Source organism: Poecile atricapillus, chromosome W (genome assembly GCF_030490865.1).
Source record: "Poecile atricapillus isolate bPoeAtr1 chromosome W, bPoeAtr1.hap1, whole genome shotgun sequence".
Taxonomy (NCBI): domain Eukaryota; kingdom Metazoa; phylum Chordata; class Aves; order Passeriformes; family Paridae; genus Poecile; species Poecile atricapillus.
This window is the reverse complement of record NC_081288.1, coordinates 104,667,694-104,956,051: the sequence shown is the minus strand read 5'-3', so window position 1 is coordinate 104,956,051 and position 288,358 is coordinate 104,667,694. Positions and strand designations below refer to the sequence as shown.

General features: G+C 41.6%; 4 protein-coding genes and 3 long non-coding RNA genes across 15 annotated transcripts; 4 read left to right on the top strand and 3 right to left on the bottom strand.

Annotated features, from left to right (window-relative positions):
- Window positions 1–2,010: 2,010 nt before the first annotated feature.
- On the top strand, window positions 2,011–23,994 carry LOC131591512 (uncharacterized). The gene is made up of 3 exons (XR_009280413.1): window positions 2,011–2,194; window positions 18,967–19,147; window positions 23,830–23,994. It is a non-coding gene; the product is annotated as an uncharacterized LOC131591512 (long non-coding RNA).
- Window positions 23,995–76,405: 52,411 nt separating this feature from the next.
- Window positions 76,406–146,455, bottom strand: LOC131591509 (uncharacterized). The gene is made up of 4 exons (XR_009280408.1): window positions 146,315–146,455; window positions 114,734–116,678; window positions 103,928–104,069; window positions 76,406–77,277 (listed from the first exon to the last, which is right to left on the bottom strand). It is a non-coding gene; the product is annotated as an uncharacterized LOC131591509 (long non-coding RNA).
- Window positions 86,282–110,691, top strand: LOC131591511 (uncharacterized). The gene is made up of 4 exons (XR_009280412.1): window positions 86,282–86,363; window positions 88,459–88,580; window positions 108,736–108,896; window positions 109,628–110,691. It is a non-coding gene; the product is annotated as an uncharacterized LOC131591511 (long non-coding RNA).
- On the top strand, window positions 146,322–204,310 carry LOC131591500 (peroxisome proliferator-activated receptor alpha). Of its 7 annotated transcripts, XR_009280400.1 has the most exons (10): window positions 146,482–146,811; window positions 149,117–149,239; window positions 173,011–173,255; window positions 175,128–175,288; window positions 176,267–176,405; window positions 178,878–179,080; window positions 181,878–182,325; window positions 194,142–194,337; window positions 203,824–203,874; window positions 203,979–204,310. XR_009280400.1 is itself a non-coding variant. In XM_058862286.1 (9 exons), exons 4-9 carry the CDS (start codon window positions 173,048–173,050, stop codon window positions 182,747–182,749), a joined length of 1,407 nt encoding a protein of 468 aa, XP_058718269.1. In that variant the 5' UTR covers window positions 146,322–146,447; window positions 146,651–146,811; window positions 149,117–149,239; window positions 173,011–173,047; the 3' UTR covers window positions 182,750–185,355. The 7 variants fall into 7 exon arrangements, 5 of the variants coding, with proteins under 5 accessions (XP_058718269.1, XP_058718270.1, XP_058718268.1 ...); XM_058862286.1 differs by lacking the exons at window positions 194,142–194,337; window positions 203,824–203,874; window positions 203,979–204,310 and adding exons at window positions 146,322–146,447; window positions 182,502–185,355 and having other exon boundaries at window positions 146,651–146,811; XR_009280401.1 differs by lacking the exons at window positions 203,824–203,874; window positions 203,979–204,310 and adding an exon at window positions 198,976–199,114.
- Window positions 204,311–211,682: 7,372 nt separating this feature from the next.
- Window positions 211,683–217,932, bottom strand: LOC131591491 (polycystin family receptor for egg jelly-like). The gene is given in 1 exon segment (XM_058862258.1): window positions 211,683–217,932. A coding segment is annotated over 1 exon segment (5,961 nt). The 5' UTR covers window positions 217,707–217,932; the 3' UTR covers window positions 211,683–211,745.
- Window positions 217,933–218,020: 88 nt separating this feature from the next.
- On the top strand, window positions 218,021–235,679 carry LOC131591505 (tetratricopeptide repeat protein 38-like). 2 transcript variants are annotated; one of them, XM_058862294.1, is made up of 14 exons: window positions 218,021–218,085; window positions 221,254–221,331; window positions 221,799–221,880; window positions 222,277–222,448; window positions 223,388–223,561; window positions 224,402–224,477; window positions 225,549–225,668; window positions 227,860–227,919; window positions 229,008–229,046; window positions 229,767–229,848; window positions 230,742–230,907; window positions 232,849–233,008; window positions 233,292–233,365; window positions 233,829–235,679. In XM_058862294.1, exons 7-14 carry the CDS (start codon window positions 225,609–225,611, stop codon window positions 233,920–233,922), a joined length of 735 nt encoding a protein of 244 aa, XP_058718277.1. In that variant the 5' UTR covers window positions 218,021–218,085; window positions 221,254–221,331; window positions 221,799–221,880; window positions 222,277–222,448; window positions 223,388–223,561; window positions 224,402–224,477; window positions 225,549–225,608; the 3' UTR covers window positions 233,923–235,679. The 2 variants fall into 2 exon arrangements, with proteins under 2 accessions (XP_058718277.1, XP_058718278.1); XM_058862295.1 differs by lacking the exons at window positions 224,402–224,477; window positions 225,549–225,668.
- Window positions 235,680–236,506: 827 nt separating this feature from the next.
- On the bottom strand, window positions 236,507–261,245 carry LOC131591492 (zinc finger CCCH-type antiviral protein 1-like). Of its 2 annotated transcripts, XM_058862261.1 has the most exons (16): window positions 260,894–261,245; window positions 257,412–257,544; window positions 254,472–254,724; window positions 254,257–254,361; window positions 253,817–253,879; window positions 253,177–253,245; window positions 251,819–251,920; window positions 250,356–250,479; window positions 248,974–249,139; window positions 247,081–247,201; window positions 246,445–246,541; window positions 245,941–246,019; window positions 241,111–241,241; window positions 239,100–239,251; window positions 238,141–238,517; window positions 236,507–238,092 (listed from the first exon to the last, which is right to left on the bottom strand). In XM_058862261.1, the coding sequence occupies exons 1-16, from the start codon at window positions 261,172–261,174 to the stop codon at window positions 237,970–237,972; spliced, it is 2,376 nt and encodes a 791-aa protein (XP_058718244.1). In that variant the 5' UTR covers window positions 261,175–261,245; the 3' UTR covers window positions 236,507–237,969. The 2 variants fall into 2 exon arrangements, with proteins under 2 accessions (XP_058718244.1, XP_058718242.1); XM_058862259.1 differs by having other exon boundaries at window positions 236,507–238,517.
- Between the last annotated feature and the right edge of the window lie 27,113 nt (window positions 261,246–288,358).

Below are 288,358 nucleotides of genomic sequence, written 5' to 3'. Positions count from 1 at the left end.
TTACAGAAGAAATGTGTATTCTCCTCAGAATGCTGGTGGTTGAGCATTTTCTGGAGATCTGAGGCTGGATCAAAATGGGTAACAGAGGTTCCCTAAATTTGCCACAGCCGGAGTCATTGGAACTGCAGCATGGCCGGGCAGCTCCAAGGAACCCACATGTGCCACCCCATGTCCTGTGCCCTTGGCTGAGGCTGCGTTTGGAGAGCAGGACTCGCTCGGTGTTCAGCCTGAGGCTGGAGCTGAGCTCCATGGCTGGGCAGGGCTGGCCGTGCCAGGCACAGGGCGTGCGGCTCCACGGTGCCTCACGAGCCAGGATACCTGGGGCCTAGGACACAGCCTTTGTCACCATCTTTACCACAGTTGGACACTGAAATGCTGCACTTGGGAGATTATGGAAGAGGGAAATGCACCTGAGAAAGAACCTCTGACTCGGAAAACCTCTGCTCCATTTTGCAGGATAGTGCATTGGAGAGCAGCCGCTTTGGATGGGATAGATGGTTTTTCTTTTTACATTGCAGTTTTTTCTATCATCTCATGATCAGTATTCAGTGTAATAAAACATAAATTAATATATTCTTTTTCCTGAAGAATATTTTACAAATTAGACACACATGGTATTGACTTTTCTAATCAGTTGAAGCTGCCTAGCTGCTCTAAAAGTACATTAGGAAAGCAGTGATAGCATAAGCAAAATCAATAGTAAGTGAGAGGGACAACTATGACTTTCCTGAAGTAACTATGTAATCCCTTTTTTCTTACGGTAACATATTTTCCACAAAGAAGACTCTTCAAGGTTGAATCTTGTACAGTCTCCTCCCCTTCTCCACCCTCCCCCCTCCCAGTGCAGGGCAAATCAAATGCGTGACAACGTTTTTTGTTAGGAAAGCACATGAAAAAAAAAATTTTGAATATACCAATAACAGAAAAAGTCTATATATTTTTATTGCAAGAAGGAAATTTCATTGGCTGAATGAAATGGCGAGATGTGACGCAAAAGGACACTTGGACGGTGGAAATGCTGATGTATGCCAAAGCAGGCGCACCAAGAAATGCTGTTGCTATGAGAGAAACAGAGGGAGAGAGGGAGAGGGAGGGAGGGAGGGAGAGACCGTGAGAGAGCAACTTGTGGAGGCCTTAGTTTTCCTTTTTGGCTTATAGCAGAGAGACAGCAATGTCTCCTGTTTCTAGCAGGGACGGTTTAGGAGCTTCCAGTGGGTATTTTCATGAGGCTGAGCATTTAGAAGAGAGGAGGGAGATGACAGAGATGCAGGTCACCTTAGAGCACAAAAGCAATTGGAAAGTAGGAGGCTGTATGTACTGAGCCAATGATCTGTGCTATGATAGATATACAAATTAGTACGGCAGATGAAGCAGCTTAGCTCATTATCCACCTGATGGTACTGAGACTTACAGTTCAAAATGACAGAATTAAAATGCAGGCACACACAGACACGCATAGACATATATTTATAATGACCCCACCTTTTCATCTTATGAATTATCCAGCTGGGATACCGACGTCTCTTGTGTAACATTCTTAAAGAGCTGCAATAAATTCACCGTGTGAGTCCATTAGCCAAAAAAGGGGGAAAATAATTTGCAGGAATTTTTTTTTTGTCTCTCTTCTTCGGCAAGGGGGAAAAAAGTCTGTGCTATGAACTTAGCCTAGCAGCTTCTGGAACGTGAGCCAAAAGGGGCAGGAAGTTGTTTTACAATAGCGTTACAGTGATCTGCCACAAATGGAAAAAGCCAAATGTTGGACTCGGCAAAGAGAAAAAAACGTCCTTCTCCCCCTTGCTTCCCTCCTCTTGCCCCTTAAGAGAGAAAGAGGGAAAGGAACGCTGAGCTAGAAGTTCTTTTTTAATTACTTCTTGTAAGTAATGGAAAGATTATCTTACTTGCATATTCCATGGCAAGCAGGAGGGAAAGAAGTATCAAAGGGACGTTTAAAAAAATGCACTTGGTAACTAGCAACGGGACTTTTGGCACAATTCCTTGAGTTTGCTTGAGGTTATGGAGGGGGGATGGGAAGAAGAAAAGCAAGTCGACGCAGCACATTTTCTTTAAAGAAGGGGAGGGTGTATGGAGGCAAAACTATATAATTTTTTTTCTTTTTTTTTTTTTTTTTAAGGAAATGTATGTTGATCTTCTGAAGCTGAATCCTCAGGCATTTGCGGCCAGTCGTTGCAGCCTGGTATGTTTTTTGTGAGTGTGTGCGAGTGCTCTCAATCAAACAGCAATCATGGCAGCTGTTTTTCTTCCAGCACAGCAGTTGAGCTGTCTCGCCCAAATGCTTATCAGCTTTTGACTCGGTGCCAAGAGAGTTATAAGGGCCAAGCAGCCTGAGCTTGGCTGTGCAGCTGGTTTGGAAGTGAGGGCATGAGAAAATAAAATCACAAAGTTTTTCTGTCACACACAGTATTTACTTTTTCAAATAGCCATTTTCAGCTCGGTAGGTTGGGATTGGTTTTTTGTGTGTGTGTGTGTGCGCGCTGTAGTTCGTGGTCCTTGCGGACTGCTGTGTTATGCAGAGCGGTGTAGGTGTGTGAATGCAGAGAGGAGCCTCTTCTCTTCGTTTAATCCCGGGAGATATTTCCGTAGAAACCACCCCCCCACCTCCCTCAATTAAAAGCTTCATTAGCCGTACTGCCCTGTCAAGCATATTGCCATAGCGTGGGTGCATTTACATTCCAGCGCAGCGCCTTTCCTCCCATCGCTGCCTCTCTGCCGGGTCCCCTCCCGGCCGCGCCGTCCCTCCCCATCGCAGCCCGCGGGGGAACCCGGCGGGGGTCGCAGCGGGGCCGGGCTCGGTGCGTGTCCGTGTGCCCGTGGCTGCGGGGGATGGAAAGAAGCCTGTCCGCGCAGGGCCGTGCCGCTTTCATTATCAGCTCCAGCCCGCTGCGTTTCGCTGGCTCACGTCCTTCTCCTCCTCCTTCTCCGCCAGACTGCTCCAGTCGCTCACAAGAAGGAGGCTGGACTCTGGAAAGGCGGCTGCTGCTCGCATTCCTGCTGCAAGGGCCTCCCCTTCAGACGGCCTTTGCCAGAACAGAACTTTTAAAAATGCTGCAAATAGGATCTTCTTTTTCTTCTGCTTGCCTGAGCCCTCCTCTCCTCTCCCAGCGTTCCCGAGCGGGGCTGGTTCTCGCCTCTCTTGCGCTGTACATCCCAGTGCAGAGGGCAAAGCGTCGAGGGCTCGCCCCTCCGCTCATCCCTTTCCCTCACTCCCTTTTCCCTCCGTTAAGGAAATGGATTCCTTTGCCTGAGCAATGACTCGGGCTTTGCAGGTTTGTGTGTTCTGAGGATGAGGGTGATTTTTGCTGGTGATTTTCCTCCCCGGAGCCCCAGTGCACAGTGCGGCTCAGGGAACGAGCCTCTTGCTTTCTCTGTCTTTCTCTCTCATAGAAATACATTTTTAATGGCTGTAGGTATCTGCGCCATGTGAAATAGGGCGTGTGATATCCCTCCAAACCCCTTGTAATTGGACCATGGCTGAAAAGGAAATATGGGGGGGATGTCTGGGGGTGGGGGGGGGGAGCAGGGGGTACACAGGCTGTTTCGTTATTGCAGATCTCCCGCCCCCCTTTTCTCTGCTGAGGAGGGAAAAGGGGATGTGCAGTAAAATGCCGTCTCTGGGACAGGTGCCAGCTCCCAGACAAAAGAAGTAAAATAGGCGGTAAAGGGGGGGGGGGCGGGGGGGGGAGGAAATTAATAGGCAACAAAAATAGGAATCGAAAATCTCCAAGAGGCAGGGCTGGCTAAAGGGCTGGTGCCCGACCGGCCTTTTTCCCGAATATTTTCTATGCGATGGGTGGGAACGAGAAAGTTGCGGCACACTTTTTATTCCCGTCTCCTCTGCAGACGTTTGGGAGTGTGAAAGGAGGATACCTTTTTTTTTTTTTTCTCCCCTTCCTTCCCCACCCCCCCCCCCCCCGCTTCTTCTTTTCCCTCCTTTCTACTGAATTATTCATATTGTCAGTGGTGAAGCCAGGACTATTAGCATGCATCAGACATGCTGTTTGTCTGTTTGCTAACATTCTTCATTCAAGACTTGTTAACTACCAGACAAGCTTAACATGCTTCTCTTTTTTCCCCTCCCCTCCTCTTTCCCTCCGTCTCTCCCCCCTCGCTCCCTCCCTCGCTCCCTCCCCTCTCTTCTCCCTTCCCTTCTGCCTGCTCTGCTCCCTTTCCTTCGCCGCCGTCCCTGCCACCCCTCGCAGCCGCCCATTGTTGCCGGCGGGGCCGGTGCGGGGCGCGGGGCGAGGCCGCTCCGGGGCCTGCCCGGCCGCGCAGATGCGCCGCCTCGCCCGGAGCCTCCCGCCCGCCTTCCCGGGGACTGCGGAGCTGCGAGGGGAACACCCAGCGCCGCATCCATCCGCGGCTCCCCGGCCGCCGTCCCGCCCTGCCAGGGTAAGCTGCTCCCGCCGGAGCGCAGGGGATGCCAAGTGGGAAAATCAACTTTCGGGAACTACGTGGGGATCGGCACATTGGCTCGCGTCTGCCTGATAATTTATGATTAACCAGGAGTGCGTTATCAGCCCGGCGAGGTCCAGGCTCATTCGGGAGGATCGCTTTGCTGCCTATTAAGGATGTGATAGACTAATATTTGCTATTGTTGCTGTTTTTTAGGTTCTCTTCTCCCTCTCTATCGAGTCTGCCCCTCCCTTCGCTAGCCTGTTTAAAACCAGCAAGCTTCATTTTCTTAGCAGACAAAGGTCGATCACAGCTTTTATTTCTGAATGCAAATGTTCTAGGACTTGTGCCAGTCCTGCCTTCATTGAGCACAATATAGCTGCTTTCCTGAATGGCGCTTCCCCCTTCCCTTCTAAAAAATAAAAATAGAAGGGAGCTTAAGAGAAGAAACAAAGTTGGGCGGTGCAAGTTTTTTACATTTATTTAATATTTCAGTCAATGTGAAGCATTACTAAGCATCTCTGTGTAGAGCAGCTGTAACGTAGCCACCAGCCAGTGCATGGGGTTTAATTGTAGGGACACATACGAGAGAAGGGACCTGGTGGCATTGCTCAGCTCCTGGCTTTGCAGGTAACTATCTGATGCTCTTTAGTCATTGTATCTCACTGCAATTACGTTTCCTGATTTTCTTAACAACGTGATTTTTAACCTAAATATTTTCAGCATTCATGTTTAAATTTTTTAATACCTGGAATTGTTCAGGATTAGTTTCTAATTATCATTTTTATAATATATTTTTAAAATACTATTTTTCAAGGCCTATAAAGGTACATAAGTGCCAAAAGTGTATTTTCTTTTTATGTTTTACGTGTGCACCCTGGCACATGCTCAAGCACACTCCCACTCTCTTTCTCTTCGGGTGTTAATGAAGGAATTTATTTTAAGTAGAATACTTAAATATTAGAGTAATGCCATTTATAGACCAAAGTAGCATGTGGATAGAGATGTACTGAGTTAGACGTAATCTGACAGACAGTTAAACACTTAAGATTTATTACTACTGTGAAATTGCCAGACTTACAATAATAGGTATTTTTCAATTCTTTATATAGACTAGTCTATGTGGAAATTAAAGTATCTGAAAATAAATATATTTTAAGACACTTTATGAGGAAACTAGTCCTTTCATATATATTTCTAAACCAAAATGCTTTTTCTGCACACTGGAAAAAATGGGAGGCTTGTGTAAAATCTTTTCATCTTTTCTTGTTAATTTTATTTATGTCTAAGATTTAAAGTAAATAACAGACCAAGCGTGAATAAGTTTGTGGGTTTTTGCCGCAAAAAAAAAAAATTAAAAAAACAACAAACAAATAAACCTCCCCCCCCCAAAAAAAAAAAACCACAAATAATTTGAAAATCCCTAGTGACTTATACAAAAATAGCTTTAAATTCAGGCCGTTGACAGCATTGTATCAAAACCATCTCTGTATTGGCATTGCATTAGAAGTGTTTTATGGCAACATAAACTGAAATACAACTCATAACTGTAAGTAGTAAAGCAGTATTTATTGGCTGATCATGCTCACAGTAACTAGAGAATGTTTTAGTGAACTGTGTAGATTAAGAAAGGAATTTAGGAGCATATGGCTTGGTGATAGCTAAAATTAATTTCTTCAAAGTAGTTTTTAGAGGCCTGTAGCAGCTACACGGTATAATGCAAATAAAATATTAGTTGAGGATTCACAAACCGCTGAACACTCCTCACTGAGAAATTTCAGAGTACTCGGCGATATTGCTCCTAATGATGCTATTTGTCTAAAGATTTTTTTTTATCCTTAGGTTGTAATACTTGTGGGCTGTTTTGTTGATGAGGACTGGCTTAAAGGAATATAAAATTGTTTCTCCCATATTAGTTCATTATTTTGTGGAGGCTTGCAAGAAATTTCCTCTGAAAGTAAAAGAAGCAGAATTGACTGGTTTATTTCACAGTAAGGGTTTCTATAAGTATGCTGAAAATTAACATAGTGTATAAAGACCTTGTGCATGTTAAATGAAGAGGGATTAAAATCTCTTCATTAGACTGGCAATTTCCAGAGTTTAAATTTAAAATTATTTTTAGTCTGTAACTAGAAATGTAACTGTTGATAGAACTATTCAGCCCCTCAGATGAATGTCTTCAGAAATTATGCGTGTGAGCTGGACCATTTACATTTTGAAAGTGTTTCGTGTTGGAGTGCCAAGATTCTCGTACAAAATGTTTGGTGCATGGAATGAAAAATGAAAAGCATAGACAATACTTAGCTTAATTAAAAGATTTTTTTTTTATAGCTGGCTAGGATGAAGTTTGGCATATTTTCAGATAATAATTATGAAGTTTTGCATATTTTCAGGTAATAATTGAGTGAAACACAGTGAAAATAATCTAAGGTAGAGCAAGTTGAGGGCAAAATGAGTGTTTCTGCCTTATCTCAATCCTCAAAATGCAATTTTATCCTGCAAAAGGAAATTTAAGGAGTTGCTGATAAATGAACTGTCTCTTCTTAACCTCCCACCTGTCTTGGCTGAAAATCTTGCTTTTACCTCCTAGTGTGGAGAGGGAGGGAGACACAAGGGCAAGGTCCATGTGTTCTAGGCCTGGGAGCGCTGTGGAGTGCTGGGCAGAGCCACGCTCCGTGCACAGCGGTGATCCCACAGGAACAGGATCCGCAGGCAAGCAGGCTACCATGGCATCCTTACTGCCAGAGATAGCAAGTGGGCTGTCTGGCTAAACTTTTTAAAATTAATTGTAATTTTGTTCAGATGAACGTTGTCAGGTTTGGGTGAGAGAGAGATTTTATTGTGGGAAAAGAAAGGAGAGGTGAAAGGGAAAGGGAATGGAGCAGGAGTTAGTTCTTTGAGATGTGGGTGCAGTCCAGGGTTCTCGTCTTTGTTGGATATGTAAGATGAGTAGGACTGTGAGGCTGGATTGTATTTTGTGTGGCTTTATGGGCACAGCACTGTCTTCTTGTAGTACATGCCAAGTATTCATAAACCTTTTGTAGCAGCTAAGGAGAAATAAAAGGAGTGGAAGGAATGCCTTGTTTCATCCAGTTTTCTTGGGGAAAAAAACAGAATTCTATTTTTTTTTTGGGGGGGGGGGGGCGTGCAATTCACATCCACTCAGCACTTCATCAGCTCCTCTGCAAGCAGAATGGGTTCTGTGCTGCACTCAGCCTCTGTCCATGTGCCACATGTTCCATAAACCTTGGCAGGGCCTTGGTGCTCAGAGTCTGCTGTGCACATGGGTGCTCAGTGATCGTGACACCTTCCCTCAGGAAAATGGAAATGTGCTCTAATTAGGCATTTTTCCTGCTAACTGCATCAGTCCCTCGCAGCTTGAAGCAGGTGCCGGTAATCAGCCCTCCCTCCTCCCCCCGCAGTGGTGGTGCTTGTGCAGGTCTGAGATGCACAACAAAGCCACGCTGCCACAGTTCTAATGCTGATTTATGGTGCCTGTACCTGTCTGAGAAGGGGAGAAAAATAATTTAAAAATATGATTGCGTGTCTTTTGTTTCTCAAATAAGACACACTGTGGAGCGTGTTCCTTCATAGCCGCATGCGTGTTCGTGCAGTGTGTGCTCGCCCAGCGCGTTTGATTGTCGCAGAGATAAGTGTTCATTTATTCAGTATACGTGCAGCTATCTAGACTCATGTTTGCAGCCAGAAGAGAAAAAGTTGGAATCCCTGTAGCCAGCAAAATAGACATTCCCAGCAGTGATCCCAGTAGACAGAAAATGGATGGGTAGATGTTTAGAAGTGCACATGTACTTCTGCAAGTCCTGAGTTTATCTTCTGTAAACTGTACTGGGCTGTGCAGATCTGTACTTGTTTATGAATCTGACTCCATGCCTGAGCCACAATACATTGAATTCTATTGAGCTGAGTTTGATGGGCTTTGGAGCAATCCCCCTCCACCAGATATTCACTAACATAGTCTGTGTGCACATTTGTGGAATCACTAATAATTCTGGCCTGTAACTTCTCACTAGAGAGAAAACCAGCCTGTGATTCTCTCAGGAATGGTGCAGAAAACTCGACAGGTATTCCTTTGCACCCACAGAGGATATTTTAAATCTCCAGTTCTAGAAGGTATTTGACTTACAATTTCCAAAATAGAATGTAATTCTATTCAAGATGCCTTCATTTATACACGTATATGTAGGAATAAAATTCCCGGGCCCTTTGCAGCCTGTCTTTAAAAAAAAAATATACCATCAAATATGAGATCTCATCATTTTGAGTTGCCCTTTATAAAATCTGTCTTTTTTCACAGAGTAGTGTTACCATTTATTTAGTAGTTGTATACTCCTCATTCTTGCATACATTTGAAATTTGCTGTTCTGTACCTCTGGAAACAAAGGATCTGATCCAAAGGCCTCTGAAGGTGACAGGGGTTTTTCCACTGACTTCAAATGGGATTTGGATTAAGACTATATACATAATAGTTTCAAATAAAGTTCTGACTGCTACAGTGGTTTTCAGGGTCTTCCACAAAACTTTTGAAAACTCTCATAAAAATTGTCTAGGCATGATGCTCTAAAATACACATCTAAGCATTAACCATGTTTTGTTGTTTTGCTTTAAAAAAATAAGGGGAGGGGGCAGGGTGGCGCTCCAAAGGGCTTTATCTCACTGGTGCTCCGAAAGAGTGTTCTATGAATAAAAAAGAGGGAATATTGGGTCAATATTTGGTATATAGCTGATGCATTACCTTATGCATTCTTTATTTAAATTAGGGCAGCCTTTTTGGAAGGAGTCTGTAGATTTGAGATGGCAATGTACTGCCTATTTATTTTTATACACATAAATTAACCTCAACCGTCGTATCCTGTTATCTGCCAAGGAAAACATTTAGCTCCTGTCCAATCTGTGTGGAGTTTCAAAGTGATTTGCTCTTTTCAAACTTGTTAAAGCACAAATAGAAAAGTAAATTGCTTTGCATACCAATCGAACATTTTGCAAAGGGGAAGGAAGAGGATCTATGGAAAAATGAATTTATTATTATAATAACCAATATACCTTTATCAAATATTAATTAAGTCATCATTTTCTACAGCCCTTGATTGATTGCATTTGATATGCTGACTGATATTTTGCCACACTTTAAATCTGAGGGACACTTAGCATGTTGCCCATTTATTCAGTTACCTTCACACAGATATGTTTGCTGTGGCATTCATTCAGCTCCTGAAGTTCTTTTGTCAATGTAAGCAGACATTTCCAGAGAAGGGGGCAGCTACAATTTCAATAATAAAGCAGCTCACATGGTTTTGTAACTACAGAAGCAAATATTTTTGGAGTGCCAAATTAGAAAAAATAGTACTATTTAGACAGGTCTTGTTTTCTTTATTTTTCTCTGATTTTTTTTTTCTTGTTTTATGTAGTTTCAAAAGTAGGAAAGTAGCCTGCGAACAGTTAATCTCAGGAGTTGGAAAACAAGGAGCAGCACCATCAAGTCTATTTATTTTAATGCTGGGGGGGCAGGCTGCTGAATTGAGTAGCTTAGAGAAATATGTGAGAGTCGAGTGCTTTTGTTTCTCACAGCCCTTCTAGGCCAAGGTGTTTTACACTGGAGTTAATTCTTCAGAGAGAGGAGTCAGTTTGAGGGGCCTGTTAAAGTGATCACCAAATATTGGGTTTTTGATGCAAAAAAATTTATTTCTGAAGCACTGCTCACAGTAACTGGTCTCATGGAATTGCAATAGTATAGGGTGATCGAGGAGGGGTTCTTCTGTGGGAGAGTTCATTTACATTTTCATCTGCAGGATGTAATAACCATAAAGCAGCTACAAATATTGACAGTGTCTCAGATGGACAGTTGTTTCAGTTCAGGCAGTTCTGTGTTGGTGAACACAAAGCTTTGCCATGGACTTCTAAATGCACTGGCAATCTTTTCAGAGCTGCTCTTGCTTTTTATTGAAATGCAGTCTGCAAACGGCTAGGAAGGCTGTTTTGTTGCATCCAAGAGATTTTGATCGCTGTATTTGTTTTGCTACCCAAACACAAAGAGGTCTGGTATATTTACTTCTACATTTGTATATACAGCAAGTATAATTTTCAAAAGATTTTCCTCTTTGATAAATCATTCTTTATTTTCTTCTTTTTTGTATGTATGTATTTATTTTTGTCTCTGGTTGCAGGTTATTTTGGGGGGGGGGCTTGTTTTGTTTTTCTAAAAGAAAGGAGAGTTTTCATGATAGTTTTGTTACCTTTGGCAGATAAGATGTATTGTCTAATTTGTCTATAGGAAACAAAATAGTATATCCAGTCTTGAGTCAGTGGAAGGTCTCCCACAGATATCAGAGGGTTTTGGATTGTACTCTCAAACCCAACTAACACTAATTTAAAAACCTGATGCAGGAAGCCCGAACTCAAATGACTCTTAAAGTGCATTTAAAGAATGCTACATTCTGCACAAGCTTCCTTGGGTAGTGAGCTCTTTGTACCTTCTTGCTTTATCCAGTTTAACCCAAGGAGTGTCAAAGTCCTGCTTTCTGGTTTTAAGGGGTACGGCATCAGTATTCTTCCTACTCCAGCACACATTTATGAATTGCAGGGTGCATAGAAGAAATTGATCGTGTCCCAAAATGGATGGAAACTGTTACAGGGCCAAAGGACATATATAATTTTGCTGCAGGGGTTCATCATGAGGTTTAGTTTTGGTTTTAATGCAGTGTGACATATAGGGTTTTTTGATTGCTTAGTTATTATATGAATAAATAATTAACATTTTAAAATTTATTTTTATTAGTAACCATTTAATAAAAACAGTTTTTCAACTCGATCTGTTTTGAAGATAGCTAGTTACCAGTTTTTAATTGAAGGTTATATGTTTCTCATTCTATAATTATTATAGAAGGAGGAATTAACATGATCACATGGAAATTTTGTTTCTTAAATGGAGATTTACATTGATGGATTGAAGGTTTAAGGGGCAGATTTACATTTAAATTACATATTACATGACATTTACATTTTAAATTATACTAAAACAATTATTTCTACTGTCTTACTGGTACCTTTGAATGTCTCTATAAAATTATTTCATTTAAAGTATAACCAACTCTATGTGTATGTCTCACGTATGAGATCTGAGTATTTTTTGTATGTGTGCATTCCTATTTGGTGTAAATAAAAGTGAAGTTGCATGTATAGTATTCACATGTATACATTTAAGATGCTATTTAGCACTTAGAGTAGTGATTACTTCTCTATAACACAAAATGTTTTTGGGGGTGGTATTTAACAGCATAAAAATGATATCTATCTAGTGCTTGCATTTTGTTTTCCCCAAAATGCTTTCAGGAATCAAAACTCAGAAGTGTTGCTGAATAGAAGATTAAGTATTACTATTTAATTAATTAATTAAAATATATTAAGGAATAGCACATGGCTGCAGGTGCAACCAGCTGGGAACAAGGTGGCCTGGAGTCTCAAGGAGAGGGCTGATTTGGGATAGGAAAGTCAGCTGGAAGGTGGTTGTACCTGTTGTAAGGAGCAGGCCAGAGTAGAAGTCAGGAGTGAACATAGAAGTGTAATTTTCTAAGGAGACCTTCATGTGTGTAGGAGGTACCATACATGTATGTGTGCCCTTGCTGGTGCGGGTCCCTGTGGTCCGTCACACTGCAGGCCATGTCTTGCAATCCATATTAGCAAGCTGGAAGGAAGTATGAGCATAATTCTCTTCCCAAAATAGATTTCTTTACAGTGGCAGTTGGATATGGCTGGTTTGCACCCATATAAGGTTCTGGGCTGGACACAGAAGCACTAAAATTGCATCATAGTTGAAATAATTGCTGCAAGCTTTTTAGCTTTTGATGCCTGCTGAGCTGAATACACCAGAGTCCACACAGGTCTGGTGGTGGGTGGGATTTCACCTGGAAAAGGGGGATGAGTGCACCTGTATCTAGCTCCTGAATTTTATAACCTTTCTTGTCATCAGTATGTTCATCCTGAGATACAATCTAACCTAAAACATTAAATGGAAGAGCAATTGAAAGTTCAGGAGGAAGTGCTAACAAGCTCTCCTGAACATCTATCTGTGAAAAACCAGGCCTGCGCCTTAACTGTGTATATTAGTTTTAAGGTTGCAAGTAGTGGAAGAACAGATAGAAAAGTCTTACAATTCAATTAACACCAAGAGATCAAGCTGGAAAGCCACTTTGCCAGTGCACTTGCAGCCTTTGTTCCAGCTCTGTATGAGCATTTCTGTAGAGCACTCAGGACAAAAAAGTTTCCACAGTGGCTGTCAGGTGGTTACTGCTTCTAATGGCAATTAAAAAAAATAAAGCCACTCTTCACAGAGTGAATTTCACCTTTGTGCTGATGGCTAGTTCAAGGCCTATATAAAGTTTAAGCCCCACTCAAATCACTTCAGATAGCCCCCAGCTTTTTTCTGTCTGTCATGTACCATGAGCTACTACTATAGAAGCCACTGGAAAAAATAATGGCTACAAAGAATAATTTGTATTTTGCCATCAAAATCACTGGAGTTAACACTTCTGGGACTGCAGATTATTTTGATCACAGAGTTTATTTTGTCATTCTTCTATCTTTTCTTATAATATCCTTTAATTTGTAAAATATGCATCTAGACATGCTATTGTCCAGAAATTAGGCCGTGATGAAATGGGAATTGTGGTGGCCTTGTCTGGAAAAGTGAGTGAGAAGTTGGGAGATTCTTTTTCACTCAGCCTTAGGTATAAGAGTAAGAGCCTCTTCAAATTTCTTCCTCTTTCCATGCCTCAGCACCTCCCCTTGTAAATTGGAGATAAATCTGGTGTTGCCCAGATTTCTGCTGTGAGAAACAGCTGAATAAACCTCATGCAGTGAACGCACATAACACTGATGTGGGAAGGGAGAGTTGCTCACAATTGCAGAGCCTGCAGAATTTGAGGGGTCCAGCACTGCCCTTGCACAAGGGGCATCTCATTGTCCAGATCTGGGGTGTCACTGCTACTCTAGGCCTTTACTGCCTTTGAATGGAGGCTTTTTCTCATAGCTGTGGGAGGCCTTGCCTCCGAAAATTTGCTAGTATCCCTTACCAAAGTGGAAAGGTTATGTATTTCTTGTCATGAGGTTTTTCTTCATCACCACTATCTTATAAAGCTGTTTTATGCATTGATAAATAATAGGAGAGACTAACCCACTCAGCATCTACGTCAATATAGTCAAAGTCCAGGTCAGAGCAGAACAGCTTGGGAGAAAGATGCTGTGCAATTGCCTGGTCTCTTATCCTTCCAGTTTAGGATTCCGCTGTGCAAGTAATTAAAATCTGATATGTTGATAGCATTTTAAGATTATATTGGGAGATTGGATAGGTCATTGCATAAAAAAAATCCAAAAAACTAAACGAAACCCCAAACCTTTACGGAATATTAAGCAATGGCCATGAAAAGTAGAACTTACAAATCATAACATTTTATGTGCTCCCTGCCGGACAGAAAGCTGGGAGGTGACTTTTAAAAATAAAGAGACAAGCATATTTTACATGTTTTGTTTGCTGGGTCTTTTTTTTCTTTTTTTTTTTTTAATGACAATTCTATTCTTTTTATCCTACTGCTTGCCTAAATGTAATTGAGTTTAGGATTTCTTTCTTTTTGTAGCAGCCTCTCCTCTGTTTGCACTAGCAGCTTGATTTCTGGGATCCAGGAGGCAGGTTTGTCCACACTGGCACAGTGGCACTGCAGTGGCTGGGGCTCCAAATGTGCAGGTCACTCTGTGTCCAGTGTCCATGCCCCATGAGCATGGCCACCCTGGAGTGGCCCAGACTCGCATGGGCTGCTCAGTGAGGAGCAACTGGGTGCACAGAGCCACACTGGTTCCACTGTGTGGATGGCTCCAGCAGGCCAGGGTATTTCAGAAACACTGGAAAAGCTGTTTGGGTTTAGTTTTTCCCTGCATTTTTAACGTCTGTGCCTGTGAAAACCAAATCCTGCAGGTGCTTATGCATAGGACTGACCTGTGCACCCACATGAAGTCCCCAACTGGGACTCTCTGTGTCCTCTCTCCATGTCCTCTCCTCCTCTCTACCACATCCCCTCTGCCCTCCTCTGCAGCTGCTGGGTGCTGACTGGCAAACCAGTGCTTTGAACCAAAGGCTGGAATACAGAAGTCCTGCAGCCAGACTTCTCTGAAATGTTTCCTGGTATTCCTCTGCCCAGTTTGGCAGCTTTATAGTCTGATTATTAATGGCTCTGAAAAATCTTTGGGTGAGTGCTGTTGGGCCCCTGAGTTGTGATGCTGGGGTTTATTTTGGTGTCTCCAGCTGGCTCAGGACTGCTTTTGGTAACTACATATGGATGTCCTGAGCACCAGGGGAGTGAAAGCTGGCCAGGGCAGGCAGCTCCCCTCCCTTTTTTGCAGTATCAGTTGAGATCAAATGGGAGAAATTAATGTGATAAACCTAAACAGAAAAAGAGAAGGTGTAGATGTTCCAGTCTGGGCTGTGGAGATGGGCAGGGTTTGTAGCCATCTATGTGGAGTGCTCTGGATGTTTTCTCATGCTCTTTGCATGAGACTTCCAAACTTCTGTGTTTGATTTTTTGGGTTTTCCCCACTCTTTCTTTCTTTACCCCTTGGGTCAATTGACATCCAGTCTTTCCAATATTCCTGGTAGGCAGAGCTGTGTTTGCAGGCATTGTTTTGCTTGTGCACCTCCTGCGTGGCTGGCGCCTGCCTTTGACTGATACACAGATTGGAGGAAGGCAAAAGAAGCTCCCTCTTGTCCTCGGTGAAGGGTGTGCTCAAAGAGAAGAGCAGGTTTCAGCAGCCTGAAGGAAAGGCCTGGCAGCTCCTGGTGCCACAGCCAGACTGACATGGTTTCAGTGCACTTTTTGAGAAACAGATGTGTCAACTGCTGCAGGAGTTCATTGTCAGAGATAATGAGACTTGCAAGTGCATGAGAGATATTAGGAAGAAAATAAATGGTAAAACAATATTTCAGTCTATAGCCTCAGAAAGTCATTTACTTTTGAAATCTAGTCCTGCTCAGAGGTGAAACTGTATCCATTCATGTTTTGTTATTATAGTAGTAAGTCAGTGTTGGGAAGGTTTGGTTTTGTTTGTGTAAGAAGCCCTTCCAATAACTCCTCAAACCCCTCATAGCTGTTTTCTTTGTGTCTGATTTTAATAAGTGGAATTTTTTACAGTTCCAAATTTACATTTGAATTTTACTTTGCAGTAGGTAAAAGGCTCCTCTTTAACATGGAAATACACATTGTGGAGTATTTAACTGGAAGCCAGTTTTTGTTTTGAGCATATATTTTATGAATAAGTTACTAGTATCCCTTATTCTTATTGTAGATGTACTGCTGCAAATAATGTGATTACTTGTATGACGTGTAGGAGTTTTGCAAAGACTAACACCATGAGACATTAAACCTCTCCCTAAAATATATGAAAAGAAGAAATGACATAAAAATTTTTCTTTGAGAAACAGAGACAGAGGAAAAAAAATAAAGACAGCTGGGTGAAACATGTTTCTGTTGATTTGAGAATTCATGTTTTATTTTGTCTAGCGATCAATATGCATTTTTTTCTTTTTAGAAAATAAAAATACATAATTTGGTTTCCAGTTTGAAAAAACAGAAGACCTATGTTTCCTATTCCACATGGTTTCATTTTGCACTTCGTTTTTGTGTTTGTATGTCCTGTTTTCAATACGAATTTCAGTGTTGAAATCCACTGCTTTTGTAATTTTTTCTTTTAAAAGGAAAAAGATGCTGATTTCCGTTCAGATATGTAAAGCAACAGACGGGACTCCATGGCTGCTCCTGGTGAAGGAAGAAGCACAGTAGCTTCTGGAATGGCAGCATCAGACCCCCAAGTAGTTGTCTCTGCAGTAGCCCTGTGCTGGTGCTGGACTGCAAGCAGGCTCATTTTCAGCAGCACATGGTGTTCTCCCATTTGCTGTACCTCTGTTGAATCTGTCCCATCTGCAGCACAGTCTCCTCCAAAGAGCTCGAGCTTCAGATGAAAATGTAGTTCTCAACCAGAAAGGAACTGCAGTAAAAGTGGTTGTACTACTAGTTTGTCTTATGATTAATAGCAAGACTTGCTTAGAAGTTAGTCTTTGATTTCCTCTGTTTAATTGTAGCCCTAAGTGAAATGGGTTTTTGATTTATAGAAAATGCAAAATTGGGTACAGAAAGTTTTAAATTACAGTAACAGTAAAAAAATTTCCCACAATAATCATCCCATATTGTTTCAATTCAAAAGAGCTAGGGCTTGATTTGTGTGGGAAAGAACCCACAGCAGCCAAGTTCCAAATTTGAAACTGGGGAGAGGGGAGGATCAATTACCTCTTTTGAGAGTATAAAAATATGCCTGAACTACACTATGTAATACTTTTATCATATATTCCCTCTCTGGAAGGGTGTGTGTTGATTAATTAATTTAGAATAGCTCTTTTCTTACATGGATGCCTTATAAAAGGAAGTAGAACAATTGTATTCAAACATACAAGAATGCTGGTTAAAAAAACAAAAGCTTTAGGAACAGCAGTGGCTTGTAATCATGATGGAAAACTGATCTATTCTGTTTTATAATATTTGCATTATGCAGAATGGTTCAATAAACTGTGGAAGTTCTAACAGCTGTAGTTCAATAACAGTAGCTTTAATAATAGTAGTTTAATTCCTAAGCTGCTTTTTGGAAGTTCTGCATGGCTGATCTCACTTTTGCTGCACCATGTTTGTGTTGACTTTTCTTTCGTTAGACTGCAATGCCTATGTGTGTTTACAGCACTAATCCTAGATGTTGAAATTCTGGATAGTTAAAATATATTCAGTATCAAGGAAGTTACTCTGGAGTGAATTACTTCGCTTTAATGGATGAGACCAAATTCTGCTCTGTTTACAGGGATAAATGCTGAAAAACACTGATCTAACCTATGCAAGTTTGCATGCAAGTTCCTGAGAATAGGAGTTTTTGTCCTTTATATTTGTTTTTTTGTCTACCACAACAGAGTTAAAAATAATTCTGAAAATAATAATGCAGTTGTTATTCTATTGGCTAGCTTGATGGTTTTTAAAATCCTGCTTCACAGTCTCACCTCACATACAGTTTTATTTGGAACACACTGAGTTTACAGTTTGAATATAAAGTGCTGCTTCTATTCCATTTGATTTGGCATGACTGAGATGTAAAATCTAAACATAAAGCATAGTATTGATCCATTTATAAGCATTTTCAAATTGTACTGCACTTCTTGGATAATTTATTGTTGTAGGATTGGAAAGTCAGGTGAGCTCTGCATTTGTGCTATAGCCTGACAGTTTAATCAAGATACAAATTTAGAAACAAATCAGCACTGTCTTTTATATAGTGCCTCTAAATCCATGGTAATTTGTACCAGACCTCGGTAACAGGAAAGGATTGCCGTTTCATGCTACCAATACCAGTGGGTGTTGCTCCCCAGCTGCATCTTATAAGAGAAGATGCAAGAGAAATTAAAGGATCCCCACATGCATTTTTCTGTAACGTACCTTTTGGAGAGTACAAGGTTTATGGAAAATTTCCTTGAATTCAGTGTGCGAGCCGGCTGTAAATAGTGCCATATGTTCTGCACGTTTTAACTCCTACCTTTGGAGAGCACTGGGCAGTTTTTAAGTCAGCTTTCTTTACTTTGTAGTTTTGAAACGTTTAAAAAACGTCAAGACTTGTAGTCTACAAACTCAGAACAGGGAGGGGAGAACTCAAGTGCTGCTGGTGCCTACCCTGGCTGCCTCGGGACTTCCCAGAGGCCTGTTTTGGGGAGCTCTGCCGTGCCAGGATGTCCCTTGCAGCATGAGCTCGTCCCTGCATGCTCAGCTCCAGCGTATCCGAGCTATAGGCTGAGGCTGTGTGCGCTGGCAGCACAGATGGAGTGTGCTCTCATTAGGACTGTTTGTTGCCTGTTGGAACACACAGCATATTTCTACCGTGGCATCAACAGTTTCTAAGAACTGAGGTCAAAATAAACAGGTTGCAGTTGGATTCAGGAACAGTCTGGGAAACAACTTAAAATTCCCTGCTTAGGCATAACCGTATTCCTAGATATGTGGGTAAAAAGGCATTCTCATAGCAAGGGCTTATCTGAATTGATGCTTAGTGTATGCAGACCAGTGTGAAGTTGCAGGGGCACAGACAGTAAATTTTCTACAGATATTGGCACAGGTGTGCAAAATTGACCTTATTTTAAATAAATGAGCAAATTTAAGCACAGCACTCCTGCACTGTTTCTCCCAGTCTTTGCTGTGCTTGAGCAAAGTGAAGGTGATGTCCTTGTGCCCGTTTCGAAGGTGTTTTCACCAGGTGCCAGCCTCCTGTGCAGGTGTGAATGTTGCTGAAGGCCCTGATGTGTGCGGGCTCTGTGCGGGAGCAAAGCTGGGGCGCTGACAGACAGCCTCTGGCAAGCCTCCTGGAGCTGCTTTGAGTTCCTACTGCCCCAAACTCCCCACCCCACCCTTTCCCTGGGGATTAGTGCTTCCTCAGCAAAACCCACACCTGAGCTACCTCATTGCAAACCCACAGGTCCAGCTCTGGCCCCTGGATGGGCATCGCTCACGGCAGAGCTGCTGCAGCACACCCGAGGTCTGAGCCCGTGGATTCAGCATGCAGAGCCCTCATCTCCAGCAGCCAGGTGGAACAGACCGCTGGGAAAAGGGAGTTTGGTGTGTGATGGCAAGATTCACCAGTGCCCCTTCCACCACTGGTAAGTGTTACAGGATCAGCCCATACACACACTCACGGTCCAGGTGACAGCCTGGCCACACAGGCATGAATGAGTTTTAGCCAGGGATATCAGTGAATGCAGGGTTTAATTTATTGTGTTTTAAAAGCCAGCAAAATTTTATGAAACAGGATAAATACTTGTGATGATTTAGTCTTGAGTAGAGATATAAATAGATTTGCTTCCTGACAGAAGCAGCAAGAGTCACTTGTAAGGGTTTACTCATATTTACCTGGTCACAGTTCATTTGCAGCCAAAGGAACTATCCTATTTGTTGAGCTGCAAACACAAAACGGTGTAGCAATCTGCTAGTTGTTAGGAAATGGTCTAATGGGATTGGTGTTTTTTGGGTGGGGAGGGTTAAATCTAACTCTAGTTTGGGTGGTTGAAATTTTTTTTAAAAAGTAATTATTTTCCTTTTCAGAAATGAAATATTATTGAGCTGCATTATATGCAAAACAGTAAATGGCTAATACAGATCTGTGTAGTAGAGTAGTGAAAAGAGGTGTCAAAAGGATTACGCAAACTTAGAAGACTGATACAGAAAGACTTGTATAATTCTCTTAAAAAAAGGGTAAAAAAGAAACCCTTCCCATATTCTTTGCTGCTACCAGTTTACTACTGTTGCCATTCTTACTTCCCATGGCATGAGTCGTTCAGTGGTCTGTATTAGAACCACAAGAATAATATTATCAACCCTTACTTTTCCACAGTGACAGGGAAACAGCACTCCTAGAATGCCTTGTTTTTGGGATATCTTACTATCTCCACAAGGTTTTCTTGGTTCTTGCTGCTGTTCTCCATATGCCTCTACACAGTTTGTGTGTAACAATGTGCCTTTCCATCCTTGACCCTGGCAGGTCTTGTGCAGCCTCATTTATCCTGACCCACCACCTCTTCCCTGCTCACAGACAGCTGCTGAGTCTCAAGCTCTTCACTGACTGTGAATGCAGTTGGGAACACTCTCCTCCCCCCTACTTTTAAGTTGGCTCTCAAAGCCCATCACAGATGGTCTGTACCTCATACATAATAAAGATTTTTTTTTTTTTTTTTTTTTTTTTCTTCTGAGGCGGGTTTCTGTGAATGTGAGAGGCAGACAGTCTGGCAAGCTTAGACCTGTGTTTTTATATTTTTTCTAAGTGGGCCTTGAGGGATTTGTTTGCCATAATTTGAAACCCCTTAATAGCTTATGGAGCTCAGTAATATCTTGGTTCCAGAGGCTGGAACCTGATTTGTCCATTTGATATTTTCTAAGGGGAAATTATACACACTAGCAAAATGGAGTTAGGGCCCAGCTGGACAAGGCAATGAAATTAAGCAGAAGCATTCCAGGAACTAAAGCAGTTGCTTTAAGAAGGTGGTCTTCTAATAAGAGTATGGTAGGTTTGTGCTAACTTGTGTGAGTTGCTTTGGGGTCACCTGTTATAGCTATGTATTTCAAACTATTTGTAAGACTTGTTTCAGTGAGTTCCCTCTGTCCTATTTTCAGACTTGAGCAGTAAAATCTGTGTACCAAAATGTCCCCAGGATCTCATGTAAGAGCCTAAGGAGCATTTTCAAATGTCAGATAGTTTGGGTTCTAAGTAGCTCAACAGTGCTGCTTCGTAGTTCCCTTGTGTATGGTTGTATTGGTGGTATTATGCTCAGCATTCCAGTAACCACAAAAAAAGGTCCATGTGTGCAAATCTGCTTCATGGGCCAGGCTGGCTCTGGGCTTCTGTTCTGCATGGAGGCTGTCATAGGGCCCTTCCTGATCTCTGCACTATGCTTTGGGAGCTGAAAATGTAGAACGTATGCGGGAGGAAAGTAATGGAAATATGTTTATACCAACAGTTTCAGCAGTGGTTTTGACCTCAGTGAGAAAAGATATATCAAGGTGATATCATGGAGTTGTATTTTTTAAAAGTTAAGGGGAAAATGTCTTAAACTAAATTGGATTATGTTCATGCTGCGGAAGAACAGGTGTTTCACTCTTCTGTTGTGCGTGTTAAATGGCTTTTGTGTGTGTGTGTGTTGTTGCTCATTGTATAGGAACAATTAAGGCCAAAACCAACCCTGAACTGTAAAGTATTTGCTAAAATACTTTGAGGTTCAATTGTCTGAAGCTCTTTGCTCTCAGAAGGAAAAAAGTCTCATGGATGTCAAATAAGACACTTTTCCAGGTCCTGAAGGGTGTCAAGAGTAAGGGTCTCGGAGCTGTGAACAGAGCAAATAAAATCTTTTGAGAAGAGATGAGCTCCAGAGAACATTCCAGTTAGGCAGCAATGGTAAGCAGCACAGGGCACTCATAGGTTCATGCTTCAGAGTGGATCTAGTCACTAGACTAGAGGCATCTTGGGAGGCATCTAGTCCAGCATCCTGCTCAAAGCTTGGCCAGCTGAGACCAGGTGGCTCAAGGTTTTGTTTAGTAAGGTCATGAAAGCCTCCAGGCATGGAGGATGCACAGCCTCTGTGCAGCCCCTTCCACTGCTTGACTGACTTCATGGCAGAAGGGTTTTCCATTGTTTCTAGCCTGAACCTTGCGTATTTCAAATTCTGTCAGTTGTCCCTTGTTCCCACACCACACTCCACTGTGTGAATAGCCTGGCTCTGGCTTCTCCTAGCCTCCTGTTGGGTGTGGAGAGGCTGTCACCAAAGCCTACTCAGGTCCCTTAGCCCCTTCTCGCAGGTCTGATGGTCATCATAGGGGTCCTTCTCATTCTGCCTACACTGTAGTATCGTTCAGCAGGCTGAGGAGTGGCACAGGAGCTTCTCAGGACAGTGCTGGGGCTGACTCATGCTTGTCCCATGGGATGCTGGCACCAGGACAGGCAGGGTGGCTCCCTGTGAACTGCATCACTCTTGTCCAGCCCCCTTAAGGGGTGTGGGTATTTTTGCTGACCATCAGCTGGAAGCAGTGCCAGGAGCTGATGCTGTTGGCTGGCCTTGTCCTTCACAGCAGATTCCTGGGTTAATAGTGTGGCGTTACTAATTTCAGGTATTAATATATAAAAATATTAGCTTGGATTCAAAAATCATAGTTTAAATGCTAGAAGGTGTTAAAGCACTGTAGAATTTTTTTTGCAGACTGGTTTTTGAGCTGCTGAGATACAGGTTTTAAGCATAAAACACAACAGTTAGAGATATACTTAGTCTTAAAAATTGTTAGGTGTCATGTAATTGCATAACTGCAGAACCCAAGGCTTTAAGAACAATACCCAGTATCATCAAATTGTGATTTGATTTAAAATAAAGCAACATCAATAAGATCAAGAGTCTGTTGCTTTTGTAAAGCAAATGTTCATCTAAGAGGGTTTTTTTCGAATAGTGAACCACATCTGTAAAGTTCTGAAATGATAGCTGCTATTATGTGCTCATCTGCTTGGCACAGTAATTAAAGTATACTTTAATGCTCTGAGACACGTGTTTAGAAGTATGGATTGAAATAATCACTGCCCCTATAGAATTTGCTTGCTGAGTCCAACAGCATATGTGTTGCTATAGAAAGCTGTGAGTTTGTATATTGTATGTGAATACAGTTACATTTGGTGTTTCATATGTTTTATTAAATCTAAATACAAAAAATAAATTTAATTTTGTTAACGATATGGAGTGGGGTTATTTACATATTTATCCAGTGTGGGACAAGCATTTTTACAGGTAAAACTTGCACTGTAATAACCACTAAAGGTGGAATTGTCAAGCTGCTCAAATACTGCTCAAGGAGTCTTTGAAGTGTCTGCAAGCATTGTGTGAGCAGGACAAGAGGAATTCCTACCTCCTTGAGGTGTGGCTCACCCAGGCCAGGCTGGCACATCCACAACAGGTCCCTCAGGGAGCACTAGGTGCAGGATGGGTTTGTGTCCAGCTGAGCTGTGTGGAGGAGGCCTGTGGCTGCTGAGAGATAATTCTGCAGCTATTGATGAGTTTATCTTAGATTTAAGCTTGTAGTGTCGACTCCAGCTCCAGCTCCCTGGACACATGACACAGTTGTCCTGAGGAAGTCTCCAGTGTGAGTTACCAAGTGAGGTGCCACCTCAGCCTGTACCATGGTTACTCTGCTTGCTTATTTTACGGACTACGTGACGTGTAAGTCAGAGAGCAGGTGCAGGTCCTCCCCACAGCACTGAAATGCACGTGGTGTGCAGCTCAAAGCACTGCTTCTGTCCCGTTTCCCCGTGCAGAGAACTGTTCTGCTTCCCCAGCCTCCGTAGGCAGCAGCTGGAGAGCTGCTGCTTTTCCTGGTGGCACAGTGCAGTGTTCTGACAAGGAGCAGTGCTCTGTGCAGTGTTATCGTGAGGCTCATGCATTGAGAGAGAGGAGCAGTGGGTTGAGGACACAAAAAGAACAAAATCATTGTCAGGGGGATTGTTTGAGAATCACTGCCCTTGCAAACTTAAAATGTGTGCACAAAAAATGTCCTGCTAACAACTCTGATATAGGACCCAGTTAAAAACACTGGTTGTTTTTGCAAAACTGGGACTTCTATACTCTCACTGGTCTGTGTGTGTTCAAGATCTAAATGTAGTGTGCAGGCAGCCTTTCTCTTACAGCTAGTAATGATATCCTGCCCCAGAGTTCCAAAATCAGAGAAAAGAAAACCCTTACAGATATTTACTGCTTCAGTTGATACATATTTATCTCTTCCTGCATTGTGAAAGTTGTTGTCTTTATTATTTTTGCAGCATATCAGCCTGGATGTAGTCACCTTGTCAGGAGTGTAAAATTTACAGCAGAAATTACTTTAAGACTGGAAAAGCTCTTACTTAACTGAACCATCATTCAAAATGCATTATGAAAGTCGCCAAGAAGTTTTCCATCTCACTGTCTGCAGGACTCCTGCAGGTCTTCTGAAGCTCAAGGTAAAATTAAAAATAAAGAACAAACAACTTAGTTGCAAAGTAGAAGCTGGTGAAAAGTGTGAAGGTATAATTCTAGGGCAGAGAGCATTCTGTTTGTGCGTTGACTCCTGTCTACAGGAGCAATGGCATTGAGAAAATTTCAATGCAATATTTGTTTAAATAATCAAGCAGAAGGAACGATAAGCCAAACTTTACCCAGAATTAAATAGATATAAATGTATATATAAAGAAATTTCTTAATATTAAAAAATGAGAGAATGTATTATGTTTTCTTTATTTTTTTGAAAATATGTGTCAAAGTACAAAGTGTTTAACAATGAAAAATAAGTGTTAGTGTAAACCACTGAGTAGGACATTGTATTTTGTCTTGCTTGTTCCTGAGAAATAGCTGCAGTATTTGCACTGTGTACAGTTCATGCCATTGCTTGTCCTTAGTGATTTTGTTTCATGTTTTGTAGTGGTGTCCATTATCTTACATTCAGTGAATTAAACTCTTCCGGTGTATTTCCTTATTTCTCTGTCAATGTGGTACAGGCAGCTGGGGTGTCATCAGGATCCCTTCTCCATCACTGTAGTCATAAGATTTTATATAAAGAGCATTTTCCAGAGGCTTTCAGTATGTTCTCTTATACATTACTTTTTTCTCTGGCTTGTTTTAGGTCAGATATGTATAACTAAAACACATTCCAGAAATCTTGTTTTCTAAATGCATGTTGGGCACAGTTGTTAATGTTGCAGGTTTTCACATTCAGGGTAATATAAGATGCTGCTTGTAATAAATGACAAATAATGGAATGCTCACTTTATAGCCTTAGGAGTTTAGCCTGGGCCTACAAACAGACATTATTTTTCATTTGTTTATGGACAGACAAGTTTATAATTAAGACAGTAATGGGCATAAGCATTCTTGCAGCCTTTGTAGCTCATCTTTCCTGTAAGCATCAAAGAGAATATTTGTGGTAGAACGCACATTAATAAGTGTGGGGGAATCAACAGCATACAGATTCATTTGTTTGTTTATTTGTTGAATCTGGTTATCCCCTATCCTCCCATCATCTGTGCCTCTGCAATAAAGGCATGCCTATTTTCTCTCTTTGCTATCATTCCAAATGTTGTAGATAAGAACGATAGCTGGACACAAGTGCCACACTGTGCACCCCAGAACACCAGAGGTATTAATAAACACAGCCAAACACTTGTGTAACCATTACATCAGTGTCCTATTTCTGGAAATGACTACTGTAAATTACCATTTGTCTGAGGAATCCATCGTGCTAATCTGGAGCCTGCATGGCCCAACTGTGGATTACATCAGGCACATGAAAAAGCTGCCCAGGAATCTTGGCACAGAATGATATTATTTTGTTTTGCATAGGAAACGTGTGTGTTCATGCATACATGTGTATATATATGTAAAGTGGTTTGGATTGCCTGTGTCTGGAGGGCAGAGTCCTGTTTGTGGCGGACCTTTTAACTTCAGGGTTTGCACATCTTTTATGTCTGCTCTGAGGCACTTGAGATGAGCTGAAATACCAGTCCTGGGGGGTCACTGGTGTTTGAGAGTTGCCATAGCACAGTTTCTGTAAGGGCCCTTAGAGAATCTATGACTTGATTCTTCTCACAGCTTGGTCCAAACCAGCTTGTATTTATTGGCTGTGAAGCCCATTTTGCAACACCTGGGGACACCAGTTTGGGGCTGTGTATCTGATGAAAAGGTGCTTGGGGGTCAGGAGTTTTGAGGTCTTTAATAATTATCTAGAGGGATGACTTCTATTGAGGAAATATTACCAGTTTGATGATTTTTGTCTTGGTTTATGTCTTTAGATAATGCCAGCAGTGTTAAAAACCTGATATTTGTGTGTCCATATATTTTTCACTGAATTTGAAACACAAATATCTCATCATAAGAATCTTCTTTTTAAAAATGGAGAGAAAGAAAAAAGTATCTGTCTGGTTAAGAGGTGGCTGTTCTTATTAAGAAAACAGTGAGTTATTACTGTTACCTCTGATGTGTCTAAGTCTACTCATACATGTATCTCTTTAGGGCTAGACCTCAGAATAAATTTGCAAGATCAGAAACTAAATTAAAATATTCTAAAACTTGATCCTCATGTATTTTTAAGGAAGTGGTCTATTCCAATAACTCTAATGTATGAAATCATGTTAATATTAAAGTCTCTGGAGACTGAAGTTCATTTTTTGAGGAAGAAACACAGTTAACAATAAAATCAGGTAATACCCAATGATATTGTCACAAATAATTAAAATAACTTTGTAGTCAGAACATCGTCAGTGTGTACAGTAAATAATAGCTGAGAGGAAAGGCTGACCCCATGCTTGTTAAATTACTTGTAAGTTAATTTGGATGTGTTCAGGTGAAGAAAGAGGTTTGGTTGTGTGGGATTTTTTTTCTCTCAGCTGCAGTTTTCTTTGTAATTCCACAAGAAATGAATAAATTTGGCTTGTCAGACCCACCTGTGAAAAGCAGATGCCCTTGTAACCAAGCAATCTTCACTCAGCTGGTGAGCAATGAATACAGAGAATGGACAGTGCAGTTGTTCCAATATTAAATTGCTCTTGTGAGCCTTTCAAGCTGGATTTCTTTCCAGCCCACAGGAAATGACTGATAATCCTTTTTTCTTTTTCTTTTTTTTCCCAGAGAAAGAATGTGCTGGGGTAGAAATACAGTATGTAACATAAAGATTAATACATATCCTAAAGTTAGATAATTGTAAAGGTATTGACTTTCTCAAACTAAAATGAGAGTACTAAAACAAGAGAAGTTAATTGTGGGAGAGCCTGGTTGCCTCTTACTGTCATAGTTATCTGTTCTTTTGAATATTGCCAAACTTGAAATATTTGGGGTGAACTTTCAGTGCTGAGTATATTATTCAGATTTGCTGCCATAGGCAAGTTCAGTCATAACAGTTCACTTTTCCTGAGCAGAGGGTAGCCTTTCCTTTGGCATCTTTTAAATTCTGAGAACTTTGTGCTTTAACTATAACCTTTTTCTTCTCTAAAGAAAATCTTCATTTGTGCAGTCAGCTGGCTGATTCAATCTCCGACTGAAAAATGATCACAAGATGAGTGTAGGTTCCTTAGAATTCAATCCTATTTCTGATGGGTTTTAAAAAGCACCGACAGCTTGTTAAACACAGCAGTGGTTTTCAGTGTGTGGCTCTTTGTCTCTGTACAGGTGGTCCTGTGAGAAAAAGCTCTATCAAACATTGGAAAAAAAAGAAATTTTATTTTAAGATTTTAAGGAGAAAAAAGATCTTGCAAGAAATAGCATAAGAGGATGCTTATACTCACTGGGTAACCAGGAGAAAGGTAGAACAGGACAATTGGTAATTTGGAGTATTTTGGGCAAGTAATGATCTTTCTTGAAGATTTTGGTATAAGTCATGTTTTTAATTTTTCATAAATATGGTATTTTTTAAAATTACCACACAGGTTACCAAGTACTTTCATAGTCTCATAATATTATTTTGCTATTTCAAATAACTTGCTTATATCAGTAATCAGTTAAACCAAATTTTTAAACAAACAATGATTCACATATGTGAATTCTTATCCCTGGAAGCTCCATATCCAACTAAAGAAAAATATGAGATAGATAGTATTCAAAGAAATTGATATACCTGTGTTTAAAGTACCCAGAAACATCATTTCTCTGTGGCTGATGAAATGAGATGGGTCAGTTTCCCCACCTACTTTACAAGCCTGCTCTGGATGGAAGCGGGATTTCTGGAAATGCCTGTGTCTTCATCAGGTATGGTGAGTGCCCAATCCTGGGCATCCCATGGCCAGCAGGTTGAAGTCCCACAGGATGACCCACACACCTACATTACTTGGAACTAGAGCCAGTGCCTGTTAAACTGGCTGGAAAAATTTTAACAGGAGAATTTCAGGACACTTCTGGTCAGTCTTTAATTTTTCCTTTACACTGAACCACAGGATCACAGAACTATGGAATGGGTTGGAATGGAAAGGACCTTAAAGAGTTCCACTCCCTGCCATGGGCAGGGACACCTTCCACTATCCCAGGTTGCTCCAAGCCCTGTCCAGCCTGGCCTTGGACACTTCCAGGGATGGGACAGCCACAACTTTTCTGGACAACCTGTGCCAGGGCCTGCCCACCCTCACAGGAAATTTCTTCCCAGTACCCCATCTAACCCTGCCCTCTGTCAGTGTGAAGCCATTCCCCCTTTTCCTGTCACTTCTCTGTCTTCAGGTGACCTGACATGAGGGATACTAGCTTTTAAGAAACCCAGTTCAGATGCTGAGTAAAACCTCATCGATTCTGAGGTCACTGTCTCCCTTGTCTCACATTTTCAAAGACTTCAGGAAATTCCAGCCCAATGTGCCTGTCAGGGGATTGTAGCAATTCTTGAGATGGGCAGCAGAATAGGAAAAGGTGGAATGCTCAAGAAAGGTAGTGGAGCCCTTTTTCAGGTATATCTGATATTCTTTGATTAAACCTAGGGATACAATACTCGGGATATGATTCTTATATTTTGTTGAAAGTTTTTAGATTTTTGTTTGTTTTTTTATGGGAGGGGACTGTTTCTGGTCTGTGAAAACTCCAGAGTGCACAGTGTTGTTGAAAAGTGAGTTTTAAGGACATGTTTTCAGTGTAAATGTGGAGCTGCTGGTCACAGGCACACACACTGCCCTAAACTCTTAAGTTCACGCAACACTACTACAAATACTACTTATAGGATAGTAGTTTAAAGAAAGTGCAGTGTATCTTTCTTCCATTTCTAGATATGGTTTAGCAGCCTGACATGATCAGTCAATACCATGTAACCACTCAGCTGTCTTTCGAAGAGCCTCACAGATCACAGGCAAGTTTAGGGCTCCTGAGCTGGCTGATATAATCAGGACATCCATCTATAAAACTGGTTTCCTACAACCTGGATTCAAGCAATTACCTGGCCTCTTTGCTCTTTTCTTTTTTTTTTTTTTTCTTTTTTTTAATTTCAATATTATTGGACAAGGAAATAGTGTGTCCACAAAATTCAGATTTAGTAGACTAGCTACAATAGACAACCATTAAAAGATGGCATGAAAGACTAAGTAATTTTAAATGTAAAATGTTAAATTGTAATGGCTATGCCATGCTGTCGTGGTTTTGAACCAGTAATTAACAAAAAGGGGGAAAAAAGAATTATTTATTTCTTGCTGTGAGATATGGATTAAAATAAGAGCAAACCAGGCATAAAACTTAAAAGGAGTAAAGAAAGTTTATTGACAAACTATAAGAACACCAGAATAAACCTTTAGAAAAAAAACCTTTCCATTTCTCACTGTTCACCATTCTTTTGTTCACATGACAACAGAGACAAAAACTTTATAATTTTGATGGTTTAAATAATCTCAATTCTTTTTACAGTCTTTCCATCAGTTTCTGTAAAGAAACAGAAGTTCTTTTCTGTTAATTTATGGAGTTTGTCACAAGAAAACTATTTTTGTTATAGTTTCTCGTTTCTTTGATATCAGCTGCTCAGAGCTACTGTTATTAAAGCCCACCCCTCCCATTCCACATCACTCTGAAATGTGTTATGGGTCATAAGTTTGAGGATAGCATTTTTAAGGATAAGTTAGTCAAAGGCAAAAAAGTATTTTTCATCTGTTTCGGTACGCTTCACTAGAAAACAGTTTTCTCATTGCCTTTCAAGGCTTTAAATCTCTCAGCACTTCACTATACTACAATTACTCCACTTTTTACTCAAATTTACACTTTGAACACCTTATTCCTCCCCATACTCTATTATGAATTAAAGGAGTTCCTTTCAGGACTTCATTGTCCATCTCCATAGTTTTAACAGAAAGATATTTCAGCTTAATTAAAGCATCTTCTTAATTCTCTACCTTTCTTGAAGTCTCTTTTCTTTCTTGCCACTAGTAGTTTATAAAGTCTCTTTTCATGTTGATTACTCTCTTTTTCTCTTTCTGGATGAAAAGATTAATCCGCAAGTCTCATCTGGATAAGAAAGAGTTAAAATTTTGCCCAAGCTTTTGTAGATGGTTCGGTGATCTCTGCTGAACAGGAGCTGGAGCTGTCTGCGATGGAAAGTTCCTCATAGTTGCTCTGGAAAGTATAGTCACTGCCTCTGCTTGCAGCAGGCTTAGAGCTCTTCTTCTTCTTTACTCGGCAGTTTTCTGGTAAATTCTATCACAGCAAAACCTGCAGCTAAGCCAGGAACCGGCCTGGCCCGGCTTAGCCCGGAGCAAGCCCCCCACCAGGCCCCCATCTCCCGGCTGGGAGACGGGAGACGCGGCGGGCCCGGCCCGGCCCCCGCCCGGCCACACGTGGCCGGGCAGAGCGAGAAGCCGAAGCTCTGCTACTTTTCACGGCCAGAAAACAAAGAGAAACCACAGACTTCTGGTTGTACACTTTAAGGTGGGGTTCACAAGTTGATCTCACTTTTCAATGGCTAAAACTGCTGTCACTTCTCAGCAATGACCGATAATTGGTCAGGAGAAAAGACTCCCAGGAGTCCGCAGCAACTTTAACTTCCTTAAAGGTAAACTAACCCCATGACACATGCATTATTCTCAGACTCTGTAATGAGGCACAGGGACTGACATAACTTGCTCTGAGTATTCCCTGGATTAAAAATTCTTGCTGTTTGGATTCTGTCATGAAATAGTTGGCATCCCAACAATTGTGACAAATGTATATGTTGGCAAGGAATTAAAAATGGTGGTGCCTCTGAAGTTTAGGAGGAGGTTTCCTGCCTGGGGATGGCAGACAGTTGTAGCTGTTAAAAATGCCATTCCCTTGTCTGAATTGCAGCTCATTTCTGAAACAAAGCAAGCTTGGGCACATGTTCCACTTTGTAATAGGAACAGTTACATTTGGTTTTCTTTGAGTCTTTTCTGACACTAGAGTCTTCATGTGCCCATTTCTCTTTTTTTTTCTTGTTGTTTTGTTAATAAATCAAATCTGACTACAAGATCTTTCTGCCTCTAAACCACAGTAAGGGCAGCTTGAAAAAGCATGAGCCTCCCCAATTTTTACCCTCAAGAGGAAATAACTGATTTCTTTTTGTTTGTCTTTGATCCAGTCTCATCAATGCGATTTTCCTTCTTCAAACAATTGAGCCAGCAGTTCATTATAGTGCAAGACCAGAACCCTTCTATTACCTCATTTTTAGCAACAATAAAATCAAGCCTTAAAATTGCATTTGCAAATAGAAAGGTCTGCACCAGTCCCAAATCTTAGAACTCAGCTCTTAAAATTTGCTCTCATGGAGGTTTCCAAGAGGCGCAGCAGGAGATTGAATCCCAGCACTTTGCTGTGTCATTTGGTGGTGTGGCTTGGTGGTATTTGTGGTCAAATGAAGTGTACACTGACCCTGCAGAACAATTTAAATTCTGCCATCCTAATTTGCAGAATTTCCACTTGCTTGGATAAAGTATTTTTAAACGAGTTTTTACTCCTTGGAACTGTAGCCCTGTTGTGCTCGTGTCTGTGACCTGTGGGAGCCCCTTGGACCCACCTGGATGTGCCACCTGTCCTGGGAATCCTTTCTGGCCTCCTCCAGCCCCGAGTTGAGGGTGCAGGGTCAGAGAGTACCAGGATGCCTCAGACAGGTGCATCTCTCTGTTGGAGTCTCAGTGGAGCTTCTCGGCTTGGGACAGTGAGGGGCTCTCACCTTCCAAGCCCCCTTCCAGTATCAGGGACATGGGGTGCTCTGCTCCTGTGGGGTTGAGTGTCTTCTCAGAGCACAGCTTCTGACAATCAGAGCTTATGTACGTGATTAAAACAACTTCCCTTCAGCTTATGGAGCTTAGAAACTCTTAGAGGCATGAATTAATGGAGAGACAGGTTGTGTCTGCTGTACAGTCATGGAGCTGTGCTACAGAAGAGAGGTGTTCTGCCAGGTGATTTGTTAGGGTCAAGCATTGCCTCCAGAATTTTTCATGCAAGAATGTTTATCTGCAGCTGGGACTGACTGATACCATCACTTCTTCATAAGACACTTGTCATTAAAGAATGTTGTAGTTTTCCTAAACATGGCTGATAGAAGTGTAGGAAAAGAAATTCACTACTTAGGCAGGATCGAAGTGAGGAGATTTGGAAGTGTCTGCAAAATGTGTGAGAGTAAACTCTTGTCACAGTGACTGTGGGAGCCCAGCTGGAACTTAGAGGAGCATAGTTTGAAACACTGGATATTTTACTGTCATCATACCCAACTGAGATATCCACATGTTCTGGGTAGTAAAGCTCTTTGCATACCCATATTAAAGTTTGCTGCAAAAATATGGAGCCCTCATGTTATTTACCTAGCATGGTGTGCATGGAAGCGTGGTTAGCATCAGGCAGGCTGAGAGAGCCACAGAGAGAAAAAAATCTGATTAACGGCACCTAGAAGAGGGCAGAGTAAACCCTTGCAAGGAACCAGACACCTCAGAATGCAAAACTGCCAGACCAAGATTTCAGGCCCATGTGGAAGAGCTGTGTCTGTGCATGAGCCTTACAAAAGGGATAAAAATGACAAGATGAACGTAGGGCTTTCTTACGCTTTCACCAGACAAAATGAAAGAGTGAAATAAAATTTCCAGGAATGAATACACAAATCCTGAAACAGCTGGTAAAAATATTTGAGGAAAATGTACAGGAGGTAGTAGAGTGATACTTTTCTCTAAGTCCCAAACGCAAGAAGCAGAGAGGAGGATAGATGCTTGCATTGTGTGGTGGAAAATTCTGGCATGCACATGTATATTAGAGACATAAAAGATCTCCTAATTAGAGACAGGATTATTTGTAGGACATGTGATTCCAGTTTACAGGAGGAATTTCTGAGAAAAAAACAAAACATCTAACCCTAAAGGAATGAATCAAAGAACAAGAGCAGCTGAACTGTCCAGGAAAAGGAGCAAAACTACAGCCACTTTTGCAGGACACAGCAGAGTCCAGGAGAGAGGGAAGAGAGAGATGAACCTGCGAGCAGTGCACAAAAGTGAAGATTTGGGGCTGGTGGGAAGGGAGCCACAAGGGTTTAGTTGAGCAGTGGGCAGTGGTGCTGTGCCTGGCTGAGCAGGCTCTCCCGATACAGGAGGCAGAAGGAAACCATGGGGCAGTGACAGGGCATTGGCAAGGTGGACAAAGCAACAGGATGCTCTGGAGCTCTGCTCTGCTCCATGTCTGAAGGAAAATGGAATCAAAGAGCCAGCCTTTAGGGGTCTCTGGGTTAGCAATCTCTAGTCACCAAATGTTTGCAAGGAAAGCATGAGTGTCAAAAGGAAAGTTGGGGTGATCCATTTGCATTTCTGAGAGAGGAGAAGGAGGAAGATGAGGTTTGAAAGAGGCACCAGGAAGTCAATCTGAGTGTGACCTGAATGTTACCCCGTTTTTTTGTGTTTCTCTATGCTGTTCTCTAAAGAAAAGCCAATTATATTTCAGAAGAATGGGGGCCTCTCATGTTGTTATTCATCATGTGGCACATGAAACACCAACACTAACTCTGAAACTGTGAGTTAACCTTGTCCTTTCATCACGTATGGTCATCTCATCACTAGGCTGGTGACTGCTCAAAGCTGCCTGAAAGTGGTTGAGCCCCAGACAACTAAACTTTTATACATCAGTACAAAAGCAGCAAAGAAGATGAGAAGGAAAACCGATTGTCCCTAGGGACGCAGCATAGTGGTTTGGGTAGTCCTGCATAGAAAGTCACTTGTGGCTTTTATAATGAGGAACTTAAGGTTTGAATTTTCAGACTTATTAGCTGTACATTTGTTTGTTTTTTATTAACTTAATATACTATGTGCCACATTTTCCTTGGGGTATTGAGTCAAGTGATGGATTCATCCAGTTTAGTTCTAAATGCATGGGCTCTCTTTTTCAAAAAACTTTGAAGAGATTTGGGTCTCAAATTTCCCGAAGGATTTTATTTTATGCCTGTATATTTTGGTACAGCAGCTAACGTTTTCTGTCCTGTTTCCTTTCTGACTATATGTGCTTCTGGCTAATGTAGAGAGGGAGTGTAGTTTTTGTTTGTTCTCTTTCTTGACCCGTGAGAATTAGAGTTGTCTTCTTATATGAGCAGAGTTAAACTACTTTAGTCTACAAAAGAATCACTGGAAGTTTCCAATCCCCTCGCTCTCTGCTTCAGTGGAAAGAAAAACAGGTTTTAAAAAGTCTGAGAAAGATATGGCTATTAAGCTAATCCAGTATACTTCATCTAGCTGCTAAAAATCTTGATTCTTTACAGTGATTAAATATAATTGCATCAGTAAAGGTGGTGTAAAAAAACCCTTGGCTTTCATTAGAAGCTATCTTTAGGAAACCATGATTCCTTGACTTAAAAAGTTATGTGTAGCATGGCTGTTTTATTTTGGGTGTGCTTTGAAGGTTTCTTAGACACAGAGCTATGTAGAAAGAATAAATAAACCACAGCAGAACAAATACACAATTCTGAAGTATTCTTCTATATTTCAATATATATCTGCAGTGCATATGCTGTTTATTAAAAAAGAAAATTGAGCATAAAACAGAAAAATTAGTGGACAAATATTCAACCATCTTAAAGATCTGATCAAATAGTAAAGATATTTGGAAGGAAAAACCAAATTAACAAACCACCATCTATGTGCCGGATAAAATTGCCAGAGGATGGAATGGAAGGACTCCTAGTAATTTAATTTAATTTAAATTAAATCCTTTTTTTTGCCACTCTTTTAAGAGCTGAAAAACAATGTTGCTAAACTTTTTCTCTTATTTTCATAAATTTAAAATCTAAGCTGTGTCAGAGCCTTAACACTGCACAATCTTTATAGAGAACTTAAAATTTCTCCAAGTTATGTGATCTGAAATAGCTTTTCCTAGACAGTCAGATGTTAAAAAATTCAGCAGTTTTGGTATAATGCAGAACACCACATGCTGCTCTGTATCCTTGGGCTGAACTGGATATTTGCACTTTGTGTGCTTTTTGTGTTTGTTTGTAGATTGTTTTGTAGATTATGAAAAATTTTGTAAACTGAAAGAGGACTGTAAAACCTCCTACACTGCACTACTGAAAAATACAAAATAATCTAGTTCTTACATAGTTTTGTCACTGCCAATGTTAAATGTTACAGCAAGTATTTATTGCAAGAGCCTGAGTTACTGCAAAGACAAAAGTACAACAGTGAGCCTTGTTTGCTTAGAGAAATCATATACTCCCAATGTGTTCCAGGGGAATAATTGTCCATTTTTTATGGGTATTCAGGTGAAGTGATAATTCTAAAGCAGAGAATGCTATTGATAATGCTGCCACTGGGATACTCAGTAAAAATGTATTTAGCTGTTTCCATAGACAGTTTAAGCAAAGTTTAAATCCAGATCGTGACTGGCCCATGGTGAGATGCTGAACGAAATGCTGATGTGTTTTCTCTACATACTTTCTGCTTTTAAGTTATAAGAGATATTAAAACCATAAAAAATACGTTAATATTTTAATATTAGGCCATTTAATGAAATATTCAAAACATAGGCATGTATAAGTAGATATGCACTGTACAAAAAAAGATAGTGTGGATGATGAAAAATTAGTCCCTTGTGAATTCATTATTTCTATTCTGTTTAACTATTTGCCTCTTGTTTTGAGAATCCCTATGCGAGAAAAATATTTTTTTAATTTGTGCTTGGCATTTTGGCCCTCATGCAGTTTTGATTCACAAGTTAAAATCCTGTTTCCATGGAAATCGGCTGAATTTTTGATAAGTTTTGAATTTCTTCCACAAATTAAGGCAACTGGGGAACATTATCTGGGCTGATTCTGCCCTTAGTGTCAGCCATAGTATTTTCCCTTTTATTCCATATGAATGGGAGCTGTATTTTGATGATGAGTTAAGACAAGATTCCCAAGTGTTACTGCAACAAGTTCTCTTTTATCAAGGGAAACAAGGGTATTTGATAGCATCAAGTTACTTTTTGTGTGACAGGCGTCCACAACTTCCTCAGCAGGAGCATCAGATCTGCCCCTGCCCCACACCCTAAACACCAGCAGTCAGTGTAGTTTTTCTCTGGTTACTTTCAGAACAGCTGAAATAAAAATGAACACTGTCTTTTAGGAAGTAAAAAAAAATATATATATATAAAAAATCCTAGAATATATAGCTTGAGAAGAGGGGTTTAGGTTAAACTTATTTTATTAGTTTATATTATTATCAGTCAGAAGAAGTGAAACTCCAAGTGCCAGTTCTGTGTTTTCCTAGCTCTAACTCATAACTGGAAGAGGTGGATGGGGTAGGAATTAGCTGCTAGGGGCAGGGTGGGACAAGAATGCTATTGTCTGCTACTCTGAAAATGTCTGTCCCAGGCCCTTAGATGAGAGGGTGGCAGTGAAAGCAGACCCTTCCCTGCACTGGAAATGCCAGGTGATGGACTTGAGCAATATTCACATTCTGAGTGTATTTCTGGCTTTCCCAGTCTTTGATCCTGCCATTGAATCTGCGGGGGTGCAAAAATCCACCCACACAGATCTGATGTCAAAATCCTGGCCTTAATTATTTATGGTTTGGTCTGGACAAATTATTTTTCTCTGTGCAATAACCACAGTTATTACCAGAAATACAGGACAATCTAAAACATACACATATATATTATGTAGGTATGAACATTTTTTTTTTTTAATAAAGGTCATACCTCTATTCATGTATTTTGAATCTTAACTGAAATTCTCATTTCTGAGTCTTGCCCTGTGCTGCTTTTCACCTGACTAGACTGGCCTAGATCTATGGCAATTAATTCTCAGAAAAAATGAGTTTGTAATGTTTGTAATCTGAAAGACTGCCTCGAATGAAAAGAACATCCAGCTTTATACACCTTGCACTAAGATCCTACTGATTTGTTAAACTGTAGATGGACTACAGTAGTTTTTCACACTAAAGAGGCACCCCCTTTTTTAACTGTATCTGGGCTCTTCATTATTCCAACCATCTCAAGTTAGATCATTTTCATCTGTATATAAACAGAACACGAATCTCTTAGGAAGAAAACCCCTTTAAAAAGGAACAGTAAATTTCAGACAGAAAACTAAAATCAGAACTTTACAGCAAAATCAGACATGCCATAGCCGCTGCAGAGCTTGGCAATGTCAGCCAGCACCATTCTTTAATTAAGTAAGGAAAACTTTGTGAGTTTTATGTTTCCCAAAGTCTTTCTTTCCTTCTTTTCATCTTACTTTTTCCTGAATTTTTAATCGTAAGTTAATGCTGATATAATTTCTGACATAATGCTTACAAATAGGTTCCCAGCAGTTGAGTATTGCTTTACATTTGGATTTTTGTCTTTTGTTTTTTCCTTACTAGAACTGTATATAAAAATATGCTCTCTTCAACAGTTAATGCGTAGGACATGGCAGGCCTGGTCATTTCACTCAGTTGGAAGTCAACTGAAAATCAGAAGAAGCTCCCAAGTAATTCCTGTCCCTGCTTAGAGTCGTTCAAAACTGAGTTTTGTTTGAAGTTAAAAATCTGTACCCCATTTTTCAATGAGGTTCCAGCCAGGTGCTCTAAAACATGATCCTAATTATTTGCTTTTGATCTGCTGAGAGAGTAGGACTAGTTTTGAAGTCCAAGTTCATCTATGCTTTTGGATCCAAGGTATCAGTGAAATGTGTTAAGGATATGGATTGAAGTCCCAGTCTCAGTATCTGAAGGAGTTCCTAGAGTCACAGCAAATATTTGTTTTGCACATGTTATTATTGAGGAAAACCCAATAACAATAAAAGTATTCCAGAATGGAAAAAAAGGTTTCTAGTAAAAATCACATTTGTGTGAATGGCCTATCTGAAAATGCTAGAACCTCACAAAGCACAGCATATCTGTCTCACCAGAAGTAGTATACTTGCTTTTCACTAGAGAGTGTTGGCAGTTTTCAAAAATGAAATACAGCATTAGCATTTTTCTAGGTTATTTAATAATGCAGAAGACCTTTTCCAATTGGGTACAGTTTGTATTTCCAAGTCATGGTTGTGTCTGGTGCTTCTTCAAAAAAAAAATGTTCTCAGACTTTCAGAATTGCACATTCCAGAGCTTTGGTTCTCTGCAGTGTTGAAATGAATTGTTTTCTAAGCCTGAACTAAACCTCTTGAGGGGTTCCTCTGCCTCCTTCTGATTAAGAAGAATGGTAAGCTAAGACTGAGAGTCCACTTAAGGCTTTTACTGATCAGAAGCCAATTTCACAATAGGGAAGAATTTTACATTTAATATACTTGTACAGGTTTGTTTGATTTTTTTTTTCCCCTGCAGAATTACCAGATTGTATTGTGGCTTGTATGGATATTATGGTTTTTTTGGGTTTTTTTTTAAGAGATTGTCGGCTAGGGTTTAAAAATCACTGGACATTCTGGAAATGACAGTGTTGAAGAGCTAATCTAGAAAAGTTGCTGATAGCTCTTTCAAAGGTTTTGAAGCATTCAGCTTTGTGCAGTAGTGTTACATGTGGGTCATGGGTTGGGAGAAATCCCAACTCGAATCCTTTCTTGATCATCAGACAAACAGCTCATTTTATTGTTTGGAACCTACTTGTGTAGTCAGTTCAAAACTCCCAGGTCTAGACAGTTTGTTGGTCAAGGCTTTAGCACTGCCCAGCTCCTTGACCAGTGGTGTGCTTGCATCTGAGCTTGAACAGTGATGGCTGAGGGTTCCCTGTAACTTAGCTGGGGACCTGTTCTACTTCTGGGCTGGCTGAATTTGGGGTCTGATATGGCCAAATTTATTTGGCAGCTATAAGCTAGCTGCCATAGTGACAAATCATCCTTTTGGTTATATTAAAAATGTAAAAATGTTCTTTGTTATCTTTCCTGCAGGCACCTTGCAGACAAGAAGACAAAGATAGCATGAGTCTAATTTGAATTTTCTAGTCTCTTTTCTACTCAATTTGACAAAGCTAGCTCCTCCAGCCAGGGGTATGCTCCATGTATTGCTGGAGCTGCAGCATTCAGGTCTAGGAGCTGTCAGGCGAAACCACAAATACCACAGTCCTTCAGGCTAGCATGTCACAGGTTAACTGCTTGGAAGTTGCAGTGTTACAACTTGACACTATAAACAATATATAACTATAAACAATTCAACTCAAAACCACTTCACTTAAAAATACACATATTTCTACCACTGATGTCTTTCAGATATTTGAGTTTTGGAGTTCGAGTAGGGTGATGGGCAGACTGTCCCACCATTGCCAATCATCTGTTTCCAACAAGCAGTCAGCTTGCTAGGTTATGTTGTGAATTTATTGAAAAACATGAGAACATAAGAGCACCCAAGACTTTTGGGGGGGGGTGGGGTGGGGTGTACATCCATCCCATACCTCCTCTCCCTTCCTTGTTTCAACAACTACAACAGGAACACAACATGGACCTTTGAACAAAATTAACAAGGTGAAACTTACAACTGTCTATATGCTTTACAATCGCCCAGTGTCTGCCATTGCTGAGGAGGGTCCTTTTTGCAATGGGGACTTGATAGGCGTCTTCCAGATGAAGCCTCCATGTTTATCTCAAAGGAAAGGGGTTCAGCTTTTGCAAAGCCAAATGAGCTAGTCAAAGTGACTGACTTTCATCTTTAGCACAGAAATACCTGGGTTTGATAGTATATTTTCACTTCCCAGTTAAGGTCACGGTTTGGCCAGAACTAAGACCTAGACTGGAAAGGCTTCCCTATCATATCTTTAAAAAAGGAACTCTTTCAGTAATAACTCATAAAACCACTGGCTTTGTTATCTATCCTTCACTAAATAACTATTTATATATAAATAATTTGTAAATTACTATAACTTTAGGCACATATATATGCAACTCCTTTGAAATTACTATTTACCCTTTTGTTATAAACAAAGGAATTCAAAATTACTGAAGGAAACATTTGTTTCTGTTAGGTTTTACAGGTTACATCTTGGTATATAATTAAAAATGACACATCTTTGAGTTAATAAGTCAAAAATCCATTCCTACATGTACTCCCATGCAGACAGAACATCCCCACAGGTTCAGTGATGCTGTGGTGATGTAAGGTTGAATTGTAGCTGTTTGTCCTTCTGATTTTTTGACCAACACAGGGTGGCTACTCAAGCAGCTCTGTGTGGTCCCTCCGAGGCCAGCAATGGCAGATCCTGCAGGTGTGGTAGGCCGGGATGAAGGCCATGTGTTGATGAGATGATGGTGACATCTGCCCCTGTGTCCATCATGCCGCTGACCCTTATCTGCGAGGGCCTGGCCTGAGGCACTGTAACAGTACAAACCATATCAGGTCTTTGATCACCTACAACCTGAGTCCAGTACACCTGGGGCTCTCCTGCTGATCCAAAGCCTTGGTCTCATCGCTCCATAGAGTCTGCTTTGGGGACAGAAGAGTTAAAAGGAGGAAGTTGTGTAATTTGGGTCTTAGCAGGGATAGTCACAGGGGGAGTAGGGGTTGACACCACGGCTTTTATTTGTCCTGTAAAATTGGCATCCATGACACCGGGGTGCACAAAGATACCTTGGAGCGTGGCACTGGATCTTCCTATTAGCTGTGCACTCCGTCCTTTCCCTATCGGCCCCTGTGCCTCAAGAGGGACTTTATGTACCTGTAATGAGTTTATGGTTATTGGGATTGAGGTGGAAACATCCATACCAGCTGATCCTCTTGTCCTTGCTGTGAGCTGGTCACACAGGTTTGTGCTAGAGGGTGAGAAAATACTTGTGTCGTCACACGTTTCCCCTTTGCGTTGGGCTTCTCGTTTCTCTGGTCTTTGAGAGATTGCCCATTAACAGAGATTTGGACCAGCATACCTTGGCCATATGTCAGATTCTCCCACATCAGTTGCAGCTTGCGTTACCACTTCTTTGTCCCTGAGATGTCCCCTGTGGAATGGATTTGTGAGGGCAGTTCACCTTCACGTGGCCTTGTTGTCCACACTTGTAGCAATGGGGTGTGAGTTTAACAGCAGCTGTAATAGCATCAGCTAACATATCCATGTTGTGAGATCCAGTCCCAACCTTAGCACGTGCTGTAATCATTTCCTCTAGAGATTGATTCTCTTTAGGTAATGCGTCTATAATCTTTCTACAGACTTGGTTTGCATTATCTCGTGCCAGTTGTACCATTAATTGACTCCTTGCTTCACTGTTTGTGATCTGCTTTTCCATAGCATCCTGCAAATGTTCTCTGAATTGCATATATTGCTTATTGGGGTTTTGTCTTATGCTTCAATAGCTTTGGGTTAGCACAGACAAGTTCGTGATTTTTGTTAGAGCCCACATCACCAAGTCCTTCACTTGTGCTAGGTTTGCAGAGTTCAAACGAGCCTGGGTTTGTGGATCTTCCATGGGGTGTAATACCATTAGTTGAGGGATCCCTGCCCCACACCATGGGTCCTGCTGTGAAGCTCTTGAATTTTTCAGCCCCTGGTCCTTTGCATAGGATCTCCAGGCAGATTCAAACATCATCTAGTGCACTGGAGTACAGAGTAATTTTGCAGTATTCTTCATATCATAGGGAGTTAATTCACTAGCAGTCATGAATCGAAGCATGTTTGCAACAGCAGGCAACACCTAGCCCGTGTTTAGCAGCCAGCTGGCGCAGCTCTGAAAGGATTTGCCAGTTGAAGGGTATGTACTTGTCAGGTGTTGTGCCATTACCTTGCAAAACTGGGAATGCTCCAATTGTTCCCCCTCCCTGCTGCCAGCCCTCTTGTGATGGTGAAGACATGGGTGCAGAAATCAGCTCATCCCCCTCTATATCCCTGCCTTCAGTCGCCTTTTGTTTTACATCCATCCAAAAGATTACCAGGTCTTGAGTGGGCATGGTTTCTGCTCTGAACATTGATGAGGTGGGCAGGGTTGCAGGGGCTTGTTCTCTGGGGCTGGTGGTACAGTGAAGACTTTGGTTCCCATGGGGGAACCATTCCCTCCATGGGGATCTCATGTTTCCATCAGCGATGTGGTTCCTTGGGGCTGTTGGAGCCTTGGCTGCTGATGTGTTGAGGCTGTGGCAGTGGTGGGTGTGGGGCTGGGAACAGGGTCTGCTGCCAGGATGTTCTTACTTCCAGCTTCCAGTATGATGTAGAGAGAAAATCCAGGAACTTGTAGTGAGGTCACCTTGGGCCCTCAGCAGCGGAAGGCAGGCTGGCCTGTGGAGGTGGGGCTGTGGGTGTGGTTTCTGGGGTAAGCCAGTCAGCTCTGGGCAGGGGGGACCCCGGTGTCAGGGGGTGGTCCCAGCAACCCCATGGATCTGCATCATTTGCCCTGCCAAAATGGCAGCATTCTCCGACCTGTGGTGGCAGCTCCGTGCAGCTGGTGCTGCGCAAAAGGTTGGGGCAGCTGCTGGATGTTCTGGCACTGCACCGCAGCTCCTTGGTGCAGCCGCACCTTCGCCACTTGTTGCAGTTCCCCCGTCTGCGGTGGTGTCGACGCAGCTCGGGGCTCTGCCACTCCCTACCTGCTCCGCCACTTGGTGGGATCCAGCCGCATGGCAGGATTGTGTCATTTGGCTTGTTACCGCATGCCACCATTTGTCCACCCGGTGAGGCACCACCAGGCGCCTGTGCACCGCAGCATGGCGGGGCTGTGGGAAACTGCTCACTAAAAGGCAGTCCCGGGGCGAGGGCCACGTTCAGGGCGACGCGGCCGCGAGCCGAAGCCATTTCATCCCGCTGCCTTCAGTGGCCTTGGAAAAGTGCCCAGTCCTCTAATCCAGTGCCCAGTACTTGCCCTGTAGGCCAGTAATTAACAGTCTCATTAAGTCCAAAATAAGTTTCCAGGGCTTTATAACTTTTATCACGCTTTCATCACCTGTGGGCCATTTCATTCCCATGTTTTTATATCAAGGGCAGCCTCTTTGGTTGTGTCTAATCCGTGGTTCTTAGTCCATGTTATTAAAGCTAACAAAGCCTCTTCATCATATTCTACCTCCAGTTCTTGTAAAAGAAGTGACCGTACAAAAATGGATGATCCTGTACAGAGATCCATCCACCCATAGCTCCTGCCGTTGTTTTATTCTATTTTTAAGAGTAAATCCAAAAGAATTCCAGATTTGAACGGTTTTTCACTGCAGTTCTCCTTGCTGTAAATTTTAGATGTCTATTTCCACACACCTCTTGATTATTTCCAGCTTTTCACTGTAGGTCAGGTTCTCCTTGCCTGTTTTTTTCCAGTTTTTCACTGTTTTAGCCAGGCTTTGTCTCCCCTTTGCTCTGTTCATGGGGATCACGATGTCCACACACAGGGTCACCACGTGTTACGTGTGAGTCGTGGGTTGGGAAACAGAAATCCCAACTCGAGTCCTCTGTTCTTCATCAGGCAAACAGCTCGTTTAATTGTTTGGAACCTACTTGTGTAGTCAGTTCAAAACTCCCAGGTCTAGACAGTTTGTTGGTCAAGGCTTTAGCACTGCCCAGCTCCTTGACCAGTGGTGTGCTTGCATCTGAGCTTGAACAGTGATGGCTGAGGGTTCCCTGTAACTTATCCAGGGACTTGTTCTACTTCTGGGCTGATTAAGTTTGGGGGTCTGATATGGCCAAATTTATTTGGCAGCTATAAGCTAGCTGCAATGATGACACAGATCTACCTATTAAACTGTCTCAGACTGGGATACAAAAGCCCAAACTTACCACTTTTCAGTCTTTGACCTACTTCAGTTTTTATAAGGAATTGCTATAAATATCTACTTTGCAATTAATACAAAGTGATACCTGATAGTTTCCCACTGTAAAAAATTGTCTGCATATATATTTCCATATGGGAAGCATGGGGGATGTGATACAAACAAGAACTGTGTTTCATCTTTCAAGATACAATTAGATTGTGACTTTTCAGAATCTGCACATTTTCTCTGTAAATTAATCTCCCAGTGTCCTTTGTTGCTGTCTTTCATGTTCTATCAGCTTCCAGCTAGAAAGCTAATGATAAAGCTTTTGAATTGCACCCTTTTAAAAGAAGAAAAGCAGGGTAGGCATCTGTAATAGTAGTGTAATGACACTAAATCTGCATGTACAGTTTAGAATTATTTGCCTAAATGCTTATTCATTCGCACACAAACGTTTTCTTCAGTGTTTTATCTATATATGATGTTTTGCAGCACCAGTCTGGCATCATCAGACATCTACCCACCAGCATTTTAAAGATTTTTCCACAAAGCCATAAAATTGCACCTTCCTTGTTGAACGTTAGATCCAGCCCACCTGTAATAACAGAGCAGTGGAACAGTATGGATCTCTCCTGGATGTCTGCAGTGCAGTGAGCTGGGGTGGCTTGCCTTCACACTGAAATAAAGGTCATGTCCTAATGTTATGCCTTCCTGTTTAAAGTGAATGGCTTGTAAATGTTTATCTCAGCTACAAGTGAGAACATGGTCTACGTCTGTGCTCTCCAGTTCCCTCTTGGAGAAGCCATGCAGTGAAACAGCTGCATATCCTTTCACGTCCTTCTCTTGCTGTTAAACATGTACATCTCTGGCTCCTGCTCTTTGCCTGATTTCTCTCTGCTCATGTTTAGATTCCATGCTGAAGCTTGAAGTAGTGTTGTCTGGATTTACAGTGGGTTACATTGTTTTCTCCAGAAAAGAGCAAGTGAAAGGGACCTGCCCAGCACAAAAGGACTGACAGTCCATGCACAGCGTCACGCAGTAGAGTTTCTTTGGTTGTGCCAATCGGTATCGCAGTGAAAAATGTCTGGAGGCTAGCTGGAGCTACTTCTCTAGAGACAGGGCCAAAGTATACAGTATACTGGCTTTCATTTTGCTGTTTTTGGACAGTCAGGGCTGCTTTCCATTTCCTACAATGTTCCAATATAACCAAATCACGTGTGCTCCGTAATGGAGACTTCTGAGACCTGGGGCTTCTGTAAAAAGGAAAAGAGCAAAGTAGTATTTATACAGTATAATATTTTGATTTGCTAATGGGCTGTGAGGTGGGTGTTATCATGAACTACTGTGAAGCAAGACAGGTTCCTAAAACACGTATCAGTTTACTCCATCTCCAAATCATTGCAGATAACATGTTGCAGCCTGCAACCTCAGGATCTCGTCCAGGGAAGCAGCAGGGTTCTGGGGACCAGCATGAAACACCAACGAGACGGGCTCCCGTTCATGAAACCATTTATTCAGCATGAGAACAAACTCAGGTCCAGAACAGAGAGCCCCGAACAGAGGCACAGCAGGGGTTTTTGAGGGACAGCACCGAGGGTTTACACCTTTGAGGGTGGAGTTCAGGGTCAGGGACCATTAGAAACACAGCAAGGGAGAACCCCCCAGGGACTCAAACCCAATCAGAACTCCTGGGCCGCCCTTCACAAGGGGTTTGGGGTGGGACAATGTAACTCTTTGTCTCCCTGAGGCCGCTGCAACATCTGCTCCTTTTTTATTTTATTTTTTTTTATTTTTTTTTTTCAAATTTTAATTAGGAGCTTAAAATGTTTCCAAACATACACCTTAAAATCTCACCTCTTCCACAGAGCACCCACTTTGCTTTGTGGGACACCAATAGCTCAATAACAAAACACATTAAGCAAACAGAAAAAACAAAATTGAAAACAAACACTTAAATCTCGGACTACGCCGGGCAAATTAAACGGTGATGGTACTTAATGCAAACATAATTTTTTTTTTTTTTGTTCAGTCTCTTCCACTTTAGGATTCTCTGTTAGGAAGGGTGCAGCTCTTAGATCTCCTCTTACGAGGGGCAGAATTCTTCGATCTCCAGCTTCGGCTCCGGCTCCCATGTGGGCGTCACCCCTTTAGATGATCTCGGTGTAACACTGGCTTTCGGAGCTCGGTTACAGTTTCGATTTCCCCGGAGGAGGTGTTGCCCACGATGGCAAAGCACAGCCCCCAGGGGTGGAGCACCGAACAAAGGGATGGGGCCAAGCAGGAGTTACTGGGAGGTTCGGGAAGGGAAGGTTCGGGACCGGAAAAGAAGGAGCAAGGCGGGAAACCAGGGATCCCAGACCGCGTGGCCGGCGCCATCTTGGGATGGGGGGGGAGGCCGGGACGGACTTTCCCGGACAGGGAACGGGGAATATGGAAAGACAGGGGGTGAAGGAGGACACGGAACGGCGGGCAGACGGCAGCAACCCCGAGCCATCTTGGCTTTTTTCACCCTTTGTCCTGCCCTTAGGAACAGAGGAAAGGGGAAGGTACAGGGAGGTATACACCAAAAAAAAAAAAAAAGGAACTTCACAGAAGACAGAAACAGTCCACTGAAAGAGCCATACCGTCCATAATCGTCCATAATGTTGATATAATCGTCCATAATGTTGATATCGTCCATAATCGTCCATAATGTTAATAGAATCGTCCATAATGTTGATATCGTCCATAATACGTCTCGTTGGGTGATGTTAGGTGCTTGTCCCAGCGTCTGGTCTCGGCTCCCCCACCTCCGTAATCCCTTTTCTTCCCCCATGCCCGAGGCACTCTCAACCCAGTCTCCCTGCCAGGTACTCTCGAGTCCTCCTTTCCAAGGCGGGGGTCTCGCCGGCTCTCAAGCCATCAGCCGGGGACTTACGAGGTGTCCATGGAGCCGGGTCCTGCTGTTCTCCTGGTGCTTCACTGGATGCCCGCATTCTCTCACCATTTGTTGCAGCCTGCAACCTCAGGATCTCGTCCAGGGAAGCAGCAGGGTTCTGGGGACCAGCATGAAACACCAACGAGACGGGCTCCCGTTCATGAAACCATTTATTCAGCATGAGAACAAACTCAGGTCCAGAACAGAGAGCCCCGAACAGAGGCACAGCAGGGGTTTTTGAGGGACAGAACCGAGGGTTTACACCTTTGAGGGTGGAGTTCAGGGTCAGGGACCATTAGAAACACAGCAAGGGAGAACCCCCCAGGGACTCAAACCCAATCAGAACTCCTGGGCCGCCCTTCACAAGGGGTTTGGGGTGGGACAATGTAACTCTTTGTCTCCCTGAGGCCGCTGCAACAATAACAGACTGTTTAGTTTCTAATTAGACTTGTGTTGTACTAATTCTTGTGAGCAGTGCAGGTGATTGACATGCTGCCTTTTAGTGGCAAGTAGCAGAGCAGCTGAGTGGAGCTCAGTAATGATGCCAGCATCCAGCTGCTGAGGAAAGCACGCTGCTCCCAGAGTCTGATTTGCAGGATGAGCACACACTGATTGGTGTGGCGTTGCTCCAAGGGGAAGGAGGAAATAAAGGCACATAGTCTTCAATTAGACTAATGATATTCTAATCCTAAAAGGATTAGGAAAGAAATGTCTAACTGAAAATAAAAATCCAATGTGTAATAATTCACAAATCATGTATTTACTTTGGATAGTTTTTTGCACTGTTTCTTAGGAGAGGATGACTATTATTCCTTTTCTGTGCCTCAGTCCCCTGTATTTAAAATACAGATGGTTCATCCTAAATGCTGATTTCTGTACATGTAAGTAGTAAGTGTAACCTTGAAGGCAGAACCTTGTGAACTGTTTCTTGATGGAACATGTCAGAGCAGCATAGGCATTTTATGTAACTAAAATTATTTCAGAATCATTTTTGCCAGCACTTTTCTTTGTGGCCAGCTCAAGTCAATATGTTTGGTAGTGCAGTTCCACTGTGGAAATAAAAATAACAATATAGATTTGATATAGACAGTCTCATTGAGCTAGAATGGGTTACTGTAAGGAACATCCCCTAGCTTAAACCCTCTAATCAGGTCCAAGTCCCTTCAGTCAGATTCTTCATATAAAGTTTGGCTTTTTCAAATCATCATCATCATCATTGCATTCAGCACTAACAAAGGCTGTGCCTGTGACTCTTGGATGTCATTCATGTAGCATTTGATTTTTTCACAGCCTTTAAAGCCCCTGTGAGGCCAAGCAGGGCTGTTCCTCTGCTTTAGGGGCTTTTTGGGCCCCCCATACGTGTGTTAAAGGAGAAGGGCTGTCTAAGGAGTGGCACTTTCTCAGGATGATCAAGCTGTGGCTTGCTGCAAATCCCATCTGCCCTCTCCACATGCAGCATTAGAGGCCCTTCCTGAAACAAGCTCCTCAGGGATTTACCTGCATACGGTTGCTGGTACGTGGTCACTGGAAAGGCAGATGGGGCACATGATGACAGACTTGGACCAGTTGCATTTGGCAGAGAACAGACCTGTGGAGTAGGATAGTGACTTTATGGGTCAGAATTTCTTTTTAAGTGGTATTCCTTGTGGATCTCATCCCCCAGTCAAATAGCAAATATTGTAGTACAAATAGCAGTGGAGTCCATGCTGAACTTGGATTTTCAGAATTGCCAAGTGGGCACTGCAGGCTGCAAAGAGTGTATTTGTGCAAACCATGGAACAGATAAAGGTATTTGCTCCTGTCTTTGTGCTTCAGCCTGCCAGGGATACTTTTTTTCAGGCTGTGTAAAGAAAGGTCAGATTTTGCTTTGTCAGTTGACATTGGGGTGAATTTAATTAGACTTGACAGCCGCAACAATATCCCAGGTAATAAAACTTAATCTTGAAGTAAGAATGACACATTTGTCTTCTGCTTGTGAAAGGAAGGTGTAGGGTAACTCAGACTTCTCATACTGTTTTGTCCCTCTCAGATAATGCAAAAAGAGGGCTCTGGACTTGGCAACAGCTTTAGGAGACTTGTGGGGAAAGTCATGTGGCATAAACATTCACTTGACCCAATTGTGGGCAACATGTTTTAAGTATATGAACTTGTAAAGTGCTCATGCTTTTTAATACTGAGTAAAAATGTTCTGCTACTTGCTGTGAAGATGAAACTTGTCTTGGACTTCACTGGCAGTGAAACCAGATTTACTACAGATCTGTGTTGCAGATTAGGTCATTTACTCCTATTTCAGTTATATTTTTTCCAGTTTCTCTTCCTCCACTGCTCTGTTAAAGTAGTGCTGTTGCCTGGAGTGCCATAGGCATTTAAAAGGCTTCAAGCACTAAAGAGAAATTTGAGGTCCTTTTTCTTAGTCAAACAGTTTTTAATGTACTAAATACAGTATTTTATGCTGCCCAAGGAAACAGATATCATTTGCTATACTTTAAAATAACACAAAAGCCATTCCAGCTCTCCTTGAAGCCAGTGAGAACATTCCACTTGCTTTCAGTGGGAATTTGCAAGCAACCCATGATGCAGTTTCTGTCAGAGCAAGAGAAAGCTGAGAATCCATAATACTATGCAAATGTAAAATGAAAGAACTTGTTGCCATATCATTTACACATTTCAGAGAGAAACAGTCTTAGTTTTGGAGGAAGAGTCCCATAAACTTGTTACAGGCACTCTCACATCCAGAGAAATCTGGAGAAAGAGTCCAGAGGAAGAAGTGTGCAACTGCTCTCCAGCCTGGTAGTGTTTTCTGTTTGAGTGTGTGTTAGAGCATGGGGTAGGAGTGACCACCTTCTTATCCTGGGTGTTCCCTTCAATCTGCAAGGTGAAGCGTCAGCTGCTGTTTGAATGTGAAATAATCACCAGTAAATCATAAAGTCTAGAATTCTTGCTTGTGCAAAGCAGAGCTTGAAACAGAAGAACTTTAGGGAAGACATCTCTTTTTTTAAAGAGGGTTTTCCCCTGGGCTTTCCCTGCCACAAGCCAGCAGAAGTTTGGCTGCCCCAGAGCTTTTCCCTGTGCACCTGCTGCTCACTGTGCCTGAGCAGCCCTGAAGAGGGGAACCCGGCATTGGGCCGTGTGTCAAGGGAAATGTATGGGTGTGTATACACACACACACATACATACACAGATATATATATATATATATATATATATATATATATATATATATGTACCTTCCAGACACCTGCATTAGAAGCATGGCAGCAAAAAGTCTCATGTTCCCTCTGCATGAGGGATAAGCCTTAAAATTCTCCAGGACAGTGAGGCCTCTCTGCAGCTGTGGAGAGCTTGGGGCCTTGTCAGGCATTCTTGCACCTCACAGCTTATTCTTGTTGCACCTTGATAGAGTTAAGACTAATTATTAGATCCTCAGCTTTAGACTCCCAGCAGTTGCTCAATGCTCAGAGTTTATCTATCATTTTCCACTAGCCTTACAGTTTACTATAAGGATATTATATACTTGCAGCTACTGGCAGAATTTGCTTACCTGAAAATGACATGGTTTTGAACTCCATGGCATGTTACTGATGTGTAAATCATTTAATCTCATCCAAATAGTGGCCACTTCATCCTTTTTCATAATATACCTTGCCTTAATATTGGAAAACAATGAGTGATTTTGGGTGGTCAGGTTCAGCAATCTTCAGAGGGATCCAGAATCTTTAGAAATTGTAGTTAGGGAAGATTGTATCTCCTAAAATCACATCACCCCAGGTTTTGAAAATCTTGGGCTTGCTTATTCACAAGAGACCCAAACTCAGCAATATTTAATGAAAGAATACCTTTATGGAAAGTTCTTTACCTGCACAGTAGATGCATTTTAGAGCCTGTTTGCAATGGATATGTAGAGCCTTATGTTCACAGAAAGGCAAAAACTTGGCAAACAGTAGTGTTTGAAGCTGGGAACCAGTGTGGGTCTTTTGCTACTGGACCTGGATTTTAATTAGACCTATCTGCTATCCTGTGCTGCTATCTGACCTGTGATGAGGTGTGACACATCAATCTGCCATGCAGTCATCAGGACAGAATGGTGAGGAGAGGCAGAGACCTGGAGAACCAGGGGTTAGAGGAGACTTGGACTTGTGCCTGATATGACCCATGGCAGTGTCTTTGGTGGGGCTGCCTGGAGTTTTGAAAGATGAGCAGAATCAAGGAAAAGAAATATAATCAAATAAAGAGAAATGAAGTATACTCTGGGCATTCTGTAACATTTCTGTTCTCAGCCAGCTCTGTGTAAAGTTACAATATATGTGTACTTATGTTGATTTGTCTTTATGTTAATGTCAGTTAACCAAATCTTCCACAAAGGTAGAACACATTTTCTAACTGGCCTTGAGAGAAAACAATTCTGTGTTGTTCATTCTGATGAATTTAGAGGAATTTAACAGGGCATTTTCTGCTTGTATGGACTGGTGCGCGATCACTTTACTCAATGCAAGCTTATGCCAGTTTTTGTGGCTGGTTCCTGAGTAACCAAGAGATGGACAGTTTAATTAGGTTTGGATTGTAGCTTTCCTATAATGCACACACACCAGGTGAGTTGGCCTAAGCCAGTGAGGTGCCCCCCAGGTAAAACACATTTCTGGTTCAACTGAAGAAGGGGAACAGGAGAAGGGTTGGCAAAGTAGCCACTAAGTCCAGCAAAGCTTCAAGCCAGTAGCCTTGAGAGTGGTTCAGTTCAGGAGGTTCAAAACAATTGCCAAAGAAACGGTGCAAATATTTTCCATCCTTTCCTATGAAATGGCATGGTTTGTTTGCTGTTGCTTGTTTACCTGTTCTGCATGGTATGTTGCATTTATCAGTCAAATAGACTGTAGGGGGTAATGGTACTTTAATGATGATGTTTTGACTTTCGCAGTGTTTATTCTGTGTTTTCTGACTTATACTTAGAAATTCATACTCAGATGGCTTTTTCTTCTGCTGTTCTGTCTCAGGCTGCCCCTGAAAAGAAAAAGCAGTAATCTGGCAATATGAACTCAGAACACACGAAGAGGAGCCACTTGAGACTAATCTGCAAGGTATTCAGGTATTTGCACTTTCATATCCTACACCAATAATTGGTGCACACACATGGTATGCCAAGCGTTCTTGTTCTTGTTAACTCACACAAAGTGGATGAGTAAATTACATAAATAAACAAAAAGTCATGTGACAGATGAAATTTGTTTAGTTAGAATGTCCCCATGCAACTTAAAATGGAGCCAGGTTTGAAAAGGTAGAGTTGCAGCTCCAAGTTCAACACACATTGATGGTAGTGTCCATCACATCTGTTAGCCAGGTCAGATTTTACCATCTCTTACTGCCCAAAGCACTGATGGCCATCTGAGAAGTGGTGGAGAAAGAGGATCCTTCTCTGACATCCACTGGAGCAGAGTGAACAGTCCCTCCTCTGCTGATGGGCTAAAGCATTGTCACACTCCCAGTGACCTCAGAAATTAGGTCCTGTAGGCTAGGCCTACAGTGAGGAAGAAATTAATTTTGGTTCCCAGAGATGCCAGAGGTCTTGTGTCACTTGCCAGGCCTCAAGGATTTTTGTGAGCTTTAGGTTGTGTATGTCCTGCATACAGCTGAAAGAAAATAAGGCATTTACAGTTCTTAGTGCAGAAATGCGACTTTATAGTTGGAAAGCGATAGCATTCTAGAGAAAATTTGTAATTTTCTAAATAATAGGAAAATAGATTTTTTTTTTTTTTTAAGAATAAATATAGTTGAAGGTAGCACAGCACTGTTGAGTCTATGTTCCATGACTGAAGCAGGGGAGAACACTTGTGTGATTCCTTTTCCATGCTCTGTGTGAGCAGGTGATGACAGACATGTTAAGGATGTGCAGTGACAACTTAATGGCAGCATACATGTTTGTACGATGATGTAAGTGCAGAGGTTGGCTGTACACAGATTCGTAGCTGATTAACTGGGGGAAGCAAATGAGCTGCGAATGGCAGTAAAGGTAAGAGTTGTGCTTGCAGAGTGCACCAATACCAAGGTGCATTAAGAGAAAACATTTTATTTGTACAGTCATTACAGTCATATGTTATCTCATTGCAATGATTAAGATGTTAATTAATACTTAACTATTGTTCATAATTAAGTATTTTAAACAAACCCACAAAAGCAGAGGTATCTCCTAAGGGTTTATATTTAATGGTTATATTACTGATACATGAAAAATAACTCTTGTTGAATGCTATATCATATGTGACTATCTGAAAAGCAGATGCAAGTAAACAGCTAAGTGACTGTGGGTATTATTTTAATTCCTGAACTACACAGTCTATCACCTTCCAGATATTAATACACACTGGTGTTTTTTGTGTGTGCATTCCTGTGGTTTTGGCAGTGTGTTCATTGACACTGTTGATGTACTCTTTCAGATTCTGCTACCAAACTGCTTGTGGAACTTCATGCAGTTTGCTTCATCTGAGAGAACCTCAGATAAGTTATATGGAAAATTGATAGTAATCCTGGAGTACCAGGTTTTGCTGCACATAATGCAGATGTAACACATGGGACCAGTGAATAATGGTATAGTATTTTTATGATTACTTACTACTACTACTTCTCCTTTTAGTATTTTTTGTTTTGTTTATTTACTTTTTTTTTTCAGCATTGGTCTTCCAATGCAAGTAGTTGCTTGCCATGGCATCCCAAAAAAATAAAGTCAATGGTGAAAATTCCTGGTTTTCTACCAAGTGTTTTAGAAACTTGAGCCAGCTCATTAGCCTTCAGAAACATCCTCAGTCTCGCTTTTGAACTACGGTTTTCTCTGTAAGAACAGGAAACTGCTGTCCAAATCTCCTCATGTAGACTTAGGAAAGGTTTCTATTCAACTTTGAAGAGTGATACTGTTTTCTTGTAAGAAGATTAATTGTATCTAAATAATTTAAACTTTTAACCCTTTTAAAAATAAATACACTTGAGATTAAAAAATATTTTACCACTCTGTTATGCAGTTTCTTCAAAAGAGTTATCACTTAAAGGCAGGAGAAACAGGCCTTACACCAATTTTATTGACAATAGATGGGAGGAATAGTACTTGAGAATATTCTATAAGATGAAATTATGGACTTGTTCTATACCCAAAGGTGGTGGTCAAATCCAGTATTTTAGATGACCTTCCTTAATATTATGAAAACTCATCATTGTGGGGAAAATAGACTTTGAATTTCATACTGTGATCATTCCTCAAAATCAGAAAACTCTAAGTCAGATTTTCCTCTTAGAATTTTCAGGCTGTATATGATTTGGGTAGCAATGAGTAACAAGCTATTTTAGAAAGGCTTTTTTTTTTAATTTCTTTGGGGAAATAATGTACTTAATGCTTTTTGCAAACATTTCATGTTTTTAACACTACCTTGATATACTATTTTCTAAACAAATTACAGGTATAACAAAGCTACTTAAAAGTCTTACTGTGTTTGAGAGATACAGCTTTTAATTTGGTTCTGTTTTCATAGAAGGAATGCTTCCATTTCACAGATTTTTTGTAATTTTGGAACCTGAGAAACTTGCCATCAATATTTTATCACAGTCAGTAGTTCTAGAAGATTTTGGTGCTTTAAAAGGAACTTTTCCTAATTATGAAACTGCAAAATTCTCAAAACCCTAATCTTTCTCATTCCAAAATACCCTGCATTGAGCACAGGAAGAATTAATATCAAATAACTAATAGAGAATGTGGTGTTTGCTGGGTCTGGAAACCAAGGCAGTGGTTCCAGACAGTGCAAGGAGAGTCAGTTCTGTGTTCTGAGCTTTGGTTCTGCACTGAGTGGTGACCATGATGTCAGGGTGCTGTTAAGTTGGAAGGGAAGTTTGGATGCCTTTGTTTCAAAACTGTGGTTTTGCACCTACTACACAGCCCAGACATGAACAATTCCTGATGCAAAATTAAGACTAGGGAGGAGTGAATGTCATCTGTAAAATCTAAATACAATGATGACACCAAGGACGGAAAAAAAAAAATAAGGACAGCCTTAATTTTTAAAGTTCCTTAACTTGTGGTCTTAAGTTTGGTTTCCTTGATAATGCTCAAAAACATGAATTGTTGGGGGGTGTTTTTCCCCTTTTATTTTTTATTTCTGAAGGCAGGACATTCATTGGACCTAAGTAGCATTTATTGAACAGTAATGTGGGGAGGGAAGAGAATTTCAGATATGAATTAAGTCTGAGTTATAGTGATTCCTAACTGACAACAAGACGCCCAAGAAGAGACATGAGACAGGATGAGATGAAATGAGACAAGCCATGAAAGAAGGGACAAATTTATGACTTATTGGCCTACATATGGGAAGATATGAGTGGAGAATGAGATCATCAGGCAGAAGTCTGCTAGGGGAAAAGGAGGGGGTTCATAGGATACATCCCAGTAGTCTCCTGTGCATATTGGGAGGATTGATTTAAGCTGTGAGAAAATCAGTGTTAAAAATGATACAAAGATGGATTAGATCCCAAACCTCAGAAGGGCTAGATTTTTCTCTCCCTATACTTAAAAAAACACGGACACAACAGTTAGGGTGACCCTGAGCCTGCAATAGTACATGCAGACCACACATTCCAGGGGTAGTCACACCTAGGTAAATCCTGTCAGCCTGCTTTTAGTGTTGGTAGTGCAGGGTTCTTTTCAGCAGTTTAAGAAAACTGCTGTATTGCTTAGAATAAAGACAGGAGGCAAAATTTTTGCCTTCAATCTAAACAATTCAACAGTTTTCTTAAAACAATAAGATTTGCTTTACATCTCTGAAACTGAAAGCATGTTTCCAAGTAACTACATCCTTCATGCTAGGCTGCAGCCAAGGCACTGTGTATAGATTATAATTGGTGGAATTGATTACCAAGTGTGTTTGGGTGAAATTTCAGTTGGCAAAATTATAATCCATTTCAAGATTCAGTATCTTTAAATTCTCACCTAAAAGATGAAAATAAGACCTTGACTGCCCACAAAGGCCTGTACAAATCTGTGAAGTTGCTGTGTTACCATAGCCATGGCCCCTGCCCCTTTTCTAATTTGGTTCTTATATCCTCTGCAGAGAGATGAGGAGAATCTCTTTGGAGAAATGCACTGAATTCTGCACTTCAGCTGAATCTGTAAAATAAGCTGACAGCCTCTTCAGAAAAACTTTTCTGGTGGAATTTCTTCTTACATCTGATTCTGATAGGAAGGAAGATAGTGGAAGAGGCAAATGTGTGTTTCTCCCAGGTTCAATCATTTTTGCTCCAAGATTTAGCTAAGAATACTAAAGACTCATCTGTGCATGCGGACAGGTTGAATTAAAAGTTATTAAACTTGGTAACAGATTGGTAGAACTTGAAGTTATCAGTAGAACAGTTTTGATTTGGCTGGATGTATGAAATTTAATTTGGAATATAAAGGTGAACTGCACTAAAAATTCACAAAACTTCTATTATTCTTTAACTATTTCCGGAGCTACTTGGTTTTGGGTGGAACTGAAAAAATGGGTAGCTTTTTAGAACAGTAAAGTTAAAAAATTGTGAAACTTTTTTTCCCAATTTGAGCCAGTGGGTTGAAACATGATTTGGTTAACCCTCAGTGTATAATACTGTGCATTTTGTTTAATTATTGCTGATCATTCACTCCACAGCAGTGTGCATGGAGTCAGAAGTCCCTCCAGGAAGGGCTGGAACATCTGAGCATAGCTCTGGGGCTCATCCTGCAGCAGGAGGACTGTCCAGCTGCTCAGACTGGCACCTGTCCTCAGCCCTGTCCAAACCCAGATGCCTAAGGAAGTGTGTAAGGACAAGGAAATTGTAGATCATATTTCAGCTAAGTGATCTCCTGGTGCTCTCCCACCCCCAAGAAACATGCAGCCAGGCATAGTTGATTTCTCATTAGCAACTGAAGCAGATTTCTGTTCTGTAAACTTGCCCGACCTCCTCTGAGCCTTACAGCCTCCCTCACAAGGGGTCCTACAGCATGACACACCTGTTGTGAAGAGTCACTTTGTTTTTGTTTGTTTTGAAGCTACCTCATGCTAGTTGGAGATGAAAGGATGCCTTCTAGAATCTGACAGTAAAACTAGAAAAAGTTTTTTAAGATTGTATTTTTGAAAGGTAATTTGTGTTTAGGCATTAGGTTAGTGTGGTGGATATAGCACAGTTAAGTAATCCAAGACCGGGTTGCCTTGTGGGTGAAATAGCTAATCTAAAGGGTCTGTGCTTCTAGAGAAGTCAAGTCTTAGCAGCCATATCAGTTTTAAGCATGGGCATATTTGGTGGTAGCAGAAAAACTCCTGATGGGTTCCAGTTAATGAATCATTTGAGCATGCATTTAACTCCTCAGCACATTTCAGACTGAGTTGTGCTGGGGTACTGAGTCTGGGTGTTACTCTGGAGGTACCTCTCTGTTTGTAACACTTATGGTGGGATTTTTTTGTTTGCTGGATAAACACCATATGCTTTTGAGTTTGCTGTCCTGTGTTGGATAGTGTTCATTTTGTGCAGAGCCCTGATTCTAATTGGGAGGTTATTGAGATCAATGTGTTCTAGGATGTTTCTGCTTCCCAGTGATAAGAGGGATGAATGGTAGAGAGAAGTAACAGGAAGAGAGAGGTAAATGTGCATGAAGAGCCCTGAAATCTAAAGAAGATAGGAAAAACATGCATCACCAATCAGTCTGTTGCATATTGAGACACAAGATCTCCTTGGGATGGGCTAATAAATACTTTGGTAACTTCAGCTGCCTGAGCCACTGTGTCTGTAGACATGGTTTCCCCTTGGCAGCACCTTCTATGAAATAAGAACACAGGAAGAGCTTCAAATGGAAAACAATGGAAAGAGAAAAGTATTAAAATTACAATTTGCTCACCAGGTTTTGTAGACTAATAAAATTATTCCTGCAAAACCAAATGACCATCCAAACAAACAAATATACAAAATCATAATTGAGAGACTGATACTAACTAAATCACAGTAGGGTCTTGCTGTCTGTGGAAATTTTTCCTTACTAGATTTAATTTTGAGAAGTTTTCTTAAGGCAAATGGACTTTACAAATCTTAGTCCACTGAAACTGAGCTGTCTTAAGAGTCAAATCTTCTCTTTTGGCAAAATATAATAAATATAATGCATGACATGATGTGGCATTACATAACATGGCATAACAGCGGTATTTCTAAATGAGTTGAGTTCCAGGTTAAAATTCAAGGCAAGCTGTGTCTAATAAAATATTTGATCCATTTATATCCTAAATTCCTTAGGAAAAGATAAAACTTGGGAGAAGACAAAATACCTTCTTATTTATATGACATAATGGGACATTGAAAGATTTGGGTCACAATTTCAAAAATTCTGAAATCCTATTTAGACTGTGGGACAGAAGACTGGACTTTGAAAAATGCTTAGCTGTATTGGCCCTGAGCTATTCCAAATATTTGATCATAAGAATTGGAGCAGGAGCAGGTTGATGCTGTGCTCACTTGGAAACCTGTCACCAGTGATGTCACTAGCAGTGGAAAATAGAGAAGCTGTTTTGAAAATCTGTTTCACTGCAGGAAATAAACGTGGATGCTGACATTTAACCCAGTGTCTAAGCAAAACATCTTTCTGGCTTTTTGTAAGTATTCTTGATAGACAGAGGGGTAAAGGGGAAGGAAACAGAATGACTGAAAAGTGATAGAGAGGAATGAGGGCAGCATGATAGCAGGTATAGGAAGAAAATACCATGGACAGTACATTGATGGCAGTGAAAGATGCAGCCTATCACAAGCCATGTCAAAAGAAGCTTGAGATGTTGGAAGCAGTAAAAAATGGGAATTATTTTTTCCACAGGTGTTGCTGTTGAGCAGAAATTGGAAGGAAACTGTGAAGGTGAATAGACTGAGAAAATGGTCCTGCCCATCATCACAGGAAACCATAAACCTCACCACAGTGGGACAGGAGTGACTAGCCATGACCATTTTTGCTGCCTTAGGAACACCCCTATTCACTCTATTTTTCAGATAAGGTAAGAAATTAATTAATATCTGAATTGCGTTGGGAAAATACTGTTTTGAATCAAACTGAACGCAGCCTAAGCAAAAAGCCTGAATATAAACTTCTAAAATCAGTGACTTCATACATCTTCCAGAGGCCATATATGTCAAGTGTACACCCATTTTTTGGACTGATACAGTAGAAGTGTCTTAACAGAGTGCTGAAGTAATTCCGTCTCTTCATTTTCTTTCTTGAAGCTGTTTGCTGCATTTCAGACAGGTTAAAATGGAGTGTTTTTCTGACTCTTGGGACTGACATTCAGCTTGCCTATTATGTCTTATTAAAGCCTTTGTCAGGTTTGAAAATGAGAAATGTTCAAATACAAACAGTGTCTAGAGAGAGAGGCACAATATGCTTTCTTTTTCCAGCCTGTTAATAAGTGAGTAGTGGGAGGTAAAGCAGGGTTCACTACAGGACTGGGGGCTACTTTAGTCCTTTCTTAACTGAAAAGAGGAAAAAATGTTGATTTGTTAGAGAACAGCCTGTGTTTGTATGTATGCACTCAAATACTGTCTGATTTGCTGATGTTAATGACAGACACTGCATGCATTTAATGTCCTTGGACAAGAATTTGCAGTAATTCTGTTTCCCTTTGTGGAGATAATTGAGGCACACAACGGATGTCTGGCAAACATTAGCGCTCTACTACCTGGCCACAGGAGAAGAAGCAAGGCAGGAGTGATTTGACCAAGTGATTGGCAGGACTGGGGTGAGATAAACCCTGGACCAAGCCCTGCAGCCGAGGGTGAACACTTCATTGTACTTACAACATCGACAGTTGCTACACAAATCATGGAATTGTTTAGGTTGGAAAAGACTTCTAGGATCATCAAGTCCATCCATCAAATGCAGAGGAGAAAGTAGTTTTGTGTGTAGAGACAAAAGATACAGCTGTGCTAAATGCTGTACAAATGCACAATAAGAGGAATCCTCATCACAGCACTGCTCAGTCTATCTAAATGAGGGGGTATCTCCTGTAAATTTCTTTTTAATAGTAAGTCAAGGTAAGCTCTGCCCCAGCTGAGCAAGATTTAGACATGTTTCTTTTCTCCTCAAATCAAAACTACACTAGTTAAAGGGGACACCATTTAATTAATTTCTCCAAATATGGTGTACATTGCATTATTTCACATAATTATTTAGCTTAGAAGCACAAGCTTCGCTAAGCCTCATGGTTTGTGCAGTATCCTCCTTATCTATAAATAAACAATATATGACCTTTGTACTCCAGAAGCCTAGTAAAGACCCTGGCAGGACATCACAGAACCTCTTAATATAACTTTCAGCTATTTGTGGGAGTTTGCCTCCGTGTCACTGAGAAACAGAGTTGGAGGTGACAGTTCGGATTTTGCCTCCTCCTTCCAGAAGCCATTTCAGTCATGCAGGCAGTTATATATCTTACTGTGCATTTATAGCTTAAGGAGTCATTTCCACTTGGAAGTAGTCCTGGCACAGCGAAGATGGACATAGAGTGCAGGCAGAGGTACAGCTCTGTTACTCCTTTAAGGTACTGAGATTAAATGTATGTTTACTGGGTTTCTGTTTCAGTGAAAATTGCAATAATAAATGTGATTATGTACAGTTCAGTAAAGATGCAATTTAGAATGTTAAAATATTTATGTTAGCTCTCAAAATGCCACCCTAAGCAGGTGTTATATTAAAATTGCACATTAAAACAAAATACAGATTTCCCTTTCCTACTTAATGTCAGTTACATTTCAATTACTTGAAAATATTTTGCAGTTTTTAGTTTCCTGTTTTTCTCTGCTTACATAAACTTACAAGTTTAATGAATTTATGCTTAGATCCTTCAATATTTAAACTTCTGTCTGTTTTGATAACTAAAATTAAGAGCAAAAAAAAATTTAAAAGTGTAGAATGCAGGCATAGTGTTTCCACATGGCCAGAACATTTTCAGATGTTCATAAATGTTGCACTGTTCTGGTGCGTCATATTAATATTTGAAGCAAATATGTTTTCAACTGTAGGAAGGCTTTCTTAGGTTCTTTTTTTGGGTGTCAGACCTCCAGTAAGCTGTTTAACATGAGGGCTGCTCCAGTGACACTTGCTGAAACGGTATTTGTTGGAGTGCATGTGGCAAAGCAGCCACTTGTTTCCAGGTGTCTGAAAAATTCAGTGATATTTCAGGTGAAAGCATTGTATTCCACTAGCAAAGGTGGTGATCTTTTTGTAAAATTAAATTCTGTGTATTTTGGACAGAGGTTGTGATTTTTAAGGTTATACTTGCACTGGTGATATGTTTTAGTTTGTATGTTGTTTCATTTACATATTTCACCTACATCCTTGTAGCCAGGTGCAGAGCTGTTTGTGTCTAGTAAGTAAGTGTCTACTCTGAGGATACTTTTATCAACAATTACACAAAGGAAACTGAAATTAAAGACTTCCCCACAGACTTTGCAGATCATCCACTGTTTTGTTGTTGAATTAATGAATGTTCAGTGCAAAACTACAAATGGAAAATAAGCTGCCATTGAAAGGTAAATTCAAATGAGTTTTATGGATCCTTTATTTTTCTTGCATCCTTGTGATTGCACAAACACTGTATTTTGGGGAGAGTGAGAGAAAATCCTAAGGGCAGCTGTCAGAACCAGGACAGAGATTTGGTTTAGTCACTGGTCTCCATGCCAATGGACTTCTCTTTCCATCCTTCCTTGCTGCTTGACCTAAAAATGGATTTTGGAGTACCAGAGCTTGTGGTCTCAGTTATGTGGATATATGCTGTGAGAATTAGTGGTGTCAGTGGAACTCAGGGTTGATAAATGCTACTATTATTTTACAACTAGGTATTAAATGTTACCTGTATTACCCACTCAGGACAGCACACTGCACTTCAGGAAAGAAACACATAACATGACTTGAAGAAAATGAGAATGTGTTTAAACAGAATGTCTCCAGGATAGTCCAGGGAGAGATTAAACTGGAATTCAGATGGTATCTTTTGTAGGTACATACACTAGTAAGAAATTATCAAAATGGGAGAGCCAAAGCAAGGTGCTTAGCTTGCCCTTTTTTCCCCTCAGTAAAATCTGAGAAGTAAAACTTCAAATATCATGTGAATATTGAACCCTATTTTTGTTTGCTTTCAGTTTATTGAAAAATAATAAATGATAAAAAATAATAATAATAATAATTCCAAGGCTTTTTTTCTTCCTGCTGTTGTTGGATAAGGATTCTTTCAGTATTGTCAAACTGGTTGACTTATGATAGGAAAAAGTTCTGTGAAATAGTCGTAAATAAACAAAACCAGAATGGTTTTTTATGTTTTTGTTCCCCACTAACCTTTTACTGTGCTGACACTCTCAGTGATTATTTATAATTGTATGAAAACTGTGTCTGTCTGGATGAATATGAGAAAATACGCTTGGTTTAGTTGTGCATATGAAGAAAAGGAACTGCCTAAAATATTTTTCATTCCTCTAGTTAATTCTTGATTGAAATCCATTGAGCATTGTTATTCTTTTGCTGGTAATGCACAGACAAAAGGGCAGACTGTCACCAAAGAGCATTCCTTAATTCATCTTTCAGAGGATAAAAATTAACAACATGTTATTTATTTTGTGGATATGTATGTGCATAGTTAAATGTATATCAGTTATAATGGGCCAAGGAAAACGGAAAAGGAATCCTTAGTGAACAAATGGAATGGGAGGGAGAGAACCAGAATGGAGCTGGCTTTGAGATTTGAGGCAAAGGAAGGCATTTCATGTGCAAAAGATCAGGCTCCTATTGGATTCCCAGTACTGGGGGCATAAAACTTTAATTTCCATATAGAAGCACAGCAGTTTGAAGTGATAGGTTTGACAGCGGAAGATGAATATTGGTTTCCTTTTTAATTTATTATTTATAATTTAAGAAGTTGTTATAATTTATTATATTTTATTTTACCTTGCCTTTAAAACTACTAATTATTATTTAAAATAATTGAGTAAGGTTTAGAATATGGATTTACACAAATACATATATATATACATTATAGAAGAAAAATCTGTGAAGCAAAGAAAATAGATTTAGATTAGTTCAATTTGACATTGTCTGTGAAAGAAGGAAGCCTAATTTGTACTGATGACAATAAAAATAATTTTGTGAGGGAAATGTTATGACCCACCCCTGAAGGCCGAGTAACTGAGGTTCTTGTTAATAGGTCCCTTGGGGTGGATTAGAGTGAAATGACACTGTGTTTTTAGGGAGATGGAGAGATAGACAGCAGGTTTATTTTACAACCATTTAGTTGCAATGGAAAGGAGGTATGTAGCTGTTTTGGTTAGTATCTACAGAAAAACAGCAATATAAAAGTGTAAAGATATCGCTTAAGAAAACATATAAGGAAAAGAAAGAAAGAGAGAGGAAGGAAGGGGAAGGAAACGGAGGGAGGGTGGGAGGGAAGGCGGGAGGGAAGGCGGGAGGGAGGGTGGGAGGGAAGGCGGGAGGGAGGGTGGGAACGCAGGAGGAAAAGGGAGAGGAGAGGAGAGGAGAGGAGAGGAGAGGAGAGGAGAGGAGAGGAGAGGAGAGGAGAGGAGAGGAGAGGAGAGGAGAGGAGAGGAGAGGAGAGGAGAGGAGAGGAGAGGAGAGGAGAGGAGAGGAGAGGAGAGGAGAGGAGAGGAGAGGAGAGGAGAGGAGAGGAGAGGAGAGGAGAGGAGAGGAGAGGAGGAGTAGATAGTGGAAATATATCACCACCCATGGATCCAGTGACAAGAGTTGATTGTTGCAATTTCAGTGCCTGTTGGTTGAGGTGATGGTCTCAGTCTTGAGCCATGAAACACAAAGTGCAATGTGTTCAGGTTGGAATGCCCAGGTACCTCCCCTGGGGGAGGCTTGGGACGTGTTACACTGTCTGATACAACACTGTGGATCACAAACAGTTCTCTGGTGGAAGGCCCTGAAAAAAGTCTGAGAGCATTTCAGGGATCTTTGATGGTTTATGGCACCCTCTAAGACATGACCCTGCCTCTCACATCAGTGCAGTTGAGCCAGTTATGCCTCCCTGTCAGAAGGGATGAAAACTCTGAGGCCTCCATGTGAATATCTTCCTCAGGGTCAGTAAGGTGGAGTTTTACACATGAGCTGCTTGTGTAAGGGAGGACATTGCCATGATCCAAAGCACTATTCCACCTCACTGCATCTGCTTCTTATCAACCTCTTTCCTTATCTGGCTCAAAACCAGCTTGTTGCTAAACAAAGGTAGGTTTCTCTTGGTCACCTTCTGGTGGTGAGTGCTCACCCGCTCTGCAGACCAGAGGTTTCCCCACCACACACCCAAAGCTCTCCTCTGCTCTGGCTGGGGGGCTCAGCAAAGCACCTGCTGCTTTGGCAAATGGCCCATAAGTCATTAACCCTTAATATTTCAGTCTCTCACATGAGAGAATGTCTCTGAAGCAGTTCCTAGAAAATGTCATTAGCAAGATTAAACACTACTTCTTCCTTAAAGAGTAAATCACAGTAAAGCACCCTGTGGAGAGTTTTGCTCTTCATAGCCAGACCATGAGTGTTATCACAGTCCAGGCAAGGGTTTTACTCATCTCCCTGTGCATGGGGCAAGCCTGCTTAGGCACACAGACATCCTGGGGTGTGATACTTCCATTCGTCTGTGCAGTCTCTGTGCAGTGCATTGAGGAATAACCAGGGTTGTGCCTGTTCACTGTCTGCAGTCACAGGAGCTCAGTGAAAGCTGCATCATGAATTATACCAAGAACCTTTAGTCCTGGTTTGCTCCCTTTGATTTGGAGGATAGAATCAGGTGAATTTTGAATGATTTTAATATATTTTAAGCTATGTCAGAACATATTTTCTCTTGTGTTTTGGTGAGTACTTGCCCTAGCTTGCCCCAATACTATTTTATTAATACCACTTTATGTTACTAGAAATTCAGGAATATAAGAAGGGTTATATTTTGTTGCCATGGTGTTACAGAGTCATAGAATCCTTTATGTTGGAAAGACCTCTCATATCAAGTCCAACCATTATCCAAACACTGCCAAGGTAACCACTAAAACATGTCCTCATCTGCACACCTTTTAAATGGTGGTGATTAAAGGGATGATGATTCCACCACTACCCCAAGCAGCATGTTCCAATGCTTGACAGTTCTTTATATGAAGAAATTTTTCTGTTTTCCAACCTAAACCTCCTCTGGCACAATTTGACACTGTTTCTTCTTGATCTGTCACTTGTTACTTGAGAGAAGAGACCAACCCCTACCTGATTACTACCAAGCCCCATAAAAACTTCTTTAATCCTTAAAGAATAATGAGCTTCACTTTGGGCAAGGTGAAAGAACGTGAATAATGCAGCAGCTGCTGCAGATTGACAATAAGTTTAAAAGCTGTTACTTGCTTACCAAAACAGAGGCCCATCTCTTCTTGGAATCAGTAGATTGTGAAGTTTCAGAAGCAGTAAAGCACAATTCAGATTCCATTATGAGTGTGCTTTCCTTCTGAATTAAAAGATATTTTGCCAGTGACAGTTTTCAGGTTGGATACTTGTGATACAAGACCTGAGGATGACAGAATTATTGTAATGTCTCCTGCTTAATAAGAGCAGTCATGGTTTCTTGAAGGTAAAATTACTTTCTCAGCAACTTTCTAGGAGAGGAAGATGGTGTGTTCTTACTTTTGTTACCAGGATGCTTGCAGTGATTCCAGATATAGCAAACATTATTGCATCCAAAATGGGATTTTACAGCTAAATGATATAATCTCTAATGCTCTGAAAAACTCTGGTATGACCTTTGAACAGTCCTGAGGTGCAATTTGGGATTGTTCCCAGATAAAAAAGCATAGTGTAACAGGTGGATGATTTTTTCCCACCAGTTAGTCTCTTGCATTCAATGCAAAAGGATTTTTGCATCACCTAATTTGTTGGACATTATGGCAGCTGAGAACACAGTCCGTGTTGAAAGCCCCAAGGTGTAAGTTACTGTAAGTTAACTGTTGCAGAGCCTACCAGGATACTGTGTTCTCTATCTCTGACATTGCCATGCAGTGACAGAGATTTGTTACTCCAATATCAGCTCATATGGACTTCGTTTTGATTTCGATAAAAATAGTGATCGGATCATTAATGTATAAAATCAAGGCCATGGTGCTTAGTGAGATGGGTACTTCAGGTTGCTGCATTGCATTCTGACAAGGTTCACCTACAAGCTGAAGATTTTTGCTTTTAATAACATATTGCTGTCAGTATGAAGATGCATGAGCTATGCCGTTCATAAATAAAAGTGTGGCATTCTTTCAGAAGTTTTTTAAGTGGTCACAGTGAAAATCTTGAGAATCATAAATAGAAAACTTTCCAGTTTTTTAAAGCAATGATCGTATTTTCAACATCATGCTACTAAAAGCAGGCTCCAGACCTACTCTTGGACATCAGCTGAACAGTAAGTGTTACCAGTTAGAAGATTTCATAGATGAGACCTTATTTTAAAATTGCCTTCACTTAGGTCCATCTTGTGTGGAATCATTTGGTACTGGCTTATGATGAATGGGGTTTTGTCTTTAACAGCTCACTGGGAATTTCAAATACATCACTACTGAAGTTTGACAAGTGCTTGTGTTCCTTGAGGCATGGAGAATAAAAGTAATTCTGAACAAAATTCTGTTCTTTATTTCAGTTTCACTGATAACATGCAAATCAGAATTTGTTAACCATTGGCTCTTCCAGATAAGATGTCAAAGCTAACAAGGGAGACTTGATGTAGTATGACTCAAAAACAGAAGTATTTTGGTAAGTCCCATAACGTGCATTAAGAAGTTGAGAAAGTGATCATTTGTAGTAACAGGTATTTTTTGTGCTCTTTGTACCTAAAGTGTACTTTCAAGAAACATTGATAAAAAGCACAACTGTTCACATTTTGGAAAGTGTTTCTTCCTTCAGAGGCCTGGAAAACTAAGCCTCCATACAAGGAAGGCTTAGAACATCCTGCCACAGCCTAAACTTGTGGAAAATTCTACAGTGCCTCAGTATAACACAGTGCTCTTCCTTTCTGTGCAACTTCCACCTTCTTTCAGAGTTATTAATTCACCTGTTTCAGTTAGAACATCTTTCTTGGTAATCCTGCATTACCTCAGCACATCAAGAGGAATATTCTCATGTTCAGACAACATAGAAGAATATTATCTGCTTGAGGAGTTTTGCAATGCTTTCCAAAATATATATTGATTGCAGCAGAATTTAAATAAAACAAGTCCCAAAACAAAATGTAATTCTTATATAGTAACTATGTAAATATGATTTACAGGGTTTAAATCTCTTTCTTGAACCCATGAAAGCTTGGTTTTTAAAGTGGCAACCATATGGCCATAATACTCTTAGTTCTTAAATGTACTGATGCTATCATTCTGCAAACATGGTTCTTTTATACCTAGAGGACTCTTTAGTGGTGATAATACAGCTAACAATATTGCTTGACTTTATTAAAGCCTACTGACGTGTTTACTTGGCTTTGAGAAGTCACACATTTTCCCTTCCCACCAGTAGCAGTCAGCTCTGATGTGTATTTTTGCTTTCTTACATTAACAAACGTGTGTTACAGAGAATCTGTGCAGGTGATTATAAAAAAAAAGCTTTGCTCTTTGGTGTCACTGGAAAATAAATACAGGTGTGTACCCTACTTAGGTGAGGCTCTATATTAACATATAAATATCATCTAAAGGTAAATTGCAAATGCATCTAAAAGGTAATTTCTGAAGAGCAAATTATCTTATATTGTCATGGGCTTCTGTCCTGCATTTTTATTAATGTACCAGATTTGAGAAACAACTGAAACAGAGGCTGTATCCTTACTGTGATACCTGGGTGTGAGACAGAGCATGCCCTTTTGAAGGAGTAACTTGTAAAAATTTTATTTTTCCACTCATAGAACACTTGTATATACTTCCCCATCCCCATTTTTCTCCACAGAGTTTATAATCTTCTATTCAAGAACTGCTGTTCTGAATCCCAGCTTGGCCCAAGTAATTAGTAGATACTAATGACATTCCTTTATCATTGTATCTTGCTGCTGACATCTACATAAGGAGCAGATGATGTCCAGTGTTGCACTACTGTCAAGGCATGGAAGAGTCTTCCTTCACTTTCTGCCCTTCCTGATGTTGTTCCAGTGAAACTGTTCCAAATGTAGTTGACATTACATGTCCTCTGGACTGGTATGCACATGCTGTTCCCTGCCTGTATGTGTTTGAGCTGTTTAACTAGTCATAGAAGACATATTCTGCACCTCAAAATAATACTTCTTGGCACTACATCTGGAGGAACAGGTATCCACCATAATCTGGGATATGACAAGTACAGCAGAGGCCAGCTGAAGGAGGGATTCCCAAAGTCTTGGTGTATTTCTCAGGGTGCTTACATGAGAAAAAAGCATCTGCCAAATGGCTCCAAATGCATTTGTCTTCTGCAAATGTAGAGCCTGTGACAGAATTGGAAACGGCTGTAACCCCTGCCTCAAAGAGGTACAGTGCAGATTCATTTCTGTAGGGATGCTATCCCAGCAAAGTTAGTTGGACAACTCCTGATCTTAGGTCATCATATTTTATTATCATAATTTTCTTCTGACAACTACACATGAGCATTTACATTAGAAATGCATTAAAAAAAGTCATAGTTACTTAAATAAATAACATTAGTATTTTGCAGATGAGCAATTAAGTTATGAAAGAAGCCTTTTTTCATACATCTGCTGGCTTTGATCCTTCCCTGCATTATTTAAGACCTAAGGCTCCAGAGTTAATTCCTGATGTCAGATACAGAGTGTAGCTCTGTTGTGGTAAAATGTTGTGTGACCTCCTGGACCTGGGACAGGATAGGCTGCAGCCTGATAACAGTAGGTCCTGCTCTTCTCTAGGGTGGAATTCCTTGCTTGTCTTTGCAGCCTCTCTCTGTCCACTCGCTCCTGTCCTTTCCTGCACCATCCCTTTGGCACTTGTTTCCTCTGGTTCCTGCCACAAAAGTCTGTGGTCACAGCAAAATATGTGCCATCTGCAATGTCTGATTTCTGTCTTGATTGGCTTTTCCAAGGCTCTCAAAACATTTTCTGCCTCCCCTCCACCTCCTCATCTGTATCTCCAGGTCTGAAAACTGCCTGCACAAAACACTTGACTGGATACAGGTGTCACCATGTGTCACCACAGACAGGGGAGTGGTTAGCAAGTGCTCTGAGACTCTAAAAGCCAAGTGGAAATCTGCAAGCAGGAATATCCCTTTGTATTACAGTTTATCAGAAAGGGATTCCAGGAGTTAAAAAAGAATTCCTGTGAATTCAGAATTACATTCATTTTTTTAAAAAAACATGAGTTAGTGTTTACTGTAAAGTTATTTTTTGACTACAGACTGATTAAGGAAGGAAACAAAATATTTGAGTTCTCTCTGTAAGGCAGCTACTTTCTCTGTGCCTTTTTCTTTCCTCTGTTTAATTCCCAGTACCTCAGAGACACAGTTTCCTCGTTTAGCAGGGACTGTGACCTTAAAAACAGCTGGCTCCAAAGTAAACACAGAAAAAAACAGTTCAATTGTTTCAAATATGTGATAAGTAACCAAAACCATGTCCATGCTAAAGCTGAAATTCACATTCTGTTAGAGATGCACCGGGGCTTTTGCTTCCCTGAGCCTTCATGTGTTCATGTTGCACACTGGCATCTGTCTACAAAGACTCGAGTAAATCTTGCAGTGCCGTTTGTAAGGAATTTGTCACTACCTTTAACACTCTTGCAAAATGTTTAGAGGGGACACTTTCTGTTTGGATGAGAGCCAAGTGTGGCACCCAGCACCTATGGAAGTGGTGATCCCAGGCTGCTTCTGTGGTGTTCTGTTGGGTGGGACAGCACAGCCGCTTAGGCCAGCTGGAAGAGTTTGTGATTTATTGAACAGGAAGCTTGTTTTGTCACTTTTGCTTCTAGTTGTAGGCCTTCATTCTCTGGACCAGCTGCAGGAGGAGGGAGGCAGGACTCTTCTGCACTGGGGCTGTAGTGCAGCCACATCCATAAGGCTCTCGCTGCCACCCCTGCCTCTGCTGCCCTCACATCTGCCCACAGCTGGACCAGAGCTTGCAGTTCCTACAGAAGTGTTTTCCAGGAACAGAACTTACCATCAGACAGAATTATTGGGGTGGTGAATGAAGTCCCAACCTCTTCCAGTAACAAGCCTGGTGTCCATGTGTTAAAGCAGCTGTGAACAGCTGTGCTCTACATTTCACTGAGGACCCCCTGGTATTGTGTAACCAGTAAGGACAGAAGGAGACAGGAGAAAGAATATTCAAGTCTGCAAATTAAATCCCTTATGACAAGAAAATACTGCAAAGGAGTATTTTCAGAGTCTGGCCAATGCCCTTGAATGGAACAGTTGGTCAGGTCTTACAAACACCATTCCCTGGGCAGAATTGTCTCCTGATCTCACTTAGGAGGGTTTAAAACTGGTACAGAGGCAAGAGCAGCAGTCCATTGGGTCTCCCACAAACAGGCACCAACTCATACTTGTGCAGACTTTCACAAAACACAGGTATTCCCTTTGCTTTTCATCTTGCAGGGGGGAACTTTCTATCTCTAAATATACCAGCTATATTAGTGTGGTGTAGCAAATATGTAGTCACTTGAATATTTTCCTCTGAATATAGTCTAAAAGCCTTCATTTATTTAGAAAAAAATAAATATTACAGTGTTTTGAAGCGTCAGGACTAAGAAACTTTTGATTAGCACTGACAGCTTGGTCCTTTGGTTAGTGGAAAGAGGAACACTTGAAAAAGGAGCAGGGGGAAACGGCAAAAGAACTTTTTTGTACTTTTCCATCTAAGATGCAACAGGGTTTGGGAAGGTTTTCTTAATCTGTTGTGTTAGCCTGATCCACGGGTAACTCATTTTGAAATTAAATATACCAAAGCATTTGATTTACACGGCGGGGAGAAAACCTTAAAAAATATCTTGTGTTTGATCTATTTGTCGCTATGAAAATATTGACAAAAAGCAAAAGAATGGCCTTCATTTAGCTTATTATTGTTGGCTTGTTTTAATGCTTTCTTATTAAGGGCAAACTCCCATTAAGATGTGAGATTAACTCTTTCACTGTTGCAAAGGAATAAGAGATGGAAATTTTGAACATTGAACTGTAATCTATTCTAAAGTAGGTAGTTCCTACTCAAAAATACATAGTGTGCCTGAGAGGGATGCTTTTAAAAGTAAAAAAAACATGTATGGAATAAGTTGTGCAGAATTTATGCTGAAAAATATCTTCAAAAAGCAGCTTCCGTGTAAAATTAGAAATACTGTGTTAATTACACAGTTTTTAAAAGATTTAAGATAATAAATATTAGAAAATTTATGGGGGTGGGGAAAAGAGAGCATGAAATGTTAACTACAGACCCAGCGCAAGAGTTCCTGGGACCTCAGCTTCATCCTCTCACAGAAAGCTCTCCATCTGTGGAACGTGCTTTCCCTGGGAGCCAGCAAGCCCTCTGGGAGCTTGTTTTGAAGGGTAAGTGCTCCCAGTGCTGAAATGGGCAAAGCAATGAAGAAAGTAGAGTTGGTGCAGCACAGCAGCTCCTGATCCAGCCAGGCTGTGCCACTGGGAGCCCAGGGCTGGGTTTGGGGACAGTCACTGGCACACAAGTAAGAACTAGGTCGAGGTTTGTGCCAGAACTGCAGCCTAGAATGTACCTAGAGCAGGGCCCAGGGTGCTGCCTGGATGTGGCAGCGCAAGAGATCAGGTCTAGGGCCCAGCCTCCTGCGCTGCCACTTGTGCTCCCTGTGTTCATTAGTTCAAAGGACTCTTAGGTAGCTAGAAAATCATTAATGCTGGCAGGAGAATGATTACCTAGCTCTGGGTTAGTAATGCAATGCCTCATGTTGCAGAACAGCCAGACCTGGAGCTTAAGCTCTCTGTTGTCACTTAAGAGAGACAGATGTTACTACTGCTAGCCCAGAATTCCTAAAAACAAAATGCTAATTTAAACTACTTACTCCGTTAAATTCCCGTTGAATTAGCATTAGTAATGAAAGTAGTTGCATTGTTATCGCTGTATTATCTGAGGAGGCTGTTGGCCAGAATGTCATATGAACAGGAATGTCTGTTGGGATATTTAATTTCGTCTCCAGTGACAATGTGCGATTGTTCTCTTTTGTACATTTTCTGTTAACTCTTAGTGATCTGAGTGATGTTTTGGTATAGGCAGAAGTCCCTCCAGGTCAGGACAAAGTGCACAGTAGTGAAGTCCCTGTCTGAAGAATGGCAGTGTGCAGGGAAAATAGAGCTAGCATTCCACTGCGGTGAAACAAGATGTTTACATTTTCCTTCCCATAATTTCCCATCAGGCTCTGGTTATATCTGCAGCCAATACATCTCCATGTCTCTGTAACTAAGAGAGAACTTCAGTATTGTTACTCACCTGATCCTGCAGAGACATCCCTCCTCAGAGGCTGTTTGCTCAGATGTGCAGAGGGTCCCTCATGAGCCTCTCTCACAGCACATTTCACCTGCTCTCAGGTGTTTTGGTGCAGAGCTCTCAGCACTTAATGCTGTATCCTTGCAATGCTTACATTATGCATCGTTACGCTTTTATTGGAGCCCAATCAGGAGACACAGGTTTGGATTGGTTTGCCATGGGGACACAGAATGAAGTTGGAAGTGTAGGAGGTATTGGTAATAAAGCTTATAAAAGGCAGCAAGCTTGTGCTTGGAGTTGTGTATCAGAAATACCACTTTTCCCACAAAATTCCTTTTTGGTATGCAGGATTCTGGGGTTTTTTGCCTTTGGCTTCTTTTGTGTTGTGTTATTTTGTGTCTTTGGAGTTGTGTGGTGGATTTCTTTGTCTCTGGAACCAGAAGTATTTAAAATATAGGAAGACATTGCTTTATTAAAGTAATTCTTTCAGTTGTCTCTGCAATTGGTCTTACATAAATGATGAATAAAGAGATACATTAGGTCATAATGGTGAATCCAGTATTTCTTAAACTAACAAGGAAGCATTCTGGGGTTTGTTGCTGTAGTTCATTTTATCCAGGCAATTTTTTACTTTAGTATTCTCCAGGTTTGCAATCTAAAACAGCAGCCCTTGTCTGTTCACAGCTGTAACAATCCCAGTTTCTCTTGTCTGTGTAACTATTAAGTTCTTCCATTAAGATATCTATTATTCAAAAACAGACAGAGAACTATATAATAAAAAAAAAACAGATGTGATTCTTCATAATTCTTCCCAAAATATTTTTCTGCTCCTCCTTTCCCAAACTTCCCTTAGTCAGATAGGCAGAAATGGCAGCATAGTGGGAATGCTGCTGTGTCCCCAAGGTGATCTGCCTGACCATTCTAACAAACAGCTGCTTTTCTTACAGCTTTGCTCAGTTAAAGGATAATTGCAGACTTCAGGAGGCAGGGGATATTATTCTATAATCAGCATATGTGATTTCCGGAATTTCCAAGTGGCTAAGGAGTAATTCACCAAAGAAGTGGAGCCCCAGAGAACAAAAGTGTGCTGACAAAATTTAGGGGTTTTTTTCCTCTTTCTGTTGGGATTTAACAGTAGAATCAAAATTCTTTACTGCTCAAAAGGTTTTCTACAGTTAAGAAAAAAGCATGTAAAAAAAATGTGCCATAAGTAACATGCTTTGTCTTTTTATTCACATTCCGTGATTTTCAGTATGATTTCTAAACCTTTTTCCCAATATTTGTGGGTTGGTTTTTAATCCTTATTCTCATCTGTCTGTAATCACCTCGCTTTACTTTTCTTTTTTTCTGCTTACAGTCCTTTTCTTTTGTTTCCTTCATGCCACCTCTCTTAGGTAAGTCAGAAATGGAACAAATGTGCCTCTGCCACCGCTCCCTACTGTCTTTATTTAAACTGAAGTGGAACTAGAGGGTGTATAGACTTCTGCATTTCCAATGTCAGCAGGTGAAACTTCGTGTATTCTTCCCAGAAGCTCATGCAAACATTCTTTTCTTAATCTTTGTTTTGCTGTGTTTAAGTTTGCAGCTGCTGGATTCCGCTTTGAGTGTCAAATTCAAAGGCGTCCAGACAGTCTGTGAAATATCATAGAAACCACTGAACTTCACCTGGATTTGCAAGGAAATTTTGTCAGGCCACAAGTTTCCCACACTTTCAGTGTAAAGCCTTGTGTTAATTCAGAGTTCTTTCTCCCAGCTCAGAGTTATCTTAACTCTGAAGGATCACAACCTATAGGGAACTTCTTCCTAAACTTTGACCTGCTTTCAAGTTTGTAACAAAATTCAGGATTCTTTCCACAATTTTGGCGGTTTGTAACAAAAGTGAAGGACAGCTGTAACCCAGGTTGATTTTAAATCCACCGCTTTAGAGATGGCTTACTGGGAAACTTGCTGTATGTCAACTATGGACTAAATTCTTCCCTTTTCTGAGAATATTTTACCCTGCTGTCCCTGGGGGCTCTCAGAGTATTTTTCTTTAACATGGTCAGGCTTTCTGCCATTTCTTCCAAGAGATAAAGTTTCAAAATATGCTTCTTCTGACTGATTTTCCAGGTAGCTGGTGGACTCTACTGCCTGCACTCTGGGAAGAGTCACCTGTCCTTGGCTTTTGAGGGCCAGCCCTTCCCATTCAGTCCCCTCTTCCTGGTCTTTTGAATATCAAATAGCAGCATAACACTGCAGCACAAGTGGAATAGAAGGAACAGAAATGCTTTGGTCTAAACTATTCTAGCCTCAATGTATCTGTGTAATCCTGTGTATTAAGCGTGCCTTTGTATAGGAATGTATTTCTCTTACCTGTTTTGTTGGTTTCATTTCTACAGTACAAGTCCCTCAAAATCAGAGCTGCATGAAGATTAATAATGATGATTTTTTTTTTTTTTTTTTTGCATTATATAATTCTAGGATGTTGAGGTTTTTTTACATCTGTCTGCCATTCCAAATACACCAGTAGCTCAGCTGCTTTGTTTATTATGTGTCATTAAAAAAAAGTAAGCAAAATCTTCTCAGCCCTTTTTTATTTATACCATAGTTGTTCTGTGTTAGAAAGTTGTAGGGTTTGGGTTTTGTTTTTTGTGCTTTATGTTTTCTTCTTCTCTCAGGAAACAATGTGAAATATTGAAATCTCTAAACCAGTGATTTGGCAGGTACCTATGTCTTTAATGAGTAGCAAGGATGTGCTTTGCAGTTTTTCCTGAAGATCTGCATATTTGTTTCTTAGGATCTATCAGGTGCTAATACTTTTACAAGGAGACTGGTGGACACACACTTGAAGAAAAAATGTGCTTATTAATTCTTGGTGCTTTTTTGTTTTTATCAGCTCTGGTGTTACTTTGTTCAGCTTTAGCTTATTTGGCTTATTACACATAAGACAGTGAAATTTGAATCAAAAGTCACTTGCAAAGATGGAGGTGCAGGCTCCATTCTTCAAGTGTTCATTTGCTGGTTATTTTGGAAGTGCTTTCAGAGCTGTGCAGAAGACTGTGAAGTTCCTGGGGCTGTACTAGGAAATGCTGGTGTCTGGACTTCCAAGGGAAGAATGTGGGTAAGATTACAGAGAGTGAGTCAGTGTCAATGGATTACAGAGACTGAGTCAGTGTCAATGGGTGGTCCTGAGTCCATGTGGCTCCCAGAAAAGAGTCTCGGCTCAGATGGGTAGTGAGCTGTGCTCACCGCAGTGAAATGGCTGGGAAAGGGCTGCCCTGGACTGTATTTTTGCCTGCTTAGTGGCCAAATGCTGTCAGGTGGCTCCTCAGTGCTGTTTGGCTTCAACTTTGCTATAAAATAAGATAAAGGATTTGCTTAAAAGCTGGACCGTCATAGAGCTGCATGCTCCTTTTGTCCCCTTGGGTCACTGCCCTTCCCTCAGTGCGTTCCTGTTGTCCTGTTCAATGAGACAGTTACAAAATGTCTGCCTCACTCCCACCGCCATTTTGTAGCCTGATTGTTGGATAATTAAGACTGTGAGAAGTAGAAAATAAACAGCATGGCATGGGGGAAATTTCAAAAGGAGCACCAAATCTGCATGTTTTGTTTAGGCGTTTAATTGTTGCCGACTGGCTGCGTTTAAACAAGTGACTTTACAGTGTCTGGAAGAAAACAGATTCCCAAATTTGAGGAGGTGACCTTGGGTGGATGCCATCAACTGTTCTTTTCTATTGGCACGAACGTGCTGCTGGCAGGGTCTCCCTGTAGCTGCAGTCGCTCACCCAGCTCTGAGTCAGAACCTGCTTGCACTGTACTGAGCCACCAAATTACGGCATTATTGTTATTTAACCCCAGGTGGCAGCTCAGCCCTGCTCCCTCCCCTGCCATGGGTCTGGGCAGAGAATCGGAAGGGTAAAAGTGAGAAAACTCATAGGATGAGGTAAAGACTAAAAGATAAAGCCAAAGTGTGTGCCTAAGCAAAGCAAAACAAGGGATTCATTCCCCACTTCCCTTGGACAGGCAGGTGCTCAGCCATCCCAGGAAAGCCAGACTCCATCAGAGTCTCTCAGGAAAACAAGCACCATCACTCCAAATGTCCCCCCCTTCCTTCTCCCCGCAACTTTATATGCTGGAGTGACACTGTATGGTCTGGGATGTCCCTGTGGCCAGTTGGGATCAGCTGTTCTGGATGTGTATCCTCCCAGGACCTTGTGCCCTCCAGGCCCTCACTGGTGGGGTGGGAGAGGAGCAGAAAAGGCCTTGACTCTGTGCATTCCCTGCTCAGCAGTAACTAAAACATCCCTGTGTTATCAGCACTGTTCCAGCACAAATCCGAAACACAGCCAATACCAGCTACTGCGAAGAAATTTAACACTACCACAGCCAAATCCAGCACAGTCATTTATTCCAAATATTATTTGCAGCCCCTTCAATAACCAAGATTTGATAAAAAAAGTACAGGATATTTAATAATAAGAGCCTTCAAAATAGCTGTAATTAAGCTTCTCTCATAGACCAACACATAACATTGTTCAGGGAAAAAAGGGATCAGGATAGCTTACAAATATGCTGAAAGAAAACTAAAAATGGGTTACAGAAATTGAAGGGGCACTGTGGAGTTGTTCCTGTAGTCCTGGTATTGGCCATGTGAGGAGAAAAGTGAGTGGCATTTGCTCTGTTGCTCTATGAAATACTCTGGTTTGTGTGTAGCGTGGGCAAGGGGGATGGGGAAGGGCACTTTACATTCACAGAAGGGTGCAAATTCAAAGCTGTTTAAAATTCTGTCATATCTTAATGATAATAGTTAATCCTAGTATCAGAACAGTACTTCTATTTTTAAAATGCAATCAATCAATCATTTTAATACATTGCACCCTTAGTGCCAAACACCTCAGAAAACTATGTGTACGGGTGTAAAAATAAAGTATCTGAAACCCCTTCTGCAGAGTCATTCTTCCTTTCTTTCTTACCCATCTAAATACAGTAAAAGCTCAGTACTGCAAGAAATATCTGGAATTACATAACAAGGAGTAAATCCTCCAAATAAGACTGATTAGCAGGCAATGATCGCTGTCATGAACTGAGCAAGGAGAGACAGAGAAACTGCCCTACCTGACTAAAGTTCTCTCTAAAAATACAGCATGTGCTGTTTGGTTCTTGGGGTTTGGTTTTGGTTTTTGAGGTTGGTGTTGTGTATTGCCTTTTAAAAGGATTACAATATAAATTGCTCCTTCCTGTTTACTTCTCAGGAAGGTGTCCCATGTTGACCATGCTTTTTCAGAAAGCTGTTCATGTAGAGGTGATTGAGGTTGTAGGCAATTCAAGTTCAGTTTCTGCCTGTGCTGCAGTGATTCACACAAAAACACAAGAGAGTCTTGTACATCTGTTTCTCATCTGCAAAATAAGGATTAATGCTTCCTTATCATTAGTGCTTATAAATGACTTTGAAGTTCCTCCAGTGTGCTGCAAATATACCTGTTACTGTTGATGGTGATAAAAAATACATATGGTGAAATACATAATTCACACATGTTAACCACATATTAAATGAGAGGATTTTTAACACAACTTGAATATAAAAGTATCAGCACCATATTCTAGCAAATAACCAGCTACAGTGAGAGCATCCCTTTTACTTCCACGTGGGTTTTCTCATAAGTGAGTTTTTTCGTGGGTCACTTATTTTCTGAGACTGACCCTCAATCTTTTATTGATCAAAGGCTTTGCTTTTTTATATAGGATCAGCCAGAAACTGTTTTCAGTCATGAAGCTGGTAGGACCACTATATTGGACCAAGAACTTACAAATTAATTTCAACCATTCTTCAACCATTGCCCCAAGATAAATAAAGGGGGAAGTTTTGAAAGAGATTTTTGGTTTCAGTTGAACAGTAGCCTCAATAAATAGGTATTTGTATAACAAAAAATAATTCAATGAAAGCAAATTCAGTTCAGGTAAAATTGGAGCCAAAAGCACAGATGATCTGGACACAGATCATAGGTTACAGAGTTAATACATCTGGATTTCTTTTCAATTCTCTGAAGGTGTAACTAGGAGTTAATAAGGTTTGCTTTCTTCTTCCAGAAGAGCTTTTTTCATGTGATGTCTGAAATCTGGCTTCCTTAGGGGATTAATAAGTGTTTTTCCAATAATTCAAAATAATTGCTTTGAAAGTACAGTAGTCCTTCCTAACCTTATGCATTCACAGCAGCGATACTGTAATTTGTTATTTGCAGATGTGAGTGCATCCTTCCTAGGGACAGCTGTCCCAGCAAGCAGGATATTTGAGCCAAGACTTCTTTAAATCATTTTCCTTGATGTAGTAGGCAGTATCTGAAAGGATGTTTTTTGAAGTAGCAGTAAAGTGGGATTGTATTTTGTCTTTTTGTTTGTCTGGTCCACTAGGTCTCCTCCCATTATGTGTTTCATTTCGATGTTACATGATACACATGTAAATTATGATGATACACATGCTTTTGTAAGTTATTGCACATTCTTATGTCAGATATGTTTATAAGTATATATGGGTTTAGTTCACTATACTTATATGGCACAAATGAAAGATCCTCTTACAGGGTTTGTGGTTAGTGCATGTTGAATTTATCCTGCTGTTCCATGCATTTCTTGCTTGAGTGGTCGAGGACAGAGTGCTACAGCAGAGAATTATCAATTACCTGATTCTATTCTGACCCTTTTCTGAAAAGGAGATGTTGGATATAGGAAGGGCATGGCACAGAAAAAACTTAAGTTGTATTTCAATATTTGAAGCACCATTTGTGCAAAATATATGATAGATATGTAGATAGATATAGATAAAGCACAATTGGTTTAAGCTCCAAAACAAATTAAGAACCTCCATGAAAAATTTCATATTTTTTCATGAAGTTCTTGAGATTAATTTTTCTAATTGAATTTTTTTATTATTTTGAAGTAAGGCCTTTCTCCTCTGCACATAAATGGCAAGTTTTGCAAGTAGTTCACAAGCACTTAATTTGCTTAGTGTTTGGATACCCCATGGGAAGTATGAATACATGCTAGTGGCAGATGCATGACAGCTTTCATTCCTTTACCATAGTTAACAGCAAAGGTTCAGAAGCTGTCATACCAACTTTTTAAAGAAAATTGTAAAACTTGCAGTGCCCATGTTTCCATAAATAAAAAGACTTGCTAACATTCAACATCAGCTGTGTTAGGTTTCTCGTGGTGCTGACTTTTTACGTGGCTATTTTGTGTCTGATTATTGCTTCTTGACATTATTTTACCAGAGTCATTCATTTAAAAGATCTCAGGGAGAAAACCTCAAACAAATGACAGTATTTTAAGGTCCTTATTATTGTTTCCCTTGGATATTAGACACCTGTTTCCATGTAGAAAGAAGAGTATTTTTGCTTCTAATTTATTAGGCACAGTTATGATAACTTGAATAGATCTACTTAATATTTAGTCTGGTATCTTGCTACAGCTGTAGACCTTTAAAAATTATGTTGCACACTATACTTGTCTTCATATCTAGATGGATCATTCTGGGGGGACAGCCCTTCCTGAGAGCATGTGTTATTAGACAAGATAGAAATGAGTTATTTGTGTATTCACACATGCCTTATTAAAGCAGCCCTATGTATTATGTTCCCATCTTACTCTAGATGTTGCAAAATACTTAAAGTCTGCTTACTTCACTGGTTACCATGCAGTGTGGATAGCTGAAGTCATGACATCCTTTCAATTCTAGTGCTTGGTAGTAGGTTATGTTTATGTTAGAAAGATCATAGTTTTTCTTACATGAATTACCAAGTACATGAATGCTGTAATTGTTATTCAGAACCTAGATGATTCATTATTGATAGAAAGTGGTTTTCCTTTGTTAAAAGAATGGGCTGTTCATTTGGAATGTTCAGTGTTACAGTTGTCTTTCCAATGACAATGATTTGGGGTTTGGTTCCCTTTTCAGTAATGTGGTTTCAGAAAAAGTAGTTTCTTTCAGTAATGAAGGATCATTCTTGCAAAAAAGTATTGGTGATTCACAACAGGGCACTCTCCATATCCAATATCTAGATTAGAAAGTGTTCTGGGATTATCATACCCCTGTATGTTCTTGGAGGAAAAATTACTGCTCTGTAGATTTGGTATGATCCAGGTTATCATCCACATTTTATTTAAGAGTGTGTGGCTTTTTTTGTGTGCTTCTGTAAAGGTGCTTTCTATGCACTGTTGATGCTACAAGACATAGAAATTAGAAGAATTGTATATTAACACTTCCACAGCACGATAAAAGATTGGGGAAAATGTGTGTTTGCCAGCAAAACTGGTATCTAAAATTTATGCATGTAATATATGGAAATACAAGAAAAATATTTAAAATACAAGGGAATAGTTAAATGTAGGGGGGGAAGTTAAGCTTTTAGATTTCTTAAGTGTAATATCTTTAAATACTTGATTTGCTGTACAAATTTGGGTGGTGAGGGGTGTTTATTTGGGGTTGTTTTGGGTTTGAAGAGGGTTTTGTTTCAGGTTTTGGAATTTTTGGGGGGGGTTGATTTTGGGTTTGGTTTGGTTTGGTTTGGTTTGGTTTGGTTTGGTGGGGTTTTTTTTCTTCTTGTACTTGCTTGCATATGTATTTTACAGGCTCTCACTTTCTGACCACAATAGAGCAGACAGAATTACTTGATGCTGAGAACCTTGTTAATTTTATGGCCCGTTTTCACATGGAGCTCAGCTTTTATTTCCCCTCTCAGTCTTTATTCTTGATTCAGTTGTTAGTAAGGTTTACTGAGCAAAAACACTGGGTGTATTATGGGAAGAAATCTAATCAATGCAGCACCAAGGGACAGTCCTTCAGAGTCCTCCCTATGGCTGTGAGCCAGACTAGAGGTTACTATGAGGTTACTCTGTCTGACTTTAACCAAAATACCCATCTACTTCTGAAAAGGCTGTCGGCCGCCCCGAACATGTGTAACAGAAGCCTCATTAATATGAGCTCCCAATATATATATATACACCTGTTGTACCAGCCCCCAGAACAGAGCCTGTGTTTTGTATTTTAAACACTTTGCATGTCTGTCTGCATTCCCTGCTGTCTGCAGTTGCTGTGCTGTGGTACTGCAGGCCAGCTCGCAGGCGGTACCTTTGGGGAATGCAGGAGGCTAAAGAAAGTGGTGGCAGATGTCAGTGGACCTTGCCAAATGCTATTTTTCAACTTAGATTGTCTGAAAGATTCACTGGCTAATCCAGACTTTGTGATACAGAAGTATCCTCATTAGTCATGGCTTTAAGTGCGCATTTTTTAACACCTGCCCCTTTTTCAGGTATTGATGCAGAGAATTGCATTGACATGTGTAGGAAATCTTTATTTGTTTTACAAGACTCTGCTTCCTAGCAAGCCCCAGCCCTCCTGTAGGCAGTGTTTGACTCTTCTTAGAGTTGAATCATTAGAAAGTTACAGCATCCTTAGGGCTTTTACCTGTTTTGGCTCTGAGTTCTAATAAATCATTCAGCAGCAAAATGACTCTAAGATAAACTTTTCCCCTTTGATGAAATATTTGTTCAGCACATTCTACAACATAGTTTATGTCAAGAGTTATATGTCTTCCTTGTTAAAGACAAAAAAAGAAGGATCAAAACCATTATCAGACACCACTGCTGATTCAGCAGAGGTGCAGAAACTTCACATATCCAGTAAGCTGTATATTTTCTGGCCACCTCGCTTGGTTTTCCTGAAAAACACATTGGGAACTGCCTGAAAATACTACTTCTAGCCCGTGCCATATTTTGTGTAAAAGACCAGTAAGCTCTTAAGGAAAGTATTCTGTTCCCCCAAGCAGGTCCTGAGGAGCCTCAGGTGCTCTTACCTGCTCTTACCTGGTTTCCAGGGAACACCCTCCCTGTAATTGTGTGGCTCCTGTTACACTATGAATGGATTGATACATCTGCAAGCAGGCACATCTGCTATTCACAGTTTTCATAATTGCTCTCACAACACCTTCTTGATAATGTCTGAATTTTGGTTTTGTTTGTAAAAGTTTACCATGGAAATTTCTGGTAAGGTATGAATCCTAGTACCAGGTATTGATAGCTAAGAGGAGGCTGCAGTTCTAGTGGCAATGAGCTGCAGTGAATCAGAGATTCTGAAGGAACTCCTTTAGCTCTACTTCAGTTTCAACTCTTCTCTGTCTGCAGTGATGTTCTTCCTGCCCATATCATATTGCAGCATTTGATTGTGAATTTTAGCCTGAGAAGCATGTGGCAATTTCAATATGAATGAATATTAAAACTTTGAGAGAAACAGTTAAAAATCCTAAAAATGTAAGAATTCTGGATGAGAGAAGGGTCTGTCTGGCCTACTGTGTTGTTTCCAGCAGCAATTAGTAGTCTGTGCTCATGGAAAACATACAAGTGCTAAGTATATGGAATAAATAGGCAGAAGTGGTTGATGAACTCAGTCACTGCATATGGAAAATCCCCCTGGACTGTAGGTGCAACAGGTCAGAGAATTCTTAGGCAAAAGCCTGGATTTGTATGGCTGGATCCACAATCACGTGTTGGGCATAGGGACCAGCACAGCACAAACACCAGAGAAGTCTGGGACTAAGTCCACAGGTTCCAGCTATTTGCAAATAATCTATTTGTAAGGGCACTCATCTTCAGTGATAGTAAGCACAAGAGTGTTCAAATGCAATTAATGACTAACTTACTCTTAATAACTTAATAACACCTACTTCTTTCAATAATGGATTTGATTTTCCTGACTTGTGTTCATTATTTCAGCATAAACCCCATTTCTTTAGTCTTTGTAGGTGTTGGACTTGATGATCCTCTTGGGTCCCTTCCAACTCAGCATATTATGTGATTCTGTGTTTTGAGGACTTGGATTGTAGAAGTTATTTTCTGTTGTTAGTTGAAGTGGCATCACATCACAAAAATTTGCATTTTGCACGAAAGTGTTTTAGTAAACTTGCAGTCAGGCTGTAGAGCTTATGGGGACAGGAAATAACTGTAGTTACTACACTTAGGATGTCATTGGCAAATACAAAGTATTCCAGAAAAGGTTAATAAGCCATCGCTTTCCTAAAATGGGATCAGTGGTGTCATGGGGTTCCAGTCAGTCATGTTGTTGGGATGGGGAGGTTAATCAATCAGAACAATAATTTCTCCTTTCTTCCCACAAATGAAAGATCTTGTGTTGCTCTGCAGTGAACTGGGGCTTTTACATTTTAGCAGACACCAAGTGTCAGTTCTACAACATTTGGTGTTCAATACGTCATGATGTGTAAGAATACAGTTTCAACAATCATAAGTTAGAACAGCAATCCTGTTGTATTGCAACCTGCCATGGTAAAGGGTAGCTTATGCCGTTTGCCTTCAAAAGTACAAACCCAGGTTAAGCTAAACCAAGTGCACTGATTTCCAGTGTCTGCCATTAATGGCTGAGATTATCATTAGCACCTTTTTTGGTGCACTGCATTATTGAGGAACCACCAGCTCTGGTGATTCTGGGCCAAAACTAGATGTAGATTTAAGCTTAACTGTCTCAGTGTGTAGATATCAAATACAAAGGAAATTCCACACTCTTTTCTAGACCAGCACTGTCATTAGTTGTCTGACTCAAACTGGGTCACTTGGCTGCCTCGAAGACCATAGTTAACATGCTCCTGCTTGTTCACCTTCTTCTGCTTTTACTGACAGTGTTAAAATATAGTTCTAGCTAAAGAAGATCATGTTTGTTGTTTGGGAACAATATTGCTGATATTCAATAATGTCCCCACTCAGACCCATACATAAACATATCTTTGAGTTCCGTATTTCACTGAGCCCTTGAAGTTCCTGGAGTACAAGCATTGTGCATTTCAGGATGCAAGTTTAATATGATGTATCTTGTTGTGCATTCTCATGTTTCAATAGCAATATATCTGGCAACTGTTGCTCTTCTATAGCCAGTCTAAGAGAGAGGGCTTTCCTATTAACTCTCTGGAGAATAAATTTAATAAGACCCAGTCATGAAAACACTGACATGACTAAATGAAGTCCTTAGTGTCTAAACATCTGCAGGATTGTGGCCTACTGTAATAATGGAATAGTCTGAAAACCATGTCTATAAAATCTCTCTGTGGCACTATATCAACACATACTCTTTATGGAGCATTAAGGCTGTCAACTTTCAAGAGTTTCTTTATCTGTACCATTTCTATCCCATATTGTGTCTGGACTTTTTTTTGCCTGTAGGTTACCATTGGCCAGATGTCTGACTGAGACTAAAGATGATTTTCGTGTACATTTTTGTACAGTACCTATATTCTGTTTCAAGGAAAAATATACACATGCATTTTTCTTCTTTATTAATAAACTGAGTGACAATTTAAAATAAATTCTTTCAGCTGTTCAGAATGGTACACAGATGTACTGGCACATTTCAGAGTGAGTTAAATAGAGAGCAAAGCATTACATCACCTACAGAGCTGAGGAAGAGGAGGTGGTCTCTGACCACTAAAGCAAAATAAAGCAGTGGCTTTGAGAAAGATAAACCAGACTGCTACTTCTCCTCGCAGATTGTGTGGTGAACTCTGATGTCTTACTGCCTTTCATGCCAAGGCCAGGGATCATCTCACAGTGGGTAACCCAATCCTAATTTTTAGGATGCTTAAGTCTTTATAGGACTTTGCTCTCAGACTTGGCAGTGAAGAGAATATTCACTTGCATTTAGATCTAATGCATGTGTAGGTAATCATTATTCCTAAGCTGCTGCTATGGAGAGAGAAAGGAGAAGCTCCTAAGGGGTTGGTTCAGGGTATATATGTTAGAGATGTACTGCAGATTTCACTCTGAAGGACCCTGTGTGTATCTAGACACTCTGTACCATCCTATCACCTTAAATGAGATAGTAAAGTGAGCTGTATGCTCTCCCTGTCTCTTCCTTTCTGTTCTGAAAACAAAGGCAGTATATTTCCTCCTGTGAGGTTGAGAGGGTAACATTCAAAAGGAGTTGTGAAGCTCATGGATATTATGGTGGTCAAAGACTGAGAAATTCCAAAATGGGAGGTGTCCTTTGTTGGAGAAAAGCAGTATTCCAAGACTGACTTGGAATGGACTGTCACATATATACAGATTTTGAGTATGTTGTGGTGAAAAGTAACCTTTCTTCATGAAGCAGCAGCAGAATTAGCTGGAAAAAAGTTGAAGCAGTAGAAGGTGAATAGATTTAGCTTGTGATGAGAGAGAGAACAATCACAGCATCACTTCTTTGGAATGACCCAGAGTAATTTATGTGAAGTGTGCAAGGGATGAGGCCCAGGTAATTGCGCTGTGAGTTCAGACAGCAACCGAAGGGAAAGTTCCAGAGGTGGGACAGGGATGGAACCCACAACTTTGGTGTTATCAGCACTATGCCCTTGAGCCCATTTCAGGGTCAGTCTCACTTGTGAGAGGGTTAACATTTACTGAATACTTCTTCCATTACAGGTGGCCTTCCTGCACAGTTTAAGTGGGTGTAATTGCTGAGAGGGCTAATGTTTACTGAATACTTATTCCACTAAATTTGGTGTTTCTGCATAGCTTATGTGGATATAGTTGTTGACAGGGTCATCATTTTTATTATATTTGTGCTATTAAATTTGTTTATTGTGGTCTTTGAATGTTATCTCACCTTAATCCACACCGAGGGGATCTGTGAATCTCAGCTCCTCTCCCCTTCTAATAGTGGGGACATGACAGTGGTTTTTTTATGTTCCACATAGTTCTATCACCATCACAATGGAAGAAACCAAGAACTGTTATTTCACCATACTGTATGTATTTTTATATGAGATAGTGGTTTCTGTGTTTGACTATAATTACAAAGCATATGTAAAGATATTACTGACACAAATGCATTATCAAAAATGTTAGTGTCCCTGGCTACTGAGACTGAACTGCTGAATACTACATTTTAGGAGTGATTAATACCTGAGGTCCATGATTGGTCAGTTAATCTGACCACAATTAATCTTTCTACTAGTGATTGGTATAGTTATTTTAAAAGTCTGAATACAGGGATGGTATTACGGGGTAAAGGTTGAAATATTTTTATCTGGTAACTTTTCTTTAAGCTCATTTGGCTGTGAAATTAGAGGAGACTTTTTTTGCTCAAAGCTTTCAAGGTTTGCAGCTATTGACTGGTCTCAGGCATCTTGTCCTAGTGCTTCCCTGAGGGTAAAGTCATCCCTCTGCAAAGTGCCATTCATGCCCTACTTACCCTCAATTAAGGCTTACAAAATAAGTTTCCAGTGGGACACTGGCCTTTTGAAACACATTCCTCAGAATGTGTTTCAGAAAAGACTTTGGAAGCCTGTATTTAATACCTGTATTTCTGTTCCTCACTTTTTCCATCATAAAGATAATACTTTTTTTTCTTTCTTTCTCCTTCTTTAGAAACAGAAAGAATTACTTACTGGGGAACCGAGTTAAAAACGAAAGAAGTGAAGATTGGTCATCTCTGCAGAGGAAATTACAAGGTATGCATAGTAATCACACTGGAGATTAATTTCTTGCTGGTGCTTAGGTCTTCATGGTACATTACTTGTGGCAATAAAGTTTAAAAATAGTCCTCAGAAATCTTGAAGAAGATGTTTGGGAAAGAACTTTTTTCTTCTGTGTGATTGCCACAGTAAGCAAAGCAAATATTTATATGGTTATAAATATCTTGGAGATGCACCTTTTAACTCATTACTATGCTGAATTGTAGCTGTGTTTCTGTACGTAAATGGCAATCACATTCAATTAATTGGTTTTTTTTGCTGAGGCCAGTAAAAACAAGCCTTCTCTCAACACTAAACTGAAATCCCTTCAGATGCTATCAGTGGTCATTCTTGAGACTTAAAGTGCTTGTTTCATGGACTCATTTGAATCACTGTATGCTTGGTTCAGCAGTGTTACCATTTTCTCTTCCTCATTTATTACCATCACAAGGAGATGCACTTACTACCTGTTTTGCACTACATTTGAAGAATCTGCCCTTATATATTTGTCACCCTGAAAATTTGTAACTTAAGGGATGCAAAATCAACGCTATTAAAAACTCTCGCCTCTCAAATATTTTTAGTAAAGATAATGCTTAATATTTACCCAGTGACTGCTCAGAGACCAGCACAAGGCTATATGCCACTTAAGTCCTGAGGTTAAATTTTACTTCAGTGGTGCATAAAGTTTGTATTGACCATCTGCCTAGCATTGAGTTAAACCCATTAATGAATAAGCCTCACAGTATCACTGTGAGACTGGGAATTATGATCTACATTTAACAAGTGATAAAACTGAGCACCAAGGGGCTTATGTAACCAAGTCCTACAGGAAGCATATAATAGAACCAGTAAGGAAGCCCAACTCACCTGACCTGCTATCCTTCCTATTTGTACACCCCTGCACCTGGTATCCTTTTCACCATGTTCTGTTATCGACAGCTATATGCTCTTTATGCACAGTTTCAACCATCAAATTGTCCTGCAAAGAAACTTAAAACACAGCTGATGTGACCTGTGAATCCTTCTTGTCCATAAAGAAGAACATGAGACACAAGGCACAAAGGCAGTGCCAGATGGCCTTCGTAACTGGAGCAAGTCAGCACAATGTGACAACATTACTGTTGTTGTAACCTCCCTTTCTATTTTTTTGCATAATGTTGAGAGGAAGACTATGCAGATCTTTCTGTAGTACAGAGAGGAGCTGCTAGTAGAGGGCAATCAATGCTTTGCCTTTTGTAATCTCTCTCAACATCTCTGATTTCTTTAGTAAATGTCAGGTCACATGCTTGCATTCTAAAGCTGAAGTATAAATCATCTTCTCAAGTGACAGAAACTGTCATTTTTCCTTGCAAAGTATTTTTCTAACTATGTCTTATGTAACTGTTACAGTTGTTGACATTCTTCTTAAAAGCCCTGTTGGTTTGACACTCAGGATTCGGTATAAAGCTATAGACTTGGATAGAGAATTCTGCCTTTGCTTGTATCTCTTTCCTTTCCCATGAGCTGAAGAAAGAAATATTATGCAATTCTGAGTCATGCTGTAGAAAGGTGTTGTATTTTTAATATCATTAGAATTTTAAAAGATGGAGAAAGATAAACATTAGCATAGGTGAAACCAAGACTTAATATGCTTCAATTATAGAAAGTGGCTATTAAATTTTGATGGGATGCTATGACTGATACTTCAAATAAAATGTTGATGTGGCAAAGTGGGGAGTGTCAATGATGAGTTGAATACTAGAGAAAGGCTGTTGATTTTTTTGGAATATATATATATATATATATATATATAAAAATACATGATCCTCAACCAAAGACATTCTTGTGGAGATACCCATAGGAAAAATTCAGTGTATAGACTTCTTATGTCTGTCTTGGCTTGTGTCTACAAGAATGCAGCCCTATATAACTGTGTCTTGACATAGATATAGGCTGGAAGTACTTGCTCACATGGGATGTTTTACTGTTTCCAGTTTAAGGATGATACTGATCCCTGCCCAGCTTAAGGGTGATACTCTAACATTATTAATCTGTTTTCTTCTGCTCTTTCATGCCTGCAGAAAAAACTATTGATGTGTCTTCCTGACAGGTCTTTCTCAGAAGAAACAGCTGCATAATGTGGAATCAGTTGTGTGAAATTCTGTTGGCAAGGCCTTTGACTTTCAACTTCTGCTGGATCCAGCTGAGTGATCAAAGAGAGAACTTTTGCAGGTATTTCATGTCTTCACCTGTACTAATCTCACCTTAATGAGATGCAAATTATTCCAGAATAATAATTTCAAGAAACACTTGTGTTCCTTCTGAGGAAATGCTATGAGGGTGATCTGGAATGCCAGGAGTTTGGTGCTGAGTGGGCCCATTAATCCTACTGCATCCAAGTCCAGTGTTTAGTTAAATTTTAAGTAAGTTAGAGACCTTTATGGTAAATGCGGGGTATTTTAAGACACATTTAAGACTACACTAGATACACTACACTGAAGATACACTAGATGTCTGTTTTGACATAGTTTTCATCTCTCAAAACCAGCATCTCAATTGTTTGGTTAAGTATCCTGTAGATGTCAAAGAACATTGCTGAATCTAGAAAGGAAGGTCTGGTCTTGATCTAAGCATCTCTGCCTTATAATGAGGTACTGTCTAATAGCCTTCATAGCAAACAGTTAATACAGACACGTGCTAAAAGGGGCACTTGTTCCTGTTAGGAGTGAAAAGTGCCTTCCTCGTTCTCATAACTAAAGGCCAGACTCCTCACTGAATTTCCAGCAACCTGCCCTGGCATCTGTGGCATCTTGTGGTCATGACTTCGCGGGTTGTAGAATCACAGTTCCCTTCTTGTTAAAGCCAGAAGTAGGAGGTGGTCCCTGTGTCAGTCCAGGTACCCTAAATGATCTTAGCACTGAAGAGTCTCAAAGCTGGTTCATGGACATTACAAATTTGTTCTCCTCAGCACACAGAGGAAGAACACAATATTTTACAGGTGTGGAAGTGCACAGCTGTGAATACATTAAGATGTATAACCTCAACAGATAGGGGTAGATCTTTAAAAGCCTTCAGTGTGGGTCAGCTTGTAACATTTTCAGGGAGACTGACAGCTGAGTAAGTTTCCCCTTGAAAAGTCTGATTTTAGCATCTAAAGAAGCCAGAAGAACGGAGCTTATTTTTCTGAGAACTTAACCCAAGTATTTGCTCAAGATTATGAAATAAATATGTGGTCCGGTTGGTAAATTAATCCAGCTCACTCAAATTTTTGCTTACCCAAAGGATCTTCCTCTCTCCCACCTTGCTCACTTTCCTGTTCCAAAGATTTTTTTGCTGAGTACTTGGAAAGCAATGCAGCTCTTCTGTGCTAATTAAATCTTTCTTTCTCTTACTGCCAGCTGCAACGGAGGGAAAATCCCAATAGGACTGTCAGAGAGTCCTGTTGTGCTCATTAGACCATACCGGGTCTGGAACCCTAAAGTCTCCAAAGGCTTACTGGATAATCTCTTTTTAAGACCTCTGTTGGTACCAGTTATCTCAAATAGCAAACAACTGTCAAGTCTCAGGAATCTGCAACAGTAGGTCTCCCCAATCATTAGATAAAACAACTTAAAGAGAAGGCTCTGGGGAGACCTTAGAGCTCCTTCCAGTGCCAAAGGGTCTCCAAGAGAGCTGGAGAGGGACTTTGGATAAGGGCCTGGACTGACACGACAATGAGGAATGGCTTCCCACTGCCAGAGAGTAGGTTTGGATTGAACATTAGGAAGAAATCCTTTCCTGTGAGGTTGGTGAGGCCCTGGCACAGGCTGCCCAGAGAAGCTGTGGCTGCCTCATCTCTGGAAGTGTCCAAGGCCAAACTGGACAGAGCTTGAAGTGACTCGGGCTAGTGGAAGGTGTCCCTGCCCATGGCAGCAGCTGGAACTGGATGATCTTTGAGGTCCTTTCCAACCTTAATCATTCTGTGATTCCATGATTCAATACCCCAGGAGATCTGCAGAGAAAAGGAGGATGACTGAAATTTATGGCTGGAGCAAGAAGTCAGAGGGACCATTTCCCATTGTTTGTTTTAAGAACTTTTTAAAGGAAAAATATTTTTCACAGAGAGGTTTTTTTAATGACTGAATACACCGAGAGCTTGGTATTTGCAGGTATTTGCAAGGCCTAGAGAAACACGTTTTGATTTTCTGCTGGAAGACTGCAATCTTTGGCTGTCTCAATATTAAGAACTTTGGAGCCTGGGCTTCCTGTTGATGTTTCTAAATTGAACTTTAATCAATCTTGAAAAAGGACTTGAATAACCTAAATTATGACCCCCAGTGCTAGATCTTTGATAGCAGAGTGAGCCTAGCAGTACTGATTTTCTCATGCTCAGCATTTTTTCTGATATTTTTTGCCACTTGTTAGGAATGTGTATTTTAAGAAAACCTCAGTTTAGGAAGTGCCTTTTCCCACCAATTTTTCTGTGTTTAAGTGGAACATTTTTACATCATTCACATATATTTTTCCTCATATTGAAGTTAATGATTTTTTTTTTAGGAACTCCTGGATTCCAAAATCTAAAAATGGAAATTTCATTCCCTCTCCAAGTATGACACAGCATTTGTCAGATGTACCAGATGGGGAAGATGAGCCAAGAAAGCAGCATAGATAGTCAAACGATTTTATTTTTTCATGTTGATGTTTTTCTGTGAGGAGGCAAATGAGCTTTTTGACTCAATATAGTGTTTTAAGTCCTGGCTTGTCTGTTCAGAAGAACTTAGAGTTGGTTTTAATTAAACAGACTGGAAATATTAGAGAATTCAGAGCCTTTCTGAGAGAACAACAAATATCTGAAAGGGGCTGCCTTCATTTTTGGCTAAGAAATATGATAGGGAGCGCTAAAAAACACCCCATAGCTGAAAACAGGATTTTCTTTTAGTGCTCTTTGTGCATTGTGGTTTTATTTGCTGCAGAAAAGGTTCTGTACAGTGCTGATTCTCCAAAGCAGATGGCAAACAATGATTAACCAGTTCCAACTGCTCACTCTTCAGCAGACACCAAGCTGAACCAGTTATTCATATTGAATTAAGCTTAAAAAAAATCATGTAGTTATGAGCATTAATGTTCTCATCTAAATGGAAACTTTCCCAGAATAGTGCACTTGGGGCTGGATGGATATCTTCAAGCATATTTCTAGTGGCAGAGGGTATGAAAAAGTAAGTGATAGTAGAATATGATTATAGTGCTTAATGTAATTTAAAATTATTTCATTGTAAGTGAAATAGTGATGCGCAAGGGCAGGACCTCTGATCCTTGTGCATTTGCAGGCCTGTCCTACACAGCAGTAAGTGTCTTGTGTGGCTGCTGAGTCTTACTATCCTGTCTAAAGCTTCTTTTAAGATTTGAGTGAAAGCACTGCTCCAAGAGTAGTATCAAGGATTTTAGATTTATGGCATTAAGAGCTAATAGGAAGCACATTCACATTCCAAAGCTGTTCTACTCATGGTACTTCAAGGCCAAGTGAGGCCTAGGATAGATGAAATTCAGAAAAAAGATAAGACCTTTTAATATTGATAATTTGAGAAATTATCAAATACTCTGTAAATACTGTCATCAGCAAGATCATAATGTAACAGGTTGGGGGCAGCTGTGTAGGAAGCAGCTCTGCAGAAAAGGATCTGGGGGTCCTGATGCACAGGTTAACGAGCCATGTGCCAACTGCAGCAGGGACTGCATGAGCAAAACACGGCTCAGAGCAGTGATCCTCCCTCTTCACAGCACTGGAGAGACTGCCTTAGAATCACAGAATGGTTTGGTTGGGAGGCACATTAAAGCTCATCTCATTCCAACCCCCTGCCATGGGCAGGGACGCCTTCCACTATCCCAGGTTGCTCCCAGCCCCATCCAGTCTGGCCTTGGGCACTTCCAGGGGTGGGGCAGCCACAGCTTCTCTGGGCAACCTGTGCCAGGGCCTCACCACCCTCAGAGGGAACAATTTCTTCCCAATATCCCATCTAACCCTGTCCTCTTGAAGCCATTCCCCCCTGTCCTATCACTTCAGGCTGTTATAAGTCTTTCCCTGTCTTTCCTGTGGGCTCCCTTCAAGTACTGGGACAATTAGGTCACCCCAAATCTTCTCTTCTCCAGGCTGAACAATCCCAGTTTTCTCAGCCTTTCTCCATAGCAGAGCTTCTCCATCCCTCTGATCTGTGATGTGTCCAGTTTGGGAGCAAGAGAGACACCCAGCAGTGTGAGACCTCCCATACTCTGCCCCAGGCAGCACCGCCAGGCTCCTCAGAGCTGAGCCACATGGTGAGCACAGAGAAGCTGGGAGAGCTGGCTCTGTCCAGGCAGGGAAGGGCACCACAGAGGGGAGACCTGCAGTGCTGCCAGCAGCTGCCTGATCATAGGGTGGAGCTGATCACAGCTGGAGCCCAGCTCTTCTCGGAGCTGCACAGCAATAGAACAAGGGCTGACAGCCACAAGTTGGAACAAAGGAAATTCCAGTCAGATACAAGGAAAATATTTTAACCAAAGAGTGGTCAAAGGCTGGAACAGGTGCCCAGAGAGGTTGTGGGTTCTCCATTCTTAGAGGTATCCAAGATGCAATTGGGTGTGTGCCTCAGCAACCTGATTAATTAGACCTGCTTTGAACAGGAAATTGGTTTGGATGCTGTCAGGGTCCCCTTCCAACATGGATTATTCTGTCATTCTTTGATTCTTTCACAACAAGGAATAAAAAAAAATATTGCACTTGGACCACTGAAAGACCAAAAAGGAACAACTTAAGTTCCTTAAGTGTGATTAATAATACTGTACGTCTGCTCATTCACCTTCTGGCATCACAGAGTCAGGGGTTTATGTAATGAATCATATGTAACCTCAGCATTTTTTCTGTATGGCTCTACCTAAAGGGAAATCACAGTTTTGCTACATGATAACAAAATTCTTACTGAATTCAAGAGACTGAATTCAGGAGACTGAATTCTGCCAGTTTAAATGCCATCACTAGAGGGTTCTTTAAAGTCAGATAATGGTTTTAATGTGGGGAGAACTTCAGAGAATAGTTCTGAGTTTTTCTGAAAGTGTATTTCACAACATCAAACTGCTTTAGCATATACACATTAAGTTATGCTAGTTTTGGAAATAAACGAACAAACAAAAGGTATTTCTTCCAGCTTTGTACCTGTGTTCCTGGAAGCAAAAAGTATTTAACTGAGTTGCTGAAAAAAAAGAGGGAAAACTGTATGAAAGAAAAGCTTCCCTATGATCACCAAGTAAGAAAATACTTCAAAGCTTTGGAAAATGTTGGCCAGCTCTGACATTTAGACAGCTCATCTTACAGAGAAAGACTATGTAAAAAAATTTGAACTTTATCATATGAGCTTGCTTACACCCTGAAAAAGCCTGGTTTTTACAGCCAGGATAAAACATATAAACTGCAGTATAAACATACAGTGCCCTGTTTGGGGATATGTTCCTTTACTGCATTTCTCACAAGGGGGAAGGGGTTTTGACATTGCTTAGGCTGGCTTTATGCAATGGCACTTGGCAGCAGAGCATGTGAAGCCCTGGTACTGTTATGTTTAGATGATAAAAAATGTCCAGGATATGTTTCGATATGTTTCCTCTTCTTATCTAACCAGCCTGTTCTACTTCATAATGTATATGCTAATGATTACAGCATTTTTAATTGTCTGGATTATGTGTGAGTAGATATAATGATAAATTCATGCTGGGGTCCACTTGGCCCATAAAAATTTTATGCAGCTCTGAGGAAAAGTTACTGTTATTAAAGAACTATTGTGGAAACCAAGGTGCCTGTTTCAACAGCCCAGCCTTAATCCTTTCATGGACTCAGTGTTTTGGATGAGTGCAGGTGTACACATAATTATGAATTTTAAATGCTTTATGAATATTTAAGAACAAAAAAAAACCTTCCTATGCAGTAGAGGTTAATTTCTGGAAAATAATGGCTCCAGAACTATGTGGTAATTTTCTACCCTGCCCTTCCAGAAGAGCAGTCTGGATCTAAGGAGTGTTTGTCACATGTTATTGCCAATTCCAGTGTTTGGCATTTGTGGTAATTTTATAGTAATATTAATAAAATATTTATGTTTTCCTTCCTCATATGTTTTAGCCTTCAGAACTTGTTTTCTTGTCATTTTTTTCCCTGTAGTCATGAGGGATTTTTACATATTTGTAGAGAATCTGATACAATATATTTGTCCAGTAGCTGGAGCATTAAAAAGCAAGAAACATAAATCTTGCAGTTCTGAGGACTGGTAATACTGCTTTTAGGATTTGGGAAGACTTTTTTTTAATGAAACATTAAAATGCTTGTATGTGAATCCATTACATGACATACACCATGGTTAGCAACAGCTTTTGTGTGTCATGGCTCAGGTTCCCATACACTCCTGACAGTTTATGCATATTCATGAGATCCATGACATTTTCCTGCATCTGCTCTTATCACAGATTTCGTTTCAAAGCAGCACTTCATTGATGTAGTACACTGACATATTTTACATATAATTGCTTTTCCTCTGGTTGCATGATTATTTTGTGACACCTAGTGGATAAATTGATAGTGGTGCTGAGTTAAATTGCCTCTGTTTTTTTTATTCTTCTGATAAAAGTTCTGGCCTGGAAACTCAATTCACATCACAAACACATAGACTCTCTTGCTTTCTGACTTTCTTCTCTTTTTTTTTTCTTCCCTCTAACTTTGCTCATGGAATGACTTGCTCATAGGCAGGTGAACAAATACCCAGCACCAGTCTTAAGGAAATTCCAGGAGTCCCAAAATAATACAACTTCGTAAACATTTGAAAATGTCATGGTATTGTTTAGTCAGGCTCCCTACCTGTGCAATATGGGATCTTCACAGGTAACTTTTTCTACTGTATCAACTTTTTTGAGGTGTGCTTCAAGCATGCAGCTCCATTAGGAACAAAATGTACACTATATAAGGTTGTAAAAGGTTGCAAAGTAGTACTTATTACCCTATGAAGACTCTTAGAAATATCTGTTCCTTCATTCCAGAGAATGAAGTCTGATAAATAATTAAAATTTTCTATACACACAAAAATATTTTCAGAATATTTACATCAAGAGTCTAGAAATGCCTCAAATGCATGACCTACTTTCACAACCAAGATAACTTGTGAAATATATCTTAATTCACATGTCATGGATTCTGTGCCTAAAACTTATTTCTGCAACAGGAAAATATTGAAATACTGTCCAGTTTGCTACAAATGCTGTGGGATAGAAAAACAAGTACTTTTATATGGCTCTTATCTTTTGTGTTGATAAGGGAAGGGAATCAATTATTTCAGTTGCACCAAGTCTGCTTGCTGTATTTCTCAGTTGATACTAGTAATGGGCATGTTTCTGACTTCAGAGAAGGTCTAATATGCTCCTTGTGTGACAGATGTTAAATTCTGAAGTCTGTCATCCCTGAGCAGGCACAAAACAATAACTTACATGATAGCCAAGATAGAATTTGTAGATTTTAAATAGGAGTTAAAAGGAACTGTAAGGCAGATGAATTTGGAGCTAAGAGGTTATGTATTTTTCATATGTAGAGAATTGAAATGGAGTTGTGCACATGACATGAAGGAATTGATTCTAAAGACCATCTACAAGATTTTAAGTTTCAGCTTCTTACTCTTCAGAGAAAATGTGTTGCATATTTTGTCTCCCAAGAGGTTTCACAATCAGAAAATGTTATTGAGAAGACCCCCGAGCTGTTCACCACTCTTCACAGAAGTAATCGTGAATGCCAGTTTATTTCTATCTTTAGCACACTTTTATAGGGTTCTACAGGGTCTGCGAGCAGAACGAGCTACTATTGGTTAACACACACAGTTTACATTTTTTTCTCTTACACACAGGGATATTGTTTTACTTTACTCTCTCTTCTGCATGAAGGTTTCAAGGACTTTAGCCCTTAATATCATGACTTATTTCAAAGGCTGGTTTGTGCATACAGGCCTTTACTAATATATAAAATATAGCAACAATTCCCCCTTTCTCTTTTGCACAAACCAGGCTTTGGATAACATATAACTTAGACTGTCATCTCAATTAACATTATAAGTAAAGTCCGTCCCCCTTTTAGCATAAGAGACCTCAACCATCTAGTGATGCCCCAGCTGGCGAACCAACTTCCAATGGGATCACTATCTTCTTTCAGGGCATGCAACCCATCCTGTAGCTGTTGTAGTTGCTCATGGATGGAAGCTGAATGATCAGCAAGATCCAAGCAGCACATGCCTTCAAACTCTCCACAACCATGTCCTTGTGCTAAGAGCAAAAGGTCAATTGCAACTTGATTTCATAGTACTGCGTGATATACACTACTCACATCAGCTGAAAGCTCACTTAACATTGTGGATGTTAAGTTTAACTCTTTCCTAGTCCAGCAAGCGAGCCCTTTTAGGGTGGCTAAGCTTTAATTCATTCAGGCTTCGCTTTGACTGTTTGATGTTCTTCATTTTGCTAGCTACATTCAACAATTGATGTAAGCTTGGGTGGAACAAAGTGAGTTTCCCAAGATAACAGGGTCTTCCATGTGGATTAGCAGGAATCTAATTCCATGCTCTATCTCCACAGATTAGGAATATGGAACTAGGTAATCGCTTTGGTAATTGTCCTGTGAGATTGCACCACGAATAAAGGCTTTACTTTCAATGGTAGTAATGAGATCAGCTATAGGGTTGACTGCAACCCAGTGCTGCATTACTTTGTTAGAATGACTTTTTGTCGGGGGTTCAAACATTATCCATCCACCCGAGGTATTGGTGGAACATAACAAATCCAATTCTTCTGAGGGTTGTAACATTAAGAACTTTGGTAATTTTTGCTTGCTAACAGGCTTCAAGTTGTCTTAATGTGAAGCCAGCAGTGCGACTGCACTCTTGCAACATTGCCAATCGATTCAGTCAAGTCTCGTTACTAATTAAACTTTTAAATGCCAGAGGATCCCATTCTGGGGCTCCTGTGAGACAGGTGCGAAAGGATCTCCAGGGGTGGCTAGGCTCAAACACATTGACCTTTGGCCAGTTCAATGTGCCAGAGTGACCCATATGTTCTGTTACTTTTGGATGTTAGTTAGCAGACAGTTGGTCATGACTATACACAACACAATTACCATAAGCATTTTACCATGTAAATGACACCGTATTTGCAAACTCACAGCTAGAACTTCAATCGTTAAATGAACTTTCAAAGATGCTTACACTACTTCTTAAAGAGGGAATGCTTATACTTTATACTAACATAACAATTACTACACAAGCTAAACACTTAAACTATTATCTAACTACTTTTAACACACGTGCTCTGGTATATATGTAGTCTAAGCGTGAAAGCAATTTGCTGAAAGGGTAAACACACAACTACAATTTGCTTTATATACAATTAAATGGAGTCTCTACACTTCTTAGATCTTCTACAGAATTTCTCCAGCACGATTCAGTCCTGGAACGTTCACTGCTCCCATGATGTCAGCTGGCAGTTGATCGGTGACTGAGGGCTTTGATGTTCAAGTTGTTCTTCAGATCCTTCTAAATCTTAAAACAAAGGATACCTGAAAAATTGGTAGAGACACAACATCATAATAACAACATAAAATCTCTGTTGGCAACTGTCTATATAGTGTTCAGACACAACTGTGTCCTGACAGGTCCACTTCTGATCCATGTCTGGAGTACCAAGGCTGTGTGATGACTTCTCTGTTCACTGGATCTCATGTGTTCAGAGGCAGACAGTCTGGTCAGATGGACAGGTGACCTTTTTGAACCTGCCAACAAAACACAGACACTTCTCTCCTTGAAGTTAATAAATTATACTAATTAAATGCTTGTGGGGCATCCATTTTCCCCCGTTTTTCTTAAAAAAAAATAAAAATGAGATGTACTTCTGTTATAAGCAACAACATCAACACAAAACCATATACACAATTAATAAGAACTTATACTAGTTAAAATCAATTAAATCTTAAACATTATTAATAACATATATAATATAAAACTGCTATTAATTACTAAAACACTGCACTAGCATCCCATAGTTAGCAAACAAACAGAAACAAAAATCAGTGAAGGATTGGATCATCACCTCCGGAAAATGACTCTCCAAGCCCACTTCAAAATTGATCCAGCTGTCATATTAATAGGGTCAAATTGCTGAGTCAAAAAGTGACTCAAATACTGATTTGGGACAGAAAATATCTGGATCTGTTGGCAAACATTCTGTCCAGGTAAAGTCAAGGCTTGGCCAGGGCCTGGCTTTAAACTGGAAAGATGCCTCTTAACTCATTTCTAAAACAAGGTTCTCAATAGTAGCAGCTATGAGATGCTTACAGCATAGCAAACTGTTTTAAACTCCACAATAATTATATATGACAAAAGGAAATAACAAACTTAACCTTAAAAGAATATCTAAGTTAGGAAACTTAACTTAAAAACATTCAAGCCTAAACATTATAAAACTTGACTATCCTTAATTTTATTAGCACTTAATCTATATTAAATGAAAACATAACTTAATCTTATTCTGTTACTACAAAAAGCAACTAAAAGTTTAATATATACCTTTTAAACACAATATAACAATAACATAAATTCACTATAAAGATTATAAAGATGTAGCAAACACATCATAATTCTATGTCATCTAGCTTTGAAAATAACCCACAATAACTGCAAATGTTACTAAAAATACTTATTCATAATAAAAATTTGCCTAGTATATGCTTAAATTGGTTAGGATGTTAAAGTGCAGTTTTTCTGGAGAAAAACCACCACAACAACATGGGATTTGGCAAGTTGCCATCCAGCTTTTGTAGCACTTTTCAAAAACATTAAGTCCAATTTTTTAAACTAAAATCTAAAATCCAAATTGGTAAATATGCAGTTATATGTGTTTATATAACAAAAGACTCACATTAAAATTCCCTTATTAAAATTGTGGAAAAAACGAGCAAATAGATAATATATACCTTAACTTAACTTTGTCTTATACAGTAAAATTCTCTTGACTAATTATTTTTTAAACCACAAATCTCTTCTGTAGATAACATTAATTGGAAGAAGGTTTTCCTAAAAGCTATAAATCACACCATATTTTAACCTTGGATTCTAAAACCAATTATTGCAAGGCAACTTCTGTTAAGCACTTTTTTCCTTTTTTTTTTTTTTTTTTTTTCAAACCTCCAAAGAACCACAATAACTTCTCTAATAAAACTCTAAAAACTGCAATTGCATAAACTCATAATTACTTAAAACACAAAATTAACTCTACAATGGTATATAAAAACATTTTGAAAACCCAATAAATCACGACTCTGCAACAAACCAGGCACCATCTCAGTGCCCCCCCCCCAGAGAGGGAGCGGGGGGGTCGACCGCCCACCCCGCCGCTGCTGCAGCTCTGCTCTTATCTTTCTTCACATTCTCTACATACTCTCGCAGCGAGGAAAAACGGAGAGAAAGAAAAAAAAAAGCCTCACAAAGTTAACTTTAACAAATGCAGTTTTTCTCTCAATCTCTCTTGTTGTTTGCTGATAGAGGAAAAAAGGCATACTTTTGCAAAAGCAGGCGATTTTACACGAAAAGTCTCTCACGGCCAGGTGCTAACAACAGCGATCATGGCAGCTTATCAGCTTCTAATTACAAGGATGAATTTTGAACTAGATACCATATAGTTTGAGATTTTTTGACTAGTTTGTCTCTCTTTGAAGCTGTCTGAGCCACCTGTTTCTGCTCAGTTGTTTCTGTAATTGCTCAGAGTGGCCTTGGAACTTTTCTTGCGCTGCTTCTACCCCCAGGATGCCTTTGTTCTTTGCGCTTACCTCGCTCCCTCATGTCTTCCTGGTTCGGGTGGAAACCAGTCTAAATCTGGCTTCTTTTCTTCCAGGGTGGTAAAGATGGAACTTAAATAAGATTGTAGTGCTAAAAGTGACTCCAAAAATGAAGTAAATAGTTCTGGATGTATCACATCCTGCCATAACTGAACAGATTCTGTTCGTTGTTTCAGCGTTCCCTGTGGAACTTTTTTCTCATTATTTTTTTCTCCTTAACTCTCCCTCCCTCTCTCCATGGGCAATATAGATAGGAGAGCTTGCCCAGCAGTGGGAGGTAAAGGCATCTGCCGCTGTGACACAGGTAGAATTACAGGGCTCACATCCTCAGCATATCTCACTTTTCTGTTTTTTAAGGTATTAATTACAATCTGCCAAGTTCGACCGAGAAACACAGTGTCCTTGCTCTTTTCCGTAATTGCCGTTTCCCATATCAGAGCCGATATATCAGTCCGTTCTTGCCCCGCAAGAAGCAGTGAGCACTGCAAATGCTCAAGACAATTAGCCCATATAATGAGCATATCCAGGTCCCTTTCCTGGGCTGCTTCGCCTCGTTTAACGAGGATGCTGAGAAGCAGTTGATTTACTGCCGCAAATTCCACATCCATGCTGACAGCACCCGCAAGGGGGAAGGTTGCGACCCTTCTACTACGCCCTTGCCTCTGGGCCCCCCCCCAGCAGCCCTACTTCCACGTCTAACCGCTCCGCGTCTCACCGCGCTCAGGCTGCCTATTTGGTGCCGATCCAAGCCCTCGACGATTAATGCCCAGATCCACTCCGATGACTCCAGAGTCCTTCTGCCCGCAGGGTGTCTCTGGTCGAAGCGCCAAATATTGAGAAGACCCCCGAGCTGTTCACCACTCTTCACAGAAGTAATCGTGAATGCCAGTTTATTTCTATCTTTAGCACACTTTTATAGGGTTCTACAGGGTCTGCGAGCAGAACGAGCTACTATTGGCTAACACACACAGTTTACATTTTTTCTCTTACACACAGGGATATTGTTTTACTTTACTCTCTCTTCTGCATGAAGGTTTCAAGGACTTTAGCCCTTAATATCATGACTTATTTCAAAGGCTGGTTTGTGCATACAGGCCTTTACTAATATATAAAATATAGCAACAAAATGTAATACTGAACTATGTTTTTAATGCCAACTGACAAGGCACTCTTTCCCTGTGCTTTTCCTGGTTGCTCCTTGTAACAGTTCTCTTGTGACTTCCATTTATGTAAAATTAGGGCCTTTAGCAGCAGCATCATGAATAATGGACACAGAGAGTCAAACACACCATGGAGCTCTGGCAAAGATCTGCACACTCTTTACCACCACTTCAGCCCATTCATGAATGTTTAACCAGTGAAAGCTTTAGGCTCAGGTACAAAAACTCACACTAGTGTCCATCTATGGAGAGCCCCAGTCACCTGAGAAAAGAGAAGGTTGTGTGGAGCTGAGCACAGGCAGTGCTGTGTGTCTGAGCCCCAAGCCTCAAGCCTGGAATTCATGAGGAATTCTCTTTTGCCAGCAAGTGCCGTGTCAGCAGTGCTGCCCGCTCACCCCAACACTCCAAAAGCCTTCGCCCCCTCAGCACGCAGGCACAGGTGGGCAAAAGGGCCCTGGTGTGAAAATGGCAATTTTCAGTGGTTCCCCTTTGCTTTCTAAAGACTCATGTAAAGCTGGGCTGGGTGAGTGTGTGCATAAAGCCTCTTGGTAGTGTTGTTGGAATGCTCCGGATGGAAAACAACTGGTCAGAGCAGAGGCAAAGTCACTGTGACAAAGCACAGGTCTGTGTTTCTGAAATCATAACACAGCTTGAGACAACATCCCATCCCAGGGTGATAATAAAGCTGTTGTAGTGCACAGGGATCTGTACTGGTAACCAAAGAAAAACGGTCACTAAAAGGAGACAGGGAACTTGATAACTGAGAGTGTCACTAGTGGCAAGGTCCTGGAGGTCCCCTTACAGAGACACAAAAATGGCTAACAGGGTCAGGGACAACACTTGCTCTTGCAATCTATAGCTTCACACCCTCCCCAAGCCCCAAAAGTAACCAGAAACAAACTGCAGCTTGGGTTTGCAATGCCTGTACAAATGATTTCTCTGTGTTAATGCATGTGGACTTTGAGGCCTCTGCCAGCTTTATGTCAGTTTGAACCAAGCCCACTGGCTCAACCCCCAAATGCAGTCCAGACTCCAGAACATTGTTCTGCAATAGAAATTAATTTTAGGCTTTTAACAATATTTTAAAATAAATATACTACACAGAACAGTGGTTTCATGCCAGCTTTCCATACAATGTTATCCACAATTTCAAATGCTGCAGGCTCTAAAGTGGTCATCACAAATGGAACAGTTTGTAAATGTATTTTGCTTGTCTGCCATCATATAAAGCTCCTTCTTCATGAGCACCCATGTAATTTTATCTTGTTTGTGGTGATGGCAAATGTAAGGATGCATTGATGTAAATACAGAATTTTTGGCTAAATCCAGGTGCACTAGCTTATTCAGAGCTTTGACCTACTCCTGGATCCCAGACCACTAATTCATTCACTCCTACTTGTCAGCTGCTTGGTCTCACTAAGGGCTAAAATTTAAAATGAAAGCCTTATAGGAGAAAGGCCAAATGCCATTTTCTGCCAACTATAATTATTAGCATGGTTGCATTCTGCAGAATGAATTTTAGTTTCTTGTTGAGGCTTACCTTGACAGAGATTCCTTCTTGGTGCCTAATTGCGTTAGGATTTGCACATACTAGTTTATTTCTTTTAAAGAAAAACAGTTTTCAAGGACCTGAATCCATTTCAGAGTGAAAATTCAGTTTTCCCAAAAAGGTATTAGTGGATTGAGATTGGGAATGGTATTTTTTAAAGAAGATGTGACTTTATTCAATTTTTCTTAGCTTCTATATGGAACTGGAAAAAATAGCACTTTCTCAGTGGTGTCACATAGGTGAGGTGTGACACTGTATGAATTGCACATACTAAAAAGCCAAATCCACTTGACTTAAATTCAGATAGCTTGTTAAAGATTCTCTGTGTAGTAAAGGTGTTTTCCATCCAAAAAGAATTAAAAATATCACTCAAATAATTGCTTGTGAAATGTCTGAGTGTTTAGCTGGAGAGACTGGAAAACTGTGATACTGACTGTTCTCTGTATCACTGACTGTGCCTGGTTTTTATTTTCACAGGGCTTTAGGGGGAGTGAGAAAGGTGCAGTTTTGGAGAGCTGGACATCACATATCAAGTCAAAGATGAGAGTGATCAGTTTAAGTGTCCAGCTTTGTGTTCAGAGATGTTAAGGCAAATCCAGGTGATGTCAGCCAAGTTAGGTGAGCTCAGCTCTTTCAAATATAAGGTACATTGCTCAACATCTAAAATTAGTGAATATTTGTGGGGGTTGTCATTAACGTTTAACTTTTGTGTGATCTGCATGAATGCAGTCCTCCCAGGAGCATGGAGATAACTGAGGAATATTTAGGAAATACTGTAAGAGAGGTGTTCTATGCCCCTTTTTACTCTTGCTGTCTTCATCTGCCAAGAGAAAATAAACCTGACACATTCTCTTTGCTCTTTTCCTAATAAAAACCAATCCCTAATTTGTCACAGTTTCATCTTCTCTTGCTGGGTTCATTTCCCGGATAATCCAGCCCTTGCACTTTTGCTTTTACACATAGTAAGATAGCAACAGTACCTGTAACATTCGTTTTTCATAAAGTGTACCTCACTTACCTGATGGATTTGCCATTTCCACACAGGTTTCACCTCCCCTGGTCTCTGGATTTGCCCTGATTTCTGGGCATTAGGATCTGGTGGTCCTCATCTCTGCCATGGATAGCTCAGGGATACAGTGGGGGCAAGCACAGCAGCTCAGCTGGGAAGCCAGGAGATGGAAAGATTATATCAGGAAAACAGGAGCTTGATCTTTTAAGTCCTACAAAACTAATAGCTTGTCATACACAGAACAGTTCTGTGGTGTCTTTCACAGGTTATTTTTTTAAAAATATGTCTCTTTAAATGTTTATTTGCTTAAGATCACAAATGCAACAGATACAGAGCTGCCAGTGTTTAGCCCTGGTTTTATTTCTGTATTTGTGGAGGCTTTGAGATATCAAGTGTTTCATCATTCTCATTCATCATTCTGGAATACCAGCTTTTGTGGCTTTTTAGCATTCAGAGTAGTATATAAGAAAAATGCCAAGATAAATGCAATAGAAAAATAACTATTTTGTCAGTGCAGGTACTGCAGTTTTCCTAAACAGAAGACATGATCCCAACCTCCAAGAAAAATGAGGTGTATTTTTCATGGAGAACGATCTTTTTCCTAATGCAGTCCATTTTGAAGCATGTTTAACATTCCAGGTATTTCACAGAACAGAAGGTGTATGAAATGCTAACATAACACCTGTAGAACATGTCTGTGGTGATGCAGAACACCTTTGGTGCACACCCAGCCCCAGCTCCATGGATCTGCTGCTTGTCAGACCTCCCTATGCCCAGTCAAGGAGTTAGAGCAGCTGACATTGAGCACATTCCATTTTCTGATAACCATTGTAAAATTCTCTGGAAGGTTGTTTCTGTGGAGGAATTTCCCTGACTTTAGCATGGTTCCACACAAGAGTGAGGAAGTTCCTGTGTAGGTCTGGCTGGTAGTCAGGCTACAGTATGGGAGATGACAAATTTAAGCTGATGTATTTAAATAGTTTTTCCATTCTGTTGCCTTTTTTTCCCCTGTACATGAAATGTTCAGACTTCAGAAACATACAGAAAATACTGCAGAGCTTGGAGACATTTAGCCAGAGAGTTCTGACTCATTTCACAGCTGCTCCTTTTCCCCAAATACTTGCAAACAGTTAGATGACAATGGTTTCACTGAATATGTATTTATTATAAAGAGCCATGTTGCACTGCCTATGATGTTCTATGTAATAAAGGATGAACAAAATTTATATAACTGATTTTAACATAAATTAAAAATAGTCATTGTCCCCTAAATTCTTTTTGATGAGTAAGCTTGCTACACATCCAAAAGTGTCATTTTGAACTTCTGTGTCTCATAATTTGTGCTATATTGGATAATCAGGGCTTCCTTCAAAGCCGCTGAGGCCAAGTGAGGGTGTAGTGTTGATCTCAGTAGTGTGTGAATTGCTCCCCTTCTTAAAAGAACTCTCCCTAATGAATCTGAGGAAAATGCTTCTCTGCAAAACCTTGCCTATGGTTTGTACAAAGCAGGACAGCACACCTGACTGCTCTACCTCCGAGAAATGCCATGGATGAGCAAAGTTCATCCCTATTTTGTGCTTTATCACAACAGATGGAGCCATAAATTTGCTCCCTTACTTACAGCCTGGCCTTGTTAATGCCCAGGTGAAGATGTGGGCAAGCTGCTGGACACAGCAAATGCTCTGCAGCTGAGACAGATACTTGTGCAGAAGAGGAGCCCTCCTGAACCTTAGAAAATCCTGTGCACCTCCTTTGAATGGAGGAAGCTGTGGAGGTATGGTCCTGTGAGTTTTTGCCATTGTACCTGCCTGAAGTTCTGGCAGAATCTGTCCTGTATTATTAAATTACAGGAAAGTTTCACAAATGGGGAAAGAGTTGTTGTTTGCCATTTTAGGAGCAACTGTGTTTAAGTAGAGTGAGATTGCTGCACATGCTGTATTTCACAGGTGTCACAACATCTGTGTTTGTAGAGTGTTTTTTCTTGTTGAAGTTTGCATGCTATATGAAGGCAGTGTGTCATTTTCATTATATTTAGTTTAAAATATATTTTAAAATACACTGTGTGGAGTTTCATACATAAATCCAAGGAAACTGAATCCTTCCCTCCTGTAAGAAATCTCTATCTGTAGTCTCTAGGAGGGTTACCTGCCATGATACTGCTTTGCCACAATCCTGCCCCAGAAGAAGGGTGTGGCAGTTCTCCTGCCTAATCTAAGCCCTGCTGAATTTGGTCAGGAGGCTTCCCTTGGCTGCAGTGTCCACACTGGCATATCCTCAGCCATATCCCCCACAATTCTCTTCCTAAAAATGTCGGTGACATTTCTAATCATGAATAAATAGTCTTTAGGAGCAGAGTGGGGACAGTGCATCACTTGGGAAGCCAGAAGGCAATCATTGCATGCAGAGATTGGAAACTGCTGGTCTGGCCTGCATCCAGACCCCAGACCTTGCTGGGGAATGTCCCTGCCTTGGAGAGCCTTCAAGTACCTTCTTCCCTACTAATCACAGTGTACTCCAAGAGCACACATCTGGGGCATTTCCTTCTTCCTGGGAGCCAGGGGGACTTAGCTTTTGTAAATCCTCACAAGGTTTTATGGGGAAGGTACCTTGAAATCACAAAATGCTTGTTCTGTGCTGTCCCAGTCTGTTCATTAGTAAGACTTTCAATTGTATAACAACTCTGCTTTAAAACTGTCTGCTTTCCTGTAACATCACAGAAATAGTAGACTTGGCCCCCTGCCTTTTGAAAAGTGACTGCTGAGGTACTTACTAACATCAGTTCCAAGACATTTTTCAGTGAGAGTTGGAATATGGAAATGTCATATTTTTCCTAGTATTAAACAGTTGTTAAACTAAAAACATAACTCTTGCCAGATAGCTATTTCTTGTGCCTGTCGTCTTCATAGAAGGAAAATGAACATGCATTTTTCTTCCATTAAGTATTTTAAAGTTCATCCTTGTTTGGTGATCTAGTCAATTAAAAGTTTATGGGCAGCTTGTGAGAGCAGAAGATTAATTAATTTTAGGTGTTGGATAAAGCACATTCTTTTCCATTTGTGTCTGCTAATGAGTATTACTAATACCCATAATAACAGATCTCATAGAAAATACTATTACACAGAGTTTATGGTACTTTACAAGTAATTCTCTCAATATCACTATGAATTAACAAAGTACTACTTTTGTGGGAAAATATACATTAAGGCAACATTATATCAGCACAGCCCCTAGAGAAAAGAATCTCTAATATCATTATCAGAGAAAATAAGAGCATCCTTTAGAAATGGTCAATTAAAGTTCACCATTTTTTCAACAGGGATGAACATTTTCCAGTATCCCACCTAGCACTGGCCCCAAAAGTGTAAATCCAGATATATTAAAGACAGGCAGTGTCAATCCCTAGAGCATACTCCAGAATGTTGCTTTTCTTTTGATCTATATTTTTGTCTCTTATAGTCACTGAGATCAGCTTAAGTTCTTCATTCAAAATTCCCTGTCATTGGAGTTGGAAGGGTCTGTGGGGTAGTTTTGGCTTTTCACTACTGTGAATGCATCCTTTTATAGTCAGACTGGTTCTTTGAACTGGACCATCCAGCATAGAGTTTCTATTCTGAAAGGTTACGTTGTTTTTATCCTTCTACTATAAAGTAGATTCTTACAAAAAGTCACACTTTGAAGTCACACAATACTGGGCTTTCCTCCAATTATATTTTGTAAAGCTATTCTATTGATATAAGCACAGGGTTTATTTTACAGAGAAAATACTTTCTGAGAGGTGATTGTGCAACACATCCAACCTTGCTGAAACTGCACAGAAGTTTAGCTCCACTTCACATTCTTGCCTCTTAGGAAGAGATACTGAGATCTCTGATTGCACATGTAAAGAACTTGTTTATTTTAAAATATTTTATCTAAAAAACAGAGGTACAGGGTAGGGTTTTTTTTCAGAGGAATATTGGGAGAGTAATTGACCATGCCAAAAAGCTGGTACTCAGAAAATTCTGAGATTTAAAATCCTTAAGTACATAGAGAAGACTATCAGGCTTTCTGCTGGAGAGCTTTCCAAAAGGGTTCTTTGTAGAGGTTGAGTGGCTTCTGGCTTCTCCAGTTTTGGCGGGCTTTTACATTGATGAAATGTTGATGTCTCTCAAGGTATTCCTTCATTATGGTATTGAAAGAATATCACCCTTTTTGGCCTGCAAGGGCTTTGAGGTTCCAAGAGATGAAATACAGGACTAGACAGTGTTTCCTTCTTTGCAGTGATCTCAGTATGGTCAGAGTTGCACCTGTGCTGTTTTGTTCAACAAATAGCACCCTGTGCGGCTAACAGCAACCAATGACCTCTTTCTACATGGTCTCAGCCCACTACAGTGAAATGGTCTTGGACATTGATGGTATAACATTGTCCTTTATAGATTAACACATTGATATCCAATTTGGTCAGATATCTGCATTCTCCTTCCTTCTCTGCTTCATTTAAAAGTGTTTGTTCCTTGAAGGTGAAGTACCTGATACCTCTCTGCCTGTCTCTGCAATGCTGCTAACATTCAAGTCAGTCTAATAAAAAATAATTCTCTTTTCACTATACTTTTCTCTTGCCTGCCTCTTTTGAGTAGGGGTCTGCATAGGCCATGGTGTAATTGTGGTAGTAACAGGTGAATGGGAAAGTTATTGCTGTGTGTGGTTCTCCTGGAGAAACCTGGAGAAAGAAGCTGCTCTCTGCTGTTGCATGTGTTATCACCCACCTTATAATTGTTTCAGTGTGCAGTGAAATGCAATTCAGATATGTGTGGTTTGTCTTGCTCCTCTCTTTTCAGATCCCCACATCAGTGATGCTGAAAGCCAGGGCAGATGGCTTCCATCCCCCTGCAGTGTGACCAACTGCCCTCTGGGCAAGATTTGCTGAGTGAAACAACTCTCCTTGATCTGTGTGGGGCTGATGGATGCAGCATTTATTGCGTTCTTTAACTAGCAAAAGGTTAGTTTGCTGATTAAGGTAGGGTGTTCGTTTTAAAAGTTTGCTTATTTATTAAAGCAGTGTTTATATTAGAATACAGACTGATATCTCAGTTATTCCCACTTCTTTAGATCTGCTCTGAATGGGAAGTGTTGTTGTCTATCAAACCATGTGGCAGGGAATAACAGCCCCCTTGAACTCAGAGGCTGATGCTGTAGTGGCAGTTCTGCTAATCCCCCTAACCAATGTCTGTGTGGTACAGTGGGGTGCGTTTAATTTGGTCTTCAATTCAGAGCTGGGTTACTGCTCAGTTAGGAGTATTGCTGAGTAAGCCATAATTCCTCACAATCTTGACAAACTCATTGCTCAGTCTTTGGGGTTTACCTATGCAAAACTTGGGAAATTCACTTAGAGAACCTCAGCTCTTCCCCATTAGGATGGAGGAAGCATGTTAAACAATCCCTCTAAGTCAGCATCCATTCTAAGTTATAGTGATTCTAAGTTATAGCCTTTCCCAAAGTGACAAACCGGTGTGATAAGGTACAGTCATGTAGGAGATGGAAGTACACAAGTACAGTTGTTAAAAATGAATGCTGTATCCTGTTTCCCTTGTGTATCTTGTCACTGACATGACTTCACAAGTTGCAAAGCTATTAAACATTTCAAACATGGAACTGGAGCTCATTAAGCAGAATGTTGACTGGTATATAGCAAACTGTTTCAAATTCAAGACTGTTAACATTTGTCTCCAGAGTTTTTTATCTTCTAGATTGTCACCAAGCAATTCAGCTGTCTGGGAATACAGCCTGTGCTTTCTGTGATCAGAGTGTGACTGTCCTTTGGGGTGAGGTAGTAGGTTGTATAGTTTTAGGGCTATGCCCTGCCTGTCAGATAACTATACAATCTACTGTCTTTCCTGAAGTGGCTGTGATGTCAGCGCTGGATGTCTCCAAAAGACTACGCAGATATTTTTCAACTGTATCTGGGCTCTGTCTACATGTTTGGTTCTTGTACACAAATGTCCTTAGAGTGTTTAGATTCCTGTATTTCTCATTCAGGCTCCAAATCCATTTCCTTCTGGCATTTTTGGAGAGCAGGTGGGGTATGAGTGCCAGGACACAGAGGTGCAACCCAGTCCACAGTGGATTTGCTCACACACAGCTGTCTGGGACTGCCATGGGAGTGGCCACTTGGAAATAGCTGATCCATTTCTCCCTTGTTTTCTGCTGTTTGTATTCATATTGAACATAAAAATGGTTCTTTTGATTCAGCAGCTGTTTAAATCCACTTGGTGTAGGCTGTTTGAGAAACTACAAAGGGAGGAGCTGGACAAAACCCTAAGAGGATGTCTTCCAGTCAGTCGTGTCCTGCCCTGGAACTGGTAAATTCTTGAACCCTAAGTAAGAGGTCTCTTCAGTCAGTTTTGGACACTGATTTAACTATTTTTTATTAAATATTGCTAGTTTGGGAGGGACAGTCTTTGCCACTGCAGTTCTCCTGTCTCTGGAATCCCTCCACCAGTTCTGTGTGACTCCCAGGCAGAGCTGTGGGGAAGGGCTGAGAGGTCACACATGGCCTTTCTAAGGCTAAGAAATGTGTGGGCTGAGAGTGATAAGGTAATTTACTTACAAATAGTGAAACGTTTCCTTCAGAAGATGCACGTGATGCTATAACAGGATGAGGTAGTAGGTTGTGTGGTTTCAGGGTAGTGATTTTGCCCCAATCAGGAGATAACTATACAACCTACTGCCTTCCCTGATAGGCAGCATAACAACATCAGTGTCTTAATTCACAGAGAAACAAGAGCTAAAATACACTCCTGAGATATACTTGAGACTAGCAAAGTAAGTCTAGATACAATTGTTCCTATGCTGTCCCTAATAGCTCTAAATTTAGATTTTAAGTATAGAGTTTTGATAACTGCCTGCAAAATAATTACCCTTTTTTAAGTCTTTATCGTGAAAAATTGAATTAAAGAAATTTTATTTATTTCAAAGTTTGCCTGCTCTCGATCTGTTTCATTTCTGGTTCATTTGAATGGGATGAAGTTACTGGGGGAAATGATTTCCAAAATCCTGCGAACTTGCATTCAGGAAGTTTGTATTTCCTTGACATCTAAGTTTGAGTGCAACAAATTTTACTCACAATGCCCTGGTTTAGTTCAGCCTTATCTCTCCCTCAGGAATCTTGAAGTGTTTTACAAATAGTACTAGGTTAAGTCATACAACATTCTTCAGCAGGTAAAGTTTACATTGCAAAGGAAAAGCTGTAATAATGAAAATCAAGAATGAGAATTTAAAAACCAAAACCAGACATCTATTTAGTCCCTCAGTTTCTCATAACAAGTTCATTTAATGACATTTAAGGCCCCTGAAAGAATTCTCTGCTATCTAAAAAGCACAAATTGCATCTGAAAAGCTATGGACAAAAAATGTTTGGTCAATAAAGATATTTTGAGAATACGAACTTTAGAGTCTTAAAAAAATCTGTGGAAGAGAGGGAATATAACAACAAGGTGCTGAGTTTGGTTGTAGAAACAGAAATCATTCTCCCATGTGCAAAACACACCCCGAAATAGGAGTTCTGTAAACCTTAAGGTTACCTTGAGTCCAGAGGTATCAGACTGGTTTTGTATAGCCATTAGTATATATTTTGATATATGAACAGCAGCCTGTTACCATAAACTGGAGTCAAAATTGAAGGTAGTTGTAATCCTGTGTTTCTGTCTGCCATGCTACAAAGGCAAGCCCACCTTCCCTGAGAAGGTTTCCCCTCATCTCTTTAGCTGGGAGAGTTGTGACATGCATGGTGATAGCAAATGGAATAACTCTTGTATTCAGCAGCAAAAGTGGGTATTTTATTGCCTCTCTGGTCCAAAAATACCACACATTATCTGGAGTCAGGTGGTATTTGAGGTCATTCAACACCTCGAATCAAGGCCTTTTGTTCATACCTTTACCAAAGGTTTGGAAGGGTTTTTGACTTGGGTTCATAGAGACAGATAAACACTGTTGGTGCAGGAGGAATAGTACATGTCTGCAACACCCACAGAAGAACAGGCAACGCTGTGGCTGGTTTTAATCTCCATTCCTCTGGCTGTGTATCTCTTGATGCAGCACTGCAGGTCCTGAGCTCTTTCTTGCAGCCTCAGGACTGCAGTGTGAACATGAGACAAGCTGGGGTAGTGATTGCATTGCATGTAAGCCTAAAGCATCCTGCTGCTCTCCAGGGTGCAGAACAGGCTGGACAGCACAGTCTTGCATTCCATAAATACAGAGAGAATGTTCTCTCTGGGACAATGGGGTTAACAAAGAGAGAACACTGTCCACATTCTACAGCAGCCTGTTAGATCTCAACTCTGAAGTAGTTTTCAAATTTTCTGGCTCTGCCTGGGTCAGTATTTTGCTCTTGGTAATGAGCTGTGAGTTTTCAGATTCTAGTTGTTCTGGCAATCCCATTAAAATAGAGCCAAAAATATCCACAGTGTTCTCCTCTCTAGGATCAACTGTAAATGCAAAACCATGTGCCTGTACTTGGCAGTGTGTGAGCCTGCAGATAATCAGGCTTGTCCTTAGCAGTGGCTGTCTTTACAGCTAATGACACTCCACCAGAAACTTGAAGGCACAGCACGGGGGCACCGAGTATTTCCCAGAACTGCATACTGAAAATGTTTGTATCCAAATGTAAGCAGCAGCTTGGCCTGCTAGAACCACAAGGGAAGAACAGCTGAGTTTTTTTACAACTCCAGTCAGCATTACCAGTTCTTGAGGTGTTATGCTGTTTGTTGCACACATCTGGTGTGAGGAAAGGAGGTTAATCATGAGTACACATCACATGAGAAATGTTTATCATGGCATGCTTATGGCATGACATTTTATGTAGCATGTGTCCGCTTAAACTCTCTTCAATTTAGTGTGCAAGTATTAATTGATGAGTATTGATGAGCAGAAGCTTAATACATCTTGCTGGAACAAAGCCTGTGCATTTGCCCAATGTAACCAACCGGTTACACAATGTAAAAATTTTTACTTCATTTGGCAAAACACTAAAGCAAAGGTAGACATTTACAGACAACCCCAATAACTACCCTAATGACATGTTCTGCCAGCCCCCCCTGTGAACATCCAGCCTTGCCTGTGTGTGAGTGCCCTGGAGTGCAGCTGCTGGGGGAGTCCTCCATGGCTGCAGCAGAGGCAAAACCATAGAACACAGGAGTGGTTCCTGGGCACTCTGCTGAAAGGGTGAATTGCAAAGGGGTATTTATACTGGGGGAGGATCCAAAAGCCCAGTAAGACTGTAACTGGTGTGCCAGTCCATGTTGGTACAGGTGTGACATGGCACATCCTGTCTTGCTAAACAGGAGGGGCAGTTGTGAGTGCAGGGAGAGAGCTGGTGCTTGTTGGGATATTCAGAAAGCCCACCCTTGGGCTCAGAAAGGATTCCCACACGGGGCCTGGTCCCAGCATTGTGCTCTTACTGGTAGGTAAACAGTAGATTCACAGAATATCCTGAGTTGGGAGGGACGGACCCACAAGGATCACTGTGTCCAACTCCTGGCCCTGCACAGACACCCCAACCATCCCACCCTGTGCATCCCTGAGAGCGCTGTCCAAACGCTCCTGGAGCTCTGACAGCCTCGGGGCCATGACCATTCCTGGGAGCCTGTTCGGTGCCCGACACCCTCTGAGGGAAGAACCTTTCCCTGATGTCCAGTCTGACCCTCCCCTGACACAGCTCCAGCCTGTCCCTGCTCCCAGAGAAGCAGAGATTGGAGTTGCCCTTCAGGAGGAAGCTGCAGACTGCAATGAGGTCCCCCCAATCCCATTTTCTCCATCTGAACTGACCAAGTCACTGACAAAGTGACTCAGCCACTCCTCATATGGCCCCTCCAGATCCTTCACCATTCTCATGTCCCTACTTTAAGATCTTTAGGGCTTTCTTATGGTGGTGGCCAAAACTGCCCAGCCCTAAGAACAGCACGCTAATCTTGAATGACAGGAATATTAACAAAACATTTTAAAGCTATATTGGCATTTCTCTGATCCATGTGACTCATGGATGGTTATCCACGAAGGAATCCAGGTATTAGCTTCCACTACAAAAACTGGGAGATGAGAGCCTGGGAAGATGTCTGTTAGGATCTGGGATTCAGTGATGCGCATGCTCATATTTCACCAAAAAATCAGCACCAGCACTTCTTAACAAAGCAAGACAAAGGTATCAAAAAACCTAGGCCCAAATATCCACTTGGTTTTCAAAGAAATCTGTGTTCCTAAGTCACATGGACACTTTCAATTGTTCTACAATAAAAAGTAATGAGCACCAGTCACACTAAGAATTTGATGGTATAAAGACACTTGTTTGGTTATGGGACACTGTTCATGCTTAGTCTCCAACACAAATCAAAACCCAACAAGGAACCAGGTTGTAGATGAGTTCCCTGGTGTGTCTTATGTTCACCTTCCAGAGGTTCTTGTTCTGGGTTTTCCCTGTCCAGCTTGCTTATACAAATGTAAACAATAATATTTCCATCCTCAAGGAGCCCAAGTGAGATTTTATAGAGCAAAGTGTGCTAAGAAGGTTTCTTAATCAGTGGAAAGGGAGCAGCTGTTTTCACATAAATATCTAGTGTTAATTAAAATTTGGAAGAGAGTGAGAAACACTTGATGCACTTTGAAGTAACACAAATAAAAACTACCACTCTTAGATGGTTCTTAAACATCTAAACTGAAAATTAAATTGTTCCTGATACGGTAAATAGGCATTTCCCTATTGTGAAAAAAGATAGTTTTACCCTTCCTTTACACAGTAAGACAAGTCCTTTGAACATCTTGCTTTTGGTGACAAAAACTACTCACTTGTGATGAAATTATTAAAACACACTTCACAGCGCTCCGGGATCTGGGAGGTTTCAGTCCAGTCTCAGACTTTACAGTCCTTCCTGAGCAGATTATTCCCATGTGGAAGCATACATTCTTCTCTCTGGCTTCAGGCTGGATTTGGTACTGTGTTTCTCACATCTGGTAAAAAACTACCCTGCAAGCTTGACAAATGATAGTGTAGCAGTAACTATTTGAAAATCAGATGGGGAATCCCACAGGTCCTAGTTTTATTTAGGCTTGGCTTGCTGGCTCATTCCAGTGACCTCTGCTGAGGTTTGGCATAGGATACTCATGGTTGCAACATACTTCTTTCCTCCTTTTTATTCAACCATTTTCTCCAAAGTTTCAACATGGCCACAACTTTGGTTGTATTTTCTTTTTCTCTCCTCTTTTTTGCTTTTTACCGTGGGTAGAATAAAATGATTGATGGCCCAGAATTCAATGATTTATCTTTTATTCCTGCATCTAAGGAAAACTTAAGAGTCTGAGTTTGGAAGTTCAAATGGACAAATATGTTTTCATTTCATTCCCCTTTGCAATTCATCTTTTCCAAAATTTACTATGTTTTAACTGTAGCACAAAGAAACCTTATAAAAATATTACATCCATCATGTTATACTAGCTGGCAGAAAAAAGAAAAATTTATTCACAATTTTTTTTCAAAACTTGAGCAGAATTATTATTAGGAAAGTCTTCCTCAGAAAACTTCCACACTTGAAAGTTTTTTCCCACTAGAGCAAAGAAAAAGAGATGTTACTGTCTAGAATATGATAGCATATCCCTAGCTCCAGCTCCTCCCAAATTTCCAGTGGAGGAGCTACATCTCCATTGGTTTGGGTGAGTGTGTGGGTACACACCTCAAACCAGCCATCACTCACGTACAGCTGTGAAAGGCCCACGAGATTGGTGGAGCCTTCCCTGACCCAGAGCCACACCTGCAGCTGGGACACAAGAGTGGTTTGGCCACAGGTGAGCCCAGCCAGGTGTGGTGTTTGGTTTCCCCAGGTGATGCCAGGTGGAGGCAAACCTGGACACACATGGCATGAGCAAGGGCCAGGCCTTGCTCCCACCTGCAGTGCATGGCACACCCCACAGAGCATTCCCACCAAAGATGGTAGGTGTGCTTCTCCTCAAAGTGTATTTAAAGTAGTTTGATCCCTGTTCAACTCTGGAGACATCAGAACCCTTTATTTTTGAGGCAGGTGTGCTCACCTCAGCTGGAGGGCAGATGGGCTCCAGTGGCAGGGGCCAGGCTGTGGCTGCCTTCCCAGCCTTCCCTACAGTTCTCCTGTCTAAGGCCTCTCCAAACTGATTTACAGCTCCCTCCGAGTGCCTGGGATGGAATTAGAGCGCCTTGTATTACACGGTGCCTTCGCTGTTATTCTTGCTGCACAGCACAGATTTATGATGGCTTTTAAACCAGGCAGCACATAAAGAAATATGATCTTAAAAAAATATAGAAGGGACCAAAGGAGGTCAAAGTGTGGGAGCTGAACACTATATGGTGATCCAGGATTTCCTTTTATTTACTGCTCACACCTTTTCAGTCTCAAGTGGATTTGGGCTGTCTCAGGCAGCCCTACCCCATGTAATCCTCTGAGGCCAGAGACTTTGCCATCAGCAGATGTCTTTCATTACAATTTAGCACATGTAGGAAATCCTAAAATGCCACTGGTGAATTACATGAATTTTAGAAACAGGGTGCCAGAAAGACACACAGCAGCGGGATAGGCAGGAACCCCACGTTCATCCGGGCAGGCTTTCTGTCTCTTGACATCTCCTGCTGTGGCAGCAGCTGAGGGTTTTCCAGGTCAGTGGTGTCCTGCAGAGCTCCTCTGTTTTCCATGCTGGAGGAGAATCATTTGTGAGAGTCCTTCATGGAGGCATGGAGCAAAAGCTGTGCTCATTTCCATGGCTAGGACTGTGGGACAAAGAAAGTAATACTGTAAGCCATTCTACTTTATAGCTTTATTTACAGATATTCATCAATTATTCCTAAACTGTGGAACATAAGAAAAATAGAGGCCTTGCACTTAGCCTGCAGATGGATAATGTGAGATCTGCAGCAGGTGCAAGGTGTCTTGAGCACAAGGGCAGAGCTGCAGGGAGTCACCTGCAGGACCATGGTCTGCCTTAAACACTGCCTCAAACTACAAAGTGAAGCAGCTGGCAAGGGGGAGGGAAGCTGTAATTACAGCCAACAACTGACTCGTCAGCCAGTGACTACTATTGAGAGCCTGCTCTCGAGCCAGAAGCAAAGAACAGAAGTCTTTTCTCTCTTGGGTGAGGGCTGTAATCCCCTACAGCTATAGTATCATTCTCTCTATTAATAAAACAAGGTCTGGTGTGCTCCCTTTCATTAAGATTTATTATCATTATTTCTCCATCTGAGGGAAGGAATTTATCTCTCTTCTTGCCTAGGGCTGTAGCAAGGTTCCTATGGTGTGGGGGTTTTGTTGGGTTTATTTGGAGGGGATGCTTGTGGTTCACCTGTTGTTCTAAGCTTCCAGAGCAACATCCTCTCTAGTTCTCCAGCTGCTTGCTGCTTGCATTGTAAGCCTTTTCTAGAGCAAGCCAGACCTCAGCTGTTCTTTGGGAACTTCACAGACCACAAGTCCACATCTGAAGCACCTGTTTTTTTAGAAGCCTGGACTCTTGTGAGATGTAAGGCAAACATCAGCACTGACGGTCACCACAAAACTGCCTCCTCTCAACCAATTTCACAGGTGAAAACATTTATAAAGTATTTTAAATTTAAATTTAAAGTATTTTAAATTAAAATCTTCATAAAGTAAGCAGCACCCTTTTAGTTTTCAACACAGAATATGGTTATGGTTAAAACAAACTAGTTGCTGGAAATAATTTGCAGGAGATTTTGTGCTTTGTCAGCCACCCATTGCTGTTGTCATTTCTTTGCCAGGTGCAGTTCCTCAGAGCCTGGGCTTTGCCTGAGAAGTTCTCAGCTATGTGTGTTCTCCTGATTCCAGGTGTCCTCCAAAGTGGCATCCCACAAAGGGTGAGTGATGTCACTTTGCCAAAAGGGGAGATGTGGTTCCACTGATCTTGGGATCCCTGTGTTCTCCAGCTCTCTATATTTGAACTGATTATTGAATTTCTCATGCTTATATCCTCACAGTATGTGCTGTTTATCATGACATCAAAACCAATACCTCTTGGAAACACTAACATTACTGCACATGGATAAGTGTAACATCAGTTAGTTCTTGTGTGTTTTCAATAAGCTGTATCATTGATAATTTGACATATGGCAAGACCTGGTACAATATGAACATGCTGCCTCCTTTTTTCCTCACTGTAGTTTTGATGACTCCCCTCACCAATCCCTTGAGCTGGGGGGGGCAAAAGTGGGCATTAAATTACAGGTTTATCCTAACAAGTCCTGAGTAGCTGCGGCCTGACAAATATGTTCATGCAGATACTTGAATAAAAGGATTAAAAAATCTAAAATTCAGCTTCAATATACAGAATGAATATATTTTTGCCTATGTTTTTGCCAAGTGGTTGTCCTTGGCTTATTCTTTCATTATTGACGATGCAGAAAAGGTGAGGAGAAACAACTGGATCCTGCCTCGTGCATTAAGAGACCTTGGGAAGAACATGTTCAAACCGAACAGAATGCTTTTCCCCAGGCTGTTGCAATAAATCAGTGGAGATGGTTTCTGTGGAAGGCGCTGCACTGCCCTTGGCACCTCAACAAGCTGTGAGAGGTGGATATGGATGAGCACAGTGTATGAAGCATTTCTGTTTCAGCTAATGGGGGATCCTGGGAAGGGCACAGCCTAATTTTTTGGAAGGAATTTTTCAGTTGTGTTTAAAAGCTGTTCAGTGGCTTCTTTTTTTTTTTTTTTTTTTTCTTTTCTTTTTTAAATGGCATGAGCACTGGCTTGAAGGAGTTTTGATACGAAGCTTGTCACACTGCTACAGTTGCTGTCCTTTAGCTGATTTTGTCTTTGGTGTATTTTCTTCACAGGGGTGACTTGGATTGAGAAGTGAAGCGGGGAATAATCTCTGTCTGTCTGTGTCTCTCTGTGTGTGTGTCCATCCCACTTTGGCCAGGGATGAACTTCCAGCTGAAAGCAGCCTGAGTTGACAGCAGACTTTGTTATGGGTAATCACGTGGTTTGTTAATTAGTAATTTTTGCATTTTTTTTCCTACCAAGTGTGTCACCAAAGTTTCCTCTACCTTGGTGACATACTTGGCTCATGCAAGAGCCATGAAGAGGTTCCTCAGATGCTACTTCTCCTGTCAGGAGCCTCTTACCTGTGCACTTGATCTGTGTAGCCAATTATAACCATTCCAGTGGGTCATAAAACCCGTATTTATGATAGAGTGAAAATATGAAGTCACAGCCTAAACTATGTTGCACTTCTTGCTGGGCCGTGTAATGTGTATTTAAATGAAGAAAGGTGAAAACACTGCCAGCATAGAAATTTGTCTGTAGAACATGGATCATCTTGTGTGCTTCTCTACCAAGGCTTCAGCAAGCTTAAGGGCACTGTGGTGGTTTCACACTGATTGACATTTGGGGAAGAAGTAAAAAAAACACCCACTGAAGTGATTTCTTTGAGAGAAGCTGCTGGGAGTTTCCTCTGTGCCTAGGACAGGCCAATGGCTGGCTGGTTCTGAGAACTGACAACATTTTGAACCATTTAAAAGTTAGGTCCACCTCTGTGAATTCCACATTTTACAAAGCCGGGAACGTTTTTCTCTTGGCTTCCGGCCTCAGAAGGGAACGGAGCTCTGGTGGGGCCGGCCCTGCTCCCCCTGTGCGGCCTGGGGGAGGCCGGGCCGGACCCCAGCGGCTCCCGGGTGGGGATGGAGGCTCTGGGGCTCTGGCCCCGGGCTGGGCCGGGCCACGGCTGCTGACATCTCACCCACACCAAACCCCTGCTCCAGACCACGGCTGCTGACATCTCACCCACACCAAACCCCTGCTCCAGACCACGGCTGCTGACATCTCACCGACACCAAACCCCTGCTCCAGACCACGGCTGCTGACATCTCACCCACACCAAACCCCTGCCCCCGGCCCGCACAGACTGCTCCAGGCCGAGCCAGAAGTGCCCGGCCCTCCAGCGGCTGCCGGGCCGAGGGAGGCCCCAGCGCGGGCTGAAATCCAACACCGTGACTGCTGCGGCCGCTGGGTGAGATCCTAACCCTTTCACTACACAGATGAGACCTGCAGGCCTTGTTCCTCTCTCCAGGGAGAGAAAAGGAGTGACCACACGCAGGAAGACAACATGAAGACACCAAGGTCAGTTAAGTAGGAGTCAAGCCTCAGATGGAAGGAGGAGGAGGAGATGCTGAATGTGGATGAAATATTCTTTTCATAGGGCCATGGAGATGGACAATCATACACTGAAATATCTCCTTTAATTCATGAGAGAGTAGGGGGAGATGAAATATTCAAACTGTAGATGTGAGCAGAGGCATCCACTGATGAAGCCAAGCAGATGTTGGAGTAGCTGTGGTCCCATGAGAAGCTTGAACAGAGAGGGAGATGAGGATGATGAAGACCCTTTGCACCAGAGAGAGAAGAAAACCTCTGTTCCCAGAGATGATCACAGAGACAGATGAAGAGAACCTTTGCCTTTGAGCAGCTTATCCTTAAAACAATACCCCATGAGTTCATGGCCTGTGGACACATCTCTAGGAGGGCTGTGAAAATGGGAGGAATGTCACAATGCAGAACTTTTTGCCCAGGTGACGCGGAGCCGGATTTTTCCCCAGCCAGCTCCCGGCACCGAGCCAAGAGTGGGCTGCTCCTGGAAAGCAGAACAGCTTACTGCTTATGCTCTACGGCACTGGCTGTACAGCATCGAGGGCAGGAGCAAGGACGAGGGAGAGGTCTTCCATGTGGTTTCCAAGAGGGATTTATTCTCTTGAAGGTTCCAGGGAGGAAAGACAAAAGATACAGAGGTACAGCAACTTATGTGTGGGGGAGGAGCAAGGGGAGTGTACAAATAATAAACCAATAGGGAAGACTTAGGGGAGGAGCACAAGGCGGGGTTACACAATACATAAACCAGTGGGGAACACCAGGGGAGGAGAGTGGGGCACATGGGCTAATGGGGCTCCGAGGAATAGGGGAATTCCAAAGGGGGCGGTCCAGGCAGGGGTTGACACAGGGGAGGATTGACAACTTCATGGGAGGGGGAACAGGGAATATTCGGGAACAAGGGGCAGGTATCAGGGTGGATTGGCAACCGGTGTAGGAGGGCACAACTGGGACCAAAGTATTAACATGGGGGGGGGGGGGGGGGTACAACTTAACAATAAAGAATGTAATTGAATCAAATATAATAAACAACAATGCACTGCAACACCCAGGCAGCGGTTATTCATGGAAATGAAAAGCCACAAGAAAACTGTTTCTTGTGGAGAAGTCTCCAAGGCGTGACAAGAGAAAACTCCCCTCCCTACAAGAAGTGATGGAAGACTATTGTATATTTGGTACTGCTTTAACATCCCAGGTTTTGTCTCTTCATGGTCAATGGGGAAAAGAAAGAGTTGGGTAGGGGGAGGAAAGATGGTCTAGAAGTTTTATTCTGATGCTTACTATTCTTGTAGTCCTGTTAATAAAGTTTCTTTATCCCTTTTAAGTTTTAAGCCTGTTTTGCCCTTCTCCTAATCCATATCTCACAGCAAGAAATGAGTAAGTGCCCTGGTGATTTTAGCCAGCGCTAAAACCCACCACAGGCACAGAAATGAACCTAGCAGCACCAGGAGATGTTGTAAAAACAGTCAGAGAGAGAATGACTGAGGGGACTGAGCATTTTAAACTTGCACTGGCTTTATGCCTCACACTTTCAGGAGAACATAGCCTCTTCTTTCCTATGTACCCAAAGACAGACCATAATGATGTTATAAATGCAAAGGCAATTTTGGGATAAAATCAAAAAGAGAAATTTATTAATAAACAACAAAGAACAACAACGAGAAAAAACCACAATAAAAATGGTCAGCGCAGCGCTGGGTGGACAGGGTCTACACCGGAGGTGTAGGGTTCCCAAATCCACGTCTGAGCGCTCTCAGGCTTGGGGTTTTATAGGGATTTTAAGTCCTCAGGCTAAAATTCCAAGCAGGCTCCATTCACCAAGTGTTCTTGATTGTTTGGTGAATAGATTTCCTGGCTTGGAAAAATAGACCTAACCAGTGTCCGGACAGAGTCTCCTCATATGTAAAGAGACTCTGTATGTATTTTAATTTGGGTTATCAAGGCAGAAGTGGTGTGATCCAGGATTGGTGCCGATGGAAATCTCGGCAGAGTCTTCCCTTTTGTTTCCAGTGATTGCATCTCCAACACTGGTCTGACAGGTGGGACGTTCAGGACTAGCGACGGATACTTTTTCTGAGGCTTGTCTTTGTCGACCTGATTGTTTCACAACAGAGATCTGCAGGGACGTTGGTCAGGTCCGGAGATGGGTGTCTCCTCCGAGCTAGTTCTTTTGTTTTCCTGATGGCCCTCGTCCTGTCTATTTTCCGAGCTAATGTTCGTTATCTGGGTGTTGGCTGCAATCCGTTGCCTTTGGAGGAAAACTCCCGGCCAGGCTTGGAAAAAGGGTTTATGTACATCTTTGGATTTTATATTATTTTAACACATATACATTTTATTTATACCTTTACGAATTTTTATTTACACATAATTTATTACAATGATAAAGGAATAACAGAAATTTCTGATCAGCTCTAAGCTTTGAAAATGCTCCTTCTTCTATTGGTGACACATCTAGGTCCAAAAAAGCCAAAAACTAACCATACTTGTAGTTTTCTACTTCATAGCTACAAGCAGAAATCAATACTGAAGGTCTGTAAACAGTGCTCTGGCTGCGTAGTGTCCTTCATCTCAGCTGTGGGCTGTAGCAAACCTCAATTCCCTGGCTGCGACAAATGCTTCAGGCTTCAGGGCCAAGCAAAAAGTTTAACTAAAAACAGATAGATAGATAGATAGATAGATAGATAGATAGATAGATATCTGCTGATGCAATCTCTCACTCTGAAATATGGAGACCTCTTCTGGAGGATTATTTAGATTTCAGTCTCACTGTCAGTGTCCAGTGAGTGCCTTGCACATTCTATGTGAAGATTTTCTGATAACCAAAGCCATTGCTCTCCCATTGCTTTGCATGCCTGATGTTACCAGCTCTTGAGTTGTTTGCCTCATCTGAGAGACTCAGCAACACTTTCTGTGCTCTGAGTAGCCAGGCATCACTGGAATTTTAGGAGGGACTATGTTTGGCAGTTCATGGCTATGGCAGCGCTGGTGCAGTGGATGATATTTTGGCTTTCAGGAGGCTTGGTGACTTTGAGGAAATGTCTTCCTGATGCTTTAGCACCAGAAAAGATCTGCTCTTCTATAAACATTTAATGAAATGCAGCTTTTTGTTGATTTGTGATTTAAGTCTCTTCTAACACTGCTACCTGCTGCTACCTGAATTTGCCTCTTCTTCCTTAAATGAGATTGTCCAGGGCATTGTCAAGCAAAATCTTTAATATTTCCACCTCTTCTCTGGAAAGCCTATTGCTCAATTATTTTCTGGTTGAAGAATTTTTTTTTTTCCTATATCCAGAAGGAATTTCCCCTAAACTGTCTTGAGCTCACAGGACCTCCTGTCCTGGCACCAGGAATCCTTTGGAAAAGAGAGTCTCCATCTCCTCTAGAACCATCTTCTTTGGGTGTTGAGACACTGACTAGACCCATCCTGGGCCTGAACAAACCCACTTTCTTTAGTCTTTCTTCATGTCATGTTCTCCAATGGGCTCTCTCCAGTTCTTTGGTGTCTTCCAATGTCTTTAATTTTCTTGAGCTGGGGGCCAAAGGTGGGCACTAATTTCCAGGTTCATCCTAACAAGTCCTGAGTAGCTGTGGCCTGATCAATATGTTCATGCAGATACTGGAATAAAAGGATAAAAAAATCTAAAATTCAGCTTCAATATACAGAATTAATTTCTTTCCGTACCAAAGCAAGTTCAGAAACAGAGATTAACTCTCTCCTATTTATGCAAAGGATGAGACCAAAAAAAAAAAAAAAAAAAAAGGAGAGTAAAGGAGTGAGAAATGAGTTCAAATTGCATAAGAAATCTCAATATTCAAAGTATAGTAAAATTCTATGAAAGACAAAATTTAATGGACATTCTGAAGAGAAAATGATATCTCTTCTTACATTCTTTCTGATTGAATGGTAGAGTCAGTGTACTAAAGTATTTATTAATTTATCTATTTTAAGTTTGCATTATCTAATGTACAGCAGTTCCTGGAGGCAGAGTGAGGCCTGGATATGCACTAATGAGCTGGTGTTTGTAATTAATGCCCTGAATGTTGAACTGTGTCCAGCCTCATCCTAAAGCAAATTTTTAATGGGCTAAAGGTTCTGCCAGCCAAGCTAAGATTGAAATTCTTGTGATGCTACTTGTCCATTCTCTCCTAAAGGAGAAGGGAATCCTGAAATAATAAAAGATATAAAATTAGAAGCAGGAGGAAGGGAAGACACAGGGAATTATTCAACAGGTGATAGAAATTCAACTGAGATTGCATATGTGCAACATGATCAGGTTGGAAAAATAATTTGTTGAGCTGGGAGCAAAATGTACCTCTAGCAGAAGAAGTTGGCTTAGTCAGGAGGTAGAAATCTGATGCTGGAGAGAGTCTGAAGCTGAGCCTGATCAATCTGATTTGAGTTTTTCGAAATACAAATTCCTCCTGCTTAGCGGGACATCTTCTAGTGAACAGTGTATACATTGACTTAAAATAACTCAACTTGGTCTTCAAAGTGAGTTTGTCTCAAGCAGTATCTGAACTCTTGAGAGTGTGAGATTCTGTAAACCAAGCAGAAGGATCTCCTGCAATTCAATATCCAGCAGCTGTCAAAGCTTTTCAGTTCCTCGTGTGAAAGAGGCAGTCACAGAGAACGGGAAAAGAGGTTTCAGAAACACAGTTACTGACTTGACAGTGTAAACATCCACAGGAGATGGAGGGGAACTGGCAGGGAGGGCTTGGGAGTGACACGAGGAAGCTGCTCAGAAGATCATGTTTCAGCACTGCCAGGACTGTCAGTATGTCTGTTAAAGATGGCAAGAAGGAAAAATTAAATACTAGACTAATATAACACATCAGGCTGAAATAAACTAGATCTGAAGGGAAGCTGAAGAATGATCAGGCTGGGGCATCCATAACCACAGCAGGGATGAGTGGATGGATGTCGAAGTGTTATATCTACAGATGAATCCCAACTACAAAACAAGCACTTCTGCTTCCAGACATTGGGAATCTGGGGTGGAGCTTCAGCTTCAGTCAGACTTGTCTGGGAATCTGGGAGATGCACATGAAGCTCCCTGAAAAAAGTTAGAGACTGAGGCATCTAAAATATGAGAAAATTCTGTTCAAGTCCCTAAAGAAGCAGTATAAATTGTAAAGAACAGCATTGAAAATTTAGCTGTGACTTACAAACCCCTGGTATGATTCTAATTTAACATCTTCCTTCCTCCCTTCTTACTTATTTAACAAGTTTTCCATGCACAATAATGCCTTTATACAAAGTTTCAATTCTTTTGGAGCAAGAGTTACTGACAATATAAAGCTGTTCTTTGAAAGAAGTTACTTTCCCTTTCGGCACTTCTAAATATTTCTGTTTCGACTTCGTGCTCCTTTCCCCCCAAAATCTGAGTTACAAAACTTCCTTCAGTCCCCAGTGGAGGTTTATTTGTATTGGCTTTGATGTGAGCAGTTTAGCTGCTTGGCTTAATTTTAACATTTCAGGGGAAGGGTTTATTCCAAATTAATTACACAGCATGAAATCTTGAAAGACACAGTGAGATTCTCATGGAAAAAATGCATAACAGGTTTGGTAGGTGAAAAATGTTACAGAACTGATGTTCTCCTTGTCTAAAAAAGGAAAATACAGGTTGTATCTTTGTCAGTCTCCCCACTGGAAGTAATAGGCAAGATTTTAAAAGCTGATTAACTGCTGCAGCTGAAGAAACTGAACTCTGACAGTCACACAAAAATAAAAAATACCAAAATAGTCTTAAATAAGAGCCGGATTCTTTCTAAAAATATTAACATTAACATCAGGTGGCTTCCCAAAAAGTAATTACAGGTGATACAGCCTTCAGGAGATAAAACCTCTGGGGCAGCTACAGTATCTGGGCAAATTAAGAAGCCCAGCTCTAATGTTCAGAAATATGAGATGGATAGGTAAATCCACTGGTCTGGCTGGCCAGTGATCAGAAATGTTCTAAGCAGCAAGGAAGTACAAAAGAAATCAACTGCTTTGGCTCATACCGACAGAGAGAAACTGCAGCACTAAGAAACTTGCAAAAGGAAATTAAAAGCTGTCAAGATTCCTTAATGTGGAAACACAGATCCATCCAGTATTTCAAATTTTCTTTTACTTTGGATACAGATGTCGATGTTTACAGACTCCAAAATTACTGCCATAAGAAAGAATGGAAGGCCATTACTATAAAAGTATAAATTTTCTGGGGTCACAGCATCAGTTGAGACTGAAGAATGATCTTGCTGCTCTTGCTTTGGGAACAATAAACTACAGTACACCTCAAATATAAAGAGTTGCAGTGGGGATAAGAAAGATGGAAGCAACTGCTTTACATCAGAATAGCTTAAAAAGGCAAATATTAGCTGTAGAGGAAAATGTCTTATTTCAGCATATAAGCAAAAGCCTCCCTTAAATTTATAATTCCTGCCTTGCTACCAGCCAGATGTTCTCCATAAAGGAAAATACTCTTCAAGTATCACAGGTATATGAAAAGCCACTAACTTTATACCAGCTAATTAATTCAAAATTATCCCACAAAGTCACTAATTTAATTCATCAATGCCCTAAGATGGCTGGGATGAGTAGGAGTACCAGTGCCAGATAAAACCCAGAAAGGATGGAGACATTGAGCTCCTGTGCTTGCAAAACCCAGCCCCAACCCACCAGGTGGTGGCAGGAGAAGCTTCTGGGGTTGGTCACCACATACAGTGATTTTACTCTCCCTTTTACAGTGCAGACCAACAGATGGTGATGTTTTAGGTTTCACTGGAGGCAATTACGGAGAGAAATCACATTGGGCCTGAATATAACAATGAAAAACAGCACAATGTCTCCATGGGTCACAAGAATACATGGAAGAAAGTACAATTTATTGAAGTGCAATAACATGTCAGCTTTTTCTGGGAAGGATGCAAAGATATGTAAAATGCAAACAATAAGGGCAGTATAATTAACTTGCTTAATAGACAAAGCCACACAAGACAAGCAACCCAGAAGGGCTGATTTAGTGCAAGGAGGGAAATTTGACAGCCTGTGCAGGAAGAAGGAGTCTCTCAAATTGTGGTGGGGTTTTTTGTGAACAGCTGTACAAGGAGGAGGTTTTCAGAAGTGGTTGAATCAAAACATTTGGAAATTTGTCTGTGAGGGGATGCCTCTTTGGCCTGAGTGCACAAGGGAAAACCTGTGATGCGGGCACCTGTTGGGGTTGGTAAAAACTTGACTGAAGATGGTGGAGAGTAAAGTATTACCCACATTGCCCCCTGTTAAGTTTTATGTAAATGTTGCCAGAAAGTTCTATCGTTTCTTTGTTATCATTGGGTAAGATTTGGTGCATTATTTTATATATTCTTAATCCCCAGTTTTTATTTGTCCCTTCCTCTAAGACTCCACCCCTACCTTAGTTTACATAAATTACTGTAACCCCCTGGCCCTCGCGCTTTGTGTGCATTCCTATATGCTGTTCAGATTATGCGTTTGTTATTTTGCTTATTAAAGATCTTTTCTTTTTGGGTCCCACAATTGTGCCAATCCCTTTTTATTTTCACCACCCTCTGCCCTGAAGTCAGGGGACCAAAAGATTTGTTGCAGCCACCCTCACTGTAACAGGCACCTGGCTCAAGGGTTGCCTCCCCTGATCCCACATAGTGTTTTGAGATTCGAGTGAGATGTCATCATTGCTGTGTCTTTCAGTGGCACACGTGTGTGCTCTATGCATCCTGCAGGGTTTGGGGCTGCTGGAGACAGGAAACTCGAATACCTCTGGACTCACACCACCTCTTTGTACACCCCAAAAAACCCCCAAATACTCCTGCAGCTGCAAAGATTGCTCAGTGTTACCTTGCCAGGAACGCACAAGGCACATCCTCATAGACTTAAACTCGCGCTCCAACCAGTATAAATATTTGTTAATCTAAGGTCCTGTCAGAGCTGTGTAACAGCTTTACCTGTGATTCTCATGAGGCAGCACTGCAGTTTGTATCTGCAGTAACATCTGAACCCCTCGTTTTCCTGGAACATCTGTTTTCAGCTGGAGAGGAGGGCAAGAGAAGAACACTTACTGACATTACTGTGCAGCTAAAACATACTTCTGGCTCTGAATGTCAGAGAAATGACAGTCCTCTGCCAGACCATGGCCTCTGGACCATGGGAAATGAGCTTTATCACATGCAGCAGTCAGCTACAAATTAACAGAGGAAAGAATACTTTTTGTCCTGTGAACCACATTAGTCACAGAACTATGCCATTATTTCTTTCTTCAACTGCTTTTCTGGTTCAGCTCCAGTTCAGCTCTGCCTCAGCAGAATCCCAGCCAGGCTGAATATGAATTTCAGCTGAACCAGAATCTCTGCTGGTTCAACGTTCCTTTCTTGTTGTGATACACAAATTAACTAAGAACCAGAATGCAATTAAGATTCATGAGTACAAGGATTGCTTTTTTATAATAATAATATAATTATAATTGTATGGTTATATAGATAATAATTAATAATACAACTAATAGTTGTATCTGTTCCAGCTTCTAAGTATTCCTGTCTATAGCAGCCAAGAATGGGGGATGAGCAGAACATGTATTCTATGTCAGCAAGTTATAACATCAGAAAGAAAGTAAACAACCCCTGCAAGCACCTCCTACAAATCTAGGAAATGGATATTACCCATACCAGAGTCTTGTGTAGAGAGAAATGAGTAGACGTGATCAACATTGGGTGTTTTAAAGCCAAAATGCTACAATCTGACTAAAACTCCATGACTCAAATCTTCCTCTACCAAGGACAGGATTCATTTTGAAAATCTAACATGAGCTGAACCAAATTCAATTTACAAAAAGTGAATTTATTTTTTCAGCCACTATCCTGTCATACCAATAAAACTGCGAACAAATTATCAATTACTAAAACACATAATGAAGTATCTTTTGAACAGTAAGAGGTCAACTTAGGTTTTCCCAAGGATCATTATACAACTTTACAGCACCAGACTATATATGATTTGAACACTGTATTTCTAAATGAAATCATTTTGGAGTTCTCACATTTTATGTGACTGGTTTTTCTGCAAGAGAAAATAAACTGTAATGCTTATTTCCTCTGAGCTTTCTCAGTTTTCCATACACACACACCTGTACATATATACACAGTGCAGTGTTAGTTCTTGGTACGTTAATGAAATGCCTAAGTCGTAACAGCCTATTTTCGTAAATTTGGCCACCAAGTCTACATTGGAGAATCTCTTCCCTGTAACTTTTCTTGGCATTTAACACTACCTGCAAAGTTAGTGAATACATTCTGACAAAATCCTATGGTGCAAAGGTAGATATTATTACTACTGCTATTAATGTACTCTTTGGAAACGAGACAAAAGGAATTTGCTTCGGTCAACTTGCACTACAGGAGTTACAGCACAGAGACTTGGGCCCACATTCTCCCCCTCTCCTCCATCCTTTGGACCTTGAAACCTTTCTGAATGTGGAGATTTAGCAAAGGTTGTGATTCTGTATTGTTGTCTGACTTCTGGGTCACCTGTGCCTGGACACAGCCAGCACGTGGCTGGATGAGAACCAGGAAGCCAACAGTGCCGCACTGTTCCTGGTGTAAATCCTCAGGGAGAGCATTGCTGCTCCTTGGGGAAGATGGCAGAGTATTTTGGACTTGGGTAAATTACAACCATGAACTTTGTGTGTGCCAACTAAAACAGCACAAAAATATAAAATTCCCCCCCACGCCCAGCAGTGGTAAGGCTTTCACCAGAGTGAGCACAGCCATCCGACTATAAATAGCAACTTCCCTAAAATTAGATGGAACTGGCAGGCTCTGGGCCATGAATGGGAGCACTGTTAATATGCTCATCAGGTACTGGAAGGGCTCCAAATCTGACAAGGCCTGCTACAGCACAAACGTTCTGTGCCTGGAAAAATGAGCAGGAACGGCTGAATGAATGGGGCCAGGGATGTTTTCCTTACTGGATAATAATGTCACAGACTGCATGATGATGCTGATTACATTTAAAGGAGTACTGAAAGTAGGGATATTTCTCGATATTTCTTACTGCTTTGCTTATGCTAACAGAAAATGCTGTTAAACCTAATGAATAAAGAAAGGTGGGAAACCATTTCGGGGGAAATTAATATCGAGATACTCAGTAAAGTTAAGCCAAGCTAGGTAACAGTGTAAATTTTAGTAATTGCTTTTGGCTGTTTTCATTCAGAAATGGCTAGAGCTTCTCTGCACTCCTCCACGGTGATTTTTCTGAATAGTTAATAAAAATATGAATCGATGGTACACAAGGTACTTGGTGCTAATTGGCTGTTCCCCTGCTATGGAAACATCAATAATGCTGTTTGGCTTTATGCAGTTCAAAACAGACCCCATAGCATAGAAAGTGCCATTGTGGTCCCAAAATGGGAGAGAAACTTCAACAGCACATATGATGCATGCTGACCTTTTCTCTAGCGTAGCACCATTGAAATCCAATCACTTCTGCACCTGCTGTCAATCAGCCCACACTTCCATATATAGCCTTTTTTTCTCCCTAAAAAAATTAAGTTACCTCATACAAAGGCACCTGGAAGGCACATTGCATTTCCACAAGGGAAGTCAGAGCACAGCAGCTGATGAACTGTGAATTTACACTGAGCTTATTGTACAGTGTCTCTCCCATGCTGATAAACCATTAGTTCGCTTCAGTTTAATTCATTTTCAGTGTGAATTAAGTTAAGGCAATTATGGCCAGCTGACTCCTAAATGAGTGTCCATAGAGAAATTACATATGCTGAAGTTATATTCACTTTAAATTCACATAATTTTTTGTTAATTCACATTGACATCTTGTGCAGGACAAGCCATTGGGTATCTTGGGCTTGTGCCAGAGCACCTTGAAGGTAAGGAAGGAGATTCTGAACTAGTCTAAACAGAAAGCAGAAAATCAGATTCTCAGAGGCTGCTAGATGAAAAATATAGCAAAATATTTTTTTATTACATAGAAAACACATAAATGACTCAAACATAATAAGATTTTTGGACATAACTATGATAATTTGATATTTTTTATGAGAAACATTAAAATTAAAAAGCATAGTACTCTTTCTATGCCCTTCTCAAGTCAGCACTTGTGGGCCATAAGGAAACTCCCTATTTACCCCACCATGCCCCAATTAATGTGATCATTTAAATGAGCTAAAGTATTTGCACAGCTTTTTTTTTTTTTTTCTGAAATCGTCTCTTCATATGGCTGTATCAATTTGTTTATAATGTACAGAATTCTTTGAGTCATACGTAGCTTCATTTTCACTCTGGTTTCAGGAAATAAGCGTTACTCTAACTCCAGCTGGAAAATGACACCATTGCTCCAGTCCTTCTGCAGCTTTGCCACTGTCACAGTAACAGACTATATTGGTGGTCTGAAGGCCTCACACAGCTGTAATGAAAAGTAGGTTTAACAACAGCTTCCAGACAATGGTTTTTTTGCTTAGTAGAAATTTTGTGTAAACCAGCACTTTGAAATTTAATCCTACAGAGGTTAAAAACAAGACTGGTTTTTTTCCGTGAGGGGATTTAATATTTGGGTTAACCACTTGATTAGCAAGGCTGTGACCTTTGTTTATGGAAGAGCTGCTGTATTTTTAGCCCAATGGGAAGGAAGGCTTTGATGTCCAGAGTGTTGATCGTGAAGTATGTATTTTCACTGGGGAAATGCTCTGTTTCAGTGAGGAGCAAGAATGAAGTCTAATGAGGACTCAAATGGGCTTCTCGAATAATTGTGTGTGCATGGGGAGGAAACAACCAAAGTGACAAACTTACCAAAAACTTTCTATATGAAGATATAAAATCTGTTAGGACATTGCTGTAATTCTTTTGGAAGACTGTGCACACACTTTTTAAACATAGTAATAAGCATGAAGAAAAGTTTCAGAAAGTGAAATACCCTGGATTCTGAACTGAGATTTCAGTAGAAAAGATAATTAAACAAAAACTGACAAAGCAACTATTGGAAGCTCAAGCTCCACCTCACAGTTCCAATTTACTCCATAACTCCTTTTCTCCTCACATTTCCAGCTCCCTCCCTTCCCACCGAACCCGGACAGCTGCCACTAGAGGTCAGGTGTTTATCGCTCTCCTTACTGCCAACGATCACCTCTCGTTCTGCTCGGTTTGAAGGAAAGCTGCCTGAAGACAAAATTAGAAATCAGAGCAAGGATGAACTGCGAATTCACACCACGTTTATGTGTTCTTCACAAATCAGAACATTTAAAATCTGGTTACTATTTCGTGTGAGAAATCTGCAGTACAAAGTTGGGATTTCCCCACAGGCAAAGAAAGCATTCAATGATTCAGGTGCCGCACCAAAACCAATAGAGAAGCTATCAGTAATGGTGATGAAAATAATGGTTTGGTACAGTACATGTAGGTTTGGAATGGTATAGGGCAGGTTTTGCTGTAATTTTTACCAGTAATGATTGTTCTCCTCACACAATTAGTGTTTGCCTGACCAGCTTTTTTGGTCTCTGTGAGTGCCAGCTGGACAGGCAGCACGAGCACAGTGGAAAATCAGCTACTTTGCCCCAAAATGAGGAATGCTGAAAGATTTTCAGTCGAGGGCTAGAAACAAAGGACATGGAGCTAAAGGAACTGGGAGAGACAACATGGCCAGCTGAAGTTCCCATCGCACAAAATGCTTGGGAAATCAGGTTTTGCTTGTTTCCTGGCACACACGCAATGTGTGTATGGGTAGGAATAGTTCTATTAATTTTTCCAACTTGTTCTCAAGCTCTTTAGTAACTACATAGTCAATATTGCTGCCTTGTGTAAAAATACAAATGTAAAATTTCATTTTACAAAAAAATTCACTGGGTTGGGTCTTTCCCAGTGTATGCAGTGAATAGTCATGCAAACTAATATAAGTAGAGCAATCCTTCCAGGTCCAAATGTAGGTCCATTTCATAAATACTTATGTGTTTTATGGAGAGTCATGATGATTTTCTGAGCAAGAGGCTAGGAAAAAACAAGAATTTAATTGCTTAAAATGAGATGTTATATAAATTAAGCCAGCACAGGATGGTGACATCAGAGAACCCCACTTAAGCTATTGCCTCCCAACTCCACATCTCCACAGGGAGATGCATTAAATGAGTTTATGGGGAAGGATCCACAGGCCAAAGCCATGTTAGCAAGGTTATTTAGCAAGCACCAGTTACAGTCTCCTGAAAACACAGGTCCAGAAACTCCAGCTCATTCATGGTGCTTCTGAAAGGCCCAAACCCAGCACAAGGAAGGAAACTTCCCCTTTATCCTTCTCTTCCACAAAGGTGTTCCCATTACGTGCCCCTGTTCCACAGATCCAAGCAAGAGCAGGTATTTTTTTTTTCTGTTGAAGAGATAAAAAAATCATCTGCTATCCTTCCTTTGTTAAATAAAACAGTTGGGCTCAGTCTTCTGTCAGAAACCATTCAGTAGAATAGAAAGAGCTCTAGGCTATGTGGATGCGGCCCTGATCAGCCCCAAGCATCACTACCATTCCAGCACTTTAAACTTCGGGTTTTGTAAGCTTTTCACTCAAGAGAGACGTCTCCAAGAAAAACCTGGAGAGCATCCAACTTCACTTTCAAATGTATTTCATCTGACATGCAGGATGTCTTGTGTAAACCACACTGAGATGATCTTCAAAGCTTGTTCTTTTCTTCACTGCCTCTTTCAGAGTGCAGCAAATTCTCTTACAGAGATTTCTGTGATGGCAACAACTATCATTAAATATGTTATAGAGCACAGTCTTTTATTCATTGGCATCACTATGTTTTCAAAATATTTTCCAGGTGTATTTGAAATAACTAATTTGAGTTTGTTATTTAATCTGTACCTCCATGACAAATTGCAAGGGACCCTCAGTGCAATGTCTTAGAACTGTGACAGGGTGAGAGGTGGTATAAAATTTCATCACTGAAAGACTCAAAGCACATCAATTCCAAATTTTGGAGAGATTTAACTTTATCAACAACTGGACAAACAAAATAATCTAAGAGTAAAGAGCTTGAAGTACCAGTGATACACATTAGGAATATAGAAGAACTACATTTATTTAGGTTTGGGAGAGTGGGCTTGGGGTTTTTTTGGTAGTAGAAGTAAGTCTTTTTATCTTTGTTCAAAGGGTAAGTGGCTACTGTTCTAAGCAGCAATATGGAAAAGGGCACAAGTTGTTTTGTCTCAGGTGTTTTCTGTTCTCTCCACCTTTTTTTTACACAGTGCAAATCACTGGTACAGAAGCCCTCAGTTACTCAATGTCCATTTACTCCATGAAAATATTTTTGTTATGATAGAAACATTATTTTAGAGGATGGCACAATGGTTATTTTAAACCAGCTGCTGGTAATATGAAACTACTCCCAGAGTACTTTAAAATGCTACTCTATGGTTTGCTAAAACTGGATTTAGGGTTTGTTCAGTGGCTTTGATGACTACATTGCTCAGATCCTGCTGTGCCTTGTGCTTTGCCTTCTCAGAAGAGGGACTACAGCTTTTCTTTTCAACCAGAGAAATCTAAACAGCAAATATTTAATTTTTAGGCTTAAATAGTTTCCAGGGGAGTATTCTTTGTTATTTGTAGAGAGAAAGTTTTATAAGGATTTAAAAAAAATTAGTTTATGGGAAATCACCTATTTGTGTTCTTGTAATGCCATAAGACAAATGCAAAGAGAAATACTTTTAAATGAGAGAGGAATGGTTCTATCAACCAAATGTGAAAATGAATTCAATAAGTAGGCATTCATCCTCATTTTGCAGAGAAGTCATGTATATACCTTGAGTGTTAAAAGGTCAATCTAAAAGATCACCTGTTAAATCAAACTTCCACTGATTTGAGGGCAAAATATGTGTGCTCATGGTTGCAGCTGTCTTCTGCAGGGCTGAATTCTTACCAAATCTGATTACTACAGGGCCTGCACATTTCTGGGTGGAGCCCCGCAAGGTTTCTGTGCCTGCAAACAAATAGAAAGAGTAACTTTGTTAACACGAAGTGACTGCCCTCTGTAAAGCTAAGCCACTGCAGGTGGTTATGAGTCCTTTCTTTTCTGAAAAACAGTGCTTTTAAAATCATTTAATGCTAGAAGAGTTAACATGCAGCAAGGTATTCTCTGCTGCTGCCTTCATCTGTCTGTAATTTCGGGACCAGGTGTTTGGAGGCACATCAGTCAAAGGTGAATATATACAAGGAATACATGCATCCATCTACCCCCACATAGGCATAACGTGACTGGTTTATGTGGTGTGCAGGAGAACTGACCACCTATCAGCTGCAGTCTTGCTGTTTTGACCACTTAAACTTTTGTAGTGGTACAAGAGGAAAGCAAGAATGCAATTTTTTCTATTTGTTACGTTTTTTATAAAATAGCTTTCTGGCTGTGTCTCTCTTCTACACCAGTGAATCTGGTAAGGCACAAATAACCACATTAATCTCTCACAGCAGCCCCCAAAATAGGTAAAATCTGCTCACAAGGTATGGGGTAGACAGGGTGCAGGGTACTGATAGAGACAAAAGGGTGGAAATGTCAATAGCCATCCTGCCTCCTGGCTCCACTCAAGAGTTCTTCACTGTCAAAAGAGTACAGTTTGAAGGCCTCCATTTCTTTCCTCCTCAATGTCTCTGCACCTGCATCTGGTACGTCTCAGCAGCCCATTATTTTACTTTTTTTAATACCAGCTTCCCACTCCTGAGCTTCAATCTGAACAGCACCCATAAAAATTGACAAAGGTGCCAAGTCCAGTGTGGCATTTGCAGAACAGAGATGCCACATCAGGCTTTCATTGTGACCTTTATTTCATGTACATCCTCAGGCTCTCTCTGGGAATTTGCTGCTGCTGTAGCACACGCCCATCTGGGAGGAGCTGCCCCTTTTTTTGTTGCAGAGCACTCTGCTTTCCGTGAGAAACGAAAAATAACCATGGTGGGTTCCAATATGCACAGCATGAAGGATGTGGCTGCCAAGAACAAAGGCTTGATCCTCGTGTTCCACAAAAAGAATGCTTCAGTATACTTAGCACATTGCTCCAAGTGATTAATACAGGGAATAAAGGTGGGGTTTATTTTCCTGAGCCACACGAATATTTTTTAAAAGTACAATTTTATTCTCTTGGAGCAGCAAAGCCTTAAAATTGAATAACCTAATTTCTACTAGTCCTATCATAACTTGTGATGAGGAATGGAAAAACAATATAAAATAGCAGCCTACTGTATCAGACATATTTGTTCAATAATCTTTTTGATATCCAGGAGCTTATCAGAAACCTCGTATCAGGTACAGACTGCACTGGGTACAACCTGCTGTTCTGGCTGAAGCAGTGTCCAGATCAGCTATCCAAATTCAGAAATCTTTCACATATTGCAGGAAGTGTTAGGTATTTTCATATATTTGTATTTTCAACCTTTTATTTTAATGTAAGGTTTATCCCTTCGCTCAAAAGTAACTCTACCTAGAAGCTATTTTGTGAAGAGCCCTTCTGGATTCAGGCCCACTGGAAACTATTTATCACTGTTTACAGGAGAGAAAAGCAGGGGCACCAGATTAGCAACCAAATCTAAAACTGACTTCAAAGTACATTCTCCAATAGCACAATACACATCAGTCAAATTTATGGACATGAGTGGATATCTGAGAAAAACATGAAATCATCATTTATCCAAAGACAGCCTGACTTTCATGAACCATGGGTACAAATAAAATGTGCATTCCTTCCAGAAGCAAACACTGCAGCCAGGTCTCAAAGGTAGCTCAAATCTAACCAGATTAATCTAACATCTGTTAGCTGTATTTCTAAATCAAAGCATCATTAGTGAAATATACAAACCAGCTGTAAAGTTTTTATTTCTGGAGTGAAAAACCAACATAAGAGCTAGAGACAGAAAAAATAACAAAAAATGGTTGGTTGTTCCTCTTGGGCCCTCCAAGGAGTTACAGAGTTTAGGGAGAAAAAAAAAAAATCAGCATTGTATTTTATTTTTAATCAGATTTTCACTGGGCCTGGATTAAGAACATTTTGATACCAGTATTCCACTCTGATTTTTTTAATGTCTAGTTCACCTTTATTAATGTAATAAATAATATTTTTCTGCATCTAGTTCATGGGATTGATACTGGGGTAATGACTGACTTTAGTCTTTTTTGCTCTCTAAGAGCAAATGAAAGATGCTAAAATGTCTTAGGATCTTTAGCTATGTATAGGCAAACAGCACTTTACAAAACTGAAAGAAATGGTAAGATTTAGCCCCAAAGAACTGAATAGTCAGGTAAACAGGAGCAAGAATTCAGTATAATTACGTTAAAGGTAGTCAATGAAGAGTTGGCCAATTGGAAAAACAAAGTTTGCAAAAGAAATAGGGCTTGAAGGACTGATACAAGAAGAACGAGCAAGGATGGTGTGTGCTTGTGAAGAGGGACATTGACCCAATCAAGGGGTTTGAAGATTTGGGGGAAAAAAGAGGAACAAAACTAATACTGGTGCAATAGGAAACCAAACAACCCACCAGGGATTTCAACCACTCTTTGATCTGTTTTTCAGTATCTGAAGAAAGTAGATATGGCCTTTACCACCTTCTTCCAAGGTGTGGTTTAACAAACAAGTGAACTGATGTAACACCTTACAATACAAGGGGGAAGGTCTTTCTTCCTTCTACACACTCCCAGTGTCCTCACCCTTGTGCCTGCTCTGGTGTTTCATGGCTCCCAGCTGAGGCAACACGAGTCCCTGACATACAGACTAGCCAGTCTTTTGGGTGGGCTGAAAAATGCTAAGAAGGTAAAATACCGGAGAAGGTAAATGGTGGAGCCTGTGCCTGAAAGAAGGGGTAGGAGGAGGGAATGTGGTTTTCCATTTTCAGCAGTGCTACACTGATATTACCCCAAAAGATTCCTCTTCTGCCAGAACACCATGAAGTGCAGTTGTGTGACACCTGTGACACCTGGCTGTGAGGATTTCTTCCTGACTCAGTTTCCAGTCTGAAAACTAGCCTATGGCATAGCCCTTTATAAGAAAAAAAAGGACACTTTTTCACTTTGTGTTGTAATTAGCTTTACTGGGTCAAAAAAAAAAAAAAAAAGGTGGCTTGGGTTTGTATTTACTTAAAGCTCGTGCTGGAGCAGTCATAGGTAATAGCTAATCTAACTGTAAAATCTGAGTGGAGAGACAGTTCTTGTAATTGCACTGCCAAGTAATTAGGTGATGTCAGCACACTCACACCCTCTGTTCGTCTAACCTCACTTACCCTGTGATAACATAACAGTGTCTTGTCTTCCCCATTTGCAGTGCCATGGGTACCTCACTCTTTGTGGGGCATCCGAGGCTTTCTGTGCGTGTCTGCGTGCTGTGACAAACCTGGTGACATGTGGGACAGTGACAGGGCACTTTACCTTCTGCACAGCTCCAAGAGGCAAACTCCCAGAATGTAAACATGAATGAGATGTACAGGGCAGGTAAATTGACAAGATCTTTTTTCTTTCCAGATAAAATAGAAATAAATTTGAGGTATACTGAGATATCAGGAACATTTGAAAATCCCAGCCTGGACATCAAACAAACATTTGTAATGCTGAACCCCATGATAAACAGCAAATATTTTGTATTCTCTAAGAAATATTTGCAGAGTTGCACACAGATGAATTAGGCAATCAGAGCAACTGCTGTCAGGTAGCAACTCAAAATGGGTGCAAAACTCTATTATATATGTCTAATTAACCACCCTTTTATGATGCTTCTTGTTCTTGGAGGATCCTGGAATGGCATCAGTGATCTGATGACCTGTCTGCCCATCACAGTGATCTGCCTGTCCTGTTGTCAGCACTTCCCAGTGGCTTGGGAATTTTTGGGGTCTCCAGCTAAGCCAGACAACCAGTCTGTGTGCACCCTGAAAGCAGAGAGCTGGCAGAAGACCAGCTTTGGTGTATTTGCTGCTCTACATTCAAACCTTATGGATTTTGTCTGCCAGTTTCTAGAGCCAAATGTATCTCAAGACACAAACAGGAGGTAAAAAGGGAGAAAGGAAGAGAACTATATTAAGATATGCAAAAGAGAGTAACAATTTTTTTTTTTTTAATGGGGGAAGACCTGTGAAATAATTCAGCTAAAAACTAAACATATGATAACACTAGTATATAGAAAAGCAGACTTCAAAGGCTAGTCCTTAGAGAAGTTCTTGTTCTTGCCTCTTTTATACCACATATCCAGATTTTTCATCTGGCTCTTGATGCATTTAGAGTGAATAAAATGATACAAGAAAAGACAGTGTTTTCACTTTTTTGTTTTTTTTAACCAGAAAGACATAAACTCAGGGATTATTATGAGAAAAAAACTTGAAAATATGCAGAATATTGCAAGTGTATAGCTTAGAAAACATGCTGGATTTTCATCTAGTTCTGAACACGATTTCTATTTCTTGCAGGTTCAGCATCAAATCGTTAACACAAGGTCATGAGGTTTTCAGAAGCAAATGGAGCATTTCAGGGTCAGTTTCACTAAAGAGAGATGGGTCTTGCTGCACAAGGATTTGTCATGTGCAATTTTGTTTACTTGTGACTGTTTGCTAACCTCCAGCTTCAATGAGTCATGGTATTTTTACTACCATGCTGTCCATTCCATAGGCTTTAACACACTCCTCCACTTAATTATTAACGAAGTCCAAAGGTATCCACCCCTCTCCCACACAGATCTTCCAGCTAAACACAGCTTTGAAACCTCTTCTTATTTAAAATTGTTCTTTACGGTTTGGATAAATACAGTGTTAGCAGTTGATGCTTTTGTGTTGCTGCAATGACGTCCTTCCCCACTAAGACTCCTGCTGCTGATTACATTCCTTATGTCCAAACAACTCGGACTTGCCCGCACTCCAACAGATATCCTCTGGCTTTGCTCCTCATGATCCAGTTGAAAATCACCTCCTTTCCCAGGATTCCTTGTAGCCACTGAAAAAAGCCTTTCCCTCTATTTCCTTATCCCTCAGGCTCCCTGCCACAGTCACCTTTTCCATGTCCTTGGTCAGGCTGGACCAGGGTTTGATGCCAGGCTGATTTCCAGGGTACTGCAGATGGCAGGAATTCAGCCAGTGTTCCTCACAGATGTGAGGCACATGCCATGAATTAGATCATTAATTTTTTTTTTATTTTCTGCTGCTATTTTCTATTATTTTTCAGTGGAACAGGTTCTCTGATCTGGTTCAGAGCATAGCCCTGCAAAGAGTTGGAATTGGGAAGATTGAGGAGTGGTGCAGCATGGCATGAAGACAAATAAGGTGGTACTGGATGTTGGGATGTTTCTGAGGCCACAGGATTAGAAAACTGTGGCCTTTCTGCTGCTGGCCTGGGGTAAGCCCCAATCTCTAGCCAATAACAAGCTTGTTAATCTGTTTTATGACAATGTGTTTTCAAGTCTCATCTGACCTCCCTCTTCTATGTTTTTTAATATCTGGTTTACAAATTGTTTTGTTAAACACTTTAAACAATTTTAGAAGTACAGTCTTGCTTTAAAAAAAAAAACAACAAACCCTATCTAGGACTCAGTTACTAGCAGCTCCTATTCACACAGCAAAGCTGATCAGTGTGAAGAGCAGTGAGAAGCACTTGAACAAGAATGTGCACAGTCAACTTTTAAAGGAAAAACTGGTACCTACAAAGCATCAGCCCCATTATATGGGCTTTTGTTTTGAAGTCTGACTTGTAGATGTGCAATGATTGAGCAGAGAGCCCCGAAATGAGCTGTGTTGTTCATCCCAAGGCATCTTGGTGTATCACTTGTGAGTGCTGGAAAAGGCTGGGTGTGTATCACAGCAGGTGTTAGTCACGGCCTGGAAACAGGGTAGGAAAACAATTTAGGCTGAATGGTTACTCAGCTAATTGCTTTGACTAAGTCTCACATTTAAACACCCAAAGCACCCAAACTCAACATTTTTACTTGATGGCATGATAGAAATACTTGTCCTTCCTCTGGGGGAGATAAGTACAAGCAGTACAAAGGAAATAAACTGCATTAAAGATCCTGGAGAACTGCAAACCTGTGATTAGATGAACTCTGGAAAATGCACTGGTGTGGATACACAGCACCACTACCACCTGGCAAGTAGCCTGCTGTGTGCCACATGCTGCCAGCTTTGGAAACAGCAGCAACCTGTACTTTCCCTTTAACAGCCTCAGCTAAAAACAAACAAACCCAAATCGGCTTAAGCTTTGAGCTCCCCTCCAGGAGCCACCGGACTTTGCACCAAAACAAGCACACAGGCATGATTGGCACTGCATCTCCTCGGGTGCTCTGGAAGTCAGTACAATGTGTGTACAACCACTGCATCCTCTTGGCTGCTCTGGCTGCAGTACAGCCTGTACAAACACTACATCTCCTTGCTAAAGAGGTGTGCTTCTACACCACTGGTGCATGAGGTGTACAGGGTATGGAGGCGAACACAAGCTGCAACTTCAGTTTTAATTTCTGCACTTGGACCAAATTATTTACGAAGCAAAATTATTTAGGGCAAGCTGATATTTTCACAGCAATTCCTTCTTGAAATCTACATAAAGCATGAGTGAAGACCCAGAAACTTCTGCAACTTACATTAAGGCTACAACTAAAGCTAGACAAGGATAGATAAGCATTGATGCTGGGAGAATTGACCACTGACAGCATAAGCTGATAGAGGCATGCAAGGGAATAAATGCACACTGCAGAGGTGCATAGGAGGACACATTTTAAAGAAAACTTAAAGTAGAAATTGCTAATAATTGTATTAAGAAACACCAAACATTCGACATTGCTTCTTTTTTGTGCTGTATCATGCTCATGTACAGGCTGTGCAGGGAAGAGGCAGGTTTCCTACAGGATTGGTAAAGGACAGTAGAGAGTGCACCAGAAATTACAGGAAAGAGGAGCTGGGAATTGGAAGCAGACGTCAAAGGGAGTAGAGTTGACGTAAACAGAAAAGAGACTTGAGAGGCGACAGTGAAAGTTAGCTTTAGCTGGAGAGAGGGGAGAATGAGGGCCAAAAGATATGTTGCAATAGTCACTCATGAGTAAGATTTGAATCACAGTTATGGGGGGGACAACAGGGACAGAATTTAAGTATATCACCCAAGAAGAGAATCTCAAGTGACACAGATAAAACACCAACTGGGAAACAGAGATTGGAGAAAAAGTGGCAACAAAGGCTTCACTAAGCCAACAAAACAAAAGTAAACAGGAAACATTCAAAGAGTATTCAGTTCAAAGGACTGGAAATACAGGGATCAATAAATTAAAATGCATTAAGCAATTAAATTAAGAGTACATTTATTTCCAAGGATAATAGGGGAAAAAATCTGCCAAAAAGGTGGAAATTTGTTCCCTCAGTCACACCATGGCAAGTACCACATTCATCAAAGAAAGGAAGGAGCAATCCACTCCAGTAAGAGAATAACAAAACTTCTCCCCAGACCAAGATACCAAGCAGTGATTTGTTTTCTAAAAATGTATACATTTATTATATTAAGTTTAACTGATTTTTAGCAGTTCTCAGAGACCAAAAACAAAACCCATAAATAAACCTGCTAAATTCTGCTGAATCTGGTAATGCAGTGTCCAGCACAAAAATAAATGTATAGAAAAGGGATCTTACACTGGGGAAAGAAATTATTTAGAGGAGAAGGTAGGGAAAATTTGGGAAAGAATAGCCACAGCTGAATTTTAAGAGTAATTTCTTATTCCCATAAGGTGTTTTCAAGTCAGTAATTTTCCCTCTGCTTTCTCTCCATTTTGCAGAATGCTCCAGCATGGCCTCCCCCTCAGAATAAAGACTTGGGACATCTTGTTTTACTGTATGAAAGGTGTTTTCTCACTGCTAATAGTTTTCTTTAAAGAACTTTTTTATTTAAATGAAGAAATGAATCACACTGGCTGTAATAATGATGAGGGGGTAAACACTAAAAAAAAATAATTCACTAGTTCTCAACCTGGATGGCAATCATGTAGTGAAAACCCATAGCAACAATGACAGCACCAGCATAAAGAGTAATGAGAGGAATTCTAAACATTTTGGCTTAAGAATGTTAATAAGTTTAAAGCACCATGATTTTCCATACAACTCTTCTGAAGTCTTTTTGACACAGGAAGAGATGTATGAACACCTGCAATGTTTGATCTTGATGCTCTGACAAGTAATGAATTGTTTCAGTAAGTGAAGAATAATGAGCAAAGTAACTTTCAAACATGAAATTATCTGAATGACCAAGGCCCTACCTTATATAGATGGGGTGGCATGGTAAACATCTCTAACAGAAATTAAATGTAACAGCTTCATTGCTTATTTTGTTGGAAAATATAAGCTCATCTAAGATTTTTTTTAAAAAATTAAGTGTCTAAATAGTTTTTTTGGAACAGTAGGCTTGTGTAAACCTGTAAGTTGCATCCTGCTTCCATGCAAAACCTGTCATAGTAAAATGAGGTACATGAGTCTCATGTGACTTAAATAAATGTTTTCATTTATCACCTTTAGCCTTAGAGCTTTGCTCTAATCCAGGAGAGAGACATGCATCTAAAAACAACCAGCCCTCAAATCCAGCCTGACCTAAAACCAACAGCAAAGGAAAGCAGCACAGATATTTCTGTACCCAGGCTGCTATGCTGAGTGAGAGCTTCATAAGGAAAGCTCAGGGTGGATACTGGTCTCCTGTGCTTCGCTAGTTTTCTTGGCTGTTTGGGTTTTCTTAAGGGGTTTGATCTAACTGAGAGAGAATTGTTCTTTTAATACTAATTTGCATACTGTGTATATTAAATAAATCAGATTTAATCCTCTCTTGTTCATTATCACATGGGACTTTTGGCTTTGGCGTATTTTGACCAAGCTCAAGGGTGCAGGATCCAGCATGCACATAGTTATACAGAAAAGGATTTAAATTACACTCTGACAGTTTTCTAGACTTCTGCTAGTGACCTCTGCTCATAAAACTTGTTGCTTTGTGATTGTCCAGCCTCTACTATTCTTTCAATAAGAATGATAGATTAATTTGTATTCCAGTAGTATATGTACATTAGTTCTGTAAGGCTTCAAGAGGCACTCAAAGAGAAACAGAACCCTATGTATGCTATTTCAGCTGATAAAGTCCTGGCTACGATATCAGGTCTCTGCAGTTCCCACTTCAAATAAATACTCAAATGAGAAGGCTCTATGGCTCTATCGACTTTGTAGGGGGAGTATTTCACGATGATCCAGCAAAAACAAGGCCCATTGTCTGTTAAAATCTCTATCATCAAATCAGCAAGAGAAACCACAGCAAATATTTGAGCGCAGGGTCAGCCCACTTCCTGAATTCTACCCGTAGCTGGAGGAGGTGGCGAAGGCACTGCCAATTTTTCCTGGTTTGGTCTGTCCTCTCAGACTTCTGAATGAGTCTGTGCTGGCTTGGAGCTGCTCATCTGCTCACACAGAATTGTTATAAGAGACTCCATATCTGGCCTTTAAATAAATGAAAAGGCATTTCTCTTTTGCAAATGAAAATGTTTTGTGATAGGAATGCTGTGCGTGGCTGTGAAGGCCTCTGACAAAGCCAGCTGGCTACTGGAAAGATGGAAAATCAACAATTGCACAAATCTGGCTGCTTCTTCCACAACTGTCGAGCTGTTAGGCAATTGTAATAAGGTTATTACATATTAATAGAATATAGCACTAATTGAAGGTTATTCCAGCTAAAAACCTAGTAAATTATCTAATTTCTGATTTCTAAAAGCTTGCATATTTAAATAACTAATGGACTTTTATGATATTTAGTATGTGATTAAGATTTGAACTTTGTAATACAAATTTACACAATACAGTCAGTATTCTACACTTTAAAAGCTCTTTCAGTACAAAAGGAATTACTACAGTCTCCTGTGCAGGTATTCTAAGTGTGGAATAGATTGTCCTTCTTTACCACTTTCTGCAACACCAGTCATTTTCATGGACAAAATGTTTCCAAGTTCTTCAGAAGAATCACTTCCAGAACAGGGGTAAAGAGAGCTCTTCTCCATGCCTGGAGTAACACAGCCCTCCTTTCTGCAAACGGAGGTTGCTCTATGTTTGGTGTGGGCTGAGGAGCCCACAGCTCATAAACAGGAAACAACCCACAACTCATTTTGAATTCCAATAAATATTTTGTGATTTTACTGCCTTTGGGACAACACTTGTGCATGAGTCAGGACAGGATGAGGTGTGGATAGAAAGCTGAGTCAGCCTGGCATGCATCTCACTAGCAACAGTGGTGAATCCCTCAAAACGTGCATATTCCACAGGCAAAAGTCTACATCCATTCCAACATCTTACTCTAGAAAATTGTACTGCAGCACTTCCACCCATGTCACCTCACCTGTGAGAAAATATGTAGGTGTGTAAACTGGGAATTAACCTGCTAAATCTACTGATTCTTGCAGCATTGGGTATTGGCCCAGCTTGAGACAGACCTTGGAGCAGGTCTAGTGGTTGAGAAGTCGAAGTGCAACCAGAACCAATTTGAAACAGTGTGAAAAGGCTTAAGATAAATATAAGGCTTTTAGTTAGCTTCTGTTTTCCATGGTCAATATTGCCTTTTGCTGGCTGCTCCTGAGCCATGCCTTTGGGGGCTTGCTGTTTCTGCACTGAGAGCTCTGGTGTCCAGGGCCATGTGCTAAACCCAAATTAATGAGAAATATATGGAATTAAGTGTGGTGCTCACTGCAGTATGTACTAAACCCCCCAAAACGGAGCCTTTCTAGGCCTCATTTAACTTCCCATTGAAAACATCTTAAGTGAGTCTTATCATCCCGGTACTGTGACATTGACTACCCAGCTCACAAATTAAGTGAGGTTCCTGATTAAATTTTGGTTTAGTTTGTTTGATTGGTTGGGGGTTTTTTCCCCGCATGGAATGCAAAAGTTAAGGCAAACACGCACAGCCACGGCTCTCAGGCAGGCGGCGCTCACCGTGCCCGCGGCAGCCGGGCCGCCCTCCTGACCGAATGTCCCGGGATCTCAGGCTGGACCCCCTCAAGCCTCGTGTCCCGGTGAAAATGCGGGGCACGCAGGGACCCGGGGCCGGGGGGTTGTGAGGGGTCTGAGGGGAGCGAGAGATGTGAGGGCAGTGAGGGGATCTGAAGGCAGTGGAGGGATGTGAGGGCAATGTAGGCAGTGAGGGATGGAAGGCAGTGAAGAGAGTGAGGGCAATGAGGAGTGTGAGGGCTGTGAAGGCAGTGAGGGGAGCGGGGCTGCCCCCGGCCCGCCAATGGCTCGCGGCCGCGGCGGGAGGTGTGTGCCGACCTCACTTCCGGAATCTGTCACCGGCCGCTCCCGCCCCGCTCTCGCCCCGCTCCCGCTCCTTCTCCGCCGGCACCGGGGACGCGGCTCGGCTCGGTCGGGCCCGGCCCTGCGCAGCCCGCGGCAGCGATGCACGGTACTGCCTTAGGGGCGCCCCCCGCCCGAGTGGTGCCCGTGTCCCGGCCGGGGCGCCGGCAGGAGGCGGGAGCGCCCGCCCGGGGTTGGGTGACGCCCCCGCCTCGCTAACGCGGCGGCGGCTTTGCTAATGACCTGTCCTTTCTTCTCCTCCCCTCCCTTGCTATTCGCTATTACTTATCTCTCCGGCCCCGCGGTGTGAAGCCCTCGGCGGAGTGGCGGCGGACAGCAGGAGGAGGTAGCCGGCCCGGGAGATGCTGTAGCGGCTCCCGCTGCTCGCTCGGCGCGGCGCCCGCCCCCGGCTGCGGGAACGGGGCCGAGAGGCTGCGGGACGGGCAGAGCCGGCCCGGCGCGGGCGGGCGCAGGTAAAGCCCGGTAAACCGCGAGGAGCGGGATTTCAGGGGCTGGAGGTGGGAACAGAGGAGGGGGTGATGCCCCCTGTCGCACGAGGGGCTGGTTGGCAACTGTCACGTCTTCTAAATGGAACATCTGGATTGCCCTTAACCTGGGATGAACTCGGGCACTAGGCAGAAAGTAGTATGTGCTTGGAGGTTCCCGCTGTTGGCTTGGCTCAGTCAGGCGGGTTGTGCTGTCCCCGGTCGGCTGGTCAGAGGAGGGTCCTCTGTCCTGGGAGCGAGGAACAGGTCATTTGGAACGCCTCCGGGGCTTGCTTTTGTGGTTTGCCGAGTTCTTGGTTGTCCCTATGGGGCTGGATACTTGCTTTTCAAAAAGTATTCCAGAAGTAACAATGGAAAGGAGTGCGAAAAGGTGTTGCCTTTTATACATATTAAGATTGGCCCAGTCTCACTCAATGACATGGGGAGCTGTTCCTAAACTCTGATGGAAGTAGTATGAGCACAGGATTCGTCACACAGGATTATCTGGAATGATAATGTTTGGCACTTTTGGCATTGGGTGTCTTAGTATTACTGCACTAATAAAGGTATTGCATAAGTTTTGTTGTGAAGGAAAATAGTGGTCAAACTGCCTGTATTACAGAACATGCACAGACTTTCTCATTGGCATCTGGCACTGCTCACCTTTTTAAGATTTGTTTTGCAGGCAGCAAAACAGATCAGCTGTAAGAAGTGTTTCCTTTGTAAATCCTGAATCATTGACTTAGCATTGAGGCTGCCACCTGGTCTCGTGCTGGAACTGAGGCAGTTTTGGTTCATGTGATGTGGTCACACGTCTGCTAAACCTAAACCAGTATCATAACCTTTGTTGGCTGGCATGAGCTACTGAGCAGCCTTCGGCTTGTAGTAGCTTTGAGTACCAACTTTGGGAATTTCAAGCGATTTCAATGTAGTGTATTGGAAGGATGAGAGTGTGCAGACCTTATCGGAGGTTTGTGGGACTCCACAGACAATATGCTCGCTCTTTTTTCCCATGTTTGGAAGGAACTCTTAGCATGGTCCAAAAAAACAGTCTTATCAAGCTGATGGTGCCTTATATTGACTGTCATCCTCTACAGTCAGGTGCATAGGGAGTTTTAGCTACATATTGGAAGCGCTTTGTGGGTTTGTCACTTGCTTTGCAGTAGTCCTGTAGTATACTCATTTTCTGTTAATACTGTAGTCTTCATAAAGGGTATCATGAATTTTAAACCATGGAGAGAGGGTTACACTTCAGTTGTGATCTTGTGTTGTTACGCCGTTAATATTTCATGTGTGGAGTGTTATAAAAATATAAGGGACAACAATGTCCTACAGGAGAGTAGGATATATGGCCTAAGATACTAATCTTATTTTAAAATATGGATTGTAATGCTCACTGTTGTTCCAAAATGGGCAAGGAAACATAACTTTTCTTACTATTTTTTTTTCAGAAGCAGCTTGTACTTCAAAATTGCAAACAGCTCTATTCTTGTCTTTTCTATAGCTTTCCTAATGAGACTTGGGTTCTGAGTTCTGCTTCTATTGCACATATCATATTTTTGCAAGGGGGAAAAAAAGAGAACACCATACTTGTCTTGGAAAAGAAATGAAGTTGAATTATTATTTATTAAATGTGCAAGCATATTTTCTTACATCATTTTGGAATTTAAACATTTTTAATCCACTTTTTCCAAATCTCTATGAATCTTTAATTTGTTTGGTATTTTTTTAGCTATGTGTGCTTTTTTTATATAGGCCTTATAAAGTATATAACAACAAAATCTCTGTCTTTGGAATATAAATCCTCAAAATAAAGGTCCATTGCAAAGACATCTCATGGGGCTGTGTATGTACCTTGGAAACCATAACTACTCTAAATGTGTCTACAGAAAAACTTGGAAATTTGTGAGAATGCTCTTTAGGAGTAAAAGTATTTTACTCTGTAACAGATAATTAAAATAACACAGGGCTGTCACGATAGTATTCTTGGTTGAGTTGTTTTGAATTCTTTTAGTATGAAGGAAAAAAAATCAGAATTATATTGGGATATGCCAGTTTTATTCCCTAGTTAGCTAGATGTCAGTGTGGTCCTGCTGTAAAACTAGGGACATATTAAAAAAACTCAGTTGTTTAAAAAATAATTTTAGCCCAAGTGAAATGAAAGCTTTTTTCTTTTTTTTCTGGAAGAAGCATAAAGAAATATTTTTCTTAAGTAATATTACATCACAGCTATGTACAATCAGTATTATAAGCCCTGGGAATTTTTTTTAACTCTTTATTTTTATTTTTTAAGAATGTCAGCAGCTTTTTATTGATGAAAAACTGCTTGTTATCACCAATCTGCACATGAAATGGAAGGGGAAGAGATTCTGAAAAACAACTTCTGTTTCAGCCTTGCAAGATGCTGCATGAAGAGGTGAGTACATACTTAGACTGGCATAGAATCTCTGTAAAGAGTGATTAATGTATAGTCAAATGACTAAAGGAAAGAGATCTGAGCATGTAATGCCAATAAATAATTGATAAACAGAAAACAGTAGTACAATCAGGAGAACAAAGTAAAACTTCCTTATGTTCTGATATCTACTGCTGTCTTAGGTGCTAGTCAGTAGAATTCTGAATTCTTAAGCATTTCAGCATTTCAAAGCTTATCTTAAGCTCAGCATTTCAAAGGACCAGGTCTTTTAAATTAAATATTGAATGACTTTATATGAAATAGAAGACTGAATTTTTCACTGAAGTAAAAATTCTGGTAAGGTTAGGCTCTTAATCATCACTATCTTCAAAATAAAACTCAAATCTCTCAGAGTGTGATATCTGACATGTTTTAAAGATACCCAAGTGATATGAGGAGACTCTTGTGTGACTAGATTGCATGTGGCATTGAGATGTTGCCAAATCTGACTCCACTTCCTCATACCACTTCTCATAGTTTCTGCTTATGAAACAATATTTATTTATAAGTGCATTGCATGTGTCTTTAAATATCTAAGAAGTGTAATTTCTGTGTCCAGTGAAGGACTTCTCATGCATAGATTAATATAAATTATAAACCACAACTCATTGGCACTCCAATCCTGACTGAGGCTTTATTTGTTACACAACTGGTTTTTGTGGGTCTTTTCTAAGTCTTAAAATGTGATTGGTGTTAAAATTTTTTATACTTTGCAAACTACCAAAGAGGCATAGTTTGTTCTGTGGTGCTGTATTCATCTAAATTTATTGTTTTAAGTTCAAGTTGTCTCATGCCTGTGGAAACCCTAAGAGTAGGAGAGATTGGCAAGCATTTGGCAAATTACCTGTCCCTTTCTAAAAATGCTGCTACACTATCGTGGTTTTTAAAATATTTATAAGCTGAGAAATTGTTCACTAAATCCTTCCAAATAGTAAAAGAAACTTGTTCCAAAATGTGTCTGCCTTGAGGAACTCAGCAGTGAGCTGAAGTTGTACTGAGGTTGTACAGCACTTTGGCATTTTTTTCCAGGCAGATGCAATACATGTGAAAGCGAGTTAGTCCAACATTTTCATATTTCATATTTTTGTATCTCATTAGTTTGTTTTCATTTTGTTGAGAAGTACGTAGAAGGAAACCAGAGCTGCTATTTGGTGTGCTGGTTGAGCAAATCCTTATTCATTTGTGAGTGTATAACATCCTGGAGCTGAGAGAACTTACCATTGTTTTAGAGTTTGATGTATTTTGAATGGAAAAATAATACCACTATAGCTTAGTATTACTTGCATTTAACAACAGCAAAAAAATCATAAAAATGGATCATTTGAAATATTCTACATTAAGGTTTGGAGGCAGGTCTTACTGTTTTGTTGTGTATATCCATGCATCCAGCACTGTTATGCTGAGTAAGCTCTATTACCTGAATATAGGTTTGTATTGCCATTCTTTGTTTTGTTTTGTTTTGTTACACAAATAAGTGCTACATGCCTGTTTTGTCTTAAAAATTATTTATGGAAAATGATTGATATAACAAACCACAGAACAAACCACTGAACATGAATGTTCATAAGGTGAGAACAACTCGTGTCTTATTTGCAAAACCTTGTTTGAAAGTGAGAACTTGAATTACTGATGATGTTTGCTAATCTGCTGTTAGTACTACTGCTTCAGGAAGAATGGTACAAAGTACCTGACACTGGAGTCATGGGGCAGGCTCCCATTAAACAATATCAAACTCTTTATTCAATCTTTATTCAATATGTATGGAAAACGTTCCCTGGAGTAGTAAGGCTCAGGAATATGTGGAACCAATTGGATCTGCAGGGGAGGAGGAGGAGGGAGAAGGTGAGTGTTGTGTCAGGAGACTGCTTTGGAAACTCTTGTTTATTAGTGCCTGGTGGCATTTCTGTCCAACAGGGTGGAGGAATCCTCCAGTGCAGCTGTCAATTAATTCATACACTCTGATGTTAAAATACAATTAATAGCAGCCCACAGGACATAGTATTGTTGGCTTGTTGGCAGTTTTCAGTGGAAGATTACAAAATAGCTGCATATACATATGCATATATATATATATATATAAAACAAATGAAGTTTTTGAATATTTTTGCCCACCTCAGGATAAGGGACATGCTGTGTGCAGTTAAGCAGGCCAGTGTGATCAAATCAGGTAGCAGCTTTAGTACCTATGTAAGTAGGAGATAAGCTTTGGTACCTAGGTAAGTAAGAGACAAGCAGCACAGGGTTCCTGCCTCTGAACAAAGCAGCAGCTGTGCCTGTCATTCTGTGCTGGAGATGTACAGATGTAACTGTGCATAAACAGGCCATTATTTTCAAACAGCTGTCAAATTTTCAAGATAAGTGTATGTTCTGGGCACCTGATTTTCAGCATACTGGCTGCCGTCATTCTAACCAAATTCACAAGGAGTTGTATTTTCTCAAGATTATAAATACTGTAATAAATCCCATGGAAATGTAATAATGATTATCCTCTAAGAACATAGAATTGTTTCATTTGCAGCTATCATTAATTTTATTTCTTTTACATGACAAGGAGGCGGGGGGTGTATGTGTTATGAATGAGCATACATAAATGCAAAAACGAGTGGGATGTCCTCTGTCGGTGGTTCCTGACAGCCCTGCAAGTACGGGCTACAGCAAGAAGTGTGGCTATACGGTATGGCTGGATCTGATCTAGGCTCCTTCTTTCCTTCTCCCATCTATACGCTTCCATCCATCCTGTTTGCTGCCCCTCAGTGGGTCTGTTTAGCTCCGTAGCTGTCTGTGGTTTTACTGTGTTTTGCTTCCACCGATTCAGCGAGCGGAATTGTTTCACCGAGGCTGTGTCTACACTGGAGAATGAAACTGGCCGGGGACCGTTCCCGGGAGCTGGCTCGGAGTGTCGGGAGTGCAGGGAAGTAGAGCAGCGTGCAGTGCCCTGGGCTGGGCGCTCTCCAGGGAGCCTGCCAGGCTGCTGCGGGCCAGAGCGGTGTCGGGGAGGCTCCGGAGCAGCTCTGGCCCCGGGTCATTCACCGTGCCAGAGGTGGCCAGCGGGATCCGGAGCGCCAGAGCCAGCGCAGGCACCGGGGAGCAGCGTGGCTGGAAGGTGCGGGGCCGGCAGTGCCAGGGCGCTACTGAAGGGATATCCTTTTGATGCGAGGGAGCTATTATGGTACTTAAGCTGACTTGTGTAGGTACTCTTCAGGTAACTTTATTTTGCAACCAGTAACTCGGCTGTCGTCCAAAGAGGGACTGTGTGCTGTGTACTGCTCTTTCAAAGTCTGATTCAAGCCAGCTGAAATGCCTTACAAAGTGAAGTAAAACTGGAATATGAAAGTACATACACGGCTTTTTTAAGAGGTTTACTTTTCCTGGGTGTTTCACTGGACTCGTGTTCTTCCTCCACCTTTCTGCAGTTCAGTTGCTTCCTTGGTTAACAGGAGTGGGGTGGCAGAGGTACAGCAGTGCTGGTATTGCTGTTAAACTGAACACCAGATACCCTTCATGTCATAGAGGAAGAGCAGGGAAAACATGGCAGGAAAATAGTTGGTTATAGTTTGCCACTTTCTGATTACGCAGGAGTGTGAGGCTTGTGATCTCTATTCTGTAGTGAGTGACCTGATTTAGAGCTGTCAAGTCATGTGTCCCAAATATATCCTCTATCTGACACGTCAGGAGCATGCAAGTACAAGTACTTGATGTCCATTTGCCAAAAAATGTAGATTAATTGCATTCATGCCTGTTGCCAAGGCTCCTGTCAGTAACGCTAATTCAGTGTAAAGTTTGTTTTGTGTGATAATATTTATCACTAAGAAAAACTTAAAGGTAGGGATGTTTGAATTGTCAGAATAAAACTGAAGGCCATTTTCTTAAAAAAACAATCAAAACCAACAAAAAAACCAGCAACAAAAAGTGAAAGAATTTTGTTTCACATTCCACTCTGAGTTGTGGCATGACATTAAATTGAAGTTAGTTTATTTTTAGCAAGTTTCATTTGTTTGTTTGCTTAAATGTAATAGCTGAGCAACAAGAGCCTGTAAAAATACTTCTAATGAATGAGTAAAATTATAGCACAATAAAGAATAAGTAAACTACGCAACTTCAGATACTAGTTACAGGAGAACATTGAATTATTTTGTGCTGGTAGAAGAGTATAAAAGGTGGCCCTTTGGAATTACTCAGTTTCCAAAAAGACACTTGCAAGCAGAAGGGGTCTAAGTCTGTAATATTTTATCTGAGGGTCATTATTTTTCAAAGGATATAAATCCTTCTGTTAAGCTGAATTGAATTTATCAAATAAGTCATGTTATTATGTCTGGACAAGGGAATGAAGTTTATCAGTGAAATAAAACGACTGAAAATACACAGTGGTGGTGTTCTCTGCTAAGAAGGCAAATTCAGGCTTCTTGAATCTCTTCCAGAAACAGATATAAATTCCACTGTAGCTTTTCAAACAGTGAATAATCATGGTCTGTTATGTTTGGTAGTGAATCATGCGAGGAGTTGCAGATGGTGAGGCCGGTGCAGCTGTGCAGATGCTGGAGGAGCTGAGATAGGAGACTGAAGGACCAAGAGGGTGAAGGAGGTGATTTGGGGATGGCTTGATATGGCTGATAGAAGAGAGGGATAAGACAGCTAAGAGAATATTGAAAAGGACTGTAACCTGAGATTTGCGATAAGGAGTGTGCTGGTGACAGAAAGGAAGTATTCTTGAGTAAGATACATATTTTTTGTTATTATTGATCTTGGAAGCAAAGATTGAAGTATCAGATACTGAAGCAACTGGACTTCTGTCCTGAACCAAAACAATAAGGAGCCTGAACTAGAAGTTTAAACTATAAATGAAAAGAGAAAACTAAGAGACTTCATGTCTCTTTTAAAGGAGTACTGGTCTTAAGCAGGAGTGCTTTTGTAGGAAAAGGTGCAGATGCAAAGTTGTGAGCTTTTTTATTTCTATTTTTCTGAGCAGGACGTGTAATGAGATCAGGGTGGCAAAATTTGGGAGTTTGTCAGATGGAGAAGTTGTATCTGTCTAAGTTGACTAAAAATGGGGGGTTGCAAGGTCTAGTCATTAAATGGCAGGTAAGACTTAAATGAAACTTTTCACAGTCTTAAATCAATACGCTAAACACACCTTTCAAATTTTTGCATTAAGTAATTTTAATTTATCATTTTCTTTTTTTCCTCTCCTTCTAGATTGAAGGTCTTGTTCCAAAACAATAGCTCTTTATTCAGGAAGAATGTTGCCATTAAGATGGCTGCAAGAATTAGGGGGTAATGCAGGCAAATGTCCAGATCAGTCTTGGAAGAGAGTTTTGCCCCAAAACTGAGAGCAATTTTCAGGATTGTTTTCTCACCTCTTCTGGTCTAGTTAACTGTCAGATATATGCAGTTTGGTCTGCTGTCCTGTGCCCCCAGTGATGCCGAATTTTGCCCCAAAAGGCGATAAATAACTGTCTAAGAGACGCAGTTTAAGTCAGATAGACAGGAGGTATTTTATTAGCAACGTGCACGTTGGGGAAATCTCTAAAGGGAGTTTTCCAAAGTCTTACAGCAAAAGCGTGCCTTTTATACAGTTTTAGGTTTGGGATTACATCATATCCATGCATATTCATATGGGGCGTGCCGTAGGCGGGGCGTGGGCGGAAACTTCTATTTTGAGGATCTTTTCGGGGGTCGTTCCGGTCGGCCTTCATCGTGGGCGAGGGTCTCCGAGGAGTCTTCCTCCTTAAACTTTTGAACTTCTTTCCAAATTTGGTCCTTTCCCGGTGTAGTTGGCCGAGTTCCTAAGCTCCTAGGGCCAACTTGTCATATTGACATTAGGCATGCTTTAGCTTCGGCTTGAATTACGCTTTGTCCGGTGATTTTTCATCCTTATCTTCCCCTCCTGTCGTTGTGTTTATTGCTTCCAGGTGTTCCCTTCATATTCTATGTTTTAACCCATTATTTCTCGAAGGCTATCTATTTTATGGCTTCATTCCCCCCTTTTCTTATGACTTACGAATTCTTTCGTCAAGGTCTGATCCTAAGAGTGCTGATGTCTGATCCTAAGAGCGCTGATGCGCTCGTACCATAGCCCAAACCATTTGGGTCCTTTTCATTATGATCCTTAGCTTCCACCACATAAAAATATTTGTAAAAGCTAAAACCAACAGGGCTCCAACTACCAATATCATTGGGTGCACCAGGTAATTGAAAACCTGTGTAGCTGTTGGGGAAAATCCTGTGAAGATATCCCACCAATGATGCTGGCCTACTTGTTCTACTTCGGTGAGGACATTCTTTATTCTTTCTGAATCATGTTCTACCTGCCATACCATCCGTTTAGTCGTTTGATTCACTCTTTGCACCAATTTCTTTACTTTAGGGTGTGCGAGCATTGCTTTGAGAATTTTGACATCCATCCCTATTTGCAATTCTGGTATTTCTCGATACAGGTTAAAATCTGTGTTAATTAGCTGTTGAGTAGTTATTGGGACAGTATAATGAAAATCGCAACCCACTATTTTGGTAAAGTTGCATACACAAAAGTTAGTATTGTTAGTTTCCTCTTGGCAATTATCTATAGTGACATTGTCACAGGCTGTCCGTACGCAAGCACACCCATTCCCTATATAGTAAACTTGTGACTGTGTTCTATTATGCAAAAGCACTTCAAAGGTGCACACTCTATTTTCAGCATCTAAGCATAAATCTTCTGCCTCTACTACAGCGTTTTCGCAAACATAGCCTAGCTGTCCTCTAGGAATACATGCCTCTGTGCTAACCGATTGCCACTTATTTTTGATATAATCATAACTGGCCCAAACATTGTGATCTATTGGCTTGACAATGACATCTTGTTGTATTGTCCCTAGGGTGAGGATAGGAAAAATAGCTCTTTCCTCTGCCGCACTGATGGTGAGGACATAAGCTTCGATCTGTTCCTGTTGAGGTTCATAAGTGAAGTTTACTAACTGCCACCAGGCTTGGTGGTCCTTCTCGAATTGTGTAGTATGATTGTCCTTTAATATTGTTTCTCTTAGTTTTTGAGGTAATATACCTGACGTTCTTTCTCTCATTATTCCTGCCGCTACCGATTGTACCCACTGTTGTGTCTGAGAGCATTGGATAGCGAGTGCAATGTCTTTACTAAGTTCTCCTGTGTAATTAGCGAGCTTTACAAAATCTTCTGCAGTATGGTTTGCTACCATGGTTAGTAATTTTACTACTAGCGATTGTGTCTCTGCCAATGTAAGCATAGATGAACTCAGCGGCACTTTGAGTTTTCCTAAGTTGGTGGTGACAGTGCTCAATTTGTTCACCAATACCTCTTGATCTACTGCATTCAGTATTCCAAATCTAGTACCAACCCATCCACTTATATCCCTTTGCGCCCGCCTGTGATAGGACCTAGTTGCTAGCCATGCATTCCATCTCTTAAGGCTTTGCTGTATAAATGGTCGGCAATCCTTCTGCAGATGTGTAACATCGGCATGTATATTCATCTGCACCTTTTTCAGGGAATAAGTGGGGTCCAATAATAATTTTAGTTCATTAGATTTCCTTATCACTTGAGGCCCTACAAAGGTTAAATTGTGCACTACTTTGCATTCCGCTGGTGGAGTGGTTTCTTGGGGCTAGTCTAGATTTGGATATAAGGAGATCACGTCTTCCGATAGTGCCACCTTATATTCAACAGCATGCCCACCAGGGACCCCCTCTAGGCTAAGACATTGTTCCGGTATCTTCAACTGTCTTTCGCATATGAACGACATCGATTGATCCAATCTAAATGCCATCTCACACCGTGCCTTCCCTTCCTCGGGACCACCAGATGCCACGATCTTTCTCGCAGGAAAAAGAAGAGGGTGAGGGTCAAGGGTTATGTTTTGAGGACGCAGCTCCCCAAGCGAATCTTTTCTATAAATTACTGTGTTTTGGGGCTGTGATCCGGTTGGATCTTCCCGGAAATCACTCCACCGACATGAAATTGGGCCTTTTTGCTGCCTCCAAATAGTGGGCTTGCCCATTTTCACCGGACTAAAGGTAATTAGGTTATGTTCGGATGCTGATTTCTTCAAGGATCGAATTGTTAATACTAGCTGCCTTGTTTTTCCTTCCACTGAGTCAAGCTCTCGACACCCAATTTGGATTTGGTCTCCCTTGTATGCTACCATGGAAGGTTGATGCCATAATTTACCTGCGTATGGCTGATTGTTACGTAGGGCATATACCTCGAAATAGGGTCCCTTCTCTCCCCATTCCGGGTGGATACACTGGTGTGCGTGAGACCATGGGTCTATTGGGGCAGAGTCTTGGGGAAGAACTATACTTATCGAGAGTCTAATGATCAGGGTTGAAAGGGCCTGAGGTGAAGTCAAGATCATGATGTCCGTTCCTCTTGTTTACTCTCTGGAGCTTTCTTGACCCGCGAGTAATGAATCCACGTAGGTCGCTCCTTGATCCGGACCGCGGTGAAGGTAGTCAGCAGCACTTGGAAAGGTCCCTCTCACTTCTCTTGTAGGGGTTTTCCTAAAAGATTCTTAACATACACCCAATTACCGGGATTAAACGGATGCAATTTACAATCAGGTTGTTTAGGTTGGTGCTCTATCACCACGGTAGCATTCTTATCCAATTGTTTCCCCACTGTAATTACATAATCATAAATGTACTGGTTACCGATTTGGTCTATGGCATCCCCGTTTACAACTTGCATAGCATAAGGTCTACCATACAGGATTTCGAATGGGCTTAGCTTCTCTTTTGACCTTGGTTTGACTCTCAGCCTCAGCAGAGCAATAGGCAAGGCTTGATACCATTGCAAATTAGTCTCTTGGCATATTTTGGCAATTTGCTGCTTAATAAGATGATTCATTTTTTCTACTTGTCCACTGGCCTGTGGATGATAAGGCGTATGTAATTGCCATTTGATTTGTAATGCTTTGCTTATTGCTCTCACCACTTTCGCACAGAAGTGTGTACCCCTATCCGAGGAAATACTCTTCGGTACCCCAAACCGCGGAATGATTTCACTCAACAGTATTTTGGTCACTTCTCTTTCCTTGTTTGTCCTGCAAGGGAATGCTTCAGGCCACCCAGAAAATGTATCAGTTAATACCAACAAATATCGAAGCCCCCCTTTTCTTGGGAGCTCAGAAAAATCAATTTGCCATACTTCACCTGGGAATTTACCTCGACTTATGGCTCCTTGGTGTATCTTGGTTCCCGTATTCGGGTTATTTCTCAGGCACCGTTCGCACTGGGATGTTACGTGCTTTATAGTAGTAAATAATTTCGGTCCTGCTATCCTGGTTTGCAAATATTGGTAAAGCGGATCCAAACCCCAATGGGCCTTCTCATGTTCTGCTTTTACAAACTGCCACATCACATTTCCTGGTACTACTAACTGTCCTGTTTCCAATTGACCCCAACCATTTTCTAATATTTTGCCCTTATTTCTTTGAATCCATTTATGGTCTGATTCCTGGTAATCTGGCTTGATACTGATATCCAGGTCTCCTGGTATTAGGGCCGTTATTCCCACTTCCCTAGACTTTGTGGCAGCCAATTTGGCCTCTGTATCTGCCTTTCTATTTCCTATTTCTGGAATAGTATTGCCTTTCAGATGTCCCTTACAATGCATTATGGCCACTTGAGCTGGGAGTTGGACCGCCTCTAGCAATCGCAGAACCTCCTCTGCATGTTTAACTGTTTTTCCTTGTGTAGTCAACAGTCCTCTTTCTTTCCAGATGGCCCCATGAGCATGTACAACAGAAAAGGCATATTTAGAGTCTGTCCATATATTGATTTGCATGTTCTCTGCCAATTCCAGAGCTCGAGTCAGAGCTATCAGTTCTGCCTTCTGGGCTGAAGTTCCTGTGGGTAAGGGGTTCGACTCAATTACCCTTTCTGTAGTAGTGACCGCATAACCAGCCATTCTTACTCCTTGCTTCACGAAGCTGCTGCCATCCGAGAACCAGTTGTCCGCATCTTCGAACGGCTCTTCTTTGAGGTCCGGGCGACTGGAATAGACAGCTTCAATTGTTTCCAGGCAGTTGTGTTCGATGGGTTCTGCCGGGGCTCTTCCTTCTAGAAATGAAGCTGGGTTCACAATGTTAGTTACCTGAATGGTTACGTCATCTGATTCAGCCAGAACGGCCTGGTATTTTAGGAATCTGGAAGGCGACAACCAATGGTTGCCTTTCTGTTCCAGCACAGCTGACACGGTGTGGGATACTAGTACAGTCACCTTTTGGCCCAGCGTGAGCTTCCTGGCCTCTTCTATGTTAATTATCACTGCGGCCACTGCCCTCAGACAGCCTGGCCATCCTTTGCTTACTTCATCCAATCGCTTAGAGAAGTAGGCCACAGCTCTCTTGTGTGGTCCCAGCTGCTGTGCTAGGACTCCTAAGGCCATCCCTTGTCGTTCGTGGGAGAACAGCCAGAATGGTTTTGATACATCTGGGAGACCTAAGGCTGGTGCTCTCATTAGTTCCATCTTCAGCTTCTTGAAGGCTTCTTCTGCCTCGGGAGTCCAAACTAGGATGTTCTTAGCCTCCTTCAACAAATCATACAGTGGTTTAGCGAGTATCCCGTACTGGTAGATCCATAACCGACACCAACCTGTCATCCCCAAAAAGGCGCGCAGATCTCTCACCGTCTCTGGTTTGGGCATCTGGCAGATGGCCTCTTTCCTAGCTGCTCCCAGGGATCGCTGTCCTCTGGAGACTTCGTATCCCAGGTACACCACTTGTGTCTGTACCAGCTGTGCTTTCTGTCGAGAGACTCGATATCCACTTAAACCCAGGAAATTCAGCAAGGAAATGGTCCATTCAATGCATTCTTCCTCTGTCACTGTTGCTATTAGGAGGTCGTCTACGTACTGCAGAAGGGTGCCATCTCCCAGCGGCCTTTCCCACTGTTCTAGTTCCTTGGCTAACTGATTCCCAAAAATCGTAGGGGAATTGCACCACCCTTGGGGCAACACTGTCCAGGTGAGTTGGGTCTTTCTTCCACTATCTACAGATTCCCACTCAAAGGCAAAAATCTTTTGACTCTCGAGAGCTAAGGGGAGGCAAAAGAACGCGTCTTTTAAATCTAATACGGTGAACCAGGCCAAATTCTCCTTCAGTCTGGTCAAAAGCGTGTATGGGTTAGCAACTACCGGATGCAATGCCTTAGTTATTTCATTTACTGCTCTCAGATCCTGGACTAACCTATAGGTTCCATTAGGTTTCTTGACTGGCAGGATTGGTGTATTAAAATCTGATTCGCATTCTACCAATAACCCCAGTTCCATAAACCTCCTGATTGTGGGCTCAATCCCTTTCCTATCTTCTATCCTCAGAGGGTACTGTTTCTTTCTCACCGGTTTTGTCCCAGCTTTAAGTTCAACGACAATCGGTGCTGTTTGCTTTGATTTTCCAGGTATATCAGTAGCCCACACCAATGGGTACGTCTTGCTCAGGATTTGCTCGAAATTGTGGCTTTCAGGTTTAGGCTCTACACAACTGATCGTTAGGCTTAGAGCTGTAATCAGTTGTTCTTCATTTACTTGAAACTCCAATTGGTCTTTGTTAAACTTTATTACGGCCCCCAAGTTCTCCAATAAGTCTCTCCCTAGTAGGGGTTTTGGTGAATTTGGTAAATACAGGAACTGATGAATTCCCATTTGCTTCCCAATTTTGTATTTAATGGGTTTCAAAAAGTAAGCCTTTTCTGGTTGGCCTGTTGCTCCCACAACTTGCACAAATTCATCACTTTTAGGTACAAATTCTTGATTTAAAACCGAAAAGGTTGCTCCCGTATCAATCAAAAAGTCTAATTCCTTTTTACCCTCCCCTAGCTCTATCTTAACCAGTGGGTCTGCTAGGGTACGGCCCACCGGTTCCCTTCATTCTCTATCCTGAGGCGTGGTAGTAGTGGTGGCCATTAGCCTTTCCCTTAGCTGGGGGCATTCTCGCTTCCAGTGTCCCGTCTGCAGGCAGTACGCACATTGATTCGGCCCTACCCCGTTTGAATGGGGCTGGAGCCTCCTTCCCCTTCCTGCTGGGTTGTCTCTACCTCTTCCCCTGGTTCCAGGTTCCGAGTAGCCTGTCTTCTGAGCTGCCACTGCTACAGCCACTACTCGAGCTATCCTCCTGTCCTCCTTTTTCTTCTCCTCAACTTCTCTATTATTGTATACTTTCCACGCCTCATTCAGCAGTGTCTCTAGGTTTTTATTTGCCGGGTGCTCGAGCTTTTGTAATTTCTTCCTGATGTCTGGGTTACTCTGTCCCATCATTAACCCTAACAAATGCTGTTTCCCTTCCTCTGTTGCTGGGTCCAGGGGTGTGTATTGTCTCATTGCTGCCCTAAGCCTATCCAGAAATTCTGACGGGGTCTCATCCTTTCCCTGCCTGACATCATACAGCATCGACCAATTGACAGCCTTAGGGATCGCATTACGCAAGCCCATCGCTATCAATTTTCTATACTGCACTAGCCGTTGATAGTGTTCCGCGTTGCCCGGGTCCCACTCTGGTTTACTGCTGGGAAAATTATCTTCTAGTCTCCCCGATAATAGTTGGGCATGTCGTCTCCCCGTTTCCAATACGAGTTCCCTTTCCGTATCTGTCAACTCTGACAACATCACTTCTATATCCTCCCAATCAATATCTAAGTTCTTTGCCATTAGTTCAAACCTCTTTGCTACTCCCTCTGGATTCCTCCTGAAGTTCCTTGCCTCATCCCTCCAATTGTTCAAATCACTCGTCGAGAATGGCACCTTTACTCTAGTCTTTTCCCCTACTATTGGCATAACTTGTCGGAGAGGAGCTATCGTGCGATTCCCTTTCTCCCCTTGCTTTGCTTCCCCCCGTGCCACAGATCTGGTGTAATACGAGTGACTGGTCCCCTCCCCGGGATCTTCTTCCTGTGCCTCAATGCCTTCCCTATTCTTTCTCTTCTCTTTCTTCTTTCCCCCTTCCTGCTCTTCATTTTCCTCTCCTATCTCTATCACACAATCCATCCGATTCTCATCCTGCGTCTGTCGCCTCTTTTGTATCTGCCAGCTCTTATCCTGTCCCGGGCTGCGGTTCCTCTCATCCTCTGCTCCCCCTCCACTTCTCTTATCCTCTATCTGAATTACTATGTTCAGTTTCTGTGAGTTACTCTCTGCCTCCCTTTCGCATGTCTCATTATCATTCTTCTTGCTGTATCTCAATTTAGGGACGTCGCCTCCCGGTGAATTGCTTTTATCCCCAGTCCTTGGTGCACTGGTTTCCATTCTACAGACGCCTCCATTTCTGGAGGTGTTGCTATCTCCATATGGACTGAGCTCGGGTATGCTACGTGCCTCCCTTCGGCTCTCTGCTTCTGACCCACTGCCTTCCTCCCCCTCAACCTCCAGTGTGGGTGGGCTGTCAGCATTCATGTAGCTCCCTGACCCCTGTGGACTATCTAGTCCCTGAGGGTTGTTTTTCCTCTCGTCAATCCCTGATTTTAATGGGCCGCCCTCCTCCCAACTGTTGTCTATCCTCTGGGGGCTGTGCCCAAACTTAGATCTCCACCATCGTTCTAGTTCCTTTAATGGGGTAAGATCCCCTTGTTCCTCTTTTGGCCTGGGGAGGGGTCCTTCTCGTCCTGGGGCAAATGGATGGTATTCCCACAGGCTTATTTCGCTCTCCTTTCCACTGTCCCTTCTCGTTAACTTAAGGCATTGTTGCCCAATGCTACATGCATCGCAGCAGCGTTCTTTGGGCTTTGAACCTTTCTTATCTTTTTCCAGGGCTAGTACTAGAGGATCCTGAGGGGCTACATTAATTCCGCACTCTTTTTGCCACTCAGGTTTATTCCTTAAGGTGAAAAACATGTCTGCATACATCACCTCATCCCACTTATTGAGCCGGCGGAGGAAAAGCATTAGTTGTAAAATGGTATTATATTTAATTGTTCCCTCGGGCGGCCATTTCTCATTATCATCTAACTTATACAATGGCCACCACTGCGTACAATATTTGAGAAGTGTCTTTTTACTTATGTTTCCTCCCGGAATCCCTCCCAAGTCCTTCCAATGCTTTAGGATGCACCCTAAGGGGGTTTTCATATTTACGTCCTTACTCTGTTGACCTCCCATGACTATCCCCTGTATCTGCGTTTTCTGTTAACCGAAACAGTCCCTCTCTCGCAACCACGATATGCTGATATATTTTAACACTTCATGCACACAGTCTCAATCGCTTCGTCCGTTTCCGACCTGGCTTCTCGCGAAGAACAGGAAATGCGGAGCAGGACTCCCTCTCGCTTCGCAGCTACGCTGCGTCTCACTCACCCTCACATACAACACACACTTATAAAATAAAATTGTTTTACCAGGTTTGGTCACAAAAGAGTCGCCCACAAACTGTGAGGTACCGGCTTCCCGAATTCAAGGCACGTAGACAGCACAATGCGCGTTTCAATCTATTACATAAAGAGTGACAAGATGTCTCCTATAAAACTTTGCAACAAACACATAAAACGAACACACAAAACACATACAAACACCAATGGTACCAAAACCTATGATGTCCGAGATATCGAACACAAATGGTACCAATTAGGGATTTTTACCAGGGCGTCCCCTGGTTTACCCTTCGGTGGTCACGTCTGACCCCCGTGTCCCAATAAAGCGCTTTAAACCAAAACCAATAAACAATTAAAAATACCTCTTAATTAGAGCAGGAGATGCAGGGAATCCTTCCTCTGCCGAAGAGCGCTGGTCCGGGAGGGGAGTCTCTTCTGACAAAAATCCGTCAGGGGCCCCAGAGGGTCCCGGCCCCGGACCGGCTCTTCGGAGGGAACCCCTCAAAGTCTGGGTCTCCTGTTTGGTCCCACCTGGGTCGCCAGAACTGATGCCGAATTTTGCCCCAAAAGGCGATAAATAACTGTCTAAGAGACGCAGTTTAAGTCAGATAGACAGGAGGTATTTTATTAGCAACGTGCACGTTGGGGAAATCTCTAAAGGGAGTTTTCCAAAGTCTTACAGCAAAAGCGTGCCTTTTATACAGTTTTAGGTTTGGGATTACATCATATCCATGCATATTCATATGGGGCGTGCCGTAGGCGGGGCGTGGGCGGAAACTTCTATTTTGAGGATCTTTTCGGGGGTCGTTCCGGTCGGCCTTCATCGTGGGCGAGGGTCTCCGAGGAGTCTTCCTCCTTAAACTTTTGAACTTCTTTCCAAATTTGGTCCTTTCCCGGTGTAGTTGGCCGAGTTCCTAAGCTCCTAGGGCCAACTTGTCATATTGACATTAGGCATGCTTTAGCTTCGGCTTGAATTACGCTTTGTCCGGTGATTTTTCATCCTTATCTTCCCCTCCTGTCGTTGTGTTTATTGCTTCCAGGTGTTCCCTTCATATTCTATGTTTTAACCCATTATTTCTCGAAGGCTATCTATTTTATGGCTTCACCAGCCCAGTAATTCTGAACCTGAAAATCTTATCAAATTAGAGCAGTAATGGATGCAAACACATTAAAATTCTGTCATTTTCATGGAAGAAGAAAGGAAAACACATTATTGACCCTTCTGAGGAAGTGATGCAATATGAATTCAGCAATTGTCTGTGTTTGGCCTGTCAGTTTCCAGCCAGCACAGGAGGACAAGTAAGCTCAGGCTGAAGCAGCCACAGTGTGTTTGTGGTGCTTTGGGGGTGCCATGTGGGCAGGGGGCAATACTAAACACCTGTGTGAAAAGTACTTCTCAAATCTGGGTACTGCCTCAGTGCTCCCAAGCTTTTATTGTGCTATTTAAACTCACAAAATCATACACAGCTGCAAAAATTTCATTGCCAGTCAATAAACTCAAAATTAATTGGCACATGTCAAATATGTGGCCTTGAATGAGGTTGTATTCAGTTGAAGTATTTATGTTATAGGAACAATCCTTTGTTCTTTTCTAAAGAATAAGCAAGGTTGAAATAATACAGGAAGGTTAAATATGCTCAAAAACCAAAAGATTAGGTAATTATTTCTTATCTTTTAATGACAAATTTCAGCTAAAGACAAATATTTTTATTTATAACACGGATCCTAAGCAAGGATTTTAATCTCTAAAGAGTATGTTACTGCTATATGTTATGTTGTAATATATATGTGATATATATATGTATATAATGATAATGTACTAAAGAATATGTTATTATCAGTAATATATACCACTTGCTATCACACATAAAGGTCTGCAGATAACAAAAGGGATTTCTATATCCTGTTTTGTAAGAACACATTTTAAGTTATCTATACTTACACATGAACCCTAAAGATTGTTGAAATACTATCAGTTTCAGAAAGTTCATCCAAGTGTTTGACTTTAAGTTAGTGGCAATTGGCTTTTTCTTTTTATAAATATAGTATGTCTAAATTTTCACATTTGTAAGGAAAAAATACTAGACAGTTATGCTTGTAAAAGTTATGTTTTCCTTGAAAAAACAGTCAGGAATGTTATGTTTTTGTGGGTTTATTTGGTTTTGCTTTTTTTTTATCTAGCATGTGAGCAAGTAAATCTTCTGAGTGAGAGGTTTATGTAGCAGCACCATCAATATGCCAAAAATTTTGCCTTGCACTGCATCTGTGTGCAGATGTGTATTAGATTATAATTTTAATTGACAATTTCAGTTGCACAGATGTCTTTAATTTGTTACCTTATGATGTTTATTTTTACCATATGTAGTGAAAATGTACTCTGCAGGAGACTTAGCAAGGGGCTTACATTTTATTTACTTCAGGAACTGATTATATTTGAGATAATAATTTAGCCACCACTCTAAAATGCAATTTCTATTTGCCTGTTACCCTCAGATATCTGTATCCTTCAACAAATGAGGTCTCCCTAGAATATCAGGGTATAGTTAGAAAATTGTCAAGCAGGCGCTTTTCATAATCTGAGATTCAGTAATCACATGTATAAGGAAACAATTGCAGCATTCCAATTTAGTCTTAAGGATCTGGTTCCAGTGAGCAGCATGTTGGGGCAAATGCGTGGGCTGTTTGTAAATGCTGTACACGTTGTAATCAACTTTGACTTCACCACTCAAACTTACTTTTATGTATTAATTTTAGAAAAAAAAACACCTCACAATGGTTTAGGACATCTAATCTATGCCTGCAGTTCATAAGATGCAGTTTTTGTGGGATTTTTGGTTTGTTCCTTTTTCTTAATTCTCTTTAATTCTGACCATACCATGCAACCAGTTTTAGCCTCAATCTGAGCTCTGATCTCTGAAATTAAAGTGTCCCTAACTGTTAATCAGTTCAAAATCTTGGCTTATATAATTAGCTCATCAGATGTTTGTACAGTATTGCAAAACTTAGAAAAACCTGGCAACTTCCAAGTAAATGGGCAAGGAGTTTTTGGGACACACCAAATAAATGGGTAAGGAGTTTTTGGGACACACAAGGGAAGTAAAATAACTGTCAGTGGGATAATAAAGCAAATACTCATATGACACATTTGTGTGAAGTGACCTTGGCTCTTGGATCAAATAGCAAATACATGTATGTCGTGTTTGTCTGAATATGACCTCTCCTTGGTTCAAATATCAATCATAAATCAAACCCCAGCTTTTGATGTACATGCAGCGGGAGCAGCCTCTTAAATGATGCACCAGATCTCAGTTTCTCAGCAGTTGTGGTCTCCACGTCAGTGTTCAGCACACACCCCTCCAGCATGTGTGTCAGTATGTTCTGTCAGCTTCATGGCCTGCCAGGTCTTGTCACAGAGGCTTTTGAATCTGTAGAACTTTGAAGCACGAACTATTGTGATTAACGCATGTAATCTTTTGAATCCTCAAGCATGGAATAATTTGACTGGAGTATGGCAGCGACTTGAAGCGATACTGACATTGAAATGGATTGGATGAAGAGCAAAACCTGGGGATTCATTTGGGAGAAGAAAGGAAAAAGGGGGAGTTTGTTGCAAGTGCAAAGTTGTAAATGTAACACTGGAGTGGGGTTTTCATTAGAAATGCTCTTGTGAGCTGTGAGCAGTATTGCTAGAACTGTAGTGAACCTGAAAGGCAGTTTATGGCAGAGAACACAGACTATAACACAGTGGTTACTAAGATGTTGCCATGGCTTAGTTTCTTGCAGAAAAGAAATTCTTATTTTCCTTTTGAATCTCTTGTTAATAAAATCTACTTTCTTCAGTGGTTATGCCTCAAAAATACTAGATATTTTGAACTCCAATATGAATATTTGCTTTAAGTGCATTAACAACTAATGTAATAAACTGAATAATCTTCCCTCATGCTGCTTTACAGGCTGATTTTTTAAAAGCCATGTTAACAGTGGTATATTGATTCTGTACATTAGGCTGGTAGTCAGTTTGATTATAAAAATGGAAACAAGACACCATTACAAATTGAGATGTTTTTAGGCCTTCTATGTATCTGGACTAAACAAGTTGAAGAAAGACAAAAGACTTTTTTAACACAAAGGTTTTCACTTGAGTCTTTGGCAGTGCTTACTTGGGTTTCTAAATTTCTGAATTTCAGATGGGATTATAATGTAGTTTAAAAAAATACAAAAAGCTAGGAACTCAAAATATGCAAAGCAACCAACAAAAAAAAAGTCCCCAAAACCCCACAGACAAACAAAAAACCCGAAGCAACAAAGACCCCTCCAAAAACACATCTTAAAGAAAATATTAAATTGAAGGAAAACATTATACGTTTTTCAATAAGCCTAAGTATAGTATTATATAGTTTGTTAATTTATATTACTGTTGACTTATACTGAAGTCCTGAGTAGACAGCTCTTTAAAGAATTCACAGACAAGACACAGATTTAAAAGAGTTTTGAAAGCTTTACTTTGACATAGAGCTATTTCTAACTTTAGTTTCAGTTCAGCATTCACTAGACAGAAAAGTCAAGTCTTCTTATTCCCAGTTACAGAAACCCCCAAAGCACTTACTTTTTGGATATGAAAACTCACATTTAGAGGAGAAAAAAACAAACCCAACAACCATGAAATCTCAGTCATGGCATTCTATGCAGACTTGAACCTATTAGAGCTTAAAGGCAGTTCAAACAACACCTCAATCTCCACTCTTTACAATATGGGATTTTCCTTTTATCAGGAGGGCCTTCATGCAAATTTGAGTAATGCCATGTTTGATACATCCATTCCTGTGAAGAAAGCATGATTGCAGATAGGTGTAAACTTGAGGTGATAGACCTGTAAGTCTTGTCTTTGGAGCCTGGAGGCAAAGGTTGCAAAACCTTCCTGTCCCGTTGCTGATGAAACTAAATCTGGCTCGTGTTTTCAAAGGGATTGCAGGGGCTCCTTTAAACATAGGCTTCAGATCTTACTGTGCCAATACCCAGGAGCTGTGGTCTTTTGTTACGTCTGAAGCTGAGCTGTCTGATACAGGCTGACTAGTCTAATGGTGTGGATGAAATATGGTGAAATCTATTTTCTGGTCTAATATGAAGTCAGTGTAAATATAAATTGTTCTGAATGGAGTTCCAAGTTACCAGCATCTTGAGGGGCCTGTTGAATTTAAAATTCTCCATCAGAAAGCCACTTGATGCTAGGGTGTTGTTTTATTCTTTACAAGCAGCTGAAATTTTATTTTGAGCTAGATTCTACTCTCAGCTTGAGTTTCCAACATTGGAACTTTCATTTAATTTTTGTTATTTATTTATTGGAGCACGTTGCATCAACTCAGAGTAAGTGCCTGTATCTTCCATTTACTGGATTTCAGTGGCAGTTTTACTGCTAGAAGGTGAGTATCTGTGGGATGTGCACATAGCAGCCTGCATGACGGTTCCATGGCCCTGCCAAAAGATGGTAATTCCCCTTAATCTAGTAGAGGTGCTGTCTGATCTGTAAAGCAGCTTTCACCTCTCACAGGAGACCAAAGAGGCATTGGCTTCTTCAAGCAGAGCAAGTGCCTGGTTTGCAGACCCAGCCTCTCCACACAGGCACTGGATTCTGCAGAGGAAATTCAGGCTGCACATGCAATTATATTTTGGCTATGCAGCGCTGTTCCCAGCTGCTTATTTCTGCTCTCTCCATTGAGCCAGCGCTAGTATTTGTAAGGCTTTGCAGTGAACTGGATCAGGGAAGTGGTTGGATTGAAAAGTATCATGTTTTTAGTGTGTAATCATGGCCTCAAAGATAAGTCACAGCTCTGGAAATTCCACTGAGCTCCACTCAACCCAAACATGTTAAGTGAGTTGTTTGACGTTAGGTGAGATTAATTACCTCTGTTATTTCTGTTTGCTGAAAATTAATTTCCTCTTTGTAGTTTTTTCCCCAGTAGCAACTGCATCGGTTGTGTGAAAGTGAGAGGGTATGATATTTGAAATAAATAGTTTCATTATCTCCTGAATAGTTTTGTTGCTGCCCTGTTATTGTTACTTCTTAAACGGTAATCTTGGCAAAACAGTTTTTCAAACTATTTAGTGTACAATAAATGTGTTACATAAGTGAAAGAAAGCATTGGAGGAAATTATGGACATATAATCTTGAGGTTCTAGAAAGCAGCTGAATAGTTTAAAGCAGGAAGGTCACATTTAAAAGGATGGTTGAGTGGTCCTGTTCAGAGACACTGATCTGTGATATACACTAGCCAATGTCATTTAAAATTCAGTGGGACAGAAGATCCTGGGTCCAAAGAAACACAGTTTCCCAGCTCAGTAAGTTCTCCTTGCATCTGGCTGAGTAATATAAAACAAAAAAATCATTCCTGTGTTGTCTTTATCATTTTGTCTGGGCTTAACCTCAGGAGGGAACCAAGCCCCACTTGCTCACTCCCCTGCCATGGGGCTGGGGAGAGAATTCAAATAAAGGTTGCATAGAATTTTTCCTTATGTGACTTTTAAGATCCTGATTTTACAACTTTGCTGTCAATTTTCGAAATTAGGGTACATGAACTTTGATTTCTCTTAAAGGCGAGGATACCTGTAAGTTGCATATGATATCTTGGAGTACAGCTGAGTAAAGGGAAGAAAGATTAAGTTTTTCTGGGTGGATTTTTTTGGAGAGGAGGTGTGCAACTGGCAGTCTTGATGAAGGGGTGGCTTGGGAAAATTTTTTATCATGTGCATAGAAAATGTTCTCTTATGTTATTAATACTTCTAAAATGAAAAATAGTACGAGTATGTAAGGTTGCAAACTATGGAAACTGAATCAGTTGTCACATGCTAGAGGAGAAAATATGCATCCTTTCCCAGGTGGAAGTCTGGATGTCACACTTTAGATACCAAATCTTATTTTCTGTTCTTTTTTGTGTTGAATCAGGATATTGGAAGCATTCTGCTGCTTATATATTCAAGGCTCTTCTTATCCAGTGAAGTTTTCTAAAAATATCTATTGCAATCACGAGTTTTACATGAGCTGTTTTCAGCCCCAGCATTCCCAAAATGACCTAGAGGTAATGATTGTTTCAACTTTAACCCTGGTATTTGCAAGCAAGCCCTTTACACGATCAATTTGTTTATGCAGTAAGATCAGACTTTGTTACTGCTTCCCAGAGACCTTTGCATCTCAGAGACCTCTTTCCTTACAGGGATTATCCCTGGTGTGGCAACTATTAAATGTGGAAGGGCTGGAGGTTTAGTATCCCTCTATCCCTTTCCAAAAATGAAGCAAGTAACTGATTGCTGCTTGTTGAGGTATTTTTCTTTGATAATCTGACTGATTTCTTTGGGACTGATTTCAAGTTTATAGGTAAGTTGCTCAGTGGGTATTCACAGTGAGGTGGTAGGAAAGGACTTCTTGTGAAAATAGACATATTTCAGAGATAACAGGATGTGAGAGAGTAAAACCTGTTTAACTTTAAAACCATAATTCCATGAAACGGTGTCCTTATTTTTCTATGTTGTATTCTCTTCTTGTATGTGTTGGTACTTGAGGGTAGGAAAGGGGCTATGGGAGACTAAAGTATTGTATGGGAAACTGAGAAAATCCTCTGCAGATATCTTTGGGGCACAGAACTTTTGTAAATACTTAGAAGACGCAGATCTTAGAGTGGAATCAACATGCTGCATCTACTACATCTACTGTTGTAACATGTACAAGGCTTTTTGTAAAGCAAAATTCTCTCTGTGAATATTAAACGAACTTCATACTCATTATGCTTTTTATTTTCAAAGCTTTTTCCCATTCAAGCAAGGATCAATGCATATTATGTGAAACCTGCCAGTGAAAGCATATGCATATGTAAACATGCACAGAACACCGGGAAGCCAGAAGGCAGTTTACTGCATAAATACTAGACATATTACTTAAAGATTTTCTGTGCTTATAGAAAAATTAATTGTCAGTATTGTGAATATTAGTACATTTTGACAGTGTTCATAAATTGTTATGTTGTCACCATGCTTGCTTAAGTGCCAGTTAATCATTGACAAGAGCTCTAATGATTAAGCAGCTGTAATTTACTTGTAGTGTTTGAAAGTACAAAAGGGTATGTAATTTAATAATTAAAACAAGAAGCACTCCATTTATGTTTCACTAGCTATTAGGTTGTTCTTACAGAAATTTAGCTAAAAAGGCTGATAAATTTTACGTACTGATTATAAATGTGGAAAAGTATGGTGTGGTTTCGGTGATACCAGGCAGCCTTTGCATGTTCAGAGGTCAGCTCTCAAGTCTTTGCTTTCCTGACAGATAATACCTATTTTGGTCAAAAGCAGACCTCAGTGTTCTCTTGATCTTTTAAAAATACATATGCTGGATGAAGTAGTGGTACTTGGAGAGATGTATGTGATTCAGCAGGGAACATTGGGTACAAGAAGCCCAGCACCTACCGGAACCACCCCAGCTATCCTGGGGCTGAGTGTCTGCAGAGGAATGCAGTGTTTCTATGCTGTGAACAACTGGTTTAGCCCAGGAGAACTTCATGGAGAGCAGACTGGAGGAGCGGTGCCAATCATATGCTCTGCCATCCCTCTCTTGCTTTTGCTGATGGCTCCTTAGAGGGACAAATTTGGGTTGCTGCAGGTTTCTCTATACTTTTCCCCCATCACAAAATAGATGCATCACACAGATAGGAATTTAACTTTATTTTCACAGATTACATACAAGTGATTTCTCATTTCTGAGTCTGAGTATGTTGTGGTTGTGTCAGGGATGTGCGTAGATAACTAAAAGCAAACAGCACAGTTAGCTCCAGGTGTTACTGGGTTTATCCATGCTGTGTGTCCAGCTCTCACCCTGCACAGTCAGTACAGGAACATCTCTGTTGTCTGTAACTGCTGTTGGAAATCATGGATAAATTCCTATATTTAGTCTCCTACATATTCCTGCTTGACATACTATGTGACAGAAATTATTTTCCTTTTTTAGTTTAAACTATCCTGTTTCAAAGAAATTGCCAAATAGATCTGTACTAATGCTCTTTGTAGAATGAGATGGCAAGTTAGTAACAGTGACAACATCTCCTTTATTTTTCCTGCTGAAGAAGAGTGAGTAGAATATTGATGTTTATTATAAGTTTTGATGGGAAGTGCGTAATGCCTTGTGTAGAAACACTTTTCTTAGCAGTGAAGAGGAAACAACAATCTACAGACTGATCTAGTCATAACTTTCATTCATTTTGAAGTCTTACAGGGAATTTTCCCCACCCTGTGCTTTTGATGATTCATATTGCATAAAGCTTCCAGAGCAATAGAATGTTGTATAATATTTCACCTTTGGATTAGAAATCCTGTATTCAGTGTGCTAGAACTGGTTCAAATACTTTTTAAATATCTGATTTTTTTTTTAATTATTCTTTCACCAGTAAAAAGAAGTTTAAGTGACTGCTCTACTTGATCAAAATGGTGGACACTGAAAACCAGCTCTATCCCCTTACTCCCTTGGAGGAGGAGGATATAGACAGCCCTTTATCTGGAGAGTTCCTACAAGATATGGAGAACATTCAAGACCTGTCCCAGTCTCTAGGAGATGATAGTTCTGGAGCTTTAAGTTTAACAGAATTCCAATCACTGGGAAATGGTCCAGGATCTGATGGATCAGTTATAACAGGTAAGAGAGTTTGGTTTAACATAAAACTTTCTTTTATAAATAGAACGGTAAAATTTAATAACTAATGCAATAATTGTTGTTTATGATGAAGTGACACTGGAAATATAACATAATATAACCTGTTTATGGCATGGTCTTAAAATACTTAAGGCTAAAATTAATATATTAAACAAATGTCACTGAAGACTGGCTGTAACATAAAGTTACATAGTCTTTAGTCAGAGGCTTTGCTTGGGAGATCAGAATGGGAATCACTGCAGTGGTGTGGGACACTGTGGTGATCTCAGTAAGGTTGTCTTGTTCAACCTGGGTATTTGCAAGTCTTTTAGCAGGAGAGCATTTTGAAGTAGTTTACTATTAACCTTTTGGTTGGTTTGCTTTGTTATGCTTTTTTTTGGGGGGTTCTTACTTTAGATCAATTCCCAGCCTGTGATCCCTATTTCACCTCGTAATAATAGAACTGATCAGCTGAAATGAATGGTGTGGGTTTGAAGGGAATGGGGAGAGCTGCCTCCTGGCACTATCAACCGAAGGAATGTTTCTAGAACTATGACTTTGTTGTCTTTTGGTTGCAGATCTTCTCATCAGAGAGATGCCTTGTACAGGAAAAGTTATGATGTGCTTTATGAATGTGTGTATTTGTTCATAATGTGGTCCTTTAGAGGCAGGAGGCTTTACAATTACTTGTGTGTAGGTGTGTACAAGGCCTACAAATAATTTAGATCAGTGTCTACTGTCACCTTCTCATGGAGTATTCAGTGCTCATTGCAAAACATACTGGTATTGTGGTTAGAGAACATGCAAAATATAAACTTCCAAGGCCCAAGTTCCGTAAGGCAAGTAAATTGAAATCACACTTTAAAAAAATCCTGGGGTTTAGGCTGTTCTAGATGACTCTGACGCCTGTGGGCTTGGCAGCGCTGGCAATGGAGACTCTGCGTTCTGTGCCAAGTTTTTTTCCAACATAATACTTGCTGACCTACATTCATGAGTGTTTCTTAATCTGTCTGTTAAAATAACACACCCATTAATTTGCTGAAGTCCTGTGGTGCAAGTTGCAAGATGGAAGATAAAAGAAATTCTGGCCTCAGAAAATATTTTCCTCAAACAAGGTGGAAATATTAATTTAAATAATTAAGGTCGGAATATGTTAGTTTTGTAATCTGTTCATCTACTGGTGGCACATCTGGCAAGTTTATTTCATTGTATAATTCAGAAATGCTTTGTGCATTATAAGAAAAACACAAAATATCTGAGCCAGGCTATTTTAGAAGTAGGCATTTGTTTTACCTTCCTTTTAACATCTGTTCAGCCTTTCTGCTGATGTGCAGGACTTGTCCGTCTGCTTTTCAGGCCTCAGTTTAGATTGTCATTCAGAATTATGAGTAGCTTTGCAAAGGTCAGGGGTCCATACATGTATCTGAAGTGTATCTGTGTGAGGTAGGAATGTGTCTCTTGTGGTACTGCAACAAGAGACACCCTGTTCATCCCTGCAGCACAAGAGATGGAAGATGTAAAGCCAAAATGAGCTGTTCACAACCTTTCTGCAAAGAACATTGGTGTCGTGTATATTTGTAGGGTCCATTATCCCCCGTCTAGTTCTTGTTGCCAGTCACTTCAGTAAGGCCTTTTCCTTCTTGACATCCTGTGTCACCTCAAAATTAGCAAGGTACAGCCTGTATTTTGTGTGTGTTTGCACTGGGAATATGAATTATTTTTCAAAGACTTATGGTTGAATTGTTAGTTCACTTAATGACTATTAACACAAGATTATTTTTTTTAGAATAAGCTGATTTCTTGTGTGGTTTTTAGTATAGTAATTGTATCAGTCTTGATAGTATAGTATTTATGAAGTGTTCCTTTTTTTTTTAGACACCCTTTCACCAGCATCCAGTCCTTCATCCATTAATTTTGCCTCAGCTCCAGGTAGCATAGATGAATCACCCAGTGGAGCATTAAACATTGAATGTAGAATTTGTGGGGATAAAGCCTCAGGCTACCATTACGGAGTACATGCTTGTGAAGGTTGTAAGGTACAGTCATAATTTTCTTCTTAAGAACCTAAATCATGTTGTTTTGTTTATAGGGTAAAATGAAGGTAAACATTTGATACATAAATGTTTAATTACTGTAGCTCTAGCCATTACAATTATTTAAATAATAAACCTATGTGTGGTCTTTTTTCTGAAGTAAGTCATCCAGATACCATAACTCAATACCAGACCTTCATCAAGCAAGACCAATTCACAGAGATAATTTTAATGCTGCTTTTCTGCATGTAGTTAGTGAAATACTAAAACAAAACATTAAACTGTGCCAAAAAAAAAAATAAAAATCAAAGCCTTCTTGCTCCACTAGTGTTTTATTTGTGTTGGGAGTATGGCTGGAAGGAGTATATCACATTTCTGTTATAACAGCACCAAATCCTGAATTTTCCCCGCTACTACATACTGCCTGAATCCCTTAGTATTGTACCTCTTGTGGTTTCAGGGCCAGGGCATGTCTCTGGCACAAATTACTCTTATCATTAATGTATAATTCTTGGGATGATATGACCCATGAACTATAAGATTCCTTTCTTTTTCCTCTAATGTTTTAGATTTCCATCTTTTTTCTATATTAGAAGGTAACAGGAGAGAAGTAATGGTCTTTGTGTACAGCTTTCTTTCATGCATCATGTCAGTATGATCATTTGAATGTAAATCTTACGAGATAATGCAGAATATCTGTTAGAGATGGGGAACCAGTTCCTAGCCAAGTGTGTCCCACAGCCTAAATGACATGTTGCTCATATGGCACAAAATGTTGAGATGGTTCTGGATTTGCTGTCCCTGTGGTTGGGCAGTGTGTGACCAACCTTGCATTGCAGACTAGAGACGTCCTGGAAAGAGCAGTTGAAGTAGAGGCTGTTCTACAATAAATGGTAAAAGAAAAAAAATTACCTGTATGATTGAAGCTTAGTAGTCAACATTCATTAACATTACATATTGTTTTTTTCAAACTTTTTATAGGGCTTTTTTAGAAGAACAATTCGTTTAAAACTCATCTATGATAAATGTGATCGCAACTGCAAAATTCAGAAAAAAAATCGTAATAAGTGCCAATACTGTCGTTTTCAAAAGTGCCTTTCAGTTGGAATGTCACATAATGGTAGGTAAGAGTGCCCTTAATTTGTTTGTTACGACCCAGAGTCTGGTGCTGGAGGCAGGCACTTGGATAGCATTTTTACTCGCACACACGAATTGAACTTCAGATTTTTTACAGGATAGATCACCATGGGGGATGCCAGTTTCCCTGATGGGTTCATGACGTTGATACTGAGCTGCCAAATGTGCTGTTATGAGCTTTACACAGTTGTGCTATGTGTCAGTTTGTCCATATGAATGTTCATTAATTTGCTTTCTTCACCCCAGAACTTTTGCACCAGTACTCCCATTGAAACAAGTTTCAATACTGGAAGAATTCTGATTGAGGATTTGTTGAAGAGTAGGAGGAGAACAACTGCTTTCATTGTGAGGGGGAGTGATGTAGGATAGAAATTTGTAGGAAAGCAGCCTTAATCATTTTTCAGGTTACAGTGCAACAGCTCTTGGGCAGATGGTTCAAAAAGCGGGCAGGGAGGGCAAAGGTCTGTGCTGACTGTGCAACAGGAATCTAATAGGTTGTTTGTTAAACAGAATGGTAAAAAATCAGAGCATTTAGATATCCAGTTTAAAAGTTATGTTGTTGTTTGTGCTAGTGATTTAAGATAAGAGTGGCAAGCTTGTGGCATACAGACCATTTTCAGCCCACGAGGCAGTTCTCTGTGCAGGACGTAGCTTGCTGAGCAACACGGGTGAAGAGGGAGAGGCCGAGCCATGAGAAAGCACATCTCACTTGGCCAGATGACAGTATTTTCCAGAAGTCAGATTTGCTTTCCCTACTTGGCCCTGTCCAGGCTGAATATGGGGGCAGGTGCAATGTGAAAGTAGGTAAAAATTCTGAGCTAGGTGAAAAGCTGTGAGTTAGGAGACAAATTTCCTAAGGAAACTAAGCAGTCAGGATAGGTAGGGTGGGAACATGGTTGGGGAAACTGCTTGTGACATTGTAGTCTGGAGTCCCAGCAGGAGGCATTGTGAGACTTGACTTTCTGGTTCTGCAGAAGCCCGGCTCTCTTGTGGTGAGCCTTGACTGAGATTGAGGTCCATTGAGAGAGGGTTGGTAGTCTCTGCAAGACTGGGGATAACCATCCTCAAAAAATGTGCTGGACAACAAAGTGACATCTCAGGTCAGGAGAACTGAACAGGGAGCCATGCTGGAACTTGGCAGGAACTGACATCCATGTGAAGCTGTTTCATCCTACTAAAAACACTGTGGCCACCAGTGCTCCAGTTGAAGGGAATAGCCACAGTTTTATTGCAGCAAACACGTGGGAGGCAACAGGGAAAAGAGATGACCGCTACCTTCTTCTCAGGAAAAGTGCTACAGTTAAATTTATACCCATGATCTTAAAACTGTACGTTTTAGTTTAGAACAGGTATTCTTCCACTTTTTCAACAGGTTGGTGTGACCACCCACCCTTAAGGGGAGGGAAGCACCTAAGCCACATTCTGAACCCATTGAAGTCCACAGCTGTATTTCAGATCATGCCTAGAGTCACCTCCTTATGTCATGAGAAGACTCCCTGGGCATGTTGAAGGGCTGATGGTGTTCATGCCTTGAATTGCTCAGTGTAGGCAGTGAGGTCCTGTCGTCACTGGTTGGATGCTGAAATACTGTACAAGCAAGTCACTGTATGAGCCATCTCAAACCCTTGCACATCTCCCAAGGGTAAAATGGGGCTAGCTTAGCTTGAAACTGAAACCGAAGAAGGATGTGGACATGCCCATGAATGGCAAGACCACTTGCCCAAAAACCAGGAGACCTCCATACCCAGAGGTGTTTCAGACTTGCATCTCCTGTCTCTTGGAAGAATATGCTAATGACTACATTGGGTATTCAGACTGTTCTCATCTCCAGTCTTGAAGGGCTGGTCTGTTGGGAAAGCAGTATGGAGTGTTGGCGGTAGAGGAGATTTTGTTGCCTATAGCCTTTGAGCTGTAAATACAGGTCTTTGGGCTGGGGTTCCCACTGGCAGTACAGATGTGTTGAATAAAGAACTGTATGCCCCTGCAGGTTCTGAGCCAGCAGTGGGATTCAGGCCTGACTCTCTTGCAGCTCTCCAGCTCGTGTGTGTGCTTTCTGCCAAGCTCCTGTCCATGAGTTTACTCAGTGTTTTAAGAGTTCCCAAGGTGGACTTCGAGTTTCACTCTGGGAGCTGTAGAACTCAATAAGGAGAAAATAAAATATATTTGTACAATATATTGTATAATAATGTATATATACAAATATATTTAGGTAATATAGAAGGAAAAAGGAATATGTTCTAGCTCACTGCAGATAACATTTTGTGTTCTGAAACTGAAAACCTGATTTCCTTCAGTTTAGTGTATTAGTCACTGACTGTGTTGGGAAGGAGGCAATTTCTTCCCCCCTGTCTCAGTTTTTGTAGACAGAGAAATCTTACTGCTCTAACAATTAACCGTAAAAGGCTTAAGTTCTTGTATAATTTGTGTTTGTTTTACAATTATGTCTTCCCATCAGCAATACGTTTTGGACGAATGCCGAGGTCTGAGAAGGCCAAACTCAAAGCAGAAATTCTAACAGGTGAAAATTACGTAGAAGATTCAGAAATGGCAGATCTTAAATCACTTGCCAAAAGAATTCATGAAGCCTACCTGAAAAACTTCAATATGAACAAGGTTAAAGCCAGAATCATCCTTGCAGGGAAAACCAATAACAATCCAGTAAGTACTTTTTCTGTTACTTTAAAATAAAACTGAGAGGTACATAAGGTGATTGTAATAATTTGGGAGACTCTTCAGCAAATGTGTTAGAAAACAAATATCATGGTAATACAGATGTGAAATATTCAAAGGGAGTATCTGTAGTAAATATGGTTGCTTTTAACCACCATAGAATAATAAGAAGCTTTAGGAAAATCAGGTGATTACCTTGTAAGCAGAAACTCATAACCCTAACTTACTGTTCTTAATCAAAAATTAAGTGATATCTGAATGTGAATGCCTCTTGATATGGGGAGGACGGTTCAAAATTATTTTCCTATTACGACAGTGACAAAAAATATGTTTTTCTGTCGCAAATGCCAGGATAAATACTATTAGCTTGTAGGGTGTACAGGTGCTCTGCATGACTTTTGTTTTAATCAGAATAATATTTATAGCAGGAGGGAAAAGAAAACTTGAGTTTGTAATTTTTTGTTTCCTCAGCCAGCCTTCCTGGTCTTTTCTGTATGGTTCCTTTGAAAGGCAGAAGCAAGCAAGGTTGTGAAGACACATATGCTGTAGAAGTTACTTTTCTTTCAGGGGAATTTAGCAAAGGTCTACTTAATTTTATCAACTGCTTTTTATTTGGTAGCACATGGGAGACTATAATCAATGTAAGGACTCCCTTGTTTCGCTTTATGCATATTCATTTAAGCTCCGCTGTGATTTTTGTTACTTTTATGTAGAAGATAAGTATCTTATTTTATCAGCAACTTCAGTTTCAGTAAAACTTTGCTGGGAAAAAAACTTTACATATGCCATAGTGAAAACTGTGTAAGTGTGGAGATGAGTGTTATGAAAATTGTAGGCAAGCTGTCTTCTGCATTGTGGAATTTGGCATATAATAGCCAAGCCTACAGTTTTCTACATTAGAGGAGAGACACATGAATTATCCCAGTCTTTTTCATTGCACTAAAAAGGTGTGTAAAATGAGGCACAGACTCAAACATTTTAGAGGTACAGGCTGACATGAGCCTACAGTAAATACCACCTTTAGCTCCTCACTGAGTGAGATTCTGCAGAAAATCAGTTTTTGCTTGTTAACCTGTTTCAGAACCATAAGCCACAGCATGTGTCACATGTGCAGGGATGGATCCTAGAGCATTTAATCACACTTCTTGTATTTGAATGTGTGTGGCCACAGCCAAAGGGCTGACCAGACAACAGTGACCAGCACACGTGTGCCCAGATGAATTTGTACATAAAAATTAATGGTGAATCAGCCCTAGGGTGTTGCAAACAGGCTGCTTCCAATTTTTTCCATATGCAGGGAAGAGCAAAGGGGTTTTAGGCTATTTCATCATCTTCTAAGGAAACAAACATTTTTCATTTTCTTTCAAATTTTCAGCAGAAAAACAGATTTTAAAAAAAGGTTTTTTGCTTGTAATTCACAAACTACCTGTGCATTAACAGCTGATTTCAGTGAATCCTGATTTTTGGCACCACTACAATTCATTTCAGAATGAATGAGCATTTTTCATGATGATGTGGTGTAATTTTTTAATTTAGCTCCCAAGTCCTCAGCCATGCCTCTTTACTCCACACTGAAATGATGCTATTTTTTTTTTAAATGAACTGTTTAAGATGGTGTACATTATTAAAGATTTAGAGATGTGTTCTGTTTCTTGCTTTGTCACTTTCCACTCATATCTACCTTCCCATGGAAAATTCTGCTTTGTGTAACTGTGCTGAATTGAGATGGAATGTGTAGTAGCCATAAACATTTAAAAATGGACAACCATAGGAACCTGACCTGTTGGATAGTTTTCTGAATGAAACAAGGGAATCCTATGAGCTCCTGACAGAACACCATGTGTTCCCCATGCTGTTTAATCTGAAATGAGCAAAACAGCCCAGGGAAGGTGCTTGGTGTGTATGGAACTAAATTTCTGTTCCAGGTCAGTAACTGTGACTTTGCTAGGCTGGAAAGCACTGGGGTTTGTTGTTTTTCTTTAGTGGATTGGACTTTGTTTTGGTTGTTGCTCTGCAGATACGTATAAAAATATTTTAGAGCTCTGATTGTTTGTAAGAAGGTCTGAATGCTGCTTTTGCTATGATGGTTTAAGAGAGTGGCTCATCTGTTTGTAAAGCATATACATTTCGAAACAAAGGGGATTATGGAAAAAAACAAATTTTGTGTTTGCCATTCTAGTGGGATTCTCTGTTTAGAGATGACTCAGCACCAACTGCAGCTAGAGAGTTGGGACAGCTGGGACATTGTCTGATGAAAATCTGATACTAAAACACAAGAGTAGTGCAGGGTTCACATTCCCATGCAAATATGCTGCCCTAGGTATTGAAATGACTGTTTGTGTTCCCCCTAGGCTACTTCAGGAAAGCATCATGATGCGCATCAAGTGTAGTTAGTTTAGGAGTGTAGGCAGAATATCCTGGACTTCTGGAGAAGGTAATACAAGTCTTTTGTGAACCCTCTAGGACTGGCTCTCAGATGGATATGTGCATACTAAGCACAGGAGTGCTGGAGCTTTGCTGTAACTATTAGATAAAAGTAAATTAAAGATCTGCCATACATCTTTACATTTGACTATTTGCGTTGCTGTTTGCAGAGCAGACTTGTTAGGTATTGCAGTTTGTCATACACGGTTTGTCTTGATGAGAAATATAAAAGAACTCAGGGTTTATTGATAGTTGAGGACTGATTAGCATTGAAGTTAAAGTTTATCAAAATTCTTATTCTTTAGGAAGAAAACAATAACCATTATTTAGTGACTGAACTATTGTTTTTTTTTCTCTGTAGCCATTTGTCATACATGATATGGATACCTTATGTATGGCAGAGAAGACCCTGGTAGCAAAACTGGTAGCCAATGGGATTCAGAACAAGGAAGCAGAAGTTCGAATCTTCCACTGCTGCCAGTGTACATCTGTGGAGACTGTCACAGAACTCACGGAATTTGCCAAATCCATCCCTGGTTTCTCCAACCTGGACTTGAACGATCAGGTGACACTACTGAAGTACGGGGTGTATGAAGCCATATTTGCCATGTTGGCCTCTGTGATGAACAAGGACGGGATGCTGGTGGCCTACGGGAATGGATTTATAACTCGGGAGTTCCTGAAAAGCCTGAGAAAGCCATTCTGTGATATAATGGAGCCAAAATTTGATTTTGCAATGAAATTCAATGCACTGGATTTGGATGATAGTGATATATCCCTTTTTGTTGCTGCCATTATTTGCTGTGGAGGTAAGCATTACATATTTGTTTTCTAAGGTAGTAAATTTTAATATTTCCCTCTCATTAATTAAAAATTTTAATGGAAAAGCTTCTATCCTCTGGAAGATTCAGTTCTGCCACTAACTACACTTTGAGGAATCATTATAAAATTATGACATGTATTCTTTTGCTTGTTTTGAGAACAGATCGTCCTGGTCTTGTAAATGTAGGACACATTGAAAAAATGCAGGAGAGCATTGTGCATGTACTGAAACTTCACTTGCAAAACAACCATCCCGATGACACCTTCCTCTTCCCAAAACTTCTCCAAAAAATGGCTGACCTCCGACAGCTGGTCACAGAGCATGCTCAGCTTGTTCAGATAATCAAGAAGACTGAATCTGATGCACATTTACACCCTTTACTACAGGAAATCTACAGGGATATGTATTAAGGTCTTCTAGTATTTTTTCCACAATATTTAAAGACAGAAATACAGATGGGAGCAAAACTACTCATACAGTTTCATGCTGTTCACTCAGCCCAGAGCAGGAAAAATCGAAAACTGGGGAACTGGAGTGCTACATTTTGGTTTGGGATCTTTTGTCCTTTTTTGAAAAAGTGCTGCAGAAAAATACTGGTCAGAGTGCTCAATGAAGTGTCTTACAATGGTTCTTTTATTTGGAAATTTGAAGATTGGTAAGGAATACATATTTGTATAATAAATCAGAATGTTAAGTAACAGAAACAAACAAAATTGTATTTCCTCTTGGTTTAGTCATTTTAGTATTAATATAACAAACTCAGCACCTTCCTTCCAGGTATCTGCACAATCAGAAAGAAAATGCACTTTTGTCTAGTGGTAATTACTGAGAACCAGGTAACACTTTTTCTTAAAGTATTCAGTCTAGGTGTAGCAAATGGCTGGATATTACTGTCCATATACTTCTAAAAATTTGGAAATATCTTTGATCCATTGCTGCTTTAATTCCATGAAATGATGTACAGCTTCATCTAGTGTTATGTTGGCATACTTAGGGTTAGCATGTTTAAAGAATAGTTCTCTTATGAAATTAAAATCCAAAGAGTTATTTAAAATACAGCAGAGATTCTCCAACAGGTGTGTCTTGAAGAGTAAACATGATAAACTGATGGGACCTTTTTGCTTCAAAAGTCTTTTAAGGAAATGTGAAAATACACCCTCTATTTTTGTAGAACTTATAATAGCTCAGAATGCAATTATTTTTGACATAAAAATACTATTTTGAATTGGCAAGAGTTTTGGAGAGACTGAAAAATCTGATCCTATCCTAGGAAAAAAAAAAAAAAAATTTAACTTTCCAGCAGTGATAACTGATTCCAAAGGAATGATTGGATAGGAAAGGCACTGGCTTCCTTTAAGTGTCTTGGCAGTATAGTTGTTTGGACCTGTTTACTTTTCTGATGAATACGCTGCTTCATTTTTTACTCACTTGGATATTTTTCTATTCCTTCTTCGGCCTCATTGATAGAAGTATTTGGTACTTGTTTTCACCAGATTTTGTCCTTGTGAATAAGGTGACAGAAATACCATGAACAGTGTTTGTAGGTGTCAGACTGTGTCATAGTATGAAAGGCAGCACAGCTGAGAATAAGTTTATCATGCTCCTATGAGTAACCTGATTTTTTCAACAGCACTTGCTGTACTCCTGGTGCAAAATGAGCCAAAAGGTAATGACTTCCTGACTTTTCCATTTCATGGGCTCTTTCCTCAGAGAGCTGCCCAGAAGTGCCAGCTGCATGCAAGGCACTCTGCTGTTTCTCTTTCGTTTCTTTGATACAGTAACTTCACATTATTACCTCCGAATTTTACTTTCTGTTTCACAAAAACGAGGTCTCAGGAGCAACTCCAGTATTTTCACTACAGTTAATCTTTCAGTGGCACAGGAGGAGACTTTGTACTTGTTTTATTTTTTTGTAGCACATTTGAAGACGCAGGTATCTTCACTGCAAGGACTGAGTGATGAAGTGAGAACATCACACTGTCATTCCTATTTTAGTGGCAATGCTTGTTTGTGTCCAGGCCCACAGACACAGCTGGGCACTGGAAAAATTAAAGGTTTAAAGGCAACTTGGGGTTTATCTGGACAATGATTGTGGCAGAAGTTATAGATAAATATAGATATATTTAGTGTAAAATATTGAAGCACGGGCCTCAGATTTGGTGAGCATCTAGGGCAGGATAGAAACAGTAACTGCATGTGCACAAAACTTCCTCCCCTTCCCTGTTGTCAGCAGGAAGAACAGGCCTCAAACAGTGAGAGAGGAATGTTGGTCTTGCCAGGAACCCTCAGATGAGAATGGGCTGCCTTTTGTGTCCCAGAGTAGTACACAGTGTGCCCTCAGAAACAGAGAGAGGATTTTAGGAATGCTGCTGCTTTATTCTCCCAGCCAACCCTGTTTCACTGAGGAGCTGTGGGGTTTAGGCCGTTGAAATAATTGATCTGCAACATTGCTGATGCAAAAAGTTGTCAAAATATCAGCCATTCTGGGAAGGTGTTCTGAAACTGTAGGAGCCACCTGTTACTTTGTCTTCTGAAAAACATGAATAACTTGAGTTATTCTCCCCCAAAAGCACAGATTTTTGCAGAGGGCAAATTTCAAAGTTGTATTCCATAGTCTAGGTGTACTGTAGGTTCTCAGGAAAATCAGACACAGTGTGCCTAACTATTTTTCCAGCTCTTGTTCTCAAAAGTGGCTAAAACACTTTAGTAACACTTAAAAACATGGAAAATTAATAATAAATATTTAAATTCTTAGCTAAGCTATAAAGAATTGCAAATAGAGTAACTCAGTGAAAGCCATAATATTTAGTTGTTTTAGCAGCTATTTGTAACAAGGTCCTGTTATAGCATAAGAAAAGTGCATAATTTTTTTTGTTATTTGAAAACCAGCAAGAAATTTTTTACTACTTCCTTGGACATTAAAAGTTTGATTTCTGATTTAAATTAAATTGCAGACCCTTAAGAAAAAAAAAAAAAAAAAAAAGAACACATCTCTGAATTACAGAAATATGAACAAGATGTTAACACAGCCTAAAATTCTGGATGGATTCCACTGCCCACACTGCTGCCCCTTGCACATTCCCACAGTTACTTCAAAGAGTGGCACAGGACAGACAATTCCCTTCCCAGAGAAGTAATGGCAAAAGAACTTCTCATTTCTACATTACGCTTTAAAGGAATTACATTTGCTCCTTCAGGAGGTGACTCCAGCAGGTTTTGGCCAAGGAGATTTTAAGGTTACTCAGTTTATGTCCTTTTTTTTAAAAAAATTTGGAATCCAAACTTGTCGTTCTAATTAGGAACGGCGGAAAGAACGACACGGACTCTCAAAGGAGTCAGAACAGGAGAGAATCTCTAGTTTATTGCTACAGCCATGTTATATAGACTAGTTCGTCGAGAGTACAGAAAGGAAACTCTTATTGGTTAGTAAAGTGCTACATTACCATCATTGGTCAGTGGGGTTCACCACCCCCTGACCTTCTCCTGCAAGGAAAACACGGGAATCAGAAAAACAGCACCTGCAGGCTGTTTTCTGTCTTTGAGGATTGTTTTGAATCCTCCCATGAATTTCCCAGGCTAGCTTCTCAGGCAGGGCTGGCAGGCCATGGGCCTACAGCCTGCTCCAAAGCTAGCCTCCATACAAACTAGTCTCATACTTATTTCTGATTTATTACTTCAGCATTTCCCCTATGTGCAGATAAACTAATACTTTAAAGTACTCCATCTATGGAGGGAAGTAAAGTGATCATATTTTAGGATTAAAATGGTATTAAAGATTTACTGGCTCATCAGGTACAGTCTGGATCTGATTCTTACCAACATAATTCATTTTACTATCATAGCATGGAAGAACTCTGGTTAGCAACCGGGCCCCACAAACAGCTTAAGGCAACAGATAGGAGATGGATAGAGAAATATCCTGAGAAACAATGGTATGGCTCAAGTTTTCAGAAAACCTACAGATTACTCATTTTTGAGCATTGTTTGAGGGGAAAATATTTATTTATCTGGTGCCCTAGGTACTTTTTGTCAAAGGGGAAGGGGGGAAGAAAAGGAAGGTTTTGTGCCAAGTATTAGGGAAATCTGATGTTCATTCTTCTCTCCTTAAATATTTCCTTTAAAGCAGCTGTTTAAAAAAAGTTAATTACTTTGTACCTTTAAAAATTTCTCATCCCACTTTTGCTTTAAACACAAACTGACACCTGAAAGTTTCCACTTACAGAAGCTGCATCTTTCATCACATTTAAAGAAACCGTATTTTGCATTAATTGCCATTACCATGTGCCTTTGTGCTTTGGTTCCAGCAGCTGCTGCAGCGCTGCCAGAGTGCAGTTTGCATTATTCCTGCCCCACACAGATCTCGGAAATACCAGCAGTTGCACTAAGCCCATTCTCATGAGAGAGCTGGCACAAGGCTGTACATCAAAGAGCTTATAATAAGCATCTAAACATTTGTTTGTTTATTCAAAATGCTGAAACTTGTGTAGATTTACTCATCACGAGAGCTGGGTCACATACGATTGAGTTTGAATTTCCTCCTTATTTCTGATAGAAAGCCTGGACAAACTTAGGCCCCATCTGAAGCAGAACAATTTGGGGATATTGTGCTGTGGCTGCAGAGGAACAGTTTCAGTCTCTCCTGAAAAGCTTCCTGTGACTTAGCTGAAAATCTGCAACTGCATTTAACAAATGCATTTGCAGCTGTTATGGTACTGTTTAAGCATAAGGTCTTACAAATAATGGTCCCTCTCGGGAACCTCTCGTCCTTTAGGAGGTGTTGGAATGTAAGGTGGAGTGTGGTATCTGTGCTTGCTTATGTCCCAAGTGCTTTCCTGATAATCAGTTGCATATAATTTTTGTATTTAGGTTTAATCAGCTTTATTATCCTTCTTTTACTGGAGATTTAAACTATATGTGGGTTTGATCTAAGATTATTGATATTGTTATGTGTTGTGGGATTTTTTTAATTTCAGGTAATACCATTTCTTCATGTTTCAATTTATAAAATACAAGAATATAATTGCAAGGTATAAACTTTCACTAAATTAATTACAGAGGTGCTTAAAGAAAAATGTGTAAATTATTTAATTTAAATATTTGTTACATACTTCATCTTGTGAACCCTTTGTACAGTGAGGAAGTATTTACTTTCATGGGCTAAGGATGAAGGGGCTGATGTCAAAGACAAATAGCTATTTATTCCTGTCTGGTCTTTATTGCTGTATCATTTGTGAAGAACTATCACAAATTCTTCAAAGTTATCAGTGCTTGATGTTGATGATTATAACAAAACTTCAAAATATATTTTCACATAGAAGACAGACTTCCTTTTATTTAATTTTAATAAAAGCAAGTCTTGTTGAGGAATAGCTGCAATCCCAAAATCAGGTTTTTAACTCAAGTTCACCAATAGGAAAAATGGTGTGTAGAACTGAGTTCATCTTTCTTTTGCAGAATGGTAGTTCCTTTTCTTTTGAAAAGAGGTAAAAAGAAGCTGCATTTGGTTAGTGCACCAGTTTCTGAGGAACTGGCTTGTGGCTCACTGGGAATAACAATGTGTACTCTGGATTATTCCCTGCCACCTGCCCTGAGGCAACCTGCTGCTTTTATAGATGTATTTCAACAATGATTTGGCAACGCAAAACAAAATGTTGAAATTGCTTTATTGGCTTCTGTACAGGAGGGTTCCTGTGGGATTTTAAATAGAATTCAGAGTCTGCTTAGAGGGATTCTGTGTCTGGTACATGCAGGTGTGACAGTCTGTGCCTACAGCATCCTGCTAAGGAAATCTGATATAGGGACAAAGGTATCTACCTTTTATTTTGCTGTGTGAATCACCAAACACAGTAGCTATCACAAGCACAATCTATTACAAATGTTCTAGCTATCATTTGTAGTTCCTGCTTTTCATTTGTAACATGTAACATTTTATTTCCTCAAATTGCTGCAACTTGGCATTTTCACTTCATCAATGTCACCACACAGGTATGTTGCCTCCTAAGGTGTTTGTGTCATGTTTGCAAAAGCTCTGCTGGACTTCCCTGTGCTAACCTGAAGCCACTTCCTTTACATTGTCACTTCACATGACACAAACCATCTGTGTAACTGAGCCCATCCTAAGGAAGGCTGTTTCCTCCTTTTTTCTATTGTGCTCACAGGTTTTTAAATTTTTTTTCTGCTTCTGAAGCTGGAGTGGTTTTTATCTTGAGCTCCTTTATTGCATCAGTCAATCTTGTCAGATTCCATTGCTGTGGATGTTTTGAAACAGAATTCCTGTTGCAAGGACCTCAATTTCAGATGAGCTGCCTCTGCCAGGGGCTAGGCAACATGCACAAGAGACTGATCTGATTACAGGCTGGACCTTAAATAAGGACTGCAAGATCAAGCATAAGGTACTTAAAATAGTTTCACTACTTGAAGTACTAGTAGTATTTTGGTGTCACTACTTGAAGTACTAGTAGTATTTTGATGTATTTTCTCAGGTTGGATATGCAGGTAATCCCTGTCATGGTAAAGACACCAGCCTTATGCTCAATGCCAGGAGTTTCATGGCATTCTTTCCACTTGAAAGAAAAAAGATTGGCAGGATCTTCTCTTGGGGAAGTCCTGAGCCACTGAAATCCCGGCGGCACACCAGTCCTGGGTTGTACTGTGGGTGTGTAGGAGTGCAGTGTCACTGGGCAGCCTGTGTGGGATGTGCTGCAGAGCTGGGAGCAGGTCACCACCCCACAAACAGCCGCACCTGCTCACCCCAGCCCATCCAGGGGCTCACATGGCTCATCCCCACACACACAGCAGCTCACTCCATGCAGTCACAGTACCTTGGGCCTTTGCCAGAGGAGGAATGTGCGTGGTTTAGTTACATCTTAGTAATAACGAGTCTAACCAACATTTCAGTGCTATCGATGTGCTCCAGACCCTCCTCTGAGTGGCTGGACAAAGTCTGGTTTAGCAGCTTCTCGGGGGAGCTGCCTCCTGTGCAGCTCCTGCTGTTTCACAGCTCTTACAAACAGTTGCTCAGAATTTTCTCTAGGAATGCAGCACCACAGCTTAAGTGACCTGGGATGTTGAAGCCCTCCCTTATGTCTTAAATGGTCTGTTATCTGGTAGGACACAAAAAAAGCACAGTGGTGTTAATGTTGCCAAACCCTAATCAATAGAGCTAATAAGTGTTTGATTAAATCAAGATATCAATATTAAACAGAAAACAAAACAGCTTATTGTTTCCAGGCATCTGTTTTTAAGAGGTTTAGGGTACATTTGACTACAGTAAATACAGAATGTAGAACGAGCAGACATTTCTTTCAAGGAGTAGTCAAAGCTAATTCTCATGGAATGCTTGTTTCCCAGTAAAAACCACTAATTCAAGCCAAGTTCCCAAGTGTTTTTCTGTTAGAACAATGCAAATGACACTTTCAAGGACAAATGGATGCCCTGGTCTTGCAGGGATTTTTAGGAAAGACAACATATCTTGCACTTGTGAATGTTTAAGTCGCACATAGCTACATACAACAATGCATTCTCAAGCGTTACCAGCCTACTGATCTAGGATGAAAAAACTTGAACTAAATATTTTTTTTTTCTTTTTTACATTCTGATTTTCTTCTGCCTTCTTTAAAAATAAAAGGTTGAAGTCACAGTGTTTGTATAAAGACTGGTAGGAAGCTATGTGCTTTAATCCTTTCAGACTGAATGTAAACCAACTTAATTTGAAACACAGTTTTGCCTTAATGGTTTTAAAAAAATAAAGTATTTTTAAAAGTGAATTTAATGATTTGTGCTGATCCTTTATCTCCAGGAAAGGAACTCACTGCAATGTGACATTCAAAAGGCAGCATATTTGAAGCACCTTAAAGTACTGATGCTTCCCTGAAGCAGGAGTGGGTGTGTAACATACGCAGAAACATTTCATATGGATTTATCTATATATATATATTACCTAAGTTTGGTGCTGACCCACCATCCAGCTGTGATCTTTCATATTCTCATGGGTTGTATGGCTGGTTTGAAACATCCATGGAATTCAACAAGTAACAAGTGAACTTCTGTGTGAAGTGCAGCACTGACTAATTCAATGAGGATATCTTCAATTAAACCAGTCAGGGAAATACGTCACAGGTAGCTGTTTTCCTTCCAGAATCTGGGGATATTTAAAGCTGGTAAGAGAGTGCTGAAGTGAAAACTACAGAGGAAAAAGACCCAGGTTTCTTCATCAGCTGTGCTCAGGAGCATGGAAGACCTGATGTTGAAAGTCCTTAGAGACCCCAATGAAAACAACCTGTAAAGGCTGTGCATCCATGAAGAGCAGGAAAGGTTGGGCATGGTATCATTCAGGCTGTGAAATCACATATATACTAAAATATGATTATACTGAGACCATAATGCTCATGTTCAGTCGGAATACAAGAATGTGGAATATATGAGTTCTAAGAGCTGGACACAGATAATAATCCATTGTCATTCCAGGAAATACCAAGTGGCACATAGGGCCATCTCCTTTCCCTAAAGCATAGACCAGAGATGCCAGAACACATCTGCTGTCTCTCTGTGGTACCTGCTGGCTTTACTGCACCTACCAGGTCCTCACAGCCAGGTAACTCTGAAACAGAGGCATCCCTGATTTGTTTTTTCCTGCTGTACAATAAATAACTGAGCTGTACTGAGCCATTGAATATTCTGTAGTTCTGTTCTGAGGTTCTGGTCCCTTTTAATATTGAGTTTTTTCCCCCTCCAGTTCAACATAACAAGTACTTAAAGGCAAGGCAATTTCTGAGGGCTTTAAATGACTCTTCAGTCACATCCTAAAGGCAAAGATAATGGTTATGAATAAATGAGAACTGCATTTGTCTTAAAAGGGCACAGAGGAAGCTGAACAGAGGGAAAACAGGTCAGAGAGATGAGATTCCATTCTCACTGACATGGGAACTGCACTAGGCAGGCTTTTAAAACCTGCTTTTAAGAGTAAAATCTGTCAGGAGCAATGGGAAATCCAAGAAATAAAATATTTCAAGGTATGTTTGCTGCTATAAATATATCCTGTGATCTTACATAACCATGTTGCTTTGGCAGCTTGATTATAAGACTGTATTTCCAAGGTGGGAAAGTGCTCTCTTCAGTTGTTGGTGTAGCACAGAACATGCCTCTGGTGTTTATACAAAACAGACACACCACAGCTTTTAAAGAGTGTTCCTGACATGTAAATGAAATATAATAACACACATCTTACGTAAGTTTAGTATCGCTTTCCCTGAAAATGTAGTCTATTGTAACTGCAAAAAAAGAATCTGAAATGTTGCCTCCTAACAGGGATCTTTTCTTCCACAATTAGAGACACACAAACATTTTATTTATTAAAGCACTTAGGACTTGAAAACGTTACTAACAGGTCCATTTTTGCTCCTCCAGTCACTGCAAGAAATTTCAGTCCTGAACAGAGAGCACCAGTATGCTAAGTTCAGAAAAAAGAAATATTTTAGCATACTTAAATGTCCTAAACATCTCTTTGAAATAATTTTGATTTCTTTTAAGGGACACATGTTCATTCTGCTGAAATTATCAATTTTTGATGTTGTCCTATTACAAATTACATGGATGGCAGAGTTGGAAAAAGGAGATGTTAACCAAGGCACTGAAGGTTCTGAAGCAATGACTAACAATAATTTGAGTAAAAAAAAGGTGATTTTGTGATTAGGGAGTGTTCTAGATGTATCCTTAAGGCATGTGATTCTGGTTTTACATAAAAGCCACCTAAATCTTAAGACAGTCAAAACAGATAACTGAAGAAGTAACTTCATCAGATAACTGATTTTTGAGCTAAACAAATTGCTGTTTCCATAAGAATGTTTTGCCTTTTTTGCCTGAAACTGTGTTTCTGACATCCCTTTTACAGCTACAGTTTATTTGTCCGGTTCAGGAAAAAATTGAGTGTATTAATGGAACTCTTCTATTTCCACATTAACTGCTTTGAAAGTGCAAAGGAAGTCACCTTTATTGTAAAGCATGAGCCAAATGTATTTGGAGTCCTCTCCAGTTGCTGTGCTGACATGGACTGGAAGGTTAAGTGAAAAGTGACCGCAAGTGAAAGGGACTTGTAAATAATTTTATTGATTAAAGAAGCACCAAGAAGTTCAGAATCTCAAGTCTCAATGCTGTGATACCATCAAAATTATTGAAAAATTTAGGTATTATATTTATGACATTTTCTCACAGCACTTTTATTTTAGACTTAAAAAAAAAAAGCTTTAAATTCCCTGACTAATGTAATCTTACCAGGACAGCACTGCCAGATTAACAACTGGTGTACACTGACTTTTTGGGTATATACTGAATTAAGACAGATCAATCTGTTTCGGAATTTCATAACACTGTAGGAGTGTCAAGAACAGCACAAAGCACAAAAATAGCAAATGTGAAAATCTGGACATGGTTCCTTAGCTCTGTGCAGTCTGGTTTCTTACTGAAAGCATTTCACATGGTGACAGAAGGGTCATCTGCCTTCCTTTCTGGCTCCTCAGCACCTCAGAGCTGCTCCCTGGCGTGGCTGGTGCTGCACGGGGATATCTGAACCCAAGCCAAGGGCAAGGAAATGTGCTGCTCTCTCTAGTAGTGAGCTGATGAAGGTCACTTCTTTAAAAGGAGCAACCTGATAGTCTCCAGGCAGAGAGAGGGGAAACACCAGCCAAAGAAATGTCTCTCTTGGTCCTTCAAGATTTATGCTTTGTATCCGATTTTTTGCAAGATTTCTGCTGGGGCTTCCTTTTATCCATGTCTCTTGTATTTCCAAAGGAAAGGGCTTTAAGTTTTCCTTCATGCAGGGGAGGCAGAAACTTTTGGAGTAGAACAGACTTCAGTCCTGGCAAGAAAATAACATTACTAGCAGGATACACAAAATGGAAATGCTTACGTTCCATTCTCATTAAACTACATTTATATTTAGAATTTTTCTAAAATTAATTATTTTTTGTCTAGGCTGAAATATTCCAGCAATTTAACTTTTTCTTACTCAATAATTCTAACATCTGGTTAGAGCCAACTGGGTGAAAAATAAAACCCCCAAATGAACAAATCGACCTTCACCAGCTCCCTGCTCCAGGGAATAGCAGCACCCCTCCTTCAGCTGCCTTCTCCTTCCAGCACCATGCATGGGTTTCCTGGCTCACTGAATTCCAAATAGGATTTCATGGGTAAGCTGCAGCTGGCATTGCTGATGGATTATAATTGGAGAGTGAATAAAGGTGTAAGAGATTCCATGGGTTTTACTGAAACAGCAAAGTTTTCCTTTAAGTCTTTGCTGATGAAGGTTTCTACCACCTGGGAGGATCTTCCAAATTCCTGCAATGATGTGTGAGACTTGGAGCCTCAGCAGTCTCCCTCACCAATCTCCACAGAAATGGACTAAAGGCCAACACAAGTACCAAGTACTGGGGGCTCTCAAGACAGACAATCTTTTCCATAACTCCCAAAAAAACTATTCTTACTTCCATTAATCCATGCACTTGTATTGTCCTAGGAACTAAAAAGTATCACAGTTATATCAATATCACAGTGGTGTCCAATAACCGGAGTAGTTAAATGAACTCCATTCATCTGAGACAGTTCAAATGAGATTTCATCTCTTACCCTCAATAAATGTATTCACTGGTTAAAACCTAAAACCACACCTAGTACTAAAGCTTGAGCTAATGGCTCTCCTCTGAACTCATGATAGCAAAGTATAAAAGCTGTTGTGCATAAAGAAGATATTTTTGCTATCCCTGTTCTGTTCGCAGCTCATACAGACCCAATATTTCTTTTTTTTCCCAGGAGCTGTAACCAGATGCTAGTAACTGAATAGAAAGAAGCAAAACTGGTGGAATATATCTTAATATATTTGCAGTGTAGAGTTGGAACAACTGGAAGATAAACTAATTAATGTATTATTCCTTTGCTCTGCGACGAGACTTGACATCCCTGGTTCTCTTGATGTGCTGATCACCAAATTCCAAATAGGATTTCATGGGTAAGCTGGAATTGGTGTTACTGATGGATTATTCTTGGGGATTTAAGAATAAATAAAGACATCAGTTTAGATAGAACTGGACATCTTTTGGGGAGGAATGGATTCCCTGGGTCTTACCTAAATAGCAAAGTTTTCCCCTTGCCATGGTCATTTGCAGCTGGCCTTTCTCTGGGAGCTAGACTTGCGTATTCCTGTGTTCCTCTCCTTGCTTTTGTTTCTTATGTCACTATCTGGGCTTTAGCAGCAGATTCAGCTGAAAATTATACCCAAATCACAATCAGCCTACTTCTATGTGACTTGGAAGCTTGAGGAACAACTACTCTTCATCTATTGTCCTTTTCTGTGTTGACTGCCAGGCCTCTTCATGGTCAGGAATGTGTGAGGCACTAGCCTCTGAAAAGCCCTGTAAGTGGATTTCAGTTGCACAACCTCCAGAGCCTATTGTTTTTTGTCTCTTGGTATCCTTAATATATTAAGCTGCCAGTTTAAAAGGGGAGATTGGAGTTTTAGGCTATTGTTGCTTGCATTGCCAAATGGCACACAGCCCCCCAGCTCCAAGGCTCAGGGCTCCCAGTGGTCGCCACTGGGACATGGCAAAGGAGGGGAGAGGCTGTTTCTGCAGGTGGGATCCCTGATGTCAAGACAGCCCCTCACAGATAACACGGGTGCTCAGCTTCCATTCTTTTGGCTGAAATGCATTGCTAGCTACTGCAGATTTTAGCCAACAGGAACTGGCAAAATCATGACTATGAACAACCCTGAGCATGTACCCGTAGTCCTACTCTCTCAGTCCTGGGATTTTCAGCCTAACTATTCTTTCAATGCCCTATAAATTAAACTTACTATTAGAGTACAGCCCTTTTTTAAAACCCTTATCCTGGTAGAGTTCTGTGTTTAATCAGATAATTAATCAGATAATTAATCATAATAATTAATCAGAAATGTGTTTTCTCCCTTCCATGACCCAGACAGGAAGGGGCCATTTCAATTTCAAATTTAATAGTCCAGTTCAGGCAAAACAGTACCGCCAAAGCATGCTGCCATCATTTATTTCTGTTCTGACATTAATCACGTCTGAAAGTAATATATATATATATATATATATATATATAGGGATGGTATCTTTACCACAATACGTAAAGGAAAGGAAAGGCAAGGCTCTGCCCATCCATATCCAGAACTGACCCTGCATGACTGGAAGTTGAGTGGGAAGCAGCTGCAGTATTACATTTATCACTTAACACTTACAAACATGTCCAAGGTCAGTGCTCCATAACCTTCTGCCAAGGTGAGCAATAAGGGATGAAACTTGCTCCATTTCCTCCTTTCTTCTCCAAAAGTCATCTTTTCTCCATGTCTTTAGAAAGCTTTGCAATAAAACAGAAGTAACTATTTTAAATTACCAATATGGTCGGATAATATAATTTCCTCTCCCCTTTTCTGAAAGGGTAATAGGAGGAAGGGCACTCAACCTGGCCAAGGACTTTTAAAAGCATGTCTATTATCTTACTTTTTGTGTGGTTTTGACATGTTTTAAGACATTACAGATAATCATTGGAATTATTCCCAGTTGGATCAGAACTAATGGCACTTACCAAGGCACTCTGATAAAAGACTTGAGCAGCGTGATACAGGCTACAAAATGATTGAAGTAAATTAACTGACTGAAACTTCAGAGGATATTTGGAGATGTTTAAGTTTATGAGCACTATACAGAACAGCTGCCAAGTCATGACTTTAATTGGCACAGCAACTGTAAGGAAATACACTTCAGCTACCATGGGTTTTCTCATGAAAAGCCTAAAATCTGATCTGTCTCTCAAGTCTCCTTAGGTACAAAAGCTAGCTAAAATTCCTTTGCCAAATCCAAGGTCAGAAAAGTCTTAATTTTGCCACATGTTAGCCTAATACTATTCTGAATTACCACAATATTAAAAGAAGCTTGTCACTAAAACCTTTCCAATTGGTCCAGCTTCTTTGCCAAGAGGCCCAAGAAAATATGATTTTCTTCAGCTTCAGTTCCTATGTTTTAACATTTAACTCAGCTCAGGGGTGAATTGATATACTTGGGTCAAGCACAAGCAGGAACCACAACCACTAAGGAGATATTGTCCTAACTTTGTCTCTCTCTATTGCCTTGGATAAGTTTTTACTTCTCTGGACTTTTAATTTTCCCTACATGAAGAGGAATACTATGTGTTTACTTACTTTGTGGTGTGGGTGTTTAAAGCACTAATTATCATTTTTGTAGATCTCTTTCAATGTTACCTAAGCAGTATTGCTAAATTCATTTTGAAACCATAGTCATATGTGTGATTCACTATCTGGCCTGGCCAGTTTGGTAAGAAATTTATTCTCAATTATTTACAATCAATGTTTTACTTTGAGTGATACCATCGGGGAATCTTGAAAATTCAGATAACTAGCAGTAAATGACTGACAAATTTCCACAATAGGCAAAATAAGCAGGGCTTTCAAAAATGTTAGAAGCTTCCATTAGCTTACAGCAAGTATTCATTCATTCATTCTTCCATTTATTGCCAAGACCTAGGTTAACTGAAAAAAAACATATATTTTCAAAGAAAGTCCCACCTTCATTCAGAAAAGCACAATGCAAAGACCCTGAGAGGCTGAAATGCTCTATTTCTGATTGCTCAAACTGCCACACTGGGAAATATCTGCTGAATCCTTCCTAAATTCAAGACACTTCACTTGGGAATGAAAATAGTTAAATGTGCTGAAGTTTGTCCCAAATGTGTCTGTGTTGCCAATCCTCTGCTGTTAAAAAGGAAGGATAAACATGGCGTGTCAGGGCAGGAATCAAGCCCCTAAGCCCAAACTTTTTGAATAGCTGCACCTGGCTCCTCATTGGGCTGTGCGTGAGAAGGAGTCAGCCCCTGCCACAGCAGGGAGAGCAGGGAAGATCTTGCTCATATCATGTGAGCTTTGCCTCCACACAACTGCCCTGAGCAACCTGGCTCTGGAAACTTGAGCCCAGCCACCACAGCCACAACCAGAGGGTGCTGGCACTTCACCAAGTCAGAGCCTACAACTCCCTCTTGAAGCTTCAGAATAGGAAAAAAATAAAACCCCAAACCCTCTGAGCTGCAATCACTTTTGGTGATTTTCAGTCATTTAAAAGTCAGAAGAGACTTCAGAGATAGGATGTTGAGAAATTCTCCCAATGCAGGTAGCCAGGCGTGCGAGCTCCCATGCCAGCTACACATTGTGCCATGGATGGTAGGAAGCAACTGGAACCTCCAGCCACAAGCCAGGAATGGGCACAGATCCTTTTCCTAACAAAGGGCTCAGGGCCCTGCATCACAGTTTGGGAGAGGACTGGTCACCCAGAGACTCTGCAGGAGCCAGTGAACAGCAGGAAGACCCCAAACCAGAAATTCTCCATGGGAATAGGCACACAGACTGTAGGGGTATAAAAGCCCAGGGGTTCCTTTGTTTGGGCCCGTCCTGGAGGAAGCAGCCTGAGCTGTTCCTGCTGCTGCACCATTCAACTATTAAATCTTTTTTTCCTGAATTGGATACCTGACAAACCTGAGTAAGAAATTTCTTTAACGAGGAAATAAACACAATCAGGAGAAAGGCATTACTGCACGCTCCTCTTAGCCCATCCTTGCTGCTGACCGCCCACAATTCAGAACAGCAACTAAACTGGGCCAAATGTGCCAATATCCTTCTGGCTGTGCCTGCCCAACTCCCAGAATTTGAGACTAACAGCAAACGAAGGGGCCAGTTCTGCACTGAGAAGAAGGAATTAAGACAAATAATTTGATATCACTTTTCTCGACTGCACTCAGATTTCACAGTTTAAGATTGCCTTTCAGCTGCTACTTCAATTCATTTCTCTTCAGAGAGCAGCATGGCATGGTACAAATCTCCTTCCTGCTCACTTTAAACATTAACTTTTGCAAATAGGATGACAGCCCTGTGCTGTGAATGCAAACCTAACAATCCATGGACATTTATATTCCCTTTACAGAAAAAACCCCAATCTACTATTGTGTGGGATCCATACTGCCCTTACAGTGTCATCTATATTGCCCTTGCATTCCCTGGTGCTAAGAAAGTAGAAAAGAGCACTCCTTGTGCTTGAGAGGCTGGACTGATCTCACCTGTAAACAGAAAACCCACAGATGCTGAAAGCTTCATCTGGCAGAATCCACAAGAACATACAATTATGTGTAGACATGATTTTCTGAACCTGAGAGAGTTTTAGGCTCTCAGGGGCTGAGCTGTTTCCCAAGGGAGTCTTTTGGGTAACTTTTTCTCTCTCAAGGACTGTTGTGTAAATAAGATTTTGGTTCTCAAAATAAGGACATGTGTTCTGAGAGTGTTTTTCTCTTGTCCCACCAATAGGATAAGGGAGGTGTTGTTCCTTGTACCAATGAGGTTAACCTGTATCAGGACACCTTATAAAAATGGTTGAAAACCTCAAAATAAAGGCTTTTTGCCTCATGAAATAAAACCTCAGCTGTCTGGGATAAGAGCCCTCGCTTCATACTTTGTGTCCACTAGCAACAACTATGTACAATAACATACATATAGTAGTAGGACTAGGGGGAGTGGCTTGCCTTAAAACCTGATTATTTGGGATTTTGCTGTTTGATCTTTCTCTGACAGGTCACCAGGACTGGAACAAAAAGAAATTATTGAAGCAGCTTGTTTTGCTTGTTACTTACTGTACCAACACACACTGCTCTGCTACACAAACTGCAATGAGACCCAATGATGAGGAACTTGTCCTTGTCAGGGGTGAGAGGATCCTTCATGACATAGGCCTCTCACAAAAGCCTGCAAAAGAATAATTTCAGGCTTTTAAGTGTATACTTCACAGCAGGAGATGGTTGAGAGGGGAAAATTGTGGAGGCTGAAAAGTTATCAGCCCTTTGTACTTGATTTGCTCATCCTGCTGTTGTACCTGAGGCAACGCAGCACCTCTGCAGCTACTTTTCTCTTCAAAACCTTTAACTCTGCAGCTGCCTTCAGTCCTATACTGCACTTTCTATCTCTCTTCCAAAAGCAGAGCAATTGGTGAGCCTCTTAATGTCATCTTACTAAGGTTTTTTCAATGTTCTACCTTAAAGTAATTATCTTCTATTTTTTATGGCAGGCACCCCTTAGCATGGCCACCTTCAGTACCTTGTCAAGTCACCATTTCAATTGCACAGATTTTAATCAGAAGTCCTCTTCCAAAGCTGCATGCGAGTATAAAATATAGAGGCTTTTCTGCTCTAGGTTATGTCACTGCTGTAAAGCTGAGGTCTCCAACTCCTGAAAGCAGGAGCTACTAGCAGAGAGCCTTGCAGTTACCTCCAGTGTACTTACTTTGTGTCACAGACTGTACTGCTTGCTCCAGAGGGTTGAGGGAGTGCATTTATTAATAATTTGACAACCTGCTTGGGAAAAACTAAAGCTTTATTTTTTTTCTGTGAGCTCCAGGCAAGATAATACAGAAGCCTGTTGAGTTTCTGTCCATACAGGGCAGCCAGCAAGGGCACCTGGATTGCTCTTGGGCTTGAGTCAAACTTGGATTATGGTAATAATATGGATAAAAGGTATGCTGTCAACTCATACTGCCTTCTCCTTGCATCTGTACACACACAAGTGTGTACAGGAGTGTGTCTAGCACTGTGTTCCTCTCTTCTTTTTCTGTCCATTCAAACAGAAAATTATATGGCCAGAGCCTTCCACTGTTAGGAAAGATCAGGCATCTTACCATGGCAGATCACCCTGTCAACAAGTTCCTGGGGTACAGGGACTGTGTTTGCGAAGCTCCCCTTGCAGGATTCCCAGCCCTCATCAGGTCAGAGCCATTGGACAAGGCCTCCTGTCCAGCACATTTACTGCAGCACTACATTTGGGACATGTGAGCATGCCAAGAAACATGGGGTGTGAAGCTGTTTCTTAAAAGCATCTACAGAAGTGTGATGCTTCAGCATTATTCTTTTCCTTTTGGCACCTGGGCAATCCAAATAAAGCTGGGATGTTAACACTGAGCTTGGATAACCTGAATTAAGATTCACATCATTCAGACTCTTCAGGAATGGACCTGATCAAAGGTGAGCCATTGCTCTGCTGAGTGGAAGAGGGAAAACTAGCAGCACTGTGGGGTTTGGAATGATGGAAAGACAGCTGCCTGAGGACAACAGCCCCAGCAGGTGGTAATCTACAGCTGTTTCCATTCTTTAAGAAGCTGAGTGGTCTTATTAGGGTGAAATGCTGGATACATTCAGCAATACATACTCCAGATCCAGAGAGTTCCTGACCATGTCTGCTTGATGGATTTGTTGACCATGATGGCCTCCACCAAGCTACTCATGCATTTAAAGCAAAATGCTTTATTTTATGGGGAGTTTAATGTCTGCAAACAAAGCTGTAACTGCATAATTTCTGGTCAAACTATCCCTTCTTAGCAGAGAGAGAAAAGGCTTTGGTCTCTGAAAATATAAATACATAGTGAACATCCATACACTCTGATGTCACACAGTCTGACAAGGGATTGTACAATCCACACAAAAAAGCACTGCTATTCAAAACTCCACATCATGCCAAATAGCTCTTAAGTGTTTTTGCTATATATATATGTGGTGGTTTTAAAGCACTAGCTTTAAGAGGTTATAAAGTGTTATTCACAGAGTTGATCTCACTTTTTTTGACAGTGAAAAAACTGTCAGTTCTCAGAACTGGCCAGCTATTGGCCAGGTCTCAAGCAGAAAAAAAACCTCCCAGCAGCCTCCAGCAGCCTCTCTCAGAGACCTAACTTCCGTGGGTGTTCCTCACTTTTTCTAAAATGCCAATTCCTCACAATATTTCATTCATGCTGTGTGTATGTTTTGCTCACCTGAGAGAGGCTACAGTGAGGGAAGGTCTATTCCCAGAAATACCAGGCTGGCAGCCAGTAGTATTGTAGCAAGAAAATATTGCTACAGTAGAGTTGTCAGTGGAGCTAGAAAATAGGTTAAATACAAATTTTTGCATGTTATTGAAGCAGGGCACAAGAATTGATCATTGTCTTTCCTACCAATACTGACAATTTTTAACATTCTTTCCCCTTGGTAAAAAGGAGATCACTTTAAGTACCAAGCTTCATGTTCAGGGTCAGTACAGCACATTATTGGGCTCATGCAATGAACACTACAAAGAATTCTAATGCCCATAGAAGAAATTAAGTCTGTGATCTCAGAGGGCACTTACACAATCGACTGTGAGTTTGGTGGCATCCACCCACAGTATGTGTACGGGGCTGGTAAATCACACAGCTCACATTTGTGCTCTCCTGATGTCTGAACTTCTTTGTGAGCATCCATTTTTAAGCTACCTGCAAGAAACACATACACAAAAAAATCTTTTATCTTCAAAACACAATGCTGGAAACATATCTGCAAGAAGATTAAAGTGACCTGAGACATCTGGCTTTGCAAATTAAAACCCAGCAAAAAACTGACAATTGCAAACCTTGATTAGTAAATATTTTCTCCCAAATCAAGTCAGTTTCCCATGTCCCAGTTAAATTTTCAAATTCCTTAGGCAGGTATATAAACTGCAGACTGGGATCCTGACTGTAAAGTTCACCTATTAATTTGGAACATCCATGAAATAACTCAAGTGACAAAGCACATGGCTGAGATCTCAAAAACCCTGTGTTCAACTGAGGTCTATACTCCCTAAGTGCTTCCCAGGACACTGTTCCCTATCTGCTCCTGTGCAGAATTCCAATCCAGTTCTGCAATGCCCATCTCCTCCCTCAAACTGGAGCCATTAAAGGGTTTGGGACCCCACTCAGGAGGCAGGTACCAGGAAGGTAAGTGTTGCAATGAAAAGACTGTGTCTTTTTCTTTGCTTCTGGTTCACCTTGAAATAGAGTTTTGGAAGCTTACCCCTGGCTCCCTGCTCCCATCTAGCTTTCTATGGAAATGAGGCCAATGGAATCACCCTATAACTTGATGAAGTGTTGGCCCATTCCAGCCATGGGACTGGAGCAGACACCTTTAAAAAACTTAGGTACCACAACTTTTGTGAAAATAAGTAGGATGGGAAGACTGCTTTATCCTTCTGGAGAATACCCATATATTTCTATAAATAGGAGAATCTGCACTTAGGAAAGTTACTGTCCATCCTTCTGACAGACTTCAGGCCTCACTACAAAGCTGTGGTCATCAGTCCCAAGATATAAATGTAAGAAGTCATGCTCCATCAACTTTGGTGCTAACAGATTACTTGTTTAAAATCCTGGCCATTGTTTTACATTTGGGGAGCTTACTCTTCACTAATACCACTAATATTAGTTGAGAGTCACACCCTCAGCTTTTTCCAAAAGTATGGTGTGGTAAGTAGGCTTTTAGGATTGATTTTAGTCCATCAACAATCCTATCAAGCACAGCTAACCATGTGCATGCCCAAAAATTGCACCAATCCATGAAAGAAATGTGGTTGCTTGTTTGCAAACTGGGTATCTTTGTTCACCTGCATCATTTTCTTGTACAGACAATTCACGTTGTAATTATCAAGAAAATTACAGCTTTTAGCTAAAAACCCTCATGCTTTTCATGGTGTTAAAAGTGTGCAACAGTGTTCTGCTGCAAACCAGTCAGCTTTTGGAAGAGAAACAGGGCTGGCATCGCTAAGGGACACAAAATGATTCACACAAACACTTTTCAGTGTTAGAACAGGAAAGAACCAATAACCTTTATTCTTTGACTCCAGTACTTATAGATTCTCAACAATGACCAGGGATTGGATAATTAAGTTTCCACTTTCCCAATCACACTGGTCATGCGAAATGACCATCAAAAGATGTTTCTTAGAGAAGGAATATGATAAACAACTTATGTTTATAGAACTTCCATGGGAAAGTAAAACTATGAAAACATTATCAGAAGGCTTTAATTTTCAGGGCGACAGCATGAGGCTATGAAGAGGTGAGCACCAGGAACCTGGGTTTGGGTGGTATCTCAACAGGTAGGTGGTAGCTCCCAGCTGAGCACATCCACAGCCTGCCAAAGGACAGCAGGGCATTACTATTCTTCCAGCTCTGAGCCCTCTTTCCCTGCAGACCTGATTCAGTACACTAAGGCCCCATCCCTATTTATGCTTCAGCTCAGAGGTTTTCTTTAGGAACAAATTGCCTGACTGTACCTCCTTACCACACAGGTTTGCACCACAGAACAGCTTCACAGCACACAAACCCGAAGGTTTCAGAAGAAATAGACCAAAATATGTGCTCCAGAAGCACATCCAGAAGCACCTAACACACCCCAACCTGAATGTCCAGCTGGTGGCCATGCAGCCTACAGACTGGCACCAGAGGTGATCTAAAACATCCCAAAACACAGAGAATGGGCAGCTTGTATCCAACACCTAAAACCTTGGTCCATGGTTTCAGTCTTGCTAAATCACACTCGTTACTAATGCAGTAACAAAAAAATACTTCCTAATCTTCCAATTTTTTTTTTCCTTATTGCTTTTAAGGAACTAAATTGGCTTGTAGAGGAATCCAACAGCTGCCAACAGTAGAAAAAGGTAAGAGGCAGAACTGCAGCACCAGCAGAAAGCAGGGCTGAGATGAGGGACCTTCACATCCCTCTTTTGGAGACAGTAAGCTGCTATTTCTGCTTGCCCAACAGAGTGAAACTGAATCCTCAGAGACATCTGCTGACAAGGTAAACTAGGGGCAAGGTGAAGCAGAGCTGGGACTACTTGTCATCTAGTGTTCCAGAAGAACAGGGAGATCCTCAGAGGCTACAGAGGCCTCATGACAGACACCATGTTCTGAAAGCCCTAGACTGTTAAACTGAAACTTAATTTTGGAAATAATCTCCCTTACCTCATCACTTCTTTACCACCAGCCTTTCCACTGTCATTCCTGGCTTTTCAGTAGCACAGTAGCTTCAGATGTAACACAAATGGGGCTGGACACTGGATTAATAAATAAATTCACCTTGAGAACACCTTAGGAAACTTTATTTTTTCATAAATGATATGACCCTTGGATATGATGTGTTTTCCCTACCTCACAGGGATGATGGAGAGCATTTAATTAATTCAAGTGCTTTCAGATTTGTCAGTTAGTTGCAAGTACATGCTACCCATTTCTCCCTGCATATTTCTCCCCCTGTATATTGTAATTTGGATTCTCCAAGCTATGCACTAACTCAGCCAAGAAGTCTACATTTTGAACTCTGCATTTTAGGATTACCAGCTAGGTCCCCCTGACATACATAACTACCTTTTCTGCAGGTACCCAGCAGCAATAGCAACACACCCACTCGACTGAATGAGATTCAGATGAACACTTGTTTGCAATTTTTTGTAATCAGTCCTCCTTAAAAAGGAGAAATCATTAACCCCAAAGAAGTAGCATATGGAAAGTCACTTGAATCAAATGCAGAAGACTGAAGACTATAATGGTGACTTTTTCTTTAAAGTAGTGCAACACACCAAGAACCACAACAACAAAAAAGAAGTATTTATGGCAGTGAGGGTCATAGACTTTGGAATGAATATGTCCTGATCCCAAGTTAAAATAACAGCCCTGGGTTCAGAGCTGAAGTACATTAGATATAGAAACACCTGCTATCTCACAGACCATCGGCATGTAGAACAGAATCTGTTCAATGCCTGCCACTGGGAAGGAATGATATCTATGTACAAACACATTTTTGGCTACGCCAGTTGAAAAGCATATGATCCTGCCTGCAAGGCACAGATGAATTTATGATGCTTTCCATCTAACTCCCAGCTTACAAGTCACTGATAGCAGCTGTACCAATTTTTATTTCACTGGGAACATCATTTGTCCTGAGAGCTTGTCACATCAGCACTTGGGAAAGTTAAGGTCCCTATCTAAAGGTGTGAGGTCAATGAATGCACAGATGTCAGAGTGAATGCTCCCATTCAGAAATAAAATTTGCTATACAACAAAGTAAAGCCATTTCCTTCTGAAGAAAGATATTTAGTGGCAAGTTTATGCATGTGCTTCACACCTTTAGTCTAAACTGCCAAGCAGGCAAATCCCGAGATGCTCTTTCTCACAGAGTCCAAAAAGTTCATTTGTTTTGAATATTCATGTTTTTATGTCATAAACACAGCTGAGCCAGACACTGGTTTATCACACTGGTCAGCTCATTGGTTTGGCACTACACACTATCTTAGCAGGATGTGACAGTGTGACAGGTATCTGTCTGACCTCCAGACACAGGAAGGAGAGTGAGAATACATTCTTCTCTACCAAACCAGCAGCAGGAAAAAGGATGTCTTGAGGAGAAAGTCTAGGGCACTAATCCCTTCTTAATAATGACAGGTAAATTTGTGACCACAAATTTGGGAGCTGCCCAAATCATCACCAGCTGCTACCACTGTTTTGTCTTTGTACTTTGGAATGTTCTGAAGCAGCACCATGTCCCAGTAACGTCACAAGTCTGGCTGGCTGTCACATGCTGAACAGATTTTTGACAACAGCTTGTCTAGAACTGAATTCTGCCCAAGAATTTTCCACTCTGACTGGAAGCCACAAGGTACTTGAACACATCCTTACTTGATGCACATGCACAGCTCTTCTGAAAAGAACACAGTTAATCACATGTTTGTGTAACCACTGAACTAACATGCTCCACAGGAGGAGCAAGCTCCAGGATGTGTGTGAGATTGGCTCATGTGTCCTGGCAAAAGGTGAAGCACACAGATTTCAGTGCCATAGTAAGGAAATAACTGAAGTAAAAGAAAGTCATGGGTTAGGTAGTGCTGAAAGAGTGTTTCTCCATGCTGTCTGCAACTGATACCTGATACAGACATGGGGAAATGGCTCTCAGTCCAGTTCTGTGGAGACTTCTAAAGACTTCAGGGCAATTCTGCTCAGAGCACTCTGCTAAGAGGCCTGGACGGCATGCCAGAAATCATAAATCACCCTTAAATTGTCAGGGTCAGTGGCAAAGTAGTAGCATAGATAAGTAATCTGATTTTCTTTCCTTCAAACCTCATTAGCACAAGTATTTACAATGCATAGGTTAAACCCCCTCTAAATACTCCACAGAAGACTCCTGTATTTCTGAGTCACTGATAAACTAGAGAAACCATACAAGAAACAAAGTGCCTATAAAGAGATGTAGACTTTGATTTGAAAGGCTGTCAGATAAAACCAACATTGACACACCCCTAATCCTCTCCTACAAAACCCTTGTTTCTTTTACCTGCCAGGATTTTCCTGCAGTATCCACTGTTGAGGACAATAATCTATTAAAATATTCACAGCTCAATTTTTTACAGGTAGGAGTACTCTATACTAGGAGAGCAGGAGTTCATATGCTGGCATGTACCAGTGTTTGATGTGACATATTTAAATACAGCACCAGCAATGCATTTGCCTTCTTCACAAAAATTATCTGCTGCCTAATTGATCAGGTAGTAGATAAAACAGCAGAACCTTCTTACTTGCTAGTTAATTCTGGGTGAACAACTTTCTTCCTCCTGTTCCTTCATGCTATAGTCCTGAAGGCATGTTTAGGTCACCTGTGGCTGCCTCCCTGCTCTTCCTTTGAGGTGACTTTCCTTGGGTTCAGCATGAATTCAGGACTGTAATTTCACCAAGCGTGACCATTCACAACTTTCATCCTTACTCATTCTCCCAAAGATCACTTGATTGAATTAAATCTTGATTTTTTGCAGCACCCTTTTCCCTCAGGCTGGGGGGTTGTGCTGGCACTGCTATGCTTTATCTGCTTGGTAGGAACAGAGATCCCTGCAGGCTTCCCTCTAGCCATGGGTCACAGAGCAGGCCCCAAGCCATGCTCCTGAACAGCAGGTTCCATGAATTCCCCATGGTAGCAGCAGGATAAACAGTCTAGGCAGTCACTAGTGAAAGATGTGAAAGCCAGTGTGTTTTCTGAACACTGTAGGGACAGAAGAGTAACACGGACAGGCAAATCAATACCCCTTCCTTAGGTAAAAAGGCTTTCTGAACACACAATGAATCTCAAAAAGGCATCTATACTTAAGATCCACGGTTTAACACAAGCTGGGAAACCAACACTCAACAAAAACTGAGTCCACCCCCTACTCAGAAATGGCAATGCAGCCTGCTCTAAATTAGGCAGCATTTAATAAGTACCTCAAATTAGGTAAGAATTTAAAGCTTCACATGGCAAGGCTGCACAAGTCATCATGTACCCATAACAAAAGAGATCCAAACACTGAAGTGCTGCTGAAGTGATCATCAGTTCTGGATCACAGAACTGTTATTCTTTGCCAAAATAGAAAAACCAGACCTGAGGTCAGATTTCATTAAAACTCCTTCTGGTTCAGCCACAATAAAAAAATCAACCTACAGCCATAGTAACCCTCTGTTCTGAACTCATTTTGTCTCCCTTCCAAACTGCAGCTCCCTATTAGAAATTTGTTACATTAATAGCCATAGTGGAGAAGAGCAAGTTGCTCTATTAATATATAAGTGATGACCATTACTTTTTAAGTTGTCCTTAAAAAAAGCTAAGTGCAGGGCCACACGTGTACCACTGAAAGTATCAGCTTGGTTAAGCACAATCTAAACTTAGTGCAATACTTTCCAACAGAGTCTAAAAATAGGAACACCAAGATTTTGTGGAAATACAGGAGGAGAGGCTAACACAATATTTCAGGAAATCAGACACTGCCATTTGACATAATCCTGAAAGGAAGAAATACAGCTCCAGTGATTAATCTCCCTACAGAAAGCAAAGCTGGGACTGTAAGGAAAGACTCAGCCCCATAACATGGGGTTGCATGTGACAATGTCTGTGCTGTGGAGCTGGTGCCTGCTTTCTCCTGTGACCAGGAAGATGTTCAGCATTAACATACCTGGGAAAGGGAATTTTTTCCAATGAAGTGGAATGACTGCAACTCTCGGTTTGTTAGGACTGAGATCAAGTTGGGTACTGCAGAATGAAGTAAATAAAAACTACCCAGAAGGAAAAGCAAACAAAACTACCAGAGGGGTGAGGGATATGGGGTGAAAAGTGCCAGCTTCAAGAAAGTCTGGGAATAAAGACAGGCTTGTCCCTACTATACTTAAAACTTTTGCATGCACACGGCCCAGCACACCTTCTGCAGCCATGCTCATTTCCTCAGGGACACACCCTTCGAGGTTTGTTATCCCATCTGGTGTGAACAGGAAGCACAGAAAAGCACCCAGAGAGATCCACTGGCAGCACATCTGATAGAGCAAAGCCCACGGTCACCCAACCCTTAGCAGGGCACTTGCTGGGAATTGTCACAAAAATTTGCAAACAGGTTCCTTGTTTCACACCTTCACACCAAGGTCACTTCACTGGTTACAGTTTACAGTGGAAATTAAGTCTTTTAGTCAGGGGTGAGCAGCTTCCAAACTTCCTGACATACACATATGTCAAATTCCTGTCTTCTAGCCATGTAGCAATATGGAACAAGGTGAATTCAGGCAGGCACAAGACTTCCTGAACTTTTAGTAATGTTTTCAGGTTACTCTGTTCAACCCTGTTAGAAAGACTTGGCTTCTCAACTAGTACTTGGATTACTTTGCCTAAAAAATACACAGGTACTTCTCTCAACACCTGATGCATCTAACAGGTATCAAGGCACATATATAAGGACCACTTCCATAATTCTCTGTAGGACACAGAGAAATATGTGTTCTTAGATAGTTGAAGACCTATTTTATCACTGAATGCGCCAGGCCATTCCTTTTGTGCATGCTCTGTATCCTGCACTGTCTGTTCTCCAGAGGGTCTATATTTATGCTCTTTCCTTCCAGAAGTTCTTTTGGACAAATTTACTTTTCTGTTCATTACAGGTAAAACAGAAGAAAAACGGCTTTTCTCACATGACAAATGTAATCATAGATGGAGATGTGCAGATCCTAGAATTTACTATAACCAGAGTGGACTACACCTCCTGGGTCACATGCTAGGAAGGCAGACACATAAAATTTTCACAGTTCTGACTTTTTACCCAAGCAGCTCAAAATCCACTAAGAATTGGCAGCATCATGTCACGGATATTTAATAAAATTTTCTTTGGCTTTAGATCTCCAAGTGTCCAGCAAACACAGACAGGTCAGACTAAGATTTCACTGAGGTCCAAAAAGAAAGTGTGGGCTCAGAATAGGGTTAATTAAGCAGCAGAGATGATGGGGTCTTGACAGAAATTGTATGTTTCTCATGTTTTTCAAAGTTTTTCAAACAGCTGGCTATTGTTCTAGGTAGATAAGGCTTATAAACATTGTAATAGTGATAGTGAAGGCTTAAAAACTGTGATGTTTCATGCCAGATTTAAATGTGTGCTTCCTTTCTGCACATACACGTGGCTCCAAGCATGGTTAATAAGTAATAACTTCACTCTTGTTGGGAAAATGATGACAAAATAAAAGAACAGCTGTGGGAGAAGGCGTAGTGCAAAGTTATTATGGCCTGTAGTAAAAAGCAGACTTCAAAGGAAGCACCATGGTTCAGGTGTTAGATGTGCAGCAAAAAAGAAAATAAAAAAAGAAGGTGAAAATGCTTTCACCAGGCTTTGACAAAAGGAGCAAAAAACACTTGCCAATCCTCTCTTCCTTTTTCCAGGCCTGGACTAAAGAACAAAGAAGCCCAAACCATTGCAACCACATAGATAACTAACTTCTTTCTTAATCCAAATCACAGGTTTTGCCTATCTATTGGGAATTTGGGGGCTTTTTACACCTTTTTCGGTGTAGTAGATTTTTGTGCTAGTAAAAACACTGATTCAGTCAACAGATCAGTGCAAAGGTAATGCACAGGCTAGAGAGCTTCGCATCTCAACTAGCCTTGGGAGCACATCTCCATTACAAGTCACTTCACCGACAGAATCCAAGTGTTTTCTTACAACCCTCATGAAACAAAAACCTTTGGACTGAACAACCCCAGACTTCTGCATCTGGGCCGAATACAACTTTCAGGGGATCCTTCATCAGGCTCTTGGCATAACCTTGTCGTATTTGTAGAGATCACAGACTCTGTTAGAGGCGAGGCACAAAGTGAAACAAAGGTATCGCTAAAATGCTTTCATTGTAACAGGTTCTTTGTCCGTAATTTACACGGGAAGTTAAGGCATGAGGAAAATATTTCTGCTACAGGATCCAGAAGCACGAAGGTCTTAAATTTTGTTTACATAGAACATGTCATTTAATTTGTAAGAGTATAGTTACATATCCTTATTAACTGCTAGTGCACAGATCCACTTCTTTGGCTCAAAGGTGCCTGGAGCTGGAAGACAGTGGTCTCTAGCTCGGGAACCGTGAGTGTCTCCTGGTCGGCAGTGCCCGGCCAGCAGCTGCTTCCCCCGCTCCCCCACTCCCGGTTCTCCAGCCCGGATTCCGGTTCCCCCTCCCCTGGCTCACGTTCCCCGCCCGGATCCCGGTTGTCTGCCCGGCTCCCCGGTTCCCAGCTCCCCACGCTCTCCCTGGGTCCCCGTTTCTACCCCCACGCGGAGCTCCCAGTTCCTTTCGCCCCCCGTCTCCCGTTCCTCCGTCCCCTCTTCAGCTCCGCTTGGCTTCCCGATTCCCGGTTCCTGTGTGTCTCTCCGCCCCCCGCCCTCAACCCCCCATTTCCCGTTCCGTCCCGAGCTCCTGTTTGCCTCCCGATTGTCGCCGGCTCCAGTTTCCCTTCGGCACCCACTTCCTACCCAGTTCCCGGGGCTACCCCTTTCCCCGATCCCGGTTCCCTCTTCCCCGATCCCGGTTCCCTCTTCCCCGATCCCGGTTCCCATTCCCCCACACGCGGCGCCCACCGAGCCACTTCCGGGATGGCGCGGCTCCGGGGTCTCCCTGCAAGGGGCAGGGGGCGCCGGCCGGCCGGCAGGGGGCGCTGTCCGCCCGTGAACGCGTCCCGCCTTCCCTCATTCCCTGCTCGGGCCTTGGTGGACGCGCCGTGTCCCCAGCGTGTCCCCAGCCCTCGGGATGGACACCCAGGTGTCCCCAGCGTGTCCCCAGCCCTCGGGATGGACACCCAGGTGTCCCCAGCGTGTCCCCAGCCCTCGGGGCGGACACGCCGGTGTTTCCAGCCTTCAGGGTATTTTTCGCTCTTATATCAGCATGTGCTCCTTGGGCATCACCTCTGCGAGCTGGTCAGAGGAGTTGATACTGCCGTGAGATACAAGGTCTCAGCCACAAAACTTGGGTGGGAGAAGTGTTTTGATAGCAGCTTCAACTCAGGGACTGGCTGAAGTGGAAACTGTTGGCATTCTCAGTGGATTATGCAAAAATGTAATAGTAGTGATAATACGGTGATAATAAGTATAATAATAAGGTGAAGGATGAAACCTTTCATGAAAATAAGTGCATTTATTTTAATTTTTTCTCTTCTCAGCATGTTTGCTTTCATCAGCTTCCAAAGGCTGATACTGCTTGGTGCCTCTGACATCAGCAAGTTTCAGGTACCTCTCTCAGTTTCTTCAGCTGAGTTAATCTCCACACGCTTTTCCTGAGTTACCCATCTGATGTCTTCAGAGTATTTTGGACGAATTGTGCTCATAGCTGAGAAAAGTAAGGATTTCAGAACTGAATTGAAAAACACATTCTGAAGAAAGGAGGTTCCTGATGCTATGAGCCACTCTCGGGAAGTCTGGTAGCCATAGGACAAACCATAGAGCACAATGAAGAAGGACGAGAGCACAGTTATGCTCAGAACCAGCCCCCAGGCCACAGAGACACACCACCAGCACAGCAAGGGCTCAGTGTCTGGGATCTTGCGAAACTGCCTGATGGCAGTACTTAGGCTCCTTCCTCTGAAAAAGATGTCCCATTCTGCGAAATTGGAACTTGACTTCTGTGACTTATCCATCTCAGGGGAATTCACAGTTACCATCTGCTCCTCTGTGTCAATTACATTTGCATCTTTTTCAGATATTATGCAATTATTCCAGTACTCAGAATCTACCTTTGGGTACATCTTAGTCATAACAGGAGGAGGATCCTTCTGGGAATACTTAATTAAGGCAATTATTAACATTTCCACGGGGATGGTAAGCAAAGCACATTCAATTCCTACTGTTACTGATCTCAAATACCTCAGGTATATCGGAGTTTCATCGTCCTTTTCTGCATTAAAGAACATGATGTTGACAAGCAAGCTGAATAATATTACTGTTAAAAATGTAGACAACCTTTGGAACCTGGTGAAACCCCCAACAATAACAGGAGCAAAAATTGAGAGCCACAGATGGTACTCTGTCAGTCTCCTGTTAAAATTAATAAGAAAATAGTCTAATTTAGGTAGAGGTGTCTGGGGGTCTGTGACAGAAAATTTCCAGTCTCGTGAGGGTTTGTTCTTGTCAAGGAAAAGCCATTTTCTGCACAGAAAGAACCAGGCCTTCCTGGTGGACATGTCCTCAACTTCAGCTCTGCTTAAGAACCAGGTTGGAGATTCACCCTCATTATTGAGCCTGACCCTGAAGGAACGAATATCTCCCAAGTTTCTCGCAGTAGTTATCAGAAAGCAATCGATGCTTCCCCGTTGGAAAGCTGGAGAAGGCTTGTGCCATAAACAACGGAATTTACTTCTGCCATACTGGCCGATGAGCTGCAAAAAGACCTCTACTTCTGTTCCAGCATTCCAGCGACTGCCTGTGTACAAAGTGACCAAAAAACTCCCTTCATCAGATGCCTCATTGTCTGGCAGAACGATTATGTACTTGATCTCCTTCTCAATCCTGTCTCTTCTTATAGCCCAGCAGCACAAAAGCAAGTAGATGGTAAAAATAAACAGCACTGTTATGAGGGTCAGTGGGTTTTTAGGTAAGTCTGCTATCAGGTTTCTCCCCAGATCTACTGTGTTGGGAAGAACTACTACTTTGGCTGCCAGGAACTTGATGCTGGGTGCAGGAAGGGCTGACAGACTCCTGCGATTCCGATTGGAGTCACAGACACAGTGTACCTTCTCCCAGTTGGTCAAGGAGCCAACCTTGCATGTGTCTTTGCTCCACTGACTTCCAATCCCATCCAGAAACAGGCAGTGGTCATTAAAAATGTATATGCCCACCACTTTCCGGTTTGGGTACCTTAAGATATAGCGTGTTTCAAAGACAATGGAAATGTTCTGAGTGTCTGCACCACTTTCCTGCACTATGGTTGTCAGCAGGGACTTTGGGAGACAGACTATATAGGGACCTGTAATGCTACAGTCAGCGGTGCTTGTCTCATTTCCGCTTGCAACTGTTGGCATGTTGTGAAAAGCAACAAATGAGGCCACTGGCTGAGTGTTAGTGAGATTGGTACCTGTAAATATCAGCACCTTGAAAGTAGCTTTTAATTTTGTCATGATCTGGAAGTATATGTTTGTGGCAGTTTTATTGACCTCAAAACTAAATCCTCCAGTTGTGTAAGTTTCTGTTTTATCGGGTCCCATTACTAAATGAAAAGTTGCAAGTCCACCTTTCCTGCCAAGAAAAATGTCTGTTCTTTCAGGCACGATCGCAACTAGATCCCCATTAGCCTTAGTCTCTGTGATTTTATACCCCATGACCATTGATATGATATCTGATGTGTAACCTAGCCAAGGGAAGGGGCTCTCATCAAATTCAAAAATGGCAGTGGAAATCACAGTATCCGAGGTCACTCCTGAACCATCTCCTTTTCTTAGTGTTGGATAAAAGCAATTGTCGCAGGTGTATGTGGCAGGCAAATAATTTGTAATGTTCCAGGCTTCATTTTTCTTCAGAGTGATATTCCAGTGTCCTGTTTCTATTAGAGTTTCTATTTCTTCAGGGACTTTTCCCCAGAAAACTATATCTGTTACACCTTCCATGATGGAGAAAATATGTTTAATTCCATCTGCACTGACATTCTTGAGACTCAGAAGATCAGCTCTCAGGATGTTGGACAAGCATCTTAGTATTCCACTAGTCTGAATTTCTGCTTCCTCAGACCAATGGGTCTGACTCCTCTGTCTCTTCAGAATTCCTGTTACTGCTGTCAGTTTCCCAATGGCAAGGTCTTGTGACATAACATTCATTTTCTCAACTGCCTTTGTGACTTCAGAAAGAACAGCCACTACTTGGTTGACGTCCATGATGCTATTTACTGAAATATTCAAGGCTGTTTTAACCACAGTCTCCCGAAGCTGAGCCTGAGGGAGCTGGACAGTTGGTGTGCCTTTAACATAGTTTAAGAGTGAGGCTGCAAGATAAGCCAAATAACCAGCTCTAAGACGATCCCCAGTCTGCTGAGCAGATGTTGATGCACTTAAACGGCTTGCTGAAGCCAGCAGTTCATGAAACACAGCCGAAAGGGATTGAGTTTTAAGTGGCTTCTTTATGTAGACACGTAAAGTCGCCTGGGTAAACGCCCCAATGGAATCACTGACTTGAATATAAAGTGTCAAAGTGTACCTGTGAGAGGGCACTCCAACTGGGAGAAGAGATGGAGGAGTTTTAGGCTCAGAACCAAAGTACAGAATTGTGCCAAATGTGTTTTCCACCACAGAAGTTATTGTGGTAGTTTGGGGTACATCGGAAGCTACTATCACTTTGTATGTCAGAGGTAAATGGCTGTCAGAAAATCCTCTACATTTAACAACAAATTTTGTCAGAAAGGCTATACCGTGGCGGGGGCTGATGTTACACCTGCCAGCCCGAGGTGGAGTATTTACTGAAAAGGGTATTCTTGAGGATGAAGTCCTACCATCCCAGGTAGTTACACTTATGTGAAGTATGTAGGATGAATATACAGGCTTTGTGAAAGTCAGAGCATGTATAGACATGTAAGCCCCAGACCTCCCTGTTGATGTTTTGGAAGCCCAGTCAAAATGAATTTCTTTAGAGGTGTCTGAAAAAAGGGACCAGTAATATAGTGGTTTGTTGCTCGGCTTACAGTTTGAGCATTTTCCAGATAAGGAAAATCTCTCTGTTGGAATTAAACTCCTCCCACAGTTTTCTAGGCATTTCATGTCCAGAATGAGTGGAGGGCCAGGATCCACCTCTACGACTTGATCAGCATAAGCCTGTCTTCTGCCCTTTTTAATTACCAAGCGAAAGTAGTATAAGGTGCTTCCTGGGAGAGATTCTGGTGGTATTTTTTGAATGGGACCTGAGGGTGTTATCCATCTCAAATCCTTCTGTGATGGATGGCATCTGTTTTTCAGGCTGAATTTCATAGTCGTATAGTCTGCTGAGTCTTTAGTGCAGTACCAAGTAAATATCAGCGGTCCTTCCTGTGCATCAGGATCAGAGGATTCAGAGCCGTCAAGAGTCCAGCTCTCAGAAAAACCCACTGTGCGGACTGAGCCCCCTGAAATATTTGCCAATAGATCAGCTCTCTCAATCTGAACATAAATAATATCATGGGCCTTGAGGGATATTGAGGTCCTAATTGGGACTACCTCAACAGTGAAATAAAACAGATACAACCCGTAATCTAAAGTATTACTGGGAACAGTTAAATGTATCATTTTTATGCCAAACATTGCAGAAGTGTTCACTGGATTTGACCAGTCCGGCTCAGTTTCTGTGTCCTTAGCAGGATAGACATACCATAAAGGCTTGACAGAGATGCCAATGTGGCAGTCTACATTCAATTTGACAAAGAGGTAAAAAGATAGTGCCCTTTTCTTGTACAAGATAATGGATCTGGGATCAGGTCTCTGAATCCAACACCTGGTTATCCTACATTCTTTTTTCTCACAAACCACTGGTGCTTCGATGGTTTTTGCAGTATGGTTGTTGACCCTGACGCTTAAAAGAGCCAGTGTAGGTGCACTGCTGGTGCAGTTCACCTTTGCCACAAACCCCATGTATTTCTCTGCATCAAAGGGTAAAGCAGAGCGACGGACAAAACGCGTGGCATTTTTTACATGGTCTTTGTATGTGTATGTGCTACTCTGGACAACATGGTCTTTTTTTGTGCCAAAAAGCTGCAGATGGAAGGTCCACTCGCACTGTAGCACTGGATGTCGTGCAGGGATAAACCACACTAAATAACTAAAGTTCTGCAGAAAAGAAAGACGGCCACTGCTGAAAACATGGACATCAAGGTCTCTTTCTGCCAGTGACCTAATCAAAGACCTCTTCTGATTCATATAAATGTACATTTTGAACTAGTACCACTGTATGGCCAGAAACTCTATGGTGAGTAAGTAGGAGAGCTCTTTGTATTGGTAGAACACAGTGCGTGTGTTAGGGCAATCTGTGGAAAAAGTGCTGCTGTTTTCTTTAGATGTGTAAAATGTTCCCTGGTTGTACCTGAAAATGTAAGTGCTGCTGCTGGTCTTCCCTGGGCAAAGGTTGACATGGATGGGAGTTTCTTTGCCAGCAGTTAAGCTCAGGGTACCATTGAGCAAGTGCAGTTCTCCCATCAATTCCTCAAACCTCTTCCCATCAACATGGAAGTAAATGCTGGCCACCACTATCTCATCCAGGCTCTGAGGTGTAGAAATGGCACAGAAGTTGCTTGATGGTGTAAATGAACCGTAGGAGTGGAGCCAACCTCCTATAGCCTGTGTGTCTACCAGTCTGTAGGAAAGAGTACTCAGGGTAAGGGGCTGAAGCCACCAGGATAAGCTGAGGGGCTGCTGAGGAACACTAAGGAGCTTGGAGCTGATACTGAGGACATGCACCAAGTCAGGCTCCACCTTGAGAGAGAGGCTGAGGCTTACGTGAGGCATCTCATCAATACTGACCAAAGCAACATGGATGCCGGGGTGTCTGTAGCGCACAGTCAAGCGGTAGCTGTAGTAGGTGGCACAGGTCTGTTGCAACTCAACTGTTGGGTAGACAGCAGGTGATGGTGTGTCCTGGTGCTCACTGCTGGGAAGGAGAAGGGTCGAGGGGACACCTCCCCGGCTGCTGAAGCGGTACTGCCAGCCGGCACTCTTGAGGCGTGCACACCAGCCCAGCTCCACCGGCTGCCACACGTGGATAACGTGCGTCTGTGGCCAAAGCACAAACAGCCGCATATCCTGCCCCGAGATCTCGACGCTCACGTTGTGGTGAAAGCACTCGGGTGCAGCGCAGGAGGCAGACGAGCATTTCACTGTAAGAAGGCTGGAGGCCCCGGGTGAGGAAGCTTGTGCTGTCTGCAGCACCACCTTGCCTGACCAGCGTGAGATGTTCCTCACAGAGACCGAGTTCAGGTACCAGAGGCAGCAAGGTGGGGATGGTGGTTGCCCCTCCTTCCTCTCTACCTCCGGCCCTGCTCCTGGGGCGGGCTGGTAATGCAGGGTCACGGTGCTGTTCCACAGGCACGACACCCTGTGCTCGTTGTCCTGCCGCTGGAAGGCTTGGCCGTGAGGGCCCGGACAGCTGACCCGCAGGGGTGACGGCTGGAGACGGACAGGGGTCGCCGCCGAGCCGCGGCGGCAGCAGGCGAGCAGCTGCAGAAGAAGAAGAAGCGCGGCCATCGCGACCAGACGGGACAGGGCGGAGGACGCGCGGCCTGCCGGGCGCTGCTCGTTGGGGTGGCCCAACGGCTGGAACAGCACCCCGCGGGCACCGGAGCCTCCTCCGGAGGGCAGCTGGTGAGAACACTATTTAACCTCGGACACCGCGGGCCGGAGGTCGGTCCGGAAGAAGCAACAAAGATTTTTGGTCCAATAATCGCCACCGAATTCCCGCGGCCGTCCCTCAGCGGGGGCACGGGGGCTCCGCACGTACCCCGCACCCACCGCCCGCCGCTCGCGTCGGAGGCGGCCCCGCCCCCTTGGCCCCGCCCCTGCTCGCGTTGGAGCCGCGGGGCGGCGAGACTGAAGTTGGACCATGGCTGCGCTGAGGGACTGCAAGGTGAGGACAGGGCTGAAGGGCTGCGAGGGGAGGGCACTGCTGAGGCGCTGAGCCAGCGCGGCTCGGTCCTACCCGTGCCCTGCGCCCAGGGGCGGCGGGTGGCCTCCGTGGGGGTCCCGGGGGCTGCCGACGGGCTTTGGGCTGTGGCGGGAGGGGAGCTAAGCCGGGCTCCCTGTGGATGGAGCTTACCTTCGTACACTGGTGTGGATTTCGGAGGAGGGAAGCTGCTGTTGGGATCTGGAAAGGGGGAAGGGTCGCTGCTCTCATCCCTTCTACTGCGGAAGCAGATCCATGTCTGGGCATCTCTGGGTCTTGTTCCCAGCGCAGGGGTCCCACGGCACCCACCCGTCCTTTCCGTGGGCCTCAGAAGTGGGTCAGGCCTTCGATTAAATCAGCCTCGGGTCAAAGGGTGCAACCTACAGGAGCTGCTTACTGATTAAGCCATTTGCTCTCTTTCTGATAAACTCCTTTTATGGCAATGTTTTGGTTAATTAGGGCAGTGGCAGGTTAAAACAAAGTCTTGAAGATTGCATGTGACAGGTGCATGGTTGACAGAGCTCTGGGGATCTGTCACGCAAGGAATTCAGGAGGTGCTAACTGTAGCCCACAGAGAGCACAATTCTCAGAGCCAGCTAAGGTTCTAGCAGAGAAAAAAATACAGATAAACAGTCACCAGATCTCATGACTGAACTCTAGTCTTAGAGCAGGGGAAAGGGCAAGGCTTTGGTCTCACCAAGAAGCAGTGGGAAGAGCAAAGGCCGTGACTCTCTAATACAAGAAACATCACAGAGAAGACTCCTGGAGTTAGAGGATTGTGGGAGATCAGTGTAAGAGAGCCCAAAGGAAGCCGCTGTGGGAAGGGGAACTGATAATTGCCTTACAGACTCTTGAGGCTGATTTTTGCCCAGTCACACACCCTTCTGGATTTCTTCAGTCACAGTCTGAGACCTCACTGAGAGATGCCCCAGGACCAGTGTCCCAAGAAGTCTGGGTAGGACCCCTTATGTATGTCCAAGAGGACAAGGGGTGCTGCCTTTTCTGTGGTCCCAGTACTTTAGTTCTAGTTGGCAATGACAGATTAGGTTTGGAGCACATCTTTTACATCTCTTAGGAGCCAGCAGCTGCTGTTGGGGTGGTTCTTCCCTGTACCCCATTGTCCTGAAGTGCTAATAGTGGCACAGAGAAGTGGCATCCCTGATGTGACACAGTCTTGCTGCCATTCTCCTGTTGCCAGAGTGGGAGTTTTCCAGTGAGGTGTCAGTCAGGTGGGCTGTAGCCATAGCAGGACAGAGGCTTTCCAGAGGGGCTGGAAATAGCACTTACCTCAGCAGGATCAGCAGTGTCCTTAGTGATGGATGCAGGCCCATTTTCCGCTAACCCTTGTTCTGCTGGTTTGTTCTGGTGCCCACACACAGACTTGTCCATTCTTGTGAATCAGCATCAAGTCCCCTCAGAATGGGACATAATTTTCTGCTTGGCAAGTAGCTCGAGCTGTTGTATAAAATAGTAAAACAGGCAGTGATCCAAACAAGGCTTGTTTTGGATGACTGATGCTGAGGATGGCTCCTGGCCTACTTTGCCAGGCACCATAGAAGATAGCCTGTAAGTAGCAAGCCTAACCTTGCTATCTGCCTGACTTTGCTCTTTATTCTTTTTTCTGGATGATAAATGACATAGAGAATAAAAATTTTCAGGTCCCCCAAGGTTGCTGAATAGAGCTTAAAGACTAACTGGCAAAAGAAGATAGAGGGGTTTAAAGGTATGCACACAGGATTATAAACATGGCTGGAACCAGTGGAGAAACAGATAAGAAGTTTTTTGGCAAGTTATGTAGCACATACAACAGAGAACAACAGAAACATGAAACAACAACACATGCCCAAAGTAAAAGTTCAAGGAAAGGTCGCCTTTAATATCAAAGCATTCAGTGAATACAACCACCAGAGACCCCTTTTTATGACTTTCCAGGACCATAAAAAATGTCCAGTTGAAGGCAAATGCATTGAAATTCATTTTAGGAAGTAGTTCTGTGTATTAGATAAGAAGCATATATTAATGCATATGTATGGTTATGATGGATAAAGACCTTGTTGCAAAGTCTCACCACAGCCACAGAACAAGGAGAGTGTGTCCTGTGCAGGTAATGAATTCCTGCTTTCTAGTGCTTCAAATTGTGTTCAGAAATTTATTCTGGCCAATTTCAGTAACATGGCTATAGCATGAATTGTAAAGAAAATGTGTAATTTTAGATTCAGGTCTACTCTTTCAGGCATGTAATTTGAAGACTCAATTACCTTAGCTGTTGGAATGTGAGCCTTTAATCCAATCACAGTGGGAAAGTTTTAGGATATATTAACAAAGTTGTCTTTGCCTGGTTACTTAAAAATTTTGACAGATTATTATAGATAGGAAATGCTTTAAAATAGAGGATGAGAAGAGCTGAACTCTTGCATTACCAGGAAGGACTAAGCCCCCATTAGGAGACATTTGAATTAGCTTGCCCCAGGTCTGTTTTTATAATATATTCTATTTTTATAATATATTCTGTCCTCTGTGTACTGCATTAAAGTAATGCTGAACTGATTGGGGCAGCTTCTCAAATGAACTCTGCTCATTTGCCAGCAGCCAGCCAGGAGATGTTGTGCCTCAGTCATGTTATGTTGCTAGAAACTATGGCAGCCCAATTCTGTCCTGCTTTTTAGCTTTATCCATTTCCCATGTGCTTATTGTTGTCAGGCTTGTGTATAAATCTGTCATTGAAACTTTCAGTTGATTAACTCAAGAGACTTAGTGGATTTGCTCTGCCAGGCTGTTTGGTCTATAGGCTGATTCAGAAGAACATTATTGTTTATAGAAGATTACAGATTCATAGATTATAAGAGAACAGGGTTTTATTTTACCATATCTCTACTTCACACGAGGTGTGCCTGTAGCAGAGGAAGTCACCAGCAGCTGTAATGAATTCAGAATGGTGCTGTCATTATGAGCTGGGCAACCCATCGGGATCTTATGTTACACTTGGTGATTGTTGGCTTCTTTAGTCTCACTACTCAGTCCACCTAATTGAGTCTTAGACAACTGTAACTACAACTGAACAAAAGGTTTGTTTCTACCTCACACTGTCCTTCTAATTTTAAAGGACCATGTATGTGTTTGTTTGTTGTGCAGGCCTGGCAGGATGCTGGACTTGTCCTGTCCACGACCAGCAATGAAGCCTGTAAGCTCTTTGATGCTGTGCTGACACAGGTATGGCTGAAAAGCGCAAGAAAATGTGATTTGAACGGACTCGTGCATGAAACACTCATTACTATAGTTGATATTTAAATTTCTTATCAGCTGGGAGAGCGTCAAAATCAGGTCACCACAGGAGTTCAGCCTTTAGCTGGCAGCAGGAAAACCTTTTAGCAGAGAGCTGTGCCAAAGGCTGCCATCTGTGGTGAAAACCTCATCCAGTGTGCTTGTTCCACTTGATACCAGCAAATCAGCCAGTTGACAAAAACCTGTATAAATTCAGGGTAATTGGTTCTGCTGGTGACTGAATTATATTCAGGTTTTTCTGTTTTTCTACTACACTGAACCTACCTTAATGCAATATTTGTCTTTTAGTAATTTGCCTTGCTTTTGTGTCTTGGTTTTAAGTATCTGTGAGAACAAAAAGAAGTCCAGTATCATAAAGGATTTCTCAAGCCTTTCTTGCTCTGTCTCTCTTACAGTATGCAACTTGGACCAATAATGAGAGCCTTGGAGGTATTGACGGATGTCTCTCCAAGCTAAAAGCAGCAGATCCAAACTTTAGTGAGTATAAGTTTTGATTCTGAGCATGAAAAGTGATGGATTAATGCTTGTTGATATTTATCTTTTATTTGTTTTGATTTTATTTGATTTGATTTTATTTGTTGGTATTTATCTGACTTTGTTTATGCAAGGTCAGAGTGATAATTTATAGAATTCTGTAAAACTTCCTCAAAATACAGAGCAGACAGAATGCTTTTGTATGGTGCTTTTTTCTTTTCATTTCACATAATATTTGAGTAGCTGTCATGAAAACCTTTTGAGAACTTTAGGCTTGGGAGACTTCCTGGAGCCCTGTGTCCACAAGTCAGTTTTATTGAAAATGCTCAGCTCCTCTGGTATTTTGTGGAGCTGAAGGCTTTACTGTGAGCTCAGCTGGTGCTGTGCTGTTTCCTACAGCAATGGGACATGTCATTGCCAATGGCTTGGAGTTGATTGGCACTGGGAGGACCGTGAGACTCGACAAGGAGCTGGACAGTGCCGTGAGAGCCATGGTGGCACTTTCCAAGTCACAGCCACTGACAGAGCGGGAGAGGCTTCATGTGTCAGCGTTGGACATGTTTGCCAGGGGGTGAGTCCTTTGTCACCCTGCTCAAGGGACTGTGAAGAGTTCCTTTGTCTACTGCAGGCAGAAGTGAAGGTTGGCAGTAGTGGTGTGTGATGTTAGCTGACATCTAGCAGAGGATTTGGGTTAGATGTCACAGATTGTCCCTGAATTTCTCTCTCCACCTTAAGTGCCATGTCTAGCTGGTAAGCAGCACTGTAGGAGGTCAAATGCTCTATTGCCACCACTTCCTAGCATTAAGCACTACACGTTTTAAATGTGCCACAGATCCATCAGTGTGGTTTACAACTAGGAAATGGAGTGTTTGGCTACAGTAGGGTCCAGACTTAGATTCACAGAAAGTTACAGACTTCTCTTTCTTGTCTCCCTATGTCAAAACCCATTTCCCCTGTAAAACAGGGAGGTAAGAGTGTCATATGTGCTGTAGAGGCTCACTGCTTCATTCCATATGATAAATCTCTATAAATTGCAGAACATATGGGCTAATGATTCACTTTCATTGTTTGTTTGTCAGACAAATGGGTGAGCATATATTTACTTCACATCTCAGCAAAGGAAATGAGGAAGCTACTGAAGCCCTGCCACTGGATTTTATTCCCACAAAAGGAGAGGGAGGGAGTGTCTTTGTACATACAAAGTTCCATTAATTATGGTGGGTCCCTGTAGGAACTATTCAGCACTGTAAGAAAATGTTTAGATTTATGGTTTAAGCTTGTTTAATTTTCATTATGTATTACAGTGATACAACATGATTTCTTTCATGAGAGGTGCCAAATGAAGATAATCCAGTTATTAGCTTAGATAAGACAAGAATTCTGTCAAGGAAAATAATAGGTAATTTGGTACTGAATTTTCTGGTTTTCAGCATAGTTTGAGTTCAGGACTAACAGTAGGGGCAGGCATGTGTGCCTTCTTTCAGTGATGGAAATAAGTTTTTATTTCTAGCCAACTTCCAAAAGCTTGTGATCTATGGGAGCAGATTCTGCAGAGCCACCCAACTGACCTACTGGCCCTCAAATTTTCCCATGACACTTATTTCTACCTGGGATATCAACGTCAGATGTGAGACTCTGTTGTTCGTGTTTATCCTTTCTGGACATGTGATGTTCCACTGAGCAGGTGGGTCATGCTTCATTTGGAAATTGCTCTCTACATGGTGTCCATGGACTATGTGGTTTTTAAGGTCAGACTTAAAAGTTACATCATCTTTTGGAAACAGACATGTAGACAAAAATCAAGAGTCTAGAAGTTATTCAGACTTGACCACAGATAGAATGTGTCTCCAGTATCCCTCTTGACACTGTTGTTGAGAGATTTTTCTTAAGTAAGCTGTGTCTCACTGCTGTCAAATACAGCATGTGGTGTGTAGCACACAGGATAAAATCATGTCCTCACCCAGGGCAGTGGCAAAATTTCTTACTTTCTTCCCAAAAATACTATTCATCTTGATCCATTAAATAAATCAGGTGCACATAACATCCCTAATTTTCCTTTACGCTGGGCCTTTATGGCTTAATTGGGATGATTTACAGCCAGTTTTAAAGAGCCACTTCATGTGGTTTTGTGGGCACTGGGGAAAATGTAGAAGATTGCCTTTGAGATGCTCAGATAGCTTTGGTGACAGCAGTGTCTCACTTCTAGCCTTTTAATTCTGCATCTCGCAACTGTTACGGAGATCAGCAGCTAGTTCTGTGTAGCTGGTGATTGCATTTCATCCAGAGATGGAAATATCCATTCTGATGTGCATCTTGTCACTGTTTTGCCATGCTGGTGTCTCAGGGTCACTCATTTCCTCTGAGAATTAGCTTAGTAGTTCTGTATCCTGTGAGCTTGAATCCTTGTTGTAAATTGCACTGCAAGGATGTTTTTGAGTTAAGTGCTCTTTCTAGTATGTTTTTTCAGGCCTGGATTAAACCTAGTTATAAAGGGATGATGTCCTCTTTTTCTCCCTTTTGTTAGCTACGTGAAGGGCTACTACTCTTTTGGACTTGTGGAAACAAACCTTTTTGACCGTGCTGAGAAGGTTGCCCATGAGGTAAACTCCCTGCTGTTGGTGCTAAAAGCCTTTAGGATTCTCAGACAGGGTGGTGGTTTCTACCAGTTGTTAGTCAAAGTAGCAAAGATATAAAGCTCAACATGGAAATGCTCACAGAGCTCTGTGAGACTTGTTGATGACTATTCTCACATCTCTGCTCTACTAACGGCAGTTTCACTGGACTGTATTCCCCTCACTTGCTTATGAGCATGGCCTGTCAGATGGGATCAGAACACCCCTATAAAATCCATATATGAGCCTATCTGCTGCTTCCCACGTGTATGAGTGGCTGTTTACTCCTATTAAAGAATGTTGGATTGTTTTGACGTAGGCTGCTCTTGGCAACCAGTTCTGTTTGGCTTCCTGCTCTCTTTTTTCCCTAGATTCTTGTTCCTGATTTGTTGAACAATTAACTGTAACAATGATCCCAGGGATCAATATTAGCCAGCCTGTTTCCTTTCTATGAATAGTAATTATACTTGACTTTCTCCAGTCCTCAGGATTATCCCTCCAGGAGTCTTAGACACAATCTCCAGTGGGTGTTCTTGACAAAACTTCTGTTACATCAAATTGCTGAAAGTGACAATAGAGACTAAACCCTAAAACTTAACCTTTACTAGGTTTATGACTAACTTTGCAAAACACCAAAAGCCTAGTAGGAGTTGTTGGGCCAAGGAAGAGGAATTGGCTGAATACTCAGAGCTGGCAATTTTTTGGAAAAGAAATAGTTGTCTGCAGGGCACTGTATCATGGAATATGTTGTGCCTGTGCCTGCAGTTCTTTCATTGATGCATGTCTGTGAAATAGATGTCATTTCACAGTCATAAAGCCTGCACTTTAAAATGTTTTGCAGGTGTTCATCTCCCTGCAGCAGAAGCTGGGAGGTGAAGTCAGCCAAGAAACATTCTCTTCCTTTTCTGTCCAAATCAGACTTCTGGGCTGGAGTGGTAGAAGGATGTACTTAACTTGCAGCAAGTAAAAAGTAGTCACTTGTTTCTAGATAAGCAGTGATAAATGTCTGTATTTGCAAGTTTGTAAGGCTCATTGTGTTTTCCTGTTTTTCACTCATAGGCATTGGCTATAAATCAGACAGATGCATGGTCTGTCCATACTATAGCTCTTGTAAATGAAATGAAAGCAGAGGTCGAGAAAGGCTTAAAATTCATGAAGGAAACGGAAAATAATTGGAAGGTAAACATTTCTGAAAAAGCTCCATTTAGGTTTTCTTCAATTCCTGCAGCCAAGTTCTTGAGTCCTCTGCCTGCAATTCCTATCTTCAGACCTGTTACAGACAATGGAGAGTTTGCATATTGGAGAAAATCCTCCCTTGAGGCGCTCCTACTCTCCTTGCAGGTTTTTAAGCAGGAAGAAGTGGCATGTTATGAGGGACGTGACTGTCCCTATTTGTGATCTGTTGTGTGGTTATAAAAATAAAGTGACCACTTGTTCTTTCACAAGCTTTTTACTTAGGCTGAGGTAAGTACTGACAGTCAGTTGAGGTACCTGGTTAAATCTCCTCATGGGACCTAAGATAAGGAGGAAAATGACACAGTCAAATCAATTGCTTCAAAACACTAAAATACTTCTTTGCTTTGGGGAGGGGATTTTAGGAAAAACTGTGAAGAAAAGAGAAATTACTCTCTTACATCTTTTCTAGTGTACTCATTACTTTCTAGTGTATCAGTTACCTTATCCAACATGTTTGATACCATCTTTTAGAGTATTGAACAGTGGTCCTTTACTGTAAATTGAGTTTCATTTTGTGTTTGACAGCATTTACTCAGTGATGAAGTCTGTTACATTCAGAGCTGAGGGCTGTGAGGTTTGCCTTTGTTAGAACCCACGAGAGTCTATTTTAGAGTCATCTGAGCTGACTTCCACCTCACCCAAAGAGCAGTACTGGACAGTGAGACTAGAAAGGCTTGTTTTGTGTTTGTTTTATTTTTGAAGTTAAGCATTCAGATACTGGGCTTGGAAGTGCAGTCTCTGGCTGAGACTAAGATAAGTGAGACTCCCTGTGGGAGAGTATCCCAAAAAACCTCAGCCCTAAAGAGACCAAAATCCCACATCAAGTGGTGCTCCGTGTGTGTGTCAGTAAGAGCTCAAAGAAAACTCGATCAACGCCTGCCTAGACCAGAGCAGCCGTTTCCTGAAAGAAATATGTTCATTTTAATTGAACATTGATGTAGGGGATAGTTTGGGTAATACCTTAAAAAAAACAGTCAGTGACTTTTGGACCAATTTTTAAATTTTTTTTTTACTCTTGCTTCTTAAAATGGTTTCATGTCTCTGCAATTTATACTTTATCCAAATAAAATCAATTGTAAGCTCACTTCTCTCTAGCAGTTTAATCTTTTTCAGAGCTCAAATTTAACAGCAGGGAAGAGGTTTTGCTTTATTTAGTCTAGGTAATTCCATTATCTTGTTTCTATAACATTTGGAATGGCAGTATGATACTCAACTTGATATTATCAGTGTTTATGCCAAGCATGTAACTGCTTCTGTTGCTCAGGTTTGGTTTGTGATTTAATATTAAACAAGCAAAGATTACCAGAATGTTTATGTAAGGCCCTCACATTTATTGGAAACCTTTTCCTTTGTGCTTCCTGAAAGTGGTTGTTACAGTTTTCAGTATGACGACAAAGATTTTCCACTGTGAGACCATTTCTGGTATTTTAATTTTCACCAAAGGATTATGGAACTACATTTGTCTATTTTTAATGCATTCACAAAAATGAACTGCAATTGCCTTGAACTGCAGGCTGGGGGAAAGGATTTGAAGTTCTGGTGCCAGCTGGAAAGGACAGTGTGAAATTGGTGCAGTCCAGCAAAAATTCATCTCGGCTGTGAGCTGCTAGTGTGTTTAGCATCTCTTGCAACTTCTGTAGCCTGTAGTAAAACTTGTTTAAAAAGTGATTCCTCTTTGTCTGAGGTGGGTTCTAGATGGCTGGGACAAATAGCCCTCATAAGGCCTCCATATCCTCCTCTCTCCACTATCTGGCCCAGTTACTTCAGACAAGATGCCTAAATTTAGATGAGACAAATCTTACTCTTCTTATAGATGTGGATTAAATTTCTTGTTTTAAAAGGGTGCTGAAGAAAGGTGAATTCTGAGGCATCCAAGTGCAACTCTTATCTGGAAAATGATATGGAGGACACCACATCATTGGGTTTGAGGTGTTGCCCTGAATAGCTGCAAGGACAAGTGTACCAAATGAGAAGGTGTTCTGGCAGCTGATTTAAATGTCTTGTCTCTTTTGTGTCTCCTTTGTGTTCTCCTTTGAAGTACTTTGTTTTGCTGAAGGAGGAAACAGAAATCTGATTAGATAACTTGAAAAGGGAAGTTATTTTGTAAATAATTTCTTTTTTTTCTTCTCTCCAGGGCAGTGATATGCTTGCTTGCCATAATTACTGGCACTGGGCTTTATACTACATTGAAAAGGTACAAGATATTTTCATACATGTGCTTTATAGTCCAGATAGGTTATCTAAAGCTCTTTAAAAGGCAGAACTAACATTTACTGGGCAGGGGGAGGGAGGGGGGATCATCTATTTAAAGGGATGTTTTTATAAAATAGCACAATGCTATATTTACAAAGTTGCAGTCCTTTATTACTGTTATTTGGAGAATTTTAATTGCATTGGTCAAAAGTTTCAGTATCTTTCTAAGAATGTTGAAATATTGCTGTGAGATTATTGAATGTTTGAAGATCCAATAGTCTCACTAATTACATTTAGCACAGTTGCTTGATAGCAAGATGAAGTTAGATCTCTAATTTTGAGACAAAAATTAATAAAATTCTTACCAAATTCAGTACTTATTTTCTGGCCCAAAAATTTGCTGACTGTAAAAAAGAGGCCGTAAACTCTAAATTGGGCTGCTAATGCTATTAATTATTGTTATTAATTATTACTATTAATAGCCTTACTATTAAAGCCTTTAAAAATGGTTGAAATTTTACCCAGCCTGTCAGAATTTCCTTGGATTTAATGCTTAGCACTGGTGGGGTTCAGCTTAATAGGGAGATAAATGTGGCATCTTTGACAAGGCAGCATCCTTTGGCTAGAAAGCAGAGTAACATAGAAGGAACATAATTCTCAACAGGATTCCAATAGTTTATTTATTTTGCCACTTCCTATCTACATAACTTTTTTGAAGGCTACTTAAAACTGGTTGTTTTTTTTTCCATCTCTTTGCATACACCATGGGATGCACTGATTTTTGCAAAAATCCCTGAAATGAACATTAGAATGAGAGGCAATACCTCATGTATCTCCTTCTTGCTTAACTTGTGAAAGTATTGGTGCTTACTCTTAGATGAAACCTTAACATACTTATGATTTTGCCTTATTAAATACAGGTTTTTCTGCTTTGAATACCTCAAGGTTTCTTTGACTTAGTTTGTTTTGATCAGGCAGTCCTGAAGAACTATTATTGCATCTATTGATGTATTTGTCTGTGGTTGCTGCCAGTCAGTGCTGGTTGCTGTGTCTGCACATTAACCACGCAGTCCTCCTTTGCTTTTCCAGGGGGAATATGAAGCTGCTTTGACAATTTATGACAATCATGTGAGTAGGGGCCTTTTTTTCTTGACTGAGGTCATGCAAGATCATGATGTGTGCTTTCTTCCTTCTGTGTGAGATTGAAACTTATCACAGTGTGTGATCCGTGTATAAATATTGTTTACATCTATTACAGTCTTTTAGGGAAAGAACTTCTCAGCAGTTCTCGGGAAAATGCCCAGAGTGTTACATAGTTTGAGTGATTGAAAGAGCTACAGTGGTACTGATTTCTATTCTGTCCATGTTTTTTTTTTTCCTATAAAGTCAGGTCACCTTTACAAAAAACAGGTTTTGCATGTTAGGTACAAAGTCAACTGCCTGGATTTCAAAACAATCTTTGTAAATAAGCAATATCAAATTAGATAAGAGCACAACTTTGTAAGGATTGTAAAAATACTGCAAGCATTAAGAAAACTGCAGGACAGATTTCTATCTACTAACATTGATCAAGTGAAGTAATATTTATGGCACAGTTTTGGAAAAAATAAAATACCGTGGTGACTCTCCATATTTACTGAGAAAAACAACACATGTAAAGCCATATAATTTTCTGTCAGTGCAAATTCCTATATTCAAGAAGGATGCAATTAGGACTATTACAAAACAAGTAATTTTGAATTAATAGAAGGATAAAATTAATTTAGTACTGTGAAAATAAGTTTGATAATCTGAGGAGGTTTCCACTAGCACATCACTTGGCAAGCCTATGAGTGCTTCTGATTACAGATTGCACCACCATGCCTGGCAAGTGGAAGCATCCTGGATATAGTTGATAACAGTTCGATGCTGTACAGGCTTCATCTGGAAGGTAGGATAATCCTTTGGCCATTCTTTTTTGTAACTGTACTTTTCTTTTTCCCTTCCCCTGTTGTTCATGTTGGGGAAGTATTTCAATGTAAGTACACAGCAAGCTTGATCAGTGTTTCAGAAGAACCTTGAGAAAAGCATCAATATGAAGTTCCTAATAATGTCCATAAGCTTTATTCTACCCAAGAGCTTCCATTTTCCATGCCAGTGTGGCATAGCAGTCAGCTCCAGCTAGCATAGGTCACATACTTCTTTGACAAATTCACTTCTGTTGTCCCTGGAGGTCTTGAGGTTGAGCAATCAAGCGCATAAGCCTCTAAGAACCCACAGCACTTTCTGAATGTAAATTTCCAGTTAGATCCCTTTTTTTTCTGTTTTGATCCTGATTGAAATAGTTAGTATGGGCATATCAGCTTCTGGCTTTTTATACTCTTTTAACTCTGTGGCACTTTCCCTTTTTAAGTCAGTGTTTATACACTGGGATTCATGACATGGGACATGATGGGCAGACAGTATTTCACACTGTTCTGCTAAATCACTAATGATGTATTGGGATTTTTATTAAATCCATCTTCTCCCTCTGTCTTGTGATTGCTGCAGATGGCTCGTGGTGAGCAGCGCCTCCAAGACATTATAAGTAATCTCAAAATAAAGCCAGGAGCTCACACAGTGCAGACTAAAATAATGCCTTGAAACTCTCGACAGTCAAGAAACTCTTAGCCCAGATAAGGCAGGCTGCAGCTGAGCCTTATTGCTGCATAAATCTTGCCACATCAGGAAATGTTCTCTTGAGTTCAGTAGGAATGCTTTTTATGCTGAGTGACTGAAAGTACATTGCAAAGTCATACTTTTGCATGTGGCAATGTTATTTAGAGAAGTATTTCTTACTCTTAGGTGTAAAGCTTGGGGACAGGTGGAATGATCTGCTTGGGGTTACGAAGAAGCACACCAAGGATCACATTCTTCTGTTCAATGATGTGCACTTCTTGATGTCTTTCCTTGGAGCCAAAGACCACAAAACTACTGAAGAGCTTTTAACAACTCTGCAGGAACTTGCCAGGTAAGCAAAGGATTTCCTGCATTGGGTTCAGTGAATAGCTCTCTGAACTTCAGGGCGATGATGTCCCTGGCTTGCTGAAGCTCCAACACGCTCCTTCCTGCCTTAGCATGTCACTGGAACACATTTGGTTTAAGCAGGGCAACATCCAGTTCGGAGATCTATATCATTATTTATTTCTTTAATTAATATCTAGAGGGGTTTCTCATCTTGTTGAGCAGAAATCTTTTGTGTTTGAGGTCATGGACACCACCTGAGCAGTTGCTGTTTCCTTTTAGTGGGGTCACGCTAAGCTGTGTTACAGACAAGGAGTAAAGTATATTAATAAGAACATTCTACAGAATATGTCAGCTGTCTGTGGTGGATCTTTTCTGCTCTCGTCTAAAAAGTTAATAACAGAACATTAGTTGGTAGTGATATTCTAATGGCTACTCTTTCATGTGTTGTTAAGTCCATCTGCAGGAAATTAGGTTTCAAGTACTACTAAAGTAATAATCTAGAATATTTTGCTTTCAAATTAAAATATTGAAAAAGTTGAATATTTAAATACTACATCCAAACAATGTCTGTTTTGTGTTCCCTTAGTATTAAATGACTGTGAATTGCCTTGTGTTTTTTTAAGGGGTTGATACATAGATGCTTTACATTTATTTCTTCCCCCCACTACACCCTTTTTTTCCTCTGTTTAAGCATCTGTTGCTTTCTTTGCCTTTAAAAAAGGAGGAAGGAGAACCTGAAATTGTCACTATTTGTTCCTGACTATATGTAGGTTTGAGGAATACTGTAATTTTTAAGAATACTTATCAAAACAAATTTCAAAGAAAGCCTAAGTATGTCCCATTTAAGTAAAGGAGAAAATGGCAAATATATTTTGTTATTTATTCTATTGTTTATATATGTCATTATATATAAAGTATAGAAAACTGCTCACCACAGAGGCTTTAATGAACATGTGTTAATTTGCTATTTATTCTTTCACTCAGTGCTTCCTTTCACTTACTTTTAGCCTTAATAATATATGTGTACACTTTTAGCTGTAGTTTGAAATACTATAAAGCAGAAAATATATTATAAAGAGAAAGCAGGCTATGAGCTGAAAGGGCTATATTCATGATTGGATTAATTTACATTTGTCACAAATATGTAATATATAAATGATACCCCAGAGGTGTTTTTTATGTACTAAGAAAGCAGTGATCCAACCTGGGCACAAACATCAGTCCCATCTGGCATGGCCTTAGCCATGGAAAGTTGCTGGGAATTTTTCAGATATCCCATGGCGCTCTCTGGTGGTTGGTGTCACAGGCTCCTTTCTATGGCAATGCTGGACAAAACGTGCAAATGAGGAATTGTTCCATCATTTTCATCACTGGCTGTCTCAAGCTGCTTCAAATGAACATCTGTTGTGCACTTTTATCTTTCTAGGATGCCACAGTTTGTTTAAGGAATGATAAACACATAGGGCAGTGTTGCCTACAGGAAAATGAAGGCTGGCCCAGTGAAAGAAACAGGAAGTTTTGTAACGCTGCCCTGAGAAGGAGCTGGCTTGCAAGGTCATGACTGGGAGCTCTGTGCAAGGACTGGTGGCTGCATGTAGCCAGACAAAGGACCAGAAGTAGGATGTTCTGGTGGAGTCAGCAGAAGAGAAACTGCAGTTTTCTTACTGTCCTAGCCCAAACTGTTTATTGCAGAAGTAGGAGGGGTTGGGCTTGTGCCTTTTGTGGGTATATTCAGGAGAATAAAAACTGATTGCTGGATGAGTAGCAAAAAGGTGAAAGTAGCATAATCACACCAAAAGATATGACCTAAGTCAAGTACCTGAAACATCAGGCTTTGTACAATAAAAAAAATAAAAACCTGTCTGCAGGCAGTGGCAGACTGGCATTGAAATATGGCCTATTTATGCTTTGGCTTATGGAAATTAACCACTTGTTCATTCTACAGAGCACCTCATGAAGACCACCAGCTTTCCCTGGCCCCTAGATTGGGGCTGCCACTGTGCCAGGCTTTGGTGGAGTTTGAAAATGGGAATTGTGACAAAGTTGTAGATCTGCTGTACCCAATCCGTTATGAACTAGTCCAAGTGGGAGGCAGTGATGCTCAGGTAAAGGAGATCCAGAAAACACTTTTTGATGTGACTCAATCCTCTTTCAGTAGCCCCCATTAAGCACTTACCTCATCAACAGCACTTCAGTCTTAATAAAGTGCTGAACTGTGCTTGTGACTGAATCCAGTTTGCAAACACTTACTAGCAGGGTTAGATATTTATTTTTAATGTTTATATGTTTCCTTCCTGTGAATTTAATAGTTTGGTAGCCAAGACATTGGAACCAGCAATACATTATAAATTACTTACTAGTTTGTATTTTGCTGATATTTTTTTTCAGAGAGATGTTTTTAGCCTGTTATTGATCCATGCTGCTTTAAATTCTAAATCAAAGGCCAAACAAAACTTTGCAAGGTGAGTATTTCCGCTGATAAATATTTGTGGAAGTAGCACTGTTGCTAAAAGTAAGAAGTAATGAATATATTCAAACCAATAAATTTAAGGCTAAAATTATATGCAAACATTTGTGTTAAATGTAGCAACATTTAACCAGGATAAAGAAGTACAATAGCTTCCAATTCCAAAAGTCCACTCTTGCAGCCTGGATGGATGATCTGTCTAAGTTCCAGGCTAGTTGATTTTCCAATGTTCCTGTCTTCAAATATGTTTTGAATACAAAATCCTGTTGACCATGTGTGTTATGGACTGCTAAGGTTTTGTGAATTGCTGCAACTCCAGTGAGTGCTGCTGCTGACATCTGCTTTGCTGGGAAGTCGGAGGTGTGCTCTGCCATGTGGGCTTGCCTGAGCACAGCCTGTTTGGCAGTACAGTCCATCTTTACCATGTGCTCCTCACCCTCCTACTTCTCCTTTCACAGGTATCTCCTGCATGAACGTGATATGACGAGACCAAAGTCACCAATGACTGAGCGACTGATCCGGAAGGCAGGAGCCTTACATTCCATGGCATAAGGCTTTCCTCCAGCTTCAGCTGGAAGAGCCAGGACCTTTCCACAAAGTCTGGGTGTAGGGAGTGCAGGGGTGCTCTGAAGGAACTTGGGGAGGTATTCGGGGTTAAAAGATCTGAGAATAATTTGCTTAAGAAAGGACAGAGCTGTTGCATTTCTGAAGGTTGTGTCTTAGATGATTCCACAAGGAAAGAAGAAAACTTGCTGATAATGCACAGCTTTCTGGGGCATCCCAGTGGTGCTGCTGCTCTGGTATGTTTTCCTGAATGTTCCCTCTGACTGATTATACACAGTGCAGTAACAGTGCCTGGATTTCAGTCCTTCTTTGGCCCAGTTTGTTACTACATGTGAAGTAAACGGCTCAGGTAATTAAAAGGGAGCTTTTAAATAAAGCTATTAGGAAGGTGGGCCAAAGCCAATACAGGCATGAACTGAATTCCATATGAAGCTTCCAGCCCATTCAGGCAGGAGTCACAGACCTCTGGATTCAGGATCTCTTTCCAAGTATACATTTTTAAACTCCCTCTCATAAAATGTTACATTTTTCCTTTCAGTATAGCACAGCAGAGCTCTCTGTCTTTACTGAGTCAATGAAACCAGACAAGAACCAGTCAAGAATAATGACTATTCTGACATGGGTGCTCCCTCAGCACTTTTAAATCCTTCAGAAAAAAGAGAAAAGCCTGGATTTCAGCTAAACAGTACCATTTCTGAAGGGTAGGGGACTGGGTCTTGGTGCTTCCCTGAGATTTTGGATAGTCAGGCCTTAATACCATCTCACTCCAGGGAGTCCCTGCATGTTGGCAGAGTGGGGTTTAAACTAAAGTTAAAGCACACACTTCAGAGAGGTGAAGACTAGGAGGGAACTTCTGCCATGAACAGAGGGCTCAGAGGGATGGACGCAGCTCTGTCCCAGCTCATGTGATGGGATAAACTTTAGTGCTGCAAGTCAGGCATGATGTGAGCCACAGGCCTCAAGGGACCTCTGGTGCCTCTGGATTCTTGCAGCATCCCAGAGCTAACACATTGTCTTGTAATAGTATTTCAGAAATCCCTACTGATGGGGAAGATAGCATTTCAGACCAAAACTGAACTCATGCCTCCTCTTCTGGGACAGAAATCCCACACTGTGCAACTGCCCAAGCTCTAACTTTGCTTCCGCGTCTGGAAGCTCTCCTGGCCCCACAGGCCTGCCCCTCCTTCCTGTCCAGCTCAGGCTCTTCCCCATGTCCCACAGCAGCCTTGTCCTACAGTTTCCTTCTGACCTAAGAAAGTACTTCCATAGCTGGCCCTGCACTTCCTCTGGAGTTCTTGCATTGTGGAACAAGAAGTGGAAGTGCTTTGCTGACATTTTACTTTACCCAATCATCCCAAGGCAGAAATAGCTCATTTTTAAAGCAGTAATAATGATTTATGATTACATAAGGGATTGCATTCCTTGCCTTCAGGTCCTCTGATTAATGAGTGTGCTGTTCTTCAGCTTCATCACTGCTTGCTGTTCAGCCATGGTGGGGAGTGACTCACTTGGGACAAGTTACACTGGGTTTTTACTATTATTTTTAATAAGTGCACTTCAAGCAATGACTTTAGACAGGTAACTTTTTACTCAAGGAATTTAACAATTGTGTAAGGGAACAAAAGCCTGAGCAATCTCTGGCTGGCTGCACAGGATGTAACCATTCTAATCAATGACAGTATTTTCAGTAGAATATGATTGAGAATTTTGTCTGCTTTGCCTTAATAAACTCGAATACAATCTTTGTTGAGCAAGCAAGTACATGACTTACTTGCATGTGTGAAGCTTTTAAATGTGTTATTCAGCCTAATTTCATAGAGGTTTGCACCCACTTTGTTTCTGTCATAGTGGCCAGAAGCATCCAGCAGTGGAGAGCAGCAGTATCTATGCTCGCACAGCCCAAGCATGGCACAGCCTCCCAGTTGTTTTCCTTGGTGCCACTGTCTTGGTAGCCAGTTAAGAAGCTGAGGTGCCAGTAGGTGGGAGAACCATTGTTTATTTTCCATCCTCCTGCATTCAGAGTATGCATTTTCCAGCTTTTCTCCCCCTTCAGCTCAGTTATCCAAACTGCAGGTCTCACCTCCAGTCCACCCCTCTCATGGAAAAGCCAAAGCCTTGTGCATCAGAGAGCACCCAGGGTGGGTTGGACCATGGAACAGCTCTGTACTGCTGTGTCCTTACTCTGTGTGTGGTGATCTGGACTGATCCTAAGCTGTCAGCATCCCACTAACACCCTCCCCATACAAACCTGCCTTGTGCCTCACAGGCAGGGGTTCCTACAGGTGTCTGACTCAGATTCTTTAAAAGTTACTCATCTGCATATTAAAGAGGTTCATCCTTAGAACGTCTCAGTATCTTACTACTACTTTGAGATTTAAAATCAGCTGTTCTGCTACTACCTTACTTGATTCTTTCATCTCTTCTTAGGACTTCAGTACTATTCTCCCTGAATCATGCTATTCTCTCCTTAGTAATTAGCTGAGCACCTACCCTACAATGGTAGTCCATGTGTGCAGTTCTCTGATTTATAAACACTGAAGGAAGGCATGAAACACAGGCAGGGGCTGGTTCACTCAGCATGTTAAGACTTGCCATGTTTATATAAAGACAAATTGCACACTAAAAGTGCCTGAAAACAGGTTTTATTTGCAAATACAACAATCTTAGTAATTCAGGAACTCTACAGGCAAACAAGAGAAAGATAGATATTAGAAAGTCTTAAATTCTTCCCCGCATGTTTTCATTTAGTTCTAAGCAGTTTTAGTAAGATGTTCTGGATTTATCTTTTCTGTTCTTGGAAAGAAGGCACTATCTTTGAGTGGTTGACATATTTGTATCACATATGCAAAAACCTTAGATGCTGTTGCTGTTTCTGTAAAGCTTATCTGAAGGTAAAAAATACTGATCCTCTGTCCTCACTCCCAGTTTCCCTCTGAACAGCTAAACAGCCTGAATATGGCATTTTGTACAGAGGGCCTTGAGTTTGATCCACTTACGGACTCCCTGCTAACATCCAGTAGAAACTGCACAGGTTTCTGACCCAGGATCACCCACACACAAAGAGGATCCTCACTTGTCAGCACCCTGCCCCACGCAAGCGGGCAGCAGAACATGCAGACGGTACCTTAGGACAGCAGTTCTATCACTGGCCTTGAGAGAACCTAACTGGTCTCTTTCAGTCCCATTCTACGTCTGGAAAAACGAAAATTAATGCAAAAACAAGACAGAATATCTCTATGCTCCTTAAGAAGTTTCTCCTGTCCTATTGCGCTACAGGGCCACATCCACTGGAAAGCCTGGCTCGTTGGGACACAGCCTTTGTGTCCTTACGGTCATTAGTTGCAGCCGAACCACCAAATTTTGGTGTCTGCTTACTCACATGTGGTGGCTTTCACAGTTTCAGTTGAGCTCTGCTTTTGTATAGGTTACAGCAAGTTACTGCAAATTTCCACAAAGAATCTGATTCAACAGGTTTCTGTTCCATCTGCCATTGTACAGATGAAAATTATCAAGAACTAACAATGTGGATTTAAAATATGCTTTTTCTTTTTTTGTTTACTGTTTTAACTCGAAACATGTACCAGTATTAACAAGCAGTGCTTTGAAAACAAACTCAAGTCATTATTACCTACACTGAATTGTTTATAATAATGATAGATGAGAGGATCAAGAACAGATGAATTCTGCACTAAAAAGAATCTCTGGCTACTAAAAACCGGAAAGCTTCCTTAAAAACTACTGTACTGTTAATTTTTCTTTTAACTGTTTGCGAAAAGAAATTCTATTTTTTTTAGACTATGCATTTATAATTATTTGCCCACAGCAGTCATAACATTCAATTTCCCGTTCCACAATTCTGATTTTCCTTCGAAGTTTACCGAAATGTCTATGCTTCATTTAAGAGAGGAAGAAAGGTACTTGCAACAAATGTAACATCTGCTTTGCCGGCCCTCCTCAATGCAAAAATTGTTTGGATTAACATCCCAAAGAACTGTATTAAAAAGAAAGAAGAGGGATACAAACTGCCATGTTCCTCTAAGATATAACACATTTTCTTCTCTCCTCTTTACACTCTTTTATTCCCTCCACTCTGTATGTTCTTAATCCTGCTTCTTTCTGCTCTCTGATTCCTGCCTCTTTCTGCTGTCTTATTCCCACCTCTCCATATGCTGTTATTCCTGCCTCTTTCTGCTGTCTTATTCCCACCTCTCCATATGCTGTTATTCCTGCCTCTCTGTATGGTCTTATTCCTGCCTCTTTCTGCTCTCTTATTCCCGCCTCTCTATATGGTCTTATTCCCACCTCATTCTGCTCTCTTATTCTCTCCTCTTTATACTCTATTATGTACTCTGGGTAAATCTGGTGTTTTTCAAAGACAACAAAAACAGAAGGATTTAACTCATCATCCACACAGCTGTCATAAAACCACATCTTGTCAGCACACTTCTCTGGGGGACGGACATAGGTTGTGTTGCCTTTAACGTAGTCTCCAACCAGAACGCGAGCCACAAACATCAAGTGTCCCTGTGGCGTAGCTTGACAGTAGGTGTGGGAATAGCGAGCATCTCTAGCAAAGTAACTTCCTAGAAAATGAGATGAAAATGTGGTTGTGAGGAGAATCTATACAGTGACAGCAAAATCTGAGCATCCCCTGGGTTTTCAGGAGGTATCTGACTCAACTTTCAGGAATTCTCTTAGTCAGTTTACAGAATACCACAGAAATTTTTGCAAGGAAGGGGACTGCACTATGCAATTTCCATTCAGTATTTGCGATTTTAGGAGTAATTATTTATACGCTATATCAATAAGCACACTACAGGTCTGTGTGGTATGATGAGAGGAACAGACAAGAAAACACCTTCCACAATCACACTGAGGGCATGCAAACCCCTCTGCTCCCTGCCATACAAACTAATTTCTCTTGTAAATTGAAATTATGACCTCAGACATCAGAAAATGCCACCTACAGGAAACCCCTGCAGTAATGCACTTTACACTTCGTGAGAAGACTTACTCCCAACCCAAAGCTAATCCTGGCCCTCTTAAGAAGGACCATAATAACAATTCTTATCTTTTTTTTTTTCACCTTCTGTAGTTAAAGACTTCAGAACTTGGATTGCTCCACTATCAGGGGAGCTTCAGCAGACATCTCACTTTCTACATACCCTTCCCATAGTTAGTTCCATTGCTTCCACAAATTCTCCAGTCAAAGTTCTGAGTGCAGATCGTTTTCATGGAGGTGATATCAGTTCCGTGGAACAGGAGTTTTTCCTGGACTTCCTTTCCTCCATTTTCCCTTTTCATCTTCTCTTTTTGCCTGATAAAAATGAAGGGGAGGAGACTGTGACCCATGGAAGAAAAGGCGAAAAGAGGTTTTTTAAACAATTCAAACTATGTGACATCCATGTTAATGTCAGCTGGATGAGGTTTTCCAGCCTGCTCTCTCCTCTCAGAAGATGAGACACACTAGCAGCATGATGAACAAGTACGAGATGAGCACTGTACTGACACCACTGCTCAGCAATTCTAGGTAATTCTGGCTTTACTCAGGAATTTAGGGATTTGACACTATTCTAGTTGCCACTGTACCAACCTTTCACTCCTCTGTAGGGCCCTACTGGTTGGGCTTTAAGGTATCTTGTCCCTTCCCACCCAAGCTCTCAATGGAGTGGAGGCAGCATTAACCACACAGGCTCTGTGCTTCCACAGTGGCTCAAAGCTTGTGCTCCATACCACAAGCCCCAGCTCCTGCCCCTGCAAGAGGTCAGTGATGCTGAGATGGGGCCAGGACACAAACCCAGCCTGCTTTGCTCACTGCTCACCTCAATGGTTGAAGCCTGAGTCAGACTGAGCTTTGAACAGGGTCAACAGAGAAATCACAACAAAAAGCTCAACTTGCATTTCCCATCATTATTCAACAGCATCCAAACACCTCTCAGGTTTTCAGAAGCTGCTGAAGTGGACAAGACAGCGATGTTCTTCAAAAAGTCATCAGCTATAAATTAAAGAGAGCCAGGGGGAGGAGAGAATCCTTCCAACTTGTAAATTAGTAAATGAAAAGTTAAGAGGAACGGACTGAAATGTCTTCAGTAAGAACTTACTGTGAAGGTGGTGAGGCCCTGGCACAGGGTGCCCAGAGAAGCTGTGGCTGCCCCGTCCCTGGAAGTGTTCCAGGCCAGGTTGGACAGGACTTGAGCAACCTGGGATAGTGGAAGATGTCCCTGTCCATGGCAGATTGGATGAGCTTTAAGGTCTCTTCCAACCCAAATTACTCCGTCATCCTCTGGACTTGGCAATGTAAACTCTGCCTGCTTAGCTTAATTACCTCATTGGAGAAGGATAAAAGGTATGCACTATTACATGTTTTGAAGTCTCTTGTGTTTTGCTAGATTAAAAGGTTTTATGAAATCAGTAGCTGATAACTGAGTTCTATCATTTTGCAGGTGAAAGCACTTACTTGAGCAATATTTTTCTACTCCATTACCATTCCATACAGTCCTTGAACACTTACTTTTGTTTTAAACTAGACAATTGTTCTAAGCAACAGCTTAATCTTACATCAAACTAATTTGAACATGGTTGAGCCTCAGCTCTCATCTGCTGGTATCCAGCTTGGCCGAAGTACCTGGAGAGTTCAATATCAGTGATGCAGATGTTGAAAACCAGAAAGGAGCTCTGGAACTCAGGGATCATCAGGTTAAAACACAAGGATTCTTTCTCAGTCAATACTGCCTTTGTTCAGCAAAGCACCTTAAATAAAATCTGACTGGAACAAAAAGGCCCATGCAGCCTTTACTGTTTTTAGCATTTCATATACCCTAATGCATAAAGATTTGTAACAAACAAGAGGACAGCAGGCAGTTACTGCTCCATCCCCGAGACAACTGCTGTTCCACATCCCTGTGGGTATCCTCATCTCAGTTTTGCATCATGCATCTTTCTCTCCATGCTCCTCTCCCCCTCTTCCAAGGAGCCACGCAAAGGGAACCTCCCCACAGAGCACTGGCATTCTGTGGGAGGCCTCAGACACCATTCTCACTCCTGAAACTGCTAATAACGAAATACCAGTCAAGTAAAGGCAAAGGTGGCAACCTCCTTTCTTTCCTAGAAAGCATATACGAGACAACCTGTTCTTGCAGACTGCCTCCTTATAAGGATAGGGAAACAAGTACTAACCACTGAAACACCTTCCAGAGGGATGGATTCTGAATCCTCTGTATTTTAAGGATGCTGTAATTTTTCATAGTCTGATGAAACTGCTGCTTTATTCCATTGTATTCAGAGGTTGCACTGCTGATCACCACTGCCTATAAAATACAAACCAAAGCAAAAGAAGGCATGAGGCTGCAGTAAGCTCAGAACACGCAGAAGCCCAATTCCAGCAGATACACTTTCAGAAGGATCCCCAAACTATGCTTATGAAGGGTAATTAAATGCTTTAGATCATGACTATGTGAATAACCAAATATCAAGTAAATCAGAGTGTCACTCCAGCTTTGCAAGGACACCTCACCTCTCTTCAGGAAGGATGCTGAAAGGTTTATTATCTCCAAGACTTGACACTTGGAACTTTAAATATCAATGGAACAGAAATTGCAAAAAGAAAATTTGACAGATTATTCCAGATAGTGTCAGTTTTATATCTAAAGCAAATTAAGAACAAAAGACGTTAGATAACAGCATCATTTGTAACTAGACATTTACAAGAACTTCAGCTATTACAGATGAAACAAACAAAACACAAACACCCTCCTGGCATTGTAGTGCCTTACCTTTTCAAAGTTAGAACTCAGAAAGCTTCACTTAAGTATGGACTTCAGAAAAAAACCCCTACATTTCTAAACAAACGTGACACTTAATACCTGCTTAAACAAATACATCTCCTTTCCCAAAAGAAACAAAGTCTGTTTAGCCATTATCCTTTTATTTTTTTAACCATACATTTTGTGTTTAAAAATCCATTAAGAAATGCTCATTTTTCCCAAAGAGAATTAAATGCAAAACATAATTAAAACATTACTTGAGCTCTTCTGCTTGTTTTTGTCATGCAAAAATTTTCCATTTTTTTCTCCAAAGTAACTAGTCTTTAATCTTCTAGAATCAACATTTATCTCTATAAACTGCAAAATTGTGATGCTGGGAGGCTGATGTCACCTGGTAATACCTTCCACTTTAGCACAACTTAAGCCAAGTGGGGACTCAAGATAACAAAGTGAAATCCCAACATCCCACGTTCCAAAGTGTTTTAAGCAGGAAAGCTGTGGCCATCCTAAAAGGTAACAAGGAAACTAATATCTTACCCTACCAGGCAAAAAGTCCCTGTTTTACAAGGCTGAGCTTAGAGAGAAAATAAAATTGGATAAAACTTGTGTTTCACAGTGACATTTAAGTACTTACTAATGAGGAGATCACTCACAGGGAAGTATTCTAAAGATTAAGAATAAAGTCAGCTGCACAAGAAAGAAGTATTTATTTGAATTTATTTAAAAGCCTTTAAAAAGTTGAGTGAAATTTCCCATGTCTCAATACAGGAGCATTTTCCAAAGTTTTATAGCACATAAAACAATCAGGATGTGCAAGTACTGTCTACACACTCTGTGGCACCACAGCCCAAGTTGCTGCATTTCAGTACTACATCTTTTATTTAGAATCACAACATGGTTTGGGTTGGAAGGGACCTTAAAACCCATCCAGTGCTACCCCCTGCCATGGGCAGGGACAAATTCCATTATCCCAGCTTGCTCCAAGCCCCTTTCAACCTGGCCTTGGACACTTCCAGGGATGGGGCAGCCACAGCCTCTCTGGCAACCTGTGCCAGGGCCTCCTCACTAGCCTCAGATGGAAGAATTTCTCCTAATACCCAATCTAAACGTACTCTCTGTCACATTTGAAGCCACTCCCCCTTGTCCTGTCACTCCAGGCCCTTGTAAATCATCAGCTCAGCACAAGGGGGGTTCAGGGCATATCCAGCTCTCACCACCAGTATCCCCAAATCCTTCTCCCAGGGCTGCTCCATCTGCTTATCTCCAGCCTGGATTGACCCCAGGAGTTGTCCTGGCCCAGGTGCAGCACTGGTACTTGCTGAACCTCATGGGATTCCCATGGAGCACTTGAGTTTGTCCACATCCCTCTGGATGGCCCTGTCCTTCAGGTGTGTTACCTACAGTGTTCAGCTTTATGTCATCTGCCAATTTATTTATACATGAAAAATTGCCACTTAAACTACAAATGTGCTTTTGCTCTGCTGCATCTTTTAGGCTCATGGTGTGATTCTTGGGGTCCTGTGCAGGGCCTGGTGTTGGACTCAATGATCCTGATGGGTTCCTCCCAACCCAGCATATTCTGTGGTCTCTTCCTCAGGAACTGTAACCTTTCTAGGTAAAACAGAGGGTCAGCCATGCTACACAAGGCCTAATCCTGTAAGAAAGGTACTTCCATTGTTTTATCATACGATGGCCTCCAGACAACAAATTTGTTCTCCTTTCCATGAAAACTTTGTGGGTTTGTCCTTATTTCCCCAAGAATGCTTTTAGTGCTAATAAAGGCTCACAGCACCACATTGCTGTTGAAGGCTGATATGGCATAACTATGCAATTGCTTCAAGCATTTTTCACCTTCAAGCATGAAAAGGAAAATCCCACTCAGTGTGAGCGTTTGCTACCCTGTTATTAAGGAGCAGAGCTCCCAAGGCAGAGAAGGAATCACTGCTCTGGCAGCAATTCCCACTAGAGTATGACTGCACAAGAGCAGTACTCTGTGACTCACGCCCTGAGCTGTACTTCACTGGGGCTTTGGAAGGAGCAGGGTTGGTACTGGTGGCAGTGACCCCACCAGAAGTTACATTTACAATGCACAGACACTCTTCACATTGCATCCTGTGCCTGGTACAGTGCAGCAAACCTTGGTCTACGTGTGGCCAGGATTCAGCAGCACATCAGCCCCACAAAGACTGACAGGAAACCCCACATCCACTGCACACTTTTCTCAGTTGGACATTAAAGAGACAATTGTAAACCCAGCATGAAGTTTCAGGATATAATAAACTTTTTTTTTCCCCCCCCCTTTAGCTACTAGTTCCGCTTTGTTAAAACAAAGACAGGAGAAATTCACACCAATTTTCCAGTCAGTGTTACCAATTTCCATTGTGCATTTTATACACTTCTTTCTACAGAACTATTCTCAATGACTTACAGATTAAGACACAGCAGTACTAGAAAAATAAGCAATATTTCCAAAACACAGGTTCTCATTTTAAGACAAGATGACTTTCTGCCTATCTCACAGGTTCCTTTTTAAAATGGATCACTTGCAGCGCAGCAGATTTTGCCAGGATTATTTGTCCATGTGTGAAGAGAAGGCAGTTCATCAAGTTGTAGCTGTCAGCTCTTACAGTGGTCACCACAAGCATGCAGAATCCCAGCCACTGCCAATATTACCTACTGCAAAAAAACAAGCTTAGGGTCCCACAGAAAGATTTAATCTAGCCCAGGCTTTCACTTTTAGTGCCAACAGGTATCATGGGCATTATCACTTTTCCTTTCCTGTGAAAGGCACTCACAAATTAAGAGATGTTTTCTTAGGTGCCAACTCAGCAAGCAAACTGAGCTCTGGGGAACAAGGCAATCCTTCTACTCACACATCCCCACACTTAAAGCCAAAAGACACTATGGATCTGTGCAGTGCATTCCAAAGCCTCCCACATTCACCCCAGTGACTCCAGAAACACCTCAACAAATGTACTCAACTAAAACTCACACAAGTTTTCAGAGCAAGTATGGGAAGCAATTAAATACATACAGCTCAACAGACCTTAAAAGAACAGAGCTACCTGTCTTTCTGGCATTCTTTGGAAAAATTTACACTTGTAGTTAAGATGCTGATAAGCCAAGGGAAGAGCAGATTCCTTTGTTACTTCCACTGAGCTCCAAATATCACAGGCAAATCTTCAAATGGGTTGCCTGCCAGATTCCCATACACTCTCATCATCATTATTTCATGTTTTCTCTATGAAAGTCATGGCTCAACAGGAGGGTCTCTCTAATAGTTTTGTCTGACCCTGTCCTCTATGCAGTAAATAATCAAGTGTACTTTGCCATCAAATCTTGTTGAAGCACCATCACCTTCACTACCAAATTTTGTTAAGTAGTGATTTTATAACAACATAGCACTCCTTCTCTCCTGTAAGTGAAGTGCTTTACTCCACCCATGACACTGACACACAGCCACACACTGGTGCTCCTCAGCCCCCAGGGTATCTGTGCCAACACAACCTGGTCAGCATCACACAAGATTCTGTGACACATCCAACAAAGAAAACTTCTTACACCTCTGTTCCTCAAGCAAGGTCAAAACCACTACACAAACGGCAAGTGTAACATGAAGAAGCCTCTTTCTGGAGTCCTGTAGTACTTCCACAAACTGTGCTGCGCTTCCAGAAGGACTGCAGGACCTAGTAATCTTAACACACATTTTGGTCTACACCCATACATTTTGGTCTTGGTAGATCAAATAAGAACATAGACTTTGGGTTGACAAGGGTTGGGTTGTTTTGTGGAAGACATCACTGCAATATTTTTTTTTATTTTATGGTTGTAGATCTTTATTTCTGCCATTTCTTGAGGCCAAGGTCTGTGCTCAGATCTGTGATGTATGTGACAGTACTGGAGGATATAGAGACTTCCTTTCCTGGATCTCCAATTCAAACTTATTCTTCCTGTCTTGAATTTGGTGAGTTTTGGGTTTGGTATTTGGAGTTCTGAGTTTTTGGTTTGGTGAGTTTTCAGTATGTAGATTAACACCTATAATGCAGTTGAAGTTTGGCCAATTCCCAAGGCAATTTGGCACCTGTTTCATGAGCCCTTCCTTAGGACATCACTTAGATCTTTAGTATACCCACGCAAGAAATTACATCTATCCCTTTTTAGCGTCTATGCAGTTACAGTTGATTCAGTTAAGCTCTGAACTGTGCCTTTCCATGAGGATTACAAGAAGGAGAAAAAAAAATACCTTGTATCCCAATTCAGGCAGTGCAGATGCATCCCAGTGACTAGGACAGGTCTGATTTGGAATAGAAGAATCCCCCTGGCTGCTTGCAAACAGACAGAAAATGAAGTGTTAGTAATTCTAGTACTGCTCCAAACACTCAGATTTGGAGCATTCCCTTTGGCCAATTCCTGTATTTCAAAATTAACAAAATAAATCACAAAGAAACTGGGAAAGAGCCTCAGTCTGTAAGGTGGGCCCTGCATGCTGCCACTCAACCACCACAGGCCTCTTGCACTTGCTTTTTTCAGTAACAGCTATGGCTGAAGCACCTGAAGTAACGTGTACCCCAGGCAGCAGGTGATGCACCAAGACTACAGTTTGTGATACAACTTTTGTTGCTCAGCCCCATGGATAGGCTTTCACCAGCAGCACCTGTGTTCTTTGTACAACCACTGCTGGCACTAGGAGCCATTCTGCCTTGTAATTATTTCTGAAATATGAAAAACCAACCTAAAGAGCACTTACCCTGTCTTTATCTTATGCACATCTTCAGAAGACACAAATTTTGGTCGCCTGCAGACCTGTCTTCGAGTTTGAAAAGCAGTGTTTGTCTGAGTCATTTCTTGAGGAGAAAAAAGAGCAAGAAAAAAAATCATGAATAAGTCTACAAGATGGGGTCATCTTGTCATCATTAGTCATTCTTTAATGAAAATTGCATATTCACTGTCAGTTCTACTTGCTGAGGAATATTTGCACAAAGGCTGTATAAGATTCCTGTCTTTCCTGTAACTCTGTCATTGAACCTGTGCCTATCTGTGCACTATGCCTGTGCTTGCTCCCTCAAGCCACTCATGCTCTTTACTGCAGCAGCACAAAGATGCCTAACTCATATTTTTTACCATCGACAGACTTACAGTTCATGTGACTTTATGTGAAGACTATGACTACTGGTCAGATGTGAGTCTGGGGAGTGTCAAGGAATAAGGGGGCAAGGTTACTTTTGTAAGGGCCAAAAGATGGCCTCTGGGCCATCACAACTTCACTTCAAGTAAAGGAAACTGGTGGTGTCAGGAAAGGAAGTCATAGCTTCTAAAAGCTGGGAGACTTTGTAAGACAATGAAGCACTGCATAGTTGTAGACGAGAACCTTTAAAATTGCTACCTTTAAAATTGAGTTCATATTGATGTTCGCCAGCTGGGAAACGTACAGTGACACATGGATCTGCTTGATACAAGTTCTCAATAATAGCAGAAGATGGTGAGGTCACGCTGTTCTCTTCTTCCTTTGTGGGGAGAAGAGAAAAAAAGAAATAGAATGAGAAGTATGGCCAGGCCTAAACCCTGGATAACTAGCTGGAGTAGAGGGAAAGAAGAGGCCAACAGTAGGAGGACGAGGAATCTACCCAGAACTATGGTGGCCTGAAGCTGAGTACTGAATATTTGTAACATAAACACAAATACATAAATAGTAATGATGGACACATGCCTATCCCATTTAAATTCCTGTAACAAGTTGTGCTGGTTCTGGCTGGGGTAGAGTTAAATTTCTTCCAAGTAGCTGGTAGTGGCTGTGTTTTGGATTTGTGCTGTAACAGTGCTGATAACACAGGAATGTTTTAGTTATTGTTTAGTTTAGGCATGCACATAGCCAAGGATTCTGCTCCTCTCCCACCCCACTAGTGATGGGACTGGAGGGCACAAGGCATTGGGTGGATACACATTCAGAACAGCTGACCCCAACTGGCCACAGGGACATCTCAGACCATACAGTGTCACTCCAGCATATAAAGCTGGGGGGAGAAGGAAGGGGGAGACATTTGGAGTGATGGTGTTTGTTTTCCCAAGTCACTGTGACCTGTGATGCAGCCCAGCTTTCCTGGGCTGAGCACCTGCCTGTCCAAAGGAAGTGGAAATTAATTCCTTGTTTTGCTTTGCTTGGGCACACACTCTTACTTTATCTTTTAGCCTTTATCTCATCTCATGAGCTTTCTCACTCTCTCCCTAGTCCCAGGGCAGGGGAGGGGGTGGGGCTGAGCTGCCACTGGGTGTGATGGGTACACTTGACTCCTTACCAAACCAGAGTTAGTTTGGTTCAGGCTCCAAAGTAAGCAAATGCCTAGGCCAAGAACTTTTCTAGTTCCAACCTGCTATCTGAAAACCCACAAAGGAACTGGGTGACATGCTGAGCATTGGTGTATATGAGCTTGGAAACAAACACTGATGATGTAATTAATGCATGAATAGCAGGTGGTTCTTCCAAGACTAACTTGTCAAGGGAAAAAAAAGTTGCAGGCATAAGGAGTCTCACTCTTACCTTTTACTTTGCTTGTGATTTAACTATGAGCCAACCACTTCATTCCACAGATAAGAAAGCCTGAATGAGCTCCTTTCAAGCTCCTCCTGCTCCTGCTAAGGAGCAGCTGCACAGCTGTGATCTCTCCTGGACCTGGGACACCTCTCAGGGTGACTCCTTGAGCCTGAGTACTCTTTGAGGTTACTCGGAGTCTTTTAAACTGTACTCTATCCAACACCTGTGCAGTTTTCCAAGTCCCTGGATCATTTGTTCTACCACTTGTGCTGCTATACTGTAAAACCATATGGGGTATATTCATCTGCCTTAGTGGAAGGTGAGATTCTATACAGATTTATTTTCCTGCGTTTTTCAGATAGATTACTTTCTCATCAGAAGACTTGGACATACATGGAAGAAGACTGCACTTGATCTGAGAGAGCAGAGCAACCCTTACATGTCTAAGGAAGCAGGGCAATGCCTAGAAAAGAGGCAACTACTTAGCATGTATCTTAAGGACAGTCTCTGTAGGTTAAATCTCTGTAGGAGCCACAGCCAACTCCAAAAGGGAGCTCTCTTCTCTCCAACCTGTCAGCATTTTATCTTGTCTGTTATGAACAGATACAGCTTCATTACCTTAACCAATGCTGTAAAATTCAAGCACAAGGATTCACTTAATTAATCCTGTTGCGAAAAGAGGAAATGATGCAGAGAGGCTCCATATATTCCTGCAGAAGTGACCCAAAGCACAGGATGTGAACTCACCTGTTCTCCATATTCAATCCACTTGTCTTGGTTGTTCTTCCAGTACCAAATCCACTGTGTGGTCAGTACGAATGTTGGTTTTGTGACTGATGATGGTGTAGAGAGGCGTCGAACCAAAGAAGAAGAGCAGGTCATTGTCTGGAAATTTATGTTCCTACTTGGCAAGCTGTAAGGACAAACTCGGGTTTATTATAGTTAGCAGTGCATACTTTATCCTCTAATCCCCAGTTTAAGCTGGTGCCATTTTCTTTAATATAATGTAACTAAATTTAATTAGATCTGAAATGAGAGTATTTATTTCCCACAGCACATGGCAGCTCTGAAAACCACTTCCAAGCTTCAGAAGTGAACTCTGGCCTGTGATACACCAAATGCTACTTCAATCACATGTGGCTGTGCCAGCTTTACCGACAGTATCAGGTTCCAAGTACAGTGTGACAAAAGGAACTTCTGTGATAACTAAGTGTGGTTAAAGTCTTTGTCAGTACAAAAGCAGAACGTGCAAAGTCTGTGACTGAATTTGCCAGCAAACACCTGCAGCCTATCAACTTTGCTATTTTTCTGTGGTTACAAAGGATGCAATCACAGCAACCACAGCTGTGAGTTCTGCAAACTGCATTCATCACTGGAGCCACCTGGGCTCTTACTCCTGAGAAGCTTGAAAAGTTAACTCCCAGGCAGGAAGACTTTGATGGCAGCCTCCTCTTGGGAATATTGCCTGTGATCTACAGAAAACTGCAAATCAAAATAATCTGGTGCCTTAAGAGGCATGGGCCAAAACCAGAATACCATTTTGTGAATGGAATTGGGGTGCCCTATGAATCCAGGCGGCTTTGAGTGGGAATTTTTACAAAGGAGTTAAAAGAAAAACACACTCTTAAAATAGAAATAAAAAAGAGGAAAAAATAGATGGGTTGCTTACACAAAGGACATTTCATAAAATGTCTCTAGGCACATAACAGACCACTATTATTGTTATTGTTATATGATACTAACTGTAGTATGAAAGAAATAGCCCTAGAGAAGGACCAGCTCTGAAATCTTGTCAAAAGGCCCAACTTTGTTACTATAAATACACTGATTAATGATCTGAAATACTAGTAATTTCACTGTATTCCAGTGGCTTTTTACCTTGTACAGAGATTTAAATGCAAGATACAGTTTTGTTATTTTTAGAAGACAAAACTGGAGTGGGACTTTCATGCAATCTCTCTTACTTTGCTTTTTCAAAAGGAGAATTTCTCATTTTTACATCCTCCCAGCTTCTAAGAAGCTCAGTAATCAGAAACTGAGAAGTCAGACATCTTTAGGAAGAAAACACAAGTTTTCCTACACAGGCTCAATTCACAGTACTCCAAGCAAGGAGTTCAGCATTACTACACCTGCTGTTCTTTGGGTCACAATATGCCTTTTCAATTTCCTCCATCATGGGAAGTTCATGCCAGTCCAACCCATCATGTATCTCCCATTTATATGGCAAACGGTAATGAACAGATTTGCATTTATCTGTAACAAAATCAGACACAGTCAAGAACTCTGCAATCATTAACACAAAGAGCAAGACAAGAAAAAAACAAAATAGAACCAGCATCTTATACATCTTGAGACTTTCACTTCTGGGCTTTGGTACAAGCAGTGATGAACACTTTTCAGAGTGCTGAAAAGGGGAGTGTGTTTCTGCAGTCTTACCAAGAAAAACAATATATATATATATATATATATACACTGCCAAATACATTTGAAAGACACCAGAACCTTCCCTTTGCTGAGACACAACACTGGCAGCTGGGAGAGCAGTGCCACAGATAGGAAGTGCATGTTATGTGTCACACAACCATGTATCTCGGCTGTAAAAAGTCTAGTCTACACATCATTTAAACACTGATATATTTGGTTCTCTCTTCCTTAGTCCCTTAGAAATCACAGGGTGGTTGCCAAGGCCTGAAGGGTTTTCTTCTGACACTCCACATCCAAGTATGGACCAAACATCTTACAACTTACAACAATTTGCCCACTATGGCAAATAAAGCACTCCAACAGTTACTTGAGTTTAGTTATCTGGTGGCCACAGTATGGCTGGTTTGAGCCTGACCTTAACAGTTTCGCCCAGGTACACCATTCACATTATACAAGGTCTTTGTCAAGACCAAGAGGTCAGAGGAATAGCAGTACTTTAAAAACTAACTGGACAAGATCAGGGAAAGGAAATGTCATGGTACCTCCTCATAATAAAGGAAAAGAACCAAACCTGGGAGTTGAATTACTGTTCAGAGACAGCTCCCAAATACAATTACTTATGTTCTTCCCTCAGACGTCTGTTCTGGCCACCAAAAAGACAGTGGACTAGATTTATCTTTAGCTTAGCTGATACAACCACTGTGTTTTTTTAAGATGTTTTAATTTTAACACCTCAGATCACTTTTTAAAGGACTTAATGAGGGAGACTATGACTATTATCTGATGTACATAGGATAGATACACCAGGAATAAAGGGTGGTATACATTTATGAGCTGTCAATGATGACAGCATAAAGTCAATTCATAACTTGATCTTCTAGCTACAGAAAGGGTAACACTACACAATTAAAGGGCTTTGCCACAGAAAGGTACTCAAAAGCCTGCCCCCATCAAAAGGGCTGAAATAGACTGGATTATCCAGAGGAGAAAGGGTTAAGTATGCCATTTGGCTTTTCTCTGATTGTGTTTGTAATTCTGACTGTGTTTATTAATGACCTGGAAAGAAAATAAACTATTGAGAGGCATAATTGTCACCACTGGCCCAAACCACTGAGCAGGAGTGCCCTGCAGACAACTCTTCAACAACGTTACTTTTCATAAAGCTTACCCTTGTTTTTGCAGTACTTCCAGACATAGAATAAACAGATCTCATCACAGTTATCTTTCTTCTTGTCCTTTGAAGCTTCATCAGAGGAACTGTCCTTTTTACCTACAGCAAAGAACACAGCAGTCCATATTTGCTCTAAGAGGAAGATCCTACATTTGGTACTTCATCCCAGAAATAACAAGGATTTGACTGCAGTAGCAAAGTCAAGCACTTTCAGAATCTGACTATCCCCCATACACCCCAAACACAAAAGTCAGGGCTTTGTGACTGAGCAATAAACCCTGACACTGGAAGAAGTCTCAGTGAGGAAGGACAAGTGCAGCATCAGGAAGCTCAGAACAACACAGGGTGTGAATGACCATGGTTTTTGCAGTGAAGCTGGCTTTGTCTCCACACCAAGGGGACCAGAGGGTGCATAAACAGCAATGTCAGCTGAACAGACTGATTCAGGGTAGAAATGTTTCTGAGTCAGCCAGACAAACATGGGGGGAGTGAACACAGGGCTCAGCCCCATGCAGAGGTATTAAACCTAAACAACCAACCAAAGAATTTTGAAAACAGCAACAGGCTTCAACTTCCCTAGGGACTGGGGACACCCAGTGAGTAAATATTGAGACAGTGAATGTATTATACAGATATGCAATGGGAATCCCATTATTATTGTGATTGAACTGTGCACTGTAATTGCTACGCTTTGTAAGTCAACGTCTGTATTTTGCTTCCAGTGGACTTTGCCACTTAAAATGAAATGAAATGACAGAAATGTCACTGTACTGGACATGGCCAGAATAAGATGTAATTTTCTTCACAGCAACCAATAAGATGCTGTTTTAGAGTTTTGACCAAAACAAGGCTGTTAACACACTCATGCCCCAGCTTCTGCTGAACAGTGATATACATCAAGGCCTCAGTTTTTCATCCTGCCCCCAGAGTTAATAGAATCAGGCTGTACAATAGCTTGGGAGGGGACACAAGTGGGCAAAGGACCCAAACTCACCAAACATCCCACACTATATAACACAAAGCTCAGTAATAGAAGGAAGAAGAGGGTGTTTTAGTAGGGTTAGCTACCTTTTGCTAGGAAATTGTCTAGCCTGCATGTGAGACACGACGAGTGACTGCCTTTGTAGGCAAAAAAAAGTGTTCTTTTGCTTAGTTTTCCTCTTCAACTTATTATTTGGGGAATTTTTCCCTCCCTCCCCATTTTGACCCAGGTTTTTTTGCTTTTATTCTTTCTTTTCTCTTCCCCCTGGGGATCAGGGGGAAGTGAGCAAGTAGCTGAACCACAACACCTGCATGACATCAACTCTTTTTAGATAAGCTCATCTCAAGACCAGACAGTTGGAAAAAAATCATACCTTTATCTTTATTTCCTGCTCCTCTTGGCAACTGGTCTTTGTTCTGAGCAGGTACGGTGCTATTGGGACCTGCATGAAAAGACTGAATGAATAGCACTGCTGAGCCAGAAGCCCAGCTAGCTGGCAATATCCCAATCTTTGTGGAAAATTACGTCCATCACACTTGTAATTTGATATGAAACATTACACCACCCATGTGTGGAATATCTAAAAGAACCAGTTCAGAGAGTACTGGACTCTGACAAGCTTTAAAGCCAAGGTCCTTCTGCCCAGAATAACAGGAGATTTATAAGTTGCCATTCACTCACTGGAAGGTATATCAAGACAACACCGCTCCTCACAAAGCTGTATTAATTGCCTACAGACATAAGGCAAAGAAAGATACTGCATGCACAGATAAAATTCTGTCACCATCCTAGGAAGGAAAAAATGTGTCCAGGACAGTACAGAGTGCTGCACAATGCTTGGTCAGAAATTCCAACACTGCTCCGCTGGCCATCTGGTACCATGGATTTCAGCACACAGTAAGGCAAGCACATAAGCTGCACTCAACTACCACAGGGAGCTGTCAGGCTGTGTGAAATCAAATCCCAATGAAAACCACCAGTTTCAAGACTGGAGGGTAAGAAACAATCCATACCTTTATCTCCTGCTCCTGTTGGCAACTGGTCTTTGTTCTGAGCAGGTACGGTGCTATTGGGACCTGCATGAAAAGACTGAATGAACAGCACTGCTGGGCCAGAAGCTCAGCTAGCTGGCAATATCCCAATCTTTGTGGAAAATTATGTCCATCACACTTGTAATTTTCCACTGCACTCCACTGCTGATACAACAGAGGTGCAATTACAGTTACAAACCCTAGCTAGTCAGTTATTGCCAGTCACTCAATTGCTGTTTTGAATGAAGTATTTTAGGCAACAAAAGTGCAGTTCTCCCTCCCACATGACTGTGCTATGGCTTACTCCATTCTTGCAAGCGCGTAATAGCAAAGAGGGGAAAAAATGTGTATATATTGCAAGAGGAGAAATAAAAAAGCTGATTCCACAAGGAAATGGTTGGTACTATTAGCTACGTATTTACCTTCAGAAGGTGGCACATGCAGCATGGTTTGCACTGTTTGCAAAGTTGTCTTTGGTTCTTTTGCTGGCTTTTTCCAACGATCATTTAATGGTCTGTAGTTGAGTACTGAAAGCACCAAAAGGACAATGGGGTTTAGCGGGCAAGTCAAGCAAGAACAGTTTCTACCTCTATCAAACTCAAAATCATGTTTAAGACCACTATTTCTTGCAACTTACCATACCCCTTCTTTGGTTCCCTGTTGAATTCAATATGCTTGTAATCATATATAGCCTGGAAGTTTGAAGCTATCTTCGCGTCAATGCCTCCGGCTTCCAACACTCTCAATGCGTGGCCATCCAAGAGGTTATGGGACATTATGCATCGAGGAAATTTACATTTCCCATGGAGAAAGTGTCGACAAACATGAAGCTTGTTGCAGTTGTTTTGCTGCTGACAGTGGTGACCTTTTTTGTTGTACAAGGAGCAGGTCTAAAAGTGGGGAGGATACAACAGGAAATGGAAAAGCACATTAGAAATTTTCTTTGTCCTATAGGCATGCAGCTTTAACTGCAGAAAAATGGTGATTAAAAGGCATGTGTTTACTGTGACTTCTTTAAATCTAGGCAGATTTCTTGCATAGAGGATCAGGTATTTTAAGCTGACTCATGCATTTTCAGTTTTGAAGTTGATTGTGTTTTGTTTCTAAGAAAAGCTAACCCAACAAACTTAGGAGTGCCAAAAATGAATGCAACAGTTGCATAAAATCAGATTAGTTTACAGTTATTCTATTTAAAAAACCCCTAGAGCATAATGAACAACAAAGAATAAGTATCTCCATAAAAATATGTACAGTGTCAAATGAGTTACAATTTCCTATTTGTAAAGTTTATCCTGCATTGAAGATTTGAGCTAATAAAATGGTAAGAATGCTTTGAGATTAGAGTACATATGGAAAAATCAATGCACTTCTTTATTCCTCTACTCACTAAAAAAGAGGTACACAGAGAATCAGACCAGAGAACAAATCACAGACCAAAAGCTCCTTCACATTGACCACTAAGCACCACAGTAACAGTTTTTTCTCTGGGAGCAGCCTGTAACGAGAAAGCTTCCTTGAGGGGGACAAACAGCTGTCTGGCAGAGAGTCCCAATATCACACTGGGACTCTCACAGATCCCCTCCAAACCCCTCTTCTCAGGATCCACCAACCACTGCTCAGGGATGATGGGCTGGGCATCAGTCAGTGGGTAGGGAGCAACTGTACCGGGAATTACTTGTTTCTCTTGGGTTTTATACTTTATAAATATAACATATAGTTATCTATAATATAGAGATATTAATCTCTCACTCCCTCTCATTGCAGTTATTATTAGTATATTTTATTTCGATTATTTAAGTATCCTTATCTCAACCCATAAGTTTTACCTCTTTTCCAATTCTCCTCCCCATCCCACCAGGGTGGGAGAGCAAGTGGCTGCATGGTACTTATCAGGGCTTAAACTATGAAAATAGGGTATCCACTATTTAGCTACATCAAGAAAGCAGATTGTTCCCTTGCATCTGCCAAGAAACAGAAACAAAAACCAACCAAAAAACAAAACAAACGAACACACATGCGCACACACTCCAAACAAACCAACCAACCAACCAACCAACCAACCAACCAGGAGAGCCAGAGAGAAAGTGAAGGAATGTGTGAAAATCCCTGATGTTGTGGTGCTGTTGCGTTTTTCTTACTCTGAACCCCAGTTCAGGTCACAGAACACCAAAGTGTCCTCTTGCTTGAGAGCTTCCTACATGCCATGTCTTCACACACACAAGCAGTCAGCATTTCTAAGCAGGAAAGAGCCAAATTGTCTTTTACATCCCACCTCCAAGCTCTCAGGTTTATGAATGGTCTGCACTGATCACAGTTTTCTCTTGATTTTGCTATTTTACTAAATACTGATAGGAGTTAAAAGTGCTCCTAAATTACAGGTAATTAATGATGCCTGCAGGGGTGAGGGCTGAACAGATTTCTAGTAAGCACTTAAGGCTAATACCAAGAATAGTTGCAACTATTTGCTCATTACTGGGAACAATTAGTAATTCTCCTTGCTTATCAACACCATGCTCCTTCAGTCTGCCAGTAAAACATACTTTAAAACTCTACACCATAAAAAAATTATATTTTGTCAAAGACTAGCATTTTCACAGCAGGGAACAAAGAAACAACAGAACTGTTGCATCAACAAATCTGTGGAGATTATAAACTTCAAAAGACAAAGGCAATACTTCGGTAATTTCTTAACCAGGAGCAGCTGCAGCCAGAACAGGATATGGCTGACTTTGAAACAGCCAAACCTTGAAGACAGTATTGCCCTTATACACACATGCTGAATCAGAATGTTCAACCAAATTTAACAAAACCAATGAGTAGCATACAATATAGTCAAAGGTTCCTTTGTAGAAAGACAGAGTAAAAAAACTCCATGCACTTTGGAAGAGCCATATTTCAAACAAAACTAACTGCAGTCATTTGGTCGTCTTGCTCACAGATTCTTCTCATCTCTTATACCCTCAAGCACCAAAATGGGTGCAAGCCTGTGCAGGCCTATATGGACTGGAAAAGGAAGGGAGCACTCACTTCCCAGTCTTCATCATCTAATAGAGAAGAAGCAACAAATTGGGTTTTGGTCATACCTTTCACCCTGTAAGCATGTACAGTTATTGTGATCTTTCAACTCTCTCTTGCTTATCTCACCCTTTTTAAACCTCTGGTCAACCTGCTGACATTTTAGTTTGCTTGTTTTATGCTTTATAACCATGCTGTTGGGAAAACAGAAATGGCACACAAGACAAGCTGTAGCCTTGCTTCCCACCTCCTGCTATCAGAGGGCAGGTCTGCTCCTGACACATCACAGATGACTGGGCCTTCTCCAGATGCATGTCTCTGGGTACTTATTAAACATTTTTACTGCTGTGGGGGTGATTTTTTTTATTATTTTAAGTACACAGCCCTTTCACAGTCTGGCTTAATGTTGTTTCACATTGCCACTCTCATTCCTCCTTCATTCTGACTAATCCCGTTTCATATCTTAACAGCTGGGTGTTAAGATCAGAACTCCACATTCTCTCTTGCCCTCTCCCATTCCTAATGAACAAGAACTTTCTCTTAAGACATCAGTACAACTTACATCAGGGAGGAAGAATGCATCGTTTTGGAGAAGCAGGACTTGCAGCTCATTCTCACTGAGGCCAGACAAATTATGTTTTTTTAGAACTTTTTTGTTCTCCGCATTCATGATGTCATGCGAGTACTTACAAGAGCTGCAAGAAAATACACAGAAATATGTTTATTCCTTTAGTCAAGTTCATGTAAAGAAGAACCTCAGATAATGTGCAACTTGAGAGAAAGGTGGCTTGGTGGGAGTCTCTGTGAACATTTACTTGGTGTCTGTAATTAGCCAGAGAATGGACCAAACAGCAGAACTCCTCTGTGAAGTGCTGTGACCCTATCCTCCTCATTTTAAACATCAATGCAGCCAGACCCCAAGCATTCTTTGCCTCCAAGATGCAAGTCAAGGAAGATCCAAGTCAAGTCACATGACCTAATGTAAGAAACGGTCCAAAGTTTCCCTCATTTGCCTCAACACTGTCGCAAGAACAGAGACTAAGACCCTAAGGACCCTAAGGGACTTTGTACAGGGGTTCTGGCCTGGTTGAGGTGGATGCTTGCCAGGTGATTGTTTGCAGGTGTACTTGCTGTGCTGCCATGGTGCACTGCCTTCGTTCCTGCTGCTGAGCAGGGACTTGTAAGGAGCAGCCTGTTCTGTACCTTACACCTGCTTCTCAGAGCAACGGGTCTCATCACAATAGCCTAGGAATTTCCCCACCTCTTGGCCAGCTGCCCCTCACTTTTGAAACAAACTATAAAAGTGACTTTCTAAGTGAACTTCTTTAAGATCTCCCCTTGGAAGAAGATCCTGGTGACCCCACCTCGTCCGTTGGTAGCTGTAACTCCCCCTTCTCTGTTTTCTTTCTCCCTCCCTCCCTCTCTCTCTCACCCTCCCGTCTATCACAGAACCCCTGTTGTTGGCACTAAAATAAAGGTACCCTATTGTTGTGATTTAAACTGATATCCCTTTGTGCCTTTTTGCACTCTGAGATCAAATGAACCTCACACGACTCTAGCTTGTATTAGAGGACCGTGACACCTGAACAGCTGGAGGGAAAGTTAATTTTAAAGGCGTACACCAACCATGCCAGAAGTTGCAACAGCCTTCATTTTGTGAACATAAAAGGTTGTTGCCCTTGGGACGGCAAGTAAAGATACACACTAAAGTCTGCACAAAACAGAAGTGACAGTGAAGCTTAAAACAACACATTTTGCTATCTTCAGTAGCTGTGAAGTTTTATTAAAAAAAATTAAAAAATCAAAACCCAGGTAAGTTTAACTTACAAGTTTTGATTAAAGAAGCAATTAAGCTAGAATAATGAAGTCAGTGGTGCCACTTACGAAGCCCAAAGTATGATGAGTATGAATTAGAGAGGGAGATTGCAGATTTTTTACATCTATTTGAAATGGTACTGCAAATCAGTAACCGAGAGGAGACACAGAGTCAGCCTGTGCATTAATTCAATGCAGTAAAATTCAGTTTCCTCATGTCCTGCTCTCCAATACATGATCGATACAGCCTTAAGTTTAGACATACTCAACCAGTAAAAGTACCTGTTAACTCACCAGACTGAAGTCTATCCCTTTACTCTTTCAGCCTTTAGTTAACTCATGAAGCTCTCCTCGTGAAGTTTTATCTCAAGGTGTGTATGCAATCCTTCCATACAGACCCTTATGTAGGTATTTCTCCCCTGACCCCTGCTACCTGTTGAACACATTCTTTGTAAGCAAGTAAGCAGGAAGGGCAGAACTGTGCCGTCTTTGGTCCTGAGAAACAACCTTCCAAGGCTTTCTTCCAAGATGCTGTAGGCACTCAATGACTATGAAGGTAGGTAAGCTACAGAGTATGTGAGGTGGGACCCATCACCAGTGCTCTTCCACAGTCAATCTGAGACTCCACCAACAGTCACAGTCTTCTACATCACTTGAGTCTGTACTTCCAAGTCAAAGGCTGAAACACTCTACAAATACACAGCTGAGTTCAGCAAGACATTCAGGAAAAATGAAAATAACAGCAAAAAGCCATTTGCCAGACATTAGTTAGAACAGGATTAACTGGACTAAAACAATGATTCCACTAAACCAAAGACCCAAGTAGCTTGCCCATACATTTATCTTTCCAGGGATTCTGAAACAAAAGGAATGCAAGACCTGGAAGCAAGGCTAGATTTTACCTTATCGGTTAAAAAATAGTCTCTGTCTGGATCTAGGTCCACCTAGCAGAATTTCTGCCCTCTCATTTTAATCCAGCTCCCTCCCATGAAAGGTATACTCTCTGCTTTATTAATTTTTAACGCATACTAAAGTGATTTTAAATACTTAGTGTTACGGAGAGGACAGGTGGTTTATCATAATGAAGGGAATTGCCTCACTGCAAACTTTAATTCACACAAAGTTATCCATCATGAGTGTCTGCACATACGTCAAGGCATTTCCAACAGTGAACCGCATGGGAGCTTACTGTATTGCCTGTAATGTAACAAAAAATAAAAAAATATTATTATCCTAATGATGAGAGAGAGAGAGACATGGCTTTTCCCCTTCATGCTATCCAGGTCTTACTGCACAGTGATCCATTTTGGTGGGGCAGAAGAGGAAGGATCCAGTGGGATCATGCATGTTCCTTATGCTCCATCAGCACCAGACCTGGGGCTTGGGGTCTTAAACTACGAAGTTCTTCCATCAGTAATCGCAGTGGCAAAGCTGAGTTGCTCTTCTGCATTTGCCTTTGGTTTCCTTTATTTTAAACTAGGCACCACCTTTTGGCCACCTGTGGCTAGAGTGGCTGCCTGGTCTGCCCATCCCATGAGTCCTCCATCTTCCAGAAACTGAGACTGATGCACCTAGGGTGATTCAACAGTGCCTCCCAAAGACAGGGCCGTAAGCCAAGCAGTGACATCAAAACTCAACTTTTGTAACTCTCTAGAGCGAAACCAGAGGGCATGACAGCACTTTGCTTTCTCCTTCTGAGAAAAAAGTGTAAACTATTTTACTTAGATGCCGGGGGGGATGACCGACGGGCTCGGAGATAAGTAGATTTAAACAAACCAACAAACAGAAAATGAAAGAAACAAAAAACCCCAAATCGTCGGCTTCTACCGACATGGCGGGGGCAGGGCACGAGTCCCTCCGCAGCAAGGATCTCCCGCGGCTGATCCGAGCAGAAAACTGCCCGCTCCTCCCGGGACAGCAGGGCGGGAGCGGCACCCCCGGCGGTGCTGGCATGTGAGGGGTTTTGGGGGGTGTGAGAGGTTTGGGGGGCATAAGCGGCTTAGAGAGGGAGTTTGGGGGGTGGAGGTGGGGACTCGGAGGGGGCTAGGGTGTGTGAGGAGCGGGGGGGGTTTGTGGGGGGATTGGAGGGTGTAAGGCAAAGTTTGGGGCGGACGTGAAGGCGTTTGGGGGGTGCGAAAGGTTTGGGGGGGGTTGTGAGAGGTGGGGGGGGTGAGGGGATTGGGGGGACCCCGGCCGTCCCCACGGGCTGCCCGCGCCCCCCGCGCTCACCTGGGCCTCACGTAGCACCTGCCCATGAGGTGCAGCTTGCAGAGGTGCAGCCGCTCGCAGCCATCGCACTCCTTGCGGACACAGACCCGCACGTCCGTCACGGCAAGGACCGCCAGGCCGCCCTCCACCACCAGGAACTGCCGGGGGCCCGCCGCCGACAGCGTGTCCTGCAGCTGCAGTGTCGACAGCCCGATGTTCTCCTGCAGCTCCTGCAACCCCAGCCGCCCGCCATGGGCACACAGTGTCTGGGTGAGGAAACTGGACACGGCCGGATCGCACATCCTGCCCCTCCGCTCCAGACGGGACCGCGAGCGGGACTGTGTCGGGAGCGGGGCGGGAGCGGCAATAGGAGCAGGAGCGGGGCGGGGACTCGTCGCTGCCTCTCGGCCGCTCTGGACGGGAATCGAAACCGAAGGCACGGGCGGGGCCAGCGGCTCGGGCCGCGCTGGGGGCAGGGATCCGACCAGCCTCGAGGTCTTCTTGGCTGAACATCACACTGGAAGTGAATAATGCAAGAAGTGACTGAAAGGACTGAGAGGTTTCCTTGTTATTATTACGGAATCACTGAGTGGTTTGCGCTGGAAAGGTCTTAAAGATCATCTCGTTCCCTCCCCTACGCTGGGCAGAGTCTCCTTCCACTAGACCAGGTTGTTCCATGCCCCATCCAACCTGGCCTGCAACACTTCTGAGATGAGGCAGTCTTGCCTAACCTTTCCTCACCTTGCTAACTTTTGCTCTCTCTACACTAACTCGAATCTAGTGCAGAGCGTTAAGCATATAATGCAGGATAAAACATATACACAAATAACTGTAATGTTTATGTAGCAATGCCATTACTTTTCTTCCCGACTGGAAGTGAGCTGCTGATGAGCACTGGTTGCAGCATAGTGTCCTGGCAGGGCTGTAAAGCTGTGCTGGTTTTGGCTGGGGTAGGTTTTTCTTCAAGTTACTACTGTGGGACTGTGTTTTGGATTTGTCCTGAACACAGGAATGATAATAGAGATGTTTTCATTATTGCTGAGCAGTGCTTGCACAGAGCCAAGGTCTTTTCTACTTCTTGTACTGTCATACTGGGGAGGAGCCTGGGATGCATGGGAAGCTGGGGGGGCGGGGGGGGGGGGTGGTGGGAGAAGGAAGGCTGGGACATTTGGAGTTACAGCTTTTGTCTTCCTAAGACACGGTGGTGTGTGATGGGGCCCTGCTCTCCTGGAGATGGCTGAACACCTGCCTGCCCTTGGGAAGCAGGGAATTAATTCCTTGATTGGCTTTGCTTGTGTGTGCAGCCTTTGCTTTCTCTATTACACTGTCTTTATCTCAATCTAGTTTTCCAGCTTTTACCCTTCTGATTCTCTCCCCAGTCCCACTGGTGGGGAGCGAATGAGTGGCTGCCTGGGCCAGGCTGCTGGCTGCGGTTAAACCACGACAAAAGCAGAAGTGCCAGGCTCCTCTTAATGTTGAAGTAGGGCTGGGGAGGGTCTGTAGGATGGGGAAGAAGCACAGCAAATACTGAATCGAAAGAGGGTTGAGGATTAAATCCATTTGAGATGAGCTTTTATACTGAAACCCTTTGTCACTGCAAGTTTCAGGGACAGTATCAACTGCTCCCTCTGGATCAGGAAGTTAACCTTGAAAATAAAGTGAGTGGCCTGTGTTACCTGTTGTTGATGGCTGATTTGAAAAGCATGTGAAACTACAAAGTCACAGTCACTGTTCAGGTCATAAAGAGAGAACCACCTCCAGGAATAAGGCCAAGGTGGTACTTGAGCCTGTGGTATGCTCTTTCTTTGTTGTTGAAGGCTACGTAAGAACCTTTTCTTTGGACATACTTCCTCATATCTGTTCCCCTCCTATGGTAATTGAAGCAATGAAATGATTTCTAAAAAGAAATAGAAGAGGGAGGAGTTTGCCACATCATAGCTTTGGAGAAGTATATTGATAGTTCTGGGTTAGTTTATGCTCCAGCTGTGGATATTGGCATTCTCAGGTTTCAACTGATCATCAAGTATAATAAAACTCAGATCCATGCTTGAGGTAGTTTCAGGACTGACTGATAAGGTAGAAAATTATTCAAATAGTGAGTCAGCAATATATTACCAGCTTTATACAGTAGATAATAATAACAATAATAATAGTAATAATAGTAATAGTAATAATAATAATAATAATCAGGCAAATTGTACAGTAATTTGCTTATATTTATTTATATTTTGTTTTTTCAGCCAATTCCAGTGTAAACATACATTTCTGCATTAATCTGCTCAGAAATCTGAACTACTGGCCTGAGGAGCTTTGCTGCATACTTTGTGGAACAGTATTAACAGAATGGAGCAGTAAAGTGAAGCACTGCAAGCAGAAAGAAGCTACAAATGCAGTCTTGGCAAGCATGTTCTATTCTCCACTTAAATACATTCAAGAAGGGTTTATGCTCAGAACTGAGTAAAAGCAAACAAAGAAACATTGCTGGATTTATCCTGTTTGTTACTGTGTTTTGCAAATACAAATGCCCAAATACTTGACTTCCTTAGCAACTTTAAACAGAACCATATGAAACAGCACGACTGGGTAAGGCAAAAGGGATCACTGTATGAAGGAATCCCAAAATGGTGGTTTTTTCATAGTGATTCCAGCATTATATATAAAGCCCTTTGTTTAAAGTTAGAAACCAGTGTGGCTGGATTGCTGTAACCTCTTGCTACCCTTTAAATCTTTCTGTCTGATGTCCTCCACTTGCAGCTCTAGTATTTGCTTGTATCCTGGTTTAGAGCAAATTTGGGAGAGAGCTTCTGAATGGGGTCCCTCCAGAAAAGAAATTCAAGCAGCCCCTCCCCCAGCTGGTCTGGGAAAAGATTTCCTTGGAGAAAAGTGGAAAAGAACCTGTTTATTTAACAGAAATTGAATAATATTAACCAATAAAACCTCTCGCAGTTCAAAGAGATGGCAAATCCAGAAAAGTCCTTTCCATAGGTGTAGCTCAGCTCGCTCAGTCTCTTATCAGTCCCTCTGGTGCTGGAAAGTGTCGAGGCCCAGGCCCTGGTGGGCCACAGGCCTGAGCTCCCGGGGTTTGGCTGGGTTTTCAGTCCAGAGCAGGTTTGAACAGATCTAAGAAAAAGGGAAAAAACAGTCTGGGGAACTTCTCTGCCTCAGCTAGCTAAAAACTAACTAAAAGCAAAGGAGAGCTCTGTCCCACTGTCTGTCCGTGCTGCAGACAGCACAGTCCAGGAGCAGGATGGGGGACAGTGAGGGCTCTTTCTGAACACAAACTGTGTGCTGCTTCTTCTTTCCCCCTTCACTCTCAGAGCCAGTCTTAAAGGTGCAGAACTTATTATGTAACATAACAAGGTGATTTGGGATACTAACATCATAAAGTCACCCCAGGACACCTTGTTTGCCCTGACTCTGGTATTCAGCTGACTCTGTAGTAAGCAGAACCAGCTTTCAAAGAGTTGAAACTGAAATACGGACTGGTATGAGCAAAGTATGAATGGAAGTGGCTGTGTGCAAGCACAAGAAGAAACAGCAGAACAAAGGTTAAAAGAATGGTCTGTGTTAAATAACCTAACCCACAGCTTAAGGCAGTCAAATTGAGAAATAAATTGTTTTTCTCAAACCAGAAGTTCTGCATTCTGTCAGCAGAAAGTTCTACCATCTGACATGCTGGACGTGGCAGGAAGATACAGCACATCACAGATAACATCTATTTCCTGTTGGTTCAGCTGGGAGCAGACCATAAAATGTGGAAACACAGAAAATGAGCAAAGAAGTTCCAAGATGTGGGGGGGAGGCAGCAGTAGCCAGACTGTGAAGCACAAGGATGCCACCACAGTCAGTGCTGGGTTCCACAAGGTTTCCAAGGCAGTTTTCCCCTGCCAGTGGCCAATAACACAAGAGATACCAAAAGGGTGTGATGGTTGGTGCCCATCTTCCCTTTTGTTACATGCGACATGGATCCTGGAGAAACCAGCACCCCTCATGGGCTGTGAGTATGGGGTTTGGACAGTGCGAACAGAGTTGGATAAATTGAATGAATGTGAATGAAAGCTGGAGAACTGAGTTAAATGAATGCATACCTAAATGCAACTTCTGCAGCTTGACTGGGTGCAGATGGGTTTTGAAATGTGCCTTGTCTGGTGTATAAGCACGGGACATGGTTACACTGGATTCTGTGAAGCTGCCCTGCTCTATGTGAAGTAGAGGCTATTCCTGCTCTAAATAGTTGGTACAACCCAGCTTTTCTGGTGCCTCTGACTACATCAGCAGTTCTTCCTTGTGGGTGTGATAAATATGGCGTTGGATAAAAATTCGTGAAGGAAAATAAAGAAATACATGTTATATTTATAATAATGTAAAGTGTAGTATGATCTAAAGATTCCTTCCCGAGGCAAGCGGTAACGATCCACTCAGGCGGTAACAGCGACACTTATCAGCCCGAGATAAAGAGCAAGACACGAGCAATCAAGTCAGACAATGAGAGTAGCCCAACTGAGATATCCATCTGCCTCGCACCGGACCTGGACACTCCACTCCGGAGTCCACCCAGAAGATGCAATCAGAAGGCACCCAGGACTATTCGCATGAGAAAAGACTCTGCCCAGTGGACTATTGACTCAGCTCGACGGATCCGGGAAATCTATTCAACCGCACATCTAGACTCTTTGTTGGACGGTGCTTACTCCGTATTTTGCCTCAGGATACGAAAATCCCTATAAAAACCCCGGACTGCGGTTCCTCCTGCGGTTCCTCCTTCGTGGATTCGGGAAATCTGTACTTCTGGGTATAGACCCCTGTCCACCCGGCGCTGCGCTGATTTATTTTATTGTGGTTTTTTCTCTCGTTGCTTGTGATTGAAATTGTTTTATAATAAATTGCTTTTTATATTAACCTTATTTTGCTACCCCGTTTATAACATGGGGATGGCTAAAGTGTGCAGAAACACCCTGGAAATGATGCTGTCAAACCGACTTCCCCTCTTTTTTTTCTGGCATGACTTGTTCATTTTCTTTTATTATCATCCCCATTCTACTTCCTGAGACAATGTTTTCAGGTTTCAGCTTTGGCTCACTTTACGAGTTATTCTCTGCCCCACACCCAACTCTTTTTCTTGCCTTAGATTCCCCAGACTGTTTCAAATAGCATTTTGCAGAACATCCTGGCACCATTGTTTTCTTGTTTCGCCCCTTCCATTTCTTACACAGCCCTCCACCAGTTCAGTACTGTTTGCTTACTTAGCTAATGGCTGCATTTACAACTTGCCTGAGGCTTTCCAGATAATTTTGAGGCCTCTTTGTTCTGTGTAAACTGTTGAGCTATGTGATAAAAGTTCAGCTGGTGAGAGGTGGGAGCTCTTCTCACCTGACATGCCTGCCCTGAACACACCCAATAACTTGTTATAAATGACTTTCAAATTTCAGACAACCAAGTCTAATTAATTGATAGTATACTTTGATAAATTGGATACAAAAAAATAGTAAATAGCAGTATAACATAAAAAGGAATACAATTTAGTAAAATAATACAATTTAGTAAAAAAAAGTACAATTTAGTAAATATATTCAGATATATATCTCTCTATATGTGTGTGAATACAGTTGGCCAGTGGTTAAGGATGGTTAAGGCATAAGCAAAACTGACAGGGGTACGGGGAGGGCTTCTCACCCCATTTCATGTACAAAACAAAGCACTTCAAGATAAACTTATATACTGTACACATACATATTCATTAATGTTTCACGTAAGTTTCCTCCTATTTCTGATTTTTCTGACTTTATGTCACTTTTCTTCACGGCGCATGCCTCGCTTGTTGTTAGGGGGTCTTCAGTCTTCTTTCGGGGGTCTTTTGGCAAAGGCTTCTCCTCTTCCTCATTGTCCTTTGGATAACCTTACAGGTTTGTGCATGCGTACTAAGCGTTGTGTTATGTTACTCTACTAATTAGTCTTATATTTACTGATTTTTAGGCCCAATGCCTAAAATTGTTCTAATTTTGTCCATCTCAAGGTCGTTTTGGTCTTGAGACACCACTTACCTTCCAAACTACATCCTGTACCTTAATTTTGACATGTAGCATCTGTAAAGGGGTACATCTGCTTTGTAACACTTCTTAAAAACGAGATTCACTTAATAAATTATAAAAAGAATTTAATATAAATAAAAAGACAATTAGGAGACAAAAGGAATAAAGCAAAGGGTTAAAACGGCCGGGTGCCCTGGCCAGTTGCCAGGAACACACCGGGTATTTCAGGGACCCCCCTTTTATCTCCCCCTGCTGTGAGGGGTTAATGCATATTCAGAGGGTGTCCCCTCCCTGGTTCCGCCTTCTTAGAGTATGTTCTTGCACAATTTTATTCTCTGCTGGTCAGCACTATTTTTGCTGGTCATCATGATTCTTGCTGATCAGCATTACTTTGGAGTTTGGTTTTCTTTCCTCTGGAAATGTTCGATAAGGATATAGGCCCCTCATCTTTCTTTTGAGGGTAGCTGGTCTTCCTGTCTTTCCCTGATAACAGTTTGGGCTCTATTGTTCTCCTGATAACAGCTTGGGCCCCACTGTCCTTGCCCTCTGGGGTTTCCTTGCATTGTACCTAGGAAATTCTTTTAAGCTTAAGACTTGTTAGTAAGAAAAAAGTACATACATAGCTAAAAGTATTTAACATATAAGATTCATCCGCGAAAGCCAATATCACAATACAAATTTATAACACACTGATTCTTGATAGTTTCTATTAATAACTTTAATAACAGTTACAATTTAATTAGCATGAATCAATTCCATTTATTACAAACTGCAGTCAGTTCAGACTGTCTCATCCCCTGCACAGGCACTGGAAGAAGACACAATCTTCATTGTAAATTGTAATTGTGACTCTGCTCAGGTCCCTTGCTGGTGCGGCTTGGGCTGCGGAGCAGGCTGGGCAGGGACATGCCTCCCAGGCACCTGTCCAGAGAGGAGGAAAAGGAGCACAAGCCAAAATGGGAAAAAGCCAATTTGGATGTACAAGAAAGGATGAAATTATTGTAAGAAATTTAGGGGAGGAACAAGGGTGGGAAAATAAGGGGGTAGTCAGCGACTGGAGTGAGTGCAGATGTGTGAGTATGTGATGGACCAGCTGGTGTGAAGGTGAAGCTGGAAGCTGAGGCCAAGTGCATCTCCAGGGACCAGCTCAGGATGAGACTTGTTGGTCTCTAGGGGAAAAACCACGGGGAGCTCAGCTATGGGACCTGGAATGTCCTGGCTAGCGCTGTGTGACAGTCTGTCCTGGCAACTGGAGTATGGCTGTGCCTTGTGGGTCCCTGTGTGACCACTGTGGGACAGCTGCAGTATGGGAGTGGAGCCATGTGCCTGGGAAGCCTCGTCTTATAAGAGATCCGAGACACTCACCTGCTCTCTTAGGTGGAGGACAGCACAGCAGCTGGAATTACAGGAGAGGAAGGGAGGAGAGAAGGAGAAAGGTGCAGCTGGAATGGCAACTTCTCCCAGCAGTGCCAAGGAGAGCTGTGGTGAGTCCTCCTCCCTTGTGTGTCTCAGGACCCTCCCTGCCCCTCCACTGCCCCCCTCCTCCCTCTTTCCCTCAGCGCTGCAATTTTTTTTTACTTTGGCTCCTTCGTATCTACTTTTTCCATCTTGCTCTGAGCAGTTCCCTGTCCCTGTATTTGCCCTATAGTCACTGGTTTCTTCCTCCTTTGCTGTCTGTTTCTGACTCCCAGGCAGTATTTTGGAGTTCTTCCCTCTCTGTGCTGGAGCTTGTCAGTGTACCTCCAATCTCTGTGTCTCTCTGTCCAGCAACCTGTCCATGTTCAAGGTTTTCCTGCTTGGCTCCATAGCATGGAGTGAATCTGTTTCTTTCTCCATCTCTCTTTGCTCTGCTCCCTGCAACTCATTTTGAAATCCTTGCTCTCTGTCCTGTACTGGCATGTGTTCTTTCTCTCTCTTTTTTCCAGCTCCTGCTCCCTGTTTATCAATTACTTTTTTCTTCATCTCTCAGTCTGGTGCTGAATCACAATCTTTAATTCTTCCTTTCCTTCCCTGAGGCCCACCTCGGGCTCCCTGTCCCTGTTTTAATTCCTCATTCCCTAGCTGGTGCTGTTCTTCCTGTGCAGGGGGTGCTGTGTCAGGTCCTTATTGTAATAAATGGAAATGATTTCTGCTAACTAAATTGTAACTATTTAGAAAGTTACTATTAGCAGCAATTAAGGGAATCAGTGTTATAAGGCAGATATACCCCTTTACAGATGTTACATGTCAAAATTAAGGTACGGGATGTAGTTTTGAGATAAGTGATGTCCTAAGACAAAATTGACCTTGAGATGGACAAAGTTGGAATGACTTTAGGCATAGGGCCTGAAAATGATAAAATGTAAGACTAATTAGTGGAACATAATGCTTACTTACATAACACAACACTTAGTACACACGTGTGACCTGTAAGGTTATCCAGAGGACAAGGATGAGTGTAAGCCTTCATCTAAAGACCACCAAAAGAAGATTTAAGACCCCCTAGCAACAAGTGAGGCATGTGCTGTGAAGAATAGTGACGTAAAATTAAAGAAACGGAAATAGGAGGAGACTTACAGGAAACATTAATGAATATGTATAAGTGTACAGTATATAAGTTTAGTTTGAATTGTTTTGTTTTGTACGTGAGGCAGGGTGGGAAGCCCTCTCCACACCCCGGTTGGTTTCATACCTGAGGTGGGGTGAGAAGCCCTCCCCGTACCCCGGTCAGTTTTACTTATGCTTTAATCATACTTAATTACTGGAAAATTACATATATAAATTGTATTCTTTTGCTAAATTGTATTCTTTTACTAAACTGTATTCTTTTATACCAAATTACTATACAATTTACTAAATTGTATTAATTTTTAATTAAACTGCAGTTAACTCAATACACCTAGTTGTCAAAATTCTAATTTCATTTATAACACCTATCTTTTCATTCCTTACTCTCCCTCCGTTAGCCCATTGCTATCACATTATTTTGCCATCTCTGTGTTTGGCTCCATATCCCTGGTTTTTTCCTTCTCCTCTCTCTGTGCCCTGTTGCTCCTGGCTGTTTTCAGTTTCTTCGTCTCTGCCTGGCTCCAGCTCCCTGTTTTTTCATTCCTTCCTCTCTGTCTTGTAGGCCATCAGTATGTTATAAATTTGTATTGTGATATTGGCTTTCGCAGATGAATCTTATATGTTAAATACTTTTTAGCTATGTATGTACTTTTTTCTTACTAACAAGTCTTAAGCTTAAAAGAATTTCCTAGGTACAAGGCAAGGAAACCCCAGAGGGCAAGGACAGTGGGGCCCAAGCTGTTATCAGGAGAACAATAGAGCCCAAACTGTTATCAGCGAAAGATATGAAGCCCAGATACCCTCAGAGGAAGGATGGGGGCCTGGACTGTTATCAACAATGACCATTTGCAAGAGAAAGGAAACCAAACTCCAAAATAATGCTCATCAGCAAGAAAAATGATGACCAGCAAAAATAGTGCTGACCAGCAGAAAAATAAGTTGTGCAAAAGCATGATCTAAGAAGGCAGAACCAGGGAGGGGACACGCTTTGAATATGCATTAACCCCTCACAGCAGGGGGGGATAAAAAGAGTGTTCCTGAGATACCAGGTGTGTTCCTGGCAACTCACCAGGGCACCCGGCCGTTTTAACCCTTTGCTTTATTTCTTTTGTCTCCTAATTGTCTTTTTATTTATATTAAATTCTTTTTATAATCTATTAAGTGAATCTCGTTTTTAAGAAGTACTTTTAATTTCTCTGACTCTCTTTGTCCTGCTCCCTGTGATTCAGTTTCTTCCTTCTCAGTACTGTGGATGGCATGATTCTGTCTCCTCCACTGCCTCTTCTCTTCCATTTTCCTGTCCATTGCTTTGAATCCCACACCCCCCCTGCATCTTATTGCTTCCCACCCCTGTGTTTTATTTCCTCCCTTCCTGCTGCATAGTATTACAATAGTCTGTTGCTTTTTCATTTTTTCATCTCTCTCCATCCATCTTGCTGTGCCCACTTTTTATTCCTTCCTCTCTGCTCTGTACTCTGCTATTTTTTGGCCTTTTCCATCTGTTTGTCCAGCTGCCTGTCCCTACTGGTTCTTTCTGTCCTCTTCCTCATTGTCAGAGACTGAAGTATTATAGTTTATGAGTTAAGCATTTTCATGAAAGACTTTTGCCTATTATAGCAAAGCTATATTACAAAAGGTGCAGAGAAGACCACCACACTGAGAGGCCTTACACTGCTCGTTGATGAAGATAAGATAAAGGAACAACTGATGGCTGGGGACATTCACAAAGCACAAGCTCAACACCTTGAGGGCAGAGACCACAGCCCCAGGGCTATCAGCTGCCAGGCTCACACAGGCCCTGGCACCCAAGGGCAGGGGAAAAAGGCTTTGGGTGTGTGTTGGAAAGGCCCTGGTCAGAGGCACAGTGGCTGCCCATCCTACACTGTGCAGAGGAGCCCAGCTGAGGGGCCCTTCACCCTGGGAAGAGATTATCCACAGCAGAAGGTGGGGACACGGCCCATCAGAGGGGTCCCCAGCCCCTGCCCCAGAGCACTGCAGCACGATGTGACAGACCCTCAGTGTGGCAAGGGACGGTGTCCCCTGGCCCCTGCAAGGGAGGCACGGGGGCATTGCCACCTGCCCCAGGCTGTACTGATCCACTGCATTCTGTACTCCTCAGTGTGGCGTGGCACGGCTGCAGCAGCGGGAACCCACACCACCAAGAAGACCAGATGGAGGGGAGCAATGAGACATTGTTGGGACCCTCGGATGGGTGATATGCTTCCACCTAACTTCTGTCACTCTCCCCCTCCCCTCCCTCCCTCCCTCCCTCCCTCCCTTCCGCACTTCCGCACTTCCGCACTTCCTTCCCTTACTATTAAATAAAGCATATTAGTTTTTTGACACCAACATCTAATGTAGTTTGGTTTTAATGTCGTTTTTGGGTATATTTTGAACCTTCAAAGTTCTTTCCAGTTTATGCACAGAGACTTAGTTTTCTTTGCTCTTCTGGATTCAAACCGGATCGTAACACTCCTGCACCCACCACTAGTCCCTGCCACCGCCATCTCTCTCTGTTCCCAGTGCCTTTCTGTGTCCGGTCACACATTCCGCCCTGTGCCAATCCCGATTTTTCTCTCCGCTCCCTCTCAGGGACTACTCTGGCACATGGATGGGCTCTGTGTCCCTGCTGCCACCTGCTGACGGACCTCGGTACTGCTCCTGCCCCGTCCCGCCGCGGCTGGGTTCAGTCAGAGATCCCCCACCCCCTTAATTATTACAGACTAGGGGGGCACCCCAAAGCCTCCCCTATTTCACCCCTGAAATCCCCCCGGCAGAATCCAGAACATGCGGACGATCCATGGGAAGCAGCAGCGGGCTGGTCAGTGAGCTGGGGTTTGAGGGGTGCCCCGGCATTTCGGGCGGTGGTTTCCATAATTTTGGAGGCTCCCTCAATATTTGGCGGGCTTTAAATAATTTTTGGGGTGTCTCGATCATTTTGGGGGAGGGTTCCCGTAATTTTGGGAAGTTGCCCTATCATTTTGGGGGGATTCTTCATCATTTTGGGGGAGTCCCTCCTAATTTTGAGGGGGGCGGTTCTAATAGTTCGGTGAGGTCTCCGTTATTTTGGGGGGTTCCCATAATTTTGGGGCTGATGCGCGTCATTTTGAAGGGGTTCCTCGGTTTGAGGCTTCTCTTGAGTGCTCTCTCCAGGTGCACCCAGGAGCCCATTCCAGGGGCTTTGGAATAACGGGAGGAGGGAGAGCGCCCGTGTCGGGACGGGAGCAGCGACACGGCGGCTGTGCTTTACGGCAGTGTGGCGGGCACGTGGAGGCGGTGGCTGTGCTTTACGGCAGTGTGGCGGGCACGGCGGGACGATGGCTGTGCTTTACGGCAGTGTGGCGCCGTGAGGTGGTAGAGCGCTTTACGGCAGTGTGGTCGGCCAGGTGGTTACAGTCCAAAAATACCTGAAAATTCATAGCCAGGGTGTGTGTAACATAATAAATCCTGTCAAGGTCCTCATTTATATGTGTGTATATATATATATGTAGACAGGTAATAATTAATATAAAAATTTATTTCAAAATAACCTGCCATATTATATACAGGGTTTGAGAACATAAGAACTCCTTAATAGATCTATAGGGCTTGAAAATGCTAATAAAACTTTTAATATATATAAGTGAAATTAGAATTAAGGGCTTGAAAATGTGAGAAATTATCATCTATAAGAAGGAAATAGAAAGAGCTCTGTGGTGAGCCAGGGGAGGAGCAGAGCAGTTGCTGAGTGTCATCAGGGTAAAATTGAGATAATCTGTAGGAGGCAGGTAGGGGAAATTTGGGAGATAAAGGCAGTATTGTAGAGAACGAACATTTTGAGAAGAAAACAAGCTAATCAGTAGTGGAGAAGTGGATAAGATTTGGGTAGTAAAATTTGATGTACTCTCTAGGGGAAAGAATGAAGGTAAAAGTGAAGTCCTCAGTAGAGGACATTTTGGGGTTAAAATTGAGACAGGTAGGGAAAGTTTTGGTGGTAAAAGTTGAGGTAATTTGTAAGGGACTGTGGATATTTTGGACAGAAAACACGAGCTAAACTGTAAGGGACAGAATAAACATTTTGGGGATAAAAGAGGTAACCGGGGGTTGTAAAATCTAGCTAAACTGCAGGGCACATAATGAATATTTTGGAAGTATAGTCTGATCTAACCTATAGGGGACATTTTGAAGGAAGATTGAGGCAATTAGTAGGTGACATTTTGGGGGTAAAATTGAGGTTATTTGTAGGGGACAGGTAAGGAGAACCTAGGGGTATGTTATAAATGCAAAGGCAATTTCAGGATAAAAATAAAAAGAGAAATTTATTAATAAACAACAAAGAACAAACAACGAGAAAAAAAAAACCACAATAAAAATGGTCAGCGCAGCTCTGGGTGGACAGGGTCTACACCGGAGGTGCAGGGTTCCCAAATCCACGTCTGAGTGCTCTCAGGCTTGGGGTTTTATAGAGATTTTAAGTCCTCAGGCTAAAATTCCAAGCAGGTTCCATTCACCAAGTGTCCTTGATTGTCCGGTGAATGGATTTCCTGGCTTGGAAAAATAGACCTAACCAGTGTCCGGACAGAGTCTCCTCATATGTAAAGAGACTCTGTATGTATTTCAATTTTGGTTATCAAGGCAGAAGTGGTGTGATCCGGGATTGGTGCCGATGGATATCTCGGCAGAGTCTTTCCTTTTGTTTCCGTTGATTGCATCTCCAACACTGGTCTGACAGGTGGGGCGTTCAGGTCTAGCGACGACTACTCTTTCTGAGGTTTGTCTTTTGTCGACCTGATTGTTTCCCAACAGAGATCTGCAGGGACGTTGGTCAGGTCCGGAGATGGGTGTCTCCTCCGAGCTAGTTCTTTTGTTTTCCTGATGGCCCTCGTCCTGTCTATTTTCCGAGCTAATGTTCGTTATCTGGGTGTTGGCTGCAATCCGTTGCCTTTGGAGGAAACTCCCGGCCAGACTTGGAGAAAGGGTTTATGTACATTTTGGATTTTATATTATTTCAACACATACATATCTTATTTATAGCTTTACGAATTTTTATTTACAGATTAATTTATTACAGGTAGAACCTGAGGAAATCTGTAAGGCACAGAATGAATGTTTTTTCAGTGAATGTGAGGTAACCTATTGGGGACAGAATGAACATCTTCGGTTTATTATCTGAGGTAGTCAGTAGGGGACAGAGATAAAATTGGGGTAATCAGTAGGGAACATCTTGGGAGAAAAACCTGAGGCAATTAGGGGATGTTTTGGGGCTAAAATCTGAGGTAATTTTCTTAGGGACAGAATGAACATTTTTGAGGGAAAAGCAAAGGCAGATTGTGAGGTGGAGCAGAGGTGATCTTTTTGAGATGAGTGCTCAATTAATATAGATGAAACAAAATCAGCCTTTTTTTGGGTAGAGAATCTGGGGCACTTTAGAAAGAAAATAGAGCTTTTCTGAGAGAAAGTAGGGGACTGAATATTTTGGAGAAGAAATTTGAGGTAATCTGTAAGAGACAGAATGAGAATTTTGCAGGGAAAATTGAGGTGATTTATGTGATTTATGGAAGGGTTTTTGAGGTTAGAATCTGATAATCTACAGGAGACAAGTATGGAACATTTTTTAGTGAAAAACTGAGGTAACGTGTAGGGGAGAGAATACAAAAGCCCTACATAATCTGCAGAGGGGAATAAAATAAATATTTTAGGAATGAAGTTGAGTCAATCTTTTGGTAGATGTTATAAATGCAAAGGCAATTTTGGGATAAAATCAAAAAGAGAAATTTATTAATAAACAGCAAAGAACAACAACGAGAAAAAAACCACAATAAAAATGGTCAGCGCAGCACTGGGTGGACAGGGTCTACACCAGAGGTGTAGGGTTCCCAAATCCACGTCTGAGTGTTCTCAGGCTTGGGGTTTTATAGAGATTTTAAGTCCTCAGGCTAAAATTCCAAGCAGGCTCCATTCACCAAGTGTCCTTGATTGTCCGGTGAATGGATTTCCTGGCTTGGAAAAATAGACCTAACCAGTGTCCGGACAGAGTCTCCTCATATGTAAAGAGACTCTGTATGTATTTCAATTTGGGTTATTAAGGCAGAAGTGGTGTGATCCGGGATTGGTGCCGATGGATATCTCGGCAGAGTCTTTCCTTTTGTTTCCAGTGATTGCATCTCCAACACTGGTCTGACAGGTGGGGCGTTCAGGTCTAGCGACGGATACTTTTTCTGAGGCTTGTCTTTGTCGACCTTGATTGTTTCCCAACCGAGATCTGCAGGGACGTTGGTCAGGTCCGGAGATGGGTTTCTCCTCCGAGCTAGTTCCTTTGTTTTCCTGATGGCCCTCGTCCTGTCTATTTTCCGAGCTAATGTTCGTTATCTGGGTGTTAGCTGCAATCCGTTGCCTTTGGAGGAAACTCCCGGCCAGACTTGGAGAAAGGGTTTATGTACATTTTCGGATTTTATATTATTTCAACACATATACATTTTATTTATACCTTTACGAATTTTTATTTACAAATAATTTATTACAGTCCCCCGCTTAATAATTTATCCTATTAAAAATTCGTATTCAATCGTTATTTGGAGAGGAATACTAGTATTCCTCTTACTTACTCTCATCTTTCTTCCCAGTTTGTTAGTGTATTTTCCCTATTTTCTTGAGTCAACATGTGTTTGGTTTCGAATTCCTCTAATGCTTTGATTGCATTTTTACTTTCTTTCTCTTCTTCTAACTTCATTAGTTTAGAAAGAAGGGTTGTTTGTCCTTGTGCTTTTTCTGGGTCTATTGGGAGGGTGGCAATCTGCATTCCTTGTACTACAGAATGTATCAATCTGATCAAACAAGGAATCAAACAAGGTGGGAAGACTATTCCGGCAACCGAACATCTTATAAAGAAGACTAGCTTTTTCCACCAAGCCCCCTGTCCAAAAATTTGATCCCACCAGGAGGCTTGTAAAATGGAATTCCACTTTTGGACTGGAACATGTGCCACCTTTTTTATTTCGGCAGCTAATCCCTTTATAGTTTCCCCATAGTCGTCAATCTCCATGCAACACTCGGACTCATTATATCTACCACACACTCCTCCCACCTCAGCTAGCAAATAGTCGAGAGCTAATCTATTTTGATATACAAAAGCTCTCATCTGTGAATGTTGTTTCGCTAGGAGTTCTAGGGCTTCTGAAGTGTGGTTTGAGACTACCTCTACTACAGCTTGTAACCTAATAAGCTGATTGAGGAGGTAAATGGGGGTTCGGTAACCCCAGCTGCCGTCATTTGCCCAGGTAGCGGGCCCATAATACTGAATGATTCTTTCGGCAGGCCACTCCTCCTCTTTCCACTTTTGGTTGCCTCCTGCCATCGGTAGTTCTCGTTTCAATTCCCTCTTTTGCCGGGCCAATGTTTCAAAGAGGGGAGCACCTAAAGACTTACTTTCGTCTTTAGGTAATGTGAAGAAAAACGGCCGAATTATCCCAAGCATGCAGGATCCTTTCCATTTCTTTGGCAATTCACTGTATGCTTTTTTTCCGCATATCCAGTAAATCCCGTCCGGTGCCTCCCAACCTTTGTTTGATTTTGCCGGATCCTCCCAATAGTCCCTCAGGCCTATAAATGCATGGAAGGGATTTGCCCCCTGGATTTTATTCCAACAGAGTCCAATTATGTCTACCCATTCACAGTTATTTTCCCGAGAGTGGCTCCAATAACCCTCGGGTGGTTCTGGTTGCCAGACCTTCGTTTTTTTATCTGAATTTACCGTGAGAGTGTTTACACACGGGGTGTACCCCACTAAATCGGTAAATTCTTTTCCCTCCCAGCTAATGCAAAATGTTCCAATTATTCTCTTATCAATTACTCAACCCTCGGGTCTCCGTGTTGTTTTAGATAATTTCAATCCTGTCCATTTTACTAAGTGTTCAGGGGTTAATCCCTCTCCCTTTCATGGCCATCTCTCGGCCGATTTCAGACCACCACATATCCAACAATTGGATAAGCCTAATTCGGTGGCGATTTCTTGCATTAGATCTATAAATAAATTTTGGTTGGGGCTGGGTAAATTCCAGCTGTTGTATTGTTTTTCTAACTGCTCATATTGCTCACTGAGGGAATTTAGCCTTTCCTGTTCTAATCTCTTTTTCTTGGTTTCCATTTCTCGTTTCTTTAACTCCAGGGTTAGTTGTTTTATTTTATTTTCCGGGTCTAACCCTTCATTGACTTTCGAGAAACAGAACACTTGATCAAACTGCAAACACACTCGATCATCATCATTCTTTAACAAGTCTAAAATTATAGGTTCGTTATTAAATGACATTTTAGTTTCGTGTTTTAAATTTCTCCTCTCCCAATACATTTTTCCACCCATTGTGCACGGCTTTAAGTTTGCTTTATTGTAGCAAATAGGGTTGACTTGGTAATAAGCTATAAAAGTGGATTGCCTCTTTCTCCCAATCCAGACAGTCTTGTTACACTGTCCACAGACCGAAATTGGGGGAACCCCCTTCAACTCCCTTTTGGTTCGGAGGTGAGTTGTTTGAATCTTTTGTTCTCCCGAGTTCCGAAATTGCTTTTCCGTAATACTTGCTCCTGGGTTGGAGCACCAAATCTTCCCCTTTAATTTGCATAAATCAAATTGGGTATCATTTGACCAGCATACCCCTGCGTGCAGTCCTGGAGGACAAACGGTCAATGGCTCGGTTTTTGTGGCAGCTTGACACTGCTCACACTTCCCCGTGGGGCTCACCCCTGGGGGCGCCTCGGGGTTCATTCCCTCGGCCAAGCACATGGCTAGGTTCAGGATCATCAGGATTCCCCACCACTGCATCCCTCTGCCTTGCCCTTCGCCCGTATATGAACATACGGCGGGGAAAGCCATCTTCTCGGCAGCAGGGACTGTCTTCAGGGGCCCTTGAAGTCCTGATGGCAAACCTTCACTTAAAGGTTGCCCACCGAGATGCATTGATCGTGTCAAATCTGCACGGTACTTTTATTGTTCGACGGCACTCGACTACCAAGGGTTCAGCCTTGCAGTCAAGCTGACCCCTCAATCCCTTTCGATAAAACAGAAACCACTCAGGAGAGTCGAGTTCCAGCAGGCCCGCCCGGGTAGCGAGTATTAGGAATCGATTGGTCTGGTCTAATTCTTTTTTAAAACATTTAGTACATAAACCCCTTGGTTTACGCCCTCTTAAACAGTGAGTCACCCAAATTTGCTTACAATAAACGCACTTGAAGTGAATAAAAGGAAAGCAATAACAATCAAAATTGGTACAACTTATCCGTTCTTCACTCATTTGTGTTGCCGCCGAAGTTTGATTTTCAATTCTCCCGGAGGGGTAGTGACTTTCCACTCTGAGGAATTGTAGTTTGAGACTTTCTTTGCTCAAGAGGAGTGTGTCCAGCCCTTCTCTGCAGCTCGAACCGCTGTATCCGTAGTCAAGAGGACGAGGAATGGGCCTTCCCAGTGAGGGCTCAGGGGAAGCTCCTTCCACACTTTGATCAGGACTTTATCTCCTGGTCGAATTTGATGAATGGGAAATCCAAGTGTGGTACTTTGAGGAATCAATCCTCTTCTCCTCAGTTCCTGCAAGTTTTTATTTATAGAAATGAGATATGGTTGTAGTTGCACATCCTCAATTTGGGGATGTGCCACCGGCATTCCATGCTTATATGGCATTCCATATTGCATTTCAAAGGAGGACAAGCCGGTTTCAGAATGTGGCATGGTTCTAATATTCAACAGTGCCAAGGGGAGACATTTGGTCCAGGACATTTTTGTTTCAATTATTAGTTTGGACAGTTGCGATTTTAAAGTCTGATTCATCCTTTCTACTTGTCCCGAGCTCTGAGGATGCCAGGGGGTGTGATATTGCCATCTTATCCCTAATGCTTCCGATAATTGTCTAATAATTTTTGAAGTGAAATGAGTGCCTTGATCCGAATCAATATGGTCCACTATCCCGTATCTTGGAATTATTTCCTCTAGTAGAATTTTAGACACTGTTTGGGCTGTCGCTTTCGCTCTGGGAAAAGCTTCTACCCAATGTGTCAGTTTATCTACTATTACTAGTAAAAATTTATTTCTACCAATTTTTGGTACTTCTGTGAAATCCACTTGGATTCTTTCAAACGGCCGGTACGAGAGGGGCCGGCCTCCCCAGTTTGATTGCTTAAAATTTGATCGATTTACTTTTTGGCATATCACACATCCTTGCACCTCTTGTTTTGCAAGCTCGAAGATTCCTTTACACCCAAAGAACTTTAAGAATTGTTCGGCCAATGCCCTGGTTCCCCAATGCGTCTGTTCATGTAACCTTTTGAGTATTCCCTTTGCTATTCCCTTTGGGACTAGCTCCCTCCCGTCTGGTAACCACCATTTTCCTTCTTTCAGGTAGCCTCCTACCTTTTTGAAATCTTCCAGCTCCTTCTCTGACGGAAGCAAGGAAACTTCTGGTGGTTCCCTCGGGACTATCTCAGGAATACTTACCGTCAACAAAGCCGCTCGTTTAGCTTCTTTGTCTGCTAGACTGTTCCCCCTTGTGTGGAATTGCCATCCCATTTGGTGTCCTCTTACATGAACAACCGATATCTCCTGTGGCTCTCTGACTGCTTCTAAAATCTGCCTGATTATTTCTTCGTGTATTAAATCTTTTCCTTTTGTGTTAATCAACCCCCTCTCTTCCCATATTTTTCCAAAAGTATGCACTACTTCAAATGCATACCTTGAGTCGGTGTAAATGGTTCCCCTTTTTCCTTTCAAGCCCTGAAGTGCTCTTAGGAGAGCAAATAGCTCACAAGCCTGGGCCGACCAACTTGCTTTTAGGGGACCCGATTCTATGGTTTGTCCTGTCATGCCATTTATGATGGCATATCCTGATTTTCGTTTCCCTTCCACCATTCTTGAGGAGCCATCAATGAACCATTTTTCTCCTCCTTCCAATTCCTGATCTTCCAAGTCAGGCCTCACCTTCGTTTGCAGTTCTACTGTCTCAATGCAATTATGAAGCAGCTTACCTGTTGGTTCTCCAAACAAAAATTGCGCCGGGTTTTGCGCAGCAGTTGTTTTTAGTTCCAAGTCTGGTGAGCTGATTAACATGGCTTCGTACTTCAGAAGCCTTGAATCAGTTAACCATTTTTCCGCTTTCTGTTGTAAGATATTCCTTACATCATGTGGGGTGAAAACTATCAAAGGAGCTCCAAAAGTTACCTTTTTAGCTTCCCCGACCAGCAAGGCTACTGCCACAATTGCCTGCAGGCAAGTAGGCTAACTTCGACTGACTGGATCTAGAATTTTTGACAAAAATCCTATAGGCTTTTTCTTTCCTGCCCATTCCTGGGTCAGAACTCCCTGTGCTGTTTGTCCACTTACGTCTACAAACAGCTGAAACTCTTTATTTGTGTCCGGTAAGGTTAGTACGGGAGCAGTTATGAGGGCATTCTTTAGTTCTTGAAATTTAGTTTCATCTTGCATTGTCCATTTCAATCTGTCAGTGTTTAATCTTTCATACAGAAATTTTACCTTCTCACTGAATCCTTCAATCCACTGTCTGCAATATCCCAGGAGCCCTAAAATTTGTCTAATCTGTCTTTTTTGTTTTTGGGGCAGGGAGCACGAGAATTCCCGCCACTCTTTCAGGGTCTAATTTCTTTTTCCCCTGAGATATCCAATGTCCAAGATATTTTACCTCGGGCTCTGTGAATTGCAGCTTGGATTTTGATACCTTCAGTCCTTTCTGTCCTAGAAAATTCAATAAAGAAATCGTACTCTTTTTCACCTTCTCTTCCAATGCCCCAGCAATCAATAAATCATCTACATATTGCAGTAATTTTGTCCCCTCCTCTGGAATAAATTCGGTGAGTAGCTGCTCCAAAGCCTGCCCAAACAGGTTTGGAGATTCTACAAATCCCTGTGGGAGGACAGTCCACCTTAGTTGTTGCTTTCTGTTGGTGTCCAGATCTTCCCACTGGAAGGCGAAGAAGTTCCTGCTCTTTTCATCTAAAGGGCAGGTCCAGAAAGCGTCTTTCAAATCGATTACACTATACCATACATCCTCTGGTGAGAGTCTGTTTAGTAAAGTATAAGGATTTGCCACCACCGGAAACCTGGTTCGGGTTCTAGCATTTACTGCTCTAAGATCCTGAACCAGTCGGAAGCTCCCATCCGCTTTCTTTACTGCCAGGATGGGGGTGTTATGTTGGGACATGCAGGGTTCGAGGGTACCCCCTCTGAGGAGGTCATCAATTACTAATTTCAAACCCCTTCTCCCTTCTATCGGGATGGGATATTGCTTGATCCTTATCGGATCCTCTGGGTTTTCTATTTCAATTTTGATGGGAGTAATATTTAACTTCCCCACCTCCCCTTTCGAATGCCACACTCTGGGATCAATTTCCCTTTCATCTTTTGGAGTCAAATGGAATATTTTTATTACTAATTCGGAATTCCTCACAACAATGTTTATACCTAATGCAACAATCATATCTCTTCCTAATAAATTGTAATCAGCTTCTTCTACTAATAATAAGTTTCCTAAGCATATTTTATTTTGTGATTCAATTTCCACATCTTTGATTACAGAGACCTTGAAGGGATCTCCCTTAGCACCAATTACAACTACCTTTTCTTTATTTGCCACGCATCCCCTGGGTAATTTCTGCAGGGTGCTTCTTTCAGCTCCCGTGTCAACCAAGAATTCTATTTCCTGGCGATGGGGACCCACTTTCAATTTTATCAAGGGCTCTTTTGCTGTTACCGTCCCCACCTGAAAAAGCCCAAGACTTCCCTAGTCTTCTTGAAATACTTTTTCATCTTTTAATTTTTGTCGACAGTTCCGTTGGATGTGTCCTACCTTCTTACAGTAAAAACACTCCGGAGGATCCTTTCGTGGAGCAGAACCGTCCTTTTGAGACTCTTGTTGCTTTTTCGGCATTGTTTTAAACTTGCCCTGTGCCTGTTCTTGTTTTTGGGCCTCTTTCACTGCGGCCACTAATATTTTGGCCTGGAGTTTCTGTTTCTCATCCTCTCTCCTCATGTAAATCTTTTGAGCTTCCCTCAGAAGCTCTTGGAGACTTTTCTCCTGCCACCCATCAATCTTTTCTAATTTCCTTCGGATATCTTCCCATGATTTTGCCACAAATTGGGTTTTGAGCAAGACTTCCCCCACCGGAGAGCTAGGATCAGTCCCAGAGTAAATCTGCAGACTTCGTCGCAATCTCTCTAACCATTCGGTGGGTGATTCTTCCTTTCCCTGGCATTCCTCAAATACCTTACTGATATTTTGACCTTGGGGAACCGCCTCCCTTATTCCTTGCACGATGATATTTCTTAAATTAATCATGCTTCTCCTACCCTCCTCCGTCTGGGCGTTCCAGCTCGGGCTCACGCTAGGCCATTTCTGATCGCCTGGCGTCCCCTGTGGGTTTCGCCGCTCCCAGTCTCTGATACCAGCTTGTTTAATCATTTCTCTCTCCTCTTGACTAAACAGTGATCTCAGGATGGCCATGAGATCCTCATATGTATAAATACTACTACCTAAAAACTCATCTAATCTTTCAGCCACTCCAAACGGATCGTCTAGCAATCGCCCCATCTCTTTCTTAAACGCTCGCACATCCCCTGAGTTAAGGGGTACATTCTCGAACCAAATTACTCCAGGGGCAGTTGGCACTTCCCTGAGAGGGAACATTCGGTGTCCATTCTCATTCTCCTCCCACTCCTCACTCATCAGCTTGGATTTAAAACGAGTCCTACTCGCAGGAGGGGAACTGGGGTTTTTGAGGGTCTGTTCTTTTATTATTTGTGTAAAGTCCGTTGCCACCAGGTTACCGTGAGGAACTCCCTCTGCTAAATTTGAGGGACCTGGCTGCGGCAGTCGGACGGGCAATTGTGGATAGGGTGATCCCCGGCCTTGCACCACCATAGACTCTGGAGAGGCTGTGGCGGCTGGGGTTTCCACAGGCGGGGACAAAGGGGGGGCTGCCGGAACCACTGCTGGTGCCGACTCCCTTGTTCGCGATGTGTGTGCTTCACCCGGTTGCCCTGGGGAACCCGCGGGTGCTGACGGCACCACTTGATCCACCGCAGAAGGCTCTGCCGGCCCGTGGTATGGAGGGGGTAAATGATCAAGGGGCTCCCAGGTTTCTGTCTTTGATCCACCTTTTAGTTTCATTGGGAATAGCCCTACTCTGGCCGTTAACCAGAGCTTGGCATATTCCTTCTCCTCGGAGTCCGAGGGAACCTTACTCTCCACATAAGAGAGTAATTCGTTACATGTCCACCTTTCAAATGTTCCTAATATCGGCCAAGTGAGATGGGTTCTCAGTTCCTGCCCACCCCAAACCTCGGCACAATAATAGATCATTTTTGCTTTGGATTTCTTTTTCCTTTCAGGGCAATTTTCCCAATATTTCAACATCCATCCCAAGGGACTTTCTGGTGGGATGTCTAACAACTCCTTTGCTTTTTCGGAAGGACTCTTTTCCTCACCTTTCTTTTGTAGTTTACTTTTTCTCTGCCCCATATTTTAAACAAAAAATCTTACCTGTCCTGCGTTGTGTTCGTTCCGCTTTTTTCAGGAAAATCAAAGTCTGCTAATACTCACCTCTCGGTTAGCTGCACCGGGGTCCTCTGTCTCGATTTTCCTCTGGACCTTCTCTTAGGTCCGGTGGCTGAAAGGGTTTACTAATTCCCGAGCTCAACTGGACGTCCTCTTCCCCTTTCAGCCCCTTGTGATCGGTCTCCCGGGACTCCCTTTAGTCCCAGGCTTTACAAACGTGAAGAGAGAGTCTTTCTCACACCGAATCGCTTCCTCCGTGGCCGGCCAATTCCCTCGCGGGAGGATGGAAACGCGGCCTTGGACTCCGCTCTCGCTCCGTGATCAGATCACGTCTCACACACACTTGCCCAATCACCCGCTCAACCTCACAATACTTACAGCAATTTTCTTGCGAGGATGTCTTCGTGCACTGTCGACTTTTTATGAGCTACCAAGCCGCGGCTTTTCCTGAAGGCTCCGTGCCTTCCCGAGCTCCTCTGGATCCGTTTTCTCTTTTATTGTGGTTTTTACCCCAGCCTAAATTTGGTTCGGATGTCGGAGCGAACTGCGGAGGCTCTCGGCTCCCCAGGCCGCCAAAATCAGCGGGGGTACCCGACCTGGACAGCGAGGTTCTCCCACAGTTTTCCGATCCGAGTCACGGCACCAATCTGTTATAAATGCAAAGGCAATTTTGGGATAAAATCAAAAAGAGAAATTTATTAATAAACAGCAAAGAACAACAACGAGAAAAACCACAATAAAAATGGTCAGCGCAGCGCTGGGTGGACAGGGTCTACACTGGAGGTGTAGGGTTCCCAAATCCACGTCTGAGTATTCTCAGGCTTGGGGTTTTATAGGGATTTTACGTCCTCAGGCTAAAATTCCAAGCAGGCTCCATTCACCAAGTGTTCTTGATTGTCCGGTGAATGGATTTCCTGGCTTGGAAAAATAGAACTAACTAGTGTCCGGACAGAGTCTCCTCATATGTAAAGAGACTCTGTATGTATTTCAATTTGGGTTATCAAGGCAGAAGTGGTGTGATCCGGGATTGGTGCCGATGGATATCTCGGCAGAGTCTTCCCTTTTGTTTCCAGTGATTGCATCTCCAACACTGGTTTGACAGGTGGGGCGTTCAGGTCTAGAGACGGATACTTTTTCTGAGGCTTGTCTTTGTCGACCTGATTGTTTCCCAACAGAGATCTGCAGGGACGTTGGTCAGGTCCGGAGATGGGTTTCTCCTCCGAGCTAGTTCCTTTGTTTTCCTGATGGCCCTCGTCCTGTCTATTTTCCGAGCTAATGTTCGTTATCTGGGTGTTGGCTGCAATCCGTTGCCTTTGGAGGAAACTCCCGGCCAGGCTTGGAGAAAGGATTTATGTACATTTTCGGATTTTATATTATTTCAACACATATACATTTTATTTATACCTTTACGAATTTTTATTTACAAATAATTTATTACAGTAGAGAATGAAAATATTGAGGTAAACTGAGGTAATCAGTAGAGGACAGTTAGGGAAAATTTGGGGGTAAAATTAAGATAATCTCCAGGATAGAGAATGGATATTTTGAGGTAAAAATGACATAATCAGTAGTGCATAGGAAGGAAGGACACTTCCTGCCCTGAACGATGCCAGTCACCACTAATATCCATTGGGACACTGAGCCTTTGACCACAACCCTCCAGATTTGACCATCCAACCACTTTCTTATCCAATCTAACAGTCCACTCATCAAATCCATCTCTCTCAAATTTATTGAGAAAGGTGTGGGGGAACATGTCTTTACAGAAAACTCTTACAGCTGTTACAATAATAGGTTATTACAAATGTTCATGCTCCTTTTTTTTTTCCTTCCTTTCATGGCACTGCTTTGTTTCAAAAAGCTCCTTGAAATTCCCTGAAATCTGTTTTGATACAAGTGGTCACAATCTCCTTTAACATAATCAATCTGCGGCATCTGCCTCCCAAATAATTTATATATTTGATCCAAACACTCCTTGTGTGCACTCATATTTTTGTTCTAGCAGGTCACAGGTCATGCTTCAGGTCATTTGTCAAGGCTGGACACAAGCACACAAAAAAGGAACTCACTGTCATAGTTAGGAGTGCAAATCAGGTAAGCTAGAGAAGACCTTGTTCTGAGAGAATTAAACTAAAAAGCAATTTTTTTCACTGCAACTGGCATTCTCATGGTTGGTGGTAGTAGGAAGAGAAAAGGGAAATATTCAGCTCTGAGTCATGTTTTTCTCAACCCTTCTGAGCAGAGTTACTGGGGGAAAACAATGCAAAACTTCAAGTGAAGTAATGTTGAAACACTCTGCATGTGGATATAACATCAGTTCTAACTGCAGTCTTTTAGAAGGTTATGGAACAAACTCTCCTGGAAATTAATTTACCGTCGTGTTTAACATCTTGTTAAATGAGGAGTGCACCTTTATCAAGCTCTGTGAAGCTGGGAGGAGCAGTTGCTACAGGGAATTAGGCTTTCCACTCACAGGGATCTTGACAGGGTGTATAAATGGGCTGACAGTAATCCTGTGAAGTTTGAAAGAGTGAATGTAAGTCCTGCACCTGGAAGGGAGTAATCCCTTGCAAACGTCCAGGCTAGGGCTGACTGTCTTGGCCTTTTTTTTCAGAAAAAAAACCAGGGGGTTCCTAGTGAACAACCAGTTGTCCATGAACCAGTGGTGTGGCCTTGTGGCAAAAAAGCCCATTGGCTTCCTGCAATGTTTTGTAAGATGCAGCTAGCAGACCCAGGGAAGTGATCCTTCCTCTCTGTTTGGCACAGGTGAGACCGTGTTTGGAGTTCTGTGCCCAGTTTTGGGCTCCCAAGGATAAGAAAGATAACAACATACTGGCAGAAGAATGATGGGAGCTGTTTGAAGCCCTGGCATGTGTGTGAGGAGGGGCCAAAAGAGCTCAGTGTGACCAGCCTGCAAGAGACAAAGTGAAGGTGAGACCTTACTGTGTGTTCTACTATGGAAAGCATGGAGGAAGAAAATGGTTACACAGAAGAAGGATCCAGGCTCTCAAGATGTACAAGGAAAGGACAAAAGGCAACAGACACTAGCAAAAGATCTTCCAATTAAATAAGGGGTAAAAATTCTTCCCACTGAGGATGGAGATCCAGCAATCATTTTTACCAGTGGCTCGTTCTCGCAGGCAGACTTTACAAGCATTACCTAAAATTTACCTGTTCTTAGCATAAACCTGAATTCACAAGAGTTAATAGTACAGTGAAGACAACATGGTGAGTCTCTTGAGCCCCTCAGGCTTTACAGTAATCTTCTTTGCTATGAGGTAGTGGGATGCTGAAAATCAGCAGGAGTTGCTTGCAGCTCTTTGGGAAAGATTACTGTGATTTAGAGCCTGTGGGGGAAGCTAATTACATAGGGAAATGATAAGAGTTTAAAGAGAAGGATAAATGAGAAGGTAATGAAAATGAAGCAAAACTCCAACACAAAGTAAATGTTTAGATTATTATAAAAAAAAAAAAATCCACAAAATTTCCAGACATAAAGGATGGAAGCTGAATGAAGAAATAAACTGTCAGGAGCAATAGGGAAGGCTGTGTTGTTCTCTGTTTAAAATCAGACCCACCACATATGCTGTCAGTGCAAAGCACTTGGATCTTCTTATTTTCTTTTCCTACCCTCAGGGCCAAGTGTCTCACACAGCTGTGGTACCAGGCTGGAGATTTTCTCCTCTTGTGATGCTTCTGGGCCCAGGAGCCCCTAGAGTAGGAACAAAACTAAGGAGAGCTGGTAGTCAGAAGACCAGTGGGTGTCAATGCCTCAGAAAGGCAAAGGCTAAAAGACTGGTCAGAAATCAAAGGACCAAATAGGTGACGATGACATAGTAAAAACCATATTATGTCCTGGCTGCCCAGCTGCTTCTGGGGCCCTGGGATAGAAACAACCCATGTGAGAGACACAGAATATGTTGAATTGGAAGGGACTTATCAGGATCATGGATTCTAATTCCTGGTCCTGCACAGGTCACTCCAACAATCCCACCCTGTGTCTGAGAGCATTGTCCAAACACTCCTGGAGCTCTGGCAGCCTTTAGGCTGTGTCCATTCCCTGGGGAGCCTTTCCCAGTGTCCATTCATGCTTTGGGTGAAGAACCTTTTCCTGATATCCAGTCTGACCCTCCTCCGACACAGCTCCAGCCACTCACGGGAGTGGAGAAATCGGTACCCGCACCCTTGCTGCTCCTTAAGAGGATGTTGAAGACTGTGATGAGCTCTCCCCTCAGTCTCCTTCAGGCTGAACAATGTGCTAGTGAGTGTGTAACCACTAGATGGAACTCAAACACTTTGCATTAATTCACTGATCATCCGCAGCGAGTTCATCCTGATTTTAGGTAAGGCTCTGGGTCTGGTAGCTGAATGTCAACACCTCAACA

Excerpts from the sequence above, each read along its gene's own strand:
- LOC131591500 (XM_058862286.1), top strand. The coding sequence starts at position 173,048 with ATGGTGGACACTGAAAACCAGCTCTATCCCCTTACTCCCTTGGAGGAG. Across the intron at positions 173,256-175,127 it reads TGATGGATCAGTTATAACAG|ACACCCTTTCACCAGCATCC; the intron begins GTAAGAGAGTTT and ends TTTTTTTTTTAG. Across the intron at positions 179,081-181,877 it reads GGAAAACCAATAACAATCCA|CCATTTGTCATACATGATAT; the intron begins GTAAGTACTTTT and ends TTTTCTCTGTAG.
- LOC131591505 (XM_058862294.1), top strand. The coding sequence starts at position 225,609 with ATGAAAGCAGAGGTCGAGAAAGGCTTAAAATTCATGAAGGAAACGGAA. Across the intron at positions 233,009-233,291 it reads TGGGAGGCAGTGATGCTCAG|AGAGATGTTTTTAGCCTGTT; the intron begins GTAAAGGAGATC and ends ATTTTTTTTCAG. Across the intron at positions 233,366-233,828 it reads GCCAAACAAAACTTTGCAAG|GTATCTCCTGCATGAACGTG; the intron begins GTGAGTATTTCC and ends CTCCTTTCACAG.
- LOC131591492 (XM_058862259.1), bottom strand. The coding sequence starts at position 261,174 with ATGTGCGATCCGGCCGTGTCCAGTTTCCTCACCCAGACACTGTGTGCC. Across the intron at positions 246,020-246,444 it reads GTGCATAAGATAAAGACAGG|CCAGGGGGATTCTTCTATTC; the intron begins GTAAGTGCTCTT and ends GTTTGCAAGCAG. Across the intron at positions 239,252-241,110 it reads CTCTGGAAGGTGTTTCAGTG|GCAAAAAGAGAAGATGAAAA; the intron begins GTTAGTACTTGT and ends CATTTTTATCAG.